The following is a 288,358-nucleotide window of genomic DNA, read 5'->3' on the forward strand; positions in this document are numbered from 1 at the left end:
TCAGATCATTGACCATCAGGATGTCAGTGAGAATACTGATACTAATACCAATCTGAGGAGGTAAATGTATTAGGAACATGTGTTACTTAATTTTTAAGTCAGACCAGAATATATAATATACCAGACAATTTTAATGCATCTTGTTTTACATAGAAGTGACACTTGGTCATTTACTAAAAAGACAAATTAAGGAAATCACTTCAGAAATAAAATACTGCTCAAGGATGTGTGGGTAAGAAAATTAATTAGGAATAATGGGGGGGTCAATAAAGAACATGAATAGTCATTTAATCCCCATAGCTTCAGTGGTCAAAGTGTGTGGTTAAGATGACACAAGGCAGATCAAGAAGCATCTGGGTAAAGCTCTTTCCACTGCTGCTTGAGGCTGGTCAATCCAAAGGAAGCAAAGTGGAAAGACTAAGTTAAAACTGTGTTCTTGATACATATGACCAGCTACAGAAAAAATGTGCCCTAGCAGAAGGAGTTTGGGGCAAACTGAGAAGTCATGAGTCATTATGTTCTCTAAATCCATGAAGGGGGGGGAGGCAGCAAGAATGTGGGAATGAAATGGACCACCATCAGAGATTTATGCCTTGCAGGCATACCCACCTGCCATAGGAGACAGGCATGTAACAGATGAGTACATTGCGATGATGGTCTGCCAAATGGTGAGCAACCCAGGTCCTAAGCCATATCACAATTTTCGTCATTCCTGAGTTTACTCATCTAGGTCTCAAAATAAACAAAGCAGTTCTACTTCACCTTAAACAGAAGTTTGAACATATTCCCCAAATCCAAAATGGTGCATGGAATGTCCAGTTCCCAGTGCCTGTGAGGCAAAAGTGAGCTGTGCTTATCATGTACACTCTACTGCTCAGCTGGCCCGACACACAGGATTGAAAGTAATAACAAAAATTGAGATGTAGCTCACTGCTCATTTGTTATGTGCTGGAGCTCATCTGCCCAGAATTACCAAGCAGTCTGTGGATTTCAAGCCAGATTTAATTGCCATTATGAAGGAAAAGTCCTTCCCACTTATTTTATGGAGAGTCTAGCTTTTTGCCTGAGTATTTGAAAATGCACCTACTGCTGCCCTGAAATACACAGTAGTGAATAATAATGTTCCTGGTTCTTGCATTTAAAACATTATGCTTGGTGCCAAATGGTACTTCAGTAGCAATATAAGCCATGAAGTTACATAGCAGTTTTCCTTATGCAACCATGCCACATGCCCAAAATCAGGAAAAAGAGGGAGTTTTAAACTTCAAGAGCATGAATAAATTTTGGATGCTTATGGATGCTTTCCCATGTATCTCAAGCAGCATATAAACTGTTCTGGTCCACTAAAATGCAGCTGATCACTATTAATTGCCAAACTCTTTATTCCGTATTATTTCATTGAACTATTGAAGAAAGTGGCACCTTTGGGCTTGGAAATCTAGAGAAGGGTATTTCCTTCCTGTAAGTGTTTTTATAACAGAATTATTTTTAACTCAGATTTCTGCTAAGTTTTATCTACAATTGAAAACAGAAATAAAAGATACACTAGAGCCTTCTGGAAAGAGTCAGAAGCACAAAGAGAAAATAAATTATTTTACAAATACCTTCCAGATTTGAAGACAGAGTGCATCAAGTGTTACTATAAAAGCTGAACTGAAGTTGAAGCTAAACCTGTATTTTAAGAATACGAAAACAACTTTGTGTGAGTCAGTGAGGACACAAAAGCAACCACAAAGTTTGTGCACAGTCTATACAGCGAGCTTGACATGATTTCCAAAACCTTTAATTTCTGTTGGTTAGGGGAACTAAATACATCCTTTAAACAAAATACTGTGTTTCTGCAAAGCTTATGCTTTGCAAAAATGAAAAAGTTACTGAAGACATTAACTCTTCAGTGCTGTACAAATATGGGAAGGATGTATACTACTGAAAAGCTTGCACAGATCACCTTGGGAATGAGTGTCTGAACTATTGACCTGGGCTGCAAAGTATTCTTTCAAGAGAAGGAATATTTTCCAGCACATTTTTTTTAATAGTTTAGAGCTTTTCTTCTGGTTGTATTTCAAGATACAGTATGGTGGAGTAGATATTTTATTTATTTCATAAGAATTAGATGCCTAGCTTGCACCAGACAACCCTGAGCCGTAGTATGGTCACAGACTGTTTATTTAGGCTGTTATCATCAATGAATCACTAAAATTCCTCTTTGTGCAACCTTTGTCACCTACTGAGAACGTATCATGGCTTCTCTGCAGGTACTTGTCCAAGTTAATGAATCTATGGCAGCAAAAATTTTTCTGGCCTCAGAGCCCAAGGAGTTTATCCAAAGCCCACTGGATTCAAAGTGAGCTTTTCCATGACAAACATTTGAACAAAGCCTTTAAACAAAACATGAAATCCTGGAGGGGATGGTTGCTGTTCTTAAAGACATATTTTACCAGTATCAATGTTGTTGTGGTGTCAATGGTGTCAATGCCTTCTGTGGATGAAGGCTGGTGAGAAAGCCACCATTAACATAAAGTATTTTCTGAGTTGCTCTGCATGAAATGAAGAAAATAAAAAATCTGTCATAATAGTCTTCTAAAAAGAATAAATTGCGTTTAAGTGGGTTCTGTCTTAAATGTGGTATGAGCACAAGCTAGTGAGGATTTCATCAGTGAAAAGAAACAAGCAGTGTAGTGAAAAATCTGGTGCCCCTAAACATCAGTAGAAATTCTTATCACATTCTCTCCTATTTGTCTGAGCCATGAGTGTATCCTTTCTCTTTACAAGAGGAATGAAGATCTTTCACAGATGTTACAGGAAAGCCTGTATAAATTTTTCTGCACAAGTCAGCAAGACAGTGCAAACTGGAAATTATATATTTATTATGATTATTCAGAATACATATTATATTTTCAATGCCATGGGTACATTGAAGGGTAAGTGCAGCTCTCTTTTGTGTAGACTGTAAAGGAACTAGTGACCTAAAGTGTTCTACACATTTGGTAGGAAGCTGCATATACAAGGCAGGTCTTCCTTAAACAGTGTGTGTGACCCAGGCAATCAGTGTCTTTTTTTACTGCTTCTGTGAAAGCCAAGTCATTCTGCAGAAAGACTTCAGGTCTCATCAAGCAGGAAAAAGACAGCAGTGATGCAGTAATTGTAGCACTTTCACAGACTAATGGAACCCTGTGTTCTGGTCCTGCTTAAAGGGCTATTTATGTGAAATAGTGAGTGGATTCAGGGCATAGTCCTTGGAGCAGGGGTTAGAATTCAGATCTCCCCTTCCTGTGACAAGTATTCAACTTAATACATTCTGGTAAGAATCTGGAGAAATCTGTGTTGTTCTTGTTTTGTGTTGGCTATCTTTAGGCATCTTTTGCAATGAGAATGCTGACTGAAGGCACTTGCACTCAGTGCTCAGAGAATTATTTATGAAAGCCAAATGCTCAAGGGCGAGGCCATGTGTGACTTTGAAGCGCCTAAGAAAGAAAAAGATATTGGAAACCACACTTTCCAAAAACTCTCTCAAAGCCTCTTCCAGCCTCAGTTCTGTTTGCCTCTCTGTAGGCACAGGAAAATAGCTCACAGTATCTGGAACAGAGTAATTTCCTGCGAACTAATACTCAAAACTGGAAACCTACATTCATGTTATGTAACTACGTGTATGACCCTCTTACTTATAAATTCCAGTCTGTTATGGATAAGACTGACAAAATTGTACAGATACTGCTCAGAGTGCAGGAGGAAATATGCTGAAATAGGTCATTACTTGGCCATTGTCTATGTAATGCAGGGGCCAAAAATGTTGAAAACAGATTATTTCTCCCTGTGTATATTGAAGAAGAAAAGGTTACCCAAGGTTTTCTATGCATTTGGCTCAAGGATGCTGCAATATGAGAACATGTGATTTGTTAGGGAAATCCTATGTGACTCCTCTACAGCAGCTAACCAAGTAAACAAGAAGTGAGCTGGAACTTTCTGTACAAGGACTTTTACTGGAATCATTCGGAAGCTTCTGAATATACTTAAGCTTCCTCGGGAGGTTCCCTCTGTTACTGCAGGCATCATATCTCAAACAAATGAACTTTGAAGAGGTCACGATTTTTAGATCAAGGACTTCAGAAAAGCTTTTCACTCCCATAGAAGTTCAAGGTCATGTTATTGTAATTTCTATGAGAATTGATAGACTTTTACAAAATACACTCTAGACTTCTATTTTTTAAAGGAAATAAATAGCATAAATATAATTTAATAGGCCTTTGATCTTAATCTTGCTGATAATCTTCATATATAATATGAGTGTCTTTAAAAGGCATTTTTTTGCATATCTCCACGTGGCTTTTCAGACATTCGAGCTGGCACCTGTTTGTGGCACTAAATATAAAATGATTCAAAACTTCCGATCTTATTCTAAGCCTTCATCTATGAAAATGACCAGTGAATTCCTTTACTTAACTCCAATGAAATTCATATGGGATCGCTGAATGCTGAATGCTCAAGTCTATCATGACCAAATTACGTCACTCAGGAGAAGTCAGTGGTAATATCTTCTTAAAAGATCACAAGCAGAAGACATAAAAAGTAGGATTATTGCTGAAAAAAAAAAAAATGCTGGCCAAAGCATCTCATTTCATTCTTACAAATTATTTCTTTCTGCACTGAAATTTCCAGAGGTACATCAGTATCTTGACAGTGTCCGTAACAGAATCTGGACATTTAATTACTGTTAAAAATTATTTTAAAATACATTTTCCTTGTTCTAATATGAAAATGGTTGTATTCAGAAGTCAGTGACAGGTGCATTTGGGTGTATTTGCTCCTCTTTTATTCCCTCTCTGTTTCTTCTTGCTTGGTTTTCCTATGTAAGTGTTTTCACATTATTTCAGAAGGGGGATCTCAACTCAAAACTGTTGGTTTGTGACTGCAGAAACAAATATCAGCAGTGAATGCCCATCACTTTGGAAATTCATCTCCTTGTCTTTACAGTGATTATGCCTATTTGGCTAAGCTCAGTGACAAAAGCACAACAATATTTCATGCCAGAATTCAGTAATCATTGGATTTGTAAATCTGTGGCCATTGTCCTGTGAGTAATCTTCCACCTTTGCAGCTTAACCACTACAACCCCATGCTTTCCATTAGTTTCCAATACAGAAACTGTCTGTGAAAATTACTTCTCATGTCATATATGCTGACATCTCTAAATCATTTGAATGAAGCAGAGAAAACCCCCAAATCTCTTCAAATCAGCTTATATACGACTTATTCATAGATGAACACTGGACACTGTACTTAAGTTTTCAGTTCAGTTGCCGGCTCTTTGGTAGCAGTAACCATTCAGGATGAAAGCAAAACGTGACATTGAGCACCTGCTCAGTGTTCAGGAGTTGTACTTTGTATCTAGGATATTCCTATGATTCATGTATCCTATCATTCCTATTAGTTTTGTATGAGCCTTACAGATAATATTTCTGCTTGGGTCCCCCACTTCATCTGAGCAAGTAACAAAATGCAGGCTGTTGTAGATGATTTATATTCAGAGAAGAAGGTAGTGACAGAGTCAAGACCTTTTGTGATGCATCCTAGTTTACTTGCAAAGATCCCAGTAAGCCTGAGTACATCAGCCTCTAACAGCTGGATTCTCTTCCACTGCTCCTAAGTCCCTGTTTCTTTCAGCCAGCACTCACAGGAGCTCTCATCTAACTTCCCATTGCTCATGGCAAGTGCTTCTACAGTGACATCTCCTATTTCCATGCTACTTTCTCTTCCTTCTCATTTATTTGTTTGTCGGCTATGCAGACCTTCAAAACTATGTATCAGAAAAGTCCTCCTAGCAAAATTTTGGGGTAGAGAAATTTTTTTTTTGCTGGATTTTTTACAAAATACCAATAGACTCACATTCCCTGGACAAATTTTGGTTTCAGTTCTGTTATTCTGAAGCAATGGGAAAACGGGTAAATGTCTTAAGGATACTGGAACACCCCAAGACAGTACTGTGACTTCACTGAGAAACAAATAGTGCTGTCTTTTATATGTCTTTTGAAAACCTGAGAGATCAGTGCCAAAAGATGTACTTTGTAGAAATTCCAAGATCTTGTCATCAAAATCATGTCAAGAGGATCACACTCCAAAGAGCATCAGGGAGTTAGAGACTGCTGATGCCTAAGGCAGCTTTACATGTTTTCTCTGAGTCTGGATCTGCATAACTTCTTTTGCTTTTCATAAGCCATCAGGACCTTGGATTTTGCTGGATGAAGGAGTCATATAAAAATAGTGTAATGGAGATTCTCTTCTCTTCATAGAATGCCACAGATTCTTCATGATCTAAATAATTTTGGATTATTTTAGATGCTATATGTTCATTCTTCAGAACTTATTAAACCTAAGTAGGAGATTTTGAAGGTCACAAAAAACATGGACTGTAAAACTAAAACATTGTAGAATATACTCCCTTGGTAGAGTATTTGTTGCCTCTCTTTCTGAGTTTTGTAAAACTAAAATGAATACTTTTATAATAATAAATCAAAAGAACACAGAAAGTTTACCAGCCAGGAAAAAAAAAAGTTTTATAATAGAAGTGATATGTGCAATTTGGTTATTGATTGCAATTTGGATATAGATTGATCAGCAATTATTACTAATTTATCAAGATTATTCAGAAGATGCCCAATGTTGTTTCCCTTTTGATTAAAAAAAGAAGTTTTCATGCATAAAACCCTTTCTCAAGAAAGATCAAAACAGATCTATTTTGAAACTTGCAAATATTATTCAGTGTTGCATTAATTTCAAAAGCAAAATTGCAAAATCACAAATCACATGTTAATTACATCTGTTTCCAAAGCAAGCATTAATACACAGCATTTAAACATCATTAATTGGCACTTAGGACTAAAATTATGGGGAAGAAAGAGTCATAGTTGTAAAGTAACAATCTTTCTAGAGATAATGTCACTACAGTTATCCTCTCTGCTCCATTCATCTTTTGTTTTGTGACAGTATAGGTCTTATGGTATAGAGTTTTTTCCCACTAAAACTGACAGCAAAGGTTTGCATAGACCTGATACGCTCCTGAATACATCAAAGACAAGGGATTTGTGCTCACTTTGCTGGCCAGATTTGATATTGAACATACATGCTAGTAAATATGGAGCTGGTTTATGTCCCTTAATAAAATTTAACAGTTACATAGCTTTATCTTTCCAAACTGCAGTAAGGTGCAAATGACTAGCTAAACACAAAGATAACCCTTCCTCTCTAATCTTTAGAGTGCCATGCTTCCCATTTGTTTCCAGTACAGAAATTTCCTGGGAAAGTTATTTCTCTTAACAGCACTGCAATTAGATGAGAAAATTTAAGGCATCTCTGGGAGGCTATTTAGTGGGTTGGTTCTGCAGCTTGTGGTTTATCTCAAAAGGTAAGAATAGCATCATATTTGGTCAGTGACTGCTGCAGGATGCAATGAGGGGTAGCTCCCTGGAAATTTCTATGACTCTTGGAGCCACAGCCTATAGTCCTTAATAAGAAAGTCCTAGAGTAGCCTTTAACCAGCTTCAGAATAATTAAACAAAAGAGCAAAGGAGAAGGGAAGGGAGAACAAAAAAGGAAAAAACCACCATCTAAGCAAAACAAGGAGAGAAATAGAGAGGCAGTATTTGCAGAGCTGTGGTAGTTAGCAAAACTAACATTTTTTAGTGTTTAAGGTAACTGCCCCCCGATTTTCTCTTCTAAAACTGAAATGCTTGTTTCCGGGTCAATCTGAGACTGTGCTGAGTAGCTCCCTTTGGAAGCAGAGTTATTGGTGTACTTCTTACCAGCTGTGAGAACCTATCCCACAGGCAAACTGGTACAAATTCCCCCCGAAGCCCTTGGTACACTCCCTCTTTCTGGAGTCAGAGCCAGTTGCACTACCAGAAGAGACTTCACATCCATGTGCAATAACAGCAGCCTGCAGTCTCTCTGGCAACTTCTTGCCAAAAAAAGCAATGATTTATGCAACCACTGTCATCTGTGGAGCACATAAGCTTATCTCTTAATACCAGAGCCCCTCTCTGGGGCTGTGGGCACGGAGAGAAACTTGCTCTGCTATCACTGCAGGACAGTGCTGCTCTGTACTCCCAGCTGGAAACAGAATAACCAGCCCTTAATTACAGAGAGTCACCTTTTCTCACTGCTACGAAGCTTTGGTTGGCACATACCCATGGCTACTGAAACTCCTGCCTCCTCTGGATGTGGGGAGGCTAGGGAGAAGCTTTTACCACTTGGACGCCAAAGGAAAACGTGTTAATGGCACAGCTTGTGTTAAACTGTTGAAGAAGTGGGAATTTCAGCAAGTCTTTCTGTCCAGGCTTTCTCTTCTGCCAGTGGGAGGAGTCAAACCATTCTGAAATAGATCAACACAAAGGGTTGTGTTCCAGTGAAGTCCGGGAAAGTGGTAGGATTGCACAATACAGTTGTCAAGGTCGCTGCCTGTAATAAGGGACAGCGTGAATCATAGTGTGACTGTCTCACAGGCAAATAAAAGTTTCTTCCCAACTGTCTGAGGAAGCCTCACTGTTCTGTGTGAAAAACGCACGATTTCTGCACCCAAATACAATGAAAAAAAAAGCATGCCCTGGAGCAAGAACCTGAAGTTTGCACTTCCCGCTCCCTACCCAGGCACTACTGTTTGCACAACCACCTTCACTCCCGCTTCTGCGCTTCCTGCCTCCACAGCTTCCCTGTTGGTTTTTAGAGGATGTCCGTGCTTCAAAATCAGAGTGGACAGTGCCCTCTAGCCTAAGGAGGTGGCCAGAGCACCCTGCGGTCATGGAAAAGAGCGTCTGGAGCACCCCTGCCCATTGCACCCCAGCCCTTCCACTTCCCAATCAAGCCTTTAAAACCTGTCCGTACATTTATGATGGTTGTTTTTCTCTTATGACTACAGAGAAAGAAATTTCCCTGGTGTTTAAACCCAAGAGAGGGTTTCAGGGCCACATATGCCAGTTGAGTGACACTTGAGTAGAACTGTTGAGGAGGTAGGGCAAGATGTAGCAAAAAAAGATTTATGTTAATGCCATCAGCTCCAAAGCCAGGAAAGACTCCATCTAAATGTGACTTCACACAGTATGTGTATTCTACATCTTACAGGTTGAAACATTCAGAGTCTTCTTGGCATCAGTTTTGCTGATTACAGGCATGAGAGGGAAGACTGCCTGTTAGGCCAGGGGTCTGGAAGAAGGCATGGTGGAATTGCTGCCTGTTAGTACACAAAAGTCAAAAGACAACAAAATCTCAGCTACAGAGCTGTGTAGGAAAGCAAAACTGAGAAAACAAATGAAACAACAGGAATTTCCTTTTAGCTAGAACAAGTGCTCTGTGATCAGCAGGTTGCTTCCTGTGAGCCTTTTCCCCTGTTCACTAGATTCCTATGTGGATGTTTTATTATATATTTTAGGTTCAGCAGAGACTATGTCAGGACCTTGACTTTTAAGTTTGCAATTTTCATTAAAGTGAAGGAGAGCTAGCAGCCTACCCAAATGGGAGGAACATCAAAATGCCAAGTGCTGCATAACTCATGCATGTTCAGCTCCAGGCTGCATTTCACAGCACCCCACACATTAAACAGGGGAGAGGTACAGGACGAAGAGGCATTCAGTACTTGGAGAGTGCAACAGCCAGCATGCCAAAACCAAACACCCTTACTGGGCCTTCACTGAACTACCTCTAAAGTTGCAGTTAGGAGCTTAATAAAAGCTTCTGGCATGTATGTTCTCCTGAAAGTCAGGTACTCCTCCCAGGCAAGTTAATTTCCTTGTTCCAGTGGGTATCCAAATGAGTTGGTTACAGCATTTTGTGGAGGATGAGCACGGCTGTTGTGGTCAGATGTGGGCTCACAAAGAGAATAGTCCAGACGATCTTTGCAATTAGGGACACAGCTCACCTCCCTCAACTGTCACTGTGATGCTTCAGACAATGGATAGAAGGCAAGTTCCCTTTTTCCTCAGGTTCCTACTGTCAGTTCATCCTGGCTATTGCAACTGTGTTTGGGTCCCTGGCTGTGCCTGAAACACTCCAATCTAATGGCTAAGGCACAAAGCTGAAGTTTGAACTCAGCACCTCCATCAGAAAAAGGTCAGCCTAGAGCCCAAGACTTTGACACACAGCAGGAGCGCTCCTTCAGCTCTTGGATGTTAATTCCAGCCCTACAGCCCTTTAACCTTTGCCGTTGGCTGTTTATTCCTGTTTATTCCTACCTCCTACCAGCCTTCCAGTGGCTCAATGTTTGTACTCAGTGTAACTCACAGCAGAGAATCTACTCAGTTAAAAAGCAACTTGAGGGGAGATAAAAAGAAAACAGAAAACAGAAAAGAGAAAAAAGAGAAAAAGAAAAAAAGAAAATAGATAAATGAAAAGAGAAAAAAGAAGAAAAAAAAAGTCATTCTTTCCTCAATGTCTTACTGTGTGGATGTATGCAAAGCATTATGTTAACACAATGCAGGACCACAGAATAAGAGACATATGATGGATGCTGAAGTTCATACTGGTGGCAGAAAAAGTACCTACAAAACCCTAATCTAGGCCAATACATGCATTAACTCAGCCTGTGTCTCATGCACTCACAGAATCTGTCTGAAGAATGTGCTTTGCAGCCTCCCAGGTGAGCTGCGTTTCAGAGCAAGGAGGACAGAACAGAGACAAGTGTGAATGTGGATCCATTTTAGCTCAGTGCTAACAAATGTGGTTCTGTGACACTGTGTTAGTTGTTCTCTGCATCTCATGTGACCCCAGTGGGGGATGAAGCCGCCTAGGCTTGGCCAAGAATTGAAACAAGAAAAAGCATGCTCAGTCACACAATTTTCAGCATGTACATACATTTCTGGTGTCTCCACTGCTGTCCACACGTGTTTGGAAAAGTGTTTTACGGAAAATTATTCTCTGCCTGGAGAAGCTTAGCCTTGCAGCACTGATGCGACAACAAATCAGGCCCCGTGCAGGCAGCTCCTTTGGCTTTACCAGGTTGTGCAGAGGCAAATTATTAAATTGCCATTAGTCTTCAAACTAGTGAAAACAAAAGTGCTTGTTACACCAGAAGGGAGGATGATGTACACAGATATGTAATTAAGTCGATACTAGGTTAGAATTGTATGTCATTATAGAGTTATTTTTGTACTATAATTAAAAACAAAGAGAGAACAAAAATAGGTCCACCTTGATGGAAACTCCTGGAATAGATACAGAATTTGCTGCAATAATTAACCTCATGCAAACAATTGCCTGCTTTTATGAAAACTTCTTTCAACCTGACTTCGAAATATGCTAAAATTATCTGCTTTACTAAAGTTAGCACTTCTGTTTGTGTACAAATACAGACCTTTTATTAGCCTACAAGAGAACTGAGGTCAAATGAAACACCAAAAAAAAAAAAAAAATAGCATTTCTTAAGTCAGGCCCAGAATGGACAAAGTTGATTCTAATAACTGCGTTTTGCCATCATACCCTCCAAGGCCACACCTTGAGGCATCTTATTTGCACATTGTTTAATACTATAACATCCCAAGCTCTGATGCACTTTGTCAAGAAATATTGAAACCCACATCTGAAAAATGACATGGAAAGACTGACAGGAGAAATGCTATGAACCATGTAAATACAGAACTTCCTGTGCTCCTGAAAAGTATTTGTTACATATCTCTACCTCCTCTCTAGTTGAGATGTCTTTGTCTCACTACTTCTATGCTGATGCATACAAATTTGGTTCCAAGCAGTGAGTGGGCTAACAGCTCAGCCCAAGGATAGTGCTGGAGAAGTCATATTTCTTTCCCTGGATACAGTTTAGTGTGGGTAGGGGGTGTTCCTGCCTGGAAGGTTTGTGCAAGGAGAATTTTGAAAATTCTAGCGACTTATTTGGGATTCACTGAAACTGGCAGCTCAGCTTGAGTTATATGAATTCTAGTTGAATGGCTCCTGTTGATGTGGAGATCAGCTCTGGAGCGCATCTAAAGTTCATAACTGCTTAGAGTACTCCAAATTCATCCAATATTCATCAGACATGTTCAGGCCATGGACTGATGCACAGAAAATCTGAAGCAACAACTTACTAAGCCTTGTAGTACAGAGGGCATTTCTCAGTGAGATCTCTTAGAAATGGATAAAGCACGGCAATATCTAGCTGATAAATTGGTGATCAGAAAAGTGTGACTGACAGGAAAGGCACTGCATTGGAAATAGAGCCAACACAGCAGTGACAAAGAGTTGTGAAATAAGGAGCATAGTTAAAAGTTGCACAGAACATGATAGGATGTTTGAATGTGCTGCTGTCAGGGAGCCAGTGAAAGGCCTTGTAAAATTATGAGCATATGAATGTCTGAGATGTTCTTGATATCTTTTATTTTCAGATTTCCATGCTTCTCTGGCTATTACAAATCTAAATTGCTTCTGACTCTCATAAATCCTCTTTTTTGTGATGTAATTAGGCCTTTCCACTACTGTACAAAGTATGCCTCTTCAATTTCATATCCATAAATCACACTTAGTTCTAGGACTGATTCCACCAACTCTTCCACAATCAGCAAGATTGTTACCATTTGTTGGTGTTTCTTCAAAAATATATATTTAGCTTTATTCCTTTCCAAGAATTCCTTTTGGTGTCCTATTTCACTGTATGATGCATCCAACGTGATGATTAAGCATATGCTGTACTTTACACTGCCAGTATAACCACCTGCATGATGGCACAAGTGCTTAGATCAAAAAGCAGGCCTGCAGCTGTTAACTAGTTACAGCATGGAGATTGTTATAGCAGGGGAACTTCAGCACCAAGTCCCTTCTCAAGCACCAGTTCACTGTAGCCCCTGAAGACATGTTTAACTGAGGTATTACAACTTAGCTGAATGAAATACAAATGGAAATGCCTGCTTATGGGAGCATCAGAGGCCACACTAGAGCAAGGGTGGAAAGAATGAGCATTACTAGACATGGGCATGAACAACTGTAGTCAAAACAAAGAATGGTGAGGAGTGTGCTGATTACATCAAGATCACAAGACCAAAAGTTTGGTTCCCTTAGCATAGGCTACTTGTCACCCCCCCCCCCCCCAAAAAAAAAAACCCCCCTGTGTTCTGACAACATGGGCTCAGATGACGTCTTCTCAACAGGAAGGCAGACAGTAGCCATAAAGATGTGAAAATGAGGAAATACGGTGATGTGTCGCTGCTGTCCGCAGGGATGGTGAGAAAAACGACACAGAATCCAAGTCGAGGATAAATGGAATTATTTAATTAATTACCGACTCATTTATATAGCTTTGTTCACAAGAGTGGTATAACATTATTGGGTGCTTGACCATACACCTCCCAGAGTGATTGGCTAAATGCTACGACACCCATTTCAAAATATTTTCTTCAGTGTGGAAAACAAGACTGTGCATAACAAGTTTGCACCTGTGAGATACAGTCTTGGTTTACAAAACCCTCTACACCGTTTTCAGCTAGCTTGCATGAGAAAGGAGACTTTCACAAGCAGCTGTAAAAATGGGAAAATTTCTCTGCCAGCGTTTTTAGCATCTACAGTGACAGGCAGAAACTTTTCCAAAGGCTCTGTAGAGTAAGGCAGGGAACGGTCTGAGGCAAGATCATTGCACAGCTGCTTGACTCAGGAAGATGTAAAAGACCTGTTCAAAAGAATTGTTTGTAGCTGCCACTGAAGACGGACTCAAGGTACTCAGTGAGGACTCAACAGTCCATACCCTCATCCTCTGTCCTACACACAAATGACCCTGGTCAGACACAAAGATCTTGGCATTTGGCAATGTGTGGCAATGTAATCCATCTCCTGTCACCTCTGTAATGCGTGCGAGAAATTTTACTTTCACTGCCAGCCATGAGGGTCTTATTACTGGCAGTGAATCCAGTATTTCAACACCCATGTATTTCCCAGGCATCTGAGGTAGATATTTTTTTCCCAGTGAAAGGAATGTGAGTGCATTAAATTTAATTGGTTTTGGCAAGTAGTGTTTTTCTTCCAATTTCTTTTTAAATTCACTGCACTATCAAAGTTAGTGCAGGTCAGTAGATCAAAGTCCTCCATTACTTCTCCCTGCAAACACAAAAACCACAATGGACTACATGGTTTTCCTGCAGACAAGAGAGACCAGGGAATTTTTTGAAGCCCTTTAGCAATATATTACCAACATGTCCCTGGATTTACAGGCATAGATCTTTAATGATCAAGAAAATTCCCTGTATTTGAAAATTATTAATTACCAAGAATTTATTTCTCTGGGGTCAGTGTCCTCTTCCAAGAAAAGCTCTGTGTCAGCTTGACAAGAGATGCTTCCAGTGAGACTTTGTAGGAAAGAACTGTTGCATTGTAAGTGCACAAAAATACATACGCTATCCCCAGTACTTGAGGTTATTCTTGGCATGAGCAGAGGTTACTCCTGTGTTTATCACAGCCAATCTGAGTTTTGTTATTGGCCTTCCAGAACACATTCAGTCAGACCCAAATTTGCTTTGTTGGTTGTATTATATTATTTTGTTTTAAAGAAAACAGGAATAAATAGCCTATAAAAACAACCATTGACAGACCTTTGCTGGCAATACTATATATTTGCAATTTCAGGCTTTTGTAAATGCTGGTAGAAGTACTACCTTTCAAACTTCTGGTTAAACTGTATGGTCTGTAAAATGTGCATGCAACTTCTCAGCAGAGGAAGTTCTTTAATATTCTTTATTGGCTGGAGGAAAGTGGGTGCCAAATACAACTGTGAAATGGGAAACAATGCACAAAGGAAAAGTTCCAGAACATCAACACATCCGTTCCTTTTCTCTGCCATAAATAACCAACACACCCTTAAACACAAGACTAAATGGCTCCAGGAAACTCTCATTAATGAAAATGTCCTAGCTGGACTTCTCACTTTCATTTAGAATTACACGCCTCAAGAACTTCTTTCTGACCTAGACAGCAGATCTGCTGTTCTCTAAGTAATACTAAGAGATTACTGAGATAGACTAAGATAAACTGAAGCTAGCCTACTTTCCATAGAGACTTAAACCTCTCCCTCTCAATGTCCAAAATATTAGTGTTGAAAGGCATAGCCCTGTTGCTGTTGACATAAATGACAAGATCCTACACTGACTTATATAAAAACACAGTGCACTTTCCAGCATCCGCTCTTCAGTTTTCTGGAAACAGAGATAAGGCAGGAAACAAAACAAATGGCCTTCATGTATGTACTCTATGCAGATAAATTTCCTAATAAAATATAGCAGGTACGATATTTTACAGAGAACACATCATGTTGAGACTGGATGCGTGTATAGAATACTTACTGCAGATCAGAAGTAGTGGAGTAATTATTTCATTTATCTCATTATCTCATTTAACTATGGGATGTTTATATTAAAATTAACATTTTTCATTGTATAAAAAAAGAGATAACTGGTACCAACCATCTGTAGTCTTATCATCTTGAAACCTGTCCTATACAGACTTGTAAATTGCACCAGACCTAGAAACTTCTGTCTCTTAACTTCCAACCGAGCCACTGAAAATGGACCCATTATTACAATATCAAAACATTAAAATAACTTCAGGAACTACTCCTACCTCTGTTTTCTCCTGCAAGCTTCTTCTAATTTTACAATCACACTTTTCTGCTTAAAAAAAATCAAATAAACACACTTCCTGTATGAAATGTCTGTGAACTACAAGGAAGCTACCTGGCTAATTAAAATGAGAAAACAGTAAAAAATACTATTGCTTGGTTTTGTGATCTAGAAAATTTGCCAAATCTTCTGCCACTACTGATGGTACCATGTACATAGTACAGGGCTTTCTGACAAGTGAGATGCCTGTGAGCCTTTACTAAAGTTGAAATAGCATGAGCTGCAGAAAAGGAAGGTGGTATAATTTAACATTTTTAATGCCTTTGAAAAGACAGTTCTTGTCTCATTTTCATGGATGGAAACCTGCATTTGTGTGTCTGTCATCCATGGCACAAGTGCATGCTACAGCCTCATGAAACTTCGATGCAGACTCTAGAGAAGGCACCAGGCTCCAGTAAATGAGGTCTGGAAACAAAGACAGAGGCAGTCTTCCCTTGAAAGGGTGTGTACAATGAAATGTCCACCTTCTCCTCAAAACTTATGGTGCTATGGGTATTCCCAGTTACATTTTGATTTGGCTGCTTTTGCATGGAAAGAGGGTACAAGGGCATCTGGGCTAGAATGGGAACTAAATGGGAAAATGTTCTTAGGCAGTTGACATACCAAACCTCTTTGCACCTGCAGTGAAGTCTTCACCACAGAATTAGCTGTCCAGCAGCCTTTCCAGTGGGGAGAGATTTGGTACTGTGAAAGGATGACTGATGTGCTGGAAAGACACCTGCTTAAACCTACTAAATAGAAGATCCCTAATAGGGTCTTGTCTAAAAGTCTGTCCATCCTTGGAGTTGTGTTTCAACGTGCATCAATGTTCTGCTTGGGAGTCATAGCCCATGGCTTCTCTTCAGACCAGGTCTAAAATAATCCAGGAATGGTAGGTGTATAAGGAGACTCAATCCTTCCTCTTGAGATGACACAGACCAACACATAGACAAGTACCACAGAGTTTAAGGCTTGAGGTCAAGTGTGTTCTTGAGCTAGAATAGATCTGAAGTCGTATCTTGATGCATGACCAAATCACAAGGTTCACATACATCTTGCTGGTCTACTGAAGCTCCTGTTCTGTTTGCAAAAGTAAAAATGCTGGAAAGGAGATAGAACAGTGGCAGATTTCTTCTGTACAGAACAGCCTATGTTCACTTAGACCATGCAGGCAATGTACAGGATGACAGGAGAGTCTGTATTTGGTGACCTGAAATCATCTACTTAGCCATCATGGGACACAAGTTTGGCCCAGGACTTCCATGAAAGTATTTGCAGATCCCTGTCATCTGGGTTCTGAGACAAATGAACAATCTGCAGCAACTTGGAAAACCACACTAAGAAAATGTAGGCAAAAAAATGCAAGGAAAATCTAGCACTCACTTTTTCTCCCCATACTCCTGTGGTTGACTGGGGCACAAGAGAGGAGCCACAAGCTTGCCAACTCTTCTGATTTTATGGGTCTCGTGGCATATTTTTGATTGCCCGACTCTTGAGACTGTGGGATTGTGAAGACTTCAAGTTTAATTTAAAAGAGAGGCTGACATGCAACAGTTGTGGCTTCAAATAAATGCTGGAGGTCAAGTCCCAGACCTCAAAAACTAGTGGCAAATACAAAGATAAAATGAATCAAGAATCGCCTGGGTCTGTAGGGCCAGGCCCACCACGTCCAACCCTGGAGGTCTGGCAGCGCTGGAAGCATTCAAGGTACTTTCCTAAGAAGGAAAGTGTCACGGAGAAAACCTGAAAGGGTGAGATGAGATCCGCGCCTTCACCCTCCCGGCAGTACACTCGCCACAGCCCGCTGGCGACCCAGCCACACGGCCGGTGCTGCAGTGTCCCCGGCAGCTGGGCCCCCAACACACGGCCAAGGGCGCCGTCAGCCCGCAACCCCGGGCCGCTTCGGCCCGGCAGCAGCGGCGCTGAGGCAGCGGGGCCGAACCGGGCCGTGCCGGGCGGCGGGAGGCGGCGGTGCCTGGGGCAGGGCCGGGGGCGACGGCGGGCGGTGCGCGGCGCAGGCTCCTCCCGCGGGCAGCCCGCCAGCCCTGCTCCTCCATCCCTCCCTCCCTCTCTTTGCCTCCTTCCCTCCCTCCCTCCCTCCGCGTCTCCATCCCTCCTTCCTGTCGGCGCTACGCACTGCTGCCGCCGGAGCTGGGCCGCGCCGCGCACCGCCCGCGCACCCGCGGCATGCGGCCCCCTCAGGGAACGGCCGGGCGGCGCCGGGTGAGTGCGGGACCGCGCCGGGCGCGCACTCCCGGCCGCTCGCACCTGGGAGGGGGCGGCTCGAGGGGCGCGATGATGGATGTTCCCTTCATCCCTCCCTCGCTCTGCCCGCCCCGGGGAGGTGCCGGCCGGGAGGGGCGGAGGGGGGGGCTGGCAGCCCCGCCGCGACCCAGCGCGGCGGCGGGGATTTTCGGAGACCCCCCCCCCCCCACCTGCCTTACCGCTGTGGTGCGGCTCGGGGCTCTGCCGGGGCTGGGGACAGGTGGTGGCGGTGGCGGTGGCGGCGGCCGTCGGAGCCGGTGCGGGCGCAGACCGCGGCAGCCTCCCTCGGGGGCGCGGGGGGAGACCGGCGGCTCCTCTCTGCCGCTGCCCGGAGTCTGCGACTTAAATAGAGGCTGTGTTTTGTCAACAGCTCATTCTACTGGCCGGCAGGTTGGCTGGCTCAAGGACTGAGCAGCGGGTAAATACTATTTATGCCTCTTTTTGTGATTTGATATATATTTTATTTTATTTTATTTTATTTTATTTTATTTTATTTTATTTTATTTTATTTTTAAGTAAGTAACACCCTTTTGAAAAAATGGACCTTAGGAAGGGACTCCGGAGCCCCTTCTGTGTTTGGGGAATATCCAGACATGCTGGGCGCCTCGCTGCGCACTGGCTGTACAGGGACTCTGGCACAGTAGCAGCTGTGTCTGTTTTGAGTAATTGAATTTGTAATGTGTGTAGATATCGTATTTGTAAACGATCTCTCAAAGCCTTTGAGGTAGTTCTGTAAAGAACATTATTCCCTTGTTAAAATTCAACATGTAAATTTGAATTGAGTATGCTTGTGCTGGCATGCTGTGTGTTACTTCGGTAGGAATTGGTTATTGGTTTTTCAATTGTCCTTGGTGGTGAATGCCTCGGAAGATTGCTATAAATGGGAGCGAGATCTAGATAGGCGTTATAACCATCTAATACTGGGGAGACTGCAATGGTGAGCTGTTGTGTAGGAATTGTCACTTTGATTCTTTTTGACAATTACCGTTGCAAAAATAGTCAAATATTTATATTCCATTATCAAGGCAATGCCCTGTCAAATTTCTTTCAGGGAAGCCTGGGAATTGGGTAGATTTCTGCTGTATTTGAAACTCAGCTTGTTACCTAAGTAAGGCAGTGTGACTCGTCTTTGGCATCTCACCTGGAAGTCCATTCTGTCTTTTTTCCTTACTATTCAAGAATTCTTTAAATTCTTGCTAAACCCTTAGTTCAACCCCACAGCATGAACCCAGACTGTTAATAAGACTGAGCAGGTTTAGTAGCTGTGGGAAAGATTAAACTCTATGTCATGCCATGTTCCTTCTCAAATCAGCATGTGGCAATGCCTGCTGACACGGTATGTTTTTTTTGGTGTAGATCCATCCGTGCCCACATGCTTTATATATAAAGCTTTGCACATCATGTAGTGAAGAATGCATGAATGCCTTGATATGCAAAAAGTCTGTGCTTAGCTTATCCTTAGCTTATCAACTGTTTTATGCTGCACGGTTTTGGTGATAAAGATAAGCTTTGATTTCTGTTGACTTCTGTACATAAAGGTGAGAATAGACATAGAAATCTCCTGCGTTTGGCCACAATGTGAATCAAGGTCAAAACAAAAAAATATCTTTGATGAGGGGAAGGATTTGGAAGAGACAGGAGCAAATGCCATGAGTGTATCCGCAGAATGAGTAGCAAGCACCATATCTGTACTTGATTGGTATTTCTCAGCATGAGCTGCTGGCCATTAGCTGGAGATGGGTCTGCAGATTACTTCTGAGAGGGCTAAGAAAAGACAGTCTAGTGTCAGTAGACTGCAGGGCTGTGATCTACCCTGGAAAATGTTGCAAAAGTTCACAAAAGGAAAGCTGAAAAATCACGAAGTTGGAGCTGGTTTCGAACATAACTTTTAGGGAGTCAGTAGATAATCTGATTTTTGTTTGCTTTCTGTTTACTAAGTCTTTGCATCCTTTCATCTTATCGCTGTTTCACCTATTCAAACTTTTATCAGCATTATTAAGTGATAACAGTTTCCATTGTGCACTCTCCAAATACGCCACTTTAGTCACCTAGAGCAACCAGTGGCAAGCATTATCTGTGGGTTAGATTGTGCAAAATCCCTTTACAGGTGTGCTGAGGAAAGGGAGAGACTTAACCTTTAGGTGAGGGCATTCTTGCCAAAGGCAAATCAGGAATACATGGGAACAGCCATATGGGTGGAGATGCTCTTCTGAAAGAGGAAGACTTTTTCACAGGTGGCAAAGCTGCTGCTGCTGCTACTCTAGCAGGTATTCATAGGGCTCTAATTTTCAAGTGCTTGTTGAGTTACAATCTGTGGCTGTAAGGTCACATCTATTTCAGTGTCGTGCAGCTCAGTGCTTTAGAAAAGGTTAAAAAAATACCTGAATTTATTAACATCCATAGGTAATGCTAGAACAGAATCTCTAAGTGTATTAGAAACAGCTCTCTTAGAGTATGAATGTTGGATTACTTTATCCAGTGAATGTCTGACAGCAAATATTGTGCTTTATGAAGAGGATATATTTAAGCTTTATATGTTAGCAAGAATTTCATCTGAAAGATGAAACCTCTAGAAAAATGTGTCTGGCAGTCTTAAACAACCTAGATGTTTGTAAATACTGACTCTATCTTGCAGAGTGCAGTATATCACAAGGCTGATGCAGATGGATTATGTTTTTCTTTTCCCCTGAGGTTTGGTTATGATTACTTTTTGACTATTAGGCATCAAATTTCTGTCTAAAAATAAGAAAATAAATTGTTTCTAGATAAGACTTGAGAAGTGCTCTATGCTCCAAAGCTGGTTGATACATTTTGTTCCATAAACAGTTTAATGTAAAGAGGAAAATAATCCTTGGGATCAAGACCTGGAGACCATGGTCCCTCACTTCCAGTGAGTCCCCTCTCACAAGGACATGAGTTCTGCACTGGGTCAGTGGTTACTTAAGCTTCAGAGAGAAATTCCAACATCAGAAGAGCTGGAGGAGTCTTCATCCTGACTCATTTGTCACTTTGAGTAACCTCTGACAGTGGTCAGAGATGTTTCTGATACCCCAGCAAGTGCTGCAGTGACTGGGTTGCCTCAGAAAAAGGAACACTCCTCCTGCTTTCTTCTCCTATATCTTTAACCAAAAGCAACTGCTTTTCTCTTTGGAACCTAATTCTTTGGTTTTGTGCTCATTTTATCTGCAGATGCATGCAGGGAGTAATTGCTTTGTGAATCTTGAGTGTTTAAGTATCAGGCAAGTGGTATGGCCCTGTCAAAGACCACACTGTGTCTGTGCGTGCTGATGCCTACAAAATTTATCATCACCTCTCCTTTTATTTTTTTTTTTCCTCTCTAATATTTACTTGCAGCTAAGTGGGATTTTGGAACATGTCTCCTTTAGGTTGAAGCATCAGAAGTCTGCGTTTTATATGTGCTTAAATGTCTTCAGGGATCATCAGCCAGAATCGCATGGATTTCTTCCAGAGTCATTAGCATGGCGATGATGAGGGCCATATAAATTCCTAGATAAACAGACCTAGATGAACAGACTTGCATTTTGAGGGCTTGAGGGACAACTAGGGTATCTATCACGAAGAAGTTCCCTCTATTCTTTGCCTTCCATCCTTACTGACTTACAAACTAACAGATTTTAATTAGAATAAATGATCTTTGGAAGTTCTTATCTCTCCCTGAGAAATGTATCCAGGGACTGTTTTTCATACACATCATCATTTTTTTGCTGCTCATTGCAATCCTCCTTCCTCTGGAAAATTTGCAGTCCCTACATTTATGGACTGTGGGAGCCCTCCTGCTGTGTGTCTGTAAGGTCCTTGAACTCCTGCAAGCACCAGAAGCTCAACAGGGGCTTTTTGCCACTTCGCTGCTGTCTGCCTTTCCCTGCTGCTGTCTCTTGGAATCCCTCCTAGTAGCAGGTTTCACTGTAAGCAGAAAGTGCTTAAGCTAAAAATAACTTCTAAGCCATTGGTATGAATGTTGGTCAGGGTGTAAGGTTTTGAAGGGCATATGTCCCCCCTCCTTTCCATGCACAGTCTGGAGCTGGCACTGGAGTGAGGTCAACTGTTGCTACAACAGAACCAGCTTTCCCTTATCCCACAGAACTGCTGAGTTGTCAGCTGTTGAGTCCAAATTGTGCCTTTTACCTCAGGGAGCACAAGTTATAAAAGCACATGTCATGGAAACAAGGACAGCATTGTGGCAATTCCCTGCTCCTTCTGCCTCACTTTCTACCCTGCCAAAAATCAGACCCTCAGCACAGCGCACAGCAGAGGATGGACTGCTGTGTTGGCAGGTTGGTTTTAGGACCACCTCCCCCCTCTATTGGGCCATGTGTTGTCAGGGAGCAATGTCCTTTCTCATCCATACCCAGCAATTCAGGAGCAGTTTCCTGCAAAACGAAAAGCACAGCCTTTCAGCCAGCCTCAGACTCCTGAAATTTCCTTAAGTAGTTAAAGTAGTGTTTTCTTGAGGTTGATTTTATGTTGCAGCATTCTCTCCCCAGCCAGCCAGTTTCAGTGATACAGTAAAACTGGTTAGGAAATGACATGAGGTGTTTTTTTAGTTTTTGGTTGGAGTTTTTTAGTTTGGTTTTTTTGGGTGTTCTTTTGTTTTGTTTTGTTTTGGAGGGGGATGGTTCTGTATCGATGAGTAATGTTATGTTGGTGTTACCTGCCAGTATAGCTTACTGCATTTTGATCATCAGTCAAAAGTACTTTCTTTTGGAATACACATATATGCCAAAAATAGAGGTATACCTTTGTGCTTGCTTTGTACCTACAACTGCACTTGTAACAGCTTTATAATATTGACTGAATCTCGATAGTTTCATATCAAGGTTGCTTGGTAGTTTGTAGTGAGTAATCATGAAATTTAAATAAAGCAATGTATTTGAGTGTTTTCTTTAGGTGATAAACACTGAAAAGTATGCTGGAATACTTCTTATGCTTGCATAATTTTGTCATTATTGCACAAGTTGCTTAAAGGTATAATAAAAGTACAAGTAACAGGAGTGGTTGAGGGTGGTTTACACTGTCAGTCTGGCTCAGAAATAGTCCATGTTTTACTTCTGGGCCTCAGCCATCAACTTAAGCGACTTTTGCTCCCTGAATAAATCAGCTACTTCCCTCCAAGAGGAAATGCAGGCTCAGTTGACTGTACATAATTCAGGCACAGTTAAGCATTTTTTCTGGATGGTGTGGATATGGCCTATGGCAAGGTTGGCTAGGGCGGTGAGCAGAGCAAGCCAGCTCTCTCCTAGCTGGCTTGATGCCCTTGAATGCCCCCCACATTGTGCCCTTGGGCATCACACATCTTTCAGCCTAAAGCTTTAAAGATTGCTCTTTCTTCATTTCAAACACTTTGAACATAGAAGCACAGAAAAAGCTGTTTTGGAGCCAGATGGTAACCCAGGCCACTTACTGCAAAATTGTCTAGGGTGGTCTCAAAAAGTGAGAAGGTGAGCACATCTGCAGCATTTAGGCTGTGGGTGAAGATACCTCCACACTGCAGTGCATCAGGGTGGTCTGAGAATATCTGATATTCATATTTTCTTTACCTTTATTAGCTGCATTTCAAATTACTTCCATGTTTGAGAGTTGCAAATCCCACATGCCTTGGAGAACCCAGAGGAGAGGAAAATTTGAACAAGTGGAAGAAGAGTCTTGGCTCTGTTCAGCATGGGGCAGGTCTGCCTTTGGGGGTTATTTGGTGGTATCTGCCTTCGCCTGGCAGCTGTTCTCCTTTCCAAACAGGACTTAGCACAGTCACCCAGAAGCTCTTGTGCCAAGACAGCAGTGTTGCTCATCATGTGATTTAACTCTGTTTGTATGGCAGATCATGGTTTTGCCCTTCTTGAACTGGGTTGTCTAACGGCCTCTCTTAAGTATAAAATCAGGGAGGTCAGAGATTCAAAATATCTTTCTTAAATAATTGGTTTTAATATTACTGCAGGGCAAAAATGCTTCCTAAATCAAATGAACTTAGGAAGAAAATTAAAATGGTCAGTATTATAGGAGGAGCTTCTGCAGATTCTGAAGCCCAAAGGTGAATGTAAGTTATAAGTATTCCAATTGTAACTAATTTTCACAATAATTCGTATTTTGGATCAAGTTCAGCACTTGCGGCAAGAGATGTTTGACCTCTGAGGTTTTTACAGCTACTCTGGAGCTAAAACCAAGGAGATAAGCTTCTAATGTTTAATCCTAGGCAGAAAAAAGGGAGGAGATGAAAGAAAAAAAAAAAAGAAAAACTGATTTATTTATATTGTAGACTTCAGTGTTGGCTTGAGTTATGTGCAACAAAAACTGAAGTACTGTGTGTGTGAGGTGAACATAAATGTCAAACCCTTTTAGGGCTTCTCCTGGTTGTGAGGATAATAATATCTGTTCCCTGGAGTTTACCTGTTCCTCTTCCTTTTCCCCTCCTTCTCCACACATTTCCAAAGGTCATGGCTGTGGGAAGTCTTTAGTGCACAGATCTCAAGGCACGTAACTCGTAATTCATCTGCTAGAGCAACATTGTCACAATTCCCAATATAGAACAGCCTCTCCAAATTAAATGTGGTTGGTCTGTTTCTTTCTTCAAGATGATGGGAAATTTTTGACCAAATGTTGCCTCGTGTTTCAAATGACGGAATCAGTCTGGATGTAAATCCAGCAAGATGTTATATGATCCTTATTTTAAATCTTACCTCAAAGTTTGTATTTTGTCTCCTGTATATTGTCTTCCTTCAGCATTAAAATCCTTATTAAAGTGAGATCTGTGCATGATTTGTGCTAATCTGGTCTGACATTGGAGTAATGTGAACTAAAGGCTTTAATATAGGAAGACTTGCATTGAACCCATATTTAGAATTTCTTGATAATAGATCCAATCTTATTTTTTATTTCAGTCAGTTCACTCCTCCCTTGAAAAGCTTTGCTAATACTTAATTAGTTTTACTTCTCACAACATTCACTTTTCAATGGAGGTCTACTACATGGCATTTCCTCTCATGTCTTAACATAGTGGGTTAAGTTTAAATCCTTTCTCTGTGTAGGTAATTGAGAACTGTCACCAAGTAACCTCTCTGAACTAAATGGTTGCATTGTTTTAGCCTTTGCAACAACAGACCCAAACTGCTCGAAGTAATAACTTGATCCTGAGTATAAATCGACTTTGTACTGGATGAAACCATTTCCACTGCTAACGAATGGCTAGTTTTTCTCTTGTGCTGTTGGATCAAGGGCTTTTGTAAGATAGCCTGATCCATACAGAAAAAGTTGTTACAACTTTAATTTTCAGTATCTTTTTTGTATTTATTTGCTTGAGCTGTGATAACTGATACTTTGAAAATTGAATGTTTTCCAGTTTCTTCTTCATATTTCAACTAATGAGCACTGCAGCTGGTGTTAATATGCAAAGAATGTATCATTGAAAACGTTAGATTCTTGTCTGCTATCCTTTTGCCCTGGTGTATGCATGGTTGTTAATCAGTGTAGGTAGCTCTGGGCTGGAATTTGGGCAGTGATTACTGCAGGCAGAAATGGGAGCAAGCACTCAGCATTACAATAGCTGCCGTAGAATTAGGTCACTAACAGGCTTTCAGCAAAATAGTGTTAATTTTCCTCTCCACACACTCAAACATAGAATGTATAGTTATAATTCCACATCTTTTCTGAGTGATCCTCAAGTGTAGCATTCTTAGCAATGGTTTATATATGACTCCTTCAACTTCAGGTGCCTCATGTGACTGCCCTGTTCAGTGATCACCTCTCCAGTACTGAAGACTAAGGAAAGAGCTCATGTAGTTGGGCTCCTGCCAACAGTGCAAATATAAGTTTGAGCGTACCTTCATTCATAAGTTAGAATTAGTCATATACTTTATGTGTTTGCAAATTCCAGAGCAATATGTGTATGTATGTGGTTCCTGAGGCTTATTATCTTGCATAAATCTGCAGTGAGTTAGTCATGAGCAGCTCTCCTCGGCTGTGAAATGCTCTCTCATCAGAGGACACAGGTGATCTCTGATAGCATTTAGCTGCTTGTTTCATGAGACCTGAGAACTAAGATGAATAAGGTCCTGCAATCTAAACCCAGATTTTTGATTAGCCGATCACATTAAGAATTTAACAAGTGTTGGTAAAAATTGTCTCCATTTGATCTCTTCTTTTGAAGCAATGACCATTAATTTTTGTCATCTTTAATGATGGTCAGTTGTTTTGGTTTGGTTTTAGTTTTTAAAATTTTCTTATTTGGACAAAATACGGTATTTGTCACTTGCATTCTTAATACCTACACATATATGTGATCTTTTTAAGCTCTTCTACTGTGCCTTGCAAATATTTTCTGTATATACTATTCTAAAGTCAAATACTTATATCCTTGAGGCATCTGCATTGGCATCTAAATATGTTTTGCTTTTATAGTGATGTGCAGATGTGCAGATTCTGTGAATAGTATGGGAAGTTGCAGAAATGGGAAAAGCAGAGTACTCTTCAAAGATGTTTGAGATGGTGTTATTTGTATAATGCTTTGTGAGTTCTAATGACTTGCTTCGTGGTGAGATTGGCACAGGCTTTTGTAGAAGAATATTTCAAACGAGGAAGAAAAAGCCATGTGTTGGTGTTTCATACCATAAAATTAAAAGTTCAGCCAGTTTCTGGGTTTAGAAAGGTGAACTTGTAAGGATGTGCTTAGCCTCATGCATCATGTGCTGTGTGTCTGGATAGACCTGATTAGATGCATGAAGAGCAGAACTTTTCCTAAGGAATAGAATACTGGAATAGAAACTAGAAATAAACTGAAACAGAATGTGATTCATGTAACTACACCCAGATTTTAGTTCTCCAGTTCTCCAGCTCTTCAGGTTCCCCTTGCCCCTGCCTTCTCTCCCCCATGTCTGGGCAGCCACCAGAAAGACCATTGAGAATTGTCACACGTCTCTCTCTCCCGCAGTCTAGAGCACTTGCTCAGCACTTTGGAAACAATAGCTGCTTCATTGCTGACTTGTGAAACAAAAAAGTTAAACATATCAGCAGCAATGCATGAAAAATGTGATGAACTGCCTTCCACAGGAAGAGGTTTTTCATTCCACTGTGTAGGTATACAGAATTTATTGGTGTCAGAAGCTAATAAGTAAGAAATCCTTCTTCTTTTGTGCTTTATCTGCCAGCTCAATACTGAGAGAAGTAAGATGTGCGATTTACTAATAATAGCAGGAAGGAAGAATCCTGTTAAGCAGAGATAGAAAAGTTGGAATGACTTGTGTGTGTAAAATCCAAGGTTGTTTTTTCCTCTCCTCAGCCCTTTTTTATAGTCACTCTTCAGAAAAAAAAAAAAAAAGAGAACTTCAGGAGGTAAATCTCACTTTCAAAGGAGGATTGAGGGAGAAGAGGCAGATGCAAGTTACAGATGCTGTAATGATGGTCATGTGAAAGTGATGTGAAGATGTGAGATGTGGCCTTAAAAATTTCTGTTTTGTTTCTTATTCTAAGCATGAATCATGTCAGAAGAGACTTGTGGAACTGACTCAGTCTATGTCCTATTAGTAGCAGTCTCAATCTTGTAGGAGCTGCTTTCAGTTTTAAATGAGGTGCAGCATCATTACCCTTGCAGATGCTGCTGTCTCAGCACTTGCTGGTGGGTTATTTACAAGGACTCAATTCTCTGTTTTTCTTAGCTTCTAAAAGAAATTGCAGAAAAGCATTGTTTTATTTTACAGCAGTAAATATCATGGATCCTAGCCATTGTGTGTATTATTTAAAAATGTTCCTATCTTCATTGCTTTGTTTCTTTTGCTGAGCATTGTCTTAATGGTGCAGAGTTTGCTTAAGTATTTTATCCCTGTTGAAACCAGGACAACATCCCTGCAAAGTACTTTCATAGCAGTATTTTCCATTCTGAGATGCTCCATGAAACACCTAAAGGGCTGATAGTTTTTTTTACATCAAGGAAAATAAAGGAACTTTATAAGATAGAAAAACCCATCCAACAGACAAAATACAAACTTCTCATTTAGATTATTCTGAAAAAACTTAGGAATTTTTCGCATCTTTGTTTTCTTTTTAGACAATGTGCTGCCTAAACTGAATGATCAGTCTAAATTATTTGGAAGGGAAAGCTGGGTGTTAATTTAATTGTAAAACAACTACATCTTGTGCCTTTGGTGTTGCAATAAGTGATTTGTTTCAGTTAGGGCAATACATTTAAGGAAGTGTTGCACGTTTGTAGAGGGGATAACATGAAGGAACACACTAAAACTGAGGTGAGGCTGTCTGTTTCCTGGAAGCATCAAAGTCTATTAGATGGGTAGAAAGGATGACATGAAAGAGTCAGTTTATATTGAGACACTGGTTTGCTGTGCTGCTACAAGGTCTACAAGTAGACCATAAACCCTTTGCAGGGATCTCTGTGAGAGGAGCAGAGCAGAAAAGGAGGAGTAGTTGCCCTCAGACAGCTAGATTAGTGTGCCTGCATGTCTTTTGGGTCCTTGGCTCCAGTGGAAGCTGTGAGAATGAAGCAGCAAGAGAATGAGGGAGTATCATAAACAGGCATGAGAGTGAGTCCATGTACATGCATGAAGTGCATGGTTAATATTAATTTCTTATAGCCTGTGTCTATGAGATTTGATTAGGAAAGAGACCAGCTCTGAAGTATATCAACTGTAGAAGTCAGTATTTGTATTTCTGAGTACTTAATTCCCACACTTTGCCACCTTAAAAGGAGGGATGTGCATGTATATATGTGTAAGTGAAAAAGTCCAGGGGGGAAAAATATACAACTAAAACAGCATGTGAAGGAAATAAACAAAGGAAATACAACTGCTATGTAATTACACACGGACTGACTTGTTCTGATAATGTCCTACTGTATTGCAGACCTTCCTCCTTTGTCAAGATTGGAAGGGGAATGGCAGCATTGAGGGCCCACTTGGGAGCACAGCAGACAGGAAAGTGTTTGCCCACCCCAGTGGAAGGGTGTTCATACATGATAACATCCTTCAGTATGTCTTCATATGATCTGTCAGCTACTTATTAAGAGTGGAACTACAACAGGGAGTGAGAGCTTTTAGTCTCAATAAAGATTAGTACAACAGGAATTTGTCAGAAAATATAGATCTATAGTTTCAGGAATTGCCCGTTTCCTTGATTAGTAAAAAAAATCAATTTATTTCTCGTAAGTGACTCTCATTCCTTACATTCACTCTAAAAGGATATCACATAACTGTTGCTCTTTATTCTCAATATATTATTTAATGTGAAAGCCACATTTCAGCCTTTGATCTATTTATATGCTCCTTGTAAATATGAAGAGAGACTTTCTTTGGATTTGGTTCATCGTACCTTAAAAATAATTCAAATACCACAGGTTTCGTTGTAAACAATGAAGGATCCCAGCCCTTGGGTCGTTGCTGGTTTTTAAAAAAAACACACTTGGAATTGCTTCAGTAATTATCAGTGTTCTCTTATAAAACTAATTAGCCTTTTCCTGTGTTGGAAAGAAGATTAGAGGTCATATAGTTCAAAATAAGTTTTTGGACATTTCCAGATTAAGGAAAATAAACTCTTTCATTAATAAGGTCAGCTTCTTTAATGTTTCTGAGTTCATAAGGAAGTATGAGCTGAAGAGAACCGGCAGAGACAAAATTATGACTCTTCTAAGGAACAGCAGTTTTATTCTGTAGTCTTTGTAAAGTCTGAGTGATGTGGTCTGGCTCTTGAACCTGACATTGAGTAAAATGCAGTTGACAATGTGGGCAAATGGCATTTTCCTCTGAAGACATGCTGTCTTGAGAACTATACCGTGGCTAACAGTATCCTCCAAAACTGAAATGTGCTTTGGAATAATTGGATTATGTTTTCTTTCAGTTATGTTCAGTAAAATGCAATCAGTACTGGAGATGGGGGAAACCTTCTCCGTGTGTTTTCATTGGATCCTTGGTTTATCTACTGCAAAAAAAAAAGAGGCTGCCTTTTTTTCTATGCTTTGCATCTGTATTAAGTATTGAAAAGGCATAGTGGGTAGCCATTGGAGTCATGATAAGAAGTATTTTTTAGTAATCAGACTTGTGTGCCTTTGCTCACTGTGCTTGTTCCATGCTGCATTGCAAAGCACAAGAATTCAAGGAAGTGTGTTGATTGTGATGTCACCAAATTCAAGCATATCAGGAAATGTGTGTAGCCGAATCAGATTTATACAAGTACATCCTTCATCTCCATACAATATTAATTTTCCAGCTGTAGTAAGTATCAAGAAAAATTTTGAATGGGTTAAAACAGAAGTGTGCAAGTGACTCTGAGTTGTTTCCTTCTCCTGCACAGCATAATAACCTAGAAGATCAAAAATTCTCTTTTGGCCAGTAGTGTCCCTTAACCTTCACCCCTTTGCTTTGTTCTTTGTTCAGATGATTAGGTGTTTTCCATCTGCACCTCTATGGCAGAAGAATCTGTGCTTGTTAATTTGAGCTGACTTCCTAAGGAAGCTGGGCTTATCTGATAATGTGTTGTCTGTCCTCTCACCCCTGCGGTAACCTTTGAACACACTGCTCAGGTTCACTTCAGTCAGGAGGAGGAGGTGAGATCTCAGCATACTGTGTCCTTACAAACTTGGTGAAACTCTGCTGTTGGAAAATGGCTGCAGAGTGAAGTCAACCTTTACTGGACTGCAATTCAAACCTCTCTAGCATGCCTTTTCTGATGTCTAATAAGGCCTAGGGGTAATCCATAATAATATTGTCTTAATATGTAACAACAATAAATCATGAACAGGCTTGCAAATATCCCAGAACATATTTAGTCTATTTTTGATTGTATTTGGGTTCACTGTGTTTCTCAGAAGAGTTTGTTTTTTGTTGTTACCATCTGGAGAGCAGTGTTGTGCTCCTAGTAGTCATTGGTGTGCTTGTATTTAAACATGTACTCGATGACTAATTGATATGGCAAGGGTTTCCAAAATCAGGAGTGAGATGCCCAATTTTCCTTTGAAAGTGTCTTGTTCTTTTGAGAATCTCACGCTAGGAACATTAAATGCAATGTCTGGCTTGGGAACTACTCATGTGGGGTACACTGAACAATACATGAAAAAATTACTCTAGTAGGACTAAGGGTTTTTAAATTAGCATGCAGTTTAACTGAAAACAGGCATAAATCAGTGAGAGCAAAAGGCAAAGTGTGCAAAACGTATATTTTGCTTGAAAAACAGAAAGTGACCGAATAACTTACCTTTTGATTATCATCAGTTCCTACAGTGTCTCTTTGCTTTGTTCTTTCAGCCCACTGCTCTGCCTGACTGCTCCACCTCTTCAGTATCACTGTGCTTTTTTTGTCTCCAGCTCATCTGTCCCAGCAGGGGTATTCTTCCCAGTGGTCTCTGTCTTGTTCTTGTTTGGTGGGGCTTTTTTGTTTTACATCAGTAACACAAAGGAGTCTTCCATTGTACTTTCCAAATCTATCTCAAAATTGTATACATTGCTATGGTTAAAGTATTTGATATCTGCTTCTGCTACGTATTTTCCTTTCTTTCAAAAGGCAAGTCCTGGGGGTCTCAGTTTCTCTGTGTGTGTGTGTTGTATTGTCCAGCAGGTACTAAATACTTTCATAAAATCACCCTTGACTTGTGGCACTTGTTCATGAATTTGTCATCTCATGTCCTTGCCAGGTAAAGGTGCTTCTCATGCAAATCACTACCTGGAAATACCCTGCAGCTCTTCCAGTCTGCAGCTTGCTTATTTGTATTTCCATAGTGTCTGACAGTCTTGGGATCAGAAAAAAAAAGGAAAAACTGAAAATACTGGAATGCATGTGCAGTTGCAAGTTTGTCTTATAACCTGAGACTGGTGACATACTTACCCTGTCTGGGGTGCACTTTTACCCTTGTTGGTAAAATTGTTTGCTAAAACGCTTGCCTCTGTAGGTGGTACTAGAGACCAGGAGCTTTAAAAATGTTGAAGTGTTGATCCTTATGTTGAGCTTGTGTATTGTCTCCTGACTTCTCACTTCACGTTGCAGAGGCAGGCTGGGTGCCTGCAGTGGCTTTCCAGTATCTCAGAGGTGATGCTGCTGTTCGGCAGCTAGAGGAAGCAGTAAAGAGGGAATTTTTCTCCTTGTGCTTGACAGGAAAAAAACCCCACCAAAACAAATGTCTCATAAGACTGAAAGTTTGGCCTTGTGTACTCATGCACGTTTACTGAATAATATATTAACACCCTGTCTTTGTTTTCTTTTCTTCCCCTGCAGATTAGGAAAAGACATTTGGTGCAGATAGGAAACTTAAATTATTTTATCAGCTTTCAGAAAGAGAAATAGCAGATTCTTAAATTAATTCCTCAAAACTGGGGAAAGCCAGATTCCCAAATGGGACTCAGTCTTCATTTATAAACGCATTTCAATGATTCATGTCCTGCAAATATTTTATAAAGTGGAATGGTGCCATGTTATAAAACAGAGAGGGAAAGCCTGCATTTAGATTACTAGAGATTTTTTGTCTCAACTTTGGAGATTTTTTCAAGGAGGTGGAAGAATGTACTCTATTAAAAAACAGCCAAGCTCTCTCTGCCTCAAATAAATCTTATTAATTCTTTTTTTAATTATTATTACTCAACTGGTTATAAAGTCAAAGATTGGAGTCTGTGGGATCAGCAAAGCTGTTCTAAAGAAAGCCAGTTCATCTTCTGTTTCTGTGTTCGTTGCCTTTACTGTCAGCTGTATTGGCCATTTGCTTGGTTTCCGAGAAATGTGTACTTCTGGCATGGTTTTTCAGATAGGGGAATTTTTTTTTGGAAGCTTTCAGTTAGCAACAGTAGCATGCATAACTTGATATATGCATTTTTACGTGGATGTAAGTGTGTTTTCTTTCACTTTGAAGGTTGAAGTAGTATCTTTCAGCAGAGACAAGGAAAATGAGCTTTCTCCACCTGCTGAGCAGAACAGTTTTTCTTCTAGCAATTTTTGATCTAGGCACATACTTAGCACCTGCATTTCTGCCTGACAATATTTGGGATGATGGCTGTCTAGTATTGCCAAAAATTCAGCCTCTTATCATTCTCTACAATATTTTGGTGCTGTGCTATGTAATTATTTTTCTTGAGAGCTTTTAATGTTCCATTTGGTGGCAAATTATTGTGATGATACCTTTAGCTGTGGAGGCAAAATATAAATTGTAGCTGGAGAAAATTTATCGACCATGAGACTTTTTCTTTTACATTTAATACATATATTTTTACTGTCTTAATGGTTTCATCTAGATTTCTCCACTTAGTTTCCCTAAACCTTTTGTATAAGCTGACTTTTTAACCATTTCTTTTCAGGTATCTGCTTCTGGAGCACAGTTTTATATATAAAAACTCTGGCAAATAATCTTCAATTCACAGACATTTCTAAAAAAACAAATCTGGAGGCTTGTGACTGTCAAATCAGGTTGCAGGCAGAAAGCAGTCTGGAAAGATTATTGTTTTCTTTTTTTCTTTAGCTGTTTTGTTTGTTTGTTTTCAAAGTGGTTTCCAAGCGCTTGACAATGAAAAAGTTTGGCGACCAGAAAACTCAAAAGTACAACAAAGCTTTGCAGAACTTTTGTGCTTAGAGAACTGATCTGTTACAACTGACTAAGTGTAAAACACTTTTTTTTTTTTTTTTTTTTTTTAAAGAGAATTGAGCACTTGGTCAGCTGTGCTTAAAAAAAGATACACGGAACCAATTAAGCCAAGAAATATGTAGTAACAGAGTCAGAAAGAGAGATACCAGTTATTTTCGGATTTCTCCTTTAAGAGGTAAAGTCTAAAGAGGCTGGTAATATCTTAGTTGCCCTCATTTTCTCAGTTTGTCATAGAACCTTTAACCTTCTTTACAGCTGACAAGGTTTTAAAGCAAAGCTGTCTACATGTATTTTCCCATTATTGTCTTGGAGAGCCTTCCCTTTCTGATCTGTGTGATCACCAGTAGGTGCACTGACTGCATCAAAACATCTTTAAAAGTAATTTAAACGTCTATGATGGCTACTGAGCTCTTTTAAATATAGGCCACCAACTGCTGCTGGCTTCAGTGGTTAAGAATCTGAATCTAACTGTTCTTTTACTGTGTAAAAAGAAATTCAGAATTTCTTTTTTCTGACCACGCGCACAAGGGTTCTTCCTCTACATGACATAAAGCCCTGGGCAGAAGTCAGGACATTCCCATGTGCTGTACCTTCCAACAGTTATTATGGAATCCTGCTTGTAGTAGCTGCTCTTAAAAAAGGGCAGTATACACTGCAGCCTGTCATGCCTTTGCTGTTGGTATGGCATGAATTTGCATGTGAATACTTTTTATATACACCCACAGTTTTTTTACTTAGCAAAGACTTATTGGAGGCTCTTTCCATATTTTAAAATTTCAAAAGAGAAAGACCTTTTCAGGCAAAGGCTTTAAGATGAATTTGCTGAGCAAATACACTCATGCTCAGTCAGGAGATTTGCAGTCCATTTGAGGATGAGATTGAAGTCTGAAGTACTAAATAAACAGCTATGTGGCAGCTTTGTACAGTATCCAAGGCTGGATCACACACCGAAATTAAGTCAACAAGGTCTGAATGTAGGAGAAAGCAAATATGGCATGGGCTGTGTAAACACATAGGTTTGCCTTAGGAAAGTTCCTTCATTGTTCTTGATAATGCTCAGGCCTCAGGGCAGAGATATTTCAAAACTGGATACAGCAGCTTTGGTTCACAGAGAAATGTTTATTCCGGGAATGATCAGAAATTTAAAAAGTGAGACTGTGAAATGGTGAAAAAAAATTGGAGTTTTTAAGGGAGGAGCTATTGGAGATCTGATATCAGTCATCTTCTGTGTAAGAGGTTGCTGCAAGGCAGAGGATAAACTGTTCTTTGTCTCCTGGATATAGGACAAAGTAATGTGCTTAAAATGGAGCAAGAGATAGTTGTGGAGCGCATTTGAAACACTGATGATAGTGCCAGTGAAGTGATACAAATACATTGCCCAAGGAAATGAGATTGTTATGGGATGTGCTATTGCTGATATTATTTTAAGATGGACAACTGTTAAAAGTGGTTTAATTCTAATAGCTTTTTCTGGTGGAGACAATGGGCCTAGCCCCCTTCATGCCATTTTTAAAAACAAAGACCGGCAACGTAAAGACATTTACATTTAGTAACAACTGCTCTTGTTGTGCTCTGGCCAACAATGGTCAAGGTTTTGCCTTCTTCTGACAATGTTGAGCTTTCTTGTCCTACATAAATATCCCTTACTCCTAAGAGTACCTCTGTCTAGAGGATAACATGCTTTTGATATCTTTCAGGGTAAGGAAAAACACCCTTTCCGTGTTTGATTTAGTCTTGAACTGATGGAAGGCAGCTTTCATCAAAAGAAAGGAAACTTCCTATTTTTAAAGTACTTCAATTATTTTGTAACTTTGTAATTAAAACAAGCCTATAAATGGGAATCTTCTCTCCTGACTAATGGCCTTTAATTATGTGACATGAGGCTTCTAATTGCCAACTTTTCAGCAAGTTATAAAATGTGTATGAGAACACAAGAGCCAGAGAGTCTATTCTTGTTATGAAAGTTTGTGGTTTACAAGACTCTCATCATACCCTGCATGAGACTGCATAGGTTCACTTCTGTGCCTGACTCTGAAACTGAAATTAAAACTGTGCTTTGAATTAGGAGAACTTGATATGACTCAGATTTCTTGTAATGCACTGCTATGATGTTACTCTTAAAAATTTTTCAGTAGGAGGACAACTCAGTAAGCTATGTGTTGAAAGAGGTGCAGAAAACCAGATTTTGTTAGAATACACACACACACAGAGTTGCTGAATCTACCTCATAAACCTGGCATGACCAAACAGGTTTTGCACAAACCTACACAGGTAATGTGTTTAGAGGGTTGGGAATAATATGAGAGGCTTGGGATTTAATTACTATCACAGTTCTCTCTCCTTCATATGGCATCAGGGCTTTTTATTCTTTCCTAGACTTTGCCAGCTGATAGGGGTCTGTCAATCGATTGCGATATAGAGCTTGAAATTTTGGGTTTGGACTTTTCTGCAAACCGGAAATAGCCTTCAAAGAAGTCCTCAGAAACAGATAAAATTTACATATACTTCACAAATATAAATCAGTCATTTTATTCATGTAACTCCCAGGCCTGAGTGGTCTTCAAGTTTTGTATGAAGTTAAAGTCTTGTGAGCAAAGTTTAAACCTGGAGATAACATCCCATATTTTCATTAATAGCATGGAGAAATACAGTATGAAGACTGTGAGATATACCAGAATGCAGTGGGGGAATTTGGCACAGAGACTAATATATTTTATATGCTCGTTGGTTCTTGATTCATCTTTTCCTGGATTTGTCAGCCTCTGCTCCTGATTTGGCTTTTAACAAGTTGCACAGCATGGATATTACAAATTAGGAATATATGAATGATACTGGCTGGGGGCAGTGTAGCTTAAATTAGTGTGTGTTTAATGAGGTTTTCAAATGGTTTGAGAACATGCTGAAATTAAAATAACTATTATATGTTATGGGTGTCCCTCCATATGTAACAGTGGTCTTTTCCATAGCATTTCTCTCATCTCTTGTGCTGCCTGGGCCTTTCCTTCAGACTGGTTATTGCAGACCAAGAGAAAGAAGAGAAATGGCCTCTTTTGAGGAGCTCTGGATTATTTGGCATAGTGCTGCTATGTTTCTCCTTGCACAGTGCAGATTGGTAAGGGACAGAAGAGCACTTCAGCCATTTCCAGCTGTCCCCTAAGGGAGGATTCCTTACAAAAATAAACAAAAAACCAAACTAATAAAAATACATAGCTGTATTGCAGGGATGAGGGAATGCACTCCTTGTGGCACAGGGGACTTCAGTGAAAAGGGGTTTCTTTTACAATTACAGAGGCTTTTAGACAAAGTTTGTTGTTCTGCCAGTGATGTTCACCTGGCTTTGGAAGATATTTCTGAGTCAAGGTCAGGAGCGTTTCATAATCTGAGCCTGGACAAAATGGGAACAAAGCTGTAGGCTTGGTCATATTCTCACATGAAAATGGCCCAGCTCCTGCTGTTGGTTGCTGAGAGAAGTCCTCTTGCTACCTGGGAGTTATGGTGTCTGGAAGGGTGCTCAGGTCTTCATAGATTGAAGCCGGGAAACCATGCACCAGGAATTGACTGAGCTTTTGGATAGGTTTTCCTTCAGTTTTTCCTTTTTGAGAACAAAATCTGAAGGTGGTTGAGGTATGGGTGGAACTGAATGTGTTGCCTGGGTCCTGCCAAACAGCTGAACTTCTCTTTATAAAACAAGAAACCTGTTAATCTTCAATGGACACACTAAACATCCAGATAAGTTTTTACTCTAAGGTCAGTAGTTGCAGCGACAAGTATCTTTTGATAGAGAAATGGCTCACTTTTTTTTCCCCATTATTTTTCCTCCAGGGGTTATTAGTTAACATTGTATTGAACCAGTGATCCTGGGTGATCAGGTCTGGTTCTGCAATGTCTTGGGCGTTCCATAGCTTTGAATAGTAGCAATGTGAAAATTGAACAGAGGAAAGAAGAAAACAGATGGTGTGTTTGGTCTTAAGTGTGTAAATGAAGTAGGGGACATTTCCATTCACGATATACAGTATCTTTTGTGGATATGACATTTCATCTAAGATGAAGAGACTTGTTCTAGGGGAATATTCTGCCATGCCTGTTCTGTTCTGATGTTAGATAGTCCTGCAGAATACCTATGGACTACAGAGTTTTATATGTCTATGATTCTTGAAGAAATATCTTACTGAAAATGCATGAATCGAGGAGTTGTTGGGACAGAGAAGAGGTTTGTTTGCCAGATGAAGAAAAAGGAGTTGCTATGCCTGGGAACGTTACTGAAGAAGAAAAGTATATGGAACAAAAAGTGGCATTTGTGGCATACCAGGTCTAGAACTTAAAACTTTGGGTTTTTTTTTTATATCTGTATTTAATTTTAGAACTGACCAGCTTGTTGGAAGATGACGTTTACTCCCGCTTAAAGCTGCTATTCTTAAAACAAACAGTAGAAGAATGTGGGAGAACTCAAGCCTCCGCTGCCTTTTAGCACTAGCTATTTTGTGCTTAAGAAGCTTAGTATATAGCCAAGAGATAGGTAAGTTTATTGCCATGTAATTCACTAACTACTTTTTCTCTGTAACTTCTGTACCTTGTAATTGCCTTGCTTTCCTACTATATGTATGTTCAAAACCTGTCTCCTCTGTGGCCCCACACCATCCTAGGAATGGAGGCAGTGCCAGGCCTGGTCTTCTGCTTTCCAGCACCCAGCAGCATGTTCTAAACCAGTGAAAAACTGGGTGTTAAATTCTCCATAGTGCCGCTGATAGTCTGCATATGCATTGGTGTAAATGTCTGCATTGAAGCCTTTTGTTGGCTCTCTTCAACCATTTCACACGTTATCATTAACTGCCCTTCTGTCATTAATCGCCCTCCATGTATGACATGGAGGAGAGCAAAAAACTCATTAGGTTAAAATCAAAGCTTGTGGTTTTGCCATTGGCCCAAAGCCTGCTTATTAGGCTAGGCAAGGAATAGGTATTGTGGAAAGAGGCAGCTGCCTCTGTTATACACATGGGTATAAATCCAGATCTCTGGTCCCTCTAGAAATGAGTGAGTCTGTGGCTGTCTAACCAGGCACACAATCATTCAACAGTTTTAAAATACTGGCTAGACATGCATGCAATACAAGTGTAAGAAGAATGGTTATAGATGTGAAAAATAGCAGTTGTTTTACAGTTGCTCATTTTTGACCTACAATTTTTGACTGTATTTTGACAATTTCTTTTCTTATATGATTTCAGGCTCTCTAGGGGACCCCCAGAATTTGAAATGTGTAACGCACAATTTACACAAAATGCTCTGTACTTGGGATGTCTCTTCTAGAGGAAGACGTGGACAAACTGACTTTTGCTATGCTACCAAGTAAGTCCCCCCACATACCTGGTTGAAAAATACCAAATGATGAAAATACAGTTTTTCCTCAGTCACTGCCCATGGAAATTGTGATGCTGTTGTTTCCCAGCATCTCCCCATCAGTTTTCCTTGGGTGGTGCTCTCCCTAGGCCTTGTTAACTCAGGCAATGGCAGCGTTTCTGGCAAAATTGTTCCATGCTAACAATTTGCCTGCCAAAATCTGCTTGCTCTGTTCAAAGGACTGGAAGATGCTCTTATTTACTCAGACTTCTCTGTGTGTCTGCCTATCCCTTGCTCAGAGTTTTCATGAGGGATATCTTCAAAAGAGGTTCAGTCCAAAAGGAAATTAGAGTTGGAAGCAGTGAATCCTGATGTTGTGATCCAAGGCAGTAGAATATATGACACAAGTGTTGAGATTCATGTGGATTTCATGTGGAAAAACATGAAAAATCTTTCAGCAACTGCCTCACAACCTTTGTAAATTTTAAGCTATCTGAAGAACACTGTATTAGAGAAAATGTAAAAAGTATTTCACAATTAAAACAGCTTTTCTGAAGTGAATGCAAGTTGAGAATTTTGAGAAAAGTTAAAAAAACTTAAATCTTCTGTGCATTTTTCACTAATGAGAACTACATGTTCAATTCCCCGTGCTGTGGATCTGCCAAATACTTATCATGGGCTACGGATGAGTTCAAATCCATTCTGTATCTTAATCCTGCCCCCAATCCAGATATTTGTACTGTCTTTTTTTCCTGTAAATTCTGCAGGCAGCCCAGACTTTTCCTTGGGGTCCCAGGGCTTGGCTGCACTTAGTCCACCTACATGCTTGATTTTCTGTGTCTCATTATTCCTGCTGCATTGCCAGCTATCATTTCTATTTTAAAAAAACACCGTATATATGACCCTGTGGCAAGAGTTCAGAAGTGCAGAGTTCATGAGGTATTGCCCTCTGAACAAGAACAATTATGTAGCTGCTGCTGTCTCTCTTTAGCAAAGCAGGACAGGCTGGGGTCCCTGAAGTAGAGAGTCTGAGAGGAGCTTGGTGCAGACATTCCTGAAGGAAAGAGGTTTAGTTTTTCAGTTTCCCAAACATCCTCTAATAATATATCAGTACTGAGGAGGAATAGCCTTTCTGAGCACTCAAGTCTCAGCTGGCCTTTGCTAGCCCAGGGTCTTGTGTGAATCTTAAGAGTTCAACCCAAGCTCTTGACTCCAGCTGATGGGAGCTCCAGGGTCCTGTTCCAGTTTCTAAGTGAGTAACAGTCCCTCAGCAGGAAGTCTGGCATTGTTCTCTCTGCTTTCCTTCCTGCCGTCATTCCCCCAAGAGAAAGGTCTGGATTTTTCCAAACTTTCTGCCTTTCTAGTTGCATATCCGTGATAATGAGCAAAAGGACTTGACCCATCCATTATTGTTTCCTGTATATATCTACAATTCCAAGACAAAAGCCAGATCATGTTGTGCTGAGCACTGCACAAACATTAAGCACAGACTGCATTTTCACCTGGTATCTTAGGAATCCTCTGCCCTGCTGTCTGCTCTTTCCTTGTGAGCTGAGCAGCAGAAGGGAACTAAAAGATTTGTTCGAAGATGTGGACACAGATGGTAAACCTGCCCTTTCAACCCATATGCCCTTGCTTTGAGAAGACATGGAGGGAGAGTGAGTCAGGAAACACAAAGAGAGGGGGCAATACTATCAGGTTTGGTTTGGGGTTTTTTATTTTTCTTATTTTGAAATATTGATTCATGGTGACTAGGTTGCAGAAACATGTCTTTTGTTGGCCTCGAGTTTAATATAAAGAAGATATTAAAATATTAAGAAAATTTTTTGCACAAAAAGGGTTGTAAAGCATTGGAACAGAGTGCCCAGGGAAGTGGTGGAGTCACCATCCCTGGAAGTGTTCAAAAAACATGTGGATATGGTACTTAAGGACATGGTTGAATGGTGAACATGGTGCTTGTGCTAGGTTAACAGTTGCATTTGATGACCTTAAAGGTTTTTTCCAACCTTAACGATTCTATGATTCTATGATTTTGGTTAAAAAGCAAAGTGAAGAGTTCTCTTAACAGCTAGGTGGTTGCATTACACAGCCAGTGCACAACCTATCAGTATGATAAAAAGTGACTTGAAAGGTGAGGGAATGCCATTAATCTGAGGTTAAAGCCTGTGTAAGGCTCATTTCTTCACAAACTTGATATGGAGCTTTCTGTTTATTACAGATAATTTGTGTTTTATTAGTGTGCAAGAATAGGACTTAACTTGCCTTGGCTTCCTATCAGCTGAAATAACTGCTTAATCCTCTCTGTCTTTTCAGTGACCTTACCCCTCAAGTGTGTTTTAAAACTAAGGAGAGAAGGGTTGAGATTCCAGTCCCAGAGAGCTCCATCACAGTGACAATCAAAAGCCCTGGAACTGCTTTTGCCACCAAAGAATTTGTAATTCACCAGAAAGACATCTGTAAGTATCAGGTCGTATGTGTACCTAAGGCCTTTATACTATGTTTAACAACTCTTCAGATGTGTATATGCTTGTGGGTTTCTTTGGCAGCATTCCTGTATGTAGCATGTTGATATGCTGAGTCCATATGAGGCTACCATATATCATTGTTTTCTCTAACCTTTCAAGAGAAAGAATACTCTGCTTACCCCTAGTTCATAGCAAAAAAACCAAGGGCAGAATGTGAGGAGGAAAACAAAATACGTTACATCCCTCACTCTTGGCCCTTTTTTGTCCTACTTATAAATTAGGAAGCATTTGTAAACGAATTCCTAATCTACATGTATAAGTAAATTACACTTCTTCCCACTTCCTTCCGGGAAAAAAAGGAAGTTGTAAACAGAAGATGGCAGTGACACAATCTGCCATCCTTGCTCTAGTTTTTGCCTTTGGTTTGCTTGCTTACTCCTTCAGTGTAGTCAAATTCTAGTGTCAGTAACACTTCTTATCCATGGCTCTGTTTACAGTCAAGAGCAGCTTATGAACTTCAACAAAATGCAACTCAAAAATATTTGGTCAACACGATGAGTCTCTCGGGTTCATCACAGGTTATCATGGGCAGTTTGATTGTGCTGAACACTTTGCAAGCTCTCAGATTCTTGGTCAGGAAGTGGGATGTATCACACATATTTTTAAAATGTTTTTGCTTGCACCAGGCCATATAATGCCATACAATGCCATAACCTTTGTATTACCAAGATTCTTCCCTGTTTCTCAACCTCTTGCTTACCACCACACATTTACAGAAGAGATGCTTCTGTTTAATCTCCCTGTCCTGTCCCCTCTGTGATCTCATGCCCTTAGTACTTCTTGTAGCTTAAAATCACTTTCCCGATGATCTTCTTCAGAACCTCATGTGAGCTTCTTCCATCATGTGCTCTCCTTCCTTGCCACTCTCCCTTTTGTTGCAAGTCCTCACTTCCCTACTGGTCTCCAAAACATACTTCTTCTTCTGGGGATGTTTTTCCACCATCGTCCCTAGAAGTGTTCTCATGCGCACTTCAAAGACTGCCACCATGTTTCCTTTATCACCGTTGCATTGAAGGGAGGTTGCGAAAGATGGGATGTGTTCCCTACTATGCATTGTGAAGAGTCATATTCACAATCAGTTACTTGCCCATCTGCAAGCTGAGGTATTAAAAGAAAATGCTACCTGATGATTCACCAGCACCTGTGCTTTCCTGAGAACTCTCATGCTCAAGTAGCCACAGAGCCTTGTTCTAATTACAGAGGTTGAGTTATGTGTTTGTATGGCTACTAGCCAGTTCAGAGCAGAAAGATGTGGCTGTTAAAACACCTGTAGGGCTGGTGTTCCTGACAAATGACCTGAATATGGCTTCTTCCCCCACCTCTTTTTCAAGCCTTTGTTCCTGTCACTCCACACATTCTTAGTTTAACGCCTGACTTTCCAACTTCCACATTAAATCTGAAGTGGAGTGATAATGGATTGGTCTTCCCATATGGACTGGATGCCCTTTGGCAGATTCAGATACTTCGAAAAGAAGCAATGGAAGAAGTTACACAAGTAAGTCTGTTTCTTCCTTTATGAAAAATATATGTACAATTTCTTCCCTTGGTAATGTTCTGAGATGTCACTTGAAAAAAACAGAATGATGAAGATAGTAGAGCTTTGCAGGACCTGAGTATAGTCATGCTTCTGGTAGGTAACTTCTTGTTAAATTTCAAAGTTATGGGAACACTGGCTACTGTACTGTTGATACTTAGTCACAGCAGTTTGTTTTTTTCCTGGTACAAGGATTTTATAATTCAAACTTACTTATGAATTTGGCAGATACTTTACACCATTGTCTCTATATCTCCAACAGTGTCTCCTGTCTTGGTCATCTTTGAATTCTCAGCTTGCTTTTTTCTTCTTTTGTAACCAGAGTTTTTCCAGGCCAGTTTGTAGCTCTGTGCTATACATTTTAGTATTGGAGAAAAGATGAAATGTGCAGCCTGGGACTAATATAAGAAGAGTTTTATTTTGGAGAAGTTGGAACATTTCCCTGCCTGGGAGAAGCCCAGGATGCAGTGTATACCTCTTTACATGCATGGAAATCTTCCTGCTCTCCCCCAAATATCTGCCCTCTGGTATTTCTGGCTGACAGACTACCTAGCTAGTGGGCTATTTAGCAACTTAGGCTTTTGTCCAGGTAAATTAACAGCACAACTAAAAGTTAGGTAGAACACTCCAATAATTTATGAGGATTTTATGATTTACTTCACCTAATTTACCATTCTGTTGACACTTGGGAGGTTATATGTCATTTTTAGCAGGTGTTCATAAGTTCTGTCTTGGTTGCTTTCTTGGTGCAAAAACTTTGCAGGTTACTTACTACTCAAAACTGACTCATGAAGACATCATTCTTTCTTGGAACTGGACATCAGATATGCCTTTGGAGTGTACTTCACACTATGTGAAGATTCGCTGTTACATAAATGCAACACAGTTTGTTGGCCCCAAGGATTGGAGTGACTGGAGCCCAGCAGAAGTGATCCCTGGTATGTTTGTTCCCTTGCTACCATGCGGACTTTTATTTCTTTATAAGAAATAAGCCAAAGTCAGAGGAAGGGCATTAGGCAGTGATGAGCTGCTGCCTTTGAGACTGTTTTGATTAGAGAAAAAATACTATCACTAGTTACTGAAACCTAGCAAACATTTATTTGTGTGCATTGGAGTGCTCCTCAGTCACATTTTAGCTGATCACATCATGTTTATAGCAAATTGTTCACGCAAGGTTTCTTGGGGTTTTTTTTGTTTGTTTTATTCCTTCTCTGCTAGGAAAAGATACTGAGCCCGGTGGGAGTGGAGTGTTTCCTCTGGACACTGTGGTGGCAGTAGGTTCAGATGTGACATTTTGTTGTGTCCATGAAGAAGATCAGCGCATAACAAATATGACTTACGGATCAAAATCCTACACAATGATGCAACTGAGCAGTCGAAGCCATGCCATCAGAGTGCTAAATGCCAGTGCTTCTAATAGCAGCGGGACAAATGTAGTGTGCAGACTCGAAAATGGGATGGATGGATCTGTCGTGTTTGTAGGATGTATGTATCATGTTTACTAACCTTAGAAAAATCAAAATAATTTTTGAGACTCTTAGGGTTGTGCTAGGAAAAAAATACTATTGTGGCTTTTTTTCCTCTTGGCCCTTGGTTTTGAAGTTGAACTGGGGATTGTACTTGTTTGATTTCACTGTGGAAAGGCCAGCTCTTGGTGGAGACACCAAGTCTAGAATGATAAGGTATGGTGAAGAGGATGAGCCATTCAGGGCTTGCTTTAATTTTCAAATTCCATGTGGAATTCATGCTAAAGGGACCATTTCCTTGACACGACTTGTTTGGAGAATTCAAAGCAGTGGTGGGGCTGGCATGTTAGAAAATGTGACGCACAGCCGACAGCATTCCTGCATTGCTCAGCAGCTGAACTGATGCTCAGACTTTAAGAAAACTCTTGGCAGAGTTTCAGTGAAACACTTCCAGGTCAGAGCCTGGAGCTTGTGAACATGTTTGCATGTGATTTGCCAGATTACCCACCCACTTAGAATTCTCGAGTCAAGTGTTAGTCAGATGGGGCTGATAATAATTATCCATCTACTTTATTGTAATTTTTTTTAAAGCATATTACTTCTGTGATTGGGGTGTAACTATTGCCATGTATTTTTGAAGCACGCAATCTAGGCCCAGCAAAACAAAAGAGCCATGCTTTCAGGAAGCCAGTGACCCAAATGTCACACTAGGATGGCAAAACATCAGCTAACTGATTTGGTTTCCTTTCATGCTACAGATGCTCCTGATATTCCCCAAAACCTCAGCTGTGAAACATCCAACTTTCTGATAATAAAATGCACCTGGAAACCAGGCAGGCCCAGTGGACTATATGGAGAACGAAAAACAAAGTACAGTTTGTTTGAAAGGTAAAATTAATCAGCACTAAAAGGAGTAAAAGGGTACAACTGGAATACCTCCATTGCTGCCTGGGACTTACTGCATTATACCTATTTAAATGTGATTGCTTAGAGCCTAAAATACTTTCCAAGAGTTTCTGGGAGCTGTACCTAAACTAAACTTGGAAAACCCTTATCTAGCCCTGCAAAATTCCAATGGGAATTAAGGATAACTTTTCGCAAAGGTTTATACCATTATGAACTCACAATTAGATAAAGGCCTTAGTGTCTCAGGTTGCTGCCAACATGTGGACAAGGCCAATATGAAAAAGGGAGATAGGAGGAGTCAATCACTAATTTTAATTTTTTTTTAATATGAAACCTGGGTCAGATTATGTCAGACATTTACTGAACTTCTGCTAAGCAGGATGACAGAAGTTCACTGAGAAACAATTGTAAGGCAGGTTGTAGGGCCTTTCCCAAATGCCACTAGGGAAAATAGCAGTTGGCCTCCACCCATTCTCCTCTCAGCATTAAGAATTAGAGCAAGCAGAGTAAATGTTACCCATAAAACATTGAAAGGGACAAATACTGGTTTCACCCACAGAAAGCAGTCATGTTGTGTCCTACTACATTGTCTTACACCATGTAAAGCCTTGCAAAAGAAGAAATGTTGTTTGGATAGCACGTGCAAAGTGCAAATCACCTCCTGGTGGTTGTGATTAGAAGTTAGTGAGGAGCTAACAAAATTCCCATGGTGAGGAGGCTCCTGTGTCATTCCAAAGGAGCAGTCAGGGAAAGAAGCCAGGAGAGGCCTGAGTCACACAAAATGATGAGAAATGGAGTCTCATGGTTGCTTTAGAGGCATGCTGGAGGCAATAAGGTTTGAGTTACAGTCAGAGATGTCATCTAGAGTGCCAGTGCTAAAAAAGCCGCTGGGTAGGGTGCAAAGAGATGGACAAAACAGAGCAGGTATTCAGAAGAAAGGAGCTTCAGTCACTGCCTATATTCATCCTTTAAGGAAGGATGTTGTCCAATCTTGTTTTGCTCAGCCCAAAGCTGTGAGATTAATGTCATGCATTTCAGGATAAATACTCTCATCCTTGTTCTCAGCCCACATTGAACTATTGAAATAGAGAGTGTGGCGTGGAGGGAGATCAGAGCTCACCTAGAACATGATAAAAATGCCCAAGGGAACAAGTTAGTTAAACTTGTGCTGCTTGAATGAGAGGCTTACACAGACTGTAATTAAAGCAAATGTATGTACATGCATACAGATACACAATTTAGATTTTATCCCAAAAGATGCACCACTGTTCTTGTCTGTTATCAGACTGCCTGTCCTACTCTTGGTTAAAAGACAACTGGGACTAGTGCATGTATTCCAGGTAACAAACCCTAGTTCAGATTTGACAGGGCTTTTAGAAAGACAATGTGTGTAGCATCTCACTAGTTCAGGAAGCAATTAAGAAAATTCTTTAAATGTAAGTGTATGCTGATCTGAACAAAGATACTTTAAATCAGAATCTGAGTTGTGACTTGTGAGGTGGTTTTACAGGACCTACCTGTTTTCCAGGCTTTTGAGAAGTGAGAGAGTGGAAATGTTATGCTAGTGGAAGAGGAGAGTTTCACATGAGAACAGGGCATGTCATGACTGATGCCACTTTAACCTTCTTTGTGGTGTTAGATATACCTCTGCAATCAAATCATTCTGTAAGCCATGTGAACTGAACCCATTGTTCTGTACCATGTTTTCAGTCTAGATTTCTGACTGTTGCTGGGAATTAACTTACTCAAAGATTAAGCTTTTCCCTCCTCTCTTTACTTTGTAGAATATCTAGTAAAAATGTTTCATGCGAAGTCAATGAAATGAACAGAGACCGTGTCTGTGGCTTTCCAGTACTGCCTGATCAAAAAACCTATGATTTCATATTAGATGTCTCCAATCCTATTGGGCAAGCACAGTCATCTCTTTTGGTTGATATAACTCAAAGAGGTAAGACTAATGACTTAAAAAGGGAAAAAGAATTAAAATTGGGGTGAACTGTAAATGACCCTGTATTTCAGTGTCTGGTTATAGGACAAAATATCACACAGTTTAACAGCAGCAGGATTTGGAGCATAAAAGGAATAGCTTGAAAAGACAGAAGGTAATATCAGGACTATTGCATGCTATTGGTAATAGCCATGGTAATCTGCTGTCATGGTTTGGAGAAAGGAGTAACTTTTCTCTTTAGATCTTCAGTTTAAAAAAGGAAAGGGAGATGACCACCTTTCTAGCACTGCCCACCTTTTCTCCTCCACAACGACAGCTGAGGTTTCAGGGATTCCTATTGGTTGCAGTATTCTGCTGTTCTCCAAAAAACTGAATTTAAGCATGAGGATAGTGCATTTTTTTTTGGTCCAAATCCCAGTTCAACTAGCCTGAGATTAGAATTGTCAGAGTAAATTGGCAGAATTGAGAGAAACATAATTTGTTTCTGTTGATTATAAACTGGGCTGTTTCACACTCAAGTGATATGCTGCTATTTCCTATTTGTTTCCTTTTCTTTCTTTCCCACACTGTCCACTTAATTCCTGAAGCAGACTACATATTTCCTTAAGGGTAACTGGACCAATTCCAACAGTAGATATTTTTTTCTCTAATAGCAGTGAATATTAGTGCTGAATATTTTTGAAAAATTCTGTGAAGGGAGTTTTGGGTTGGAGTCATTTAGGAATCCTCCTCTATCCTAGTCTGCAGATTTTAAGTCCTGACTTGAAAAGTTCACAGAAGTTGAACAAGTTGAGTAAATTTCATCCATCACTGTGGTCATCTGAAATAGCTGATGTTTCACTTTTTTGATAAAATCAGTAAGAGGGAAAATGTTTTTCTGTGTCTCAACTCTTTATTATATGTTCCAGTATAGCCAGTCTTAAGTAAATCTGTTTCCATGTTTGATAGCTGAGAAGAGAGTCAGGAATGAGACTGCTTGCAGGTGCCTTCCCAGCACCAGTTTTCCCAGTTGCTGATTGAAACACTTATCCTTCTATTCTCTCTGATCTTCTAAAATAAGATTTTTCTGAACTAAAATAAGTGGGTTTTTTTCTTATAACTGAAGGCTTTTTCTTTCCTTTTTAAGTTCATCCAAAAACCCCAGAAAAGTTAACTGTTACTGGAAACAACTCTACAAGCATCCAACTGCGTTGGTTTATAAATGGCAGCTTTGCTGGGATCAGGCTTCTGTGTCAAATTGAAATTATCAGTGGTCACTCTGAGAAAAAACTGGTAAGTGTTGTTTTTAAAAGATCAGCATCCAAAAAATTATCTTTTTCACTGAACTAATCACATTTCAAATTCTTTTCTCACTAAGAGCTTCATTCTGATGATCTTATTAAATCATCAATGTAGTAATGAGTAGAAGTTCATTTACTAAAATCAAAAAACTTCCTGCTCATCTCTGTTGTTGCCTATTTTGGGTGATTTTGGTTTGTTGGTTGGTGGGTTGGTTGGCGGGTTGGTTGGCTGGTGTTTTTTTATTTTGAACACTAGAGAAAAGTCAAATTACACACCATGTTATTTGGTACTTGAAAGGGGTGCATAGTGCTTTGTGCTGACCTCTTAGGAAACAGTCCTTGTGCTTTGTCCTTCCTGGCGCAAGCTGTATTAACACACACTAGTTCCAGGATGCATTGCTGCCCTGCAGACTTCCACAGTGGCTGTTTCAGATCTTGCAGTCTGCAGCTGAATTTCTCCCTTTATTTTTTCCCCTCAGAGAACAGTTCATTTGTTTGCTGTCAGCAGTTGACATGCATGTGGCCGTAATGGGCAGCTGCTAAACCTTTCATATCTCAGTGATGTAGAGACCAGATAGGGAAGGATTCTCCCATGGGATGTATCAGTAGGTAAACTCCAGTGATACATCCTCTGCAGCGGGACAGAAGGTGATATTTCTGGGTGGGGTTCAGATTTTCAACCATTCAGGCTTCCAGCTGCTGCCTGGTGCTCTGCATCACGGACTGGAGCTGCATATTTACTCTGCAGACTGTCAGAGGAGCTTAGGATACTAATTTAGACACCAGCATCAGATACTGGGTGTAGGTAGTGTGAATATATCCTCTTCTGTATTGCCTGACTTAGCATGGGGTGACTTGTCCCACTGAGGAAGCCTAATGAGAACTGCATTTCAGTTGGCCTGAGATTTACCCCCAGTTTCTTTGTGCGTACATTTCAAGTAGGCACATAGTGAATTCTTAGGTCTTGGTGCACAGAGCCTGAATTTTTAATTTGAGCACATTAACCTCAGAGGCTTCTTTTTGAAATGCTTGTTTGATTTTTAGTAGTATTCTATTACCCTTTGCATTTAGTTGCCAGCTGGGCACAGCTGTTGAGCACAGCCTTGAATAATGTAAATCGAGCCACAGAAATGATGCAGCTAAGACTGAAGATAATCATTATGTACATGCCTCCAAAATAATAGGGTGCATGCTCTGTAAGAGTATTTTTAAAATACTTTCAAAGCACTTAATGAGTATGGAAGCCTTAAGCTTTCTTATTTTCTCTGTAATTACATGTGTCAAGTAATACCAGAGATTAAGTACTACAAAAGGAACGCAGATATTTTTGGAGTACGCAGCTCTAGGCCTGGGACATGCACTTGTTTGTGAACCCTGCTGCTGGATCAATCATCTAGGGTAGTGGGAGAGGGTCAGGACTTACGCTTCCGCAGCAGTTTGATTCCCTGTACCTGTATCAAAGCCTGCAGCCGCAGATATTTTGTATGCAGCAAACAGCTTGGCAGAAGCTTTTATTGCTTTGTTATATGGTCACTGGTTGCTTAACAAAAAACTCCAGGAGTTCTCTGTCACAAAAGTAGCTGTGAAATTGTTATGGAGTTTTACATGGCATTTTGAGGATGTTTTCAGAAGCATTTCCATCCATATGAGAGACTGTTGGCTTTTCTAGTATTTTTCAAGTTGTCATTTGGCTTTAGAAATGCACAATTGGTTGCATCTTAAAGTCACTTGGAGCCCAGTTTTTGGCAGCTGTGATGCACATGTGTTATAATTAGATTCAGTAAAAAAATATTCCCAGACTTAGGGTTTCTTTAAGTAATAGTGAAACAGAAATGCTATGTAGAATCTTGCCACTTTCAGAATAATAAGAGAGACTAGTCCTGTCAAAGGAGCTGTGAACTGAGATCACCTGGATAAGAACTGGGTACCATCTTTTGAAGGAAAAATGAAGGAAGCAGACTGCATGGTAAATATCTTGCTCAAACAGACTGTCTTTAGTATACTTCTGTGCATGTCTGGTAGGACTGTCCCCACAGTCTGATGTCCTTGTGCTCAGTGGAAGTGCAGGTTCTGAATACCAGAGGTGAAATCCTGGCCTGCCCCATGTGAGCAGCTTTGCTGCATATGGGAGAGAGGGGGACTGAATGGGATAGACAGGAAACAACCACCTGCTGCTTTGTGCAGAGCTCAACCTGTTGAAGGCTCTTCAGTGTTGCATCTCCTTTACACACTTTATACCATCTCAAAGGTGCTGCCTACTGTCATGCTTCAATTTCTTTCTATACAGGATTTTATTTTGGTGCATCTCTGAAGTTTTTTTCATTGGCTAGGGTGACTGCATAGGAAATATTTTTATTTTTCACTATTTTCTTCATAGGGCTTGCCTGTAGCTTTGACACTGTCCGTATTCTTGGGGGAAAAAATCCCCACCTTTTTAGGTGCTGACTAGCAGCTTTATCAAGGGGAAAAAAATGCATGTATCATGTCTATTTCTGTAAATTTTTAACAGCAAAATGTCTCCATGCCTGGTGGGAAATCCTCAAGTTACACAGCTCAGCTGAATGAGTTGCACCCAAACACCAATTACCAGTTCAGGGTGCGCTGCTCAGCTGCTGACCACTTCTGGAGGTGGAGTGACTGGAGCAGGGGAGTGGACCAGACAACATCAGAAGCCCGTAAGTTCATCTATCTCTTGATGACAAAATGTTGAATTTGTGAAGACATATATTTTAAAATTAGTCATCTAAAAAAACCTAACTTTTTAATAGATGGTAAATTGTCTACTATGCAACTGGAGAAAAAAACTACCACTCTTATTTTTTTATTCAGCTCCTTCAAGAGGACCAGATATCTGGCGAGAGAGAAGTCCTTCTGGAGAAAGCCTAAAAGTCTTCTGGAAGGTAGATAGGGGATTTAAAAGAATATGTAATGTAATTGTACAAAAAGCTATTTACTTACACTTTTATAAATTAATGAAGTTTATAGTCAATAAACCAGGCTGCTTTTCTAAACTTCTGTAGAACCATACATTGAGACAGTATTTTTCCCCAAATGGGAATGTTATTAAAGTTTTATAATTTAAAGATTGCATTGAGAAGCATTTCATATGAAGAATTAAATTTTTATACATCTCAGTTGGAAATCAAAAACTTAGAAACTTACATGTCGATTCTCAAAGTCACACTTGAGTAACTTTTTTGCCTTGTACAGTCATCAGACTAGATCAGGAACAATAAATTTGTGTTATCCTATGTCTTCTTCTGTATATTGCATTTTGATTTTAATGCACTCTTTGTCTGTTCATAGCCCTTATCCCTTTCTGAAGCCAATGGAAAAATAGTGTCTCATGAAGTGTCCTGCTTCCTGCTAGAGACACTACTGGAGCATAAAGTAGTCACTGAACCCTCAAACAGTACCGAGATAAAACTTGGAAAAAGTGATTGTATAATTAGTGTTGTAGCCAAAAACCATGCAGGCTCATCTCCCCCCTCAAGGATAACAAGCGTGGAACTTCCAAGTGGTGAGTGCTCCCAGTTGAGAGTTGAACACCTTCAGAGCTTGGGGAATACTGGGGAGAGTAAGTTTATTGAAAAATAATGCTTTGTTTGTTTGTGTTAATTTCCCCACACAAATCTGCTGGGCAGGGAAAAAAATGCTGCTTTGCTTTTAGTGTGGTGTCTCACCAATTAATTGTGCTCTTTACATAAAGTAAACATGATTGCTTGAAGTCTTTGCAGCTGTTTGCACATTTCTGGACACCTCTCAGGAACAAGAAGAATGAGGCTTCAAAAGCGTTAGTCTGGACCCCTGATATTTAGGGAGCTCAGTTTGTTTCTGTGTGTTCTTGTTGAGACACTGAGAAGTGTTACATGCTAAAGAGATTCAGAAGTTTTGGAGGTGTTGTGTGGCTTTTTAAGGCAAGAATTGTCAGTTCAATGCCTGTGAGCTCTGCAGGAGAATATTAATTGGACTGGTTGGTAAAGTGTTGGCATCCTTGTGCTAGGGAGCTAGTATTTGAAAAGGATGTAGGGCTTTAGCTTCCCAATTAAAACACTGCCACTCTTGCTGAGGGTTTTGTCAAGGAAAGTAGCTGAGCCAGATAATGATTTTCTGCTCCTGAGACTGAGCTTGGAGAGTAGATAATATTGTGAAGTGGTTATTGAGAGTCCACACTTCCCTTCACGCCAGAAAGTGTAATCTCACAAAGCACAAACCTTTAGCTCCAGATCTGGCTGATGCTCTGCAGGGAGGACAGATTTACACAGCAAGGCCCCTTTCTGGTTGTTTGCCAGGAGCATTCATGGTTCTGTTTCTCCTTGCCCATGTGGAGAACAGGTGTCACAGTTGCTTGTGTGGCAGCTCAGGTTCTGATAAGACATGGCCATCTCTCATAGGAAGAAATGTGTTTTGGCTGAGATCACAGTGAGATGAAAAAACAAGTTTGTTACTATGTGAAGGAAAACCATTGTACATAATGTTTATTGTGCTTCTACAAAACAAAGATTCCCAGAATGGGTCAGGTTGGAAGGGTGCACAGTGAGTTTTCTGATCCAACCTCCCCACTCAAAGAGGGTCATCCCAGAGCACACAGCAGAGGATTGTGTTCAGATGGTGCTTGGGTATCTCCAGTTAGGGAGACTCCACAGCCTCTCTAAGCCCGTTCCAGTGCTTGGTCACAGCACAGTAAAGAAGTTCTTCCTCATGTTTGGGTGGAACTTCCTGTGCATCACTTACTGCCCATTGCCTCTTGTCATATTGCCCAGCACCACTGAGCAGAGCCTGGTCCCTCCTGTGACCCCTCCTTGCAGACACTGACAGACATTGATGAGGTCCCCTCTCAGTCACCTCTTCTTCAGACTCAGCCTGTCCTCATAAGAGAGATGCTCCAGTCCCGTAAGCATCTTTGTTGCCCTCCCCTGGACCCACTCCAGGAGCTCCATGTCTCTGTTGTTCTGAGGAGCTCAGAACTGGGCATAGCACCAATGGTAATGCCTTGTAGTATATTCTTAGTCTGCCCATTGGAGGGAAAAGTAATTGTATGGGACAGTTGATTTGAAATGCTTTTACAGCTCTCCTTCAGCAGAGAAAGAATGAGGCTCTGGAAGTCAAAGAAGTCTCTGTAATAGGTTTGTGATGTGGGATAGCTGATGGCTGCTAGAGCTTTGCATTCATTTATAGCTTTCTCTCAGATGTCTGAGGTTCCCTTTGGTGTTACCCAACTTGTACTCTTAAAGATTTGCTCCTGAGTTGGTATAGGAATTGAGTCACTGACTGGAGTCATAGAAGATGATTCATTCAAAGAACTGGATGACATTTTTGCCCAGACATCTTTTCTGGCTGCTTCCTGTGTGCAGTCTGTAAGTGCTTTTAATGTCCATAAGAAAGCAGAGGATCTGAAGCTGGAGATCTGCTGAGGTTTTCTGAAAACTGAAAACACAAACAAAGGATACTGTGTCATAATTAATTTGTCACTGTCTCTGAAAAGTGCTCTGTAGAGAGTTGGGGCATATAATCTGTCTGATCCAGGCTTCCTTACCACAGTAGTGCTCTAGTGCTAGTAGTTATTTGTTCTTCTAGTCTAGGTGGCGACTATAAATACACCAAAATGAGCAGTACTGCCTATGGTGAATTTCTAGTCATTTAGCTCGGGAAATAAGATGGAGTGTGGTGTATTTAAGTATTTTTTAGACAGTATGTGCTTACTGTCAGTAAAAGCTCTTTTCTGTAAATAGGAAAATTAAGGTCTGCTAATTAGAAATATGGTCTTTTCTGGCATCATAGAAATGTAGTTTCACTGGATGCATAGTAGTTTTTCTGGGGAAAGTATCAAAACCATTGTGGAGTTGGTTTGCTTTTTTTATTCAGTTGTCTTTTTCTTGCCATGAGCAAGCTACAAAAGGATTGTACACTTAACTGCATGTTAAGATTATTTAGAAATAGACAGTCCTTCAACATTCACAGCACATCTGTGAGAGTAAAGTTTTCATAGCACTAATTCTTAAAAACTGTCCTTGCCCTTCAGCCTTCCATAGTTTATGGCTTTAATAAAATGAAATAATAGACTCAATGGGGAGCATAAATGAGAACACTGAAAAAGGAAAACTGAAACCCTGAGATTGTTTTTGCAGATCTGTCATGGGGCCACTGCTTTTGTGGTGGCCTTTGGAAACCATCCCTTAGCTCTGCGGGGTCCCATCTGATGGACAGCCATGGAGGGCAGCTGCAGGAATCGGAAGCTGTTCCCAGATCCGATCACTTCAAGGGCAGCTAAACATTTGATAATCAGAAACAAGGAAAACAGACTAAAGGCAGAGATTTTTTTTTTCCTTCTTTCTTGTATAATTTACCCTTGGTAGACTGAAGCCTCCATAAAGTTCACCAGGGACATGATTATTGCTGTTGATTCTTCATGAAAAATGGTTGTCTGTGGTTGGGCGAGTGACAGCAAGACATTTTGAAGGAAACACAAAGCAAACCATTTGATGAAATGACAGCAGGAATTTATAGCTGGAGGCTCCTGCCAAATTGGTGTCAATTCATATTTGAACCTGACATCTGCTGTAAATCCTTACCTTGAAAAAGTGCTTTTTAAGCCAGTCCTGAGCTGCTGCATTTCTCGTCATCATACTTAAGGCTGGCTGAGGGATTTGCTGCAGGCTGTGTCTGAGTCTGAGCACTCCAGAAAGCTCAGCTGAGTGCACTGCTTCAAATTTCACAGTTCACGCACACCTCTCGTTCTTAGAAATGACTGCTGTTTATAGAGCCATTGTGCTCTGTCTGGAAGGCTTTCTTTCATCTTGGGCTATAGATAAGTGTCTGGTCTTTGATGGATTTTTGTGTCATCTTTGTTGCAGACAATGTCACAACAGATCAGGCCGTGGCAATGGGGAATGGAATTAATATTTCTTGGGATTCTTACCCAGACATGACCTGTGGCTACACAGTAAAATGGTGTCGTTCTTCTGGGTCTGAACCATGTATTGTGGACTGGCAGAAATTTCCTTCAAATGCAACAAATGCAGTGATAAAATCTGGTAAGTCAAAAATAATTTCTTGTGACTTTCTGATTGAGACCCTGAGCAGCAAGTGGAATAAGAGCAGCACAAAGCTATAGGTTGCAGATTGATTGCTGTGTACTTGTGTAAATATATGAAATTCTTCTTGGTACTGTGTTTATTTTAATTTCTTACACAGTCTTGCCAAATCCAAGTATCATCTTGACTTAACTTCTGTCATCCTGTGTTTATTAACTGTTTTGAAATAACCTCTTCTAGCTGTACCCCACAATTTCCTAACTCAGCCTAATGCATAATGTTTAATCTAGAGTTTGGGGTTTTATTTGGATTCTAAGCATAAACAGTGCTGCTCAGGATGGGAGAAGACTAATCCGTTGTTTTTACATCAGGCAGATACTTTTAAGTGTGACCTCCATGTGTTGGCTTGCTGTCAGCTATTGAAATTTCCTGGAACAGGGCACATTCCAGGTCTCTAGATGCTGGTGGGCAGATCAGGGAAATGAAACTCAGCTGTGGTGGGACTAGTAGCAGCAGCAGAGAAAAGAGAGAACCCAGTAAAGATTTAGGATTTTTTTCTCTGCTGTCTATGAGGCTATATATTTGCTTTTTAGAAGAATTTAGTATTAAAGTCTCCATTCACGAAAACAACTTGGAGCTGTGTACATAGGAAAGTTGAGGGGGAGTGGGACCTGGGAGGGTGGGGGCAATATGTTTTTCTGTCTGTAATTACAATGCTGTGTCCATGTTGTTTTCGTTTGTGCTAGCTAGAGATTGCTTTTTTCAAGCAGACAATACTGTGTCTGTCCAATGATGCACTGCTTTACTCCTGAGCTCTTCCCTGGGATGGTTCTTGCAGAATGTGACTCTGTGCGTTATCCAGCTGCTAGGGCTGGCTCAAGCTGGGAAATCCACCTCTGCTCTTAGTCTTTCTGGGAGAATCTCTCAGGCTGGACTTGAACTCTTGCAAAACCCATTTGACTTCTGTATAGTTTCACAGGGGCATCTTGTTTAGAAAAAAATCTTGAAAGTAGTGTACAGCCCTGACTTGAGAAAATCCTAGAAAGTGGTATTTATACATTATAGGATCAAACCTCTATGTTTCCATCAAAGACATGAGAAGCATAAATTTGATGACTATCTGTGTTTTGTAAAGTCAGTTCAGGACTGAAGTTCATTGCTAAGTTGCTTCACTGTAACTTTTGAGAGTTTTCTGCATATCTTTTTTGCTCCAGTAAGCCTGGTTATTTCAAAATACATTTGTATTTCTGAGGAGGCAGGATCTACATGGCTGCTGTGGGAGGAAAGGAAGGGGATTACTTCTGGTAACTTCAGTTTGTGTTTTCCCCATGTAAAGGGCAATTTATGCAATTTGAGTAGCTTGTTTTGAATCCTTTTTGTTTAGTACTAAACTTTCTCTGGAAGCTAGATTTGGTTACTGCTTCTAAACCACATCTGATGGCACAGCTTTGTAGGAATTAGAAGTAGGGATGGTATTTATACGATTATACTTTGAAATTTTTTAATACATATTTATATGTCTGCATCACATGAAATCTAAAAGTGTCATTCTTCAGAAGTGAAATGTTCTTACAGCAGTTTTCTCTTGCAGCTCTGTTCAAACCTGGCGTGAGATACAACTTTTCACTGTATGGCTGCAAATCCACTGGATATCAGTTGTTGAAAAACATAACTGGGTATATGAAAGAGCTGCGTAAGTGCACTTTTATCACTCAGGATCTCTGCAAAGTGAACTTAGTCTGTGTCTATTTTTAGTTCAGTGTTGGCAGAAGAAGACTGAGACCAGAATCCCAATGCAGTACTACTGTTTGTTCTCAATCTATAACTGTGATACATTTCTCCAGCCACTTCCAGTTCCAAGCGTATGCAATAACCCTGTATTCCCCAGCTTGTGTGGTGACACAGAGTGTCACGGCAATTTACAGCTGTAACTTGAACCACATGGCTGTGGTCCCTTCTACAGGACAGAAGGCAACTTTTTTGATTCATCAAATCAAAGTAAACTTCCAAGCACATTTGGTACAGCTCAGCAAATAAAAAAGTATCCATGATATTTCTGTTTGAAAGCACTTCTTAAATCTCAACTAGATTGTAGAGCACAAACCATCTTGAGAATTGCACTTGTATTCTGTCCCACACCAACCCTGTCTGGGTAACTGGGGTTTGACCCAGTGCTGAGCTTTGCTGGCCTGAATATGCATTAGTGTCTGAATGCTTTCTGTTCCCAGGTGTCTGAACATGACTTTACTCTTTAACACCACAGCTGTATTGTATTGTATTGTAACTACAGCACCCATTTCACTTTGGAGTTCAATGTGTTTTCTGCTAAAATAGTTTGCTTGGAAAACTGAGCTGCTGACATAATATGAGTCCTTGGAAAAGATGTTGTTTATTTCATCGCTAAGGTTGAAGGTGAGGTTAAGGCAATTTTACCAGAAACTCAATTTTCAGCCATTTGAATATCTGAACAGTTTATCTGAACAGAATTCTGAACAGTTTCCCAGAAGAGTTTTCCATATGTGTTATGAACAGATCAGACAGAAGCTTTCAAGATACAAAGACTTTGAGGGACTAAAAATGTATTGAATGTGCAGAAGAAATTTATGAGGAACTGAGAAATGCACAAGAGCATAGATTTATCCTAAAACTTCAGATTTGCCTTTGGACAGATAATCATCAGGAGAAAAATGGATGCATTCTTAAACATGAATTCAGCCCTGCTGGATCAAAGCCAAATGTCAGACTCAGTCCTGGTGCACACGACCTTAAGCATTATCTGCTCTAGCACTTTCAGTAGGCTTCAGGTATTGGAAAAAGGACTTGTAAAAACTGCTAAGAGTAGTTCTTTTAAGCTGAGATAGAACTCCATGGTAGGAATGTAGAGTTTGTTTAGTTTTAAGACAAGCTATGAAGTCACGGAGTTAAAGCCTTTAAAAGCTAATTTGTATCCTCTGAATGTTTACACAATCTTTTGGGGTTTGTTGCAGGAAGAAGGGTATTTACACATACGGGTCTGTAAGAAGGCTGACCAAAGAGAAATTTTTCTTTTAGCACCCCTTAGCAGATAATACTGCAGTAATTAATAAGTCCAACATAGCTGTATTTTTGTAGTATCTCCTGCTAAATCTTTCACATATACTTTACAGTGAGGAGTCTTGAGGAAAAGGTTGGAAAATGCTAGTCCCAAAATAAAACTGATGAAATACTTACATGGTTTTGGCATTTAATGATAAGGTAATTTCTTACTAGTTTCTTCCTTCATAATTCTCCCTACAGCTCCAAAAACTGCACCAAATTTTATTGTTGAAGAAACTTCTTCAGATTCTATATTGGTAAAATGGGAAGACATTCCTGTTGAAGAATGCCGAGGCTTTTTAAAAGGATATCTTCTTTCCTTTGCAAAAGGTGAAAAAGATGCTTTAAAGCCCAGACTTTCAGAATCAGGTAAATTAATTGTATAGATTGCAACTTCCTTACTTACATATTTCTTTTTTGTTTTTTAATAGTTTAATTTCACTTTAATAAAAAAGAGTCTTTAATAATAATTCAGTTGCATTACTCACTGTTATAATTGGCCCCTGATATGTGACAAAGGCATTTAAAATAATCAGCTCCTTGTGTGGTTAGAGCGCAGTTGTTTTTTAATATAAAGCAAAAGTTGGAGAAAACGTTGTCTCACTGGGGCCATAAAGTAATGCAGTGACTAAGTGGCAATGTGTCATGCTGTCGCCTGCTCAGATAGCCTGGGCAGATGAGGCGGGGAGGTTACATGGCTATATTTAATAGGGTATATTCTTCCAGTGCTTGTCCTGTCAGGAGTGAAGGCTGACGCACATTCATAAGAGGATGAGCAGGGGGGTAAGGAAATGAAGTCAATCTGCAGCAGCAGCACCACACTCCTGTGCTGTTCGGTGCTGTGCAAGCAAGCAGCATTGCTAGGGTTCTTTATTTCAGTTTTCATTTCATGGACTGTTCTTCAGGTTTCATATGCTCACTTCATGAAAGTTTTGCAAAAGCTGAGGTTGTCTTTTTGAATCCTTTCTTACAAAGTTATGCTTTTCTTACTGCTTCCAAACAAACAGGGAATCCAGAACTTAAAGTTAACAATATCACTGACTTAACAAAGAAGTCTATGAAAATACTTGATCTTCAAGGCAAAACAAGTTACCAGCTGGAACTACAAGCCTACACAGCTGGTGGGTTGAGCCCTCCGAACAGCCTCTATGTGGTGACAAAGGAGGACTGTAAGTTGATTTTCCCTGTTCCCTGTCTTTAGCACAGGGGCTGTACAATATATATAAAGCTGAGCTTATTTTGTTGGTTTGTGGGTTTTTTTCTCGTCCTGTAGGTAGTTTGGGCCTACAATCTAATTTTTTCCTTTATTTAGCTGGTTATTTATAAATACAAAAACTGGTACATTTCAGAGTGAGGGAAAGATCCTTTCCTATTACAGCTACTTTGTAGTTCATGGTAATGTATGCAGAAAAATAACTTCTAACCTACTACTAAATATAGTGGAATCTGAGCTTAGTTTTCTCAAACAGCCAGTTGTTTTTGTCAGGGTTCCCATAATGAATATCTACTAACACATGGTGGGAAGAAAGACATTGTGGAAATATTTATCAGTTTCAGAATTGTAAACAGATGCCTCTCTACTTTGAATTCAGTTTTATTGATCCCCTGACAGAAGCAAACACAGACAACTACAAAAAAAAAAAGATATTGACTTTGGGGAATGAGAGAAAAAAGTATTTCCTGTGAAGTACTAAACACTGGGGTGCAACTAAAATACATGAAAAATCAAACTTGAGGCATTTAATATCAATGGAAGAAGGCACTGGGGATGTATTGGAGCTAAAACGCAGGGGTTGGAAGCATTGTAAAACATATAAAAGACAATGATGTTTGTGCAATGAGTTGTTGGCCTAGAAGAGTCATTACCAGAAACTTGGCCAGCTCAGGTAGCGTGAAAGTGCAGTTCCAGAGCTTAGTGAGAATAGAATCACAGTAGCAACAAGTCTTGAGCTGCACATGAAACCTTCTGCAATTAAGCAGTCAGAGAGAAATATCTGCTGATTCCTGTAGTTATCACTGAATCTGTTTATGGATGAACTTTGCCCATCCAGCAAAGGGGAAGGGTAATGGTGTAGGTCACTGTTTGCAGTCCACTGCACTAGGTGAGTGTAATGGGATGGCCTTTAATTGGTGGGAATGTTAGAAAAGGCATAAAATTTGCTGGTAACATTGGATATATATTTACAGTCTTTTCTTTTTTTTTTATCCTCCAGCTGTAGGATTAATCATTGCAATTCTCATCCCCGTGGCAGTGGTGGTGCTGCTTGGAGTGTTGGCCAGCATCTTCTGCTACCGAAAGAGGGAATGGTAAATGCCTGCCTCAGGTTTTCATCTTTTCCTGGAAGTTTTTGCTTTAGTGCTAGGGTTTTCCATTATTTTAATTACTCCTTTGTTTCTCTAACTACCCAAAGATGTTAGTGGGCTTTGTGTAAAGGTGGGTGGCAAAAACACATTGTAGAAGGTGAGGGAGAAACTGAGTTGGAGAGAGGTCAGAGGGAGGATGCAAAAAGTTTTTGCAGGAGCCTGTCTCCCAGTGAGCACCATTTATAAATAGTTCCCAAGTGGAAATAAGCTGGTGACAAACTGTAATTTGTGTGCCCTCTACAAACAAAGGTAGACATACCATCTTCAACTTCTAGTAAATGTGGAGTATTAAATTCCCCACTTAAAAAAAAAAAAAAAAGGTTGCTCTTTTTTCCATTATACTCAGTGAAACTTCAACACACCAAATCTTTGCACCAGATGTCTTCAGTATTCTGAATTAAAGAGAGATGTCCTGACTCCTTTTGTGTATTCACAATCTGTTTCAGGCCTAGCTATCTTTATAATAGTTTATTCTTTCATCTTTAAAGGATTAAAGAAACATTTTATCCAGAAATCCCGAATCCTGAGAACAGTAAGGCACTGCAGTTTCAGAGGAACATCTGTGAGGTAACTCTTTTTTTAAATCTAGTATTTTAAGCTTCTGAAAGATAAAACAAGTTAAAGAATTCTTTTGCAAACTTACTCTTGACTCATTTGTTCCAATTGTAGAAAAAACTCTGTGGCAGGGGGAAACAAGCCAATTTACTGAGTAACTTCTGTCAGGTGCTATCTAGAGCTTTGTTGTTAATGCAGTTACTTGCAATGTTTGATCTAGGAAAGGACTGCTTTGTCAGAGTGTTAGAAGCAGAAAGTATGGAGGTGTGTATATGCTACATGAGCCAGAAAATTATTAACACTTTCTTTTTTTTTTATGTATTGGTACTAATGGCTGTGGGATGAGTAATTTGGGCAAGTTGTTGCTTTCAGATTTTCCAGATCTTTTAGTTTAGTGTCTCCCCCTTCTCCTTTTTCTCATTTCAGGGGAATAAGACACTTAAAACACTGGAAATGAACCCATGCACCCCCAACAGTGTTGAAGTGGTGGAAACACAGTCTACAGCTCCAAAGATTGAAGACACAGAGATGATGTCCCCAGCAGCAGAGACCACTGTGCCTGAAGATGGCTCTGACTCAGAAATGGAGAACCACGTTGTTGTGTCCTACTGCCCCCCTATCATTGAAGAGGAGATCTCAAATCCCCCTATGGATGGACCTGGGGGGTCATCTCAGGTGGTTTACATTGACATCCAGTCAATGTATCAGCCTCAAATTAAACCAGAGGAGGAGCCAGATATAGACTTAGTGACTACAGCAGGCTATAAGCCACAAATGCAGCTGTCTATCAGTGCTCTGAAAATGGAGGGTTGCTCACCTGTGGAGGAAGAATTGGATAAAACCACAGGTTACAGACCTCAAGCAAACACAAGCACCTGGAACATGGGCACTCCAGACTCCCCTGGATCAGTTGAAAGCAACAATGAAAATGCATCTTTTGGGAGCCCATGTTCAATTAATTCGCGACAGTTTCTCCTTCCCCCAAAAGATGATGAAGACTCTCCTAAACCCATTAACACAGGGTGGTCCTTCACACACTTTTTTCAGAACAAACCAAATGATTAACAGTGAGTCCTCACTGAACGTGAACTTGCCTTCTGAATAAGCTTTTATTCCTGATGTTGTAAAGAAAGGAAGAAGAAAAGTGCAAAAGGCATGAATTATTCTTGGAGACAGTCAGCAGAAGTTCTAGTGAGCTGAATGTTACCATGTTTAAGATAGTCGAAGTGTTAATATTCCATTGTAATAGAGGCCGAGAGGCCAAAATTATAGCAATTTAGTTATTACTCTAGTAAAATATACTGGATGTAAGGGGTACTGAAGTTAAAGCCCCTGATAATTATAGTCAAAGAACTCTGCCTACCTTCACATAGTGCTCCAAGATTAACATGGTCTCATGCAATTTATAACTTGGAAAGGTTGCTTTGCTTTGTTGTAGTTGTTCTCAACCGTGCAGACTCAAATGATGCAGCACCAACAGGTTTCCTTACTGAAGGCTTAATTTATCACAAATCTCAGCCTAGGACACGGAAACAATGTGGTTGGAAACTGTTGAGATCTTTTACCTAGTTATAAACTAAGAACAAATGAGAATGCTATTTTTTTTCTTCTCCTGTATGGAAGGTTATTGTCACTGTTTAACACTTACAAAGCAATGGCCATTCAAATCTGTTGCTTTTTAACTAGACACTAATTTCTGTACCTACTGTACAATGTTTATTAAATGTTTGACTCAGGGGTACAAACTTGGGGGAAAAAAGTGTAACACTGACTTAAACCTCAACAAGAACTGCATAAAGTTTAAAATTTCCTTTTTTTAAAAAAAGCTTAGAATGCTCTATATTTTTTTCTATCCTTTGGTTAAGGATTTAATCTTTCCTAATGTATTGCACTAATGCATTTTGTATTTCATAGCTTCTGGTCTGGATCTCCTGCTTCGAAGTGGTACAGTAGTCCATTCACCCTCAGAGTTCAGCAGTCTTTGCACTATGCAGTAATGTAAGCCACGGGGAAATCTCTGTCTACTCACCTTAGCTGCCATTAGAAGCAGTTTGGCACATGAAATTGGAGGTAGTAGGACTAGCTCCTTGATAAAAAATTGCTCTTCGGATGGTCTTTATTGTATTAACTTTGTATTACCTGCTGCCTGGCTGATCTTAGGTGTCAACAGGACCTTCTGCACAAATCCTGCCTGGGAGTACAAGGTAGGATTTCTCTAGTGGCAGAGAGAAACCCAGGAAGGTTTTAGTGCCGCTAATTCTACCTCTCCTTTACCAGATATGTGATGCAAAGAAAGCTTAAATTATGTACATTTGTGTGCTTAAAGGAGTGTTTAGAACAATCATCTTTTAAAATGCTTGTTTTCACATGTGCCTCTCTAGACAGCTGTAACCGTAACACTTTATTGTGTAAATTTCAGGCTGTGGCATACATGAATTTCACTAGCTCACAGGAGAAACTTTCAAGAAACTTACCTGTTTCTTGCTGTAAAACACAGTGGTGAGGCATCAGACCTTGGAAGAGCTTGATCAAAGAGGGTCTCCATAAAGTCCTAGCCAAATCTATTTTTTTTTTTAGCTCTCTGTCTCCTTAGTTACTTTGTGTTTTGGTTTGGTTCTGCTTTTTTTTAATAAATAAGACATGGGAATGGTTTTATAAACAAAACAGATACAGAAACTGAATTAGCTAGGCTGCTAGTTGAAAACGTGTGAGAGCAGACCAGGAGGATGACTATCATGACAGAGATTTGGTCTCCAAACCACATGATCTGGCCATCAAAATAAAACCAAGCATTAGGTTAAACCTAATCATAGCAATGCATTCTGCAGTTTCAGAGGCTGGCATGTCTCTGCCATCTCCATAGAATGAAAGTGTAGAGGTGTTTCAAAACTTACAAAAAGGCAAAACACTAAATAGTTACCATAACCAGTAACAACTGCCTGTGTGTGCCTCCTGGAAGAGTGAACTGTGAAGAAGTAAAAAACAGACCAGTCTGCAGGCCTGGCAGAGTGCAAGGTGTCTCTGAAAGAACAGAAAGTGCTCATTGGATTCAGCTATTGAGCCTTGGAAATAGCTAAGCTATGAGTGAAAAGACAGTCAGTGCAAAGAGCTGACGTCCATTTGTGACCAGGAATCAGCACAAGGGGAGTGTCATAGCCTATTACTCCAAACATTAAACCAACACGTGAAAGGAAGCAGTTATGCCCTTTTTGATTGATTGCTGGGAGGAGGCTAAATCCTAATAGTAATAACTGTTATTCATAATTCTTTTTTAGAGTATTTCTTTTCACTAGTGTAGATTTGGCTTAATGTGTCTATCTCCTAAGATGATTGTTAGTTTGTGCTGCTATATGCTTTTAATTGAAAGCAGATGATGTCATGGACAGTGTGTATGGGTAGTGGTTTGGGGTTTTTTTATAGAGCAGTTTCTCAATGCAGAGGAGCAATCAGTATTGTATGGTGATTCAAATGAAAAAAAAAAAACCCTCTGTAGTGGAACAGCTGACCATGAAGAATAACTGTGCTTTTCATATGGCTGTGTATTGCTAGAAGCAAAATCAAACTGTAGTTTGAGAGTACTAGCAATTTTTAATTTGGAGACTGGAAATCAGGGCAGCTGCAGAGAACGAACAGAGCTCACAGGGAGCAGTTCAGGACCATTCACAGTGTTCACATGGTGAATCAGTTACACACAAGCATCACATACTCAGGTTTCCCAGTGTGCTGCTCTTCCTATTCAGTAAAGAGAACAACATTTTAAATTGCTTCATTTCTTAGGGATTAGGTAAGGAAAAGCTCCACAAATGCATGGTCTGCCTCGATGTTTATGCTATAAACTCCCTCTTAGCAAATTATTCATCTCTTATTTTTCTTTTTTTTTTTTAACTTTTGACTATACATTTTTTTTGCCTAGTGTTCTGACTTCCAGGATGCAGGGCAGAAAGGTCCTGTTAACAGCAATGGCTTCAGTAACAGAAGAGTGGGACAGATGTGGGAGAGACACAGGCTTGTGCAGTATCTGTAGCATCATTGTTGCTTAATGCTGATGAGCCAGTAAGCAGTTGTCAATCCAGCACTTGAAAGTTCAGCTGCTTCACCTCTGTGGTTTCCTCTGAGCCTATCCAGTGCTGCCTTTCAAATGCCTATCTCAGACTTCAGCAGTGAATTCAGATGTGTAGGGAGAGGTGGTGTGCTAATGTTGTGATCAGGTGAAGCCACCCCTGGGTGCATGGAGCAGTAGGGATGAATGACAAGGACTGTCGGGGAACAGACTTACTTTCTGAGCCCAGGTACCATTTTAAACCAGTGAAGCATCTTTAGGAATGTCTTTGAACCAAATACTCTTTCAAAGCATGGTGCTTTTAGCCTCTAAATGCTTTGATAACAATTGTAAGCTTCAGAGGGGATCAGGCTCCTTGTACTAGTGCCTTCTAGCTTCCTGATGAGCCTCTTCGGACATTTTTTTTTTGAAAATTATCTTAGGAATCTTAAAGTTTAAACTGCATTTCCTTACCATCATTTTGTGAAAGATCTTATCCTTTATTGAACATTTATTTTGCTTTAGTTCTTTTGGCTTTTTACTTTGGTTTGTAGAAGAGTTGAAAGTGAAGCTTTTAAAAAACTAAATTAAAAAAAGAACAAAACAAAAACCAAAACTCAGCAACTTCCAGAAGGGATATGACCAGAAGGGATTGTGTCCAAATTACTATTATGCCTAACTCAGTGCTTCAGACCTCCAGGATCAATGTTCAGAGAGGCAGGGTATTAATGCCAAGCAGTTGCTTTCTGAAGAAAGTCATTGGTTCTGCTGCTTTTTGTTTTTGAGCCATGCCTGTCATATGTGACAATTTAAGTTTTGTAATGGGTTTTTGTACTGATCACTGTATGCATGGAACATTAGTCACATTTGATGTATCACTGTGCACTCTCCTATTTGACACATTCATTGTTTTTGTTCTTCTGGCATGCACAGAGATCTGGGATCTCGGGTTTGTGTGTTAGATTTTTGGTAGATCTGCATTTGATATACCTCACAGAACTACTAGTTAATATATCGACAAAACAGTAAGCTAATATTACAGGCAGGCAGTGAATTACCTCCCCTGCTAAGCAGTGGCTGTATAGGCAGACCAAGAACCTGATAACTGAGATTCTTTATTATCTCTAGTTGCTGCTTTCATGGGTAAACCATTTCCAAAGGGAACCAGTATCTGTGTTGTCTGTCATGGCTCAATTGGCAGATGCACTGTGTTTCTTCATCTTCAGTTTAGGTGGGGGACCAGAACTTTCCCGTGCCAGGAACGTGGCAGCAGCACACTCCTGCTGACCTCCAGCTTTAGGCTGCTCTAAAGAGGCATTTTCAAGCCACCTTTTTCGTTGCTGTTGATAGGTTCATCTGGGTAAAGCTTAGAGCTGTGGTGTTTTCTGTGACCATGTCCTCCAGGACACTCAGTTGAACATAAATAGCAGCAAAAATGTAAGCAACTGGGTGCATTGGAGAGAGAAGGTGTTTAGATATCACTGAAAAGGCAATGATCAATTGCGTGCTCTATTTTAAAATAAATATTGCTTTGTAAATACAATACTTGTATCCCTGCAAGTAGATAAAAAAATAGTAAAATAATTTGAAATGCATAAGAACAATGTAACATTTAGAGAATGAGATTGCTAACAGGGCTCTGTGTACCATAAACCTATGAAGAGTTTCCCATGTAAATAGCATCTTCTGTTCTGCCACAGACTTTGATGAAGGCTTCGGTGTAAATGACATTTAATATTTGTAACACCAAGTTCTAACTCTTTATGCACACATGTGCTTACATCATCATGTGCCTAGGTGCATATGGTAGAGGAAGTCGGCTTGCAATCGCTGAAGTGATTTTTTTGGAGCCCTGTGTGTGAATATATACCTTCTGAGACAGTTTTGTCTAGAGGAAGCAGCTGCCATCTGTGCTCCTCCCAACACACTTCACACCACTTGTGGTGCTGTGCATTTAATGGTGCTCTGCATGGCTGATGCTCAGAGATGCTGTTCGCAGTTTGCAAAATTTGTTGGTTTTTTTCCTTGCCTTTTCCTTAGCCAGCCTGGAAACACGGTCCCAGACCCCAGATGCTAGATAAGGATTCAGAAATGTTAGTGTTTAATTTCCTTATGTTTAAGACTGTCCTAAATATCTCATTAGGAGCTGGAAAACAGTTTCTTCAACCACAATTTTCTTTCCCCTCCCCCATTTATATAACTCTGGATTTTCCCCAGTGTTTTTAAGATAGCCAGTGTTTGTTTCCTTTTTGCATGTTATACAAACAAACCTCAGATGATATTGGCAGGCCTTCTGTAACTTTACAAGTTGTCCCAGGGTGCGTGACAATACTTCTCCCCCACAAAACATCTATTAATTCCTTCTGCTTTTACAACTAAAAAAAATGCCTCCAGAGGACTTTTGCATTTTGGAGGGCAGGGGCTCAGCTTCCCCATGCGGGTGAGCTGGTCTAATGACAGGGTGTTTCATGAGAGGATGGCGTTAATCCCTCTCCAGTCTCACCCTCTTCTTGCAACAGCACTGCTCAGGTGACTTTGTGGTGCAGCAGAGCAGATGAAATCCTTGTTTTTTAATATGATACCTAACAAAATCTCTAGGACAGTCCCAAATCTGCACTTTGACTGAAAGCAAGCTTCAGTGGAGGTGTATGCACAGCTTCCGCTGGAAGGCTCAATACCTTTGCAACTCATTTGGTCTCATATTGTGCAAAAGGTAGTGAGTAAAACTAACCCAGAGACAAAGCAAGAAATGAAGTGTTCTCATTTTCATTACTTGGATTAAGAAAAATTAAAAAATAAATAGCTTGAGAAGGGCAAACTAAAATAGAAAGGTCACTCTCTTTAGTAGAAATACAATTTAAAAAGAATCCTTGAACATCATTTTGTCAATGTTTTCTTAATGTGGTTCAAGAATGGCTTTGGATGAACATTTTATGTTTCATAGCATGTCAAAAGTTTGTAAAGCTGGGGATAACAAAAAGAGAAGACAACTGAAACAACTCATGTCTGAAATCCTACTTGAAGGTAATACTAATTTGAACTTTGAGCCTGTTGTGGTGCACAAAACATCAGAACTGGTGTAATCATACAGGTCACCTGAAAAAAACACACAACATTGTACTATAATGCTGTAACTTTAAAACATATACTGTGAACAGGTTCAATGTTTTTTTAGCTCTTTTTATACCGTATTTTTTACAGCATAAATAATTTGCTTAGAGATGTTTTTTATGTTCTGTTTTTATGAAAATTTTAATGGACTTTTGTTTAATACTAGTGAAAATATTGTTTGCCAATTTCAAATAGTCATCTATAGAAGTTAATTCTGAAAACAAATCAATAGACTGAGCTGAAAAAAATAGTCTTCATAACACACTAAATCTAATAAGTCATTCAGCACATTTTTGTTGCTGAATGATACTGAAATCTTCCAGCTTCCATGTCTGCTATTAAAAAATTACTTCTTTCACAATTTTAGCAAAATCATCACAAGGCACTTTAATGAAGCTGTAGCATGTCAAGTAAAATACTGTTTCAACAAAGTGTATCAATATAAAAATTTATCAGCTAAGCAGTTAAACAAATGCATGCTTAAAAAAGGAAGCATGGGATCATGTTGGGGATATAATATTTCAGTGTGGCAGTTGACATTTAAGACTAACCTAACACTAAGATACAACTCTGCATATATTTTAAACCTAGTTTGCTTGCTTGTTGTAACTCCTGTTGTATTGCTTGGGTGTCTAAAAGTAAGCATGTGTTTAACAATTTTGCCATTGTATTGCCATGAAATTTAATAAATATATTTTCTTACACTCTTATATGTCTTCATATTCTTTGCTTTCCTATTTATTTTTTAAGTAAGAGTTAAATTTTGATCATGCCTCAGTACAAACAGAGTTATTTGAATTTTGTGCCGGAGTAAATAACCACAGGATCTAGCAAGAACAGCCTTGGCTTCCTGATAGTCAGAGTGGGTAGTAACAGATACTCCCCAAGTGGCTTCTCCTCAGCACAGCAGACCCTAGCACATCCAAGGCCCCCTGAAGCCCTCCTGTTGTGATGCAGTGATAGGAAGAAGTCCTGGTCACTTACCTGTGTCCTCCTCAGCTTGTGGCTCTAACACAGCTAGGGGCTGATAGGTGATCCCCCTGCATTCCTGGGCTGAGGTGTGCAAACATCAGTCACTGGAGACTCTTCAGTAGTCCATGTGGTGGACGTGTCTGCATGGTGGACATCCCTGTGCCAGGATGAAAGGTGTAGCGGCAGGATGAAGGGGCACAGGCTGTGCACTGTGGGGTTGGTTTGAGTGGCATAGGACACTTTCTCAGCATGTTTTAGTGGAACAGAGAGGACCAGCTAATACAGTGGTTGTAACATGGGCCTTAAGTTTGAGGTCATTTATGTCTTGTCATTGTGTCCTAGTGACGGCCAAGGAATTTTGTGGCTCATCTAACCCACAGCACCTTCATTTGGGAATGGCACCTGAACTTAGCAATGTGTGAAATGACAGGTGCCACATCACAGCATGTCTGTCGCATGAAACCATCGTGGCATGGTGGCACTGTGCCCTCTCATCTCTTTGGAGGTGTTCTGGAAATCAGAGTCAATTCCTTGCCTCACAATTCCTTGCCTGCAGATCTGTAAAGTTTGGTGTGACAGCACCTAGGCAGGATGTGGGAGCTCCTCTGAGCACTGGGGAGGTGTGGGATTAAGGACTTTTAGCCAGACTGAAGAGTACTGCTCTGAAAAGATTGAAACACTTAGAGCTGTGGAAATGAGGAACGGCTTCAAGTGTTCCAAAAGTGAAACCCACAGCTGCCCTCTCCAGCCCTGCTACTGCTTTGGTCAGAGCAGGGACACCAGGGAAGAGTTCCAGACAGGTCTCACTCCATCATCTGTGTCTCAGGTCTAAAATAACAGGGTCATGGGTTTGCAATATTTTCTGAAGATACTGAAAGTGTTCAAATACAGCTCATTCAATCCTTGGCAAAATCAGGCTAATCCAGCTGGGCTGGATATTTAACACAGCTCCTGGACAGCTGGAGTGAGTAGAGGTACAATCATCATGGAGATACTCATGCAACAGCAGCACCAGAGGACCATGAAAGCAGGAGGTTTTTTTGCAGGGACCAAGAACTGTCCCATATGTCACCATCACAATGAGGGTGGAGAGAGGGAGACACCATCCATGTCTTCTGTCCCTGTTCCACCCTGTTCCAGCACACATCCTTATCTTCTGCTTGACTCTCCCAGTGCTGCCAGTGCTAGTGTCTCCCAATGTGGCACTGGCTGTAGCATTAATGTACAGCACTCCCCTGGATTTGAAAATTTCTCTCAGCACAAAAATAAAGCTTAAAGTCCCTATGTATGAAACATTTGTTAGCTGTTAAAAGAAGTCTGTGTTTTGGTAAGAACAATCAGTTCAAATAAAAACTGTGTAAACATGATGATAAATTGGTGATTATGCTTTTGAATTCTGTTTTGCTGACACTAACACTGAAAACTGTAGAGAGGGGAAAAAATGGAAGTAAGTGAAATGGTAAAGAAAATATTAGATATTGCTCCTCCCATGTTTTCAAAAGACAGAAAAATTTAGGAAAATTCCCCCATGTCCACAAAAGTAATGACCTAGGCTGCCACTTCTGCCAATAGAAACGATTTAAGAGTCTGCAAAACAAAACATTAGGTTGGAAAGCTGCTGTTTTGTGAGACAAAGCATAGCATGTGTGTGCTCTGCAGCTCCATTTCTTCCACGCTTCCCATACATCTCAGTAACATAAAGTGCTGGAAAACATGGCCTGTGGCGACAGTGTTGAAAGAATTGGCACAGTTGTTTTCCTAGAAAGAAAGACTGAGGGAAGATTTAAAAAGAATGAGCAGGGGAAGAGGAACAATGTCATCTTTGTCCTGTGCACAATGAACAAAGAAAAATGCTGTGATGGTGAATGGATATTCAAAAGAAATCAGGGCAGTCGGTCACAGCACTGCCAGGCAGTCTCCATCACAAGCAGTTTGACAAGAGGGCACTCACAGATGGGTCGAGTCCTGTCCATAGGGACAGGGACAGAAAACCAGGACCTTGCATAGCTGCAGTGGCCACAGGTGCTGGCACCAGGCTGTTATTCATGAGTGAAATGCCCAAGTGCAGAATCAGGGACACAACATCACTTGAGTCAAACCAATAAAAAAATGGAGTGGGAGACAGTAGGTGAAGGGAAACACCACACCCCCGCCCCCCCACCGCCCACACCATACAGAAAATAAAACACTGATAAAAGATACATCTGTCTGATGGGATGTGGCTGTTACATGACTGCACTTTATCTCAGCCTTTAAAGTGAGGAGATTTGGCCCTTGAGGGGTGATTGTGTTGTGGAGGGAGCTGAGTGTGCAGAGCTGGAACAATATATTTCCCACCCAGCTTATTTTGCTGTGCAAATTGAATGAAAACTTTTTCTCAAAACGAAAGCCTGGCTGACAAAATAGTAACTCTTAACAGGCATCTATTGCAGGGTAATACTCCATCAGGGAATGGGCAACTTCCCAACATTGGCAGCCCCCTCCTCCTCCTCCTCCTGTTTGCTATTTTGCTCCCTGGGGCCAGGCTGGGAGGACTGGGATGGAAGTGGGCACCTAGTTGACTACCCAGCTCAAACCAGTGCAGCAAGGATTTGCCTACCAGAGGGACCATTGCTGAGTGTCATTTGGCTTTAGAATCCCTTGACTTGCTTTATTTTTCTTTTTTCCTTTTTTTCCTTTAGGATGAAGCACATTAAACCCAACTGCTGATTCCCAGTAGCTGCTTCCCACTGAGATGTAGGAGTAGTAGAGAGCAGCAAGACACACTTTGCCCTGAGCAGAGCAAGGGACAACCAGGAAGCAGCTCTGCCCAGCAGCCAGAGCTCAGCACAAAGCTTGACTCAGCCCTCCAAAGCCAGTACCAAGGCAGGAATTTAGCCCTACTAAGTGGAATGTTATATATTTTGGGATTAATGTGGAAAATTAGTAAGAAATATAAGAACTGCTAGTTAAGGAAGGAGATTAAATTGCAAGTAGAGGTACAAGCTCTTGTGACTGCTGCCTTCACTGCTGGTTTGCACAGGTACCTGCAGCAAAAGGGACACGGCTCTGCCAACCGGCAGGAACTTACCCTGTTCAGCGCTGGGGTCATGCATCGCGTCTGAGTCAGCTCGAGCAACGAGTAATGTGCTAATAAACATTCCTGGAGACAGCGAGCAGCATATGGAGGCCAGGAAAATGACTAATCATTCTGCCATGTCCTGTCCACCTTTCCTTTCTCCTTCCTGACCCAGCATCAGTGGGGAGGGTGGTAGAGGGCGGGAGACAGAGCCTCCACATGTGGCCTGACAGATGTTCCTGATTTTCTGGCACCTGACTCCTGCTCAGCCCCTGGAGCGGAAACCAAAGACTCTCTCCCATCCCCAAGCCTCACCAGAAGAGAAGAGATGTTGATGAGGGATGTTTCTCAGATTATCTTTAAAAAGAAGGCAGAAAAGATTTTTTTTGGTTGTTTTGGTTTTCCTTAAATGATTTAAACCGCTCAGCATCTTTGCTATTCACGCCTCCACCCCCCGCCCGGCCGGCACGGCGCAGCTGTGCTGCTCCGCTCAGCCTACAGGGTTGCAGCATCACGCTGCAGGGTGACGTCGCCAGCCCCGAATTCTCGCGCTGTGATAAGCAGAGTTGGAAACAAGCATTTGGAGAGCTGCCGTTTGCTGCTCTTCTTTTTCCACAACAACAACAACAACAAAGGTGTTTCCTACCCACTCCCCTCCCTACGCTGCATTTCAAAGAGCAGCTTTTGTTTTGGGGAGGTACAGCCTTGTACCAAAGCGCCCGGTATCCTGCAGTAAATTATCTTAAAATAGAGACCTCTCCCGCCAGATGTTTGTCTTGGAACTGGTCTCCAAACCCTGTGACAGAAATGAAAGGATGGGAAAGGTGAGACATGTAAGACAGAGCAGAGGATGATGCTGTTTGTGGATCATGGTAGTGCCCCATCAGCAGCAGCACAAGAGGTCCTCAGGATTAGGGGTACAGCCATTCAAACCTCCCTACTCTGTGCCAGGTCAGAACAGATCATTAGCATGTGGGAAACCCCTCAAGCTCATAAAATGTGAGTTTTCCCCCTCAGGCAGCCAGCAGCTCAGACAGGACCCAAGCACAGGCTGTGTCTGGCCACTGCCACAGGGCTGCACTGAGCAGGCAGAAAAACCTTCAGCCTCCAGAGGTTTTAGTTTTCACCCTTCTCAAACCCAGCACATTTTCCTTTTACATCCCAAGGCATCAAATTCCACTTACGTTCATTTTAAAGGCACATCTTGATCCTGTATACTTTATCCTGCTTTTTTCCAGCCATGGAGGTTTCTCCTTCCCCATGGGGCTCCCCAAGCCAAACCAAACTTTGCTTCTCCTGGGAGGAGAACCATGAGTGTCTCCAGTTCCTCTGCAAGCTGCCCATGTCTTCTACAGTCCTTTTCTTCTGAAGTATCATTTGAGCAGGGGGCAGAGCACAGGTGTACATTACCTGGTGGGACCACCATATATTTTTCTGTTACTTTCTGTTTCTAATAAGCGCCTGCATTTGTTTTTGACCATTGCTACCTTATCTACAAGGAGCACAAGATCTTTCACCTAAGAGATCGGGGTGTCCCTTCAGCATGCAGGACAGGAGCTGAGGTGTCCTTGGCAGGTATTTGCCTGTGCCATTATCTAGATTTGCTGTAGGTGGGATGAATCTAGGGAAGATGTTTGATCTCTCAGGGAGCCAGGAACACTCTGAGCACAGTAAGAATGCAGCAGAAACCTCCTCACCTCCATTGCTTTCACCACATCAGGTCCTTTTAGTTCACAGGCATTCAGGTGAACCTGTGCCCCTGAGGAAGTTTGTGCTTTCCCTCCCACGGGCACGTGGCAGGCTGTGGGGTGCCCTGCTGCATGGTTGGTATCTCTTCCCCCATCCCACCCACCAAAGGCTCACTCATCCACTTTGAATAAAGAATTAAGGAATAAAAATCTCCAAATTATTAAATTCTGGACCTCTCTTTCAGTGTCTCAACAGCACTCTGTTTGCCTGCTTAAATTACACTTTGGCAATCAAGAGTGCATAAGTGCTGTTCCAGTGCCTAGAAAACATAACATTTGAAGAGGACTGTGACCTACCAAGGTCTCTTGCACTCCCTTTTCTCATTTTCCCGACATTAAAAAAAAAAAAAAAGTGATTTATCATACCACAGTAGCAAGCGTTTGCTCTTTTTTCCTAATCTTTTAATCTGTTTAAGACAGGAAAGCTTCATAATGTACAATTTTAAACTGTCAAAATTTACAGAACAAAAAGAGTCAGATGTAAAACTGGTCATAACTCACAAATATCCCCATTAAAACTGTATAATACAGACATTAAGCCACAGGTCCATTTTCTATTTTTAGGAAAGTGTGCAAAGAGCTAATTGTATAATACATGTAGACGTTAAAAGTGATGCCATGTAAGCAGGTCTGCTGCTGCTATAAAAAATAGACAAGTATAAAATTACTTCTACAAAATTGGTTCATTGTTTTTGTTGCTTGTAATAAAAAAGTAGACTTGTAAGAACGTTCCTCCTCAACAAACAACAATATTTTGAAACCAGTCATTGTAACTGTTATCCTGTTACACAAGATGAAACATAATTTAGCTACATCAGAGAGTGGTAGGGAGAACTGCTTGTTCCAGGACCTACAGGTGGATGCAGAAATACATGCTGCCTGATGGTGTAGTTGTTGAACAGCACAGTCACTGTATCACTGCAGGGTGGGGTGATTGAAGGTGTTTCAAGACTGCTTTCTCTGATACTACAAAAGTTAACCTAAGGACCACAACACAGTCATTGAGCTACTTGTAACATCACACTTTGCCGTTTGCACAGATGCACAACCTTTAGCATTCACTACACACTTAAGGGGTAGAGGGCACGGTTCATACACAAAATACTTGGTTTCACTTGGTCAGGAAAGGAGAGGAAAGGAGAGGGAATGAGAGGGAAAAGTGTTCTTCTTTTTCTTTTATGTTTCCCTTTGGCTTTATCACCTTCCCAGATGGCAAACATGGTCCGGCTGTAGAGGACTGCATCAGCCAGCTCTCGCTCAGCCACACACACAAGCACACGACGGGTCCTCAGCACCGGGACTCCTCTCTTGTCACTTGGTCCCACACGTGTTGATGTTCTTCCCGTTGGTGGCATCCTCCACCAGTGAGATGTGGTAGTCGGTTGAGAGCGTGAGGTGGGAGATGCAGCCCACCAGCCCCCGCAGGTACTGCCGGTTCGTGTGCAGGGCAATCTCCTTCATGCCACCTGTGGGAAGGGCAGCCGTGAGGAACCCTTTACCAACATGGGTGTCTGCTCCTGCTTGGCAGGCTGCACACCCAGCAGTACCATTAGCCTTCCTAGAGCCCCTCAGAAGGGAATTCTAATTTACAGGTTCCTCTGTGTTGTTTTAAATAAACATTTTCAGCGCTTGAAAGTACAGAGGGGATAAGCAGGAGGTAATGAACTAGGATGTTAAATATTTGTTCCAGAAAACCTAGCATCAGTAAGAGATGAATAAGCTTGTGCCCAGATCCACTAAGCTGTGGGGTTTCCAGCTGCCTCTTGCTGTTTCTCCATGTACCTGCCAGGAGTACCATAGGGCATCCTGTGGTGCTGGTCCCTTCTCATACCAATTCCTCCATCCCATTCAGAGAGGCCTCCTCACAAAAAACAGGCTGTGGAGGACTAGAGGCTGCTGTGTAACACCTCCACCAGGAGCTGGCCAGAGCTGGAAAGCCCTGCCTTGCAGATGACCTTGCATCTGTGTCCTGAATGTGAATAATTAGCACTCACCTATGTAGAGATCTCCATTGATATTTAGCTGCCTCATTTTCCCAGGGGATTTACCAGTCCTGGCACCATAATCGTCCACAGTTACTTTGCCAGACTGTCCATCCCTGAAATGAAAAGCAAAGCACTCTCATGCATCCAGCCTACAATCAGAAGGCGGGAGAAGCAGCAGCCAGGAGACCAAGGTGAGACAGAGCTTGGAAGGGTTAAAGGTAAAGGCTTGGGACTGGGAAGCCCCACAGACACAATGTTCTATGGCAATCCAGACTTTTCAGGTTTTAGGATATTTTTATAGATGTCAAAGACCTGTAAAGTGTGCAGGATGCATTTGCAGAGCAGAAAGTGCTGGAAAAGAATCATATTTCACAGCTAGGGGAGAGGGGAGGATGGACACATTCTGACCTGTTGTTAAAAATCAAAGGTAATTTAAAAGTAAACAGCAGAAGCTTCAACAGAAGGGAAAAAAATAGGCAAGCTAAGGTAAAACATACTTCTATGTGGGGTATGTCCAGCCCCTGCCCTGGAAGGAGGCCTGCTGAGATAAGGAGATTGCATAACGTCCCAGCAAGATCCCCTTGGAAAAGGCAGCACTTCTCGGTGAGGGTGAGAGAAAACAAGAACCATGATCCTCTGGGAGACCCTATGTAGATTCTTTGTAACCCATCGGTTTCTACCCTCTCACACCCACCCTTGTATCTCTGTAAGATCTACCCTACTCCCCCTTTGAGTTCGGAGAGCTGGTCCCTGGCCTCCCCTTCGCAGGGTGCGGACTAGTAAAGCTGCCTCATGCGGAACTGCTAAACGAGCCTCTCGTCTCTCTCCTCCTGGTCCAGCCTGGAGTTTGCCTTGCAGAACAAGAGCTGAAATCACTCTTGATGAATCACTAGAGAGCTGACAGCCTGCTGAGACAGGCACCCTTCTGCGAAGGCACCCCGGCGGCCGAGGGAGTGCCACAGACCTCTGGCAGGCTGTCCCTTGTGGGACACTCTCTCTGGAGCGGTCACGGCTTCCTGGGTCTGAGCCACAGACCACAACCCGGCTGCAATACTTCTAGGCAGCTTTGTTTCTCACTAGAGCCATTTTACATATGGTCAATAACAGTACTGACAGAAAAGCTACTTGATGGGTTCCTATTCTCACCGAATTTGGTAACAAGCTGTACTAATGTCAGACTGTGATTTCCAGGGAACCAACCTCTCATGAAGAGAGGGATGTGTGCTTTCCCTGCTGAACACAGTTGCCTCCCATGAGGTAATGAGTTATAAATAAGAGTTATATATACACTGCAAGATGTCTGCACCTCCTCCAAATAGAAGAAGTAGGTTTACACTGTCTGTGCTCCAGTGCTTGTGCCAGCCCGCAAAATGCTCACTAGGGAATTTCAAAATGCAGACATTAAAGAAAAATACTCTTAACCCAAATGGTATGGGTTTAATAGAATGTCTGTCAGAGCCCCAGAATAGCCCTGCATGACTTTGGCAGCCTGCCTTGAGCTGTGCTGAGCTGGCACTGTCACCTCAAATACAGCAATCTTTGTGTACATCATCCTCAAACAGCCAAGCTGCTAACAGTTCCACTCCTAGGCAACATGTGAGTGTGGAGCCACAGTGATTCACACCCCACCAGCACCCAGACATGCCAACCAGCATCTTTAATGGCAGGGTGGCCCCCAAGCACCTCCCAGATGAAGCCTGTCCACTTACCGAACAGCCTTGACTCTGTGCCACCGGCCGTCGCTGAAGGAGCCGTTCACCGTGATGGAAGCAATGCCACTGCCCAAATTGTAGCTACAGTTTAAAAAAATGGAAGTGTTAACTGCCTTCCTTGAAAGGACTGGTTGCCCGCCAAGTTTCTCAGGCATCCTTACTCCCTTTTGGCTCAGATTTTGGGGCAACCAGAGGAGTCCTTTGCAGTCCCAGCAGCAGTGCTCTTATTTTGCAAAGTCAGTCTCATGGACAAGCAGGCAAAACTCCCTGAGTCAGAGCGGGTACCATCACCATTCCCATGGGAGCAAGAAGAAAGCCTCTGCAGGGTCATTCTTCCCCAAATCAGGGGATTATGCAGGCCAGACCTTTGGACTAATGGGAGACAGCAGTCTCTGCTGGACTAATGGGAGACAGCAGTAACCATGCAAACATGGTTAATAAATATTTACAAGAGCAAATAAGCATGTGACCTATAATAGATATACAAATCATCTGAATTGTAGGGAAGGTTGGGACCTGTGATGTTAGAAAAGATGAAGTCAAATAAATGCAGAGATAATTATGAAGTTACCTGTTTCAGCTGCCACTCTGATTATTTCTTTGTGTTTGCTTCTACTAAAATTACTCAGCAGATATAATGTCCCCATCAAGTTTACACATCAGGCACCTTAATTTCTGGGTCCCTGAAGCTTGGGCTAATCTTAAAAAAGGAGAAGTAGATGCTACAGCACAGTGAGCTATTGGGTCCTCAGGATGAACTAGACAGAGCCAGCTGCTGCTGGACTTCAGCCCGTACCAAGCAGGAGGGATTAAAGCCAGCATCACTATCGCTTCAAAAAAGACTGAACATGGAATGAACTCATCGCCAGCAAAGACTCTCAAAACAGCACATTAAACTGTGAGCTGCCCAGAGCAAGCTGATTTTCCTAAATTTGTTTCCTGGGGGCTTAAGTGAGTCTCAGGCAAGCACCTGAATTACGCACGATGCAGATACTGGTCGAGGTCAAAACCAAGAGGATTTAGGTGCTAAGGATTGCATCAAAGTGTTAGACCTTTGATTACAAAAATGAGGTTTATATCCCCAGTGAATCCCTCTACAATAGATGTCCCCCTACAACAGTGAAATAACCTTCTACAGAAGCAGGGAGCAACAGAAAGGATTTACAGCAGCAGGTACACTGTACAGGGAATAAGATGATAGAAAATGGGAAAGAAAAGGTGTGTTTTGAATTTCAAATTGGATCAGAACACAGACATCTAAACTTGACCTGCAGGAAAATACTTCTGACCAATTCACAGCCCTGATAGTCTTCTGACCTCACCTCTCAAAAGGTGAAAACCTAGCACAAGGACCAAGCTTTTGGAAAGATTATTTTTTTTCTGCATTTGTCCTTTCACCACCTTTATTGTTGCTCCCCTTCAGTGAGCAGTGATTGCTTATGAAAGTTCTATTCTGGTAACTCAATCTTTCGCCTTCTTAAATACATGTGGAAGGTACAAATTTTTCAGTAAAATTCAGCTGGTTTATTCTAAAGCCTTTGAGTATCTTCATCTCTGGGGAAGAGCAAGAACCCTAATAAAAAATGAACTGTGCTTCAGAAACAGACTGAATAGGTGTTCTCTCATGCTGTTAGACATAACAAACCCTCTCTAGGTTTGTACTTCAAGGACACCTTGTTGTCCCAGGCCCCAAAATATGTAAACTAAAGCCTTTGAGAGGAGGGGCAAGCTTGGGGTAATTGCATCACTAACTGAAACTGTAACTGGAGAATTAACCCTGATATGCAAATGGACCAAGCTTACAAAAGTGTGAAGAACCTGTGACCCAGTGTCCATCTTGGGTGGAGCCTCTTGACTGCCTAAGGTGTACCTTTGAAGGTACACCTTCAAATAAATACCTACTTTTATTCTCTTAATCTTGTCTAGCCTCTGTTTTCAGGTAGCCACTTTGAGGCATCATTACTACCACGGATCTTGGAAAGGCAGTCTCTCCCAGAGACATTTAAAAAATGCACCACTTTTGCAGAGTCAGTTCCTTGTTTATAAAACAATGAGGAAACTAAGAGTTTTTGCCAAGTTAGCCACTGATAAGTCACATTTTAAAAGAAGCTTACAAGAAACTAATTTAAGTAGAAATGTGCAACTTATCTATACATCCATGGTAGCAAAGAACAGCCAGTTAAGTAAAGTTAAAAAAATCGGCTTAAGTAATAAACTCTCTGCTACATAATGAATAGTGTCTCACAACAATCTGCAATAGTGATGGCATCTGTAGTTTGCTGTTTCAGTGTTGGTCTTACACAACCTAAAGGAGCACCATGAGGAAAGACAAGGCTTTCAAAACACAGGAGTCCCAAAAAAGCACCATGCAAAAACTTGCACAGGGTCTGCCTGAGTGTCTAAAAGGGAGAAGGAGATTCTGGAGCAAGAACCCAACATTTCCCAATACTCCCCAATCCCACCATTTCCACAGCAGTATTACTGCTTAATTAAGTGATTCTGTGGATGGTGGCAGAAACAAGGTGTGGTGACAGCTGTGTGTGTGCGTCACAGAGCTGGCAATTTGAGGGTTTGAGATGGTGGAAGCCCTGTTCTCATGTGCACTCTCTGGCAAAGAGAGAGCTCACAGTCGGCACTGGCACCATCAGAGCTTGTCCTCAACCCCTGCTCCCTCCACCAGCCCTACCCCGCTCTGCCCAACTGAGATGGCTTTAAGAGGCATGTGGGGGGATTACCAAGAGTATTCAACCCCTCATAAGAAACCATTTAGAAAATCACAATAAAGCCCAGATGTTTGGAAACTTGGGAAGGAGCGATGCAAATCTTCCAGCACCTTACCTCTTCAACTTACATCCTTTCCCAGACAGCAAATGGGACCCATCACTGAACAAACCTTTGAGGATGTGTCTCACACTGTACCAAGGGACAAGTGCACTGGATGTGTCGTAGCAACTCCTCTGAGCCCTGTGTGCTACACAAATAAGGGAGAGAAAGTTTACCTGAATATTAACGCTCCCTCCTGAAGGCCCAGAGAGATGAAATCACTGTTAGGTCGCATGGGACTGTTTCCCCTCCACATCAAAAGACCGTCCTTCATTGTGGTCTTAAACCTCATGAACACGTTTGTTCTTGTTCCTGACACCCTGTTTAATGTAGAAGGAAATAATCATAAAATACTAAATTGCAACTGTTTTCTTTTAAAAAACCACAGAAGATAATGCAGTATTTCTTCTATGTTGGTCGGCTGGGTTACTGTCCTGTAGCTCATCTACACGCTGATGTGCGAAGGATTCTGGTTCACATCCCCATTCCCATGATTTCAGAGCACAGCAATTGAACTCGTCTCTCCAGAATCCCAAACACAATAGCTGCTAGGTTATTCCACACAAATAAGAGAAAATCCTTTTTGTCCTCAAAACTAGTGTGAAATCCAGCCCAAAAAGCATATTTTGAGAATGTCCAGTAGATGTGGTGCCCTCAGAAACCAGTGGAAGGAGCATAAGAAGGGCAAATCAGAAAGTCCCAGTAGGTGAAAGGCACTAAATGGCGGTGAGGACACTGGTGAACCCTTCTCTACTCAGTGGCTGAAATAAAGGTAGATGGAGGAATTTGTTGAAACAAGCCTCAATTTGCTGGAATGTGGGGATGTTCTATGGTACAGAGCAGCCAAAAAAGTAACTTTGAGGATCTACACGTTAGGCTAAAGCAGGAGTTAGAAAGGAGTTAACGTCTTTAATCTCCTTAGAGACACAGGATCTGTATGTCTGTTCTTTGCCCTCAGGGAAGAGCCAGTCTCCCTCCATGCCAGATGTACGTGTGCTATTTCTTGACAGGCTGCAAGATGCTCAAATATAACAAACTAAGCCACCAGTATATCCACTTAAAATGTATTTTCCCTTAAGTTTAGACATACTGCAGAAATACAGCTAGAAATACTATAAATACAGCTTAAAACATAATATAAACAAAATATAGTACACCCCACATAAGGCTGCTAACATTATTACATTTAAGAAACAGGTTCACAGGAGATACTTTACCTTTTCAGGATATCTGGATTATCATATGTGAGGTAACTGCGACCAATAAATTGTGGGATTTCAATTGCTTCTGTAATGGCTGAGAAGTAAATACAAAAAATTAAGAAGCATGTCAGATAGCTTACATGGAAATGGAAAGAAAAAGACACAAGGCTGTTTTATTGATTTACTCCTGCAGTGGCAGGTACCTGCCAGTGGCACAGACTGAGCTGAACCCACACTGCTTCGCAAAAAGCCACTGCCAGTTTTTACCAAAATGTAGGGGCAGTAGATAAGGGAGTTTAAATTGCTGACAGTCCCTCTGTTTACAGCATTCCTGTCACGAGCCTAATGTATTGCTCCAACACAAATGGTAGTGCAGAAGAATATGAAGTATTGGGAAAACATTGCAAATTTTATCTTTACCCCCATTTCCACATTCCTCAATTCTCCATGTGGTTCAACGCTCCCCCCTGCCAAAGCTTATGCATTAACCACCCGTGTTTATAGACTAAGAAACTCCTCCCCAGCTCCTAACAGAGCAGCATATGCAGAGCACATTAGGAACCTCTCACCCTGCAAAGGGAGGCTGAGAGGCAGCACACACAACCTGTTTCCTCTTTCAGTGTATGTGACTTTGCACAGAGTGGCTGCTGCCTGCTCAGAGCTCACCCCTGGGGTACAGTGTGGGGGGCAGATTATCTCCAGGGAGGACTTACGGGGTGTCCCAGATCACTTTAGGCCTGAAAGCAACTGAGACTACACTAAAGGCTGCATGGCAGAGGCTGTAGAGCCCCTTGGTGTATTCAACACTGCAGTGCAGCCTTGGGAGTTGTTTTCTGTGTCCCCCATACAGCATTTCTCTAGGGACAGCCCCAGGTACCCCTGTGGTGTATGACTGGGACAGTGGCCCACATCGGAGCCAGACCTGGGGTTGGTGCACTTCTGCCCACAGATAAGACTCTGGCAATATAACTCAGCTGTGTGACATAAATCACTGAACATTCCTGATACCGAGCCCCTCACCAGGCTATGAGCACTGGCCTGAACAGCTTTTTTTGCTGAGTGAACACCCTACAGCTTGTTGCTGATCTCCCATAATTGGCTGCTGCATTAATACAAGCCAGTTGTATAAATTACCGAAAATAGATGCCTTCATCCTATTTTCTTCCTGAAGAATAATCCCTTCAACCACAGCTAATCCTATCTATATAAATTTCAAGCTTTCCAGGGCAAAGATGCTTGCTTGCTTTATGCAACACAGGGTCTGCCTGGGCTTTTAGACCTCACTGTGACACAGATATGCAACAATTGGTGTAGTCTGGCAGACAGCAACAGCAATGTGAAATTTAGCTCTAGGTGCCAAGACTGAGAATTTTAGATAGTGACAAATGACTGTTTTCATCCATAGTGAAATCTGGAAAGCTGCCTAATGTGTCTAATGTCCAGGCCATGTCCAGCCTGGAGCCTGCCAACATTGTTCAAGACTGCAAAAGTTGTGTTACGCTGGCCAAACACTTCTCACCAGGTCTGACACTTTCTGCACTGGACAGACTCTGACAGCAGCAGAGCATGGAAGGAGCCCTTGTTCCCCCATCACATCCTGCACTAGAGCCCCAGTGCTCTCGCCTGCAGCAGGGGAAGGTGCCTGTGTTGTGCACCAAGCCTTGCCTTTGCCAGAGTACTCTTGATTTCCTCCACGGGGCTTAATGGGCATTTACCTCTGCTTGCTCTCCATTTGTTTCACTGACTCTGACTTCTTTGCAGAAAACCAAGCAAATTTTAGCAGTACCCTCGATGCATCCAGGATCTTTGCAGCTGGTAGGGAGCTGGGCCAGTCAGGAGATCTAGGACTAAACACCTCCATTCTTTGCTCATCACCATTCAGCAGACAAGCACCAAAGCTCTGATGGCAAGCAGGAGTAAGCTCTGAACTGCAGGGCAGCCTGAAGTCACACCACAAAACCCTCAGCCAGCTGCCTGGCTCCTCTGCTCTGCAAATACAAGAACCAGCTCTACAGCCCCTGTTCTGAGCTTGGCAAATGCTTCGGATGCAGTTTGAAATATCAACAGCACAATGTTTAAGGAAGTACTGTATAACCCTAGAAGACATTTTAGCTTTATGACAGAAACTTGCCAGGCTTAATGGAAACCCAGCATCCAGACAAACACACAATGACAGAGCAGTTTTCACATAATTTGCAGTACTTACTGTTGAGGCAGTAACTTCCACACTCTGCAGTGAGTCAGCACAAAACAAAACAAGAACATTCTGGGTTTATTATTCTAAAGCTTAAAAATCTCCCATAGTCCAGTTTCATGCCCACTTTTCTGCAAATGTGTAACCCCCCACCTAGCATTTGCATAAATGACTACAATCACCTATGAAGGTAGCACCGGTTTTATTATTGGTTTGCCCAAGTATGTATATTTGTCTGCTCAAAACACACAAAGGTACAGACAGGTGGGACCAGTACCAAAGCCTTCTGCTAGTCCTGCTTCTCAAACCCCAGTAACTCATCAGGTTTTACTCAGGGATCAGCTCTAGACAAGGGAAAACAAAGGTTTACTGTTCTACTCCATCTTACGGTTAAAGTATAAAAATACCTTTAGCACTCCCACAGCTTGGACAGAAGATATAAAACCTAGCAATGCCAGCAGAAACTCCATTGAATCCTCAGCTAATGAACCATTACGATATGAATCAATATCTCATATACCTCATACCAGCATTACTTGAGTTTTTAAGTGGTGTGTATAATTTTGAAGAATGTGGTGCAGTCTTTCACGAGCACTTTGATTTTTAGGGTTTTTACAGCAGCCTGCCACCAAGAAGGTTGGAGACAGCACCTTCACCCCACATACCTTCTGAGTGCACTAACCAAAACCCTGTTGTGAAACAGAAGTGGACACAGACGCGCATCTCACCTTAACCATGTCTACACCCCTGCAGAGACACAGGTAAGGATAATTTTGAGGAATCTGTTTCAGCTGGTTCTCCTCAAGGCTGTCATGGACTGAGGTTCAGGAGTGATCTCCTTGATCTCTGCACATCTATCAGAAAACCCTTCAATTTTTGGTGGCAGCTGAGGCTGCACAAGTGCAGGGAAGTTGGGCTGCACCTGAACAGGAGCCATAGGGTGCAGGAACAGAAACCAGATGACTCATGCTTTTGGACACCCTTAAAAATGAATAAAGGTTGGATTCACATAGGAAGCACCACCCAGGATCTGGCTAAAGGCAAAAGGTTCTTCAGACTGTCTCTGAAAGCCTGGACATCCACTGAGGTGACAACAGGGAGGACACACCAGCCAACTGGCAGCAGTCCTGGTACTATGAGCTCGGACACTGCTCCCTGGGCTCAGCACAGGCCAGGAGCCAAGCAGAGGCGAGGAGCTGCGGCTCCAGAACTGCACAGGAACTCACCAAATGGGCAGGCAGTCACACACCCAGGCTGCAAAGCACTCCCTTGACTGACTGCCCCGGGAGATGTGTCAGTACAGCTGCAGATACCATCTTGAAGTCAGGAATTTAGCACCCTGTACATACCTAGAAAGCCAAATCCCAGTTCTCTCTCCTCCATACAAAAAAGCCAGGGTAAATGACGTTGTTTCAGCTCTTAGTTAGACCACAACAACGTAAGCAAAGGGGTTTCTTGCATTGTATTTTAATACGACACTTTTGTTCTAAGATATTGTCTGTTTTGAAGAAAAGGACAATCTATTCATCACAATTTAACCAAAACCACTACATTTAACTTTGAAGTTTATGCCTGTGAGAAATGAAGCAGTGGGTGAAGACAATAATGTCAGCCAGCTCTTCTGAAATGAGTTTACTGCTGCATTACAAAACCTTCCCCTAGGAGTTTTTCAAGATCAAGCTTGACAGAAGTGAAACGTCTCCATCTAGTGGAATAACCCGAAGCACACTTTTTAAACCCTTTCCATGCAATCTTATCACTTTCCTGACTCTAAAGTTTGAACTGTTACAGTGGCTCCGAAGAAAAGAGTAATGTGCATGCGGATGAGTCTTCCTCCTTGGTGGTCTGCTTCACCCCACCAGAGCAGGATCTCTGCAGATGGTGAAATTACCAGCAGAGGAGTCAGTGTCTAAAACAGGAATAGACCTTTCTGTGTGTGAGAACAGAGCTTGCTGTCAGCTGTACGGAGGATAAAATTACAAGAGTTATCCATGCTCACGCTTCAGGATGTAACATAACTGCTGGCTGGAGGACCCTGGCAGAAATTCCCCGACTGTATAGCACTGCACAATTAAGGAGGTGTATGAAGTGTTACTGTTTAATGTTGTTCACCACAAGCAACCAGATACCAGGTTGCTATCTATGGATCCTAGCCTTGTGCTGGGATAACAGTTACTACATTCCTAAATAACTAAACAAATTCTTCCCTAGATACAGGGAAAGTGTACAGATATAAGGGGAGCTCTGGCCTCTGGGGTTTCTATTTAAAGGGATTTGTACAGCAGTGGTTGTAGATGCTAAATCTTCCTTATTTTTCTGATCAGCTCCAGCACCCTGGGTTGATATCCAGCCATTGTTACCTTTTTGGCAATGTTGCCCATCAAAGCCCAGGGGACAGTCACATTCGTAGCTGTCCTTCTTGGGAATGCAGGTGCCTCCATTTGCACATGGTGAGGTCACACAGGGGTGGGCAGCATTGCCGAGGTTGATTCCAAAAGTGAAATCCTGTTTCACATCAATTGTCCGGTCATTCAAGATAATCTATGTGTTCAAAAAAAAAAAAAAAAAAAAAAAAAAAAAAAAAAAAGGTGTGAAAACACATTGTAAAAACTTACATATTCAGAGTACCTTCCTGCTAGTTAGAAGATTCCTCTGAAAGAATTCAGAGAAAGTAACTTTAAAAACTTGGCCCAAATCCTATTTCTTGTGTGTTTTCCAGTTGCAGAGGTCCAACCCACACTTTTGCTCCCCCAGTCCACTGGAGATTAATCTCTTTTGTGTCTTGGGAAACAGCCTTAGGCAACTCCTGTATGCGGTGAAGCTGTGTGGAATTTACCGGGCTTGTGCCTGAACACTGGTGCAACACTTTGTAGCTGAACCATCAGCTAGGATGGTAAAATTAGATGAGCGCTGCTGAGGAAAAGCATTTCTGAGATCAGAAAACCTCCCAGGAGATGAGTGTTGACAACAGAAATACTAAGCAGAACAGCTTGTTTTTCATATTTACTATTGCTTTCAAGTATCTCATCTCATCTGAAAGAAGCTAGAGTTAAGATGAATGAAAAACATAAATAATGACTTCACAAAACTGTTTGTATATAAATGGAAGAGAACTGCTAAATGCTGGGATTTTTCCAGTATGTCAGGAGCATATGTTCTCCAAAATAAACCTACATTGGTATAATCTCAGCTGACATCTCGGGAAGAGAGATTACATGAGGGCACAGCATCTGATCTCTGCTACATCAAAATAAGTACATCTTAACAAACAATAGATTTTAAGGCCAGAATTGAGAAAGGTAATAGTTGCTCTGGCTCCTGCATAACTCAGACTATGCACCCTAGGGGATCCTACACAGAGAAGGGGTTTAATCAAGCACAACACAACTCCAACAGCAGAAAAACATCCAGTCTTGTCATGTAATGGACCAGGGAAGACTCCCTTATGTTTTCAGCTCCTTTCTAAATTTTGACTACATTATTCCAGAGGCTAACAAGTCTCCACTCACAAAAACATGTCTTTTGTTTCTGGTTTTAAACTTATATTCCGTTTCCAGCCCTTGTTTCTCACCACATCTTTTTCTGCATAATTCCAGCACCATGTATCCAAAGAAATCTCATCCTCATGCAGGAACTAGAATGCCATAATAAAGTCACTTCTCAGCCTTATCTGATTAAACTATATAGATTGTGATCTTAGGTCTTTCTATATGCTGCATATTTTCCAGTACTTGGTGATGTTTGCAGCTCTATCTCTATAGTTCTCCAAAATCCTACTATGTGTGAAGCAGGCAACTAAACGTTCCCAGTGCCCAAAAGGCAAGCAATATTCTTCCTTGACATCCCATTCATGCCTCTGAGAATACAAATACACCTTGCTAAGTACATCATAGAGATAAGGGCTCACACTCTGCATTTCCCCATCCTTATCAGTGCCTTTACTCTAGCTACAACACCTCACCTTGTAATTGTAACCTGTATTCATTGCTACTAGGCTATCTTGCAGCCCAAAATAGATTGTGTTTAGTCAAATCTACCTTCCCAATGACGTCGTGTGTCTGACCTGTTCTCATCACTATTATTCACTACCTCAGTTTTCCTTAACTTCATGTTTTCTGCTGGACAGCTGATAAAGACAGTACAAAATGTCAGATCAAGTGATGAAACCACTTACGCTGACCTACCATTACTGTTATGTTGTGGAGCAATTGTTAACATGATCCACTAGAGAGTTTTAAATTTTTTTTAATTAAAACTATTATTAAAATTTTGGGTTTATTTGTTATTTCTTTTCATTAATCTGATGCAATAATTCACTCTTATAAAGCTGTGAGGATTCAGGGCCAACCTTCCAACGTTATCCAAGCTATTTTAAGTATGTTTAGAAAGAAAAATGTTAGTTCAGTTTGAACTTTCATTGGATTACTTACTAGGACTGATTATGAATTTACATTATCTAGAAAGGAACTGCACTCATGCTCAGCTGACCACGTGGGAACATCATCCCTAATGTCTGCTAACAATGTAAAACAGACCCTCCATTCATGTGCCCCACATAAATTGTAAGAGGGGAGAGCAGTAAGGTATGCATCTCCATTGTGGTGTAAGAATGTGCTAGGTGGACTTTTCACTGTGAAATAATAATTTAACCACTTCGTGGTGGGTTCCTGAAGTGAAATCCTAGATTATTTTGATTATTGCCAGCTGAATATGGGCAGGTTTCCACATAAAGCATGCACTGGATGCAACAGATATTAATGCCCCCAGTGTGTTTCTCTGGGCACACACCTTCTGGATGCTCCCACTGAAGGGTCTGAGGATCCCAGAGTTCTTCTTCACATCATCATAATTAGGGACTCCACCAATAAATATTTCAGAGCTGCATTTAATCTGTGTAAAAGCCCCCTGCAAGAAACATAGAATAACATTTTATTAGAATAGCTGGAACCAGGCTTGTGTCTTCAGACTAGCCTACATGAGTTGTTATAGCCCTACTTTAGATCTTACAGCTTACTTCAATGCCTCTTCTTTGTACAGTCCTATCAAAAAAGCCATTGTAGGACATTCTCAACTGACTAGATGTTATCCCAGTCAGAAGTAGCTGAAAAATCTCAAGTATTTCAAAACGGCAATACTGAAGGAGGAAAGAAAGAAAACCGCCTTATTGTGTTTTCTGATTGCACAATTAGCTTTATTTGCAAAGACTTGAGGTACACGGATGTAAATCTACAACCAGAATGAGGCTCTTAAAGCTAAAAAACTGAGCAAAGTTCATGCAACAGAAACTCATTCAGTTTCCAACATCTAAGAGATAACCTACTATAAGTTATGGGGCTAAACAAAAGAAACACTGAGTTTGCATTAATTACCAGCAGCAGCTGCTCAGGATACCTGATGGGAATATTCAGGGTCCTGGAGCAAACTGAAAGACATTTAACAGCTCAAGACAGAATAACTATGTAATTCCAGTCCTGCAGAAGCTTCTGTGCTTTCATGGTTGGCAGCTCCCAGCCACTCTCCTCCTGGAGCACTGCACTGCAGCACTTAGAAGAAAAAAATGGGAGTGTTCATCTTAACCCATCTATCTAAAGAAGTCTTGAGTGCTCCAGTCAAATGTTTCTCACTCAGTTTGTTTCCTGACAGACAACTGGAATTTCAGTTTATTTAAATTTTTGAAGAAAAGTCAAAGCTTTGACAAAAGTTTCCCAGTTTGCTGAAAAGCCTGCTATGGGATTTTTCTGCTATGGGATTTTTCTTCCATGGGATCTGGAGTCTGGTTTTCTGTCTGCACTCTCCACTAGGAAAGAATTAAAAAACATTTTCTATGGAGGTCTAGCCTCGGGTTCTATCAAAATAGAAAATGTACCTCTGTGCATGCATTTGAGTGCTTAGAGTGAATATCCTGCTCGGTACAAGTACAATTTCACTTTATTACAAATTTGACTCACTGTGATCACTTGGTGAGCAAAGAAAAAAAAGCAAGTCATCAACTGTCTGATTATTCCAGCTCCTACTCTGGCCTGCAAATTATTTTTGCAAGAAGAAGATGACAAAGAAACAATTTTCTTGTGGCCTACCTTTCCAGGACAATATTCAAAAAAGAGGTTAAAAAAAGATTAGGCACATACTTTTCAGCATCATACTTTTCTAAATTACACCTCTCACAGTGCACACATTGCTCAACAGACTTAGCCACAACAAGTACCAAAAAAAGAACCTCAGGAACATACACGAAGCAGACACAAAAATGTGAGTCCAGTTACATGTCAGGAGCAGGTACAGTCAGATTTCATCTGGATCCTTGACTTTACAGGGATTCTTGTGCTCAGAGGGCAGACCTTATGCACAAATTCCCAGCTCTGGGCTTAAGAAAATGTTGCCCTAATGTGTGTACTGTTTTAAGCTAGCAAGAGCTTTGAGAGCAGGCTGTGCAGTCTACCACACAATCATTTTACAGTTCAACAGCTGCATTCAAGACAAGTCTGCCGTAAGCTCACCTCTGCCATCCCTTCCACTGGCTTCTGTTTGTCCACTTGTAGGATACCATTCTTTGCCGTGCGGGACACTCGTAATTCGTGCCAATGACCCAGACTGACAGGTTCTTCACTCCTGTTTTAAGGGCAATAAAATTTTCAAACATGTAACACTGTGCCTTTCTGATACTCCATAATGTTAAAAAGTCAAGTCCTCTGGGATGATTTTCTGAATAAAAAGTAAATATCAGCCACTATGATTCTTCCCTTATAAGGAAGTAACAATCTTCTGAGCAAAGACCATATTTCCAGAGCAAATAACAAGCACTCTATTTTTATTTATAAACGAAACGCTATCATCAGCACACACTTTAGCTACCTCTGTGGTAGTTTTTCTGCCCAGTCATTTATAACATGTAAAGATGAATTTTTGTCTCAGCTGTACATCCTCATTTCACTAGAAGCTTCCCACTTAATGGTTGGTCTAGCCCCACATTCTTCATCCTCTTTTAAAACAGAACTACTTTGTGTTGGCTTATCAGCTCTATTTACACATCCTGTTACATTGACATCTACACACACACATGTGCGGCCCGGATGCTATACATAAAACGGAAGTAATTAGAACATGACCCTAATGATGTGATGAGATCTTGGCTAGGAACAATAAACCCCAGTTGTGCAAAGTATTCACCAGTCTCAAAAGAAGCATTTTTAAACCGTTCTTACAATCTTTACTGGCGCAGCACTTATACAAATAGCAGCCTGTATGAAGGGCAAAACCACATTCCCCTTCACAAGTTCTGTAGATCTTTGTATCTTGTTTTCAAATGTCATTTTACTACACTAGCTAAAGCATTTTATGTCTAAATGAGATGTTGCAGCCTTTCCTCCAGGAGGACTGGAAACTTGTGTTTGATGACCAGGCAAGCTGGAAAAATCAGAACCGTGTTATCTAGGACCCCTAAGACTTTCTAGCTTCCAGTGAAAAAATACAGAAGTTCTGGGAATGAAATAATGTTTTGTATATTCAGGATACTTATATTTAAAAATAAAAATCTCCCACATTTTGAAATAAAAAAAATGGAAAAAAAATGTAATTTGAAATAGTGAGTCAATAGTGATTCACATACTGATTAAAAACTTATATAATTTTGAAAATGTGACAATAGCAATTTCTTTGTTTCTTAACTATCAACATCAGTTTTGAAACCTTTCTGCCATTTTTTTTTTTTTTGATACTTTAAACTTTCTTAAAGTTCGTTTTTATCTATTTTGATGATGCTGGCAATATTACTTGACACTTCTGAATGACACTTTGTTCAGAAAACCTCCATAAAAAATACCATCAAGCAATGCCAGTCATTTCTCCTCATTCTTATGTAGCACCATTTAGGGTTTAACTATCTTGGTTAAATCAATAGCTAAGGGAATCTAATCACCTTGAAGAAGTCAATGTATACATATAAAAGAACCAGATAGATTTGGCTACATAGTAAGCAGCAATACAAACATCATCTCCTCTGCCGCTTAGGCCATCATCATGCTAACCTTCCTGCTTTGCTAGATTTAATTACAAACAGGGATGATTAAGCCTAGCAGAGTCATCACTTCAGAGCTGCAAGCTATTTCTTGGAATCATGGGTTTTTTGAAACCAGCATGGGTTTTGAAACACTTTCATCCAGTGTTTGAACACTCCTGCCTCTTCATGTGCTGGGAGGTTACTTTCTCCCATGTAAACCAAAGCTTAAAAAATACACCAGATCATGAAGATCACAATCCTGTGAATGCTCGGCCTAGGAGAATCCCAGGGAAATTCCTCTGAGATAGTTCAGTGCTCAGGTTCTGCATCTGTCCACCCATTCAGCATCCCTTCTCCCTGTGGAGCCCTCAGAGCACACTGTGCTGCTTCCATCCCAGGACACATCAGGAAAAACAAACCTTCACCAGCAACAGCTCTCCTACTGCTGCTGCTGCTGCCATACAGAGACAAGCTTGCCTCATCCTAATTATAAAGACATTATGGCTGTGTTCTGATTATATTATAATATCTAACAGCCTGGTAGTCCTATGGCAGAGGTATCAGGATGACCAGAGCTACACCTCCATTAAAGACAAAGGGTAGGCATGAAGCAATATGATGAAGACAGACTTTTAAGTGGACATTGTCCAGGCAGGCATGAAAAACAGGGAATCTATTTATCTTATTTAATCACTGACAGAGCTGATGACAGGGTGCGAGTTGCACATTTTTCTAGAAAAAAGACCTAACAGGACAACCTGATTAACTTTCATGAAGCCTGATGGTCTCACGAGTCTCACCCACCACTCTGCTATCTCACCACACTCTTTTTCCTCCAGTGCATGTAGTTCAGGCATTAGCTAGCATCCAGCTTGCTCTTCTGCTTTCCAACAGAAAGAGGCAGTTTCCACTCCCAGGCACATGCTTGTGGCTCTCGCCACATTTTATAACCCTACATATCAATTAAACTTTAGTACAAGGTGTTTTGAAGTGCTACAGTATTCTTGGAAGAAAAAAAATTCTGCTTTATATCTTACGGTTGCCAGTAACAGGAATTAGAAGGCTGCAATCAATAAAGATTGAAGGCTTTTGTAAGAAGGGCTATTCTGAGTTGGAGAAAAGGTCTCCAAAATCAGCTATTTCTGCCACTTTTCAGCAAGAGAATAGAATAGGGCAAATATGAAGCGATTCTTCCTTTGATATATCCTCCCAGCTTCTGGCAACTTGTCATTTAGCAATTTCCTGAGTCAGAGGCTGCATCCGTACAATTGTGTTTGATCTCCCTCAATGGATCTTTCTTCAAATTTGTCCAATTTTTTTTAACCTATTTATAGTTTTGGCATCTGTAACTTGCTGTGACAATTAGTTTCCACAACTTATTTATGTGCTGTCTGAAAAAAAAACACCCCAAACCCAAAGAAAAAAGTCTTATTTTCTTTGATTCCTTATTTTCTTTTCATATTGAAAAAATACAGAATACTCATGAACCTTCATGTCATTCATCATTTAAAAAACTCTATCATACTTCCACCAAACTCTTTCTTTTCCAGGCTGAAAGGTCTTGCTGTATTTTGTGGAAGCTGTTTCATTCCCTCTCCTGGATCTCAAAACTACTCTTTCTAAATTTTGCTAATTTCTTTTGAAATGAAGTGACCAAAATAGCAGCAAGTTTTCAAGACAGGGTGCATTGTGGGCTTTAGCAGAGACATTCTTCCTTATTCCATTCCTAATAGTCCTCTGCATTGTACTTAGGTTTCTGTATTTGTCTCTGAGCAGTCTGCTGTTGCTTCCACAGAACTATCCATGACAGCTCCCGGATCTTTCTCTGTCTGACAACACTAAGTGTTTTTCCACAGCTGTGCATTGTTAGGCTTGTGCATTATTTTGCATTTGCTCCCTTGAAATTTCATCTCTCATTTTGTCATCTGAATGGGTTTGTTTGCTTGAGTTCTCATTCAGTATAAAATCAGTACATTTCCCCTAATCACACTAGAGTCAAAATTCCTGATGTCCATCCACAGGAATCATTGGTATGCAAGACTTGCAGACAATGTACACATTTTGCATAAGCTTTATATAGATCATTTCTAAATATCAGGTCAGCCTGGTCAAACTGGCAGCCTCCTGGGCCATATCCAAGATACTGAGTGCCTCTGTTCAGCCCAGTGCCTTTTCAGAAAGCCCAGGAACAGTTGCCCAGCGACTGGGCATTCAGTTACACAGGGAGAGGGAACAGCATTTTTGAGGCATTTCATTGCTTCCATCCTCCTAGACATTAATTTTAGGATGCAATGAGTCATTCTCAGAAGGTCTGTATGGGAACCTGGGTGACCAGTTTAAACTACCTTTTTATCTTTTAGACAGCTTATGTTACATAAATTGCATACTAGCCCCAGGTCCCCCAGAAAATAGCACTGTGAGGAAGTGTTGGGACCTGGAGGTGTATCTTCCTGTGCCACCTCCAGCCTGGCACCTACCACTTGGAATGGGAAACCAGAAAGGAGGATGCTTACAGAAGTGCCCAAGTGTGAAATCCTGGGGCTAGGAAGTATATGCGTAAAACATTTACAGATCCCCTAATTAGCTATGGTGCAATGTCACGGGGGCAAGAAGGGAATTACTGCAGTACCATACAGACACAAATGTAACATCTGCAGTACGATAAAGCACAAAGCTTTGAAACATAAACTGATGTCTCCTTGACCACATTTCTGGTGCTTTTGTACTTCCTTAGAAGTAGGCACTAGAGACCAAGGGGCTCTCACACCTCATCCTAGGCTGTGTGTCTTTCCAGTCCACTCCTCTCCTCGATCAGCACCCTGGCACTTTGGGGAAGGAAACATGAGCAACACCATTTACCTGATAACAGCCGTTCCCGAGCCACAGTCGAACCTGAACTCCACGTAGCCAGCCACCATGTTAATGGAGAGGAAGTCCTTGCTGTCTGTGTCGTAGCTGTACAAAAGGACACCAGTCTCTAAATCTGGACGAAATGTCAGCTCAAACTCCATGAAGGAAAGGTAATTCTGTGGTTCCAAGGGCCAGGGTGTGCTAGCAAATGATCTTAAGGATTCGTTGAACTGAGGTATGGCCAAGGTGAGTGCTGGAAATCCAGAAATCATAAGCAAGTCACTTGAGGCTCAAACGACTGACCCCTACCAACCAGTGTTCCTTCTGTTAAATATTTAAAGCTAATCCTTAGCAAAACAAACTGAATTTTTTTCATCTAAATTAAAAATACTTTTTAATCCTACCCAATACTGCTTAATCCCTTCCTTTTCCAGGGATGTATTTGTACTATAAAGCATTGTGTACCTTTTCTTTAGTGATTCATAATAGTGTTTTTCAAATTAGCAAGCATAGAGTGGGTGGTAGCATGAAAAGTTCTACAGCATAGAAAATAATGCTGCACTTACTTTACTACTTGTATCTATGATTTTAGCAGGAAATTGACATTGTGTCCTTTACATTTCAAAATACACAACTGACACTGGTCAGAAGAAAAGTGGGTATTTTTTTAGAATTAATGTGCAGCTGTGGAGTGGTACATTATTTTAACTTCTGAAAAGGAATTTTGAGATGCTTAAGTACAGTTAGTTTAAACAAACAAAGAGTTTTGAGAATCACAGATTATGTAGAAGCAGGATGTAGCTCCAAAGCAGTAAGAGAAGGGTTTCAGCATGTGACTTTAAAAAGATGAAGTAACAAGTATTCTCTTCTGTCAGTGGAACAGGATGAGACCTCCTCAGCTGTCTCTAAGTGGAAAACACATTGAAACACTGAATAACACACAGAAAGAAATAGAGGCATTCCAGCATCCACTCACCTTCCTCACAATGATGACCTTTAAATCCAAGAGGGCAAAGGCAAATGTAAGAATCTGCTTTGCTTGCAGTACAGGTGCCACTGTTGATGCAGGCTGCCTCATCACAGATGCCACTGCTACACTCACCTAAACACAGGAGTCAGAACATCAATTCATCAGAGAAGTTTGTCAAAGATTTATTTGGTTGTTGATCACTGCTACTAACCAATGCAGTTTGCTTTTCTGTCTAGATTCTTTCCCAATTTGTCAAATGGTGTGCAATTTAGACAAGGGAGCTTGATTATGAGTATTTTTTTTTAATATCAGACCAGCAAGAGACCTTAAAAATAGCAAAAAGTAGCCCTTACAAGCAAACCATGACAGATGTAACTTTCAATCATTCCCTGGATTACTTACTGTCTGCTCTTCTTCCTATTTACTTTCTCATAAAACACAAATTTCACTAGATTGTTTACAAGCACCATGCCTTGTTTAATTTCAATTCTCTTAAGTGCTTCTTTGTTCACTGTAAATTCATGCCATGCTGAGCATGGGAAGTGTTAAGCATCATCAACTAATCTTATTATCCAAAATGAGGTTGTCAACCCTCTTGTCCACACTAAAAGGGATCCACATCATCAACATATGGGCTTTTTTGTTGGGGAAGATGAAACAGGAAAGCCTTATAAATATGATTGCCTGACAAAAGATTTTGGGAATATGAAAACTACAGGCGACATCAAAATGAAAGCCATTTTTGAGATACCAAATCTTAGTTACTGAACAACTGGAAAACAATGGTATGGCCGACTGAAGGTAATCCCCTCTTGATTGAACAATACCCTCTGCTTGCAGGCAGGTCCAAGGGTCAGAGCAGACCCTACTAGCTCAGCAGAAGGGGTCCAAAGAGTAGTTTTTAGAAGATGTAACACTCTATGGTAATATAAGAACTCTTATAGGCTGTATGTAAATGCTATAGGATTTGTATCTTGTATTAGATTGGTTAGTGACAATTAGAATATTCAGTACAAAAGATGATTTATTGTATTGTAACCAGGACTTCAGACACTCTTACTATACACACTCTTACTATACTCTACACACATTCTCTCTCACTACCTCTTCACTCTCATTCCTCTCTCTCCCCCTCTCTCTTTGCTTACCCGCTTACTCTCTTGCTCTCTTGGGCCTGCTCAGAGCTGCCAGCTGCAGCTCTAAGCAGTGCCCCTGTACCCACGCCCTTTGCAATAAACCGCATGTTCCAAGATCTGACTTCAGAGATCTCGTATCCGCCCGTCTACGCCCAGTCCAGACTGAACACCCTGCACCTACACTTTTTAAGAAGCATCTCTACTATTCTGGCACATCAACTTAAGTAAGAAGGAGATTATTTCTTCTTGCTGGATTTTAGCTGAAATTCTAGAACAAATAAATTCTCATTTGCTCCTTAAAGCTGATATCTATAAAGTCAGATTATGCAACCATCAAATGTACATCTGATTGAAGTTCTTGTTGAATTTATTTTCTCCTTTATTTTACTTTCTGATCAAGTAACTCTCTCCTTGTCAATAGTAACAAACTGATTGTACACATTAAGAAGATCAAGTAAGACTTTGGTGGTGTACAACTGTAAGCACACCATTTGGAGGGACATAGTGTTTTGTGGCAAACTAAGAATTACACATTTATTTTGAGGTACATTTAAGCATCACTTCTGAGATGACAGAGGGTTCATGAGACAGCTCTGACAACAGTGTTGCAATTTGAGATGATTAAGAGAAGTCTTGAAACACTACTGCAAGAAGGGGATATGCCCTTTTTGTTTTGTTTAAACACAGCACTCTGATTGCGAGCACAGTTTCCAGAGCAGGTCTCCACACACCTTCAGAAAGACACTGGTGTCTGTACAGCACCAGCTTTACAATTTGAATTTCCATCCCACCGCCAGAAAACCACACACAAGTATGCAGATGTAAATGGCTGATGTGCTGGTCCATCCCAATCACTCTGCTGTCCACAGTAGAAAATAACCTTTTCTAACTAACTCAGGACAACTCACAGGTCATCTGGTACAACTCTGCCAGACTAGATTGTCTCATATTGCACATCTACAAATCTTCTACTAGGCCCATTTTACATTGTATAGAGGGAAGATCTGAGTACAGCAGCCATGACACAGGACTCCAGAGCTAACCTGAGGAGCACAGACAAAACATGCAAGTCCCCGAGAGGGGAAAAAAGGCTCCTTCTCCATGGAAGGGGACAGTTACATCTTCCCCATGCCCAGCCATGGGATCAGGGCTGCTGGCAGTGCACATTGAGCTGTCTTTTTCCCTTCTGGTCTGCACTGTAATGGCCACAAGTGAACCAAAGCAGGACAGGTATCTTGTTGCTCAGATCCCTCATATACTCACCCATTATCATGACACTGACAGAATAGCACTAACTGTGTTTTATAGGCAAGGAAACAGAGCCAAGACATGTGTGTAAACAAGGATCTCTGTGCATCAAGTGAGAAGACACAAACAGAAAACCAAGACAATGCTCATCTTTGCTGCATCTGCTGCAGTGCTAATCAATGTTGGCAGTATGTTCAAACAGATCAGAGTCAAACAGATCAGAGAAACAGAAAAGAACAAGGAAGACAACGGCCACAGGACCAGTCACAGGATCACTGGTTTGAGAAACAGCTTGAACTGGAACAGTCTTGGTATTTAAGGACAGGCTGCTCTCCCAGTGTCCCAGTGACTTTTCACAGCCTTTGGGCCAGCACAAGTGACTCTGCTGAAGAGGCAAACCACAGGTGTGACAGCTGCATATGCTTGGCTGCAATGGCAGATGAAAAAGAAGGGAAACTGCAGCAGGAGTCCAGGGTCCTGCCATGCCCACTCCGAACCATGGCTGCTGCCTCCACTGTTGGTCCCTCAGCTCACAGCCCAGTGGGACCTCTGCTGTAGCCAGAAGAAAGAACACAGGGAGGGAAGGACCCCTCTCCTCCCCAGCCTCAGTTCTGTGATCCATGTACACAGCACCCCTGATTTATACACTGTGCCAACAGAAAAAAGCTTCAAGAGACTGACTGGCAAAAGTCATCCCTAAATCCTAGCAGAGTTTACTTGCAATTTTTTAAAGTTAAACCTACATGACCTATTGTTTGCAAGTCTCTTCTGGTACAGTTTCATATAAATGTGTGCAGTCACACAAGGACAGTAAGGCTTTATCAGTCAGTTTCGAGTCACACATGGCAGAGCACAGCATTTATTTTCATTGATGTTGATTGTTAATGCAGTAGTATGTGGAGCATTCGTGGATGGGAATGAAGCTAGCTGCATCCAAAAAGGCAATAGAGATTAGGGCTCAGAGAAGTTCAGCAGGGCTTTCATCTGTCTAAATTCCATAGATTCTCACTCTATCATGAAATTACACTCTGCTTCCAAAATCTTACTCTTTTCAGCAACTGTTTCTTGGGACAGTCTGTTTTACCCCAATATTGCACAGAAGTTTGGGCATGGTATCTAGAGAATACAGAGCAATTCTTAAGAAGTTTCTCATCATTTCCTTCTTGGGATGTCAAATGCACAGCCACAGAAGAGAAGAAAGATGACTTTGTGGCTGAGGCATGGCATGGAGATTCCAGCGACACAGAATCTATTTCTCACTGTTACCACTTGCCTTCTGTCTTGGGTTTACTCTTATTCTTAAACCATTTAGACTGGGAGATCATTAAAGCAAGGATTTTGTTGCCTTGCCTTTTTTCAAGTGCCCATTACATGGATGAAATAGATGAATAAATGAGACAGGACTAGTTAATTACCTTCCCTACTTCTCCATCTTTTATTCTGAGAATAGAAAATAATATTACAATAACACTTCATAAAGCTGATGGAAGTATTTATTCCAAGCTATTTTTAAATCATACCATGACTCTGGATAGCAAAACAAAGGATGGCATACAGGAAAGCCTATATGCTTCATCAGTGATTGGGTGTAACACAGAAAGCCCTCTGTAAAAGCCACAGGACTGCTGTGGGGCTGAGAGATTCATGTACTACTTTGGACAAGTGCAATGATGTCTTTAGGCAAAACACATTTAGTTGGGTCCATATTGTTTCAAATGCAAGCTCAGCATACACACAATTGATTTCTGATGACATGACTGTGTCAGTCAGGGGCATGAAGAGGTGTCCTGAGAGATGCTGGCAGAAATACCAGCACAGTTGTAATGATATCTGCAACACAGATCTTACTGTTTGCTCATGAAAATGGGTTTACTATTTACTGTGCACAGGAAGTGTGTCCACAAAGGGCTTATTTGTGCAGTGTGGTGAACTTTTCTACTACAGACCCAGCAAGAGCAATGTGCAAAGGAACAGAGGAAAACCAGGCCAAAAATAGAGATCACACCTTCTACCTCTTAAACCTGGACCATCGCTCAATTTGTTCCAGCAGCATAAAAGGTAACTCTGGGTTAGTCACGGATTAAAGATCCCACACCATTACACTTACCCACGTCAGCACCACTGAGAGCTTTCCCTAATGGCCAGGGTCTCATATCAATTATCTTTCCATTGATGCTCAGTGACTGGACACAGCCCTGGAACCCGCGGTTGGTGCTGGTGGCCCTGACCAGCCAGTACACGCCAGGAGCACCGCCAACGTAGAAGGGAGTCTGGAATGTGATTTTGCTGTACTGGCCCTGAAGGGAGAGCAGAGTGCAATATGCTGTGTAACAGATACAACACAGGACAACTCATTAAGCCACAGTAGTTGACAATCAACTTCTTTCCTCCATGAAGAATCGTGGCAGGGTGTATATGGGTTGTTCATTGGTAACTCCTTCCCATTAGTCATCCCCCAAATCAGTCCACCATTTGAAATCAACCTTTTTCACCTGCATCCCATCATGATAACATGAACTACTAAAAGCACAATAAAAAAGACTAAAAATCACTGTTTTGAGGAGAAAGTGTGGTCTGTCTTTTGCTGCAATTCCTTCGTTTCCTTTTGCCAAAAATTGCTTCTCTTCTAAACCCTAAGCCCTGAGGGACAGAGACCAATGAGATACTGTCTTTTGAACAGAACCCAGCAAGTGTTTAGCATTGAATAATAACGAAATGACAAAAAAAAAATAAAAAGGATAAAAACAAAGAAAAGGCAAAAGCCAGTAAAATCACAACTTCAGTAGTGTTCTGCTCACTTTGCCATTGCTAAATTTACTGCCCATCTCATTTTTTGGCTTTAACAAGCCTATAGAAACCTACACACACAAGTTTACTAGTATTGCTACAGTACACAGGAAAGAACAAAAAACTTGAAAAACTAACACAACCTTTTTGGACCACTGAATCAAACTCCATGCTACTGTGGCCAACTGAGTCAAAATTCCTTCCACAAATTGCTCAAAATATGACTTTTGCCTCCTACTCAGCAGTTCTTTCAAAAGTCACGGACCTTTAGAAGAAAACACTCAAAATTCTCAGTTATTCAGGGCCAGTTTTTACCAACCTGTGCTTCTGACAGCCCTGACCTCTAGCCTAAAAGCTTTCTGGATTTTTCACCCCTGCCCTGTTCCCATAGTGTTTATAACAATAAATTCTATCCCCATAGCCTGTATTTTGCCATGCTAAATAAGCTGAGGTTATTGAGTCTGCAGGTGTTCACTCACACAGTGCACTGCAGAAACTGTGCGCATCTCTCCTGATTCACATCTGCCCTTTGCATGGCCTCATAGCACTGGTAACAGCAACACATGATACACTGAAATTCTTTCCTCTGTCATTTCCAGCTGATGAGAACTCAATGCACTGCAATTTTTCCCTTCGGTGCCTGCACATGAAAAGGGAAAATAATAAGACGTCTGAAGCTGCTTTCTTTCAGGGCTATGGATGGCATGCTAATAGCGGCCATCAAAGGAAAGACATCTGAAACAATTTGAAACTGCCTTTTCTTCCAGTGCCTTAATTTTGTTTTCTGGCCCAGCAACAGATGAGCAAGTCAAGGCATCCTTCTCCATTATATTTTATCTTGTCAGCCTTGTATGAGCTTGCTGGTGTTAACAAAAGTCAGGACAGAATGTCTATCTCCATTACTGTGCTTAAATCTATGTCCAGAATTGTTGGGGTCCCTTCCCCCCTGCCATGTAGCCCTGTGAGAGGGGCCCTGGGGGGAGACACGAGGTTTCCCTGCCCCTGGTCAGCCTCGTTCCCCACTGGTTGTTTTGTGTTCCCCTGCATGGGCAAGGACCCTCGGGTCCCGTGATTGCCGCAGTTCCTCGGCAGAGCTCCGGCCACGCGGCTGGAGAAATAAACATCTCTGAAACAGCTATCAAGAATCTGTCCATGTACATTCTTTTTCCACAGGCCTCGTTGATTGATACGCATGTTGCAGTATCCATACTGTAACACAGAATATGCATGTAATTACACCTCTGTATACAAACCTTGTGTGGATATATGCATATTATACATAAATAAATACTCATATACACATATGCATCTGATTTTTGCGTCTGAGGAAGCAGAGCAGCTCTCTGAGGCTTGAAAAATAAAGCAATCAGGGACAGCAGCAGCTGTACAATCCAGTAAACTTCTAATAGCCTGTATTTGAGACTGGCATAGGGCAGCAGAAGAGTAGCAGAGCAAACATGGAGGACAACAGGGAAACCGTGATGGAATTCAGCCCTGTGCTATTTATCTCTGTGATTTCTAGACTACGTATTTGGAAGAATAATCTGTACAATGATCACAAAATGTCCTAACACCAATAAATAAAACTGCACCTTTCAAATCTGATCAGACTTCTGGTGGCAAGAAAAAAAAGGTCACTATAACCTTGAGAGACCCCAAGATTGAGCCTCAGGGGCAGGATTACCAACCTGAGATTTTCCTGTCACTGGAGCATTGTTGTCCATCCTGAGCCAGCCATTCACTCCATCTCTGAACAACGTGACACTGTGCCAGTTCCCCAGCTTGATTTTGTTTTCACTCGTTATGACTCCAACTCCAGTGCCACAGTTGAACCTAGGAGCATGAGATAGAGAGGGCAAGGTGACAATCTTACATTAACCAGATAACCAAAAGTTGGTTTTAGACTCCAAATACTCTTTTTGCGCTCTCTGCTCCACACTGCATATCAGCACAGGAAAATTAGACAGCAGGTCTAACATATGATCTGTTCCAAGTTTCAAACTTCATTATCTATCTTCCTAACATGGAGAAGATTTTGCATTCTCTGTCCATACCAAGTGCATTGCTAAGCTTGCCAACAGCTGAAACTGTTTCCAGATGGAGGGTATTACAATCTGAGTTCCTGACATCACAGTAATTTCTCCTGGGAATTCTTCTAACTCCCTGGTGAAAGTGCTACATTAATAACTCCACTAGTCTGTATGAAACTCAGCACTGATTGACAGGAAGACCTCCAGGAGAGCTGAATGTGCACAAAATGTGCCATTTTTCCTGATTGTCATGCAGTGCAGGTGAACAGAAACACATCGAAGGCACATCACCCACTTCGTTATTCCCCATTTTCAAAGGACTCACCCTCACAAGTAAGGAGAGCCTGGAAATACTCTTTCACTTGCTTCATATCTATCAGACTGCAAGAAACACTCACCATCTTCATTTAAAAAAACCTGCAAGTCTCATCTAAACAAGGTATATAAGGTGAAGTTCCTGGCCCCCTTGCTGGCATTATATCCCTTATTTTGCTACATTATCTGCAAGTCTTTTGCTGTGAAGCAAAAACACTGACTCAATATACCATCAATACACCATCAGCTTGGCAAATACAGTGGCTCACTGGCATTTCTGGCAACATAGCTGTGAGCCCCAGACAAATGCCTTAAAGAAAACGGATCATTTTGCCTTTACACTGAGGTCTAAACAAAAGAGCTCAACAGAGCACATGTTCACAGACTAAAGGATGAGAGAAAAAAGTATTAAAGAACTCTTAAATAAAATTATACTGTCCATTTTGTGCATTGTATGGGGCAGAAGTCAAAGACACTGGAGATATTCATCACATATAGCGGTCCCAGGAGGCAGAAATAGCCCCTTCTCTTTACATCAGATTTAGGATGGAGGTTTTACCTGAACTGAAGGCTACGTCGGATAATTGCCAGTGACATAAAATCACCACGACCATGTTCATTTTCTCCACAGTACAGCAGCAAACCATCTTCGGATTCAGCCTGCAATCATTGTGCCAACATGAAAAATCAAAGCCTCACAATTGCAGACAAAAGCAAGCAGCAGCGGGGGACTTTTCATAATTTTTCAGATTGAGTTTTTAACTCGCAGAATCAGAAAATGTTTGATCAGTTTTGAATCCTGCATTTGAAAAACCTAGAAAATCACTGCTTTAATGGTTAAACAATTTAAGACCATCTCTTAAAGTATGATACTACCAGACCTGAAAAAAAGCCTGGAAGTATTAAGGACTGTCAGACATGTCCCATATGAGGCTCCTGAGTGAAAAGTCTAGCAAGACTGTCCTAGCAAGCCCAGTAAGTGCAGACACATCAGACTCACTGCACATGAATACATACGCCCTACTTCACTTGTTCCATGAGACTGACACTTCTCAAGCCAAACAATCTGTGCTGGCAGCATTTCTCCATATGTGCGCAGCAGCTGACACAGTGGCTTTTTGCTGCCATCCTGCATTTTAAAATGAAATTGCCAGAGGAGGGTAAGATCACCACTGAGGCAACGCACTGCTGCTGCTTCAAAGACAGTCTCCTTCCCAGACTGTGAGGCTGGTGAGTCTGCTTTACATGGGAGTTGGGGTGCATCCAGGAGTTTGGCCACCCTCCCTAGAGGCAGCCCTACATGTTCGGCCCATAATGAACAGACAGCACTAACACTAGCCAGCATGGGATGTACCCCCACTTTAGACCTGCATTTTAAGTTGTATGTATCCTGAATATATTAATAGCCCATGTCCCAAATTTCAGAGGTGGAAAACAATGTCCACTTAAATCCTGCAGGGTGGGAAAGGAACTCTACATATAGGGCAGTGTTTTGCTCAGTATGACAGGATCATAGTTTCTTGTCCACAAAAATATTGCATACTGCTTCCAAACTCTAATTCACAAAAATTCTGGGTGTTCTGCAGCCTGTACCATATCCATGTGACAATAACCTTGCCAGCGTACATTGCTGCTAGTCCACAATACCACTATTACTAGTCCCAGGGATTCTCTCATGCAGTGCCTATCAATAATGGATGAAAACACTTCAGCTGCTTACAAACTTCATTTACATTCACTGAAGGTTAAGACAGATCTCTGCAGATGAAGGCTACGCACAGGTTCACCATAATTACACTACAAGTTATACTGAAGCTAAGTTATTGTTCTGTTGTCCACTGCATCAGAATAAGTAAATAAAATTTAAAATGCCTATGTGAGAATTGCTTAAACTTACCCTGAATTCAAGGGTAATTTGAAATGTCTGATAGGATTTTTTCAGTGGTTCAAAGGTGATATAAGAGTGGCCAGAGAACTGAGGATACTGGATACTAATGTCTGAAAAGCAAAGAGGGAAGCATGTTATTTAGCAGTTTTCTTCCATATAAAGATCAATATACACATTTAGTACTAGATAACATCAAGTGGCAATGAAAGGCAGAGTACCCCCAGAGACAACCATTAGTCAGCAGCAGTCAACAATCAGTTAACCTATTGCCTTGTCCTCCACCACTTCTTACAGCTAATTCCTTTATTCCCAAGGACCTGGTGAACTTGGAAAGAAACAGGATACTGAGGGCCAAGTAAAGCCCAATAGTTTAATCAGAGAGTTCACAGGAAATTTGTCCAGGTTTTCATCCTTGTTATAGAAGACAGAACCCATCAACTTTATATTTATCTTCTTTTAAGAACTTATTTAACAAAGAGAGGACAAAGTAATTTTCTGTTCTGCAGGATTACAAAAATATAGGGAAATATGGCCAGACTCTAGGCAGCATTAGTCACTGCTGCTCCATAGCTGCATCCAGCATCTGGAGAATCACTGGATGTCTCATAACAGCCCGGAAGCTTCCAGCACTTCCCTAAAGTCAGCTCAGGGCAGAAGCTAAAGGGAGTGATGGGGAGAAGAGAGTCCCCGCAGGCATCTTTCCAACCCTGGCTGCAACAGTGGCTCTTCTTATTGCTCTTGTCAAATGGCATTATAAACCCTCACTCTTTGCTGTCTTACGTTAGACCCTGAACCTGAGAGAAAAAGAAAATCAGAGATGTCCTACTGCTAGCCACTGTCAGCTGTAAAATTACCTTTGCAGCTAATTTTCCTAAGGAGCACTGAGGACAGACGCAGTTTTTGCAGTGGATTTAAGCCTAATGAGGAAGGAAGGATGAGGAGTCCTATTCCTCTTTGCTATTTGAATACTGAGTGTGTTTTTCTCACTCAGTTTTTGAGTCTGGATAGAGTTCTCTCAGTGTTTTTGCTTGCAATGCATACATCTTAAGCTGAGGTGAAGGGGATTGGTGCTATAAACCTGAATGCAACTTCAGCAGAGAACAATTAACTCATGTCCTGATCACAAGCAGAACTGACTGACTTCAGAACAGTGTCATGCAGCTGTTAACTGCCAATTCAGCTGCTGACTTTCCATTCAGATTAATATATTATTTAACAATATTGGCTACTGAAGATAAATTCAGTACAAAGGAGTACTGGCACATGATGCTTAGTCTGGAATAACACACTCCCCTGTGAAAAATGAAGGGTTTGGACTGATGTTAACAGACTGCTTTACAAGTTGTATATGGCCATGTCAGTTCAAATAAATCCTCAACTCTCTGCACTTGATCAAGGCCTAAAATCACATCTGCAGCTGTTCCATGTCGCTGAGTCACAACAGATTGTTTTCAGAAGGAGCTCTCTTTGTTCCAGCACTCCAGTTTGGAGAAGACAAAGCACCTTCAGTGTCTGTATCCCTGAGGCATGACACTGTGCAACACGAGGTCTAACGTGACCCTGTAGAAGAAACATGGGTTCCCGATGCTCTGCTGCATGGCAGGGTCTTGGCAGATCAGATCAGCATGCAGTGGGACGGACAATCAGCTCTGTGGGGATCTGTTAATCCACTGCTTTTCCTATTTCACATGCTCCCCCTGTTCACCCCCCAGCCTTGGCCACTCCCTCAGTTTCTCCCTATTTGTTCTTGTACCCCAACCCCGCCCAGGGACCACCCCTGGGCCCCTGACAAAACCATCCCGCACCGAGACCACGCTGTCTCTCTACCATCAGAACGTCCCAGGGACAAGATGTGATTAAAGTCATCTCAGTCCCTCATGAGAGACCCTTCTCTACCTTCTTTACCATCCACTGCGTTGTAACACTGCTGGCTGCCGGAGCCCGATCGCGGGGCTGTCCGAAATGGACTCCGGGATGCGATTAATCACAAGGCCCTAGGAAACCCTCGCTGAGCTTTCAGGCCACAGCAGCCTGCTAGACAGAGTCCAGCAGTTACAACACAGCTCTTTCTTAGCTGGAGGGACAGCCACCACATTTGTTGTGGTGGAGCTGGACCACCACAACAAATGGGACGTTTTCTTCGAATGAGCCCCAGAGTCCATCTGACCACTTGATTACCAAACCAGAAGAAAAATTACTTCAGGGGGAAAAAAGTGACCTGCTTAGGGCCTGGGGAGGGAGCTGGACTGGCTCACCAGGTGATCTCTTCACTGTTAACCTTGTGAAAGGGTGAGTTTAGGTCTCTAGAGGGAACGAACAGAAAGGCAGCAAGGGAAGAAGCAGGACAGCCTCCGTCATCTCAGCAAGCTCTTGCCATGGCTCAGCTGCCCTGGAAAAAGGCAACGGGATGGATGGCAAGTCCTGACTGAGACCAACACACCTCCTCACATTGGCCCAGCCTTCAGGTCATGCTTTCTGAACTGGGGATAAGACTTTGTTCCTCCCTTGCCCCAACCTGCCTGACGTAAGTGCTGCACTGCAGACCTGCGGACCATGTGAAAAGCCTCCTCTGGAGGTATTTTTACAATGGGAGCTCTCTCACATCCCTGCTGTGGGACCGGCATCATCTGATGGACCACACTGAAAATGGGGGTGGTTCTGGGCTTCAGCTGCTGCCAAAAGGCAAGTGTTAAAGAGGGGTTGAATATCTTCAGCTTCCAGCTGTGGGTGCCATGATTGGATCCTGCCACACCTGGGTGATTAACAACATACCTGCTCTGTCATCTCCTGACTCTTAGGTGAGGGAGGGAGGATTAACCTCCCCTGTGCATCTTTACACAGGTTCTGCATTCAGCTTTATTAAAGAATAAATTTTCCCACCTCACTGAGGAAAAAAAAAGAAAAGGGGATGATGCCTGGGCTGTGACTTCCTGCTGGAAGTTGCTCCTATCCTTAGAGATCCACTAAATCCAGGTGGCTATTCCCAAAGTGCACATTGGTTGGTTCTGTCCTTGACCCAGACAAAAAAGCAGCCAGCAGCAGTGGGCACACAGAAACCTACCTTCCTCACACATGTCCCCTCCTTTGCCCAAGTTGCAGTGGCAGCGTGAGCCGCCCCGGTCATAGTCGTTGATGCAGAAGCTGTCTGCAGAGCACACGGCCTCATCACAGGACAGGTCAAAGAGGCGGGCAGCAGAGGACATGCTGCCCCTCCTCGCTGCCCACGCAGTGGTCGCCCTCGCTGTGGTTGAAGGTCGTGTGGTGGTAGGAGTGGAAGTAGCGGGTTCAGAAGTGGTGGTGAGAACCCGTGACAGGAGCCTGGAACTAGACCCTGGTGTGACCTTAGTTTCAACCAGAAATTTTCTGTTGCCTCCTTTAATAGCAGGAAGTGGTCTGAGCTGAAACAAAGAAACACCAATTCAGTAAATCTAAAATGCTATGGGGAAATGAAATTAATACCTTTCAAGATACAGATCTGAGGCAACGAACTCACCCTCAATGAAGAAAAAGAAGTGCCCACATTACTATATGTGAGCACACAATATCAGATATTAAACTTCCTGACAGGACCAGACACTTTAAAACATCCAGACTATAAAGAAAACAGAAGTGCCAAAGAGAAATCTTGACATTTACCTCTTCTATATAAATGTCGTAGTCTGAATCATCAATATCAAATCCATCACCATCACCAGTCACTGTGTCTGTGATGTACTGATGCCCATAGCTTCCACTTCCTAACTCCTCAGAGCCTGAAAAGACATAACTGGCATATTCAGTTCACAGATTTTGCACACAGAATTCAGACTTTACCACCCACCCTGATTCACAACACTTAAGTCTGAAGTGATGCTAATGTTCATCCTGAACAGACAATGCAAGTGTGGAGATGGCAGATGTTGTCCAACTTAAAACACACTTAAAGTGAAGACCTTCATTTAGTCACTTACTAGGTGATTAAACAAATAAAGCAGGCAAAACTCAGTTCTCCTTCTGCAAACTGACTTGTATTCATCATTTTTCCAGGAAAAAGGTATCAAACTTTTTTGGCATGGACAACATTTCAATGACTTAATTGTTTTTAGGTCAAATTTTTCCCTTTTGGAAATACAGTGTTTTATCTGCCTTACTGGCAGCCATGTAAACAGGAACAGCAAAAGAGATGCACACAGCTAGAATACATTCTATTTAGGACTTAAACTACCTCCTCTGACTCCAAAGTTCCTGAAATTAGCGTCCTATATGTATTCTTAGACTATTTTTAAAAATCCAATTCAGTACCTTGAAAAAAGAAACATGCACAAACATCTTCACCCAGAGGGTGGTTGGGCACTGGAACAGGCTTCTCAGGGCAGTGGTCACAGCACCAGCCTGACAGAGTTCAGGAAGCACTCAGACAAGGCACATGGTGGGAGTATTGGGGCTGTCCTGTGCAGGGTCAGGAGCTGGACTCAATGATCCTTGTTGATCCCTTCCAACCCAGGATATTCCATGATTCTATGACCATATGTTTTTCACGTACATAATCAACTTCTGCCACTCCCCAGAGCACTGAACTGTGCTTTGAAGGACTCTGGGCTGGAAATGGACAGTTTAAACTGTTCCATTAAGGGGATCCTCATTTCTATTTCATAGAAAATACCTGTACTTTTCTGCACTTTACATAGCAAATTCTGCCTAAACAATGGTCCGTGCTTTTTAGCTATTAAAGTTCACCAGGTCATGAAGAAATATAGTAAAAGCAACCACATCATTGCAGTTACTCATCATTTCAGCAAGGCTAAGAACAGATATCATTAAACTATTAAAACAACAGATTCATGTATCTGCCTTTTCCATGCAATATTTTGCCATGACTTAAGAACAGCATAGGTAACCTGCAGAGTTTCTCTACTAAGCTGACCCCAGCTGCCTGTGTATTTTGGCAGCCATAACCTGTCCATATCTTCTGGCAGTTAGCAGGTCCTTTACATTGCAACATGTAGAGATGCAAAGTCTTGCTGGGCAGTGACTGTCTGCAGAAAGGAGAGTCAGAAAATGCCACTTGATGGTAGTGAGAGCTTCACTACCAGTACTAAGCAATCCGATAAAGTCAGTGAAGTTAACGAGGCTCAGCAGACTTTCAGAAGGAGCAGTGTGGGCACAGTGCTATTGGGCTGTTTGAGTCAGTCTAACTGGGATCAGCCATTTCCCAGCTCAGTGGACAATATAGCAAAAATGTTTCACTAAACTGATACAGGCAGGAGTGTACTTACCTAAATCTTTTTGTACTCTCTCCTCCTTTGCTGTGATTGCAACCCAGAAGTCCTGGCAGACAGTTATGAAATCTAACATATGTGCACTGGAGATGAATGTGTGCCCTGGCTGACTAACTGGCTGCACTCCACATCCTCTGCAGGGGTTACTTATCAATGGGCTTTGCACATTACATCAGCACACAGAAAAATTAGAGGCAAATGCATAGAGGTAATGAGGCATACACACTTGCAACCAAGAAAGCATGCTGAACTGGGACAAAATGTGTATAAGCCTTTTCACTCTAACATGTATACCTAGTCAATCTGTAAATAATACATTTTATCTGTACATTAAACAGAAGTATTCAGCCCTGAGTTCTACCAAATGAGCTAAGCAGATAACTATGACTGGTAACAAGATGAGGCAAACAGGACAAACTACATCCAGATTATTTCTGCTACTGACTGTGAATGCACAGGCAAAGGATTAGAGAATTAGACTGCACATTTATGAACTGGTCCCAGTCCTGCAACCACTGGAATGAATTTCACCATATTGAAAACAATAGGTACTATCAAAACATAAACAAAACCTCTTACTCCTAGTATTCACTTTTATAGTCACTCTGGTTAATCACCATCCAGAATAATTTTACTCCAGGTTGGAAGCTAGGGAGAATAAAGCAGAGTAGAGTAGAGTAGAGTAGAGTAGAGTAGAGTAGAGTAGAGTAGAGTAATTATTCAGTTGGAAGGAACGATCACCTAGTCAAGCTGCATCTTCTACCCATGGCTGCATTAGAATCCCCTTCTTCGGTAACAGTGATTCTGTAAGATATGCCATTCTACAAAAGTTTCAGCGTGTAAAACCACGAATATATGCATTACAAATATGATTTGCAGTTGTATTGGTTTTGCTTTGCCTGGTTTTGGTAGGAGGATGGGCTACAGGGGTGGTTTCTGTGAGAAGCTGCTAGAAGCTTCTACCGTGTCTGGCAGAGCCAATCCCTGGTGGCTCAAAAGATGGACGTGCTGCTGGCCAAGGCTGGGCTGATTGGAAACAGTGGTAACGCCTCTGTGAGAATGTTTTTAAGAAGAAGTCAAAACAAAGTTTGTGGCAGTTTTAATTCCATCCAGAGAAGAGTAGGTGAGAACATGCAAGAGGAACAACCCTGCAGACACCAAGGTCAGTGAAGGAGGAGGGGCAGAAGGTGCTCCAGGTGCCAGATTCCCCTTCAGCCCCTGGTGCAGCACACGGTGAGGCAGCTGTGCCCCTGCAGCCCAGGGAGGTTCATGGGGACACAGAGATCCACTTGCAGCCTGTGGATGAGCCCATCCTGGAGAAGGTGAGTGCCTGAGGGGAGCCTGTGGGAGACCCGTGGAAAGAGGGCCCAGCTCCCAGGCTGGAGCAGCCTGTCCTTGAAGGACTGCACCACAGGGAACAGTGACCCACTGCTGCAGCAGTGTGAGGGGCACTGGTGCCCATGGGATGGACTCACATTGCAGCAGTTCGCAGGGAGCTGTTGCTCATGGGATGGAGCCATGCTGGAGAAATTCATGGAGAACTGTCTCCAGTGGGAGGGACCCCACAGTGCCGCAGGGGAATGACTCCTCTCCCTCAGCTGTGAGAGAAGCCCCGGGTGATGAACTGACCACAACCCTCATTCCCTGTCTCCTTGCACTGCTGGGGTAGCAGGTAGAGCTGGGAAGGAGGGAACAGGGTGGGAAAGGTGTTTTTAAGGGCTTATGTTACTTCTCATTATCATGCTCTGATTTGGTTAGTAGAAAATTCCCTTCATATCTCTAAGTTGATCCCGTTTTGCCCACGATGATATTTGGTGAGTGATCTCTCCTGGTCCTTATCTCAAACTATGAACCATTCCTCCCCTTTGTCCAGCTGCAGAGAGGAGTGAGAGCAGCTTGGTGGGGGCTGGGCATCTGGCCAGGTTAACCCAGTCTTTTTATTAGACAATGAAGGCAATCATGATGATTTTAAGATGAGGATACTAACTGGAAGAAGTAACGGGCAAAACAAGTACTGGTAAATGTTAAACAGTAGAATGATTGTGGGGAATTTTTGTTTTAATTGTGGTGAAGGATCCAGGGGTGTATTTTGTCGAAATTGTTAATTTTTGTTCTGATTTTGGTTTTGGTGTTTTTTTTCTTTAAAGTTCACCAAAAAAGGGATTTATTGGTATATCATATACAATATCTTTTTAGTATCACCTACAATGTCCTTGCTTCTGCCTTGATTCAGATTTGGGTTAGGGTTAGGGTTATTAGATTTAGATGTAGAAGCTCTCAACGAAGAAAGCCAGCACCAGTTCACAATCTGCTCCTGGCATTGCTGCTCATTGGCTTCCTCCATTCTCTTGACCAAGAGCTTTGTATTCTGCTGCTTCCTCCTTGGCTCTTTTGAGTGCTCTGCTTCTTCAGAGCAATATGCCTGCACTGCAGCACTCGAGGAGTCCCTAGTCACTGGATCTTAGGAGCCTTGGTTCTGGGTTTCTTGCCCCTCTTGTTCACAGGCTTCCTCACAACGTACTGGCGAGCATCATCCTTCTTAGACAGGTTGAACAGCTTGCAGTTTCTGCAGGTCCTCTGTAGAGGGATTCCTTGTGGAATATAGGATACCCCAGGAGGGCTTGGGCATCCCAGGGCTGTTGCAGAAGTACCCCTGACGGGGCCTCAGGCTGAAAACAGGCTTGCAAGGCACCTGCTAGCCGGCGGCCTTGAACAGCCTTGGGAAAAGGTATACACTGGTCAGCTCCCCCGCTGCTTAGAGGCTTTCTCATGGGAAAGGGGCATGAACTTTGGGGAAAAGTATAACTTGGTGTAACCAAATAGTAAAACGGGAGCACGATGCTCAAATCGTATCGGTGTTCGTATTGTGACTCTGGCTGGATTCCCCTGCTCCCGGGGCCCCCTCCTGCAACAGTCCTCTTGGGGCCAAGATGACAGGGTTGTGTCCATCAGCCCAGCAATGCCCTTTTCACCCTTTTTCACTATGACCAAGTTCAGAACACTCAAGTTTGCATCACTGATGCAACCGCGAATGGATTTGCACTTTATCTCTCCAGTTCTTCTGGGGCAATATCAGGAATGGCCCTTGCTAAGCAGAAGGCAGACACATCCGTGAGGCAGGACACCTTCATGGAGAATCCTTTGTCATTGCCACCACTGATCCTGACAACATATCCCTTCCACTCCTCAACAAGGGAATCAGCCAGGACCTCTGTGGCCATTCGTTTCTCATAGGATGTTCTTAGCTTGCACCCATTGTCCACTTCAATGAGCTTCTGGCAGCCAGGGGCTGGGAAAGACATATTCAGCTTCATCCTGCTTGTGCCTTGATGCTGCTGGAAAGGGCAGCACTAACTCAGCTTCCAGCATTCACAGCAATTTTCAGCTCACTGAATCACAGAATTAACTAGGTTGGAAAAAAGACCTTTTAGATCATCAAGTCCAATCTACAACCTAACACCACCTTATCAACTAAACCATGGCACTAAGTGGCACATCCTGTCTTTATTTTTAAACACCTCTAGGGATGTTGACTCCACCACCTCCCTGGGCAGATGATTCCAATGCCCAATCACCCTTTCTGTGAAGAATTTCTTCCTAATGCTTAGCTTAAACTTCCCCTGGCACAGCTTAAGACTGTATCTTCTTGCTCTGTCATTGATTGCCTGGGCAAAGAGACTGATCCCCTGCTGCCTAAAACCTTCTTTCCAGTGGTTGTAGACAGTGATAAGGTCTCCCCTGAGACTCCTTTTTTCCAGGCTAAAACTAATTTCCATGCATTTTCAGTGAGCTTTTGAGAATATTCCAATTTGGCCCCCACTCCCACCTCACCTTCTGGGGGTGGTTCCAAGAGTTTTTTGTCTCAGTCCTGATCTTTAACTTTTGGAATGAATAACAATAATCTGGGAGAAAGCCAGTGGGGTATCAGCTCCTTCTGGGGCATTGTTTGGAAGCTCACCACTTCCCCCACGCTCCCAGTATTTTTATCACATGTTAGAGTGGGCAGAGGGATCAGTTCCCCCTCCCCAACAAATCCAAACTTTTCATGCAACAGTATGCATTCTTGTTAAAAGACACAGCTCTTTGCCATGTGCTCTTCTTCAGAAAGCTTTACTTCATTTCCCAACATCAGTAAAATTTTCAAAAGTCTCTATCCTCTGTAACTTAGTTAATTCTGCTGCAGGGTGTGGTATCATCACCATCAGCTCCACTCCATCATATGCTAATGCTTTAAAAAAGAGCAGGCTTGAGGCTGATTATCAGGGGGTGGCTCCAATGAGTCATCCCCCTCCTCCAAAGTGTGAAGGGAGGTGACATCAATGACCAGGGAGTCCTGCCTAGCTCTTTACCTCCTCACCTTTTACAAGTGGGCACAGTTCAGGGTGTGGGGAGGAGTCTGGATTTGGTGCAAACTCCTCTCCAGGGGTGAGGTAATGCTCAGGGTGGCCCAGCACCACCCCCAAATTGGCATGCATGCTTCCCCTAAAGATGGCAATTTTCTTTTCTAAAGCTCTGCACAAACTGGTGTAACAGGTTTCTCAGGTTCTGGGCTAGTTGCTTTTGGGCCATCAGCCCTGCCTCAGCCCTGAGGCAAGCAATTGTTTCAGCCTTCAAGGCAATTTGCACCTTTACCAGCTCCTCAGCAAAAATGTGCTTCTCTTTTTGGGTAGCCATTTCAGACTCCATTATGGTTTTTGTCCCTTTTAGGACGGCCATCTTAGACTGACCATGTGCTCTGTGGGCAGCCATCTTAGACTGACCACGTGCTACCTGGCCAGGAGGTTTCTTTTCCCCCTTTGCCAAAGTTCCAATTCTCTCTGTTGCGACTTGCGGTTTTTGCCAGTTTTTTCTCAGAGACAAACTTTACAAGTGTACAGCAACTTCACTTGGAGAGCAATCCAGGTCTGCCCTTGACCTTATTGCTGCAGAACATTAGTTTTAACAAAAAACTTTCTCTCCTTAAATTGCAGCTAACAATAATCTCCGCACAAAGCAACTCTTTGCCAAAACTCAGAGTATCCAGCATGACTATACCAATATCCCTTCCACTCCTCAACAAGGGAATCAGCCAGGACCTCTGTGGCCATTCGTTTCTCATAGAATGTTCTTAGCTTGCACCCATCATCCACTTCAGTGAGCTTCTGGCAGCCAGTGGCTGGGAAAGAGATGTTCAGCTTCATCCTGCTCACGCCTCGATGCCACAGGAAAGGGCAGCACTAACTCAGCTCCCAGCATTTGCAGCAATTTTCAGCTCCCTGAACACTGTTGCTTTTACGTCAGGTCTGTGCTACTGTCACCAAAACTGCTGAAAAAACAAAAACTCATCAACAACATTTTTTAGTGTTAGAGAATTAAGGCATTTTTTATTTTGGCCAGGATGTTGTACTGGCCAGGATGTGCAAGAGAAATCATTTCATCCGGGCATTGCCCGGGTTGAGCAGAGAAAATCATTCCATCACACATGGCTCTTTACTAGATTTTTCACATACTTATACAGTCAAAACCCAGAGAAATCCATTGGTTCAATGTTCATTAGTACCAAGTTACGCAGTTCTTAGTATTTGGTTTTCTATTGGTTATTGATCCCTTTGCCTTCGATGCTAATTAGGTCCTCATCCTTCATTCTCTTTTCCCGGACTAGGTGTCTCTGAGACACCAGGGAGGATGATCGGGCATTGACGTTCATTGTGGTCACTTATATCTTGTGCATCCCCTGGCAGCTCCCAGTCCATTGAGTTGTTAAGCTCCTCAGGCCCTGCCCAGGGAACAGAGTCTCTTGAAAAGAAACTTCCATTCCCTTCCTCCTGGGCAAAGATGAACAAAACCCTTGACTAAAGTTAGTTAAAAATATTAGAAGTTGTATCATTTCCAACGCTACTACTTACTGCCTTTTATGTGTCTGAAAGTATTTTGGAACTAATGTAGTTCTTTTAATGTATAAATTTGCCTAAGAGCAATGGAAGCCATAAGGATAATTTGGGAATAAAGAAAGGAAAAATCACAATCATGTGTCAGGGGAAACAATCTAATGTGTACCCAAACAAGCTGTGACGCACACACTCAATTTTCTAACTTGGAAGTCATAAGCTACAAAATAAATATCTGTTATAGTCAAAATGCTTTTTTTTTTTCCAGTCAAACTTTCAATTGGCTTAATGGGATGTAAGTTTGATAAGGATGGCAGGAGTGAAGCAATGCAGAAAATGAAGTATCTTTATATTCATACATAGGAGAATGTTAGGTCTCGAATTCACATTTAGATAAACACATTTGCTTGCATATATGGATATGATTTTAATGCCATGCCAGTTTTACAGAAATGTAAGTCTCCTGATTGGAGTGGTTATCACTAAAAATACATTAATAAGCACCAGCATGCAATGAGACATGGTATCTTAGGAGAGACTGGCAGTTCCCCAAACAGCAGGTGTCCCTCTTTCATCTGGCAGATCAAAATGTTCCATGCTTTCCCAACAGAAGATGTTGGGAGACGAAATGTACCCACTATTTTAAACTGGACAATGGTTCCTTTCACGTTACTGAACTCGTAACATTTTAGAGCCTGGAGAAAGCAAAGAAGGTACAGCTTATTGTGTCTGGTAGAAAGACCGCTTTGAGGCCCTTCTTCAAAGACATTCACTATGTAAGGTTGGCGTCACCAGAATAAGTGTGACTTCAGAAGGTGTCCTAATATCCACAGGTCTTCAGATCTCCAGTTTTTCCCCTTCCTGACTGTAACTGAATTTCAGCCAGCACATGCTACATTGCTCTACTTGCTGATCTGTGAGCAGTTTTGGTAGCATGTAATGCACTCAGGAGCAATGGAGCAATGAGATGCATTCACTTCTGACCATGTCTGAATTTATACAGGTGAGTACACATATGACTCATGAGGTATCAGCCCACTGGCTTCTCAGTTGCCTTGTTCTTGCCTACATTTGGCCTTTGCTTACTGGACAATACATGACAGTCACATGTGACATGATGCAATATAACTACAAAACAGGATGCAGAGAATTTAACAGGACTTTTTGTAGATAAACCCCCACATCAGCCCATCTCTTAAGTGCTTTCTGTGTTGCTTTCCTGGAGAGCTCATCTCATAATGGGTGGTAAATCAGGGACAATTAAGCAAAGTGGTACTCTGCAAACACCAAAACAATGACTGTAGAGATAATAAGCAGGCTATATTTAATTAAATCAGTGCTCCAGTGTACAAGGAGAAGTAGTCTGATTAAGACCCTCTACCAGGTTCTATAATCCTGTTTTATAAATAATTGAAAAAGTTGAGGGGGTCATGAACTTTAGACAGCCTCTTTCCAAATAATTAGGGATTAAGTTATACTAAAGAAATCTTTCTTAAAACAAATATAAAGCCACATGAACTTTTTTTTTTTTTTTTGCTAATTAGGTTGCCATCATCATACTGATGAAGGGACATGAGGGAGTGTAGGAGGTAGAACAGGGGGCACTGCAACACAGGCAGATTGGATGGAAGTGTTAACAGACTTACTGCCTTCATGCAGAACCTCCCATAGGTCTTAACCCAAAATACAACAGGAGTATTTAAAAATTACTTTTATGCTTTTCAGTGACTCACAGTGTGATGATGCATGTCAATTGACCTGTCTCTTGCTTTTGTCACTGTCCCTACAACTACCAACACTGCTTTTGTAAAGTCTCTGGAGATCTGTGGGGAACAGTTCTGTGAAAAACCTTCTCCATTTACTATCTCCAGGACACATCACCACCATTTAAATCAAGGTTTGGGCCCCAGAGACTGCCCTTTTTCTGTGCCTGAGCCTCAGCTGACCCATGCAAGCTCCATGCAGAATATTTAAGCACCTATGCCAATGCCCTGCTCTTTGTGATCCTGGCAGTGACGGCCAGGACCACAGAAAGGGATGTGCCCTGCTTAAGCAGTCACTTCTGTCACATTTGCTGTGGAGACAAGCAGGAGGGTATTTTTAACAGAAGACACTTCCTCTGTTGGTCTGGCAAAGCTCAAGGCTGGTGACCTTGCAGGCACAGTGCAAACCCCATCTGTTTCCCGAGAAGATGAAGGGTATTGAAGCAATGCAGGTGATGACATTTTTTTTTGTTTGATTCTTTGGGACAGTTTATTATGTTGTTTCTAAACTGAGTATGTGCAATCTTTTATTTTCCAGTGAATTGTCCATGACATTTTGAAAGATTTTATACAGCAAAACCCAAACAGCCATGTAAGTGAAATACCCACAACGTGCAACTGTAATTAAGAAAGGCAAGAAAAAAATTGATTTATTGCATCATTTCCCTCTAGAAAAAAATTAATGAAACCAAATCACAAATAAATTAGAACCCTTGGGGAAACTTGCCCTCTCTTTCCTCCCTGAAAATGGAGCAATTAACGAAGCATGCATTTTTTACTAGGTAAGGGGGTAACTGCTTATAATCAAAGCCACATGTTCTACCTTGGGAGGTCTGTCACAGTAGGTGACACTGTCAGCATCCCTTTAGTGAAGCAAACAAAGACAATGTTTTCCTATGCTGACCTGAAACAATGCAGTCAAGAGTACTGCAAAACCCCCGTTTTAAAAACAAAATGAGTGAATTACCTGTGAGAATGAGATAAACCACAACAGAAAACATCCCTGAGTAGCATGGACCCATCTCTGCCTCAGCCTGCCTACAAGAACTCTCTGCAAGCCAACATGGACCCTGAAGACCCTCTGCTTTTGAGGTAATGTTGGGAATTCGTTAATCAGTTAAAATAAGCATCAGAACAGCACTACTTATTTCAAGTCAGGCATGAAAAAGCCAGCATATATAAGCGTAAAACTACAAATTTTTGAATTCCAGACACAGTAAGGACCTTAGTGCCAGCACCATGTGAGCTAAGTGTAATGCAAAGGAGTCAGACATTGTATGAACTTCTGCCAGCTTTCTAAGATATTTCAGGAATTCTGAAGAATACATAGGCAGGCAGAAAATAGGATGAAAAATCTGTGGCCTGTAGCATGTTTCACTGCTTAAGTGGGAGGAGGAACCATGGTAATAATGAAGGCCGTAATTCTTATGATGTGCACTCTGAAGGATAAAGGTGCTTCAGTTTCAGAGATGCCAACTGTCTGACACCTTTTCAAAAACACAGGGTGACTAAAGTGTAATCTGCTGGCACTTTGAGAGAGTCAAGCAACTGGTACCACCTGAGATACATCACCATACCTGAGACAGCCCCAGGGGACTGTCAGGTGTTTATGAATGGCACATGCTCTCCTGTAGTCACTGTTGAAAACCACAAAACTTTGAGGACCTCAAATCTGCTGAACACTTACACTTAAGCAATTGAAGTGAGTGATTAACTGAGCCAAAGAACTGGGTTTTCTAGCTGCTAAAAGCAGGAGGGTACCTTCAGATACATAATGTGAATTAGGACTGAGTTTTAATTGGATGCCCTTGAGTTTAGTGTTTCGTTTGGGGCTTTTTTTCTGTACCGTGAAACCTGTCAGTGGTTTAAATCATTCTTCAGAGGTTTTTAATGTTTTGGAGAAAAATAGATGTTCAGGCTATGCACAGCTTTAATGAAGAACAATTTTCTCCCAACAAAAGTTTAGCTTTTCTACTAATGTGTAATGTATTTGTGTGTCTGGTTAACATCAAGTCAGTCTCCTACACAGACATCACAAGTAAAGACAAGTGAGAGCTGCTATCAGCTAGACTATCATTTGAGCTACACTCCTGCCTTCAGAAAACCAAATAATTTATTTCTAAAGGCACTCATCCCTGGTGCGCTTGAGCAACACTCCTTGCTCTGCAAAAATGTGGTTGTGACGACAGGTATCCGCAAGATAACACAATGTGTAGTTTCAGGTATAGTGCCTATATGTAGTTTTTAAGCCTATTTTCAAAGAGCACACTGGCAAAAGAATAACATTTGCATTTGCCAAAGAGTCCAGAGTTTGCCAAAGTAGCTCCAAGTACAAGTACCCTGGAGCAGGACTGGAGCACATCACAGACATGACACGGTCCTGGGCTGCAGGAGCTCTGCCTGGTCATGAAGGTCTCTGCCAAGTATTGCCAGGCCCTTGGAGCAGGGAAACCAACCTCTCAGCCACTGCAGCATGCATGTGCCTACCCTGGTCCAGCACAGACTTTTTAAGCCCATTCAAAGAGCAGTGCAAAATGCATAAATATATTGACTTTTCAGATCTGATCCAGGCACAGAGAACCAAGTTCCCATCCCTTATGAACCTCTCCAGAAATCAGTGCTTATACACACCAGATGTGAATTTGTTTCCAAGCACTAATGACAGAAACCCATGTTTTAGAGACATCTTGGCAGGCCTCTGCAGAACAAGCAGTTTCCAAAGACAAAGTGCCTTCCCTGGAGTACTGCACAGCATGAAGATGATTCCACCCTTATTAATAGAGCTAAACACTTTATGTTTTCGACCAAAGAATGCAGCTGCTAACATCCAAAGATAAACAAGATACCAAGGAACACACACGTGTGCCTGAGGCAGCAGGAGCTGACCCTGGAGGATCCACAGGCCAAGGAACTCCAGAGTACGCTGCAAGAGGTTTTCACAAACATTTACTTCAGAAGTTAAACTTTTGAGCTCAGCAGCCATAGCAAACTACATGCAAACTGTTCAGGTGGCTGAATTTAGGACAGAGGGACAAAAAGAATGAAAACTGCCATATAAGTCAATGAAAACAGGGATTCTACAACAGGGAGGCAGTATAGAAATAAATCTTTATCAGGTTAAATTGGTGGATCACTAAGCATGTTGTTATGTTTCTGCAGCATGTAAAATCTTATTGCAGAGCTCACAGTCCTACCTGAATATTTGCTGCTCATTTTCACTGGTTAATTAGAGATGGTTTGCAATTGAGGGAGTGAGAAAAGAAAAAAAAAAAAGGCCCATAAAATACTGATACACATTTCTATATAAAAAGTTTGGAACAGTAAAGATATAGCTCCTTTAGCCCAGTTTAGGCTTTGGCTCTCTTTTCTCCATTTCTCTTTGTGACATTTGGTTTTTTGCTGTTAGAAAATGTGATTTGTGTGATTCCCAGCATACTCTATGTTGCCTTGGTTGGGATTCTCACATACAAGCTGTGACTTTGGGTGTGATGAGGAGCAACAGCCCCCCCAAAATCACCCCACAGTGACACCAGCATTGGCAGAGGATTGCATCCTGAGGAAGCCCAGCAGCAACTGGACTAACACTTACTGCAATGCGCATGGTCTATATTGCTACACAAATGTAATTATAATAGTTAACAAGTTGGTATGTCAGCATGTTCACCTAGTATTTTTGCTATGCAGCTTCTGATCAAAAAGGGGTGCTTACTTCTTTATTTTCACTATTTCACTTTATTTATTTCACTATTTTCACTTTATTTACACTATTTTCATGACTGTGTTTAATAGTTAAGAGTCTTATTCCTCAGAAAACTGTACAGGTTTGATTTGGTGTTTCTGAGTTGCTGATATTATATATGTAATATATAAGGTTCAGCTTCAAAGAACAGAAAAAATGAACAATATACTCATCTTTCTCATTTCTCATTTCTCATTTCTCATCTCATACTCATCTGCATGAAGCCAGCACAAAATTCAGAAAGTAGCCATCCAAAAATACCTGGCAATGACCTCCAGAGTGGAGAAATGGCATGAAAGTGATGCTGCCTGGGTCTTTTCAAATCTTTGCTTGTGGCTTGACTTTCACGGGGTGCTTGCTGCAAACTCCTCAGACAGGACTGAGAGGTGTGAGAATGGGGGTGACTCTTCCTGGAGAACAACTCTTTCCACCAGCAGGCCTCCACAGCTATCCCAGATACACTTTATTTACAGATATACTTCATTTTTGTTTAGCTTTGATTACAAGAAGGTGGTTGTACTCACTGAATGTGCGGATGACATCACTTGGTGCACTGGCAGGGCTGGATCCAAAGGAGTTTGCTGCTCGGACGGCAAACTGATACTTCGTGTTTGGGAGAAGTCCTTTGAGAACCATGGACTCCATCTGGATCTGCTCTCTTATTACCGTCCAGTTGCTGTCAAGGTCTGGCCTTGAGGATCAAACAAAGACCACATCTTTAATAATTAAAGCTGGCTCTATAAATTAGCTGCCTTTAAACTTTTCTAGGGAATACACTAATAAATGAGACAGAAGTCTACTAAATCACTGAAACCCTTCACTCTTAAAGGGTCAGACTGTGCAACCCACAATTACCAAGCTGTGAAGCCTGTGATATCAAAACTGTACAATCATACAAACCCAATACTCAGATTTTGGTTATAAAGCCAAGGAGGTTGTTTAGAGGACTGACTGACAAATCCAGTTATGCTTATCTGTTTTGTGGGTTTTGGGTTAGTAGTTTTCAAGTGAGGGTCTATTACCTGTAGTTCCCAACTCCCTCCCTGTATGGCTGTATAAAGCAATAATTTGCAATAGAGGGAAAGATCCTGATTTATTTCTAAGAGCTGGTGTTCTAATGCCAGTAAGTCCCTTCAAACGTATACAAGCATTAGCAAGATGAGAATCCATCATTTGATCTCCCAAGTAATTAGGTTAATCCACTCAACATAGGAAATACAGATCCAAAGTCTTCTCTTCAGAAAAACAAACAGACAAAAAAAACAACCCGAAACAAAAAAACCCAAAGCAAGCCACCAAAAAAACACACAAAGACAACCCAAGACCCACAAAACAATAATGCAGAGAGTGTGGCCTATGTGCATGGGTCTTGTAACCACATTCCTGTAGCTACCTTTGGACAATGCCTAATTAACTCCTGATTCATAGTGGAAGCCAGCTGCCAACAAGTGCTTCTCTAAGTGCCATTATAATCCGGCTGAAACCAGTATAACCATTCACATGGCAGTTTGGTATCAAATGTTTAAAGTTCATACATACAGGCACATTGTAAAGGGGTGGGTGATTTCAAGTACTTTGAGAGAGTATTCTGATGCTTCTGCAACATTTCCACTCTCTCTAAAAGTGGCCTCTTCTTATCAAAGAGAGAACAAAATAAGAAGCTAAACAAATACAAACAAAACAAAAATGTAAACATTCACTCTAGGCCACCCAAAATACTAAAATTAAAGTTTATGAAAGTAAAATAAGGACAGAAATGGCTTTCAGAGAAAATTATTCCAGTGTTCTTGCAATATTTATTACAGGAAATAACCTCCAAGTGCACCCTGAATCTACCAGTGTTTACACAGGACTAGCTGCAAATGTCTCCAACAGTCTTCAAATTAAAAATTATAGCACAAGGCAGGCATTTTGTATTTGTTTATTTTCAGCTGGAAGGAAATGCCGAAGTTAATATATGTTTTATTTTCGTGGTCAATACAAGATTTATTGATCACTGAGGTTCCATTGCTTTGTGCCAGCATGGCAAATGCAGTGGCAAAGCAGCAGTTCTCAGCTGCTTGTCCCAAGTGCACAGTGGCACACGGAACATGAATATTTCATTGTCTTGCTAAAAATAAAAACAAAATCAGACAAACACACAAGATGTAATGATAGCTAAATAGACCATCTTAAGTCACCCTTCATCACCATTTCCTGGTAGACAGGAGAGCATTTATTTTGGCTACTCTTCCATTGTTTCCCTCCTCTGAGCTTTTGATGCCTGGGCCAAAATGAAAATATATAGTGTTTTCCAAATGAAAGCTGTTAACATTGCTTCCTTCCAATGGCTTGCTTAGTAGTGTTTTCAATTTTCCTGTACACATCCTTTTTTGGTTCTAATTCCCATCCAAGGAATTCCTGCTAACTCAAAAGCTGCCTCTTTGCAACAGACCTTGACGATGTGTCCACCCAAGTGGAAACAACACGCCTTTGATGAAAGAACCCAAAGGAGGCATTGCACCCTAAAAATATTTAGGAGATAACACAAACAGCAGGCTAGCCTTCAAATACACTGACTGTCTCTCCCAACACTTCCTTCTGCAGAAGTCTGTAATAAAGGAAATGTCTGCAAACACATAAGGATCTGCAGCTGAAGGAGAGGGAAAGAGGAAGATTTATCACTTGACCTTTGCTACTTCTCCAGAACGCTCCCTGTGTGCACTAAACGGTATGAGATGAAAACATGGCAAACAGATGGGGAAAGAAACACAAATTCAGCTGGTGACTGCATCCAGGGCCAGCCAGCGCCCATGTTCCCTGAGATGAGAACAGAACATTTCATTGAAAACTGTCTCCATGGTCCTTTTCTGTATGTCAAATGATTTTATGTTGTCAACTTTTACACTGGAAGGGCTCATTTTGATACCACTTTTCCCATTTTCCTGCAGCACTATGTTGCCCAACACAGGTCTCACTGCCTCTGGCCATGACCTTGCAGGGTAGCTCCAAATGTATCTGTGAATAGGGAAATCAGACAACTTCCATGGACACTGCCTGCTCTTGAAGCTGCAGCTGTGCGTCTCCAACACAAAAATGCTCTGCAGCAGGAATCTAACACAAGTCATAATGGTTTTGAGATAATAAATATATGGCTAAAGTCAATAGGACTGGATGGGTATAAACCAAGGGCAGAATTCCATGCCAAACTTATCCAAAAAAGTTTGGATTATTGCTTTATGTTGTAACCTGGGGACTGATTCAGTTCAAGAAAGGAATTTTTTCTGATGCAGAGAACAGCAATTTTATAGTCACTTGAACTTCCTTTTAAAATCACCTGGAAATTATTTAAGTGTGAGGCACCCACTAGCAACCCAATTTTTCTAAGGTTTCTGATTGTTCTTCTATGCCATATTTGTACTCATCTCAAGGGGCAGATTCATCTCTATAATGGTTTTTAAAAAGTATTTCAGCAAATAATAAATATGATGACAAGTACTATACATCATTCACTGGATGGAAAAATCTCTTGTAGATATACTGCACTATAACATATTATTTTTAGTAACGATTATATTTCACATTATTGTGACACTTTCTACAAAATATATCAACCAATATGCCAGGTCAGTTCTGAGGAAAGGAAAAGTGGACAATTTTCGTAACTCATTCTCTTGTTAGATATTCTTCTGATGCTATCTAATGTTGTTAAGCGCTTCCTCCATAATATCTTTTGTTCCTCTTTCTTCATCAGTTACCTTTTCAAGGATTTAATCTCACAAGCAGTGAGGTAAATACTGAGGCAGACATGCCTATTTCATGAAATAATCAGGGAAACAGTATTGAAAGTATTTTTCCTAGACATTAGGAGGTGTCTCCCTGGTCAGCTCTGTTGTTTCAGGTTCTTTGCAAACAAAAGCAAACAATGACTGTCTGTTTCAGTGCAGTGCCGAAGACAGACAGTTCAGCAGGGAATGGATTCAGGGATAGATTTTTCTGGGAAGGAGAGGGAAGGCTTCAAACTAATCAAGAAATCTGTGCACACCACCATACTGAATCCACACCACCCTAACATCGGAATACTAATAAATCTCCCAGTTTTATCAGCAGAACATGCCCAGTTCATTGCAGCAGAAGTTTCATGTCACTACCAAGATACTGAAAAATTTCCTTTTGTATGCCAAGATTAATATTAAAAGCTTTTGATTTCATCTACATACCAATGAGATGAAAAGAAAGTGACTTGATTGTTTTAGGGTATGTGCTGCTGTAACACTTGTGATTCTGTAGCTGCTATGTGGGTACAGAAATTTGGAAAAGTTAGTCACCAAGTTTAAAAGATCATGTAGGGATTGAACAGATTAAAAATTTGAGTATTTCGAGTATTTGACTGAAAACACCCCAGATATTTTTAAGAATTAATTTTGTATAGCATCTTTAGGAAAAACACCCAAACTCAGATGCTTAAGTCCAGGGTCTTGCTTTAGCGGCTTTCATAAAAATGTAATTTTTCATTAAATACTTCTCGCCATTAACCAACAGAATATTTACATTGAGCCTACAAAGTTGCACAGACAGTATGTATTTTGGTTTTAACACATTCTACTGCACATTCCTTATGAACTGTCCAGTGAAGAGTGAGTCCCACAGTCTCCCTCTTGACTTCCAGCATTTAGACAAGTTGCGATTGTCATCTCCTTAGCATCCTCTTTTAGTCAGCAGCAGAGCAGAGCCTGAATTAGCTCAGCTCATCCTACATCTGAAGCCACCTACAGCCCTCCACTGCCTGTAGTGAACCAAAGGTTCCCAAGGGAAACCCCTTAGGCAAGTGCTTAAATAAAGCACCACAGGCTGCAGGCTAGCTCTGGTTCTGATTAGATTCTGGTATCTCAAAACAATTAAGGTACTGAATTTTCATGAATATACTGAATTTCCCCAGTATCACAGCTGAGCAACTGAGAGGAGTGTTTTGTCCCAACATGTTTTTCCTAGAGTTAAAGTCATAAAGTTAGTTCTAAGGAGATGGAAATTATTTAAAGAATGTCATGGTTTTTAGACATTTGTGCTGTACCCAAATGAAATTACACATTTGCATTAGAAAGTTATTAATTTTGCAAAATCACAGGATAATGGTGTATTTCTTTGACATAAGAGGATTCAATTCTAGATTTACTTGAACTGATTTGTTTTAGTTTTACATTGGTTTAATTTACTGGCCTTAACTCACGATAATACATTTTATAGTAATTAACATTATATGCAGCAAAAGACAATGAGGCTTAAAGTTAAATGTTTACCTCTAACTGCCATTAGGGCTTATGGCTCATTGAACTTACTCCAAATATATAACCAAGCTTCCAAGTCTAAGAGAGTGTAATCCCAGAACTAAGAAAGGCACTTTCTACTTAGCTCTAAACCTCAAACTAAACAGTGCAATCAAAACATTTTGCTGTTAGCAAATTCTTTCCCAAAGTCTAAAGCTGATGAAACACTTAAATTTCAATCACTTGCATCTTTTGACCTAAACAGCAAAGGCAGCTTTCCACTCCCTGGCTGAACAAAAACATTGTGACTGTGTCCGATGGAGATGATGGTGCCCACTTCTTCCATTAGCAGGCTCCTGGTGCTATGAAGAAGTGTACATAAGCCTCCGGGTTCCACTTTCCAGTAAAAGCATGGAGGTGATAGAAGTGTATTCAATCAGAACACAACAAAATCCCTTCCCCATCAACTGAGCAAATGAGAGAGAAGTGATGGAGAGAGAGCAAAAAGCTCAGATAAAAATTGTGTTAAAGAAGTAGATATTGAAAAAATTTCATTGTAGGTCTACAGCAGACATTAAACGAAGGAGATAAGTATCTTCAGTCCTCACATCCTGCCTCGCAGTGCCCTGAACATTGGATGGCCTCCAACTAAATATGGGGCATTTCAGTCCAAACACAAAGTGCATCACTTAAGAAGTAGGTTTTCAGTCTGGGTATTCTTTTTGCTATATCAATATCTTTTTGGTAGATTGTACCCATACTTTGAATAGCAGGTTCTTCCTGTCTGTTCTAACAACAACAATTCTTTTTAAAAAATGACTATGTTTTCCCAAAGAATGATTTATTTGACTTTTACAGATTAGAGTAGCTAAAGAATCAATTCTCTCTTCTTTTACAGGAACCTCAACTAAAACCTGTCATCAAGTATTCGCTCAAAGGATTAAAAGGCTGAATTTTACTTTCACTGTAAGGGTAAACATTGAGGCGAATAAAAATACATAGATTTGTATGCAGATATTAGCTCACACAAGCATATGAACAGTCAAGTACAAATACTTGTTTATGCTTGCAGATACAATCACCTCCTCCTGACCCTTCTTATGCAGCTTATAAAAGCAATTTGACTGGCAACTTCTATCAGTTCAGTTCTACTGCTGCGAATTTTAGAGTTCAATAAAAGTTCAATAAAAGAACAAAAAAAAAGGCCCCACCAACACGCCACTTTCCCCCCCAAATCTAAACAGAGAGATCAACATTTCATGTAAACTTGATTAGCATTAGCATAACAAAGCAAGTCTAAATCCTGCAAGCTCAAGACCCAACTGACTTTGTGTTCAAGAGGTGTCTGGGTCTGGTACTGTGTGATGTGGTTTAGGGGCTACAGTGGTAGTGCTGGGTTGATGATTGGGCTGGATGATCTTGAAGGTCTCTTCCAGTCTCGATGTTTCTATGATTCTATAACTTTTGTCAGGTAAAACTGTCCAACATGCTGAATTTTCAATCCTTGAATTATTGTCTACAGGCAACCCAGGGAAACCATTCTCCTAAACACTCTTTTCTCAGCATGGTTTGACAGCATTTGATGACAGGAGAAACTTAAAGCTTCATTCACCCAGGCCACTAGCAGAGGGAACAGATCAAATTAGACCTTATTTCTCTTCCATCAGAAAGTACAGCTTATTGGGGATTTTATAACAAATTGGATCATTTCTGGTTTCGTCTTTAAATTTTCATGGTAATTCAACACACACTGAGAGGAAATCTAAGCATATGATACACAGTAAGTAAATAAACCATATCTATATGCAGTTTAATAGAGCAGTTTAGGTTTAAAAAACCCCAAAACACTATAGTGTGCAAACACTGAAATTCAGTGGCAAACTTGCCTGATAAACTCCACTGTGTAGTACTGGATGGGAGAACTTCCTTCACTCACTCCAGGCTTCCAGGACAACGCAACTTCTGAATCAGAAACCACCACGATCTGGGGCTGATAGGGTGGTGCAGGGGGCATGCACTTATCTAAGAAGAGGTGCAAAGGAATAGCATTAGAGAAGCAGCTGCATTGCCACACACAATAACCCAACACCCACAGATTTAAATCAAATTTATAGTGTTCTCCCCTCACCCTATTGCCCCTCTAAAACCCTACATTTGTGGAAAAGTAACAGAGAAGTACTATGATACTGCACGTGACAGAGGTTAGGTGTGAGTGCTAGAGACAACTGCCCTGCCAGTTTTGCAGCAGAGCCCTGCAGGCAGTGTTACCTTGGGATAAAGTTGTCACCTCTCTGGGCATGCTGGGCCGTCCTTTCCCTGCCCAGCCGTACGCTCCAACGCTAACGCGGTGTGGGGTGCCTGGCTTCAGGTCACCAATAACAACATCCTGCCAAGTCAAGAGCAGACAAGCACATTGTGACAGCAATTCTGTGCAACTGGGGATAGTGCTGTGAGCTGGAATTTGGGGATCTTACATGGTGTTTTCCATGTACTCTCCTAGGAAGATTGTCCCCAGCCCAGTTGCAGCTCAGAAACAACAAACACAAATAGAATCGTGTTTCCTCTCAAGCTGCAGCTTTGCCCCAGGGGGAATCCACAAGGTTGACCTGGACCCATTTCTCAGCATAACTCATAAGGTTGCAGATCATTTGTATTTGATATCCAGCTTTTTCACTGGTGAAGTCAAAGTCACATACTATTCCCTCCCTTGACCCAGCTGCTAGCATTTGGTATCAGTCTGGTGTGTTTTGCCCTTTTTTTTTTTTCTTGTTTGTTTTTATTTCTCTTTTAAATTCAGAGGCCATAAAACCTCCTGAGACTGAAGCAATTCGATGCAGTGTGAACTGATGATCCTTAATTTCTCACAGAGCAGAGCTCTATCCCATCATCTCTCACAATTTTACGAGCTCAGCTAACAGCCTTGACCTGAAGCAGGCATTTCCCTTATTTGTCCTTCTGCCATAACCACAGAAAGATTAACCCACAGACAACTACTGTAAAGGAGGCAATGCTCAACTCCATGTGAAGAGCTTGTGCTGATGAATACTCTTCAGAGGAGCCTGTTCAATTCTTCCAGAAAATGGAAAATGTCACCAAAATATTACATTTCATCACTGGCTGCTGCACATAGCATGGGTCAGCCTCAGACATATAGATCTCGTGGATCTTTAATGGAGAATGTGTACATGTGTACAGAAATTGAGTATACTTTACCTGCAGCCTACCTGGAATGCCTGTGTTAATCCCAGATTTATGAATTTTGACAGCATACACAAGTAATCAGAAATACCAGGTTCTACACCACAGACTGTTCTGGTGTGAAAAATAAGCACTTACAAAAAAACTGGTTTACAGCAATTATTCTTCTGGTTTTCATTCTCTGATATTAAACACATTAGTCACAGTGCATTTGAAAATGCGGAGTTATCCTTTCTCTTCATGTTGGAGCAGACTTTAAATCTGCACTTCCAGTTGCAGTAAAATAGTAAACAATCCAAAAATTTTATTAACTGCTAAATTTCCTTTTGATGGTCATTTGGAAAAAAATACTTCCTCTCTACTCTTTGGGGAACCTACATTATTACTACAATGTTGTTTGACAACACCCTGCCATCTGTCATTTCTCTGGACATGGTTTTGGAGCACTAACACTGATTTCCTATTAACATGGACCACCTGACCACTATCCTGTTTTTCCATCATTCACACTTGATGTGTTCGAATGATCTGGACAAATCTGAGACAAAAACAATGCTGGAAAAGTAACTGTCCAGAGAGAGGCAGCAAGAACACTCACTCTGGAAGGTTAATCTGGGTCTTTCAGTCTCATAGCTGAAGGGACTGAGATCTTTCACAATGTGATCTGAGAAGCCAGTTGCTGAAAACCCAGTACCTCCTCCTGGCGACAGTACTGACGCCCGTGCTCCTGCCTTTCTATCCTCCATGCCATAGGTATTGTCTGTCTGCCATTAACTCTGTGCATTTGTTCCTGCCAGTATTCCTCTTTATTACACTCATTCTTATAAGGAAAAAATCCTTCATTATTTGTCTTTTTGTTTTCACACTATTCAGGAACTTGGTGCTTGCAGAGAGTTGGATATTCATGCGCATGCCTCATACTATTACCTCCAGACTCAAGTCCACAATAAGCTAAACAGAGGGAATCTCACTGAGTGCCTGGCCAGTCAAGATCAAAGCCTTAATATCTACTTAAGTATTTAAGTTCAACATGTGTGCCCTCAAAACCTCAATAAGGTGCACTCATGCCTTACATACGTGGCTACCTGCCTCCTTCTGGCAGTGCCCTTTCCATGAACAGAGCTCTGGAATACACAGTGGGTATCTCTGAGATCAAGCCTCTTCTAATCTTCAAAGAACAGGACATCAGTGAATAAGTAAAAATTCAGGACGTCATCAAGCTACCCTGACCTGTGGCAATGTCAGGGAATACCCACCTCACACCAGGAACACTTTCAAATCAGATCCTGGAAAAGAAACACATTTCCTTGTCCCCCATTGTCCAGCAGCCTGGGAGTACATGTTTCATTTCTTTTTTTGCTTGTATTTAGAAGACAGGTCTTAAACCCAAGTTTTCTCCCTCTCAGAAGAGACAGAGTGGCCTCACAGATAATGAATTTAGGTAGTATGTGGAAGAGTTACCCCCATCATTTTTGTAGTCCTCCCTCCACTCAGATTACCTCTATATTTCAAAGCCTGATGCCCCAAACTCAACACTCGATTGCTGATGATGCTTCAACAGTCACCAACCTCACTTTTTTGTCTTGCCCAACTCTTGCTAAAATCCTAAAAAATTACATTTGGTATTCTCATTACAATCTCACACTGTTGAATGGGGTGAGGCAATGTGATACCTTTTCTGTGGTAGGGGAGCCAATTCCTTGTAGATTATCCCATATATCCCTCCCTGCCCTGCCATACAGCTTGCCTTCCCTACAAGTGTGTTGAAACTGTTTTTGAGGCTCAGTAAGCTGCCTCACAGACACCAGGATTACAAATTGTTTTCCAAAAGAATGTCTGTTTTCTGTTTTGTTTTAATCCAAAAAATCATCAAACCCTGGATTACAACACAGCTGCAGGAACTGAGCTGGGTTTAATGACACTCTCTCCCCTGACGACAATTCCTTCCCTGCACTACTGGTCCCAGCTGGTCACTTCCCGTTTTGTACTGGTATGTTTAGTGATTTGACAGGGAGCAGTGTTGCTCTCCACGGCTCTGTGCTCAACCTAAAACTTCCCACCTTTAAAGCCTACTAATTTTTATTGATTTTTCTTATTTTTTACATGTGCTGGAGGTCCTGAATATTATGCCCAGTTAGAACAACCGCCTTACTAAATGGTACTGCATCTGCACTTCTCCTAGCTGCTGTCACTTACATGTTCTCTACTTTATGATGATATAATACACAATAATCCATTATCCACTTTCCTAACACACAGGCACATGAACATAGGCATGCACAGAAACAGGCGGTGCAAATCAGCTCTTGCTACAGCGGTCTCACACGACCCAGAGAAGCCTCTAAGAAAGCAGCAGGGTCATACCCAGCACCAGGAGAGGCTCAGTGATGGAAACATTAGCTATGCAGACTTAACCACAAAACTATTACAGATTTCTGTTGAGTTTGGTATGAATAAAACAGAAAGCATTTCATCGAGAACACCACTTCCTGGAGGATTAATGACAGCTGGGAGCTGATTAATCCCAGCCATTCATACTTCTCCACAAGTACCCCTCCGAAGTGTTATTTTTATCAAGCAGAAAAGTAGGGCCCAGCGTGGAACCTCAACTCTGAGATGCCATAATCCAGACTCAGCTCAACTAGGATTGAACCAGATAGTCCTGGTTCAAGTGCATCCTGAGGATTCAGCCTCCTATAGTACAACCAAACTTCCCTTATTTCAGACCACAAAAGCTCTGTGAGCTCCACCAACTTCGTGAGATTTCTCTATTCCTAAAATAGCTCTCAGAAAAAAAAAATTGCAAGAGGCTGTTGATGTTAGGGATTTCAGTTAAAGACTGACATTTCTGTCCTTCTCCTGCCTAAACTCAAGCACCTCCTGCTTGCTTCCTGCTAACAATAAACACAACGTGTTTACTGCTCACAGGAAGCAGACTGGACTGAGTGCAGGACTGGAAATAATCAATTTGATTAATTCACCAGCTGCAAAGCCATTAAGAGAGTTGGTATTTCTTTCAAACTTGTTTTAGACTAGTAGCTAGTCTCCCACTCCTTCCTCCTGGGCGTTGCAAGGCTGGCCTCTTCCTGTGCTCCTCCTCCTTCTTGGCTCTCTCTGGACTGGCTCAGGTTTTTCCCTCTTCATCTCCTCTCCAACTGCCAGACTTTGTTCTTCCCTTTTAGTGTCTGTCTGACTACTTGACTGTCCCCATCATCTTTAAATCCTCACTGCCTGGATATATCTCATTTTTTGCACAAATGTACTCCATCAAAACAAGACATCCCTAAATACCTTGGATGACTGAGAAAAAGGTTTGTCCGTTGCTAAAAGGGAGCTACTTTTCCTACATGTCCGCCTTGTTCACCTGTGGATTTTGAGCTTTTTGGGGCTACTATTTACTACATTTTGACCATGAAAGGCCCTGTATAAGTGCTACATAGAATCAACATTTGAGATTAACTTTTGTGTGTGAGTCTGTGGAAAGACCAAGTCAGAAACATTCAATTTCATTTTAAAGCTCATCTGTGACCAAGTTTCATGTGAAGCAATACTTACAAAAACTGCTTGTCCTTCAAGCTGACCCTGGGAAAAAGCAAATAGGACTTGTTAAGAACTAACATAATAAAAAGTGACAGCAAAAGCACATAAATAATGGGTCAGGGAATTAAAACAAGACCCATATGCTGCAGCATGTAGTATTCTATGTGGCTGTTAATCATCTGCATGAATACTGGGATACAGACTCTCCTTTCCCAGTGATTAAAAAGTACTGCTGTTAGGATTAAGATAAAAAACAGTGTGCTGTTTGATCTTTCTTGGCACTACTAGTAAGAATGGTTTTTAGGAAAAAAAAAAGGCGAGAGAGGAATAAAGAGATAAAGATAAGAAGGGAGAAAATAATGCATAAATAAAGAAATTATATATCATGACAGCAATATTGTTTCATTCACTGTGATCCCAGGATCCTGCAGAAGGCAGAACTGACAACCAGAGTGATGGAAAACTGCAGGAAATTTGAGCATCCTCCTCACTCACACTTCTAGTGAGGAAGCGGGGCAGAAAAAGGGAAGAAGGAAAGAGAAGGGGCAAATGAAAAAAAGCCCCAAAGCAAGAATACAAAGGAGATATAAAAGAAAAAAACATAACTTAAAGAAACAAATTGAGAGCAATAAGAAAAAGTAGTGTATTCAAGAACAAAATAAACACCAGCATCTAGGGGAATCTTCTAGAATATGAACTTGCAGAACTGCAACTAAAGCAGCCATATCTCAGAAGGCCACAGTCTCACACAGAAGCAAAAACACTCTTTAACTCACACAGCTGTGTCAGACACTGCAATACACATACACTGATAGTGCAATTCTCTCTAACTGTGCATAGACTTGCGCAACTCCATCCCTTCCATGTATGAAAATGCACAGAAAATGTACATTCAAGATTAAAAGTTCTATTTTAGTAGATGTCAAAGATCAGTACTAGGAAGCTGAGAGCAAGTCCCAATAGTTTTACATGATAAAACAGTCAGACAAGAAGGAGCAAAAGTGCATCATGCAAACAGAAAAACATTGTGATTTCCTTTTGCTCAACACCCCGAGGAGATCTGGGGCTTGGATTGCAAGTTTCCACTTGCATGTTCTGCTCCAGTGCTCTGATTGTTGATGAAAAGCAATACTCACCATGCTAATCATATCCAAACTCAGGGGTACATCATGTGAGAGCTGTTTAACTGCTTTGTCACCTTCAACTTCTGAGTAAAAGACCTTGGGAAGAAGATATAGTCAAACCAGTTAAAGCAATAACTCGGTTACTTTCAGAGTTACTTAAGAATGAGTGCACCAGAGCACCATTCTCACTCTGAGGACAGCATTTGAGCCCATGATCTCTTACCTTTTCAAATGCAGGAAAAGGTAATATTAATATTTAATATTCCTTACATATTTGCTAGAAGTTGTCGGTGTGACCAAAGGACACCATCACAAAGTGTATACACTTAACTAATGTGAAACGCAGTTGTAGGGTTTGTAGTGCAGACCTGAGCTGACTATTTTCATTGTGCATCATTTGTCTGTGGTGAGCATGGACAGCTAAAGAGTTGTGGGACCAGTCTGCACCACTTAGACACCTTACTTCATGTAAGGAAGATGTGAACATTACATGATTATGACATTATAAAATTGCTCTATTGTAAAATGTCTCTCCATGTCTGTTGCCATGTACTGGAGACTAATGAGACAGAGAATCTGCTTTCCCATGCACAGAGACCCAGCGATGCCAGAGGGTCAAGATACTACAGTGAAAACATTTTAGGTACAACACTATTGATGCTGCTTGTCATTGGTTTTATTATCATGCCACACACCAGCTCAAGGCTTAAAAAAAGAAGTGGAGCTCAGATGCTCGATCTGCGTGCGTGAAAAGTGAAAACTGTTTACGACTTAAGACAATTACTCATCACACCTCTGTTTTCACAGAGAAGGATGGACCCAGCTACACAGAGCCCACCTGAGGCAGGTCCTGGCCACAGCCAGTGATTTTTGGAGTTTTAGACTACTATATTCTAGTTCATAGCACTTTCATAACAACAAAATCAACTCTGCAGCTGGGCTGCATTGGTGTGATTTACAAGACTGTGGGATAAAGGAGCATGTGTACCAGAAACACCTGTTGCAGTGTACATTAATAATAAAGGTACTCAGTGGTATTCTACTTCCCCCCTTTTTACATAAAACTGAATTTTGGGTATTTTATTCCTGGAAATTTCAAATCCTTCCACCGAAAATGCTAATAAGAACAACTGCTATTTGGGGTTTTTTTGTTGAAGGTGAAAGCAACACATTCTAGTCAACATCTCACATCTTTGGTGCTAATTTCCCACTGACTAAAACTTCCGTTTTGGGACTGAGTTTCATTGCCATGAATACCTGTTAAAGCAAGACCTAACAAAAATGAACAAATGGCATGTTAGTGCTCATTGCTTTTCTTCTTGAACACTAAAACACAGTAACCAGTTTAGCCTAGCCATTCTGTTTTGCCCTATAGTCAGAAGGTAACATGGCAGAGCCTTGATGGGGGTCAGAGGCTTCCCTATAAAATTGCTGAGTACAACAGGAAAATCATTCAGCTTCTTTAACAGAAACTGACTTCTGAGGTAGGGGGGAATAAAACAAAGTCCTTTTGATATTTAAGGCTGTTGGTGGTTTCCCAGGGATTCTGTGCAGTACAGTACCTATCCAGGAAGAGACTCCATGAAAGTGACTCCTTCCATTGTACCTGCTACCAGTCTGGGAAGTTTTAGAGGATTAGTTTGAAAACATATTCCTGCTAAAGTAATCGTCAGGTTGGATGTATAAGTCAAAGGAGCTGGATGGCCCTCATTTGCACAGTGTAATATTGACCTGCTCTGCTCTACTTTACTGTTTTATCAGCTGCAGAGAGCATTGAGAGCTTTGCAGGAAAACCACAACAGTTGCAGGAAAGCAATCTATATCCACTGCAGGCCCTTGGCATCCAACCCAAATTCCCATCATAGCTTGTTTCTAAAACATGAACTGCTTGTTTTTTTAAGGTTACAGTTCAATCCACTCAAGCCCACTGTCCCCTGGCCACTTTCTGGGAAGTGGCACTGGGTGTTAGGAGAAGGGACTGTCCCACAGGTTTCTGTGTGTGCAGGCTGAGGCTGAGGCAGCAGCAGGGAGCATCACTTACCGTGTACCCCGTGATGGTGCTCGAGTGCTGCTTTGGCATCTTCCATTGCACACTGAACGCTGTGCAGTTCAGTGAATCCAGCAGAATATCCAGAGGAGGCCCCAGCCTATCTGCTAAAAACAAAATGGCACTGTATAAGGAGCCATAGGACAAAAACCCTCTCCTGTAGCTACCTGGCAGGTATGGCTTTGAAAAGTAGGCCTGTGCTGCCCTCATTCCAAACTATCAAGCTACTCAGATTTTACTTTTCCCTTTTCCCTCTCCAGTTCTAACTTCCAAGGTAGCAGTGGAACACCAGGAGAGGGGGAGCAAAGGAGGACATCTCCTCTTCTCAATGGGCAAGCTGTTGCTCAGCTCAGGAGTACCCAGTGCTTCAAGCAATTGAGCAACTCGTAGGCTTTAAATGTGTTCCTGAAATGCTGGGTACTACCCAGGACCCAAACACAGGGACATTCACACGTTCATACTGCTTGTACAGTCTGTGGCACAGATTCAGACTACTGGAAAGGCCTCCCCGGAGTGTTCTGGAGGACGGCACAGCTCACCCACCACATCTGTAAGTCAGTATGGGCATCTTTGGGGACGGAAAGGAGTTCAGCTGTGTGGATGAGAGCCAAACCATGCCATGTTCCCTGGGCCCTCACCCATTTTCTTCATTAGCAGGGAGGGACTCAGTCCAATGGATTCCTGCTTGGCCCAGGGGCTCTGAACACAGCATGTGCCACCTCCTAAGCTCACCTCCTGCCCTGCACTCAGCAGTAGCTGGAACCATACACCACCTGCTACCTAAAGGAGTGGCAGGGATGAGCAGCCAGGGCTGGGGTATCAGTGTCCACTTTAGAAGCATTTTACATTCACAAAACATCTTTCGAATATCCACAACACCCAGTGAGGCAGATTAGCATTTCAGCTGCATTAGTAGTAATGAAGAAAGAATACCCCCTAAACATTCACTCTTAACATATTCATAGCATCCTTATGTTACTTTCTGGGGAAGCTCTATGAGACAAGTTTGCTGGAAGGCACAGTTGCTGAAATAACAAATTTTAACCAGCAATGACAAATAGTCATGTAAGGCAGGCTTCAAATTCATATTCTGAATGCACTATAGGCCAATAACATTATTTACTGAAAGTATTTGGTGAATAATTTGGAACAACAAATAAATTTGAACAAAATGCAATCCATTTGCAGACTATCTGCAAACAGAGAGGCAACATCTGTTTAATAAGGAGCCACATAATGAATTATTCACTCAGCCCTAGAAAACACTACTATCTCCAGGATGCAGATGATGAAAGAGACACAGAGAGCCAAAATTGACCTCAGCTACACTGGCCTATAAATTGTTACTGTGGAGTAAATATAAAGCCCTGGCCTAAGCCAGGGAAAACAAGAGCAAGGAGCCAGAGAGGCCTGTATTTCTATCCTCCTTGTTTAATTCTCCCTAGAAGTTAGGGAATTCCCCTAACACAACAGGGATATGGCTGGATACATGCTTGGGAACCATCAGCCTTAGCACTGTCTTTACAAGCAGCCTCAGATGATGGCCAGAGCTCACCACACCACTGCATCCTGCCCTCTCTGTGACAAAGCCGTGTGACAAGCAGGCACATGGCAGTCACCCTGCTGGGGACCTGCTGCCTCATGCCCAAACCAGGAGCCAAGAGGACAAAGAAAGCCAGTGGCAGCTGTGACCCATGCACAGAGTTATTTCCTGGGGAGGATAGAGGGCAAGGCAGAGAGGAGTATCTCATGCAGCATGGCAGTCGCACGGTCCTCTGCTATCACCACTCCTGGCCTGACAGCTCAGTGATGTGCGTCTGGGGATTCAGAGTCACTTCTGGTTGTCAGGGTCCGAATTTCACACAAACCAGCAGAAAGTAAAAAATGTCCATTTCTGGACTGAACTTTCCCTTCACAACCATGGTGAAGTGATGGCAGGATCTGACGCAAGCAGTTTTAAGGCACTGAGCTACAGGAGATGCCATGGCTTTTGAGCAACCATATCAAAGCAGTTTGTCAGCTGATCACAACTGTTGCAACACTTGTCACTGCTCTACTGATGAACCATCTTGAGATAAATGTGAGCTTAACGTATTTTGAATGATTTTACAGAGCATCATGTATTAGGCACACTAAAAACAGATATTGAAACTGGTCTAAACATTTATGTCTTTATGTCAGATGTCATGTTTAGACTATTAAAAATAATAAAGAGTTTTCAAGGGTAAAACTCTTGGGGTATTTGTAGTTTCTCCTACAATTGGGGTCAGAAATACGTCTTCTCAAAACTCAGTGTGAACTCTCTGTTAATCTGGTAGCACCACGCATAGTGCAAAACCACAACAGAACCTACTCCCCTCTGAAGCCTGTGGATTGGGAATCTGCAGACAAAGGGGTGAGACATATCCACTACTTGTGCATTCTCTGAAGATCTGCCTCAGTAATGATCCCCCTGCCAATGTCCTCTGCAGCTGGGTCCAGTGAATACCTAAGAAGGCATGGAGACTTGCTCTGATCATAAAGGACAAGGATCCAATTTATATAAACAATAAAATTAAACATGTTTTGTACAAACACAGTCATTCTCCTTTCTGGCCCATCAGGCACAGAAAGTTCGATATTGTCCAAAATGCTTTTATGGTAATGGAAGCAATGACTCCAGTGCCATGCAAAGAAGCCATTAATCAAGAGGGAGCACTCTCACACATATTATGACTATACATTGTGAAGGTATATCAAACACAACTTAATGAGGACTTAGCCATAGGTAAACGATGTTGAGCTGACAATGTTGTGTTTACTTTTCTGCTTACAGCTACTTTCCTTCTCGTTTATACATGTCTTTGGCTCTGTATTTCTAAAAATATGCAAAAAACATCAAACCAGTAAAGAAGTCACCAAACAAGCTCTCCAAGTGAGCTGAAGAATACATAAGCACTCTCCCTGAGATGGAGTAAATTTTGCCTGAAAGGGAGTAAAATTTGCCATTTCAAAATAATGACCATTATTTAAATTTTTGCTTCACAAAAGTAACTCAAATTAAAAATGGTGAAAATGCTTATGCCATCAATACAAGTGTCACTTCCATTGTGGCTCTCGCTGCTACATACAACAGCCTCTGCCCATATATTAAATACCCATGGGCTACCATCAGGGTGGCCACAGGCTAAATGTGTGCCTCTTGGGAATGGTCCCCAGCCTGGGCCAGGCAGTGGAGTTATCCTTTACTGTAAAGAAGAGATGAAATTCTTTGCTGTGAGGGTGGTGAGGCACTGTCACAGGTTGCCCAGAGAGGCTGTGGATGCACCAGCCTTGGCAATGTTCATGGCCAGGTTGGATAAGGCCTTGAGCAACCCAGTCTAGTGGGAGATGTCCCTATGGCAAGGGGATTGGGATTAGATGGTCTTTAAGGTCCCTTCAACCCCTTAACCTTCTACCATTCTATGATTCCATATACCAGTGCTGCTGAATGCTCCTTGCCATCACTGAATCCACCAGCATAAATGTCACTTCCATGTCTGCCCTTGTGATTTTGTGCAGTTACCTTGAGTACACAATAGAAACACTTCCAGTGAATCTACCCTCTGCTCCCAGGACACCCATGCTGGCCTTGTGCCGAGCTCAGGAGCAGCCACTTCAGCCTGATCCCTTCCTTCAGCTACTGAAAAAAAACCTGCATATGTAGGCACAGTTCTTCCTTCCTTCCTTCTAGTCATGGACTGATACCAAAATCTTACTACAGTGATGAACAGTTATGAGAAAAAAATGCTGCTTCAAACTAAATACATTTCTAATGTCCACAAGCTTCACACTTGAAGCACTTTGGATTAAATGGATAAAGCTCATCCCTATTAGTATGTACTACTAGTACTACTATTTTAGAGCAAATTTCAAAACTGATTCAAATTTTAAATTAGTTTAAAATAACAGTGATTGAAAACTAGTTTTTATCTAAAATACTGATGAATGGACTCTCTGAAAGGATTTGTGTTAGAAATTTTTCTTTCAGAATTTTAATTATATTTTGAATTTAATCTTTTCTTTTTAGATGTTTTTGCTGTATCAAGGCATGCAGGTAGTCACAGGTACTTGCAGATCCTGAAATAATATGCAAATAACTCAAAATCCACATGCAATACTATGGTAATACATTTAAGGGAAAACAGGTGGTTAATTTCATCTTTACTACTTTGTAGTTTGGAAAATAAAAATCTTTATACTACATTTTCTGTACTGCTCTTAATGAGAGGGCATAAGCCAATGGAAGGAGATAAGCATTTCACTATTTTACTTTTAAATCTCTGTGGATAACAGCTAAGAGGTACTGACTAAAGGGCTCCTTATTTTCCAGGTTGATGTGTCTCCTATTTGTGTTCCATGAAACAAGTGAAACTTGTTGATGAAATGCCAGCTGTCACTACTAACATGTCACAATATAAGAAAACAGGAATAAAAAAGCTCAAGAAAAACATTCAAACAAATTCTAAATTGAAGTTTTCAAAACAAAACTCTTTCCAGAAATACCTCGGAACATTATTTGTGTTCGCCAATTCATAAAAAAACTCACTCTGAGTTTTATTAAAATAGTATTTTATCGTTGTCATAGCTGTTTTCGAGGCAAAAAAGCTTTCACCTAGAGGTGAAACAGTCCTTCTCTCACTGAAATACTGGTGAAATTCTTATGTATAAAACAATAAACAGTGATAAGGTCTTTTGCTTCCCTTATTTTACAGACCAAAAGTTATGCAAACACCACAGTGGAAGGAGGACAACATGACAAACTGGAAAGGTCAGGAAATTCTAAATGAAAAAAATATGCTGTATTTAAATTTCTTTGAAGCCTTCTCCAGCTCCCACTGCCCAGCAGCAGTATGTAAGAGAGCAAGAATTTCACAGCCACAACAAGTACAAAAGACAAGGACTTGAAACTGGAAAATCTCAGCCAGCCTGTCCTGGTTGTGCACCCCAAGCAGAAACATACACACACACATACATAAAAATATCTTCACAGTCATTCCTCCGAATGAATCACCTTCCACTGCATCAGATCCTGACAAAAGGAAATCCTCTGGATTATCTGGACACTGCCGCACTGAGTACCAGAGCAGAGATGGCAGGTAACCTGGCCCAAGAGAGGCATCATTGGTTTTGATCCAAACCTCAGTGCACAAATCTTTGGAGAGACTAACCTGACCTTCATTAGTCCTTTAAAAACACTGCAAAAGAAACCACAATGAAAAAAATCCCTCAACATTTTAATAAATAACAGGCTTGGACTCATGTGATGTTTTTCTGATGCTTATATAGCATCTGTTATCTGCCCCAGGGACATCTGAGGTGATGGTCACTAGCGTTTTTATAGCCCAGGGAAGGGTAACGAAGGAGACAGAGCTCAGAACTTAAGCTGCAGTGCAACACCACGAATCTCATTAGGAATGAACAGGCACAGTGTCACTGGTGACTTTGTCGTGGCTTTTCCTGCTTTACCTTGGCCCTGCAGATCACTGAACAGAAAGGCAGCAACGGGAAGCCCCAGTTCTCTCCTTACGCTCCTTCCTGGAGCAAGGCTCTGCTCCCAGGAGGGCTCCAACTGCAGAAAAGAGAAGGAGAGAGGAGCAGAGCTCTTCACACTGCAACACTGACTTCCAGGAGTGAAAATGAAAAGGAGCAACTGCTTTTTACAAAAAAATTTTTGAAGATATATATATATATATATATATATATATATATATATATATATATATATAAAATTTGTAGCTGTGGATGGTTATGCCCTGGACTCACTTTTGGAGAATTCCTAGCGCTAAAGGTTATAAAAAGTAGGGGACATCATACCTCTGAGCAAAAGTCTACTTTGTATGTCTTGCCCTAGTCAAGAGGAGCACATGGGGCAATCTCTAGTTAACTCTCACAGGCTTGTGTTTTTAATAATTACTGCTCAGAGGCCAGTTTGATTCACAGAAGTGCATACCTGCATACCCTGAATCTTCACCTGGATAACTTGGTGAAATATTTCACTAATGGAAGCGTTTTCCACTTCCAGGGTAAATGGAGTATAGGTGCCTGTAAAAACCCCCACCAAGACACTTCACTTGCATTAACTTCCAGTGCATTTCTGGAAGTCTGAGTCAAAATCTAACACTCACTCCCCTAAAACCAGGCTTGTGCTTTGCCCACTGAAGCCCCAGTGCTGGGGCATGGCTGTCCTAATTCCTGACATCTCTGCAGCACCTTGGCCTGGCAGAGGAAATTGGTAGCCAGGTTCCTATTCCTGGAGAAGGGACACTTAGGCTCACCCCTCCCTACTCCAACCTAAAAGCTGCTTGAAAATGCAAAGCTCAGTATTTTTCCTGGCTTGGGATTTCCTGTCTGGGCTTCAACCTTCCTTGTCCCAGTGGATGTGTCCAGTGACTGGCAGGCTGCAGCTAGCCCTGCCTGCTGCCAGCACACTGCCTGCCCCGCCACGGTCTGCCTTCTCATCAGCTGCTTCACCGCTTTTCAAATAACTTTTTTAAAAAGTGTCTCAGAAATACAATTTAAGTGCCAGAAGGTAGCTGAAATCAAGCAGCAGTATGCTACCATATGTTATAAACATATATTGTAATATTGGCTTCTCGCAAGTATTAGGTAGATATTATATAATGTTAGAAATGCTTTTTGCTGTGTGGATGTAGTTTTCTTTCTTTTTAGCAAGGATGTTAGCAAGTGTGAGCAAGTAAGATAACCTCCAAGGGAGCAGAGGATGAGGCCCAAAGAGCTGCTAATCAACACTTTGTCCAGAGAACAAAAGGGCCCAAAGGCTGCTCCACCCGGAGAACGGCGGCCAGGAGGGTCCGAGAGCCGCTATCACCGCTCTGCCCGGGGGACAAAGAGGCCAAAGCTGCAATCAGCCCTGACTGTCTGGGGAATTAAGAGATCCACCCCACCATCGACTCTCACCTAGCGAGCCCAACCCCAAGAATCAAAAGAAGTAAAACCGCAAGGCAGAAGAATACGCATGCTCTAAAAAGGCGGAACCAAGCAGTGGCCATGGGAAAAGTTTGAATATGAATAGAGAACAGACAGTAAAAATGGTATAAAAATGACTAACCTGGAGCATCAGGTGTGCTCTTGGCAGAGCGCCAAGGCACCCGGCCGTTATCCCTTTGCTTTATCTTATGTGTCTCTTATTGTCTCTATATTAAACCTTTTAAATTCTCACAGGAGAGTGAACCTCGTTTTTCACACCATATCTCTGTAATAGGCATTAGTAATCAGTGGGATGGGCTGCTTAGGAACCAGCATGCCAGAGGCATATCCTGGCATCTCCTCCAACCTTGTGTCCCTTCATGGTTTCCTATAGCGGGACTACACTGTGAACATCCATCACTTAAAATGCCACTCAGCTGATGGGCAGCATCAAGCAGCAGCTTTCCAGCCAGGCAGCCTGGTGGGTCGGCACAGGCTGCCGGGCTGAGGCACACACAGTGAGCTGCAGGAGAAACTCTGCACATGAAGGAAACTGTGCCTTCCTGCTCTGAAACAAAATAATAAAAGTAAAGATAAATGTCACCCTGCTGCATTTTCTGAGCATTGGGTACATGGGTACAATACATAAGAGAACCCCATATGAAAGACTTCCTATTTATTATCAGCAAATACAGTTGCATTTTATATATATATATATATATAAAGTAAAAAGGCCAGTGAAATTGTAAAAATGCCAAATAAATAACTTGAAAAATTATTTTCCCATCAATCAATATCACTTATTTTTCAGGTGATCTCTATCCAAATCTTATTATCTCAATGGAACACATGGCAAAGTTGTTCATGATAGTTGAAAAGTGTTCTCCTTGATGTCCCTTAATCTGTTCGCTTTATCTACTACACTTTTTTTTCTTGCTGAAACCCAGAACAAAACAGCTCTTGAAGAAGCATCTTACTTGGTGAAGGAAAGAGAATCAAGGGGAGCTTCCTGAAAAATGGTCAGATAGAAAAAAATTACTATCAGGCAATCACACATGCATTACGTACACACATGCAAAAAGATAAAAGAGGACAAAGCTGACCAGGTGACAGGCAACAAATGTGCAGGGGGAGGACACAACATGTAGCATTTGGGTTCACACAGTCCCTCCAAGTCCTGAGTAATTGATTTGAAGTTCATTATTTGTGGATACAAACAATCTGGTCCCATCCCAGAAAGCATCACAAAAATCATTGTGTGGGTTGGTTATCCCTGAGGGTCTGGCACAGGCCTCATAGAAAACACAAAGGGTAGCAACCTCCCACCAAACACTTTGTACTGATCACAACACCAGCAAAAACTCATTTCTCTGTAGAAAGCAGAGTAGTTGGTCCAGTTGGTGTTTTCAGTCCATGACAGGGTGGAGGAGAGTTCAAAGGCAGCTGAACCCAAGAGCTGAAACAGACATTTTCAGGAGATCCTTGTGACACTCTGCAAAATCACAGAGGGAGTGAGGCTGAAAGGCACCTTTGGAGGTTACCTGGTCTGAACCCCTGCTCAGAGCAGGCTCAGCTGCACCAGGTTGCCCAAGGCTTTGCCTAAAGTGGTTTGAGTATCTCCAAGGACAGAGATTCCACAACATCTCAGGCTAAATTCTCAGTCACCCTCACTAAAAAATTATTTTCTCATGTTAAGGGGAATTTCCTGCTTTCCCTTTGTGTCCATTGCCTCCAGCCCTGTCACAGGGCACCACTCAGAAAAGCCTAGTTCCATCTTCATTACTCCCCCATCATTTATATACATTTGTATGATTCCCACAAGTATTTTACTTCCAAAGCTTAATTGTTCTTCTTCACCTCTTCCCATTTATTCACCTTTGTGGCCCTTTGCTGGACTCGTTCCAGTATGTCCATGTTTCCTCTGTTACTGGGCAGCCCAGAACTGGACCCAGTGCTGCAGGTGTGTCCCACCAGTGCTCTGTAGAGAGAAAAGATCACCTCCCTCAACCTCCAGGAAACACTCCTCCTAATGGACTCTGGTATGGTGGAAGAGCACGTCCACTTGGGCTGCCACTGCAGAGTGACCCTAACCTGCTCAATTGCAACTGTGATTTTATTAAAGGCTGCTGAAGGCCAGCTCAGGGAGAAAATCTGACATCTACTCAAGGAGCAGGAAATTCTTCCCCAACTCAGTTCCTCCATAAGAAATTGGATAATTTCAATACCTTTTGCAGTCAGCAAGTCTCTCCATTCACTAGCACTATCAGTAAAACCAGAGGAAATTCTTTGTCTCCACTAAGTGACTGAAATAGTTTTGGTTTTTAAACCTGAATCCCTGCACTGATTTAGTGTGGGACATGGCCTGTGTATTCAAAGAACCAGTAACAAGCAGCAGGATGTGAGAGCTGGGAGACTGACAGGGAAGAACAAAACCCTCTTTGGTGCAAGAGACAATGAGACATGGAAAATATATCACAGCATAAAGAACAAATACATAGGGGAAAAAAAATAGCACATGGCCCAGGCACAGCTATGATGTCCACACAGCTAGTATCTAATGCTTGCTAATCCTCTCAAAGCATTCCCTGCTCCACTGGCACATTGTCTTCTGCAGGCTGTAGAGTCCAACCCTTTGACCCAAACCTTTACCAGGCCTACCTCATGCAAACCATGCCCTTTACTTGGCATCAGCTGGTCTGAACAGCTTGCTTTTTTTTCCCATTTAAACCCATTTTAGGTGCTGTTTTGCTCTTTATCCAGAAGCCCCTGAAAGAATTGCTTATGTTCTCCAGGTTTCTTCTTCCATCCTATGATCCTATGGCTCTGCAGGGGTGAATATCTGGAAGGCCCCCATCTCACCCTACGGAGCGAGTCCTTTGGCATACAGATAGACAGAGAAACAGTTCTTGGCTGCAAAGTTCAACTCTGCCATCGTGACTGATCAGTTATGATGGCAACATTAGCAACCTGCACACCATAGGATCACATGGAATGAGAGCGCCATGAAATGGGAACAGGAACTAAAAATGCCAGCAGGACACCAATCTCCATGCATGGCTGGAGTATCATCTGCAATGCCAACATCCCTGTAAATAGTCATGTTCTTAAAATGCCTGCTTATTTTTGGAAACATGTTACCTTCTCCTGTAATTGTCTAGAAAGCAGAATATGAAAGAGACCTCACATTTCAGTTCCAAGGAACAGATTCTGGCTTCTGCAATCTTTAATTAAACCACAAAAATTTTGGTCCTAGACATGTACTTTCTGTCATTTACAGTTTGACAGGTTTAGTTCATGGTTTGGCTTCTTTTTTCCTAAAATGATATTCTAGTTGAAATTTTTCATGCATAAAAGCAATTAAACTTGAGTGAAATACTGTATAATATTTTCCCTTAGGATTTTTTATCAGAAGATTTTTGAGCCAGCAACACAAAGCCAGTCTTGATTTAAAACTTTGTATGTGCAACAATACCTCTGGCACAGCAGAAAGATCAGAATGATTTCTGCATTTGAAAGAAGCATGATCAACATTCACAGGATGTTCACTTCCCATCATTTTAGAAAGACAATTTTGCAGGTTCCAAATGTACAGAGGTATTGATATATACCATCATTTTCATAGATGCCAGCAATTTTAAACTACTTTTAAAATTGAGCAAGGTGTGAAGAATAATCTGGGTTGAGATTCTTCCAGCTTCAGAGATCTTTCTGTGCGAGTTAGACTGGACTGACTATCCTCTGAGGATGTGGGGAAACTCAGAACCACCCAGTGTCCATTTTTCAGAGCTGCTCTTGACATGACTGCTATCTGCACTGTTGTATAAAAAGTGTTTATTAGCTGTAAGGTTAACATATATAAGGGAAAAGACACCCTATCACTACTTGGGGATACACTCGGAAAGCCAGGTTCAGATGTTAGCACCCGCATATGGTTTATATTTCCTAGCTCTAAAAAACTATCCAGAATAACTTCAGCAATGCCTGAGTGAGAGATCTTTTTAAGAAAAGAAAGCCAATGCGTTTTGGCTATCCAACTACAGGGATCCAAGCCAATAGAAGAAAAGGTTTCTCCCATGACCACAGAGCTGTCCTCTTCCTTTTGAAGAACTGGCTCCCTTTGTCAATATTGTGTGGATTCCTTTTTCATCAGAGGCCAATATCCTGAGGGACTTTCCTCAAAATTAGTCTTTACTCCTGGGTGTAGCTACCCTACACTCAGTGGAAGAACTGGCATGAACTTGGTGTATTTCACACTATACAATTCTCACCTGCAGAGTTTTATGGATCATCACACACCGTATCATCATCTAGATTTGAGTAAGGTATCTGATTGTCCTGGAGCTTTCCCCCTAAGCCTCCAATTTTCAGTGGCTTATACCCTCCTGAAGCAGTTACTTTCAAAGATGAATTCTGCTGTGCTTGTTCTCAGCTCAGTGACTCTGAAAAGTCTAAAACAGTAATGTTCATCTTTTGCTGTGGTTTAGATTGTCATGTTATATGAAATAACTACCTTAGTTTTCATGTGTAAGCATCTTCACTAAAAGTAAAAAATAAAAAGAAATCAAATCTTGCCTAGCCTTACTGAAAAGGCTTATTTCCTTACTTATTTCCTTTCAGTTGGAATTAGTTATGAAGAACAGGTTTGGGGATTTGTTTGGTTTGTGGGGTTTTTTTTTAGATAGATAATTTGTTTACACAGAAAACAGTTAAGAAATTTTATTCAAGGTCACACAGTTAACATAATCTCCCATGTGCTATGATTTAGAAAGCCTTTTGTGATGTGATCATAGACCACCATTGCACATTCACTGATAAATATGGCACCCAACTGTACACTCAATAATGAAATAATAAACTCTGCAAAGACCTATTCATGGCTGTTCCCTTAGATTACAGGTATCTTTAATATCGTTTAATGACTTTTTAATATAGAAAACTTTCTATAAGCATTTTAGAGTTTCATTTCCTTGTGATGGGAAAGTTGTGAAATGGTCCTATCAGTCCTGCTTTGAGGATATGAAGCAACATTAGTCACCTTTTTAAAATTAATTTTATTTTCAATAAAACCACATTAAAAAAGCATAAACAGAAACATGCAAAAATTTGAGTCCCAATATAAGCTTGATCTGAGGAGTTAAAAACGTCCAAGTATACTCTCAGCTAATCAATGAGTTTGAGGGGCACTGAAGAGAACTCATGCACTGACATTTTCTGGTTTAAGACAAGGTACTATTCTGCTCCACAGGATGTCTTTTGGGTGACTGACACTCAGAATCCCTGCCATTAAGTTTAAAGTGAGTCTGATTGTTGGATGTATTCACTCCTAATGAGCTGCACACAGTACATGGTGCTGTGTCCTGTCTAGTCCAGTGTCAATGAGAGAAAAAGAGTTATTTTTTCTGCAAGGCACACTAGAAGACACGGAGAAAATCACCTACATATTATCACTCAGTTAAAGCCTAGAAGCATTGACTAAAATTGGGGTACAGCTGTGCTGAGCACCCTACAGGAGTCTAATCGCTGTCTAAAGTGGCATAGTTGGAAAAGGATAAAACCATAAAACCACTCCAATGCCATTTTAAAAAATGAAAATCTGGTCTGTGAAGGACTGGCAAGCCATCAAAGACAGTCTGTGACAGCCTCGAGGCAAAAAGCTTTCCCAAAGATCACTCTAGTGCCCTAACTCCAAAACAACCCCTCGTCTCCGAAGCATCACTGTGAACCCCAGTATCTGGTATAGGTATAATTCCATCAATATTTAAAATGCCTTGGTAACTTTTACCTTTCTGAATACTGGTGGAAGTCTGAATAGTCATTTCAGGCATTGGCATTGGCAAAATGGTGCCCAAGAAAAACATTTACTGAAAGTTTCCTTTTACAAAGGAAGATGGCAATTTCATAGTGGGAAGGGCACAAGATATTTTGCTGCAAGACTAACTAAAGTCAGAAAACATACTTCAAAATGAGTAACAGTGACATACAAAGTAACATGCTCAAGTGGACTAATTCACTGCATTCCTATTGCTGCCCTGGTGAGTATTACTGGAATGCTCATATCTGCATGAGGTGGTGATGTGATTGATCAGTTTTCAGGATTTACCAGACTATGGACCCCAGAGGTACAAGAGCAAGTCCAATCAAAATGAGAATGTCACATAAAGTTGCGATGCAACTTACACCTGAATGTGACAAACAACAAATACATATATAATTAGTGCTTGATTTTATTGGTGTTGAAGACATTTTTGAAGCTATAAGAGGATGATACTAATCTTCTCCCACATAAATTATTCACATCTTCTTTATTAGTTCTAGCTCACAGATATGCACTCTGACAGTTCTACATCCCTCACATTAGGAATCATTCAGCTTCAGAGTCATTCCTCTTCTCAGACACTTTGCATTCAGCAGCAAATCAACCTTACCCCTGCGTGCTTTACGTGTGAGATTTATTATGACAGTGAATAAGAATTCATCCTATCGTTGTTCCAAAAAATTGTAATATTTGAAAACTCAAGTAAGCACCTTCTTTCCCAAAGACTGGGATTTTTCACATTTGTAGACCTGATTTCAAGGCAGTTTGACCTGTTTTGATACATAAATACAGCTAGACTTTCAAAAGTGTTCCCTATCTAGCAGCTCTTATTATAGTCAGACTTTCTGAAGAATTCAAGTATCCTAGTGCCAAATCCTTTGGAAAAAACCTAACTTACTGTAGTGCTGACCAAGGATCTGTACTCTTTTGAAAATCTGGCCCTGATATTGAGTGCTACTCTCTTGTAAAGTCTTCAGACCTTAACTGGTCTGATTCCTCCAGCATTTACACAGAAAGCTGGTGATGTCTACTGCTACAGACATCTGGGAAAGAGATACAAGCCAAATTCTTTATTTATATTAACTGGCAAGCATAATGTATTTATAAAAGGAGAAGCATTCCTAAGCATCAGATATGATTATTTTTATTCTCCATGCAGACAAACTTACCCGTTTTATTATTCTACAGGGAGTTGGAATTTTGCATTCTGTTACTAAAGAAGCATCAATGCAATACAGTGCAACAACTTTATGCCATGAACATCCACAGGACTGGTCAGCTCTTTCCCCTAAAATTCTCTAAAATCACACAACCATTAAAATTAAATTTTGTGTTTATATTAGTAGCAGTGTAACACATTGGGAGCTGGTTTTAGACTCTAATCTTCAACCAGTTGAAACTTGAAACAGATATGGTGAAAACCTGTGTCTTTGCAGAAGGCAAAAGCAAGAAAACAATGTAAAAGCAGCAGTATGAGTGCCAGCTTCTGGGAGTACAAGATACAGAGAATCCCAGGCTAATCTGTTCCCAGCTATACTATTCACCACATGGTGTCTAAGGATTTGTTTTAAGCCCTTCCCAAAGAGTCTGTCATCCCGTTCCCTTGTCTCCAGAAAATGTATTATGTAACTGTAAATAAATGTTCAAATGAGTTTAGCAGTCATCAGGATGTCTTGTGTTTGAGTACGATAGCCTTTTCCCCTGAAGATTAATTTAAGAAGTTGCATTTGTGGCCATTTTACTATATATTTTTAACTTCACAGATTTCCCACTTTGCTGCTTTCCTGGGATTACAAAACTGATCTTTGTAAGCTAAACCTTGAACTGAAACTTGGGAAAAATGGAGATGCATTTTTCTATCTTTTTTCTTTTGATACACAGGACCTCCAGGTCACCTTCTGTTATGAACTGGTTTTTTGCCTTCTCTCTTGATATAATCTCTTGCTTTCACCTCAGTTACAATTCCTGTACAGGTCTCACTTCTATCACATTAAAAGGGCAAAATGAAAGAAAAAAAAATCCTTAAGAACTTTTTACTATCTTATCTCTTCTTTACTCACTGAATATGTAATTATGGATGTGTGAGTAAATGATTATTCTTTTCCACTCTTAACCTCCCAGCATATGATATGCTGCAGAACCAGGCAGAGATGCTCCAGCTACCTGAAATTACACCTGTTCTCAATGTTTTGAGAGCAGTATTTCACTGTAAGGACCCAGTCATGGGATTCTTGGAAGCTCTCAATTCCAACAGCCCGTGGCAAAATGCAGATGGGATTTAAATCATATATATACTACTTCACACAAACTGTCTGGGGGATTTCCCTCTTCACATCTTGCTACAAGTGAATTTTTAAATGTTTGCACAGATTTTGAAAAAACTGTGCCAAATAAAACTCACTACTTCTTATACAGCAAAAGAAGCAAGAAAGGAATGATTGAATCAGTGAATCTGAAGCATATTATAAAAAATTAACATAAAATGTGTGCTAACAAAAGTAAGGTAAACACAATACTAACATATTAATGGATTTCCTTCACAACACTACAATTAGTTTCCAAGCTTTAGACTGTTTTAATTTAATGCACAGAAATACATTTTCCCCAGGACTGCCATTCCGCCGTGACTAGGGGAAGCAAGTACACCAGTATGTTACAGTCAAGGAATATTTAAAAATATTTACACATTTCTCTCCCCAACTTCACATATCCAGCATTTTTAATGCAACCTACTAATCATCTCATTCACAACGACTGTCTGCCTAATTTACTCAAGTACTTAATGGTGGCTATTATGACAGCCAAGGATCATGGGACTAGATCCCTAAGAGACAAGGTCAGACCAGTAAAATTAGCCATCTGTCCAGTAAGGGTTTTAAGCTCAGGCTCTATTTAAGTATTAAGTTTCCAACTGTACAGGCATTTGTTTTCTTTTCATTAGTAAGAAAACGCACAATAGTGATGCTAAAAACCAGCAATAAAAATCTTTCAGTACTGTGGGATAGATACAAAAAGGATCTGAAGCTACAAACACTTTGTGACATGAACTTACTAAACTTTTTGTATTTTCAACTGAACTGATCCCAGTGAACTCAGTGATAAGAGTCAGTGTTGGTCACAAAGACTCCAGGATAGTCCCAGTGTTGGAAACAGTCTCGGGCATAGTTATATTCTCTTAGCACCGCAATTTGTAAAGTACACAGAATGTCAAACTTCACCATGCACTGTGTCCCCATCTCATTGTTTACATTTTACCGTACTGTTTCATACGCTGCAGACTGTAAAAGGGCTGTAAAAGCTGCTCAGACTCAGGGTTTTAACTTTCAACGTCTAAGGACCGTGCACGACCTCCTCGATCAGCGCGCAAACCTCCCGCCGACAGCCGTGGGAACTCTCCCACAGGACACAGATAGTGCTCAGCGAGGACCAGGACCAGGAGGCTCACCACATCATGCTTGGTACACAACAGCTACATTTTTGGGACAAAATCATTGCTTCTCTAGTAATTTTTCTTTTACATTTACTACTCTATGTCTTACATTATTCGCTGCCACACACATAAATGTCACAGCCACGGCACGGCCTTCCCGACAGGTCACCTCTGACTGGCTTAGAGGTTCACCGGGCTTCTAACTCTGCTCACGCCGCACCGCAGGTAACGGGATCCAGGGAAAACCGGATAAAATCTTTCCCAATTTCTTCCGCAGTAGCTGCAGACTGGTCCTGGTCTGTAACTCGAGTGCGCCCACCGGCACTGGGTATAAGATGTCGGAGAAAATGGGTCGTACACCGATCCCGCAATTTCACGGGTCCCTGCCATTGCCGGGGCATCCTCTCCTCCCCGTGAGAGGGCGTCGGGGACTCGCAGGGGACGGCGAGGAGCGGCGGACGCCCCGCCGGGCACCCGGAGCTCCCGGACGCGCTCACTGCTCGGGGCGGTGGCCCGACCCGGGGCACTGCCCCGCTGCCCACCCGGGGGCTGCCGCCCGGCCCCGCTGGCGCCTCTGCCCCGTCGGGGGCACCCCCCGTGTTAAAGGGACGCGGAACTTCGCCGGTGCAAGCGTGTCGCCGGGCGGGCACCCCTCGTCTGGCGCTGCCGCCCGTCCTACCTTGCCGGCGGGGGATGTTCCTGCGCGGCGTGGCCGCGCACCCGATGCACGAAGCCAGGAGCAGCACCAAGGCGAAGCAGCGGCGGTGACAGCCGCCCGGCACCTCCATGTGCGCCGTGTCCCCCCGACCGAGCAGGGAGCTGGGGCCGGTGGCCGCGGGCGAGGGGCCGGGCGGCAGCCGGGTGCGGAGCGGAGCCGGGGCCGGCGAGGAGCGGAGCGGAGCGGACAGCGGGGCTGGGACTCGCGCCGGGCAGGGACGGGGAGGGACGGAGGGAAGGGGGGAGGAGGCTGGGTCCGGCGCTTTGATGGGATTACGGCCGCCCGGCGCGGGGCACGGCTCGGCACCTCCCCCGCGGGGCGCCGGCGCCCCGGCTCGCCCGGCCCAGCCCCGCTGGAGGGGTCGCGGCGTCCCCTGCCGGGAGCCCCCCGTGCCGGCGGGGTCGCTCTGCAGCCCGGCCCTGGCCGCGGGAAGGGTGCTCAGGACCGACCCCCGGGGACCATGGGGCAGTGTGTCACCCCTTCCTCAGCGAGAACTCCCGCCCGTCCCTGCCCTCCCCTGGCCTTCGGCCCCCTTCCGCCTTGAGGAACACCCACTCGAGTGCTGCCGTCCCCAGGGAGCATCGGCATTCGACACGGGTTTCTTCCCTTTTTTTCCCCGAAGGTACGGGGCTGAAATGCTAGCCAAATGCTGGGGCGAAGGCGAAGCTAGGAAGAGGATTTGGTGAGGAAATTGTTGCTGAATTAAGAGGATAAATTAAGTTTAATCCCCCCCAGATGGAGGCTGAGACCTATCCAGCCACTCAGACTAATATAGAAACCCCTGTGGAGATTAGAGGGGATGGGGAGAGCTGGGGGAGGAAGGCAGAGGGATGCGCTGGAGTTTGACGATCCCACAAAAAACCTGAGATAAACGGGAAATCCAAAGCGTCCCTTCAGAGCAATAAAACCTTGGTGGGGTGAATGACCAAATCCATTTGGTTTAGTATCCCATATTTGAAATTTAAAAGACAGAAGGAAGTGCAGAAACTTCATATTAGCAGACATGAGATTATCTGCCCTCTGCTCCAGGTCTCATCCTAAGCTTGGTTAGTTAGAGATCAGTATAAACCCTGAAACACCAGAGTTGTTATGTCTTGAGGGTTTGTATGGGCTTTGGTTTGGAAATCAGCTTCATTTGTTTATTTTGCTGTTTACTTTGATAACTTTCTGTGGGTTTGATGTCCATATAAATTATGTATGTTTATAGAGTCTCTTTGTGAATCTGTAAAACTGATACCCTGTTCAATGAGTTCCATGCTGTAATTTTATGACATGTGGAGAAAATACAGGAAGAGATCAGAAGAAAAACTGTCTCTCTGTGGAAATAATGCTGAAACAGGAAAATAAGGAAATCTGTACCATTTTAGGGTATAAGAGGAGACAGGGAAATGGTGATGAAATCCTTTTGGACAGAAGATCAGAGGGAGGGAGTTTGAGCCCCTATCCTGTAAAAGCACTGCAAGTACCTCATGAAGAAGTTGGAGACCGTAATCAAAGCCCTTAGAGGAGACAGTGGAGAGGACAGCCCTTGCTTACCTCGGGGACAAGGAAAGGAGACAGAAACCTGGTCCTTTTAAAAAGGGCAACATCCAAGTTTCAGAGTGATCACTCACTGCCAGTATGCGCAAGGCTGCAGGAATTAAAGTAGTTTTGTTAAGCGTAATTCGGATGCCAGTGGTGTGTCTATCTCACACTCTTATCAGCCTGCCTTTGCAGAGACAGAGGAATTGCAGTACATGTGGGAGAAGTGCAGGACTCATTGCAGGAATTCCTGGCAGGGTCAGTAAGTGTGGTGTGCTGTGAAACTGCAGTTCTCAGGGCAGAGAATGAACTCTGGACTCCATATTTGCCCAAAAGGCACATGGACTGCTAACTTGTTGGCAAAAGTGGCAGGCAGATCACAGCCAAGGGTGGAGAAAAGCAAAGCCTGTCCTTTATATACACTCCAAGTAATTGTTGTTTGTACAGTGTGCTGTCATCAAATATATTACTATTTCTGCTTTTCTTCTTACTTGATCTCCTTCCTCCTTACTTTCACTCCCCCATTTCTTTCCTCTGACTTTCTTTTCTGGCAATACTGATAATAACCACTGTAGTTCATCTTGTCACATATGCCTATCTACCTAAAGTATTCTGTGATTAAGTTGTAGTTGGACATATTGAGGCCAAACTGACTGGAACACCAAAGTTGATACTGCTGAGTTTCAGGCAACTGCCTGAAAAGATTCAAGACAGATTTTGTAATTTTAATTACAGTTTTGAGAGATTATCTCTGCAGCCATGCAAGTTGGCAACTTGCCTTCTGCTGTGATGAAGTGGGATATTCAGTTCTGGATGTATGGAGAGGTGCTCTTCCTGAAAATCCTACCAGCAAAGGTAATCCACCACAAGCCTGGTGAATTCCCTCTAAATAACATGACTCCCAGTGGCTTTCTCACTGGTAAGATTTTTACACTCTCCTCATTGGCAAAGTCCCTGTTGTCTTCCAGTAGCATATGGATTTAAGTTAATAAACCTTGGCACACATTTGTTAATGCAACCTCTCTCCAGAGGAAGAAGCATTTTAGTGGAGTAATTAAAGTAATTAAAGCTTAGAGTTATGTTTAAAAGATAAACGTGTGCCTTGTTGTTCATTGATCTGGGAGATGGCAAGATGAGTGAAGCGTAACATGAACTTTTGACAGTGCTGAGTTTTGGGAGGCTAGACAGTTGCTGAGTTTTGTGCCAGCTTGTGAGACACATCATCATCTTACAGATGGAAAATTACCTTTTTCATGGAGGACTCACTTGTACCGGAGAAGCAAAGTTACTAATGATACATCTTGTCTCATATTTATCCAGCTGTTTCTGCTTGTGCTCACCTGAAACTTCTGCTGTCTGGATTTGGCTTTAATCAGTGGTCTGCAGTTGGATTCAGCTCAGAGCCATCTCTATGCCAGTGATGAGACTTTTTTCTGTCTCTGAGAATGTGTAGATGTGTAAAACACCCATCATGTGCCTGGTTCTCCAGTGGTTGTAAATACTTGTTGATAAGGACTGAGACACAGTCTTTCGAAAGTTCGTAAACCCAGGAGTCTAGTGGTGGTGGAGGCAGTTTGCCATCATCTCCTGAATGTGTTCCACCAGGGAAGATGCTTACTAAACCAGCACATGGATTTGGATATACTATCCCTGTGTTCAGGTCAAATATTCCATCCTTTCTCTTACTCTGTAGCACTGGGAGAGAATCAGTCCACATAGTTTCTTACTCAAGGAAGCAAAGGGATACAACACAGAGCACAGAATTTTCCCCTCATTTATCTTCCTTTAGAGACAACACATGTGCATACAGCAATAGGGATGCAAGGAATGATGTCCTGGGAAGGCAGGAGAGACACTGTGTCATGCTTCAGTGTACCCAGACCCCTCTAAAAGCTCACATCCGGAAGGATTGACCTGATTCAGCTTGCAACTACATTAGCCTGTTACATCAACATGTGATTTGCAAGTGCTGAAATCAAGAACCACCCCTTTTCCTTAAAAAGATAAAAATAGGTATAAATGCAAAGCACCATATTTTCAAGCATGGCCATAATCTCCCTTTCAGGTCTTGGAGGTCCAGGGTAACAGGACTTGATTTTTTTGGTAAATTTCAAAGTTGGCACATCAGGACTCTCAAAGAAAAAAAGTGTGTTCAGTAGACATCTAGACCATTACTCATTCATAGTTAAAAATAGATGCCTACGCTTATTTTCAACACCTGATTTTACAATAAATCACTGAGGAAGCATTGTGCTGCGGAAGGACCTAAAACAGGATGTTTTTCCTCAAAACTATTTGGTAAAAGCAAGGAAACCTTTGTGTGCAGTTAAGTGAGCAGATGGAGAGACTGGATAGCATAAGAATCTGGCCAGTGAGGTTAGCAGGCTTTTCCACTGTGATTCATGAGGGTAAAAGAGCTTTGTCTTTGCCTTGGAGCTTGTCTTCACTTGAAAGAGGAGTGTAAATTTATAACATTTTCCAGAGTTGCTCCACATGTGGACGTATTTAGTCCAGAATAGGATTAAAAGAAAACCAGTGAAAATTGAGGGAGAAGTATGCAAATGGAGGCATCTATGTTGAAACGGGATATTTTGCACCTTTATAATTATTTTTATGATGACAGTATGGAGGGCATATTAAGACATTAAGACTTAATCTATACGTTTTCATAAATATGAAGAATGAATTTTTTTCTCATTAACTGAAGCCTTAAAAATTTTGTTGTTCTCCCTCTATTTTTTTTTTTTTTTTTTTTTTTTTAGATAATCAGCAATTTTTAAAAGACAAATTCCAGATATGTAGCATTGTGTCAATTTGTTCATGATCCACTATAGATTTTTGTCAGGAGTTTTTCACAGGTTCTTCTCAAAGGAAAAGCATAAACTTTTGACCTATTTAGGTCCTTTTAATATGCCAAGGTGATTCTACCTATTTTACCATCCTGGTATTAATTCCAACAAAATACTGACTAAGAGTGATACCAATCTATATAGGTGTTAAATAGAATTATATAGAAGTGAAGAGATTTTTATTGACTTTAGTAACTTCATAAATTTATGGAAAATAGAAGGACTATTACTCACTAACTTTCAAAATTAAACCTCACAAATGTAGTATCACTTAAAACCAGCAAACTTTAATTCAGCAGGTCACATGTAGTTTTATAGCAATAACAAACAAATCACGGTAATTTGTATCTTATTTTCATTAAATTAGAAACCAGTGCTGTTTCATAAATGAATATATGTGTTGCTTCTACTAATCTTTATAATAAATAATTGACTCACAAAATGCCATAGATGTGCATAGAGTGCATATGACAATATCTCAACTAAAGCCATAACTCTTCCTCATACACTGTTTTTTTCTGGCTCAACTAAATTGAGTGTCTTGGGTAGACCTGTTTCTGATATTCTACAGCCAGTGTACATCTGACCAGGATAGGAAGTAAGTTCAGGCTGCCCAACAAACTCGAGGGGAAAGGGTCATGGAAACTCTAGTTTTCCTGCAGTTGTCAGGCCTTCTTCCTTAGGATATTATTAGGAAACACACAGAGGTTTATGTAAATTTAAACTACTTTGAAACAGTGAAGGGATGAATTTATCCTTTTAGGTTCTTAACTTCTGACACCATCTACTTATTTTAGATCTGGGTCTCAACTGAGCCTTCAAGGCTCTTTCTATTGCTCTGTTTTCCATAAGACAGTCTGTGAAGACCTGATTTAATTAATTTAGGAGAAGGAACCCAAAACAATCCCTGCCCACCATTTACTTGTGTCTTAATACAGAAACAGCTATACATCAGAGACATACTACACATGGGCATGTATTAAATGCTGAAAAAAACAAGACCAAACAAACAACATCAGATTTGTCTCCTCACATCAATAAATATTTGACATGTATTTAGTAGCCAAACTGACAGTTTTAAGTCCATCAAGCTTTCCAAGGTCTCACATTCTTTCTGCACCCCATTGTCTCTCATACAGAGTGGTTGTAGCATTGCCAGAAAGCACACGTGAGCATCTGCAAGCAGTGACTGTGCTACAGAGATGAGAGTCTTTGCAACCTTCATTCATGTGCTGTCAGGTCTTTCTCCTAATCTCCCTGCTTCCTGCTGTATTCTGGGCTATTTTTCAGTCCCTCCATCTCTTTGCTTCCTACAACATTTCAAGATAGTTTTATTAAATACATTTCACTGGTTACTTGTACTCCGTCAGGACTTACAAACCCCAGTCAAGACCAGTAGTTCTACACACAGAGACCAAGCGATAACATAGAAAGGCCTTGTTGTGGCCTAGACTTTCAAATGGGCCACAAGTAAATGGTGAGAACAAAAGTGGGGAATGGGAGGATGATAAGCAACAAGAAAAATAGTGGTCATAGCCCTGCAGTCACCTGGCCAGTATAAACCATTACATTCCTCATTGTTGTCTCACTCTTTTGCCTTCACTCATTTTCACTTTCTTTTATGCTGCATTAGTACTTATCATGTTATCAAGTGTTCTTTCCTAACACACTATACATTTTTTGTTAGTCACAGACTGACACTTTGCAGTGTATTTGTAATTAAGAACTAGTATGCACTACACTGTTAAAACAATAGGATTACAGGGAATAAACATTTGATGTTCCATTTGTGGGCCAACTTTATTACTTTGTTTGAAATTTAAAATAAATGCAATCAGGAGTGAACATAATCATTCATTTGTGCCAGCACTCCAAAATGGATGTTGCAGTCTATGTGTTCAAATCCTAAAATTTAATCCTGTCGTTTCTTTTGGTAAATATTATGTTTTCTGACTCCTATAGCAAAGAATTTGACAGCTCTTTGGTCCCAGATTAGGGTGTCAGTGTGCTGCAAATGTCCAAGGTAAGCTCCAAAGACAACTCAATCTGAGTAAATTTAACTACAAGATGGGAAAGTTCGTAAGCAAAGTAGGCCCCTTGGAAATAGGGCCTAGCAACATGTGTGGTAGCTTGGAAGAGCCAAATCTGACACTTTTTATGAGAAAGCTATTGAGTTATTCTTTCTATCAGACTTGTTTGTGGATTTGTAGGTTCCTGTTTTATTAACCTTGTTTTCCTCCTCCTTTTGTCTTCTTTGGCTGTGTTTTGGTAAGGTGGAGAAAGCATTGTTTTGAACTCCGAATGTTCTTTATAGTGTCCCTTATTCAGCTCACAAAGAAACAGCAGAAGCACAAAGACCAAAATTTGAAACAATTCTAACCTAAGAATCTAAGCATATTTTTATTCATCTCTCTCACCTTTTCATCTCAGGTACGTCAATAATTCCCAGTTTTATTCCTGATGAGTTAGCAGAGCAAGTTCTTCTCTTGCCAAGTCAGTTCTTGACAGACTTTGGACCTATGGTAAATGCAGTGAAAAGCAGCAGAAGGAAGAAACGTGCTCTTTTACAAACCTATATATATTTTTAGGCACTCATTCTCTTGGGGTGATTTTATGAAAATACTGTATTCCCCTGTTGTCTGCTTTATGCCCAGAAATGGGTCCCATAGCTTTTAGCTGGGTCCAGCAGAGGGGGGAGAGATGCCAGGTGAATTCTTCGGCACAGTTTGTGCTCAAGGACCCACACACACTCCCCCATGTCCTCACCACTGCAGAGCTGAGGGAGCACCTCTCTGCTTTTAGCCAGCCTGTTAGCTGAAGTTTTCCTATACAGGCATACCGAAATCCTCTGGTAAATTCTTCTTCCTCTTCTGGGACTGTTCGGCCTAGCTGTGATCCAAGAACCAGATCATCTCATCCCGTGGACTGGCAGGGAGGCTGCAGGGACACCGCATCCCAGCCTCTGGCCTCAGGAGGGGCCGAGCCAGCTACAGAGGGAACTCTAAATCCACCAGCTTTCTCTGCATCAAGGAGGTTTAATATTTTAACAGTTATTCATTTTTCCTGTGCCCTGCCGGCACTTTTTTTGTCAAGTAAATAGTTTTTTTCACTTTCCTTCAAGAAATTCCTTTGGTACTGGTGGGGGAGGGAGTGCTGAAACGTGCCTTCTGTGGAGGAGATGTACCTACGTACCTTCCAGAGCGTTTCCCCCTAAACTTGTCTCAAACTGAGATACTCATAAATTTTACATGCAGTAAATATTAAATATTTATTATTTGTAAGTGGGGGAGATGTTGGAAAAAGGATGCTTTTTCCATCTTTTCTGTTTATGATGATGATATAAAGAAAAATTAATGATCTGCAATGCTTTGAGGAGCTCAGGTCACCATCTTCATGTTAGTTTTCCCATTTCAGTCCTTCTCTGCTCTCAAAAAAAAGTGACTTCAAAAATTGTCTTTCATTGTTTTTCGATTTAATATAATATGTATCAACTCCCCACCCTCTCATCTGTTAATTTCAAAGACTGGTATATAACTCCTGTTTAGGATACAATTTCCCAGGGTATTTCCCCACGTTTTTGATCAGGATTTCAGAATTACGGAATCACAGAATGGGTCAGGTTGGAAGGGCTCACAGTGGGTCATCTGGTCCAACATCCCTGCTCAAGCATCTGGTCCAACCTCCCTGCTCATCCCAGAGCACATGGCACAGGATTGTGTCCAGGTGGTGCTTGGGTATCTCCAGTTAGGGAGACTCCACAGCCCCTCTGTGCAGCCCGTTCCAGTGTGTGGTCAGTGTCACAGTAAAGAAGTTCTTCCTCATGTTTGGGTGGAACTTCCTGTGCATCACTTACTGCCCATTGCCTCTTGTCATATTGCCCAGCACCACTGAGCAGAGCCTGGTCCCTCCTCTGACCCCTCCTTGCAGACACTGACAGATATCAATGAGGTCCCCTCTCAGTTATTCCTTCTTGGGGCTGAACAGAACCAATTCTCTCAGACTTTCCTTGTAAGAGAGCTGCTCCAGTCCCTTCATCACCTTTGTAGTTCTCTGCTGGACCCACTCCAGGACCTCCATAATCTCTCTTGTACTGCAGAGACCAGAACTGAGCAGAGACTCCAGGTGAGACCTCACTTGGGCTGAGCAGAGGAGCAGGATCACCTCCCTTGACTGCTGGCATTGCTCTTCCTAATGCATCCCAGGATTCCATTGGCCTGGGGCACTGCTGGCTCATGGCCAGTTTGTTGTCCACCAGGACCCCCAGGTCCTTCTCCACAGAGCTGCTTTCCAGCAGGCTGGCCCCCAGCCTGTGCTGGTACCCAGGGTTGTTCTTCCCCAGGTGCAGGACCCTGCACTTGCCCCTGTAGAATTTCAGACAGTTCTCTGCCCATCTCTCCAGCCTGTTGAGGGCCCTCTGAAGGGCTGCAGATCACTGTGGGGCATCAGCCACTCCTCCCTTCTTACTTTCAGGAAAGAGCAGTAAATGATGAATTTGCAGAAGGAATGGCATTTCAGGGAAGGCCATTGAAGAAGTGGAAGACTACAAGATCTGCTAGTTCTCTTTCACTCAGTCTCTTCTCCTCCTGCCACAGGGAAATATGAGCACTGGAGGAAAAAGCAAAAGTTTTAAAAAGTTGAATTTTTCTCTCCAAATTTTTCTTGAGGTCTGGGTGTTCTAACATATTGCCATGGATATAACATCATATACCAGTTCACCTCTGGAACCTGACATTAAAAAACCCTCTTGTACGTATCACATGGTCTCCCAGTTTACATGAATATAAAAGATAAGAGGTCTCCAACTAATTTTGTGCATTGATTCACCTAAGAAGTTCCTCCCCTGTCTCTTCCTAAAGATCACTGAAAACTTCACTTGCCACAGATTAATTCACTGTCTTGAAACAGAGAGAAAATACTGTAGAGATAACTCCAGCTGTCTTGCAGCTTGACAAGCCTCTAAGAAGGTTTTGAGAATCATAAATTTTTGAAAATATATTTAAAAGCAGTTTTAAGTGTTTGCCCTAACAGAGTAGTAATATTTATATAAAAATAGCTGGTAGCAAGTTCCAAACAAATCACCATAAAGGCATCGACAGCACCAAGATAGGATTACATGGTGAATAAGTTGTGAAACCTTCTAACTTTCTCATTTTTTTGACTAAGAAAATACAAAAATTATGTGTTATTTATTACTCAAGCTTGACTTGACATGATTTTACATCTTTCTTGTCATTATAAGAGCCCCCTGCTTGTGTAAATATGAAAATAGTGGGTTAGTGAGGTACTCAATTTATCCTAAAACCATGCTTCTTATTTTTGGGGTGAAAGATGTTTTAAACAAGACAGCAATTTCCTTTTGCTTCACCTGTGTAGGGTAATGTCTAGGTTCCACAAAATTCTAGAGGGACAAGTTCAACTGTGGCCACTGAAGGCGACTGCTTGGTGGCAGTCGCTGGCGCAGGAACTGCCCAGATTGTTAATGTAAGTGATCTGGGAGATTCTTTGTTTCCCCAAGAGCACATGACCAAATGAGCTCTTGAATAGTCATAGAGCAGCAGATTTTATGGAGTAGTGAATGTCATCATCTGGCTTATTTATGTTTATAATGACTATGTTGTGGATCCATATTTCAGGTCCCAAATGTCTTGGTGGGCTCCAAAAAAGTACAAGGAAAATGGTGCTGATCTCTCAGGCAGATTCAGAAGATGAGGGCACTATTCTACTGATGTAACCATAGCTCTGAAGGTGTCCAATGGTTTCTGTGCAGGGCAGCTGTGGACTCACATCACGTGTGATATCCATGCTAGTGTGTGTAAAACTGTCTCAGGTCTTGGTCAGTTGTGCTGCCCTCTGGCCTGTTAATGCATGTCAATTTCCTGTGGCTTTGAAATTCAAGGCCAGATTTTTCCAGCACAGTTTTCTAATGCCAAGGCAGTTTTGACATGCATTTCCACTCAACAGTCCTGTTACATTGCAGAGTGGGTGGGGTGCAGGATACTGTGTTCCAGTCCCAACGTCCATCTTGAGCTTGTTTTCCTAAAATTGCCACCCCAGTTTCAATGCTGACCATCTTGCCTTTTACTTCTGTTACTCACTGCTGAGATACGGCATCCCAAGCACAGAGGTGAAGTTGCTGTGAGGCAGTGGTTTTGGACTTGAAGTTATGCATTAACTTGGCCAGCTGTCCCCTTGCTATGGACGTACTAATTTATTTTCTCTCAGAGACAGGAAACAGAAAGTTATATTCAGCTTGTAATTCAAATATGAGTTTTCAGTGTGATTTAGCATTTTTTACTATGGATCTAATACAAATAAGACACTTCTTTTGTAACTTAGACCACATGGTTCTGCAAAACTTATTAATGCAATTGCCTTACTGGACTGGAACCAAAGCTGATAAAGCCAACTGAAAGCCTTTTAGTGACTTTAGTGGATTTTGCATTTGTCAGATGAGCATTGAGGTGTTCAGGCATGATTTTTAATACCTCTGTGCATGGGGATACATGAAGCTGCAACCACCATGCTCCTGCTCAAGGCAGAAAGGGCAGTAGCTGGGAAACTCTGCTTTGTATTCTGATCTATGCATATACGTAGGACTTTGTATCCAGCTTCCAAACAATATGAAGGTCTCTGAGCTACACTGCTCTTGTGTAAGAGCAAAACTCTTGTGTTGTCTTAGTGAGACTGGAAACCTGATGTGGACACGGTAAGATCCCCTCAAATTTACTTTCTAACAAAAAGTTAGGAAGCAACAAATTATGCTTTGGCTTACAAGATAGGAGAGAGGAAGCCATTGACCCAGCCCCCTAGAGACTGCCCTAGTTCTTCAGGTGCACATGACACAGATTAATATGATTTCCTACACAGTCTTAATATCTGCACAGATACGTTAAAACAAGGATGGTAAAGCTAAGGCTGAACTAAATCAGCTGTAATATTGAAAATAAAGAGCTAAAGGGAAAAATAAAATAATACGTTTTTTAAAAGAAAAAAAATTCTTTCATAGGAATTGAGAACTTCATGTTTTTGAGAGACTTCCTTACTATATGCCACGTATTTTTTAAATTGTTTTGACTTACAGTACTCCGTAATATAATTTCATTAGTACTACTGTGACTTTGACCAGACTTTCCTTTCAGAAACACATCTCTGTGTGCATGGCATAGTGCCTGCTCTGTTGGTATAAAGAGCACATGTACCAGGTGGGTTATGGATACTTAATGAGTGTCATCAGGTCTGCTGCTTCATTAGGCCTGATAGTGAGGGATCCTAAAAAATGTGCGAAAGTCCTTAAATTCTGTCCAGATAAAATTTCCAGACAGAACAAGAATATCCAGAAAAATGGTGGCTCTAACTACATTGAATAGCTGCTTATTTCATGTTTATATTCTAGTAAGCAATGAGCTCTATCAAAATTAGATAAACTGCTTTCTTAGTAGAAGGAAGAAAATACTGACCATTACACAGTTTGAAAGTGAAAATACAACAGTTTATACTCAGAGTAATCTATCCATCTCTACCTGTATCTGTGGAGCTATTCTGGATTTATAGTACCCTTTTTCAGTTCAGGATCAGGCTCAAAGACAGAGCAGTGATAAAGGACATATACATAACTATAGATTAAGTGGAATGAACCAGGCTGTATTTCTGTATTCTAATTACTTAAGGACCCTCCATATAAAAGAGACAAATCTCATAGACACTGGGTGCAGAAAATCCAGGGATTTTATTAAGAGGAGATACTTTTTTGCTATGTAAGTCTAAACTTGTTGTTTCATCTGAAACTGCTGTAGCAACAAATGCCACCTGTATCTTTGCTTTGCAGACACATTTCCTGAGGTCACTTTGCTGCTGCCAAACACACAGATGACCAATAAGTATATAAATGTATGTCCCCTTTACATCAACCATATTATCTTTTGTAAAATATTAGGTCAGATGTAGGTTTGAGTCAGGACAGTTCCTAGGAGACTCCATCAGCTTCAGAAAAACAGTCTCCTATGGTGACCAAAGGTCTGTCCCCAGCATATTACCTTATAGCAGTATGGGGAGTAGGGACAGTCTGCTGATGAAATAAGATTCCAGTGTTGATGTAGCTTGTGTTCTTCACAAACGCTTCTTCAAAATCATCAAGGCTTTCCTTTTCTCGCTCATCGAGGAGGAAGATGATGACTGAGTCTTCCTATTAATTAAAAGCATTCTAACATTATATTTAACATATAAACTATTTTTACTTTTTATTTTACATGGTGAAAGAATGCGTGAGTTTGTTCTCCCTTTGTCTACCATCAGGAAAAAATATCTTCAAAAGAAAGAAGTAAACAAGTGATGCCCATAAAAACTTCTCAGATCTTTAGGGACGTCCAGATGCACTTTGTTAACAGAAATAATAGAAGCTTTCATCCTGTGTATCATATCTGTGAGACATCACATTGTTTCTTGGATTAAGCCAATTTAAAAGGTATTGAATGCTGCTTTGTTGGTGTCATATTTAGATATCTTTCCTCAAAAATACAGTTCTGTATCTTCCTAGAGTAATATTTCTTTGATTTATTTCCATTCCTGTACCAATCCCAGAGGTAAGCCATGCTATTTTCTGCTAAGAGAGCACTGCTTGGATCCATCTAATGTTGTCCTCTTTACATGCAGTAGAATGGCAGTTATCCCAGGCTTACTCTTTAAACCTCTCTGACCAATAAACTCTCTACATTTTCATCTTCTGTAGCCCATAAGTTTGTCAAGATCTCAGTTAGCTAAATCTATTGTGTAATGTCAGTGTGGCATGTAATTAAGAGCCTAAAATGTTTTCATGTTCATTTTGATAGGTATTATATTAATATGTACTGCTGAAAACCAGTACTGTAACCTTCCTTCTCACTAGTAATCTGATGCTGACTTTATGTAGAATTTAATTCTTAAATAGGTATTCTTTTTTCTGTCCAGCACAGCCAAAAAGGCACATCAGGAAGATGGTGTCTGCAGTGTTCTGTCTCTGATCTCACCAGAATGCTCTAGCTTTTGGCCTGTGGTTCTCAGCTGCACTGCAGCACCACTCACTACCAGGGTCCAGAACCCACACCAAAAAATAGCAAACTGTTCTGCAACTGTTCTGGCCCCTAACTTTGAAGCAGTTGTGGCAGCACAGACATCTGAACCCTGCTGACCTATCTGTCACCTTTGAGAGCAGTAGAGTTGGTGTCATTATGATTGTCACAAACGATCCACACATGCTCAGCTGCTGGTTATAATCACATGCTGTAACCACTTCTCTTGCTATTTGCAAACCCATTGTTCATGAACTCTAGAAAAACAAAAATAAAAATTGGTTTAGGTGGTAATAAACATTGCTTAGTTTTCTTCGTATGAACAAGAAGGATTTTAAAAACAATTGGGACTTAAAAATGCAACCATGCACTGGGGTCTTGGCCGAGGAACTCTTTAAACACTTATGAATACCTAGCCATGTTATAAACATTTAAATTCCCTGCCCATGTTGTGTGTACACAGGATAGTTTGAATGTCATACAGATCTCTTAGAAACAAAATGTAAACAGACCTTTTCAATTAGCTGCAGTGGGAGTCTCAGAATTCAAATGCCAAAATGCAGGCCTGTGAAAGCTGTAGGGGATCACTGGGGTTTGTTTATTGGCTGGTGTGACCTGCTGTCTGAGAACTAAATTGACACTGCTCCAACTTAGTGGGTGAAGGAAATAAAAAGACCTTCATTCTCCTCACGCTATGAGAAGCAAAGTGGTGACTTAGGAAAAAGGCAGCAGTAGAATGGAGAAAATCAGTGCCTCCCATTCCTGTGGAAGCCAGCCACTGTCGGGGGCTGATGGTAAAAGGGCATGGGACAGAGTGGTGCAATTCTGTAGGCTAGAGATACGAGCTTTTCCAAAACAAGTGAGGGGGCAAGAGGTAAGGATAAAGCCTGTACTTTGATCTCCACAAAAGGTGATGCTGCTCCTCCCATCCATCTCATCTTAGGTTTGAAATTCACAATCCAGCCCTAAGGGACTGGTCTCTTGTCTAAGATTTGATGGGTCAGTTGGGATCTGGACAGGCTGGGTCAATGGCACAAGGCCAACTGTATGAGGTTCAGGAAACCGGGTCCAGCCCTTGGGTCACAAGAACCCCAGGCATTGCATAGGCTGGGCTAAGCGTGGCTGGAAAGCTGCTGGGTGGAAAAGGATCTGGGAGTGCTGGTCAACAGCAGCTGAATATCAGCCAGTGTGTGCCCAGGTGGCCAAGAAGGCCAATGGCATCCTGGTCTGTGTCAGCAATAGTGTGGCCAGCAGGACCAGGGCAGTGATTGTTCCCCTGTACTTGGCACTGGTGAGGCCACAACTCACGTTCTCTGTCCAGTTCTGGGCCCCTCAGTACAAGAAAGATGATGAGGTGCAGGAGTGAGTCCAGAGGAAGGGCAATGGGGCTGGGGAAGAGTCTGGAGCATGAGTCTTATGAGGAGCAGTTGAGGGAGCTGGGGGTATTTAGCCTAAAGAAAAGGAGGCTCAGGAGAGACCTTATCACTGCTACAACCATCTGAAAGGGGGTTGTAGCCAGGTGAGGGTCAGCCTCTTCTTCCAGGCAACCAGTGACAGGAGAGGAAATGGCCTCAAGGTGTGCCAGGGGATGTTCAGGTCAGACATCAGGAGGAATTTCATCACTGAAAGTGATTAAGCATTGAGATGGGCTGCTCAGGGTGGTGGTGGAGTCACCATCCCTGGAAGTCTTCAAGAAACATGTGAATATGCACTTGAAGACAGGGTTAATGGTGAGCATGGTGGTGGTTCTAGGTTGGACTTGATGATCTTAAAGACCTTTTCCAGCTTCAGCAACTTTATGATTCTATGAATGAGGCTCTACCTTGGAAGACGTTAGAGAGGATGCAAAGGAAAACTTTGATGAAATAAGCTCCAGAAAAAAACTTGCAGGGAAAAATAGTGGATAAAGGGAAAATAGTGGATAATTAGAAATTTGAAGGACAGCTGCAGGTAACTGGGGCATTTCTTTTCCAGAGTAGTTCTTGGAAACAAAAGGAATGAAACCTTCTAGTGTCTCCTATCTGTGTAAATAAATTAAAGGGATGTTACAGTTGTCCCAGCCTGGCACTATCTGGTAGGTACAGCTGGTGCTGTCTATCCTGACCACAGTGCAGTGCAGCAGCCCAGTCTGAGGTATAAAATTACTTTTGTGGTGGTTGCTGTTCCTTCCATGCAACTGGACAGAGAAAGGATGGTCAAAGATGGAATAGTACAGCTAAACTTCTGCCCTTTGAAATGAATGATGTGGTGTGGAGAAAGGACTCTACACCAGCAGTGGCTGTGTTGTTCCTCCCTTTCTCCAAGGAAAAAAGGAGAATGATGACTTAGACTATACACAGAATCTTGCAAATTCTTCCTTGCTAATAGGATATTAGGTCTATAAGGTGTCCTGGCCCTCACCAAAATGATGCAGCTGTCCATTTCTTCCCTTGGAAGTCTCTGTAGCTCAGTAACTACTCTTTGGTAAAATGGATGTATTTCTAGTAGCTGGAGAAGTGAAATGCCTAACTTCTAGAGAGTGAATGACAGGATTTTCAGTGTAATGAGTTAATATCTTAAAGAGCGAGAGCCATCATTTCAAAGCAAGATTAATACAGTCCAATTGCCTAAATTGTATATGTAAATGTGGTCAATGCATAATCAAGGAAATAGCATACCCAACATAAATCACTAGGAGGACGGAACAACAACAAAAAAATAGTAGTGATGGTTGCATGCAAGAAAGTGGTACAAGCATTCACAACACCATAATATGGCTGCATTGTCCAGAGAGTCAAAAAATGCTTCATTAGAGATGAGTGCAAGAATGTTAACACAGCCTTGACTAAACATATAAAGTGTAAATACCAAGGATAAAAGAAAAGAAAAAAGCAACTAAAAAAGAAGATAAAATCCACTTTGTTTGCAAAGCAAAGATAAAAGTCCATGGATACAGGCCTGAAATGGGTTTAGCATAATGACAAACAGGGAGATTTGAGATGCATACTCAAAAAGAGGATGTATCTTGATAGACAGAGAGAGTGAGTGCCAGAGAGAAGAACCAGTGAAGAGCAAACTCCAGGGGAAAAATCTAGAGCCAAGTATGTAAGCGTGAGGGGTATGTAAGATCAGAGACATGAAATAAGTCTAGGGAGAGTGCTAAAGATAGCACGTCATGGATGAAGATAAAGGAACCAGCACAGAACTGCAGTTCTATTGAAAAGCTACAGGACCTCTGAGTCCCTCAATTTTTAGAGGAAACATCTGGGGTGACAATTTGTGCATTGTGAAACTTCAGCTCCTGGAGTTACGTGATCATACACAGAATTAAGGATTTAATTTAAAACTCAGTTGTTGTAGTTAGTTTAAATTGGAGGAAAAAAGAAAAGTTCTACATAAATCCTAAAAGAATCCAACAGCAAAAGGCAGTCAGTAGGATGGAAATTTATTCATCTGGGCATTTTTACATTGTTTTAAAGCAAATAATATTATTTCTGAACACTCCCAGTCCTCCCTATTCCCCAGTCCCACTTTGAGGACAGAAGTTCAGGGAATCAGGAGAAACCTCTCCAGTCCTGTTTCATAGTTCCTCACAGCCCATTGATGACTACTTGCCTGACAAAGGTGTTACGGTGTTTTACATTGGAAGCAGAAAATAAATATTTTACAAGAAATATCCTGATAAAAATCACAGAATCACTGAATGGTTTGGGTTGGAAGGGACCTTTAAAGGTCAGCTAGTCCAACCTTGATAAGCAGGGACATTTTCAACTAGACCATTTTGTTGAGAGCCCTGTCCAACCTGACCTTAATTGTTTCTATGGATGGGGCATCCACAGCTATTCTGGATCACCTGTTCCAGTGTTTCACCACCCTTAGCATAAAAAATCTCCTCCTTATATCTAGTCTGAATTAACTCTCTTTCACTTTAAAACCATTATCCCTTTTCCTATTCCTACGGGCAGTCCTACTTGAAAAAAAACCTCTTCAAAGGAGACATCCATATACAAACTTATATTCCTGGGGCTGTCCCAGGAAGATATTTTTGTGTTTGAGGAGAGGGGATGCTGTAACAGAACACACACAACCACACTCCCTCACAGGCCTTTGAAGTGGGGGAATGTGAAGTGTTGGGAGTTGTGCAAGAGTTAGGATCTCCCTTATCCAGTACAACTTAGTGCTTAAGAGAAAGAGGCCTTACGTCTTCACAAGGAGGTGTTTGTGTAACACCTCCAATAATAAATAAAATAAACCACCAAAAGAGAATGAGTGATGGAGAAACAGGATGTCCTAGTGCTGTACTGAGCTTGTCCAAGGTGGCCCTGGGGCTGGAATGCTCTGTCTGGCACCCGAACAGCCAGATGTGGCTGCACCGACTCTGCTTTTGCTCACATGGCCAAATGACAGCAGAGTCCTGAAAGATGAACCTTCTCCCATTCTGTGAGGAAATGACAGTATACCTGGGGTATCTGCAGCAACTGGCAACTCCATTTGCTTTTCACTGTATTCCAGGATATCAGTCTTATTTTCTACTTGGCTACCAGTGTCAGTCAGCTACTAATAAAAAATCAAAATAACGTCCGGACTTGTGATTTCATGCTATGACAGTGCAAAGCTTGCAAGGTAATACCTGAAGGGAAGTGACACATTATCCCAGGGGAAATCTGGATTCTCCTGTGCACCAGAGAATCAATACTGACTTCTTGGCTGTAGTGGACTGTAAAGCACAGCTGGGTGGAACATATGGAGAGAGACTGTAATTTCCTATCAGCAAGTTCAAGTTCAGGGGGCAGGGAGTTAAAGAGCAGAGAAATGAGCAAGAGTAAATATCATTTGTGCTATGGGCTTAAGCCTGGTGCAGACCCTGGAACAGTGTGGTGGGGAGGACGCTGGAGCTGGCCGGAAAGCCAAGATTGATGGATACCTATCTCTTTGGTAGGGCAAAACTAGGAAGAGGTGAAACACAGACAGTGTAGTTTGTGAAGGACTGAGTTAGCCAGTGATTTCTTTATATATATATATATATATATATACACACACACACACATATATATATATGTAATTAGCCCTTGTGCAGTCCTTACTACACTGGTAATCCCAGTGTCTGTCTGTCAGCACTGAGGCTGAGGCAGTGAGTTTAAGCATAGCATATCTCTGGCAGACAGTTATCACCAACCTTGTCTGGCTGCTTTTGGTCATCTGAGGCATGTCCTTAGCATACCCAGCTGAAACAAGTGGCTTCTCCGGATGAAAACCATCATGTAAGGTTAAATTCCAAATCTTTAGCTATGAAACTGGAACAAGATGAGACCGACTTACCGTATTGGACATTAGAGCTGAGCTTCTAGGCTTAGCAGGATTAGTATCAGCTCTGTATCCAGCACAAGGGGACTGAGTTTGTCTGGAGTTTTTTCACCTCAGGAAAATCTGCAGAAAATCAGACTCTGTGCAGGGAAGTGATGGCCTTGAAGCAGGAATGAGCAGATATGTGTTAGACATCAGAGCTCTGAAACATGTGAGTGAGATGGCTACAACTGCGGCAGCCTGGAACATGCTGAAGAGCAGCAGAAGGTCCTGGTACTTTCCTGAGGAATATTTAGAAAAAACCTGGTAGAGTGAGTGTTTTAATCTACCTCCCCTCGATGTGCAAAAGTCCTATTCATTGGCTTATTAAACATTGCAGTGAACTGGACAAACCCATTTTGGTTCTTTGCACTGTGGCAAAAATCAGGAAATCTTTGTGCTAAGCACTGCACAGATTTTTCTGTTTCTGTTCCTGCTTTGCAAAATGCAGAAAATCTATGACATGAAATAATATTGCACAGATGGAGGGATACACTGAAGTTTATTCTTCTTTATAGACACTCAGTTTTCGTTCAAAGAACTGCCTCTGCAGCATTCTCAAATTCCAAAGTCAAGTAGATAAATTAGTGGAGGAAAAAAGTTTCCTGCATTTCCTAATTTAAAGAGTCCCATCCACCCCTGGGAAAATACCAATTTTGATTAAATATTTCCATTTTTCAAAACAACATTCTGAAATTAACCAAAGTGCTTATTTCAAAATGTCAATGCTTAGTTTGGAATTTCTGTTTTAACTCAGACTTAATTTTCTCTAATGCAATAAGGAAATCCCTAGAAAGAAAATGTAACTCTTGTCTTGATGTTTGATTTTAGAGAAATCTGCAAAAGAGTAAATTCCAAGGATAATTTACAGTTCAAGAACACAAATTATTTTTTATGGAATATATAATGATTGGTTTTCCTCTTAAAATTTGTGCCCTTGTTATTTCATTTTGCCTTTTTAACATTTCTGTGACATGGCTTCAAGTTAATAATAATTTATCCAACCTCACAAATAAGCAAAGATCTAGACTAAAGCCAGTGGGAAGTTTGCCATCAGCATTGATAAGGACGAGGTGCAGCCTCAGGTTCATTGCCTCTATAATTTACTTTATCAGTGTGTTTCAGCTGACTGGATGTCACCTGATTCACAAGCTGGTGATGCTGGATATTCAGTTCCACCCTTCTCTTAAATTCAGGCCATCAGACAGTGAATTCATCAGTGAAAAGCCACTCATTTTGTGTCTGGAATTAAATCACTAGAAAAACCTGTGTATTTTATTCGGAATTAATCAGAAGAGCAAGCCTAGGAATATGATCTATTTCTTTATTTTGCTAGAGCATTTGTATTATTGTTCTCTGTTTCTCTTTTTTCCCTCTGCAGAAATAAACTCTTTTCTTTTTATCTTTGAGGTATTCATGTCATAAAAATCTAATTTTTTTCATCACTTCAGTTGCAATTTCTTTCATTATTGCACTGTATTTTGTATGTTAGATTCTCCAATTCATATAGTAGGTAAGACAAAGACAAAAGAGTGAATCCTATCCACAGAGAAACTTTTTCATTGGGTGCAAAGGACCACGAAGCTATGGGTGGTGTAACTGTATAAATAATTTAAAAGGCAAAGAAAATAGATGTGGAATGCAATTGCTGAATGTACACTTTCTGACAGATGTTTAATAATTTTTGTCAAGGGAATTAAGTTAGTTTTATTGTACACTCAAGCTGCTAAAAATACGCGCGCGCACACACACACACACACACAGAGTCGAACACATACAACAGCATATGAAATCAATAAAAGATGAAAGTACTTTCCTGCATTAGTTGTGCTGGTTCCAGCCAACTGCCCCTGTCTTTGATCGGCGTCTTCGTCAGTGCATCAATGTTATATTCTCTAAATTTCTAGTAATTTAAATACACTAAGCTAGCAGGTAATGTTACTGCTGGAAAATGTATGCGAAAAGCAGTTTCAGTACTCTGGAGAAAAATCTCCTCTCTCTTCTCTACCTTCTGCTCTCCTAAAGATGCTGGACATAAGTCTGGAGCTGCATCCCTGTGCTGCAGCAGAAAGTTCCTGCCCTCCTGTACACAGATGCTGGGATCATGAATGTGTTGCTGTGTGCAGCTGTTTCTGTGCTGCAATGATGAGCAACAAAGAAAAATCCGAGTGTAAAACCCTGCATAAGGAAATGGAAGTTTCTGTCACAAATCAGGAGTGCAGATGGGGCTTTGGACACACAAAAGATGTGGGTTTTTTCTGTTTAGCCTAGAGGAGCCCAGCTGTGCAAGGGCACACTGTACCAGGACACCAGAGAGGCCCTGCTGCCCAGACTTGACCACACACAGATGCTCTTCAGCCAATCTTGTGCAAATTTCTCTGCAGACACTGGTATTTCAGCCAAGGGTAGGCGTATTTGACACAAGCAGTTAAAGCAGTCCTCTTTTACTGGGACAGCAGACACAGATGGTTTACAGCAAAGCAATACTAAACACACATTTCACTGCACTGGTTTAAGATCATGCTGTGAAGAAGGTTTGTCTGCCAGGAGGGTCACTGACTGGCAAGGGAATTGCAGTATTTTGGTTACCTCACGTTAATTCCCCTGTGGGTGCGCATCTCGTTTACACCCTGGGGAGGAAATTGAAGACATTGGTAGGTTATCACCTCATGACTACCCTGTGGCACTCAGCTGGATGTGTTGATTCCATCATCAGAAGACCTCACACCTAGATCTCTGCATGTCACCTTCCACCTAGCCCCCTAGTCCAGCTTTGGCAGAAAAAAGTGAAGCATGACTGATTCTCATGTGGAAAGTGACCATCAAATAATAAGAGGGATTTAGTAGCATTTGTTCTGAAGGTAACTCTGAAGTCTTCAGTCTCAGACTTCTTCCCAGATTCAGATTTTAAAAAACAAGGAAACTCCCATCTGCTTTCTTACACAGTTTGTATAGCAGTGGTGTAGAGGCAAAAGAGATTTCTGTGGGTTGTGTGAGGAAACTTGTTGTTATTGATATGGGCATTAAAGTATACCCCTGCACATCCCATGGATTGATCATCTTTGTGAAAGGTAGGTACTTCTGAGCAGTCCTATTACCTCCATCACTCCAGAGCTGATTTCTCAGAAATCTCTGTGTAGGCATTACTGGATTATCCTTTCTCCTATGGCACAGGGCCTTCCTACTGCAGAAGGATGGAAAGCTGTGCTGTATCCAATTTACCGTATTCCTTCTGTGTCAGAACATTTCCAGCAATACATTTTCAGGGGGCCTGCTTGTACTGAACAGGCCTTTGCATGACAAGATTAGCTGTTAAGAGATTTGGTCCCTGTGTCCAAGAAATAAGTTTTGTTCTTGGTCTGAGTTTCCATGCCCTGGTCCCCTTTCCGCTGTCGCCTATGGCTGGTAAAATGCATGGTGTTGTTCTGTTAAACAGCTCCTGCACACAGCCTGACTTTGTATTCTGCATATCCATAGGCATCGCCTGATGAGAGGGGGCTTTGTGCTGCCAAGAGCTGCTGGTTGGAAAAATACTTCTGATCATGTATAGTGCTATTGTTGCTCAATACCACTGCTTGATCAGCAAAGCTGTATCCTAACTTCTGCTACAATATTCAAGGAAAACGTGTATGTCAGCAAGAGATCCTGGGCAATAAACCCTCAATGGCTCAAGAGCTGGTGAGCAACAGAATCCTGTACAAGATGCAAAATTCATCCCCTTCAAAGGAGAAGACACACAGAAATATTTAGAAGAACTGGGAGTTTTAACTTCCTTTTCTGTGAACATCCTGTCAGGTGCTGAGGAGGCACTCACCTAATGCACTTCAATGTTAATTGAGCCTGTCGAAGTTAGTCTTCTGTGGGAAATGAGAAAAAGACAGCAGCTGACGACAGCAATGGGGTGAGAAAGGTATTGAGAGGCCAAAAGAAGAGCAGAGCACAAAGACAGAGAAGCTGTGAAGTAAGATCTGAGATTTGAGCTTATTTCAAAGTGGAGGTTAGGTATTTAAAATTGAAAATAGTGATGAAAAAGAGGAAACCTTTGGAAGAGGTGTTAAGCCTAGCAACGAATGATCACAGGTGTAGGAGGATCCATACCAGTAAAACTGGAACTCAGTGAGAGTTCTTGCCCCCTGGATAAACTAAAAATTCATCTGATCTTCATTTGTTCTTCAGGACTACCTGGTTCAATCCATATTGTAAACATTACAGTACCGCACTGAGAGCCCTATGCTCCAGAGCCATGAGATCAACTCAGCAGTGCAGCTTGCATTGAAAATAAGTAAGGCCCTAGCTTTTGCAGTAAGAAGGAGAGCTTATAAACATGAAGGTAACTGATACAAGTAGCTGGAAAATGTAGTTATGAAGCTTAAGAGCTACCCCCATATTTCAGTGACAGTCTTACTTCAGCCCACTGTGTGTGTCAGGGAAAACATCCATGGTGTTGTAGGACAAAAAATAGTTCAAAAGGGCCCTCAGGACAGGCTCACAGGACTGAGAGAGTCCTTCTGTATCATTCTTCTGGGTATCAAAGGCAATCATAGAAAAAATCTTCCATGACATCAATGTTCTTCGGCTACTAGGAAGACCTGGCTACCAAGAGCCTAGCTCTGCCTATCAGCATCAGATATGACAGATATAAGGTCAATTCATTGAAAGAAAGGGAATTGAAAGAAGGGAATATGATATTGTGTTTAGAAGAACCTTGGTCTCATTTGGCAGTAGAAGAAAAGTCTCTCAGATCAGTTTCATGAGTGTGTTAGTGAGGGTCTTTGACTATCTTCACACAACTGTTTTATGTCCACTGCCTACCTGCAGTGTCACTGGAATATTGTGGACACACTCTCATGCTACATTACAGCCTGACAGTTCCCCGCTCTTAGACCACCACCAGTGAGGCTGAAAGTGTTTCACTGGGAAGGGGTTACACCCACATAGCTGGTGAGAGAACTGAGCTATGGAGAAGTGATGTTCTGAAGGCCACTCAGCCATGCAGGGTCAGAACTACTCAGTGGGAGTCCCGATCTCTGGGGTCTTCTAGGACTGGATGGTGCTTCTGTCCCATCTGTGCCGCACGAGTGGTTTAAAGCATCACAAAGGCCACCTCTGAATGTTTCTTGTGTTACAAAAGTTCCTCATCCTTTGCGTAGGAGATCTAAAGGCAAAACAGGCACTGGAAAGTTTGAATATAAGCATTTGGGTTAAAACAAGCATTTGCCTGTAGCTTTGTGGAAGGATTCCAGTACCTGAAAAACTGCCACAACTGTGCCTCAGTTTTCCTGATCCTATGCATGTGCCTTTTCCTGTCTCATTCCTTTAAAACCCCCTCAAATCTGCTTTTCAAAAAAGGCTGGATAAGACTGTTGAAATAAAATTAAAAAAAAAAAAAAAAAAAAAAAACCACCAAAAAATAGCTCAGATTAACCCCGGGTCATTTTGCTAGCAAGAATGGAGGAAATGAGCCGTGGAAGAGAAGGATGGATGGGAAAGGGAGGGTGCTGGAGAATGATACTTCATTTTACAAACATCAAGATACCATCTGAGTGTTGGCAAGACACTCGAATTCCTAGGACTCCTCTGTGGTGGATATGTGTAATGTCTGTGGTAGAAATAATCAAGAGGCCTCTCTAACACTTGTGTGTCATCTGCAAAGCAGTCACATCGACCCTCATTGCCAAAGCTAGTTAACTTGGATACCTAAGTCAACAGTCTGTCTATCCACAACCATTTCCTTAGATGCCTTTCACCCACCTTCACAAAAAACATAGACATAAAACTTACCATATCTGTCCATTGTAGGATATCTGGGTAAAAATTGAAGTCAAAAACAAAAGGAAGGCCTTATTCAACAGGAGTACAATGCTCCATTTTCCCTTCTGTTTTTAAATGCAGCAATACAAATATTTATTTTGTGATAGATTATGGATGTACAGCTGCTACCTACACAGTGCAATGAAAATTAAATCTTCACCCAATGGGCTTAGATGGAACTTGCAGGAAGCAACATAAATAAAAAATGTATTATTCATTACTTCATTGCTTATTTGCTGTGAAGGATATAGGAGTTTGCTCTTCAAGTGGCTTATGATTTCATAGTGCAATAAAAATGAAATCAATGGCCAATATCCCCAACATTTAAAAACAATTCTTTATGAAATAAAACCTTATTTCCTATGGTGCCTTTCATACCATCTATATTCCAACAAGTTATGCATACTGAAAGAATCTGATTACAGAGATAATAAATAGGAAAGGGGAGTGTAATGAAAGAGATACTGGGAGACAAGGGGAGAAACATAAATAATATGCAACAGAACAAATGTTTCTCTTACTTAGCTTTGTGTATAATGATTACCTTGGTGGGATGCTGTTGGAAGTGGTAAAAACCCCAGCATGGTCCATTTCAAAGGCCACAATCAGCAACCATTTATCAGCTGCTGCACTGAAGGATATACTAATGTTTAAAGGGCATCAAATCACGCCCATAAAAGCTAATGGAAGGGTTTTGCTTTCTCTGTGTATTGGATCAGGCTTGAGTGTACATATTAAACCAATAATACACATCTCTCTTTTTTTTTTATCTAGATCTCTACATCAAAAGAACAAAACTCCAAAAGGACTTTTTCAAGAATGGCAACAAATCACCAAAGGAAGATAAAAACTCTTTTAACTCTGCAAACTTGATGTCTTTCTGGCACTTTTTACTCGGGTGTCATTTCACAAGATACTTGAAAGAAAATGTGTTTTCAAACCATAGAATAAACTTAGTGGGGCGAAAAAAAGGAAACTACTACGTTCTTCTGAAATGCAAAATGCAATACCTGAGGTAGTTGACTAATTGAATATTACTTCAATCTGGCAAATATTTTCTAATATGAAAATTTAAGTCCTCAATCCATTATAAACAACAACAAGTAAAATATTTGCGAAGAGAGAGACCTGAGCAGAATGTAAAATAAAAACAAATGTTAAAAATACTGTCCTTAAACTAATACTAAATAAAAATCTAATAAACTAATACAATATAAACTAATACAAAATAAATTAATACAATAAAAATCTACTTTACAAAGGCATGGGACAGACTCAGTTTTCTATCTGGCAGAACGAGTATGTTTACAGGTACTTGAAAAAATTATAGTAATATAGTCTCATTTCTTTTTAAACACATTATGCTGATTTCACAGATAATCAATAATGGTTTTCAAACGTTTATGAATGTACCAGATTTAAATATAAGATGTGCAAACAAGAGGCATTTTTTATACAAAAAAAGAGAGAGATTCTATCCTACTGGAGTGGATTAAGTGCTCTAAGAAAATCATGTGTGAGACAATAATTTCTAGGATTATATTCTAAAAGTAAAAATGAGGGAAAGTAAAAAGTTATTTAAAATAGAGGGCAGCACTGACGTAAGGAATGGAGATAAGGAGATAAGGCAAAAAAGAAAAGTGTATGCCTAGTGAAAGCAAGGTTAGGTGGTGTGGAAGAAACAGTAGAGAGAAAATTCATGGGGCCAAAATTCAGTTGGAGTAGAAGCTGGACAGAAATGTGGGGGAAAATAAAAAGAGTTTCAAATACATTACTGGCAAAAGTCAGTGCAGAAATAACATCAGCCTGTTACAGGATGAGGATGGTCACTTCACAGACAGGGACAGAGACAAGGAAGAGGTGTTTAATTCTTTGCGTCTGTCTTCAACACAGATGATGGACTGAGGGGATCCAGCGCCCTCAGCTGGAGGAACATGGCTGTAAGAATGACCAGGTCTTAGCTGACCATGAAGTAGTGTGGGATCAGCTGCTCCAGATGGACCCTTATAGCTCTATGGTGCCTGATGAGATTCAGGCGAGAATACGCGAAGAGCTGGCTAATGCTATCACAAGGCCCCTCTTGATGATTTTTGAGCAGTGTTGGGAATTTAGAGGGGTCTCAATTGACTGGAAGTTGGCTAACATTTTCCTAGTTTTCAAGAAGGGTGAGAAGGATGACCCTAGAAACTACAGGTTTGTCAGCCTCACTTCAGTGCCTGGTAAAGTTACAGACAAGATTATTCTGGGAGGTATTGAAAAACATCTGAAGGATGACACAGTCATTGGTCACAGCCAGCGAGGCTTCATGTGGGGAAAGTCCTGCTTATCAAACGTGATTTCCTTTCATGACAAGGTAACCTGATAAAGAGAAGCTGATAAAGAGAAGCCAGTTGATGGAATCTTTTTGCATTCCAGTATATCTTATGACACTGTGTTTCCCAGTGTCCTTCTGGACAAAATGCCCAGCTCACAGTTGGACAAACACATCATGTGGTGGGTGAGCAGCTGGCTCATGGGTGGGGTACAGAGGGTTACAGTGAATGCTGGTGACCTGTCACTGGTGGGGCTCCACAGAGCTCCATCCTTGGCCCTGTGCTCTTCAACATCTTCATAAATGACTTGGATACAGGACTGAAAGGGGTACTAAGGAAGTTTGCTGAGGACACTAAATTGGGAGGAACTGTTGACTTCTGCAAGAGCAGAGATGCCCTGCAGGGAGACCTTGACAAATTAGAGATGAGCAATCAGCAACCATGTAACAAAGAAAAGAGCTGGCTTCTGCACCTGGGATGGGGCAACTGTGGATGTACCCACAGACTGGAGAATGAGATGCTGGAAAGACGTGCTGGGGAAAGGGACCTGGGGGTCCTGGTTGATGGCAAGTTGGACATGAGTCTGCACTGTCCTGTCTGCCAGGAGAGCCAACCCTGTCCTGGGGGGCATCAGGCACAGCATCAGTCGGGCAAGGGAGGGGATTGTCCTGCTCTGCTCTGAGCTGGGGCAGCCTCACCTCGAGTGCTGGCGGCAGTTTTGGGTGCCACAATATAAAAAAGACATTAAACTATTAGAGAGCATCCAAAGAAGGGCCATGAGGAAGGTAAAGGGTCTGGAGAGGAAGTCATTGAGGAGTGGCTGAGATCACTTGGTCTGTTCAGCCTGGAGACCTCATTGCAGTTACAACTTCCTCATGAGGGGAAGCAGAGGAGCAGACACTGATCTCTTCTCTGTGACAGGACCCAAGGGAATGGCCTGAAGCTGGGTCAGGTGAGGATTAGATTGGGTATCAGGAAGAGGTTCTTCACTCATAGGGTGGTTGGGCACTGGAACAGGCTGCCCAGGAAAAGTGGTCACAGCACCAAGCCTGACAGAATTCAAGAAATGTTCAGACAATGCTCTCAGGAACATGGTGTGATTCTTGGGACTGTCCTGTGAAGAGGCAGGAGTTGGACTTTGATGATGCTTGTGGGTTCCTTCCAACTCAGGATATCCTATGATTCTGTGACATAAGAAAAAGGTTGCAAACAGTGTCAGAGCACATCTAATCTGAAAATCAGACCATTAGTAATCAGCAAAGGAGTAAATGTCTGAGTAAGCCTCTGACAGGACCAAACATGGGGCAAGAATAAAAATGTTTCCACATGTAGCTGGACTGGGTCTAGGTGAGGTGGGGTACCATAGAAAGCCAGATCTACTGCCCACAAACATCTATTCCCACCATTGTTTCACCTTCCCAAAATACTGCTGAACCTAGCTTTTGAACAGCTTGGGTCTATTCAAAACCTTCCCAACTTCAAGAGAATCTTCTTTCCATTCTTGTCTCAACCATCTTTCACAAGCTCTTTGTTTCCTCCATACTCCTGGATTTCCTTCTGCTGTCCTAGATTTTGTTGTCTTCAGACTTGAAGGTCAGTATATAAACCATTTCCTCAACTGCTCTCTTATCACTATGCAGCAAATTTCCCCTCAGTATGCATTGTACAGCCAGAGGCACCGGTGCCTTTTTCACCCCAGGCCTGCTAGAAAGTCTCCCCTGAGATATGTCATAAGTAGAAATATGAAGTCAAAGAACCCCAGATTTTGGCAGCAACCACTGAGAACATGCTGAAAATATGAAAATATTTTCATTCTCCAAATAGAAGACAACTTTGTGATATGCTTGAGAAGGAGGGGGGGAAAAAAATAGAAAGGAAGCACTAAAAATCTCTTTGCCAACAAAGAAGACAAGCTTTGTTAATCTATTTTATTTTAACACTGAAATAGCCATAAAAGTCCTAGGTAGTTATTTTGGATTATCTTAGTTTATCTGGTTATGTGGGTTTACAAAGACACCCACTTCCCAAAAAGACACTGTGGTTTTTAGGAAACATTAACTAAAGAAGACAACCCTCCGTCTTCATTTGAACTTTACCAAAGGCTCTGCCAGACAGGGCTGTGGAAACACAAAGGTTTTCCTTCCCACTAAAACACACCACACTAAATAGCTTTTCTTTTATTTTCTCAGTCTCTAACTGAGCAGGTGCTTGAAAAGAGAACCATTGCAAGTCATGTAATAGTCAAGACCTACGTTTCCTCCTACTAGTCCAAATCTAGTTTCTGTGGACTCCTCTCTACATCTTTTTTAAACTAGTGCCACGTAGATACCCTGATGGGTCTTAAAGTGTATCACCAGTTAGAACAAATAAAGGCCTTGATATCAGTTCTGGTGGTTTTTAGCCTAATACAGAAAGGCATAATTGTGTCCAGGGCCTGAATAAAGGTGGGCAAATTCCATGTGGAGAAATCTGCACATTTTAAGTAATGAGAGCAATTAGTTAGCAGGACAACAAGCCTAGGATCACAGTGGATTTTACAGTCTTTCTTGCAGGTTAGGTATCTTTCTAGAAGCTGTGTTACTCTCAGCAAGCAAACACTTCAACTGTTGAAACCTTTCTAAACACATGCATTAGCAACAGTATGGCCTGTCTTTCTGGTCTGTGCTATAAGGCATGTCAGAAAAAATGTTCTTATGGTTCTTTGCATTTATAAAATAAACTAAAGAAAACCCAAACCCAGCCTATTAAGCCATTTTTGAGTATTGTTCCTCCTGCAAAAATGAAAAAAATTATCTTTTCACTCTAAATGTAGTTTATCAATACTTAGAACAGGGTCTCCCAAATTCAGCTGCCTAGATAGCACAGAAGAGAAATTCCAAGGCACTATGCTAGCTGTTGCATAAAATTGCAACAAGTTTTAGCTTTTAGTTCTCCCCCTCTAAAGCAAGAGCAGCAGCTCTTGGCTATTGTTCAAATAATAAAAACCGACAGATACCCAGGCAGCTAAATCTTCACATGCTCAGTGGAAGAGTAAAGTGGATCTTTGTATGCTAAGCAGAGCAACTTGTATATCTGTGGGGGTCTTATATATGTTTAGAGACAGAAGAGTTGAAATTTTGGAAAGAAAAAGCCTTATTTAGAAAGGCAGTACCCCCAAAGAAACAAAAAGCCCCAAACACTATTAATAACAAGTTAGGACCAGCTTTGTAAAGAACCCTTGTGTGTGAGCTGTGAATAGCTTTACAGCCTGAGAAGCACCAGGTCCTAAACTGGTTTGTTCATTCTTATCCCCTGTGGTCCAATTAGACTTTCACAACTTGTTCGACTTGAATCCTTGAAGGAAGCCCAGCTTTTAACGATAAATTCCCACTGAAATCTCGTTTACTCAATGTATTTTTGAATATTAAGCTTCCTCTCCAGTACTGTCTCAAGGATCAGCATACAGATGAATAAAGAATTTACCTTTAGTAGAACCTTTTATGTTAGAGGTTGTAAACTTTTGTGACTGAAAGAAGTGCCAGTTGAGCTGAATGACTGCAATCGCTGAGTTTGTGGGACATCTAGTGGAACAAAAAGGTTACTGTCATGGGTATGCAGTCTCAGACACACTATTCAAGGAGAAAGACAACCCTGCAAGCACAACATTAAGCGGTATTGTGAGGAACATGCGAGTACTTGCGCCGGAGTGCCTGGGGAAAAATGTCGTCTGCTACTTTGAGCGTGTTTCCCAGAACATAAGTGCTTTCTGCTCTTCCACTGCAGTCTGGCAGCACACGCACAATAAGAGAGGCATTCCCTCTGCTGGCTGTGATCTTGGACATGGTAATGTGGTCCAAACAGTGGCAAAGGTAGAGCAGCCCAGATATCAGCATGGGCCGACAACTTCAGCATGTTACCAGAATCCTGAGCAGCCTATATGTTCCCATTGTTATTTTTCCTGCCTGTAAGTCAATGACATGTGGTGGGTCATCCTATAGGTTTACCTAATTCAGCATTCCTCTCCTGAAACAGCCCCTGAAGAGCTACAGGTCTTCTCAGTGTACTTTCCCAGCCTCCATACATTCCTGGCACAGAAACAACTCTGAGCTTTCTCTTTGCGCCAAACAGAATTTTTTTCCATTCAAGGTACAAATCCTATCTTTAAATCCACACTACCATCTGGCATTCACAAAATTCTGCCAGTGTTTTCCACACTTCAGAACCCATTATGAAATACCTCATTTTGATGTTAAGTCTGGCAATACTTTGTTTCATTTAATATCTCTCAGTTCTACGTCATTATGAAAAAGAACCATAGAATCATTCAGTAGTTTGAGTTGGAAGGGACCTTTAAAGGTCATCTTGTCCAACTCTCCTGCAATCACCTGGGACATCCTCCACTAAGTCAGGTTGCTCAGCGTTCCATCCAACCTGACCTTGAATGTTTCCAGAGAAGGGAAGTCCTATTCCAGTGCTTCACCACCTTCCTTGTATAAAAAACTTTCTTCCTTATATCTAATCTAAAAAGACTATCTGTAGTGAAACCCCTCTACCTCTAGTCCTATTGCAAAAGGTAATTTATCCCCAAAGATTAGACTCTCTTTCCACATACCTTCTCTGTGTTGCTCTGTTTAGACATCTCTTCTTTTTCTCTCTCTAACATACCTTTTTTTGTAAGTAGCAGAACCTTTGCCTGTTCAGTTGATCTTTGAGCTGATGCTGCTGCAAATCTTGGTTCATCTTTGCCACCCTTTGAGACTTCTTTTTTTTTTTAGTTCTGCTATGTCCTTTCAGTGACAGCATTTCTTAGCTGAAAACAGTGGTCAGGATATACTCACACTATGAATTTCTGTAGCAACATAGTTGTACATCCCTTTTATTTACTTTTCCTTTACCAGTATGCTTAACTGTAACTGCAAAGTGAGTTGACATTTTCCCAGAAATATGTTATGAGTCTCCTTCCTCAGAGATAATAATTAGAGCTGGATCTGTCATTGTACCTGTGGTTTTTTTCTTCAAATGCATTTCTGCATGTTTGGCAGCACTGGATTTCACTAGGTATTGTATCCTCTAGCCTACCAATAGCATGAAATCTTTCTGCATGGCATGTAATCCTGCATAGCTGTTTCTTGTCTTTCTTGCCATGAGTAATTTATTATCACATGCAAAATTTGCCATCCTCTTCTGACTCACTTTTCCAACATCATTCATGAATACGTCAGATAGCAAGGCCCTAGGTTCCCTAGAGGATTGAGAGAACAGACTTTTATTCCTACTCTGTATTTCTACCTGTAACTAGTCATCAATTTATGAGGAACATTTAATATCATTCTTTTACAGATTAACAGGTTTTTTTGACACTTTGAGAAACATTGTTGAAAGTCTCCTGGAGATAAGCATGTGCTCACATAACCAAGAGCTTCTTCAAAGAGGTCCAACACAACCCTGAGGTGCTACTGTCTTCCTGTAAAGCCACACCCAATCCTTCTCCACTATGGCACGTCAATTCATGTCTTTACTAAATCTAATTTGCAGTGGTGCCATGGAGCCTGAATTGAGTTTCCCTGGGCTATCTTTTCTGTCACATTCTTTTGTATCATCTCTCACAGCCAGTGACTGCCCCAGGCAAGAGCAAACCCATCCTGGGGCTATCACACTGCAAGAATAGAGGCTCAATAGCAACCAACTTATACAGCCCTGATACTGGGATAAATTAATGGTGTGTATTCATGTCTGAATTCATAATTGGTGTCCCTGGTCCTTTTAAGATCCCCATCCTTTTTCTCTTAGAAATACCTTACCATTCCGTCAATGGCCACTGGGAACCATCCCAGCTCAGGACATGACACTTTTACCTTATTTAAGCGAGCTAATAAAACATAAACTTTACCTGTTAAACACAGGTAAAGAAAAGCAAAGTAAAATGAATGAGAGCTGTTCCTCTTCATGACCTTGAACAACTGTCTTTTCAGTTTTTTATATCCCAGTTCCCCTCTCCCAGTTCTCCTGCCCTCAAATCTCTCTTCAAACACAATTCTTTTAGAATCAGATCAAGCTTCACTTCTGCACGATTTCTCAAGTTCCCCACGGAAACATATGGGTTGGGATACTTGCCTGTCTTCATGAAACAGCTGATATTGGAAAGAGAGCCCTTAATTTTTTGTATATTGTAAAGTCAAGTAAATGCAAGTGTGTAATTTCTTTCTTTCTTATTTGAACATGTTCTGCAAAGACCTTTCTTTCCTCTTAAAAATACAGTTCATGAAACAGGAAAGTTTACCTCATTTTTCACAATCAGTGCACTAGCCAGGTTCACTAATAAACTGATAAATGTTAAGATTAAGGAAGATTAAGGAAGAACACTGCCTGAAAGATCCACTTTGTAGCATGCTTTGAAGGTGACAACATTTGGCTTTGATGGACTGCCACAGAAATTCTGGGATGGTTTAAAGACTCTGCCCTGACTCCAGTTGTGAAAAGTACTCATTTACAGGCAGCTAGCTATGTTGTATCTGCCTTTTTGCCACTAGTCACAAAAAAAAAAATTGGCTGAGAGATATATTCAAGTAATTAATTGAGCATTGCTTGTAATAAGAGGTGTTTTTAATGGTAAGAAGTTAGCCACGCTACTGCTAGCAAAGGGGAATTCAGAACATGCCCTCATACATCAAATCTCTGCTATGTTGTTTATGAGCAGCAATTTGAGACCAGGATTGGATTTGCAGAGGTATGTGAATTGTAAACAGTTTGCAGAAATGGCAACCAAGATTCCAGTATGCTTACTGTAGGCCTGGAGAGGTTTGTGAGGCCTTATTGTTCTTTAAACTTAATTACCAGGTACAGTTAAATCCTAGGCCAGATTTTTATCTTACATCATGCAAGGAAGGCTGAATTTGATCTTTTGGAGGCATGTCAGTCAGTTGCTGGGAATATCATATGCATGGTCAGCATCAGATATGCTCGCTTATGCTATTTCAACACTGCTAAAGGAATCTCTCCTAGTATTTTGTGTTCAGCCCTGAGATGAATTCAAATAACTATGGTGAAGTCCTTGTCTAAGGTCCTGTGTAGAGGACTCTTCTCACTCATAAAGCTTAACCAGGAATGGAAAGTAAGAGCTCTCTTATAATGCTTTGGAAGAAACTGAAACCGTTTTATGCAGTACTACAGTATCAAAACTTGCAAACTCACAAAATACATGATTTGGGAAAGAAACAACATAATATGATCATTTCAATCACAGCAAGTGCTGGAGTTCAACCTTTCAGTTCATTGAAAGACCACTAAGGAAAACAGACTTCCTGCTAGTGGGTTTAAGTTGAAAGTGAGAGGTTCTACTTGTCAGAAAAAGCTGAACCCCCCCCCACCCATGTTGACATATTACCAGATAAGGTCAATGCTTTTAGCGTTCAGTCTCCCAAGTTTTACAGAAACTTGCAGTAAGCTCTAAAGATATGAGCTGCCATTTGAGGAAATTCATAGCAGCATTCAGAATTTGAGTTGCACGGTGTGCAGCCCTGGCCAGGGATTCTCTTGGTGCTTCCCCTCTCTGTAAAAATCTACACAAGTGTGCTGTGACAAGAATATTCAGTCAATAAATGGGGATTTGTAAGTTTAAAATAGCACCAGCTGAAATAGTAGGCTAGCATCATGTAAACGTTTTTGCACTTTAAATTCTGATGTCAAGCTTTTGGCAGTTGACACGGCCAACATTTTTTCAAGCCACTTACATAATGCAGGATAAGTACCGGACTTAGCAAAGAAACGGAGAATGAGTTTGACAGCTGAAAATTGCTGCTCCAGAGAAGTAAAAAGAGAGACGCAAGCAGGTTTAAAGCGCGCAGTGAGCAGAACCGGGGCGAGGTCCGCAGCTCTGCCGGCAGCAGCGGAGCGCGGCTGCTCCCGTGGGCGAGCGGTCACCGGCGGGGCAGCAGCGGGGGCGACGGACTGGTGGCCACCAGAGGGACCCCGGACCCCGCCGGACCTCTCTCCGTCCTTCACTCGGCTCATCTGTGCTCCCGCTCCCTGCACTTGTCCCTTTCCTGCGTGCTACTACCTCATTGGGACGATCTGTTTGAGCTGGTCTCAAATGCTAGAGATGTTACTTCAGAAGGCAGATGGCTACATGAGGTGGGAAAGCCATGTTACAAAAACAAAACAAAACCAAACAGAAAACAAAAGCAAACCAAAACAACAAAAAGATAGGATAAAAGTAGAAAGGTAGACGCCTGAAATAAAACAGTTGAAAAGAGCAAGAAGTCCGAGGGCACGCACAGGGTGGGGGGGTGAGGAGAGAGGGAGGAGGTGAAAAAGCACAACGGTAGCTGGCTTAGAGTGTTGTTTTCTCCACTCTTACTAGAAAGAGAGGAACAACTAGGAGAAAATCTGAGCAGGAGTATAATTACAGAATTTTTGCAGATGAGACAAGCAGGTAAAGGGAGGTGATTCTGTCCCTCTCCTCTGCCCTTGTGAGACCCCACCTGGAAGGGAGCCACATCCAGCTCTTTGGTCTCTAACATGAAAAAGACATGAAGCTGTTGGAGAGGGTCTAGAGGAGGCCACGACGCTGATCAGGGGGCTGGAGCGCCTCTGCTGTGATTACAGACTGAGAGGGATATTGGGGATATTCAGCCTGAGGCAGAGAAGGCTCCAGGGAGAACTTATTGTGGCCTTTCTGTATTTAAAGGGGGCTTATAAAAAAGATGGAGAGTGACTTTTACAGCAGATAGTGATAGGGCAAGGGGCAATAGACTTAAAATAAAAGAGGAGAGAATTGGATTAGATGTTAGTAGAAAATGGATACTCACAGGATGATGAGGCACTGGGACAGAGGTGTGCATGCCCCATTCCAGGAAGCATTCAAGGCCAGGCAGGATTCAGCTTTTAGCAGCCTGGACTGGTGAGTGGCATCCCTGCCCATGGAAAAGAACTAGGCTGAAACCAGATGATCCTTAAGATCCCTTCCAACCCAAGCCATTCTCTGATTCTAAGTTTTAAGATGTCTATTTTCAGCTACTTGTAAAAATTTTACCTTTGTTCTCATTTTTCTTACATTCATTAAGGAGAGGTTTTTCCTAAGAATCCCATTAATTGCTGCTACTGGATGGGAGCACTTTCCAGATATTTTACATGAGGCTGAATAATTTCAAGATGGTTTGGGGTTTGACTTCCCATGGTTGAAATTCTCATATTACTGAGACAGACTTTATTTTCAATATAAGTTCTTGGAAATGAATGGAATTGTTCCAAATTAAAATTAGTTTGCTCAGAAACTTTGTCTTTAGACCAAAAAAATAGAGTTAAGAATTATTAGCAGGATTTCAAATATTCTGTTCTGTTGTTCTGCTTATGGAGTAATGTGTCTGAGTCACATAATTATGCTTTTTATGGTCCAAATTTTTTTAAATGTTATGCTAATATATAACCCTTGCAATTCTCAGGAAAATATACTGAGGATCAGAGCTCAGTAATGCAGTTATGTCTTCAGAATTTGCCAAGGATTTCCCCCACAAACGAACTTAAAAACTAGTTTTCAAAGGCGTTAATTGCCCCATTTACTTCAACAGGTTGAGTCTGAAATCTGCTGTCAACACTCAGTGCTGCTGCACTTACCTCGCACTGCCTGAAGTGCCAGAAACACTACCTGCCAAAGGTCTCCTATTCTCTTTAATGTTCTAATTACTACCTACTAATACAAAAATACCTGGGCTTACTGCAACAGCCAGACCAGTCTAGTGAAACATGGTGAAGGACCCACTTTAGACACAGTACTTCTATCAGGGATAGAGCTGAGCAAAGTATGAAGATTATGCTTCATTTGAAAGCCTGCTTGTAATCTTACAGTAGCTGGTCATACCATAAGGTGCTTCCTAAGCATGTTTTGGATTTAACAGGTCTGGACTTCTTACATTTTTGCAGAAATTGAGGTTGTAATAAAGACTGGAAAGGGTGTAAAACAACAGTGCTAAATATACCAGGAATGTCAATAATTCAGTATGCAATTCCTTCAGTTAATACTGGCTTTTGCAATTATTTGTGGTACCCATGCAGGTGAAGTCTTTTTGAAGAGAGAACAGAAAAAACACTCGATACAGCCTTTGCATGTGTTGACTTTCTCAGTCATACTGCCCACTCCAGTCAGCCTCAATTTTTTCAAATGCCAATTAACAGGTGTGAGAAATGCTACTTCTTACCCTGGGACCAATGTCTGCATCAGTGACACTATCTTGGCAATCCAGTCTGCAGCATAAATATCATGGTGTTTGAGCCCTTGGGGCCTGTAGAGTTTACAACTATGCTGTCAAGATCTCTTCGTTGGGATAGTCCTTGAAGTCCTGCCAAGATGTAGGGGACTCGGGTGCTTTTATGTGCTCCCAAGCACAGCTCTGGCTCCAGGAGTCAACACTCTTGTCAGGCTGAGTGATGGTGTGAATCTCAACTCGCGAGCTGAGATTCCAGCAGGGAGTGTGACAGTGCATGCTTGCATGATGATGCCAGAGAAGCAGGTGACACTGGCAGATAGCTGCAAGGAATAGTAACTGGGTGGCTTCTTGTTACATATCCTCAGAACTTCACAGGATGGAATTCGAGAGAGAGGAACAGTTATAAAATGAGGTTACAAAATCCGGATGTCCTGATCAATTCGAGACAGTTGTAAGGTACCTAACACTGCATGCACAGGCAAGAACAGCATTCAGCACTGGGTCAGGATCTGTTTGCATCATATTTTGACTAATCCAAGGATTAATCACATTGCAAGTCAATGAGCTGTTACACTCTTCCAGGCTCTCCAGAGACTGCCTGGAGAGAAAAGAAGGGGATGGTATGTCAAAATAGTGACACGAGGAGGCGCAGAGCGAGTATGTTTTCCTTGTAATAAAAACTACACAGGCCCAAAGTATTTAAACACAGCTTGTAAAGAAAAACAAGAGTTAAAAGGACAAAGTTTATATCGGCAACATCCCAAAAAAATCAGGGAAGTTGGATCAGTTCTGAATTTGTCTTTCTACAAATACAATAAATGGAGAGAAAGAGCAGTAGTTTGTAGTCTGAAGAACTTCACATTTGGTAGTTCTCAGGCACCCTGAAAGCCTTCAAAACTGACAGAACTCTTGCAATACAGGGTGTTACTAACAGGTTTCTGTGCATCACATGCATTTCTGCTGCAGTTAAGCCACAAATATTTAAATAGCAGCGTGCCTGCTTTTCACCTGGGCCAGAATTCAAAGGCAAGTTCAAACAGCATTTAAACGCCCGTGTTCATTCTGCTGACAGCTCGGGCTGATTTTGTAGTTATCCTCAAGCTCTACTACCTGCCACAAATACATGTACTAAAATCTTTTAGCTTAGCCACGGAAGATCTGCTGAATGTCAAGTGGTCATTCCACTGTCTTGGTTTTCCAACTATTTATCCAAGGGTATAACCTTGTGAAGATTTTTGTATATGCTTTCATTGGCACCAGCAACTAGCCATGCAGTTCTAGAATGGTGAGAGAGGCTGTTAGACCACTCACTGCTTCTGAAAAGCTTTTCTCTTGTAGTTCACCCCTAGCACAAGGGGCAGTATCCAGATGAGACAAAAATCAACAACAGAAACCATATTTGAGGGACACTGTTAGTGGATGTATTGTACCTTTCCCTGTGCTGACCTGCAGGGACAAATGCATTTAGGTAAGTGTTTGTTTGAAATGGTTTTTGCAGTAAACAAGGCTGTTAAGTTTCACCATTCTCTTTTAAGACTCCATGAAATAAATCCATGCTCAGGATCAGTTCTGTGATTTACTCAGTGTCCTTGACCTCTCACAGAGAATGACTGTTTTAATGAAACACTTCTGGCAGGGTTGTCCCAGCTTCAATGCATGCTGAGCATCTTCTGTTCACTGAAAGCAGCAAAAATTCACACAAATTACATATTCAGAATAAACATTGTTTTCCCTGATAAGATTAATTTTGAGCTCAATTCTGCAAGGTATTGTCTATTTACTGGAAACCTGTGGTTAACAGAGTTGATGGTATTCAGTAGCCCTTTGTAAACTGAGCCCCTATGAAAAGCACTTTAACTGTTGATTTCTTAATAAATATGAAATTAAGCAAAAATGAATTTGCAGGTCAAAGTGATTTCTCCATAAAGCATCAAGGGAAATTCCACAGTTAAGTTAAGCCCGTGAATAGAAATCAGTGTTGTACTACTCAAGGACAAGGAAAGTTTAAAAGACACCTTTAAATTCCACTTAAAAATTTAAAAGGACAGGTTTGTGCCTTATCACATGGCTCCTAATGAAGCAGTCACACACTGTCAGATGAAGATGAGATGGAGGTAACCTGAAGAGGAGAAGCAGGTTGGTACAACCTGCTGTTCTTGATGTTTACAGTAAACAGGTGTAGGTCAATTGTTAACATTGGCTTTTCCCAGTGACAAATTAATGGGTTACAGTTACAGGACTCAAATTGAAAGAGTATTCCCAGCACTCTGACAGATGGAAGAATAAGTTTACAGGCTGAGAGATTTAGCTAAACCAAGATCTTCCATGAGCTTGTGTGAAGATTCGGCCTCACAAAAATTCATGGTCATATGGTCCTGGAGTAACAGGGAAGATGCCCACACCAAGGAGCTGCAGCTGCCTTTTCCTGCTGTCACTTGCCCTTGAGCTACCTCTATTTCTGCCCAGCACAGCTCAAGAGCTTGGGTACATCCCAGCCACCAGCTTTGCTTTTACTTCTGCAGTCAGTAGAAGTTTGCACTGTCCTGAAATACTGGGAACAGAGCTCTTTCCTGTGAGAAAGATGTGCTTTATTTATTCCTTTCCTTTTTAAAAGAATTTTATATGGAAAATGTTTTCATGTTTGGTTTCCTCAAAGATGTTTGTAGAGAAATCTGTGCTGGTCCTATAATTCCTTTTATTTCCCCTTCAGGATCTATGTATCTGTTAGCATGTTAAAAGAATTTTCTTAACTTTCTTCATCACTACCAGTTTGTATTCTGCTTCATTGTGCTAAATGAAGCATACTGAATACAAATATAGAGAGAAAGCAAAATCGGCAACCCATTTGCAAGCACTCACACTATGGTCTCAGGTGGCTGCAACCAGCAATCTGCTCTAATCCCATGCCTGTGTGGATCATAATCTTGAGCAGACAACTGCTGCTGACACTGTTCAGTGTGTGGTGTGGTGACTCCATCCCGATGGCAGTGGGTAAATGATACTGCCACCCACAAGCACCTGTTCTGCCCACGTGGCAGCCTGCTGAAGCAGTCTGTAGAGACATGGCAGCCACCTCCAGGCACAGGACAGTATGCCCTCTGGAACAGGGGCATGTCTGGCTGTCCCTGTACACACATACTAGTCTGCATCTCAGTTCAAACGTCCAGGCTACAATGCAACCCAGACTTAAAAACTTGTGCACCGCAAGCTTGGAAATGCAGATGAACAAAGTGTCCACAGCAATGCCTTCAAGGCTGAAGAATCCATGACTAATCTCCATGCAGGGTCCTACTTAGGTTTTAAAAGCCCTAATTCTCTTCTCAAGCTGTCCCAGGACTTCAGAGGCTGCTTTATACAACATGGATTAGAATTGCTGTGCTCTTGCCTTCCAGGGGAGGGGAGACACAACTTTACAAGGTAAATCTGCACCTCTCTGCCTTAAGATTCCTCAGATATTCCTTCAGCAAAGAGAACTCTAAAAGCTATTTCCTTTGACTTGTGACAGCCGCACCACATCATTCCAGATGTTCCCAAATGTAGGGCAAAGTGGTTCTCAACATTAGGATATGAAGCAGAAATAGGTTACTACTCACTTTTGTTCCTGCTACCACTAAATGCACTGCTGAATCTAAGTGGAAATTTTACATTATTAAAATGAATTCCTATAGGAGAAGTTTACAGGATTTTTTTTATTTCGGACTTATATTTCATAAAAATGAATACTGTAAGATAGTGATTAAATTATTTGTCCAAATTTGTTTCACCTTCTATCATAATTTGCATCACCCTATTGGAAAGGAAAGGAACATAAGGGTTTCCAAAATGAGCAGGTTTTAGCTTCAGACACTTCAGGCTGTTGTTCCCCCATTCCCAGAGACAAGGGTGCAGGCTTTCTATGGCCAAAGGTGAGATGTGGAGAGGGATAGGGTTAGGAAAGCTGAAGATAAAAGCGAATGCAGAGAGGAGGAGCCGAGGACATCATGAAGTTACTGAAACTGTGCTATACACATAGGATGGAAGCAACGTACTTTGGGATGTCTTTCATTCAGTAACTATTCCTAAAGTTTCATATGCTGTGCTTCCACAAAACTCTTTTTATTCAGTTGTGACTGGACCTCTGTAAGATGGTACTAACCCATTGGGAGGATCATATTGCTGTAATTAGAGTGGCTGATGTTACACCCTCAGTGCAGGGTGCAAGGTGCTCCTTTGAACCTCTCCAACCTAGCTTGGCCTAAGCCTCAGCTCAATGGAACACTGCCTTCCATTAAGAGTCAGAGCAAATCCAAAATTTAACAGCTCCTATCACTGAGATAGGATTAGGAGATTTTCTGGACTAGGAATTTAATTCTGAAAACAACCAAGCAACCATAGACTCTGTGGTCTTTGGGCCATACTAGCTGTTACAGGACACCACAGAAGAATGGTCAGCTGATGGATGATTAAGAGCTGGCTTTAGGCTACTATGACAGGGAACAGTTACCCTCTCTTTACCAGGAAAAAATAGGCCCTAGTCCAACCATAGAGTTGCCAACACAAGGAAATTCCTTTGCTTTCAAAGCCAGGTGATGTTTGGCACTGTCAGAGTGGAGTTGTTCTCCACATCATCTGCTCACTAAGCATTGCAATGTAAATCACACACCATCTCAATATGCAGTATATTCCCTGCCCAGACCATCCCTCTGCTGAAATGGAAGCCTTGCTGCAGTCAGCCTCAGCAGGTAGCTTATGTTAGAAAGGGTGGTCAGGTCAGGATCACCAGACTAGCTGACTGCAGAGATGGCAAGAGCAGCCCAGACCTCAGTTACAGACAAGTCTGACACAGATATATGCTTAGAATGCAATTTTAAACCTCATTCAATAGAAAAAAAAAATATATATATATATAGATACATATATGCAAGACTGGATTGGACTTATTGAGGGAGAAACAGGTACCATATCCACAGTATTAAAAAAAAAAAAAACAAGCAGAACTTCACTCATTTAAATGGGAAGATGAGGCTCTGACTCATCCAAAATGCATCCAAAAATAAATGCAAATCACGACTTTTATTTATCTAGTTTGGAATTTTTACTATGTGTGGTCTACTGTGTGTAGCTGTACTGTGGTAGGACATTTAATTCTCTTATAAAATGAAAAAAACCCTCCCTAATTCAATTTTCCTTCTAATTCAATTCAGAAATTTGCATTCAGTTCCCAGAAGTGTTCTATCTTCAAGCTTTAGGAAATGAAGAAAGTGTTTGAACTTTAGAAACTCCTTGCATCATTAGTTTTAGCAGATGCACAACACAGTAATCATCACGAGTGCTGTAACACTCATGTAGCTGACATTTTATTAAAAAATGGAAATATACAGATGTGTTAATCCCTGAAAAGTGCACATGCATCACCACAGATGACTTTTTATTCTTAGGCCATGGTAACCAAGTGAACAAATGTGTGGGCATTAATGATTTCCCCTGCTATGTGCTCCACTAGCAGCAGCACACAGTGTTAATTCTGGTTGAATAAAATGCTCTGGGCAAGTAATATCAAAGAATCTACAAGGCTGGGGGTTGGGGCTTTTCTCTGTTTAAAAATGCACTCAAAGGATCATTACTATCTGTACACATGGTCGTGTGAGATAGCCCCTGACTGATAAAGTGTACAAGCATAGACTGATTTCTTATAGAACTGCTGCTGCAATTTTCAGACATGTCTCCCAACTCTTCATAAGATATACAGCAGGTATTAGTTATACTTAAGGATATCAGGTCTGTGAAAAGTAGAAACATAAGTTAAACAGAGGTGCTGACATTTTGTCTGACATTGTGGATGACACAAGCAGCCAGATCACTAAGTGAATAAACAGAGCTTTTTATTTTCCCTGCAGCTATGTGAGCTCTGCTTATTCCTGACACACCTGCAAAACCTCTGTGGAGCTTAAGATGAGTGTCTCACAGAGAAAGTTTGACTTAAACATACATTTTGTTCATGGGATCTGATTTTGGAAGAGATGGACCAACAGTACTATTAGGGAGACATACCAAAGAACTGTGAGCTTGTATATGTACAAGTTAACATCAAATCCCTTGTTTGTGAGGGAAAGGTTATGTGTGCATTCCTCATTAAAAAGGTAGAGCTTCTTATTAAGGCAGATAAAACCACATTTGGCTTCCTATGCTCTCTATTTCTTAGGACATTAAAAGAGAGAATCTCTGTTTTGCCCTACTGCTTATTCCACAAATAAAATCATCACCACTTTCATGAGGACAAGTTACAAAGCCAGTGTTCATAAAGAGCCTTTGGAAAATACTGGTACCATAACCTATGGACAAGATGCTGCTTCTGCTCAGATCCCTCAGCCCATGTGGTGCACTACTCTCTCCAGCACAATTCCTGGACAAAGCAAGGGTCATGGGTTGACCCCAGCTGGGAAACAGTTGTTTCTTTTCCTTCTTCTTCTCCTACCTCTTCTCCGTCTTCTTCTCATTCTTCTTCTCAATCCTTCTCCTTCTCCTTCTCCTTCTTCTCCTTCTCCTTCTCCTTCTCCTTCTCCTTCTCCTTCTCCTTCTCCTTCTCCTTCTCCTTCTCCTTCTCCTTCTCCTTCTCCTTCTCCTTCTCCTTCTCCTTCTCCTTCTCCTTCTCCTTCTCCTTCTCCTTCTCCTTCTCCTTCTTTACTAGAGGCTGAAGATTTCTTCCTTCACTGAAAGAATAAACAGAGCCAAAACCAGCTGAGTTATTCATGCTGCCTCTTTCTGAGTATGCCAGGTAATGTACCACAAGAGCCTTCTTTCTAAGGAAAGATTATCACCCTAATATATCAAAAAAGATTTGCTGTCAGACAACTTTTTCACCTCCCCAGTCATAAATGAAAAAATTTCCTTTAGATTTGATTAGTACAAAGAGATCAATTATTTTTGCTTGTAGTAGAAAGAGGGAGAACCTTCACAAATATATTACTCAGGTCCAGTTCCTTCACTACCCAGAGGGAAGCAGGCTGTTTAATGAGGTGACAGTTAACTAAACTTCCTTTACCCAATAAAGCCTGTGGGAAGCAGTTTGAGAGGCAGAAGTGCAAATGCTACTGATGCTAACCCTCCACTCAGCAGATAAAGACATCATCCAGAAATGTCAAATGGGTGGTTCTTCCATTTTCTGGTTCTTCCCCTTGGGAATATGTTATGGGTATGGACAGGATCTGGAGCAACAGGGAGGGGGGAAGCCTAGAAATGGTGCTATTTGTTAATCACAGCCCTTCAAATCACAAGCTGTCTGCTATTTTCTTTCCTGCTCACCCTTAGGAATCTGACCAGGTTTGCAATAAATATCAGGTCCCCAAGAGTTTCACCTAGTGACAGTGAAGCCAGTGACAGCTCTGCTACCATCACAGATCAACTATAGTGCATAAGAGTACTTAGTGTCACTTATTTACAAAAAAACCAACTAAACAAATACAATCTGTCTGTTCTCTTTTCTTTGAAGACCACCTGGCAATGACCTGTCCCCATGGGAGGCAGGCAGAGCTGCCTGCAAGTCCAGGTTGTGACTGAAGATGAATAAGGAAAGGGAGGATTGGGCTGAGGGCAATATTCATTCCCCAGCACTTTGACTGCTCTTCCAATGTGTCTGTTATTAAGAACTTGGTATTTTCATAACACTTAGATAATGGGCAGTGGGTGTTTCTGTGGTGACATATTGAGAACTCAAAGATTAATGTGTCATTTTATTAGTTCCATTCTGATATCTCTATGCTGATAAATGCTCGGCAATCTCACCATCCCATTAGTAATATTAAATACTGTGAACCTAGGGTTTAGAGAGATATAAACCATTTAAAAATTGAATATGACCAATAAAATGCTCTCTGGGCAGTTTTCCAACACAAACACTCTCCAAGCTCACTATCAAAACATGGCGTAGAAAAGAGCTACTAGACATTTCTTTCATTATTGAGACTAAGGGATGTGAGGTTTTGGGGTAGTCTTTTATAAAGAAGCATGGAGATGAACATGCAGATATTTCTAGTTTCAAATAATATTACGGCATGGATCAGTAACATTTGGAGGAGCTTCATTTAGATTTTCCCATCGGTGTTGGATTGAATCTCTGGCAAATGGAGGCCTCTGCTATATCACTCTGTTCTGACAAACTCCACTCCTCTCATCCATAAAAGATGGCATTGTTTTTGTCAAAGAAAACTCAGAGTAAAGCCCAACAAGCATGAAAAGAGATGAATTAAGGCCTTGGTGGGGGTTTTTCTTTCACACAGAAACCTTTCTTTTACCAGTACAAGACTGAGATGAGTTAATCACCAGCCTGATGAAGTCAATCCCTGTTCCAGTACACTTTCTCCAAGGTCATCCAATGAGTCAATGCGCAAACTGGGCTGAGAACATAGGAATTGTGTCCTACAAGAGCAATAGTTCTTCTATTTATCCAGGCTCTTGGGATTCCTAAAACTTTTCTTTTTTTACGGTGAACATCAGCAGGCAGCTCAAACCAGGCATTATTTGAGACCTCATACAAAATAAGGTATGCAGCAAGTCAGCATCAACAGACAGGTGTGAGTGCTTTGGAGGCCTTTGGGAAGGGTTCAGAAATTCATCCAGGATTCATAGTGAGCTTTAATGTTTAAACATTTTCTCAAGAGAGAAAAAAATTCAAACCCTGAATAAATGGGATTAGAGTGTGACCCCAGGAAAGGTCACTAAAGCACAGAGGCACTTTTCCATTCTGTTTGGTTTAGACACTAGAATGCAATCAGGATGCCTGGCAGCTCTCCACTCCTACAAGCACCTTAGCTGCATTACATTTAGATGTGTATATCCTGCTGCCTTATATCTCAGCCATAACAGGATCTTTTCTCTACCCTGAATAAACAAAGCCTGATCTTTTCCCATATCGGTCCTATTTCAGTAGAAATAAAGAGGTCTGGTTATTGGTCTTGACTCCAGTAAGCTGCTTTCCTCTATATATGGGCTGAGCTCTTTCTGGACACAGTTTGAACCTGGACTCAAGGTGACACAACAGACCTACATTGTTGGGGGGCTTCCGAGAAAGCATCAAATAGAAGAGCAAGTGTTTTGAAACAGCTCAGAGAGAACTCTGTGAAGCACTGACCACCATCACTGACCACCAGTACCTGTACAGTCTGATGGGTAGGGTGAATGTGTTGAGCATGGAGGTGAACTGAAGTTGGCTTAGCAGCTCAGCTGTGCTTAAATCTAAATGGACAATATTTAACCTTTCCTTCTCCTTCTTACCTTCCCTTATAATCATGAAGGACCTTCCTGTGAGTGTACAGCAGTGTTTGTTCCACCAAGCCCTCAACAAATTTAACACCACTGATGAGAACCAGAAAACAAGGCACAACAAAAAATCTTCCACACAGACTCTAAGGCCACATAAAGAAAACAGTATTCTGTAGATTGTCACAGTATACTAAAAAAAGGAAAAGGATCATAGCAACATCAGCTTTAACAAAGGTAAGCATAGCTTCAATCCAAAAGTATCTTCAGAATTGTTTCCAATCTGGAAAACCATTACAATAAAATAAGGGGCCATGTGGTCTTTAACACATGGGTCCTGACTCACCCCTTTCACCAGATGACTGCTTAAATGTGAAGCCTCTGAATGTTTAGATAGAGTTAAATATCAGTAAGTAGGGCTAATTCCTCAAACCCATAAGATTCTTATAGGTGACCAGACATCCTCACGTCCAAATGTCACTCCATAGGAAGGTCTCTTTACAGAGGCTTATGGGAAAGAGTGGGGGTTAGAAGCAGAGCTGCTCACCCTTCTCATCCGCATATCCTTTCTCTAGGACACTCTTAACACCCTCTGATGGTATCCACTGGATTTCACCTATTCAGACAGCAGAGTAACCTGACTTGGCATCTGCTGTTGCCATTCAGTAGCAGTTTCCTCTCCCATGTCCATAAGTCATTGTTAAATGAGGACGTGAACAAGGCAGCTTCCTATTTCTGTCCTCCTTGATGACCCATAAACATGAATTGCTTTGATGGCTGATTCAGCCCTTTTCCAGAAATAGGTGTCCCTAGCACTGGCTCTTCCCAATCTCTTCCTGCCTTCTTTTAGAGCAGGCCTGTGGGCTCGTGCTGGTGCTGTCCCTATACAGAGAGGAGATTGTGGGAGGTGACAACTTTCACTGCACACAGGAAGAGGACACACAAGGAGGCTTCTTACCTTATTCTTCCCTCCTAAGAACAAGAGTGCCCAGGAGCCAGGTAAGCTCAATCACAGGTTAGATTCAGCTTGCTCCGCAAAATCATCTCATAGCAGAACATACTTGATTAAAAACTGCACAGCACACACACTCAGCTGCCCACAAGTTGGCTGGGACTCAGGAAGTCCCAAAACTGGCTTTAAAAATCTGTTCTCACAGCTTGAAAATAATGCTCCTAAACCTAAGGACAGTGTCACACGGGGACTGATTAACAGAAGTTTGCCACTGATTTTGGAATGTAATTACCTCATATCAGTGAAGGTTAATTTCAGTTAAATAGACCACAGCAATATCCTTTGAGTCTGGGTAAGCTGATCTAAGATGAAGCTGCCAGTTCAGTGATTTAAAATTAGAGCAATACTCTCCCTCCTTCAGGCCCCCCAGCATCATTCTTGTTACCACATGCTAACCCCGCTGCAACCTGATGCTGTACCCGATCAAGAATTGCTATGCTCAAGTGGGAGGCAATGAGAACACAAGCACCACAGCTACAAAAGTCCAATAGAATTTGCTTTATTACAAAAAAGGGTGAAGAAATATGGGGGCTGTTTCTGCAGCATTGTGATGGCACTGTGTGCAACTCCTATGTACAACACTTTGTTTTTAGGATAGGTATGTGCCCTCTCTTGAGCTCCCCAAAGAGAGCACAATACAACAGTTGTGAGGTGTTCCTTACTATCTGGAAAAGAGAAATAGGCAGACAGGCACCAAAGGGCTGATAGAGAATAAATATCCTTTCATTAAAACCGGATAGCTAAAGGAAGAGAGGAGAAACCCAAAGAGCACACTCACTTATGACCAATTATTAATAACCTGTCAAATTGAAAAGCAATTCTTTCTCAGAATTGTGACAGTCTAATTCTCAAAGAAGGACAGTCTGGTGCCTTTCTCCAACACATCAAAGCCCATAGCCTTTGTCCATTAGGGCTTGCACATCACTGCCTGCCCATGCCAAGTCTGCTCACACACAGGCAAAATAGCAATGTTGTGGCTGGTGATCTGGTCCTTAAAACACAAAAACTGCATTTCAGCCAGAAGAATACAGGAGATTCTGTCTCTTGGGCCATTGGAGTGGTGCCTCATTGGACAAATATCCTTTTCTTTTAAACATCAGAGTTCACCAACCCCTGCTTATGTATGTGGACGGAGTACAGAAGAGCCGTATCCAAATATTTCCTACGTATATTAGACAACTATAACAAAGAGTCCACTGGCTTTCATGGTGCCTTTCCATTTTTTGCTGTCTTGTTACAATGGCAGATCTTAAACTGTCTGTGAGCTTTAAGCCAGAGTTTTTTTAAACAGCTCCAGTGCACAAAAGGTGAAAAAGCAGTGACAGGCACACAGAGCTAGGACTGGAAGCAGCAAAATGTCACTCACATACCACTCATATGGAGTCAATTTCTGGGATGACACATATATCCAAAAAGCCCCTTCAGCTTTTAAAATTATCAATAATAGACTTTTTTAATGGTTACGTCTAGTAACCCACTGGCAATCCTAGATAAAAAACTTCACCCCTTTCACTACCTAGAATTTGTAAACCAGAAGCACTTGCTTTTATGCTCTGCATAATTTTTAAGGATGTAATTTTACATTTCTCTGTACTGACTGAATTCTATATCCTCAAAAAAACTATTAATTTTTCTCTGCCCTAATGTTTTCATCTTTGCCTAAACTTTTTCCCTAATTCCTTTTGAAAGGCTCATTTGCAGAGGCTTTCCTGTCACCTGGTATCACTCAAAACTTTACTACATTCATCTTCAACTCTGTTGACTCAGTTCTACTCTCCTGGAGACCTGAGCAGGATGATATAAGCACTGCAGTCAGTAGAACAATATAAAACTGTTTTGAGAGAAGAGCCAGATGGAGAGAGAATATATGAGAGAATATATGAATCCTGGGCATATGAGGACACACTTGCAGGATTGACCCGGAGGGATTTCAAAACAGTTAATGCTGTCACTGGATTGATAACTCTGTTTTATGCTAGTAGCACATAAAGCTTTTCACTCTTGTCTGTGGTCACCTGCAACTTATCAATAGGTATTTACCATACATTTTCACATAAATGACCTTCATACTCTGAGTTCAGCATGCCCAAGATGTAGCTGTTGTTTAATAAAACTGTTGTTAGCAGCAACCTGAGAAATGTGTGATCACATCCTTTCTGTTTGGACAGTGTCATTTTCTTGCTTTGTGCTGTAGAAGCTGATGGGGATACAGCTAGGATGACTGGCAAGGTTTTCCACTACTTACATCAGAAAACTTTAATCTGTGATCTAGATTTTACCTCGTAATACTTTGGTTTTACAACCCTCTTCACCCACAAATCAAAGTCCCTGCTCCCACCAAGAGGAAACCTGGCCCTCTCTTCTCTGTATTTATCTAATGCCAAATGGAAGAGTTTCATGAGAGGAAGCAGCCAAAGCTCTGTACATCTTATCTAAGATGACATAACTCTTAGTACAACTTAGCATTTCTCTTGTACCCCCAAAGTGGTCAGGAGAAAAAGGTTTTGCTTTCACCAAACTATCAGCTGAAAATGGGTGCTTCTGAAAGCATCTTTGATGGGAAAATACTTTCATACCAAAAATGAAACACAGGATGGCCACAGGTACGGGCCAGCAGCAGCAGCAAGACTCTCAGCTGGACATAGCAGAGCCTTGGGCTATAAATCCACTTTATTTGGACAGCTTCCCCTATGACTAGTCCTCAGAGAAGCCATTTATTATTTGCAGAGCAGCCCAGCAAGGCACCGTGGGGCAGAAGCAAGTTCCTCCTGGTCCTCCAGGAAAGCTGGCAGTGTGACACTCTTGCCTTGCATAGCCTGGGACAGCTCCTGTTCCTGATGCCAGGGAGACATTTGCCTAAGGTGAAGCCCAGTCGAATTGTGGAGCTGTGTCAGTCACCAAAGGACGTTTGTTGTGTGCTGTCACCTCTCAGCAGGACATCTCTGGTTGTGCAGCTGAGCTGCTGTTCCTCTCTCCTAGCCATGGGTGTGCAAGACATCAGGAGAGTGAGAGAGATTACCCAGCCTTTAACCTGGCAGTTCTTTGGGAGACAGAAGGGAACACACCTCTCTGCTCTCCTCTCCTTGTCCTCTTTCTGGGCACTGGAGAACACTGGCCACAGCTGATGTAATGAGGGTCTTTGAACTCAAAGCATTAATATTTTAGAGCCTGTCCTCCCCTGATAACATCTGTGACAGCTCTTACCAAGTGTTGCACAACAGTGCACAACTAAACATGCCAAAATCCATGAGGCAACAGATCACACATTTATAGAATGTTCAAAGGGAAAATGCGATGTCAACTCACCAAAGGCAGCCCAATTACATGCACAAGAGAAGGGATAAGGGCCTTAAAGGGTTAATAGGACCACTTAGGATACTATTTTTGGACTTGCCTGCATGAGGAGACAGCGGATTTTCCCAGCATGTCAGTGACCTCCTCCTACCTACACTTATCTATGGCTGCATATAAGACTCTGCTCGTGAGAGTTATCACTGGAGCCTTTAAAAAGCCCATAAACCCAAACACTACATGGGAGATCGGACACTAACAGAACAGGATGAAGGATTTTCTTAACTGATTCATCACTATGACCCTTTTGGTATGTCCTGGTGACATACAATAATAAAATTTGCACAGTACTGTTTTATATCAGAGAAATTTATTGTTTGGGAAAGCTGCTGTGAGAACAGTTCTGAAGAGACCTGCTCCTTAGAGCAGTGGCCACTGTGTGGTGGTGCTGTGCCCAAGCTCACTGCAGGCAGAGTGACAGTCGCCTCCTGCCTCTATTGGGTTCAGACAGCCTCCAGGTAGTAACAAGCTGGTGCTGCTTTTGAGAAAAAGGCTGGGGTCAATTAATAGGGTAAAAATTAAGTAACTAAAGTAGTGATCCAAGTACAATCAGACATGAATGACATCACCTAAATGTGATGGTTCAAGTTGGGAAGTCTCAGGTTCCACCACAGCAAAGAACAATGACAAACATCAGCTCTCCAAAGAGGAAGGACAACAGATGGGAGTTTATCATAGGATGATATTTTCAAAAGTGTTTATGCTATTTCAGAGACGAATGTAAGAAAAATCTGGCCTCAGTTACTCTATATTTCCAGAAATCGCCATTCAAACTCAGTTTAGCAGATTTAAAATTCTGTTTTATAGGATTTAACCAGTATTATTCAGCAACCCCTCTGAATGGAAATAGCCCTTTAAAAGATTTGAAGATTTGCTTGTTTATAGGGAAAAAATTCTCCCATTGCAAAATTCTACATATTGAGTAAATCACATTGTTTGGTGATTCATTTTGCAATTTGTCTGCATAACAGATGCAAAAGACTTCCAGCTGACAACACACCTGGAGCTTCTCCTCTGCAACCCACGGTGGGTGGCAGCAGAGGCCTGGCAGACAGGGCAGAAGGAGCCCGAGTCACTGAGATGTTTATCTGGACAAGCAGATGTTGCAAAGGATGACTTCTCATGTTGTTTTGTCCCATTTAAAAGGGAAAAAAAAAGTTTTCTTGTAACTAAAACAAAAGAGACAAAACTAGTTGAGAAATAAATTCTTGTTCAGCATCCTGTCCAAAAGTGTTCATGTACTCATAGCAATATGCATAATAGGCTCTGATTTGTTTGATGCTAAGCATGAGTAGAGTTTGTAGAGGCTTGAAAGATATTGCACCTTCTATGTAATGGCAAGTACTTGCCTTTAAGCTACTTACTGTTTGATGCAGCCTACAAAGTATTCAGTCTTGAGAAGAAATGTTAGAGATGTCTATGATAGAAATTGTCTCAGTGGGGACACACCATCAGCAGTAGTCACAGTGGCTGCTACCAGATGTTACAAAATTATACCCAGGTCCTTACAGCATGGTACTGAGATTTTAATGGCAGCCGTTCCCAAGATATTCCTAACTCAGAACACCTGTTAGATGGAAACCTTAACTAAGTATCCATCAAAGATGAAGTCTTTAAAATTCAACTTAGAGGAGCTAAAAACTAAGAGGTAACTGCGGTCTTATATGTGCTTTCATGCTTTTGTGCTTCTTCATGGTTTTGTCCAAACATTTTTGCTTTTTTTGCATTTTTGCACTTTCCATGTGATTTTTAATTTTTGTGGATTAAGTTTCTAAAATCATGTGAAAAATAAAATAAAGAAATTTCCTTTTGTAACTCCTCTTTACTGGGGTGCACAATTAAAGCCAGCACTACAGAACTCATACTAGAAATATTAGTAGAAATAAAAAACATTAACTACCAAGCATTAACAGAAATCCCAAAAGGAATATTAAGTTTTCATTTAAAATATTTTTGTCAGTAAAAATCCATCAGAATACATTACAGCTTCCATAGATTTGGGTCAATTAAATCCACTAGAGTAAGAAAGGACAAAAGAAATGTAATCTGATTTCACTAAACTTCTGTCTTTTAATGTGGATGCATAGTTTACACTAGTAGATTCATTCTTATCCCAGGATTGATCACATCTTATTCTTCTAAGTGTATAAAAATAATCAACTTCTCAGGGAAAAAAAAAAAAAAGGAACATAATTCCCTTGAAATTCTGCAGGGCAGCTGTCGGTACCCATGTATCCAGTGAACACAGTTTTACTTCAAATACTGCATTTGGAAATTACTTTGTGGAAATGATGCTGTCACTGTGACTGAAGGGAAAAGGAGGTTTAAAATTGTTTCTATTCTGACTTTTCCTCTGGATTTTGGTATCACAAGTCACAGTACAAGTTTAACTCATTTATACAGGTAAAAGCTTTGAAGATTGGGTTGTTGGGGGGTTTTGGTTTGGTTTTTTATTTTCCCTTTTTCCTCCTTAGAGGTTCATATTAAAGGTTTTGTTGTGAAAGGAATAAAAAGCAACTTCCAGTCTGCTGCTTGACTATTTAGGACAGATATGCTGCCAAAGTCCAGCATACTTTTTTAACTGCTTACACATGCACTCCAGATGAGTTTAGTGGTGAAACCTAGGTTTTATTCTTAGTCATATGGCTATAAATTAAAAATACAAAGTAAAAAGACAGCTTCCTCCTACATTTGCTTGTTAAATTAATCTACTAACTAAACTATTCTTCTTTCTTGCCTCTGTGTTTAAATTTGTCTACATAGGCTAAAAGTCCAAAAATTATGGAGATAAGGAAATATTAGGGACAGTTAAGACTCAGTCAAATTGGATTAGAGATCCAATAAATTATGATAAACAAGTTAAAAATGGATTTTTTTTTTTAAAGTGCATATTATTAAGCAGTCTCACAACTTTGGGATCCTTGTCATTTGACAATGTAAGAGACCTCAGGCTCTGCTCCTTCTGGAGCCACTGCAACCTTGGAAACTTTGTGCTCAGTACAAGAGGAGTAAAGTTTTCAAAAACTTCACCGTGGGTAAAATTTATTTGTAGTGTAGTTCCATTTACTTGTCTGAAGTCAGCCTAGTAATGAATTGCAACCATATACTTCACCCAGGGAATTTACTGAGTGAAACTGAACAGGTGGCTCTAAAAGAGGTCACGTAAGACAGGAAAAACCACACAATATTGGAAACTCAACCATGGTCTCCTCAGCCTACTGTTTGCACATACCTGGTAACACAAAAATATCTCCTTGAAATTAGGTCTGGGAATATAGTCAAAACAGCAGTTGTAATTAATCCTCTGAAAAGTATGTGTAGCAATAGTGAATTCTATTCTACTTGAAGATTTTCACCAGTGTCCTTCAGACACATAGACATGAGTTGAAACAGAAGTTGCATGCTTAAGACAAAAAGGGATTGTTTAAATTCTGTGAGATGTGCTGGCAGGAATTCATGCGTCGTCATCCTGAATTTATTAAAGATGATGGATCCATGATGTGCTGTGATTTTTTAAGACATGGTTCAGGAAAGCTGCTAGAGGCTGGTTTCATCTCTCTTATACTTTGTGCTCTGAATTTAGAACAAATCCCATCATTTTCATTGCCTTCAAGAACTCGTAAGACACACTCCAAAAAAAAAAAAAAAAAGGAAAGAGACTCAGAAATAATTACATAGGATTTTCATGAGGGTAGCAAGGCACAGACTCTCCCACCCTGAGAGAACATCTGATTCCTGTGTTGGCCTCATGCACAATGGGTATGTGCAGAGTTTTGGGGAACCAGAAACAGAAGTTACACCACAAAAAAGTGCAGAGTGGCAGAATAAAATACTGGAGCTTTATTCTTCAGGAACAGTTACATGTGACTATTGAAATGTCAGCTACTTTTACAACTCTTAAAGTATGTATCTTAATACAACCTATGACATTTAAGTTAAAATAAATAATATTGATGTCTTCTTAATGAAGTCACGATTAAACTATAATGAAAAGCTCAAAATTTACCAGCAGAAAGTATTTTTCGAATGGGTCACCCACATCAAAGATGCCATATTCCATCATAGAGATAATATTTTAAAAATAACTTCCTGGATTCACATCCTTCCAACAGATGATTCAGGGGGGAAGAAAATTATTGAGTTCACTCTTGACAAGGGCAGAGCACTTGTCTTTCTTGCAGTAAGACTACTGTTTGAAGAACAGGTTAAATTGTGGAGGAGGACTGAGAAACAGGCTAGTCAGAAGAAAGAGAAAGCTTATTCCAACAGGGTACACGTTTTAGATGTGTCAAAATCCAATGACTAATTAAGACAATAATTCAAATTAGAACCAGCTGGTAGTTTAACATTCCTCAGACCCTTATTCAGCAAAAGTTTAAAGTGTTTGCCTCATTTGGGTCCCACCAAAGTCAATTAACAATCTAAGAGCAGTTCAGAAAGCTTGAAACCTGAGAATAATATTCCCTATTTTTTTAAGATTTCTGAGGCTTTTGTCTGGTGTTAGCTAGCTCAGTCCAGAGCAAAAGTTTTGTACAAGACCAAACTACAACTACATTTGGTATAACCTATGTATAAGAACAGCAGTGCAACACATAGGGTAAGGTTTTGACTCTGTGAATCATCCAGCTCAAATCTTGGTGACCAGAGCCACCAGTCAGGTGCAAGAAATCCTTTCTGTGGAGACCAAATCACTGAAAAAGCTTCTTCTTTATCCATTTATGGATCACCATTTCCCTTTTTGAGACCTCATTTCCCTTTTAAAATTTCTATATAATCTCAGCTAATACAATTGTTTCAGATTATGCAGTTTATTTTGTTTCTATGACAACCTGAGGATGAGAGTTCCAGTGATTAATTACACATCCTGGAACAGGATCTTAAAATTCTGGCATTGCCCAAGCTGGCCACATTACCATCAGTTCAGATGTATTTTTCCGCATCAGAATAATGACCTTCTTCATTCCAGAGACACCCTAAGCCCAGGAAGAGGAGAAGGCAAGCAGTTCTACAAAACTGCCCTCCAAAAGTCCTAGTGTTAGTGTACAGTAGAAAGTCTCTAACAGAGCCCTTCATGAGAGCTTTCAAGTTAAGTCACGAATTCTTTTCCCTTAACAGTTGCCAAGGACAAAATGCAAGACAGTCACAGAAAAACTAAAGTAGTTGCTGTCACTAGCAATAAACTCCACAAACTTCATCAGAAACTTAAAAGCTCTCATATTACTATAGAGTAATAATTGGAATTCCCTTCTGCTCTCAGACCAGTTAAAGTCCATCTAAAGTCCATGCTTTGATGACCTCTTCAAGTTTTATTTTGGGCTTCAGACCTCATGAAGAAGGATTTGTGGCAATTTTCTGACACTGCTAACTTGTCAGAAATTTAGATGTATCATCTTGTTATCTCAAGCAGTTAGGACATATCCTTAGGAATGTAGCCATCTGTGTACTGGAAATGTTTTATTGCTGGTTTTTTTTGAGATGTCTTGTATTTGCCACAATATTGCTTTTCTGTAATATTCATTCCCCTGCTGCATTCCAAACATAGGGTTATTGATGAATCTTTTTGATGCACACAGATTGCCATCATCTCATAGTATGAGATAGTGGATGTAGCTTGTGGAACATTGTGTCATATATTTGGGAAATAAGTCACACTCCAAGTTCCTTATTTCACACAGAGAAATGTGTGCCTTATATCTTCTTTCACAAACTTAGGCAAGATTTGCAAATATTTTCAGCAAAAGGAGAAAAATGTTTGAGAGAGGTAAAAATCCTTCTTGAACTGTTTGTATGAATTGTCTGAGTGACAATCTGAAACCCAGCAAATTACTTACTTTTCCATGGGACTGAGTTCCTTAGAAGCATATTCTATTCTGAGACCAGTGAGCAAGAAAGAAAATAACCTTGCAGTATCCTTTAAGCCTTATCCAAACAAGAGTCAGGATTTTTTTTAAGTGACTAATGACTGTAGGTGCCTTGAGACTCCATAAAGAGGTCTGATTTCCAGGGCTTAAGGTGTTACCTGAAAATAGCAGCCTTGCTGGTGCCTCATGTTAGCCAATCTAGTACAGAGGCACCACAACTCACTAGACTTTTCCCTTACGTCAACTTCTATTGCAACGTACTGATGATAGTGTGAAACAACCTACAGCCTTCCTGCTTCAGAGACTGCTCCATGTTTCCTCTCCTACACAAGACTGAAATAGCTGTCCTGGTTGTTTGAATCAAAATTGAGTAATTCAATTTGTCAGACAGAGAAATTTTAGAGACTCATGACTTGAGGCATTCTCTACTTCCAAACCCCCAAATGAAAAGAGAAGAAAATGAAGTACTTTGCCCCTTTAGATGTCTACGATAACCTCCAAGTTGTAAAACAATCAACTCACATGTTATAGAGACCTCAAGCAGACTGACTAAAGCAAAAACAACCAAGGTGCTAATTTCAGCAATCGATCTCCAGGCCAGGATTCACTTCAAAGGATGCTCGTGATCATTTGAGTGTTAACATTTCCAAACAACTGGTATAAAAAGAAATATCCTGTACTGGGTTAAGTGACTTTTTTAAAGGAGTGTAATTCATTCTGACTGATATACCACAGAACATATGTTAAAAATCAGACTCTCTGCAGCATACGATCTGTTACAATTAAAATTATGAGAGTCTACCCTCTAGGGTACAAATGAATATGCCTTTATCAATGATATAAAACAGTGCAGCATTTAGAAGGAGAAAACTCCGCTGTATTTTGAAAGGAACCCCCAAACCACCTTCAAGAAAGAATCACTGGCCACTAAGATTTCACTCCCAGTGTACCCATCCCCTCGTGCTTTAGAGTTCTGTTCACAACCATTAGGCAGTAGATGGCTTAGGACAGCATGGGGTATGGAGAGTTTCACTGAAGATATTTCCAGGGGAGGACAGGGGATCAGAAACATTGCAACTGGAAGCATTTACAGCATAAAAATTCATGTACATTGGCCAATGTAGCATGGTCTCCTGCTTTCTCTCTTAACTGTGGAATCAGGATACCATGTGTTGTAATGGAAATAAAGGGAAATACAACCATGTCTCCAGCAGACCAGAGTCTACCTCTCCTGAGCAATGCTGTAGCTTTAAAGATAGCCATTATGTGTGAGTTAACCACTCATATTTTGACTATCTATATAGTTTATGTCACTTCTCATGGACGTGTACCTGGCAGGACAGAGAAAGGAGCCTGGGAAGACAGTAAGAACATTATCCACTAGTAGGTCAGCATTTGTCAACCATTTTAAGCCAGTCTGCTTTTCTGCAGCTGAGCCTTCCATGCTAGACAGTCTGTGCAGTCAGACCAGGGAACAGACACTGGGCTGTATTCCTGTCAAATCCCACTGATAAGGGCATGTTTGCACTGGCCTGGGAGGAGGCCAGTTCTGTGGCCTCAGACTCAGTGACTACTCATCACTCAAAACTCTTGCCTTGAGCCAGGTCATATTTCCAGGCACCTCAGGAAGTTATCACCTCCCAGGGAACCCAAAGTCTTCCAGGCTTGTGTGGAGTAATTAAGCTCGCTGTTCAACTGCAGTGTTAGTTGTACGGTGCCCACGTGCAGTGGGAAACCACAGGCTCACTTGCAAGACAGCTTGGCTGCTTAAGTTATGTTCTAGCTGTCCACTAACTGTGGGTTTCCTGCTAAGACAAAGTAACTGCCATATGAGCACTCGGTTCACTTCAGAAGAAAGTGGAACAATTTCAAATTGACAGGCAACTGAACTGACACTGTTCTGCTCAGCTGTGTTCTTCTGATTGATAGTGCAAATTCTACATGACAGGTTCACCATATAAAATTACTGATATTTCCATGTTGCTAAGATTGGCCAGTCAGAACTTCTTTAAGCTGTTAGTCCCAAACAAACATTTTGGAACATGGTAGTGTTCAGTCTGAGCTTTTCTTTCCATCTTAGCATGGGCTTGTTTTGGTCAATGATATGCCAGGATTTCTGAATATTTCTTTTAAAGAATTTTAAGGCAGGTAAGAAAGCTTTGAACTTCTGGAGAAGAAATTTATTTCTTGATATGTGTTAAATTGAATCCACAGCCTGTTATAATATTTCGTTGCTTACCGTCATTCAGGTGACTGTCAGTTCCAATATGGCTGGTCATTGCAAGCTCTAATTTTTTCCAGTCCCGGGGAGGATAGAGAGACCACAAAACTAATAATCTGCTGCTTCCATCACAAAGAGCCACAGCTGAAAACCCTTTGCAGACTGCCCATAAAGGCTTTGTGTGGCTCCAGTGGCCAAAAAACCATGCACATTTGGAGTTCCTGGAAGGAAACGATGCCTGATTGCCACAAGAGGTTTTCCACATGAACCTGGTTCCCATAACACTGTGAGACGCAATGTCATGTCTGCACGGAAGTCTCTTCCCTTGCCACTTCCTCTAGATTCAATGGCAATACAAACTGCCGTGTTTCCCCCTTAGAGCTACTTAAGGACTTCAGTTCCCTAATGCTGTGAGAGTATCAGCTTGATGTTGGCCAACAGGTCTCTACACACCCACTTGTGAAGAACTCTGCCTCACATATTTACCCTCATACAGCTTGTGCTCCATTAAGAAAGGAGAAGAGAGTTTCTCTTGCCCATCTTTAAGCTGCAGTGATCAGTTATACAAAAAACTCAGACTGTAATGAACATGCATTTCAAACTATGTTCAATCCTGCTGCTCTGTTGCACAAAGAAACAACTGTCCCTCACACACAGGCAAGACGCACTTGGCACATGGGCTTTGCACACCAACGGAGCAGAGCCCTTGCTGGCAGAATGCTGGTGTCACCCAGCAGACAAGAGTTTAATGCCTTCTGACACAACCTTTCATTCACCAACAGCCAACAAAAGAATCACAGAATCACAAAATGCTTTGAGCTGGACGGGACCCACAAGGATCATCAAGTGAGCACCTTTGCTTCCTTTCCTAGGAATCCCATAAGTCTGGGATCAATGCACAAGGAAGATGAATTCAGGCCATAACGACTGTGTAATGAAAAATGCAGACATAAAGGTCAGAGCAGACTCGATTGAAAACATGTCCACCTAATAGAAGAGTCTATTAGGCTTTCCTGTCTGGCCATGCCCTCTCTATTTTAACCACACAGAATTAAACCCAGCTAAGTTAAAAATGTTCAGTTGAAAACTGCAAATGAATGTAACTGAACTCAAGGTCCTTGTCCTTCTCCACTCTCATCTTCTTTTTCACTGTCGTCTCTTTTCTTCTCCCTTCCTTCCTCCCTTCCCAGTCAGCATTTTTGAAGTTTATATCATACTCAACTCTGGCATTTCAGTAATGCGCTTGGAAGTCGCTCCTAGAGGCCAAACTTTATTCTTCCATGTGAGTCCTTTTTTGCTTCACTCTTGAACAGGCATTTCTTGGAAGGGCAAGTACTCACAGAACCGTAGCACACGGCAATCATGTAAATATTAATATTCACACAGCACTGAAGATTACAAGATAGTTAGAAACTATATAACCATGTAACTCAGTTTATAAAGAATATGACAGTTATAGGACCAAATTTTGTCTTTCTTCCAGGCCTGACTCCTTGGAATCTCTTTTCTTCCCTTTGTTTATGAGGAATTAATCATTTGGAACCTGATCCAAAAAGCTCTACAGTCAATGCAAGTCTCCCATTGACTGCAGCAGATTTTGGTCTTCGATTAAGTAAACTCTCTTGAGTCCTTGGCAGCTCAGACCTCAAGCACATTACAGGCCTCCTGGTATCCCATCCCTTGCTTGACAGAGCAAGTTTTCAGAAAACTTTCACATGAGATTCACTCTTGGAACAGATGAGAGGGTCAGGCAAAGCCTTTCGTTTGGAGAGAGGACATGGATGTCCTCAAGCACATTAGGTCACGTACTGCCAAAGCCTGTTTAGACCATCTAAGGGTCAACTGCCTGGCTGAGCTCCCACCTGGTAACACCAGGCCAGCTCCTGGCAGACAGTGACATTCACATCTCCCCAGAGGAGCAGAGGGTCTATGGGGCTGTGCTGTAGGTAAGTCTCCACAAAAGGAACATGGAGTGGGAACTGTGAAACATGGCTTGGCAGGTATAGCATCAGAAAAAAGTGTTTCCATCTTCCCCCTCTCCTACCCAGCCACCACTCTGGATCAGACTTTGCTTTTCTGGTGGTATCATCTATTTCTCTTTCTGGCTTGCACAGTTATGGAGTCAAACAAACAAATTACACATCTGAATACAGCCCTTGGTGGATTTAGTACCTATAGGTTTATGGGAGCTGTTTATATGCCATCTCTGTTTCTATAGATGTATTGTTTTAACTGTTTTCCTTCCAGCTGTAGAGGGTCAGCAAACATTGTGATAAAGAGATGCCAATGGACAGGTTTTCTCTCACATGTTGCCATGTTGTCAAGGAGCCCTTGACAGAACCCAATTGCCAACAGACTATGTCCCTTACTGAAAAAAATTATGTGTTTTAGACTAGAAGAAAACTGACTGGTGAATAGCAAACAACAACAATTTAATACTGGGCGCTTTTTTTCCTCTTAGAAACTGTGGAAAGTCAGTCCTAAGTTAATTATGTTCACAGGGAGGCATTTCAGAGATATTCACAGACCAAATGCATCACTCTGCTTGAACAGTGAGACCTAAAATAACATTTAATGGCACTCTCCCTAAACCAAAAGAACCGACTTGGAATACGTTTTTACTGTACTTTCTGTGCAAACACATTCAGTAAATCCCAGAAATGTTACAGTGAGTCTTTTTTGCAGTGAAAGTGTTTCTCAGGTAAATACATGTGCTTTAGGTGTTTATTATTATAATACGTTCTGAAGCTGTCTGCATCCCATGTTTCTGGAAGAGTGGATTGAAACAGTTCTTATTTAAAGCTACTATGTCACCATCACAATATTGCCTGGTATCCAAAAGAAAGCAATTCAGAAGGTGAATTTTAAGTAGTCCGCATTTCATAATGATTCAATTATGCCATTTCTTCCTCTGTGCATTTATATTCTGTGCCTTGGGGCTGAGGTTTCACAATACTACCACGCCCCAGCAGCTTATGTATTTGTATACCCTCCAGAACAAGCCGGCTCATGTTTAGGGCAAAATTTCTTCAGTAATTAATGTCTGACCTCCAAACAGTTTGTGAAGCATTTTGAATTATGTGTAAATAGATAATTTAAAAGCTTTTATTTAGTGTTAAAATACAAATTATGAAGGCTTTCTCCTATTCACTTAGACAACTTTGTACGTATCCATCGAAGGATGAATTCCAAAACATTACCACTGACTGGAATCTAATATGTGCTTTTTGCAGTCCTTTTAAAAGCCAATGTATCATTCATTTGCATCAGTTTTCACAAATAGCAGTCCCCCTCTAATCCCTGAAACTAAATGCACAAAGAAGGCTGAACTGAATTTTGGCTTTAATACTGAATGAAGTTAAAGAAAATGGTTTACTGTTACTAATTTCTACTGCTTATTTGCATTTTTATTTGCATGTAAATGGTCATGATTCAATTTAATAATTACTGATTGTTCAAGGCTAAGGGAAGAAGTGATGTGAGTTCCCTCCATGCTCCCACTGATGCCTTGTGCCTGTGTCATGAAGTCACAGTGAGGGACAAGAGGTTGCTAGAGAACACAAGCTCTCTGATGCTTTCTCAGCAGTGCTGGAGCTGCAGAAACAGTGGTAGCCAGAGCTTTGAAGAAGCACTGGTTGAACTTCACATACATAAATTAAACACTGTAGTGAATTTTCTCTGCAGTGTCTGTAGCTGCATGTTCCTCTGAACAGCAATATGTCTACATTTTACAAAAATAAAAAGGAAAAAATTCTATTCTAAATCTAAAAATTAGACTCCATCCTCTCAAACACTTGCTCTGCATTCTTCTAAAAACTGTGCTGCTATAGATACTCAGTGGAGCACAGCATGTTACCAGGTCATTTCTACAAACTTCTCTAAATGAGTAATTGAAGTCAGCCAATGCTAACAGCTAGAGAAAAAATTCTTACTTGAACTGAGAAGAGAGAGATTTTATGTTCAAACTTCACAGTAGAGGACAAGAGGGATACAACCTTGCACTTTGAAAACAAGTCACAACTTTACATCACATAAGGTCAGTCCTAGCTCCGGAGTGAAGCATTAGGACACATGGCAAAGAATATCAGAATGAGATCTGGGCAAAGAGGTATCAATGGACATTTTCACTGAATACTCAAAACGTTGAAAAAAATAATAAAATATCTCCCAGAATACACATTAAAACCATGAGCCAATCAAGCTGGTTTTTTATCTTGGTATCTTATGTGTATTAATATATACTAGACACATTCAACTAACAGTAAAATTATTTAATTTGACTGTGGATTTGGAAAGTGGATTTAAAAAAAAAGTCATATATACTCTTTCTGATTATTTTTATAATATTCAAGGCAGCTGTCTCATGGCACCAGATAGGATGATCCAATGCCTCACCTCAAGGATGTTGCAGCAAATTTTCCAGCATGCTTGCATGAGGGTTCTGTCCCTCCATGTTCAAGACTGTCACAGAATCACTTGATGACATTCAGGTACAAAAAGAAAGCTTTCTGTTTCTATCACTTCTCAAACTGGTACAACACTATCTTTTCTATCACATTGTCCCTTATCTTACTCAGCCTTGTACTTTCGGATGTCCATTCATAAATCAATTGAAAATTAATTCTCTCCAAATGCACCCTGTCATTTATGAAAAACCTCACCATGGATCTTGTTTGACAGAAAAAAGATTCCCTCATAATTTGAGTAAAAGTGAATGCTAGAGCATCTTTTGAGGGTTAAATTTGGTGTGGCTAAGTGTGTCATAAGCTTTGTTTCTCTATGTGGTTGATTATCCCCATGCCTAGTCTCAGTCACGAGCTAGACATCATCATCCTCATCACTGAGCCTGTTCATGGATTTAGAACAAGTGCATTTATTACTATAGAAGCTGGCAGGAAATTCAAAGGCACAGAGGGTGAAAACTGAGGGTGAACCACAGAAACATAGAAACATAGACACTGCCATTCTGACACCAAAGGAAAGCACTAAGGCCACAGCTCCCATCTGAGTAATGTCAGGCCCATGGAGGACCTATCATTAATCTGGCTCTGCCTGGAGGTGAAAGGAAGAATGACAGGGAAAGAAACTCATCCCTTCAATCAGGACCAAGCTGGCCCTGAAGAGTTCTCGCCAAGCTGCAGATGGACAGAAAAACCCTGACAAGGTTTTTGGGGCAATGACAAGTCAGCTGAAACCCAAAAGATCCTGTTAGATATGAGCTTGCTGTGATTAGATTAAGTGTTCTCTTTCTGTAATTTCTTCGTTTACCTCTTCTATAAACATTTGTAACTGTGTTGCCTATATTGGATGCTGTAAGAACTTCTCCTGGCATATTTCCCAAAACTCTCCTTTAATTTAAACCAGGCTAAGGTAGCTGGGTAAGATCAAAGTGTTTTTCATCAAGACTGGTGAATTTAAAAACATGAGTATTAAGAAACTGTGTCATGTATCCAGCTCCCCAACATACTTCAAGAGAGTTAAAGGGTAAAGGACCTGCCCTTACAGAAACTTCATGCGCTGACTGAAGACTTGGCCTTGCTAGGAAGGAGAAACAATCCTGTGAACATGGCCTCCCCTGGCAAACAGCGAGGTGGTGGGAAGCAGTCCTGTACACAAGGAACCTCTAGGATATACAGGAGATTTTTCTAAAGGAAAAGCATTTTTGTTTTCTATGATTGCACATGGCAGACAGCATTAGACAGTTCGTCAGACCTGCCATTCTCAGAAGTCACACGACTCTATTTGCAAAACCAGCTCTGGAAAATCTAAGTGCAGCTGAAAAAAAACCTGGAAGAGTTCTGAGTGTGCACAACCTGTAGTTTCACAGTTTAGCCTCAAAATCAAGCCGCTGTTGTGTTACAGTGCCATGATACCTGTTTCAGCACATTTTTTCTCTTAAGGTTTTCAACTAGAGTTTTAAAGTTAAAAAATAATCTGTTTGTACAGTTGTGTTTAATCTGTATGTTGCATTCATGTGGACAGGTCCCCTCTTTTAGAAACAGCAAAATTCTTTGACCGCAGAGTTAGGTTTTGGGGTGTATTTAAGTCAGCATGCCCCATTTAAAGTAGGATTCACAAGACACTATCACAATGCAAACAAAGTTCATTGCTACTTATAATCTTCTTTTCACTTTAAGAACCAGTGGAGAATGAGGCTTGTGCCAGGTACCACACCAAGAGAACACCAGACTGGCTCCATAAAGGGAGCTTATTGAACAGAGACCTGGTGGTGGGAAACACACAAGCCCTTGGAAAGCCCAGTGAAAACAAAGCAGTAGCTCCAGGTATTGGAGTGGGGGATTGGCCAGAAGGTTTAGGCAATGAAAGGGAGAAAGATGCTGTAAAATATGGTAAGCAAAGGGATAAGAGTGGAGTAACACAGAGTTGAAGAAGCTGAAAAAAAGGAATGGGAAGATGGACACAAACAGGCAGACAGTGTGGCTAGCTGGAGGCCAGGCGAAACTCTGTGGAGCCTCTGAATGCCAGAAGTCCTGGGTTGTGGCTGGCTACAGTCTCTGGCCAGCTCCTCTGCAGACTTCCCTGTGGGCCACACAGTGGAGCGGGGAGGATGAGGCACCTGGGCAGGGCTCTCCCTTGCACACCTCTGGGTTCAGAAGGTTGCTGGCAAGCTCCATCTCTCCCCTTCCCCTCCATGCAGCAGGCCTGGTTTTGGCTGCCTTCACAGCTGCAGCTGTTCCTACCAGCTGGAATCAACCGTCCTGGCCCTGTTCCAGCTCAAAAGCAATTACATTCTTGCAAGTGGATATTGCAACTTCCTGTCCTAAACAATCATGTACTGTTCCTCTGCACTTTTAACCAGCTGCTGCCTTCTACTCAGAGATGGCTGCCGGCACAGGGGTGGGGCCCTGGAAGTAAGGTGGTGGTGTATCAAGAGGAGATCGTTCCTGTGTAGGTTCACCTGAAGCTTAGAAAGGTCAGGGAGTGCTTCCTGACAACTCTGGATGTCTGTATATAGCGCTCAATGCTTCAGCAACATATGAGTGACGGAGATTAATATTACCTAGGCTAGACACTGCAGCAGGAGAGTGCTTCTTCTTGGCCCAAATCTTCCAGGAGAAATCTTCCTCTCTGCCTAAACTTTGTAAACCAAAGCATCTCCAAAAGCTTTGGCAAGAACTCCCTTGCCTTTGCCAAGCATTTAAAACCAGAGTCTGGCCCATAACACCTGCAAAGGGGTTTTGTAAAATATCTTAGTGCAAAATTTGCTGAAGGCATTCAAATGGTAAGTGGGATTATTGGTCCCAAACTAACATACCCACTTACCTGCAGCTGGTCTTCTAGAACTGCTCCCCTCCATATCCAGCTTCTACACTGTGTGCACATGAGAAGAAGAGGAGGTATATATATTCATATGCCAGAGAAGAACAAGAGTCTGCCCAGGCATACTGTTCCTTTCTAACTTTGCTACATGAGCAGCGTGGATCTGAAATGATCATAAGACTTTTTATCTCTGTAACCTTTCCCATATCTGAGCTTTTCAGAGGCATGAATTAGTCAAGGTACCCACCCCTCTGAGGAAGGTGCTCACACATTTGGTAATGTAAGCACAACACAGAGTTGCACAGAGTGAGGCAAAGTACCTTGAAAGACAGAGTAAACACATGGGGAAGCTGGAAGCCAGGCTCCCAAGTAAAAGGCTGCAGGCATGCTGTAAAAGGTCAGAAGGATTTTGGGGATAGAAATTCCCACTCAGACAGGCACTATCACTTGTAACAATCAGCAGATCCACACTGACTGGTCAGGACAGTTAAACCCCTTATTTCATCTAAGAATAATTGACTACACATTTGGGGAGGGAGGGCTTTTATACATTGCTGATTCTTACCTCCTTAGTTCCTAGTGCCTAAATCTTGATGTCTGTAGTTAAAGGCCACTTGATTGTGCCTGTGTTGATGTGCCCGTGAATTACTTGTACCTGGTGGAAATACCAAATATTCTATGAACAGAACAGTCCCCTAACATGACTAAACAAGCCTGATAGATATTTTCTGAAATTCTGAAATTGCAGTTAACATTATTTCCCATGCACTTTAATAGACTAATATTAAGTGATGCACTGACAAAAGAAGCATTTAAAAAAAAAATTAAATTAACAGTCATATGATCTTTCCACCTAGTGTTTTAGATTTGTAATAGGACCTGTCTTGGCCGACAGCCAGGCAGTCCTAAATATAGTGTAAAACCAAATATTTAAGTGTAAGTCTGAACAGACAGGGTTTTTTGGTTGGTTTTGGGTTTGGCTTTTCTTTTCTTTTTTAACACATTTCTTTCAAGTGCTACAAAGGCGGCTGCAGATGCAGCAATTGACAAATTTCTCCTCCAAACAAAGTATTATATGCTATGGATTCCCAAGGTAATGCTACAGGAGAGCAAGTACTGAAGTACTATGACGTATGGATTTGAGTGCCATAATTTATAAAAACGTCTCAAAGTGTTGTACAGTACAGAAAAGCACTCAGATAAATCATAGAAACATATACACTAAGTATAGTATATTTTCAGCATGTGCTGTCTGCCAGTTTGTAACATATGCACCCACACAGGGGAGTGCTAGAAAGCAGTATATTCAACATTATTTATTACCTATTTGTACCACAAAGCTGTCTTATCTGCATGTATCACTTGAATACTCTACCTTGCACAACTGTACTCTGTTATCCACAATTATCTCTCCAGTGTGATATTACCCGAGCAAGGCCACTAGAGTGAGAATGAAACAGGGCCACTGAAAAAAATTTTTAACCAGGATGTCTTATCGATTTTCTACAACATCCCGATGTCACGTGGGATTCTGATTTTTTATCTTTTAATTTTGTCTCATATAACTGCTTTCTCCAGTTTTCCCCCCTGCTAGCTTTGTGCTGGATGATCTCCAGCCTGTTTTGCAAATGGGAACACCTCACTTGTTTCTCCAATAAGCAACTCTTGTTCTTCCTGCAGCTCTGTGCACAGGCTCAGAACTGAGCCATCTGGTACCAGAAGACAAACTTACCACACAAAAAGAAAATACTTCCTTGCACTAGTGAGTGAAAGAGTGGATCTCCAGGGGTCTGTAATAACCAAAATCAAATAGGTCTCCAATCCTAAGCCAGGGCTGAGGAAATACTGACATGTAAAAACGGCTTATAATGGATCCAGGAAATTCAGCATCAACTCCAGAATCATCACTGAAACTTCTCGGGTTTTTTTTTTTTTCTCTAATTAGAAAGCTTTGGGCTTTTCTAAACTTTTAGTATTGGGAAATTAAAATTAACCAAAGAGAATGTTCTTCAATTCCTCTTATCACTGACTTCACACCCTAACACTGCTTGCAACACTTGGTAATATTACCACCCTGATTTTGAATCTCCTCCCAGTCCTCCTCCCAACCTTCTTTCTCACATAAATAATTCCAGTCTCTTTTCTATCACTCAAATAGCATGTTTACTATCTCACGCTCATCTTTTGCTTGCCTAATTAAAGTTTTCTCAGAGCTTGGAGTGTGATCTAGTCTAACCATTTTAGTTTTCTAAGTCCTGTTAATTAAAGAAAAATAATTATCATGTTATCACAAAAATTAAGACAATTGCCATAGTCATGAAAGGAATTCCTCCCTTTTTTGCTATCATCTATGCCTTCCCTGTCCCTTGTTCTCCATAGCAATGGTCACTGAAAAGCTTTGGATTTGTTTTTGCACTGGCACACATCTTGCACTCAGTTATTGGATGTCCCATTCTCTTGGGAATTTAGATTGTCTTTATTAATTGCCCATTAGTAACAACAGATCATGTTGATTAACAGTTTAAAGAAAACAAACAGGCAGCTCCCATTAGTGTTTAAAGCTTCTCTTTGAGTGTCATATTTAAGTAGTTCCTCAGGGACTGCTCTTCAAAGTCTGGCCCATTTTGTTGATAAGAGTCTGCTACAACATACCAAGCATCCAGCTGAGCAGAACAGGATTTAGTGGGACTGTGAACCCACCTACACAGGCAGATGCTCTCTTCCTGTCTACTCTTGCAGGACATTTTATTTTTTGCCCACAAAATCTGATGAGCATAAAAGAAGGTTTAGGACATTACTTTTTCCAGGGTTATGCAGCTGTGTAAAAACTATTAAACAGCATCTAGGATCCCTATGCCATATCATAAACCAGTAAATACTATACAACAGAAAAGGGATTTTTATAGCCATAGCTTATAGCTTTTACTTTGGGCTGTGAGGCTACAGCTTTTCAGGTTTGGAGAGGAAAGGTTTTACTCCAGACTCATTATTTTTCTGTTATTTCATGTGTCAAATATAAATTCTGGATGGTCCATTCCTGTTACAAATCACCATCATGTACAGGTTCTCAATCATTGCAGCTGAAAAACAGGAACGTTTTTTAATTCACTAACACTTACAGAGTGATGTTGAGTGAATACCGCTTTTTGACCCAATATCTTTGATCAGGTACAGGACAATGAAACTTTGCCATACACTGCTTTCCCCAGTAAAACCCCCTCTCTGCACTTCTTAATAGCTTTGTTCTCAGAGCTGAGACATTCATTTTTACCATTTCTAACCCTTCTAGATGTACCTATGGACACATGTGCTCCAGACACATGGTTTGCATGCACGCTGCAACTTTTCTCTCTTCACCTGCCAGATTTAGCATGGAAGAGGCTGATGGCCCATGCAGTCCAAGATTAACACGTGGCCAGATGGAGGCTTTAAAGGATAATGTCCCTGAACAGGTCGAGAAAAATTCCACAGAATCACAGAATAATTCAGGCTGGAAGGGACCTCTGGAGGTCACCTAGTCCATCCTGCTGCTCCAAGAGGGGCCAGTTTCAAATGTAGATCAGATTTCTCAAGCCATTCCAGTCTCAAAATGAGCTGGTCTCTGCCAGAAATCCAATAGTGATACTTCCCAGAAAAATAACCGTATATAGCATCTTTCCAGTAAATAGCTACAGAGCAAATAGTTTTAATTACAGCCACTACACTTTCACGGTTAGGTAATTCCATGACAGAGAATAGCTCACTATACATGCATATTCCCCTACAGGAGAGAGGCAAGCAGCTCAATTGGATAGAAGTTATAGACAATCAAAGGTTAAAAAGTTTGGTACCCTAAAGTTACAGAGTAGCCACATGTTAGTCTCCCATTGTCAAGATGCCCAAGTCACCTTTAATCTGTCCCACCCCTGGGACACACAATAAGGCTTTCGTCTCTGCAGCCAAATAGTCATTAGTTTTAAAGCTTGTCAGCATCAACTGAATCAACCCATGACATTATCTGTTGCAGCTTTTTTTCACATATAAAATCAAAGCACAAGCCACTAGAAAACAAATATATTTCTCCATGTCTGCAGTGCTGGAGGCCTCAGGTACAGGTAAGTGCTATGTTGATACAGCTGTGATTCCCTTGGGAATCCCTTGAGCCATTCTGTGGGCTGGCAGTAGCATGTCTTCAACAAAACCTGGTAAGCTTCCACATCCTTACTCCACTTCCAGTGACCTTCCTACAAAAGAGAACTCAAACAGCTCCCAGTTATGCAGCTTCTAAATTAGATAAGAAACAAACGGGAAAGATGCAGGAAAAAAGAATTAATAAAATCGTCACAGGGATAGGGAAAAATAATATATTTAGAAAAGAGGTCCAAAATAAATTCTTTTTCTCACAAAGTCATAATCTCTTTGGGGAGATGGGCTGGGGTTTTTTCTATTATTGCTCTTGGACAGGAGAGAATAAAATTTTGCATTTTCCAAAGAGGCGGGAAAATGTAATATAAAAGTTGATTTAGTTTTCAGGTTTCCAGCATGGAAGATTACAAAGATTTGTCCTTTAGTTTCAAACAGCAGATTTTATTGGAGAGAAAAAAAACCCCAAGAAACAAAACAAAAACCACCACACTAAAAAAAATGCAGATCTTTTTATGTCCACTCTTCATAAAATCCTTGGAAGTTATTTTTGTATGTGTGAAAATAAACCTGGAAGAAGCTTAAAACAGGGTGATTACTTGAAAGAAGAGAAATGCCAGATCAGATACCACTTACATTTTTAATGCAGAAATTAGGATTTGCTCCCTTTATATTCCCCTACTAGCATTATTCTTCTTAGTATCACAGTACAAGGGGTTTAAGACAAAGCAGCACACAGTGTTCACTAAATCCATGCATAAAACTGAGACCATAGACACTTGCATCCTAATTCCACTTTTATTATTCTCAATAAAATGGAATCTTTGAAAACCATAGAGGATCAGTGATGCTAAGAAATACATCTTCCAGCTGTTTTAATGACTGTATGACTAATGCATAGGTAAAGCAGTTAGAAAACTGAAAGCAGTTTAATTATATACAGACTAGTGATTGACAATACCACTCCAAACTCCTACTTATACCAAAAAAGGCATCAAACACCACTGAATCTCTGGGAGAAGCAAGGCAATCTGTGCAGTCTCCTGCAAGGGAAGCAGGATCCTTAGTTAATCTGTCCCTCTCCCCTGCGAGACTGAGACCTTTTAGGGACATTACACAGTGACAGGGACTGCAGCATAAGAAGGTCTGATATTCCCCCTTGATCTCAAGGAGATGCGATCACCTCAAGAAAACTTTTCCATTCCCTGGATACTCTGACCCCATAGATCTCCCCTTGCATAGCAGTTTTGCACTAGGGCTTGGCTGAGCAAAGGGCAGATCTGCCTCCAGAGCGGAAGCTGGCACACAGGCGGGCGGGGAGGGCAGCTCAGGTGAGGCAGGGGACAGGAAGGGCAGAGGACAGTGCAAAGCCAGGCCACCCCAGGCTACACAGGGCAGCCCAAAGTAGAAGTCGAACAAGCATCCAGGGTAATATCAGCACCTCATCAGTTTGATTACGTTGATTGTGCATGTTATTTGGATCACAGTACTCCAGTGGTATTGGTACATCAGCCACTGCAAAAAGCTCCCCAAGCAGCATGGAGAATTTAGAACACAGCTCTCATGAACTTCAATGAGAATGATGCATCTGTCTCCTGCGGTAGCTTTGAAGCTCTCGGCCAAAAGTATTCTTAGCCCTACTGTCATGCATGTCCCCAAAGAGACAAAAAAAGAAGGTGCGAGCATGTGAGACCGGGAGCGGACGTGGTTGAGGAAGTGAGAGACCAAGTAGAGCCTGATCTGGGAACCCTGCAGAGACGGATCATGTCCCTTAGGCTTTATGTTATCAACACTTATTTGGAGGTAAAGAACAGGGCTTTTTCACCTAGCAGAATGAGGGAACCAGTCTGGAGCACTGGGCTCCTGACACTGAGATGTTTTCAGTAGCATTCTGAGACCATTATAATCAGCTTTGGTACCTCTACCTGACCCTGTGGACACAGAAATCAGAAGAACCAAGGCAGAGAAAATAGTACAATGAAGAAACAAAGTGAAGACAGGTTTGCAAGAGCTGAATGTACAAATATTCCAAATCAAATTTTCTTCCGCATTTGTAAATTGTGTTTTCCCAGGAAGTGATTGGATGTGGAAAGGGAGAAAAACAGGTCCTAGACAGTTTAAAATAACTCCTTTTTGCAACAGTACAGTTCAGTATCAAAGTACCTTTCTTCCAATTGTGCACACAGATTTTCACTCTGGCCTGTGCTGCAAAAGCTTCAACTTCCCTCCCCAACTGCACCTGCATTCTTTACTTGTGTGTGGTCTCTTGCATCACCACAGTGCTGGTATCATCTCCTGCTCCTAGCTCAGAAGGGCTGGAAAGCAACGGCTAGGGCACATTAATAACAAGCAGTATGTATCAGACTGCTCCTCAGGGGGTTAGAAAATACTTGCCTGGAAAAATAAGTCTTGCAATACTTGAATGTGACCAGCTTCCAATCCTTGTGAAGTCAAGCAGACAGAGCTCCCTGTGATGAATAAGTAACACACAGGGAGCAGCTTCTGCATTTCGGAATAACCCTCTGTGCCTCATAAAGGCAGTCCATGGAGAGGAGGCAAGAATTAAAGTATTTTAGATACAGTTTATGTGGTCCCTAGAAATAAAGAGATACCTGAAAGTTTGATGAAAAGTCAAGATCAGTAATCTTATATGCCAAGGAATTAATTAACCAACAATTTTTCTATTCTTCTCTTCATTGTATCTGCAAGGGCAAAATGCCAGTTCAAAGCCTGAATTTAACTGAGTATAGATGTTGCCATTGTATATTCCTTATCTGCTGCAACATCCCTTGGAGCCTGACAGTTTGAAATTACATTTTCATGTTGGAGCTGTATTTTCACAAATCCTGCAAGTTAAATGACTCTTAGAATAACAGAGAAGATAATACATTGCCAACTAGAGTTGATATTCTTTTTCATTATTTGTTTCTATAAATAGGTATGATCTTTTTTTCTGGAACATAGTCTCATGTAGAGCAATACCTTTTCCTCAGATGGCATCAAGAGGCACAAAGTAAGCTTAAAGTTATCCACTCTCCTTACTCCACCTCCCTTCAAAGCTCTCATAAGAGACAGGGAAGATTAAAGGACATGTAATCATGTTGCTACACAGGAGTCCCAACAATTCTGAACCTTGCACGGATAAAACTGGAACTACAAAATATCCATTTCATTTGAGAAGCCATTCTTTCATATTATGTGTCCCTAATGTTTCGTCACCTTTCTGCACTTTCCCAAAATAAACTGTAGGATTACTAGACCCGCACAGACTGAATGCACAGAGCTGGAGGATTTCCACGACCCCCCCGATGCCCAAGACACTGTCAGCTTCAACAATTTTTTAACAACACAGATGATACATATTGGTGTTGGGGAATACATCTGGTGTAGGTAGCTGAGTTTGCAAGCTGCAGTTTGAGATGTGATTGAGCTCTGGGTGGGAGCCTGAGACAAGAGGCCATGAGCTACCAACAAGGTCTTTAATAAAGGGCACAAGAACCAGTGGCCAGCCAGGTGAACGGACACTTGGAGACACAGCAGGAGAGTAGGACTCAGGAGAAGGAGCAAGACTTGCACCCGGCCTGGACTGTGAGGGGATAAAAGCCCAGGAGTTCCTTTGTTAGGGGGTCCCTCCTCAGCAGCACCAGCTCGGGCTGTTTCTGTGTTACTGTGCTGTGAATAAATGGCTTTATGGAATGAAACATCTGAGACTCTGCCAGGGAAAAAGTAGGGTGGGGCCTATGAGGAAACCTGGTTTGACTGAGTGGGATGTGCAGGAGCCGAGCAGGGACCCTTCGGGGCACTGGAGCCACCCATGGTGGAGGGGCTTTGGTCCCCACAGTGAAAGTCTCTGAACTTGGGAGTGAGACTGCCGGGGGCCTCGGGAATGGCCAAGCCGGGAAGTCTCCCTAACATTGCAAAGAAATTAAATGAAATTACTGTTCGAGATTTCTGTCTGATGGCATTTCATTCTTTAGGTTTCTAATAGAGCTCATTTTCAAGATAGCAGTATGAACTTTCCTTGCATAGTTCTTCAGCACCACAAACATTAAACATTCAGAAATCACAGATTATATCTTGACATCACAGTTGGCATCAATGAATCTTGGGTTCTTAGTTTTGACCCTGAGAATGCCATTTCCAATACCGTCTCTCTAATCACTTGAAACAAAACCTCACTTCGAAAGAAAAAAAAGCCCCTTTCAATTCTTATGCAGGCCTGACTATGGAAAGTTTTCTTTGAGGCCTAAAACCAAATCTAGATAAATGAGCCTATAATAACCCTCTAAAAACAAAAAATGTTCTTCATAGCACAATAGAATCTGGAACATAGGCAATGAAAATGAAAAATAAATCCAGTTTGATACAATTCTTTATACATTCTTTAGAGCAGAGTCTGTCCCTTGACTTTGTACATTTGGTAGGTCTCAGTCAGAACCATAACAAACTACAAGAATTTATGCATACTCAAATGTAGATCAAAGATGGTTGAATACAAGCTTTCTGCCACTGAACTGCAAAAATCCAAGTATCCATTTATGTACCAGGATTAAGGAAAGAAAAACATGGAAATTAAATGCTTTCCAGTCGGTTGGTTCAAACTAAAATGTGGTTAAATCATTAAGTTCATTAAAATATACTTTGCATTATAAAAATCTAAAGAAAATAGTCACTGTGGCACTATGCAAATCAAAATAGAAGAGAACATTTTCAGAGCTATTGTAAAGGAACTGTGTGTGTATCGAAGTACTGTGTTTTCATGGGGAAAAAAAATTGAGTGTATAAAAATTAAAGCTTACCTAATAGGCAATAGTCCTGCACTTTCTCACACCTGGTCTAAACCTTTCTTTGGAAGTTACCATTAATACAGCAGTTGGATCTGCACACTTCTGAAGTATCACATATGTTTAAATAATGCCTAGCCATTTCACAGTCTCTAAAACTTAGTGAAATGAACTTCACATTGATTACTTTAGGGTATTGTGAAATTCCAGTTTGTGTTATCTTAGAAAAATACAAAGGCAGCTGGATATAGTCACTTCTTGCTCTGTGTCCTCCAGAAGAAGGCACAACCCACCAGCTCATGGGAAGGCTGGAAGAGCAGGATATGCTACCATATATTTGAGGAAGACTGCACCAAAGCTGTGCCTACAAACCTCTTGGGATCATTCTGTTAAAAAAAAAAACAACCAAACAAAAAAAACACACAGCAAAACCCCAACAACAGGTAAAAAAAAAAAAAAAAAAAAAATCACAAAGAAACTAACAAAAAAACAAAAAAAAACCAAAAAAAAAAGCCAAAAAAACCCAAACAAACAAAAAAAAACCAAAACCAAAACCAAAACCAACCAAAAAAAAAACCACAGAAAAAACCCCCCCAAAACAACTGACAGCCAAACAAGCTAACAAAAAACAACAACAAAAACCCCAACAACAACAACAAAAACCCCAACAACAACAAAACCCCAAACCACTCTGATTTAAGATCCTCAGTGGTTTAGGGCACCAGAACTACTGGAAGCAAGGCAGTGCATTTGCAGTCTCACAGAAGCAACTGTCACCGTGGTAAACCTAGGTCAGGCACCCTGTGCATGATTTGAAGTTACTTACATCCTCCTTCCCAGACTGGCATTTGTTTAAGCTGATGGTAGCTGAGCTCAGGCAACAGCAGGTCATTTTCAAATGCCAGCTGCCATTTCCTGGGCACAAGACCTGCACGAGAGTCTTGGCAGAGTCAAAACTACCCTGTCCCACCATGGTTTGGCCTCACAGGTGCTGTAGTTCAGTTTTCAGAGCAATTGACCAGCAAGATAGGCCTGTGAGCCAGACTGATTGATTTTTACACTTATTTTCTCCAACAGCTTAGCTCACTCACAGGTGTGACCAGATGTATAGACGTTTACAAAACCATGAAGATCACTTATTAGTCTTCAGACATACAACCACAGTTTCTAAATCACCTCTGGTCTGCCCTGCATGGGCAGCCTTGTCACTGATTCTTCAAGCTCCTTTAGCCAGCGGAGGTACTCTGACATCTTTGCAAACAAAGCTAACGCTGTGATTTAGACAACTGCAGATAAGCATGGATTAGCTAAAATCAATAACCTGGGGTAATTTCATCACACACAAGGTTTTATTCACCCAAACAATCTTGAAAATCACTCCTAAAAAATGGAGACAGGGTTAGCTATGAACTAAACTGTAAAATCTGGAAACAGCTTGCACCTCTGAAGCATTCTGGCCTAGAAATAGGAAAGAATTTGGTGATAGGATGCATCTCCCAAAGGAGAACATGCATCTTCCTTAGAGAGATTTCTATTGCTCCATCAGTTGTGTTTTATTCATAAAATCTCTCTCAAGGGAAAATAAAATTTGACTTCAGATATTTCAAGGCTGCCTAGCTGCCAGACCTGTTTAAATCATCTGTGCTGGCTGAGAAAACAAGCTCCAAATGTCCTGAGCAGTGAGCAGCCCTGTAAAAGCTGGAGCCAAGGACAACTATACTACTCTGTGTTTGCAGTTTTTAAGCACTGCCATATCTCTCTTGCAGTCTGGAGCAGTGACCTGAGCTTGGTTGCCAGGAACAAATACACCCAGGCTAGTACTACAAGCACATACAGAAGCTAAGCTGTAGCAGGATGGGTCTCAGTGGGGGCTGTCCAAAACCCACAGCATTTCTTCACATGAGTTTTGCTGATAGTTCAGAACAGCCATGCAAGCCCACGGGCTTCTGGAGGCAGTGTACACAAATCTTACCAATTCTGCCTCATCTGGAAAACAGCTGTACTCACAGTGCTTATTGGTGTACTCACAGCCATAGTGAATACACCAATAATATATAGGCAATAATGCCAAGTCCAAGTTTTATACTTAGGAGAGGATTTTTAGTAGTGCTCCTGCCGTTCCAGCCACTTGCTAGGGAGATTAAGGCTCAGAGCATCACCATGACCTGGGCATGCTTGGCAGCTGGGTCACATCAGCCAGATGCCACTGTAAAATGCAAACAAGCACACTAGCTGCAGAATACACGTGCTTTAGACAGCCATGGAGACACTGATGGTGAGTGGGCATGGAAAGAAGGATTTTAACCAGCAGAACTAGGGAAGAGACTACCTTTTAGTCACAGTATCTGCACTGACAAGTTAAGTCTTCCTCAAAAGACCTGCCAGTATTTAACATATGCACTCATGCTGAAGGACAACTATTTAAACAAGTGCCTGAGAGTGCTTTTAAGAAATCAGCCAGAACTAACGTCAGAGAAAGGAGAACAATCATTAAAGCACTCTCAAAGCTTTATAATATGTCTTAAAATAGCATCCTTGCATATAGGAATGCCAACAGATTAAGATCCAATATCTCATGATCTACTGTGTCTAGGAACAAGTACTTTAATACTATTGGAAATGTGCCCTCTTGAATTTTTGACTGCATATTGTTTCCATCTCTAGTTGTAATGAATGTCAAAGTTCCCTTTTCTAAAACATTATTGTTTGCCATAGATGGGTATGATTTGGGTTTAGTAGGTTACACTTTGAGGAAAAACAGATTATTGGTTTGTGTTTGTTGGGTTTTTGTTTTAGTTTTAAGATGATAACTTTTAAAAGCAATGTAGACAACTGGCTATTAGCAAACAGCAAGCTGCTTCAGAAGCGCAATTTGTCACAGGACTCTCCAGCTCATGGGTGTGACTTACTCAGCTTTCCTCAAATGTGAGAGCATGCGGCAAAAATGGTTTTGCCACTCATTTGACAATCAACACAACTCAAATGTAAGTCTACTGTTTATGATTAATGGCATCACCCCAATGCAGGCAAGCAAGAATTTGTAGCAAAAAGCCCATCACAGATTCTGTTTGTAACACCCTCAGTTTTTCCACATGAGTTAGTATGAAAATGTCAGTATGTCTGCCATGATTTTTTACCAAGCACTGGTTGAGGAGCACTCTGTTGAGTTCGGAGGCCCCCAACACAAGAAGGACATGGACCTGCTGGTGCAAGTCCAGAGGAGGCCATGAAGATGATCGGAGGACTGAAGCACAGGCTGAGAGGGTTGGGGTTGTTCAGCTGGGAGAAAAGAAGGCTCCAGGGTGACCATAGAACACCTTCCAGTACCTGAAAGGAGCCTGTAAGAAAGCTGAAGAAAGACTTTTTACAAGGAGTGATAAGACAAGGTAGAATGGATTCAACCTGAAAGACAGTAGGTTTAGATTAGACATTAGGAAGAAAATCTCACCACTATGAGAGTGGTGAGGCACTGGCTCAGGTTGCCCAGAAAAATTGTGGATGCCCCATTCCTGAAAGTGTTCAAAACAAGGCTGGATGAGTCTTTGAGCAATGTGGTCTAGTAAAGGTCTGACGGTGTCCCTGCCTATGGTAAGGGAATTGGAAATGAATGATCTTTAAAGTCCCTTCCAACTCAAACTGTTTCATGATTCTGTGAATATTCTGAGATAAAAATCAGCAAAGTCCCAACTGTAGATCTGAAATATATTTTTACTTGTGAAAAAAAGCATTTGCGAGAGAGATTTTTAAATCCAGTTCACTCCACCCAAGCTTTCCTTTGGATAAGCCAATTGGGATTTTCTTCAGTAATGTCTCTGGCTATGCTTTCATATATTCCTCCACACAGCCCACATAACCACTTCCCAGGACTTCACAAAATAAGGACAACAAAATGAAACATCTTGGCTACTACTAACATGAGGACAGATGGTTTTAAACAGCAGTGTGGCCATCAAGAACCACAGGGCTAAAGAAACCTCAAAGATCACTAAGAATGCCTTACACCATATTTTATCAGTTTCAGTCACGTAATCTCTTGAAACTCAGCAATGATCTTCACCCAAGCAGATGCACAATCCCAAACCCCAGCTCTGAAAGTCTTTAAAGATACGATTCAGTTTCCAACATTTCCACTCATTGCTAACATCAAGGGAAGCTTATCCAAATGCAATATCCAAGTGATTACCTTCTGATTGCACCTACATTTACCTAAAACCACAGTTTTAATTTTACTTAACCCAAAGGGGAAAGTGCTCCTAATCAGCCATCATAGCTACCTCCTTCAGTTGCACACACTGACTCCCCCTCCCCAGTGGATGGATATTTGTCCCACAGCTTGGCTGCTCCTTTATCTAGCTGGGAGGCATATACCAAGACAAACAGTGCTAAACCAGGAGGTGCTGGAACACAATCCTTTATGACTGGAATGGCAAATATTTGCATGCCTCTCATATTCAGCCACTGTAGGCCATCCTGCAGCCATAAATGAAATCGATCACCCATCTGAAGGTTTCAGGGCAGTCTGCTAATGGTTTTCATATGATTTCTTCTGCTAGCTTTGAGACATCAACACAGGCACAAGAAAACCTGGATTTGGTTCTTTTTGCTTTTACCTTAAGCCGTCCTATGACAAATGTTACCAATGACATTCAAGCCTCTCTTACAGTCTTCACTGGTTAAACTGAGACAGATAATAAAAACATCTCCAGAGCTTCCATTAACTAGAAGACCAGAGTCATGTCAGTTTGTTCCTAGCCCAGCAATTTGGAAAACACCCAGCAAGCCAATTGGAAATCAGGAGGATATTCAGCTTTTGTACAGAGGTCATTTGCTGCTCTTTCCCTAGGACCCATGGTACTTCCCCTGCTTCAGATACTCAGTTTTGTTGGAATAACTCGGAATCCCCACAGTTACAGATATTTGATTGCCCTTTTGCTCACCTTTCTACAGTGGGCAAATATCTCCAGGAAGTTAGCCAGAAAAACAGATGGAGGAAGCAACCACACCTAAATTTGACAGAAATCTTAAAGATCTGTATATGAACATAGTTTTTAGCACAACTCCCAGCTAGATGGGGTAGGTTGAATTACCCCCTATGGTGCTGCATCAAAAAATCAACAAATCAGAAGTTGGAAAGGGTACCAAGGCACAAGTAGCCAATATTCATATGATTTGCTACAAGTCACTAAAGGATCTAATTTCCGTATCTGCATGAAATATGGCAAAAGCAATTGTCAATTATATTGACAATTTATACCTCCTGACACATGGATATAGAGACACACAGAATATGTCAGCTGTGGCTAGGATGAGCGCCACAGGGAAGCTGTAGCTGGTTGGCCAAACTCAGAGAAAGAAAAAACAGTGAAGTGTTGAGGAAGGTGGGCTGACAGAGGAAGAGCTTGTATGGCTAAACCAGTGAATGGGTCAAGGCACCCTAACAGAGAGAAAAAAGCTAGAAAGACGTAATATATGCCACTCCTTAATGGGGTATGTGAGATTTTTTAATGAGCAATCTATGCTTTTAATCTGATGGTTGTCAGAGAATACAACACCAGTTTCTGAGAAAGGTTCTAATGTATGTTTATATCAATCAGGTGGAAAGGTCCCTACTGGGTCAAATGCTGTTCCTTTCTGTTGCTCCCGATATTGCCAGCTGTTCTGGGCCTTTCCAGATGAGGAGGGAAAAGAAGGGGAAAAAGAACAGCAACTTGCAAAACATGTATTGCACAAATCCACTTCTTTACTAAGAGTGCACTTCAAAGAGAAGGGAAGAATATGAATCTGTATCTGCAACCACATCACCTAATTAATACATCATGCCAAACTCAGTTCCAGCATTAAAGCAGTAGGAATGCTAGTTACTGTAAACACTGGACCTTCAGTAGTGTTGAAGCAGTTTTATGCTGGCCAGCTAGTAAATGTCAGAAGGAAGGAAAATCGATTTTTATCGTATACCTAAAGTGAAAGCAAAACTGTGCAATTAACTTATACACCTATTGACTACATAATGAAAAGTGCAATTAGATATATTGCTTGCAAATCCTACCAATGGGAGCATATAGAGCCATGGGAAGCATGTGGGTATATTTGAGTGTATGCTTAATCTAGAAAACAGCAGAGAGGTAATCAAGTTAGAATTAAATACAGTTATACCAGTTCAGTTAGACAACACAATTCACTTCTAGAACACAAATAACAACTCACGAAGTGAATGAGATCATTAAAGCCAATATACTTAAAAAATTTATTTGCTGAAAGCATGGGACTGAAAGCTTTACTTAGAAATGAAAAATCTAACCAATTGGCAACAAAATGTAATATAGGAAGGAAATAAAAATAAATTCAGAACAGCAGGCTAGCTGCCACAGATAAGAAACAATAAAAGCTAGAAACTTATCCCTGACAGCTGACAATTTACGGCACTGCAAAATACAAGTGACCACCCTCAGACTGTTTTCATTTAGTAGAATACTCAAAAGCTTCTTCTGAGAAAATTAACATTTTCAGAATTAATCATACCCATTTAGATCTGTGTTGACTTCAATAAGTGTACTTATACACACTCACTGATATCTGTGAATTTTTTCCTTGTATTATTACAGCAGGATTTGGAATCTGTGTGTAAGAACAGGCTCCTCTTTCTGCTCCCCTTCTGCTAGATTCAACAGTTACTTGGATACCACAGTATCCCAGAAAATTTTTATGCTGAAAAAGTAACTTCCAGAATTTGATACACCAGAATGAACATACGAAGATAAATATTCCAAGGAAAGGAAATTAAAAATCTAAGCTACTCAGATCCACTTTCTTTCAACCGTCCAAAATTTTGCTTTTTATATTCTTTTGAATTGCGTTCTTTAATATATTTCTGCTTATATTAAATACATAACATAATACACAAGGGAAGTGCAAAACTATACAGCCTTTTACTATCCAGACTCCTATGTATTTAAATGCATGCAGTAGACATTTCCTTAAATGCAGTCAAAAGTAACTCAGAGCAATCACTTGACAAGATGGTAACAGAGAAGAAGATAATTAGCATGGAAACCATCAGGACTCTGTAGAACCAGCCATCTTTATTCCTACCAGTTGTAGGAGCATCATCATACTAACAAAGGAGCAAGGCCATTTTAAATCTCAAATTTCAGAACAAAAAAAGCTGAATAAAAACCTTGCCAGTGATGTATCTCCTGTTAACTGTCCTCATTTACATCTGTACCATAAAACGAATGAGGAGAATATTGATGTAGGTACAATACCACTACAGTGTAACTCCCCTAAAACACATTAGGTCACTAGCTTTACTAGGCTAAAACACTGATGTGCCTGCCCCATCTGGTCCTGTTTTTATTGTATATACAAATTACATTTATGGGGCAGACCAGTAACTGGTGGTAAGGTTTAAGGGCAAGGAAAAAAGGCCTTTTCCCTGGGGAATAATATTTACAGCAAGAGACTTAAATAATCAACATAATTCAAACAGAAAAACAGTGGATTTCCCTGTCTGGAAAATAGAGTGAGCCTAACCTTCCTAACAGGGCATTTCTTCTCAGGAACAGAATATTAACTGTCTCAAACAAGCCTGGCAAGGGATCCAGGCACTTCAGATAATTAACCCCAGGCTTCTTACTAAGAAGATTAGTCAGGGCTGAACACCAAAAAGGTGCCAGTGATCTAGTAGAAGGGTGGTATCTTTCTGTTCCACCTCTCAAGTCTCTCCTCATCTTTCAGCAAGTGTGGGAAAAGTCAATGATACGGAGTTGTTTTCTGCCTTCTGGGGAAAGGAGCACTGCATCTTGCACAGGCTCCAGAGGCAGAAGAAGTCTCCTGATTCAGTCGCCATGCCAGAGAAGCCCTCACAGCCCCTTGCAGGCTTCCAGAACTAGATGGGAGCAGGAAAACTAGCAGGGAGGAAGAGGCAAAGTAAAGCTCTGCAAAGCACAAAAAGAGAAAATTTAGAAGTCCTCAAAGCCTAAGTTTAAAGTTTAGTCTCTCCTCAGAGGCAATAAGGAAATAGAGGCCATGAGATACACATTCTGCACTCTGATGTCATTTGTGATAAGAAGCCATCAACTCAGAGGCCATTCCTCAACTTTCCTCAGTCTTTCTTGCACCCAGGAGATGCTCTTCATTCAACTAATCTTCCCCTCTTCCTAGCAGGGAAGTACTAGGCTCTTCTTTCCACTTGCATGCATTAGCCCCCAATAGACAATCAAGGTTATGATTTTAATTTCTGCAGAGTTCTGTCCCCTGCATAGAGAAACAACAGCTACACAGCACGAATTACCTCCTGCCACCCCCAGACCCAGTGGGACACTCATACACTGTAGTTCTTATGAGCCCAGGCATATCTCATTAGCAGATAATCAGCAAGCAACTCATTATCTAAAAAATGAGCATTTTATTACAAAAATAGACAGAACTCTGCAAAAGATACTTTTACCACATTTCATATGATTTGTTGTGCTTTTGAACACCCAGCCCCATGATTTTGTGTTTCAGAGAATTGTTTTTATGTAAATCAGCATCTGAATAAATAAAGATTGTAAGAATGTGTGATTGTCTATATTTCAGCCCAGGATATGTAAATGCAAAGACTTGAAATTAAAATGTATGTCTTCTGCATAACTCTGAGGTCTACAAAGTAACAGGAAATAGATTTTGATGTGATTTATGCATAAGTAGATGCAAAATAAATCCAGTAAAATTTAAAAATATTCTCAAAACCAATGAGAAGCGTTTCTGTCCTGAGCACAGGGATCTTGACTCAAGAGGGAGCTAAGTAGCTGGTTTTATAAGCAGAGCATTTCAATACTCTAATTTCTTTTCATTTGAAAATTAAGAAATTTAATAAACGTTCTTATGTTCGCAATTGATCTTGTTGACAAGAAGACAACTAGGAGTTTTATTCCCTAGGTTAGAACCCCTGACTGCATACTGATGGTGATTTCACTGAAAGATTTAAACTGAACACTTAAATTCAGCTGAACAGCCTTTTCCTATAAACTGCAGAATAGTGTTCAAGAAATCCTTCACTTTCACCTTCTCTTCTCAGACAAGAATTCAGAGGATACTCAACTCTTTTTTGAACTAGTAAAGCAAAAGTAAACACAAGGACTAGTAATATAATGGAATCACAGATTGGCCAGGGTTGGAAGGGACCTTAAAGATCATTTCCTACCCCACTGCTATATTCAGGGACACCTTTCACTAGACCAGGGTGCTCAGAGCTCCCTCCAGCCTGGCCTTGAACAATTCCAGGAGTGTCACTCAAGTATTCTTCATTTCCATTAGAAAAGTGTAATGGTATCTGATATATATATATATATATTGCAAATATAAATTTTCAAGAGATCAAAGGTAGATACTATGGCCTGATATTTTGCTGCATAGTTTGTTAAAATGCTTTTACTAGATAAAACTAGTTTTACTAGATTCAAATGTTCATTTAAAAAAAGCTCAGAATGAACCTAAAGAAGCCTTAGCAGGAGACACACTCTATCACAAATGTTGACAGAGCCATGCAGATGCAGCAATGACAAAATTACGAGAAGCCAGATCAAGTAAGGAATGACTTTTCAGAGAAAGATAATTTTATGGAATCCCCTACAGATTTTCTGTATAATTCTTTTTTAGGGGTTTAAATTTATAATTAGTACTACCAAAGTACTGTAAAACTCCTACTGTAATTTAAAAAATAGCCTGAATCATAGGGGGGAACAAAAGTAACATGCCAAAGATACTTACTGTAGAAAATATTTTGAGCAAGAAAAGGAATGTTTTTATGTTTCTGTGCAGGGTGGCAGGGGTGCACCTGGCAGCTTAATTTCCTGCTGTAAACACTAGAACTGTACCCAGCTTTCCCAAGTGGGCAGATGGGAGCCATTTATTTATTGTTTCTGCAGTATAAAACTCAACTTCCAAAAAACAATTTTCAACTCTTGGTTATGTGCATAGCATCATTCCAGTCACATTTGTGTTTGTGACTTCAGGTACCCTTGAAAATGTTGTGGGGCAGGGCCCAAAGATGGGGAAAGATGAGGGATTGGCTGTGCACTGGGGCTAGTGGTGTGAGAGCCTGTGTGCCAGTGGCAGCACACAAACCCCCAGCTGACCTTCAGTCTGCCCCAAACACTTTGACAGAAGAGTCACCCCTTAGGATGACAGGACTGTATTCCCCAGCACTAGGACTCTTGACACAGCCGAGAAGGGAATATAGCACACTCACCACTCCAGCCTTCCCAGTGTTTCTTGCTGTTCCGTGACTAATAATCTCTCCTATTTATTTCAGAATAGGTGGAAGGGAAAGCAAAGCCTATTCACAAAGTGTTATGTAAAGCAAGGAAGAACATCTGCAGTTGTTTGTCTGGAGGAAGGTTCCTCCCCATCCCTGGCTAATGACCACGAAGTTTGGACAAGGAAGGAGGGAGGGAAAAGCCTTATGGCCTTTTGGCACTTGCATTCCCCTTCTTGTCACCAAATTGTAAAATGGGAAACAGTTACACAAGATTTGTTCCTTTCACAAATAAGGAGGGTGCTGTAACTGATTTATTTATTTAAGTTGTGCAGTAATGGTTTTGCTCTCTGAAGTGACAAGGAATGCTTGTATGAAGCAGACATACTGGTGAAACTTCATATTGGGACAGAGACTACAAAACCAAACACATAAGCCCAAGTCTTGTCACCCCCACCCCTAAATTCAAAGCATGTGACAAACAACACTACACCAAAATCTGCAGAATTTATGTTCAGTTAATTGCATTAGAGTTTATTTACACATAATAATCTGCAGCAGCAGGAAAGAGTCTTAGCTAACAAAAGTGGGCATTGCTCCATTTCTAAATAATGCTTCTAACTTAGCATGTAAAGAAAACACTGTTTAACTAAGTAAGGGTTAAACTTCACTAGCATGCCAGAAAGCCATCCAAGTTCATTCTGCTATAAACAAATTCTACTGCCAGTTAACAGGCATTATTACTGTAACTCTGAGAAAAGTTCTTAAATATCTATGTTTGTCATGAAGGCATTGAATTATACATTAAAAGACCAGTGTCTTCCTCCAACTTGGCAAATGCTGATCAGGCATTTGCCAACTTAGAGCAACATGTCAAACATTCAGCTAGACAGCATTAAAACCTTAAACCTCTTGGGGGCAATGAAAATAACACCTAGAAAGCTCAAATGAACAAAAGTGGACTTTGAAGCATCATATGAAAAGCAGCAAGAAAAGAATTAACAGCAGATTCCTGCATTAGTTCTCCTTCTTCAATGCCTGATGACAAGCCACATACACTACTAAATTCTAAATTACAGAAACATTACATATGTGATTGGACCAGGGGAGAGCAAGGGGGGCCTGTCCTGAGAGCTGAGAGATGAGCAGCTGCTGCCTGAGACAGGAAGCATGAGATGCAAGTCTTGGGCTCTGAGAGCCAGCCTGCCTGGGGTGGGGAGAGGAAACCCAGAAATCCTAACACAACCCACTCACCAGGGCTTTCTCTTTCATAATTCTCCTGTTGGTTCTAGTGGGAAGGAGGAGGCAGAAAAAGCTGTAGAATATGTCCCTCTTCCACATCCACAGGGAAATGTGCTGCCCAGGGCAGCCAAGGAGCAACAGCCCTTCCTGCTCAGGAGAAACACAGCAAAAGGGTAGCAGAGGACAAGCCAGCAGGATGACGCCCTATGCCATGTGGCAGTTGGATCTTTAAGGTTCTTTATGCAGCAGCTACAGAATTGCTAATGGCTGCTTCTGTGGTGAAGGTTGTTTTTGATAATACCTGTGAGTTAAGTGGAGACTTAACTATTCAGCCACCCACATCCAGCCAAATCAAAACCTGGCAAAAATAAAAATTTCCATTTTGGCATCCAAACATTCAAAATAATTTTTTGCTGTTTTTGAATCATGAGTGGAAAATTACAGATGTGCATTCACCCAGCAAAGCAAAACCATACCAGGACTCCAAAGCCCGCTTTTTCAAACCATTAAGTAATCACTTAATTTTGTTTAAAAGTACACAGTTATAAAAGCTGAAAAAAATGAGGTAAGTTAGAACTAAACACGAGCATGTCTGCTGGTTTTAGAAAAAAAACACTGTCATAAGCATCATGACATAATCATATTTGAGGTACATATTGCCAATAACCCGTAGACAGCCTGGGCTATGTCCATAAAAGCTTGTAAACATATGTGGTTTCATTTATTTATTTATTTTTAGGCTTTAAGTTACTTTGAAACTGCTTTTAAATGTCACAGAACACCCAACCCACAGAAAAGAGGAAAGGAGGTTGTTTCTTCATTGTTTGAACTCTACAGAGAGAGGAGACATTTCCCACATTGCTTCCTTAGAGGTATGATACGCAAATCCCTACACAGAAGTAGCCAGAAGAGTTGCATTACCTTCACAAAAAGAGCAATACAACTTATTGAGCAAAATATTTAGAGCAAATATTTCCACTCTAACTTTGTTTATTTTGAGCTAACTACTCTTTTGGCAATACTACTTCAATACCCACCTTTGCACCAGTAGAAGCTGACGTTCTCACACCCTGAAACAATTAAGCATCTTGCTAATGAGAGAAGCAAAAGAGCAGAAGACCTCCCTACATTTAACTCTGAGCTCAGGAAGCCTAGGAATTCCACATAAAGCAGCACCTGAAGTCGTAGACAGACCAACAAGTCCTTTTCAACTTTCTCTTCCTAGAGCAGGGTCTCCAAACACCTACCTGGACACTCCAGCTTGAGGAGAGTGGTAATGGCTGCTTGGCATAAGACTCACCAAGCAAACACAAACTATCTTTTCAGCTTTCCAAATAGACTGAAAAATCAGCAGCCTGCCATCAAACTCACTAGTCACCACTTCCTGAGCAGCCACGTCCCAATTAATCAACCCACAGGTTTGATAGCAGCCCCCAGATTTATAACCTCATCCCTGAGTTTTGATTTGCTTCAATTTTTTCAGCTGATCTGCTCAGCTGTCAGACAGCAACTGCCAGTCTGACCCCAGCACACATATCTGACCACTCATCACTGGGTAGTTGCTGTACCCTTCAGCTGAGCTGTCCTGCTCTGCACAAATACAGGATTCATGTTCTGCTCCTATTCTCCAGGTAATGAAATTATCTCAAAAGAGACAAAATGGGTCATCAGGACATATTCTAAGGTAGGTCATTTGGGGAGAGCTCTGAATAAGAGGCAATGTGAAGAAGAGGTGGAGAAAAGGGTTTTTTTCATGGTGCTAGTTCATTAGTATTAGCTAGTTCACGTAGCATTACCTACAATGCCACTGCCCATGTTATGGACTACTTTTAAATAACCATCAGGCACCTAAGGAACTGCCTTAGGCTTGCCATGGCAACTGGACCCTTTGTTATGTTTCTATTACTGACTGTCCAACACATTTCAAAACCATATTGCTAGGAAGCAAGGTGACATTCAGTCTTCAGGGGACCTTCAGAGCAATCTAAAAGACAAGGGGAAATAAACCCATGCTACAACTTAGCATTTGTGTACTTCCAGCTTTACCATCCAATATCCTCGTACTACATGTTTTAACCTGAACAGATAAGACTGAAAGGCCAGGAGCAGGATTAGCAAGAATGGGGGAAAAAAAGGGAAATGGTTGGTGGAAATTAGGTGGCTTTGAGTAAGTTGCTGAGAGACACAAGGCTTAAAATCAGCTGAGTAAACAAATTGCAAATGGAAGCCAGCAGGGAAACATTTGAACCCAGTACTATTACTCACAAGGTAATTCAAAATATACTGTTTAAAATTCTTGTTTGTTATAACAAAACTCTTTCACTTGAATATCTTCAGGAAATAAAGAAAATATAAAGAAGCAGAAGAACCTAACTTATACCACCAGTTTTTAAATCACAGCTCATATTTGCAGACACTGTGTTCAATACTTTCCACATTCTAGCTAGGAAGTCAAACATAAGGCTATGAGGGAAGGGTATTATAGGCTTTTAAATCATTCCTCATATGTGCTTGAGGTGATTTATGTGACAGCTGTGCGCTGAAGTCCACATATTCACTTAGAAAAATGTACCTTCCAGAACAATATAATTAAATAATAAGAATTCAATTCAGGTAGGTTCTTCAGTTTCCTGTAGTGACCCCCAAACAAGAATGCTTGTCTGTAGACAACAAATTGAATTAGAACATTTACTGGAAGCAGTAGATGACCTGCCTCATTAAACCAGCTGACATTTGCTTGTAATCTCTGACTGAAAGGGCTATTCGTGGAATTTTGCTTTCACTTTAGGTTCTTGCTTCATCCTCTGAGGTATATTATATGTTCTTCCTATAGGAAGGTTATGCTACTAGAATTTCTTTGTGTGAAACACAGACAGCTGGCATTTGCCATCATTTAATTTTAATATTGTCTTCTCAGAGAAACCTTAATTTAGGGTGCATTTTTCTCCCATAGAAGCATCAGATCCTGAATCTGGGAGTCACCTACATAAAGCTCCATTTGTCAGCAGCATTCTGCAGTGAGACTGCCAAGATTTGGTCTCTTCTTTGTTGCATTCTCTATCAATATTCTCTAACATGATTAACTAGCATCTTAATCTGGCAATATGGTACTGAACTCCAACATGTCTTGATTTGATATTTGTAATAGTATTTTTCTAGCACATTACGTATAAGCAGCAATTCATTTGAACTAAGTCTGTAAAACAGGGCTAAACAACAGGGTACAGATTGCTTTCAGACTTTGAGCTGCAATATATTACTCTTGATTTACGTAACTCCGTAATGCATTTGGAGCTTTTTGTGTCAGACCTATAACCACGTGATCCATCAGACTGTATCACCCAGATACCTATAAAACATGTATAGAGAAATAAAGACATGAGATTGGGGTTGGCACAGTACCAGCCTATTATTAGAAAACACATGGCATAACCTTATTGAAAAGGCAGAGCACTAAAAACCTTCAGCGTGATTTACTCTTTTTTTTTTTCCCCGCAAACTGGCACCATCAGTCTTTCTAAAGCAAATCCTTGTCTGTCCGTTATTTGATACTTCTTATTTTCTGCTTCATCAAAGCAATAAAGAGTGAATTAATCTTCTGATAACATTTCTAAGAATGTCATAGATTGTTCTTATGAATCTGCCATGTCATTTGGCTTCAGAGACTGATTGAAGGACATATGAAAAAAAAAACAAACCAGAAACCCCAAACCCCAAAACAACTAAGGAATCTGTGTTACAATTTTATACTGGCCAGTATTCTGATATAAACTTACACAGTGGAATTTTATCAACAAATTAAAACTGCTTCCTACATCAGGGCTCAGCATATTTGACACATTCTATACCCACCGTTTTTGATGGTTATACTGTTTGCTTCCCTATCATTAGCTATATATTTTTTAAAAGTCTCAGCTTCAAGTTTTCCCACAGATTGATTTATTAGGCCACTTATTTTGTCTTTCCTTCTGTTACCCACAAATTTATTGCCACAAAGGTAGTTCCTTCCTGGGAGAGTGGCTTTGGAGGCCTAAAAGTGTTACCATATCACCACACTGTGTAGGGAGTAGGAGCCCCATTGAGTCAGAAGCCCATAAGAGGTATCTCTTATGGAGGAAGACCAATATGACAAAATGAAGGCCTGTGATGTACTTCTCTGCTTGTTCAAAGAACAGTTGGGAGTGCTGTCAAAGGCTATTCAAGGATATCCACATCTCCAGATTGGCCAAACTACCATGTCTTAAGTAATTGATCCTATATCCATCAAAGAGGTTTGTTTCAGTACTTTGAAGGAATATTACATCTCAGGAGACTAACAGGTTTCTTTGCATCCTCATCATATCTCCTCTACAGCTAAAATTTCTGCAAATTTGTGCCCACTCTGCATGGGCTTTCCCATGCAGAATGAAGTGAGTAGAATTTAGTGAGCTGTCCTTAAAAACTTCATTGAGATACCTGACAGAGAAATAGAAAGGGCTCTGTCTTGCAGATCCCTGATGCTCCCTCTAGCAAAACCTTAAAGCAAATTCATCTATTAATTTTCCAAAATAAATTTATTTATTCACATGCCTGGAATTAATTAAGTGCTTAAAAAATTCAGCAAGGTTGGGTGCTTGGAGAATAGGGTTTTGAACTTTTTTTGCAAAGCAAAGCTCAAAGTGGGCACTTTTCTCCCATGAATTTGCAATGTTTTCATATTAGAAATACAAAAATATTTGGGCTTGCATTTCTAATTATTGCACGAATTTGGCATGAACTGCACTCAGAAAATCTGATACAATTGTTATTCATTATTCTAGGAATCCTAAATGCTGATGTAATGTAGCAATGTACAGGTTTTTTCATGGGGAGGGGATGTGAAAGGGGAAGAGGGCTTAACCTTGCAATATTTAAAACCAAGGCTGACTTCTAGTTCTATAGGGAATTTAAAGGATGTCTTTGCTAAAAGCAGATGCGTACATACATATGTGTTTACACATATGTTCACACACAGCCAAGCTTGCTACAGGACCTAAAGGAATAGGATTGAGTTTGGATAAGAGTCACCCTATAATTAATGGGGAACTGGTCACTCAGGCAGGAGTGTCAAAGGTACTGACTGTGGTCCAAACCACATGGCTGTGTTCGGTTGGCTGTGGAAACTGAAAAGATTAACTATATTAGTCAAAAGGGTTCTCAGGTCAAGACAGATTCACCTGATGTAAATCCTAAAAGGAGAGGACATCCTTTCCAGTTCGGTTACTGAGGAATGTTTTAGAGATGTTTTGTCATAGGATCACAGAGCGGTTCAGGTTGGAAGGGACATATAGATCGTCTCATTACAACTCCCCTGCCGTGGGCAGGGACAACTTCCACTAGACCAGGGTGCTCAACGACCCACCCAACCTCACCTTGAACACTTCAACTGCTATTTCTCTGGTCAACCTGTGCCAGTGCCTCACCACCCTTACAGTGAAGAATTTCTTCCTACTATAAAATGAAAAACCTACGGTCTTTCTGTTTGAAGTCATTATCCCTAATCATATCACTCCATGCCCTCGTAAAAAGCCCCTCTCCAGCTATTTTTTAGGACCCCTTCAGGTACCGGAAGATGAAATATGGTGTCCCCAGAGCTTTCTCCCAACTCTCTCAGCCTGTCCACATAGAAGAAGTGGTCTAGTCCTGATCATCTTCATGGCCTCCCCTGTGTCCTTCTCATGCCAGGGACCTCAGAGCTGGATGCAGTGCTCCAGGTGGGATCTCACCAGAGCAAAGGAGAGGGGTAGGTTCACCTTACTAGTGGTCAGACTGCTTTGGATGCAGTCCAGACTACAGCTGGCTTTCTGGTCTGCAAACACACATCATTGGATGCCAATTCTATTCCTTAAAAAGCAATTTCCTCTCTGCTCCCATGTATCCTTCATTGAATTGACTACATCTTACAAAACTATTCTCGATTTTGACTCGAATTTACACCTCAGCTATGACTGGCAACAAAATCTCAGCTGGGAAATCTCAGTCTGGACAAAATAGCTCTCTGGATTTACCAAGCTCCTTGGAAAAGTTTTAAAGTTGGTGCATGTGTCCATCACTGCACCAGTGTAACCAATGTTGATGTGAACTGAAAGAAGTGAATTAGCAAGAGAACACTTTTATGTTTTTGTGAGGCCAGAGTTAAATACGTGCCCATTCCAAGAAAGCAAATATTACATCCCAGTATTATGTTCTGAGAGTACTTTAAAAGCTTACATCAGCTTATTTCAGTTTTCACCCCCAAAAAATCAGTCTGACAGTCTGCAGTTTGTACTGTATAGACACACATAAAACTTCTTACAAATGCCATCAAATACTGCAGCTTCTAAACAGTCAATGGTAACATTAATATTTGTATTTATCTCTGCTGTTCATAATGCATTCCTTCTCTGGAGGTACTTGAGACTGCCTTCCAAACATCCCAGAAGCCAGATTTACAAGCACAGCTATAAAAGATGCACCTGCAAAATCAGTCTTTGCTGAGCTCTATGGCAATTCAGTTTTTACCAGCCTGGAGTGAGAAAGACAGCACTGATTAGATACACAGACATGGATTTTGGAAGTCAAGGAGCCTTTATATTCAACATCTTTTAGTCTTTATGCAATACATGCTGAACAAACAAGTACTGAGTTCACTGGAGGGGAAGAATATGGTAACAGACTTCTGGAAATGTTCTGTCAAATGCTGTATAAACTAAGGATTTTAGACTAAAGCCAAAAAGAGATGCTAATGGAAGAAACTCAGAAGGAGCAGGTGCAAGTCAGAAGTGACAGAAGAAATAAGTTTACTACTTATACAACTAGAACTAACCAAACAACAAGAGCATAAGATGTACTAAGATAACCCAAACTAAAAAAAACCCAAACAACTATGGCCAAAGCCTTGACCAAGTATGGCTATAAACAGGTGGATAAATTATGTACATGCTCTTGCTGTATTTTATAGAAGGAACGTTATAGTAGAGACGACAAAAGGTGGTATTCTCCCATTTGATGTTCACATTCCGCCTTCCTCCTGGAGATGCAATAGACGCTCCCTTCCCATCGATTCCTTCAGTTTCGTATTTAAAGGCCCCCTGCTAGAAATTTGCCTTTTTTTTTTTTTTTTTTGGCATCATAACACATCGAGGAATTTAAATTTTCAGACTATTGTGCCAATTAGAACCATTTACACTAACCAGTAATTTCTGTAAAGTCCTTATAAAACCTTGGAATACTTTGCTTTTCTAACTAGTCTCTTGAAATTTTCTGTTTCCAGCTCATGTCTGATGGTCTACAAATTCTGCTTCCCGTTCCCAATGTCTGCCCTGGCATTTGGTACACCATCTTCTGATGTGGTCACAGCTGCCCAGCATCTACCACGGACTGGGGTGACTGCGCTACTGACCAAAAGAGCCAGAGGGAGATCTGGGCCACAACTTGACTGTGCACAAACTTGCCACCAGATTTCAGCCAAACTGCAATTCTGTTCCTCAGCACTGTATCAGCAGTGCCATCTGGAAAATGAAAGCAAAACAGGAAAAAAAATTGTTCTTTTTCTGCACTTCTTAAAGGAGCTCAGATATGTGACAGGAATGTATTTTTTCCTCCTATCCTAAAGAAGTTAAGAATACCAGTATCACTTAGGATTTTCCAGATGTAAGTTATGATTTATGCCTTAATATTGTATGTTTTGGAGTTGCTGGACATAGTTAGGTGTGTCTTTTTCCTCTGTTCAGTCTGGTAGTCATGCAGGAAACTCCTCTAGGTAGCAAAACAGGTAGGTCCAAAAGACAATTATCTCCTTCTATGGAAAGTATCTGATAGTGACTATAGAGGGAGCCTATCTACTACCTAAGCCTGAGCGCCTCACTTCTGTGTAGATCTTAGGTGAGAACATGAAGCCACTTATAGTTCCTAAACACAGTTAGATGCACAACTTGAATCGTAGGTCTTGAAAATGGAGAACAGCTCATATATGGTGATTTTCAGCAAAATAAAATGACACAGATAAAGGAGAACGTAAGAATTCATGGTCAATGATGCTTTAGGTGAAGTGGTGTCTAACCAATCTGTCATAAAGCTGTTGTTAATAGTCAGTAGTAACTCAAAGTCAGTACTAACTCAGAGTAAACTGAAAACTGTAGATCAAGACACACCCTGATATTCAGACAGAGAGAGGTTCACACACCACAAGATTGTTCCTTTCAACAAAAGGATTTGGGCTACATTCATAGCAAGTAATAGACATCAGCAGTAGACAGATATCAAAGTTTCTCTGAGTGAAGAAGGAACTTACATGAGGAACAGGATCTGGATTTTAAGCCTGACACCAAACAACTGCATAAATTGACCTTCTAAACCTGTAGTGACTAATGTATCATGATTTATGATCATCCCATGGAGGATTAGGATTAAACAATTATGCTGATAATAAAGGTCTTGGATTATAACTTGCCAAAACATAGTTTGGGGTCTGGGTGATCCTGTCATGATCCAAAACACAGGTCAAGCAAAATTCTCACTTGCATCACAGCAACTAATTTACAGCAGAACACATGCTTTCTGAAGACTACTGGGACAGCTCAGCCACTACAGGTTCTTCAGACTAAAAGGAGATTCAAGGGATGCATAAAATCTCCTAGAGATTCTCTACAAGATTCTTTGTCAAGTAGCTGCATCCCAACCACTGCAAGTCTGCAGCCCGTTACCATTTCCACCTGTACTGCCATGGTTATGCTCCTGAGGTACTCAGTCCTACTGATGAGGTCTCTGTCTCGGTAAAAAGCTTGGCTCAGAAAGGCTTGCAGTGCAAAATGGTTTTAGTGTGTCACTGTCTCTTAAAATCAAGAAAAGAGCAGCCAATTTCTCAATAACTGGCAGAAAGGTTAAGATAGAAGAGAATTAAGCCCCTGACCCCTTGAAATTTCCAGTTCAACGGTCCCCAGAGATCATCTGTGAAATGTTGCCACCTTGCTACGCTGAACATATTTGTGGTCCCACAAGGATACCCATATTTCTGCAGCACAGTTGGTAAACTCCATGGCTGAAACAAAGATTATTTTCTAATATAAATAAAACAATATTCCAGGATTCCCTCCAGAGCCATTAAGATTTCCTCTGCTCAGTTAGTTTTGGCTTTGGACAATTACAGTAAAAATACATGTTAACTATGGCGCTCCTACTTTCTCAAGCATGGGAATTCTGGGGAGTTCAAATGGTAATGGGGAAAAATGTTATTTAAAATTCTTCATACATCTACATACATATGACATTCAAAGTAACTTTTAATATATTTTATATTACATACTGGTCTGTCTGTCTATCTATTGAGATATATATTAATACATTTTACAATAAACCAAAGACACAGCCACTTGAAATCTTTCTCATCACAATGTCTCTGGTACTCAAAAGTCCCCTGCATGCCTGTTCCATGCCTGAGACAACAGCTCCACCAGAAATTCCTCAGTTGTGCCATGGCTAGATCAACGGGCTACATCTGTAATGGCAATTAAAAGTTCCATGCTCTAAGCTGAGACCAGCTAACATGTAATGACACAAATAAGTTTGCCATCAAACTCATTGCCACCAAACCACCACTGGAGTTAGCTTGCTCTTGTACAAACTGCCAAGCCACTCAGAGTTTGGGAGACATAACACAGGTAAGGGTCATACCTGGGGCCATTCTAACCATTTAACAATATAGAAGATCAGGGTCCAGCGCTCAGCACTGTTTAATCTTCTACAAAAAACAACAGCTGGAACACCTCACAGAACTGTCAAATCTATACCACTGACATTCTATTCATTGATCTTCTGTAGCAATATCAGTTCTTCATTATCATTACTCCAGTTTGATTGTCAAAATCTGATTTTCTGGTGCATTCCTTGGCCTGAGCCCCACTAAAATAGCTCTGTGGTTTCAACCCAGGTGAAGAGAGTGCCCAGAGCAAAGCAGGAACTCCTGGACTCCAACCCTATTCACAAATGTAGGCTTCCAGTTTCTGTAATGGAGACTTGGGTCTTTCTTTGGTGCCCAGACCAAACCAGAACCCACCACCAACACACCCTGGCTAAGGTACACATCCCGAGGCTTCTTTTGTACCGTTCCTTTTTCCTTTCTGGCAGTCAGATGCAGAGAACTTCTAACAACAGTTTTAGAGCTGGAAAATTGCTGAAGAAAAAGAACCCAAAGTGTTGAACTATGAATAAGATCCAGTCCAGGTCTCATAAATGATGCTGGCAGATGTTGGTCTTGCTTCTGTCCCACTACAAGGGAGACCAGAAGTTCCATTCCTAAAAGCCCTCCAATTCTTTTAATGTCAGTTCCTCTGCAAGCAGAAGAACTGCTACAGGCATGCAGAAAGCCAAATCTGAGAGTCTTTCACTGACTGGACTTTCTTTGGAGGGGCATGACACTGGGAAGTGGGATCTGAACAGCAGCGAGATCATGCAGTCAGGCTTCTGATCTTGGGCAATGTGTGTAGCCTGCTGCAGCTACCCAGCTGCACACATGACATGCAGAGCCTGGCTCAGACACAAAAGACCTGAAAATGGGCTCTTTGTCCTGGAGCAACTGCAGCACAACCCTAATTCAAATCCACCCAGGTGAGTGAGGAAGCCACTACTGCAAAGAAATTATGTAGTGCCTGAAAGGGGGTGCAGATTGATTGGGGTTTTCCCCATTAGAAGTGGGCAATGAATTATGCTGCCATGCAGCAGATAATCTTTATAGAAAAGACTTCAGAGATCTGTGGTAACAGATATCCCAAGATACCAGACTATGAGCACTACAACACAAAATTGTGCTGCCTGTTGGCAGTGAGCAGTGAGTACTTGAATCTGTTTTCAAGAAGCAAACCAGAGATGAAATCAGCTGCAGGCTCCGGAGAACTGCAAGTAAGAAAAAGCTTCCCAAATACAGTCCATGAGTAGTTAAGTACCCAGAAGTCAAGAGCAATCCATTCACCACTAAGAAATGCATCCCAGGAACATTAACTTCCTGAGAAAATTAAATACTGTGAATATTTTTGGCACATACTAGAAAGCTAAATATATTTCCTTAACTGCAACAATTATTTAACACAGTAGGTTATACAAACAGATAAAAATTTCATAACTTGTATCTTTGCTTTCAGAAATGTTCCAGTATAATGTGAGACTTCCTTGCCAATGCACAGGATTTTAAGGAAACTGCATTGCTTTTAACCACTTCAGCAACCTGACAATGCTGTGCCATATGTACAGGAAAGGCAACATTTCCTGTTAAGGCCATTTAAGTGCAATTTATTTCTGTACAATGCTGAACATTGTAGGAACAGAGGAGTGCAAATGCAATACTAGCAGTGCAGAGACATTACTTGCTACACTAAACTATATTTGACTACAGACAAAAATCCTCCTGAAGTCAGAATCAATCCTGTCAACATCAGCAGAAGTCTAATGCAGCTGGAGCCATTTCTTTGCATTTAAAAGAGAACTAATTAAAGAAATATAAAAAATCAGATGAGACCTTACATGTACTAATAATGCTTGATTCACTCCTGATATGTTTCTTCCAAACTGTATGTCAACCTGAGCGGGAAAAATCCCAGAAATACTACATCAAGACACATTCAAGCTCTAAACCTCCCTGGGTCTCTTTGATTTTTCCATCATTAATGAAGATCTACTTAAGGAATGAATGCTTCCTTTACGTTGTAAACACTTGCAATGTAACCAACGCTGGTGACATCGTGTTGCACCAAGGTCTCAGCACTGGTAAACTCAAGGGTTAGCATGGTGCACTGCTTCTACTTCAGTTAATGAGCTGTACCCTTGGGCATTCAACCTTCAAATGCTATCCGCATTTACCTGCTTGATTGTGCTCTCCAGAACAGATAAATGTTTGTCCCAATCCAGAGATCTAAGCTGTGACCCAAATGAAGAAAAGTACTGAGGTAGAAACCCTAGCAGTTTATACCTGAAGGTGAGAGAAAGCCCTCAAAAACTGCAATTTTACAGCATTTGATCCAACTTTAGTATGCAGTGTACAACTTTCCAAACCTCTGACACTCCTCTGTCCTTCAGGAAGAAGCAACAATGATGGTAATGATGGAATCTTTAGCAACCAGAAAAGAAGGTTTGTACGTGAAGGGCTGCAAATCATGTTTACATTCTGAGAGGATACATAAGGAATGCACCCAAAATACTGTATATTTATGGCACTCTAGAGATTTTGATGGAAGTCAAGGTTTTCCCCATTTTCTATTCCCTCTTTCACTTTTGGCAAAGAGTAGTAACTCTACTGCCAAAACAAGTCTCAACTCATAACCTATCATCTTGAGAAAAAAAAGGAGTAGCACAGTTGACAATAGCTTTTCTCCAATTCAGATATTCTGCTTTAGTTTCTGAAGAGCCAGGAAAGATGGTGATTTGGACTGGTGAGATCCCTTTTCTTCCCATGGAGATATTGACATCGATTTTAACACCTTACTGATTTATTTCTGAGGACATGAACCAATGAGAATTGCAGCATCTGAGTACCAAAAAAAAAAAAAAAAAAAAAATCCCAAACCAAAAAAAACCCCAAAAAAACCTCACAAAACAACCAAAGAAAACAAAAACCATGAAACAAAAAAACCTTTACCCTTAACGAACTATTTTGATGACACACGCTCAGTTCATTGTGTACTTTCACATGTTTTAGAAAGAAAAATTTAAAAATTACAAGAGCTCATGAGTCAGAGGAAGAGACAAAGTAATAGTTGTCATAGGAAACCCACAGTGCCTCCTCTTTGCTGTTTCACTACTTTAAATCATTTTATGGCTCTCTTCCATACTAGGATTGTTCTTTTGGAAGTTCATTCTATTCCTAATTCCATCTTCAAATGCAGCTGGCTAATGTTGTGTGGATGTTCAGCTGTCTCCTCTGGGAGGGACTCCTCTCTCTAACCAAGTCATGTGAAAATTTGAAAGCATGACAGAAGACAGAAAGCATGAAACAAAATACCTATTTTGTTACCATGATGGCTATGTGATGTTGTTTGTGACTACAACAACAAAGATGCAATTAGAGTATTAAGTGTGGACGCTTGCATTTCAACCTGTAAATAAATGAAAACAAATAACAGGGAGAATGTGCCTTGATTTAAGAAATGGGACTCTGCAAGAAAAAAAGTATTATCAGAGACTTTCACTGACTTTCAAAGGATCATGTTGCACAGGGCATGCCTGATGATAAGGCCAATGTGCTACAAGGCACAGAGGTTTCTAAGCTGCCTTGTAAAGAAAAAGCTCACTGCTATCAGGCAACACAAGTGAACAATGAAGAAAGAATAAAAAAAATTTAAAAAAAGAAGGGTAATGCATATTTGGACCTTTTAAATGTTTGCATTTTAGTTACTGATAATTCTTTGAGGCTCATGTTGACAAACAATGTTTCAAAGCAAGTGATGTTTGCAAATTGACATTCCAGTCTCCTTTTATAATCACTGGCTAACCCTCCCTAACCAGATTTTTAAGTTGGAAAAACTAAATTAATTCAAAATTTAAAATTCAAAAATTCATGTAAATAGGATAATATTTGCCTCTGCTGTGCTGTTCTGCTTTTCCATTTGTTCATCTCCCCATCACAAATTTTTAGGCAGTAAACTGTCTCTGTCTGCCTCCTGCTCTGCTTGCTCAGGGCATAGCACAATCTAAATTAACAATACATAAGAGTTTGCTTTTCAACATTTCAGACTGTATTTGACCTGTATTTCACCAGGCTGTGCTTTTTATCAGAAAAACCCTTGTGAAAGCGAACAAGCAACACCAAGTTATGTTGTAATGAACAGCATCAGAAAATAACCATTTAATTCAGGCAGATAGAGTCATTGCTCCTCTGTTCAAATGCCAAAAAACAGTGGACATCTAAACCAAAAATGTTTAGAAATGTTTTGTGTTTGAGCCTATCTACAAATTAAAATAAATTGGGATACATAACCAAGTTTTTGGCTTCTGTTAATCTACTACAGTCTGCTTGTGTGGGAAAGAAAGAGACAGTAAGTGGGAACAAGGTCAGTTGGGTTTTACAATCTATCCTCATGCTTCACTTGCATCCATTTCCAGAAATGTCTACATCCTTCTGGCTGTTGTAAATGCCTTACCAGTCCCTCAGGTCCCTCACGTGCTCCTCAGGTCTGTTTAAATACCAACACTGGAGCTGCAATCAATGAGATGGAAGACCAAAAATCAATACAAGCAGTGCTTCAAGATCACAATCAAAAATCAAAATGATGTAAAGCTAATTAAGGTTTGACATTTATAGAGCAGAACTATGACCTTTTGATGGCAGGCTTTGGAACTCATCACATATGATTTTTCTCCACTGAAAAAAAATATTGACTATACCCATTGACAACTAAATTATGTAACAGTAATCAAAAATATTATGCTTTATAACAGGTACTTTTTGTTTTCCCCAAGAGTGGAAGAATTGAAGATCTTAAAAACTTATTTCGTCAACACAGCTAATAGAAATGGTCAAACTAATGATGTATACTGTGTTGCTGTAACAGATGGAATTGTTGGGCAGGAAGTCTTTCATCAACAGAGTAAACTGATAAGCCTGTTTTAATTTAAGAAAAAAAATCAGTCAAGTCTATATGATTCACAACAGCAACAAAATACTTCGGTTTTGTTTTCAGTTCTATCAGAAAACAGCTGAACTTATCGTTCAATTAATCTGTGATGTTGGAAGTCCTAAAAATCCATCTTCTCAAATATCCAGCTACTAGCTGTCTATTGTAAAGAGTACACAGAGTCACAGAATCACAGAAACACAGAATACCCTGAGTTGGAAAGGACCCACAAGGATCATCAGCATCCAGCTCCTCACCCTGCACAGAACCATCCCCAAGAGTCACACCAGGAAGCTGCCTGAGAGCACTGTCCAAACACTTCTTTAACTCTGTTAGGCTTGGAGCTGTGACTACTTTCCTGGGGAGCCTGCTCCAACCCCCAACCACCCTCTGGGTGAAGAACCTTTTCCTGATATCCAGCCTAAACCTACCCTGACACAACTTCAGGCCATTCCCTTGGGTCCTGTCACTGTCACCACAAGCAGAGATCAGTGCCTGCCCCTTTGCTTCTCTTCATCAGGATGTTGTAGACTGTGGTGAGTTCTCCCCTCAGTCTCCTCTCCTCCAGGCTGAACAGAACAAGTGATCTCAGTCACTCCTCAACAGCTTCCTCTCCAGACTCTTGACCACACTTGTCGCCCTCCTTTGGATGTTCTCTAACAGTTTAATAGTTTAAAATAGGTTTTTTATTGTTGCACCCAAAACTGCCCCCAGCACTCAAGGTGAGGCTGTCCCAGCGCAGAGCAGAGCAGGACAATCTCCTCCCTTACTGGGCTGGAGATGATGTCCTTGATGCTCCCAGGACAGGGTTGGCCCTCCTGACTGCCAGGGCACTGCTGACTCGTGTTCAACTTGCCATTGACCCAGGTCCTTTTCTGCAGTGGTGCTCTCCAGCCTCTCATTCCCCAGTCTGTCAGTACATCCAGGGTTGCCCCATCCCAGGTGCTGAATCCAGCACTTCCCATTGTTGAATTTCATATGGTTGGTGATTTCCCATCTCTCTAATTTGTGAACATGTCTCTGCAGGGCCTTGCTGCCTTTGAGGGAGCCAACAGCTCCTCCCACTTTTGTACTTTCTGTGAACTTGCTCAGTGTCCCTTCCACTCCTGTGTCCAAGTCATTTATGAAGATATTAAAGAGCACAGGACAGAGGATGGAGCCCTGTGGAACCCCACAGACAGATGGCCAGTCTGATGTCACCCCATTCAGTACAACTCTTTGTAGCCTACTCATGAGCCAGTTGCTCACCTACTGCATGACATGTTTATCCAGCTGGAGTCTAGACATTTTGTCTGAAAGGACTCTGTGAGAGATAGTATCAAGAGTTTTGCTAAAGTTCAAAAAGATTTCATCAGCTGGTTTCCCTTGATCAACTGGGTGGGTTACCTTGTCATGAAAGGAAATCAGGTTTGATAAGCAGGACTTTCCCCACATGAAGCCTTGCTAGCTGTGACCCATTACTGTGCTGTCCTTCAGGTGTTTTCCAATCCCTTCCAGAATAATCTTCTCCGTAACTGCAGCCTTGCTGCCTAAGGTAGAGAAGTGAGCATTCCTGAAAACAGAAACATATCCATCTGAAAAGGACACTGAACAAAAAAGCAAGGTTTAATAGCAGCAGATCACAAAAAAGTGAAGAAGTAAAGTAAAATTGCCTTCACCTCAGCTCCCCAGCCTTGATACAGAGACAACAAAAACCACTTACTTTACATGCAGCCCTCCTAATTCTCAAGGTTAAAGGTCCCAGAAGAGGCCTTTCAAGGCCTTCTTACTAACACGGCTTTCATCCTGGTTCCTAGCTCTTAACTGCAAATGCATGAAGAACTGCTAAGTTACATATGCAGAGCTGCTACCAAGGCTGGGTGTTATAACAGCCTTCTGTAGTGAACATTTATGTTTGAAATAGGACCCATGCTCATCAAGAAGATGGCATAAAAAAATGGAACGCCTATAATAATTCACTATTTTGCATCTTCAAAGCATTGTATACATAAAAAAGTTCATTCAGTGTAATTGATGCTGCTCTGCTTTTTTTTCAATAGAGAAAGTAGAAAATTTCATGATTTATATTGTGATTTAGGATATGTATATAAGTTGCACAGCCCTGAATATGCAGCATTTAAATTAATTCTTCATTAATTGCATATGGTAGGAAATACAGATTTTCAAGTTGGATTAATAAAAAATAAATTAATTAAATTAAAATAAACCCAGAAACTTTAGGAAGTTTCTGCTGTCATATTTCATGTATAATTTGGCTGCCTGTTCTGGCAGAGGAGGAAGCTTCAAATGAGGTCCTTGTACTGTGGCAGTGAGGCTATGGTTTGTCTTTGCTTTGGACAGGGTGAGGACAGGGTGAGCCCTGCCCTAAAATAATCTCCAAGACAAACAAACCATCAAAACATAAACAAACAAACAAACTCTGCCCAGACAGTGGGCACATGGAATTCATATCCATGACAGTATATTAAAGTCAGTGGAATGCCAGCAAAGGCCCTGAAATAAATGGGAAAACCAGAGTTAGTGACAGCAGCCAAACCAAAGCTGATTGACCACACTTTTCTGCACCAACTGCAATAACAGTGCAAGATTTCCTTCCAGCCCATGGTAACAGAGCTAGAAAAGAAAATGATTTTTCTTCAAACAATAAACAGCTGCAGAGATTCACAATACTTTCAAGAACAGTTGTAATATGAAAGACAACCTCTTCCCTCCCTTTAGTACCCTTTCTCAGAGCCATTTTACTGCATGTACCCATGGGCATTCAGACCCATACTCAAAGAACACTGAGCAAGCAGAATGCAGGAAAGCCAGTGTGCATGTTTGAGACCTGCTTTGTACTTGCTACAGACCCTACTGTGGGAGAGTATCATGCCCAGCTCAGGGTCTCTAGGTTGCTACATGGCTTTATTTCCCGGGAAGCTCCTGCCAGACTCATGTTTTAAATCAGCTTCGTACAACATTCATCATTGCTATGTTTCTTCCCTAAAAAGCTCAGGACTGTAGCTGACACAGGAACAGGCCTCTGAGCAGAAGATGTATTTCCACCTTCCAGTCCTCTGCCACTTCTCCCTTCACCTTGTAACAAGCAGAATAACCCAGCTGAAAAGTCATCCTGCCCTCAAAACAATTCACTGTTGATACAGAAGATACCCCAGTCAGCTTCAGCCAGGACACAAATCTGCCCTTTGAAAATGGAGCCTCTTATTTTAGGAAATAGGAAGCTTCATATGTCACCTCTGCATTAGACACTGCTTTATGGGATAGCAAAATACACCAACAACAAAATACACCAATAACAAAAGGAAAACAAAGGATGATGTGCGCTCATGACTAAATGGAGAGGGGATCCTGGTAACAGAGGACAGAGAGAAGGCAGAGTTATTGCATGACTTCTTTGCATCGGTCTTCACTGTTAAGACCAGGCCTCAGTGATTTCCAACCCAGGAGACCAGGGTAAAGGAATGTTAGAAGGAAGACTTTCCACTGGCCAAGGACTGGGTCAGAGAACACATAAAAAAAGTTGACATTTGCAAGTCCATGGGCCCTGACAGGATGCATCCACAAGTGCAGAGGCAACTGGCAGACATCATAGCCAGAAGACTCATTATCATCTTTGAAAGGTCATGGAGATCAGGAGAGGAATCTTAGGACTGGAAGAAAACCTGGTCTTCAAAGTGGCAAGAAGGATGACACAGGGAACTACCAGTCAGTCAGCCTCACTTCAATCCCTGGAAAGGTGATAGAGCACCTCATTCTGGATACGATCTCTATCCACATGGAAGACAAGAAGCTGATCAGGAGTAGTCAGCATGGATTCATTAAAGGTAAGTCATGTTTGATGCGCCTGATTGCCTTCTACCAAAAAACAACTACCTGGATGGATGAGGGGAGAGCAGTGGATATTGTCTACCTCAACTTCAACAAGGCTTTTGGCACTGTCTCTCACAACATCCTTGTAGGCAACCTCAGGAAGTGTGGACTGGATGAGTGGACAGTGACATAGATTGAGAACTGGCTGAGTGTCAGACTCCAGAGAGGTGTAATCTCTGTAGTGGCACAGGGTCTAGTTAAAGCCCTGTCAATATTGATGTCACCCAGGGTTCAATACTGGGCCCAGTCTTGTTTAACGTGTTCATCAATGGCTCGGAGGAAGGGGCAGATGCTCACTGATGATACAAAGTTGGGAGGAGGGGTAAATACCCCAGAGATCTCTGTAGCCCTTCAGAGGGACCTCAACAGGCTGGAGAGACGGACAGAGATGAACCCACTGAAATTCAACAAGGGAAAATGCAGGGTTCTGAACCTGGAGAAAAATAACTCCAGGCATCATATAGACTGGGAGTCAATCTGCTGGGAAGCGGCTCAGTGGAGAAGGACCTGGGGGTCTTGGTGGACAAAAAACTGTCCATGAGTCAATTCTACCACGATGGTTTTGTTAGCTAATCCTTTCAGGAACGTTTATACTGTGTGGATGGGTTTCTCTTCCCCTCCAGAGACATATGTGATGTGCAGCAAGATTTTCCTGGATTTGTCAGAGGACAGAGCTAATAGTCAGCAGCCCAGGAGTTTTCATGCAATGAAGAAACTTGCCCAACCTCAAGGAGAATTTTTCAGTGCAATTAATTTATAGTGTTTTGGTTTTGTTCAGGTGACATGGAACAAATACATAAAGACCATAAACCTATTTCACCTTCTGGCAGTGCAGTCAACAAAGCAAACAGATAACTGATACTTGTCACTCTTGTTTTCTTTTGGAAACATTTCTCTGTGGAAGGACTCCTTAAAATCATCTTCACATGCAGAGTCAAAACACATCTGCAGTCCCACAGATAGTTCCTCACATTCCCAGCTTGCTCCATAACCAGCTGCAATCCAGATGCCATGTGACAGCATCAGTGTAAATTTGAGTCCAGACTATAAATTCTGCCTTCCCAAGAGCAGACATGCAGCTGTCTGCACCATGCATGAGTGTCCTTGATGTCTCAGGACTAGCTCACCAGTAAGCCAAGGACACTGAGGGATCCAGCGAGTGTCAGCACAGCCAGACTTGCCAGGGGAGGGAGCTAACATTACGGACAGGGTTATCATCTGGCAAGCAGCGCAGTGACACCCCAAATTCAGACATTCCCTGGACACAGGTGTCCCTGAGTGCACAACTTGACCACTGTTGCTAGCCCAGGATGTGGTGTGTACACCAGGTGAGGTGGCAGAGGAGATACTGATGCTGTACTAACAGCTCTGAGGTCTGTTTGAGCCCAGCACACTTCAGCCTCCTTGAGTAGCATGGCTGGATCATGTCTAGGCTTACAGTTCTTATATTCTTTAATCAAAGTGGTTTATTTAAGTTACAAAGCCCAGACCTTCCATAATTATCCTTAAGAGTGCCAATCTTGTATATACTAAGTCCAATAATATTAATGGCATCACAGACTGAGCTTGAGCATATTTGAACACTTGGTTATTTGGAATACTTGGTCCCTCACTGCTCTGTATCTCACAGATACCTGGGAATCACAGTAGTGATATAATCTTGTTCACTTCCATGGTGCAACAAGCTTAACTTCAATGGTTAATTTATTTAACCTTCACAATCAGTATACTTTTTTTCTGTTACTAGTCAGAGACAGAATTGACACAACTGGCTCTCTGCTTTCCTTTGGCCCACACCTGGTATTTCTCATAGGTCTGTCCATTTCCACCAGCATGCATTAGTGCTATTACAGAAAACTCAGAATGCTTCTCAGCTTTGCTAAGGCTGTAATATTTATCTGTGTGCTGTATTAGAAATGCATTTCATTGCCTCGTTAGCAGAGATCAGATAATCTCACTTGTATCAGAAGAGTATAAAATGTTATCAGTCTGGCTATCTAAGACACAGTACTTCTGCTGTCCAATGTTATGTCTAATAAATGTACAGCTGCCTTATACTGAAGCTTGCAGCCATTTAGTTTTTGAGAGCTGTTTTAGACTGACAATAACAAGTTTAGAAAGATGTTTTCAACTGTTCCCCAAAGATGTTCAAACTGCCAAGATCAAATAAAACTCTGCCATAATATAGGCACAATAGATTAAACATGTTTTTTAGGTTTAAATTCTTTTACAGCAGTGATGTTGTAATCTACAAGCCAGAGCTATATGAAGACCATTCACTGAAATATTCCCAACATGAAACCAAAGCAAAATACACAAAAACTCACTGGAGCCTACTGCAATCTCACAGTCCTGAAACAAATACTTCCCTCAGAAGTCAAACCACTATGCAATGGTGGTAGGGTTAGTATACTTTTTAGTTACAGCTGTGCTTCATTGCCTGTATAATTGTAGAACATAAAAAGGAAGGAAGCAGGGGAGGCATTAAAGTCTCTGCATGGTTTTGATGGGATCTTTTTCTGTCCCAAGCGTGGGAGGTGACAAAACATCAGAACTTTGGGTGTAGTAAAGGCAGCTAGTGACACTCAACTGGATGTGAAAAGTCTTTTATGGGAAGTATGGAAATATGGCCAGGGCAAACTGTTTTATGGGCAGATGGGCAAAAATTTCTTGGAAAAAGTCCATGGCAGCAGAGTCATCCTTTAAAAATAGCACCAGGGGGGTTTAGTTTTCATTTTAGCATTAGCTCCTTCTCCATCCAGTTTGTCATTGCAGCAAAATCTCTGGGAATGCCAGCATCAGTGCACAGAAAGGTAAGCGGAGGTTTTCTGTACTTTTACAAAGCCTGACTGGGAGTTTTCTCCTGGGTTTCTGAAACTTCTGTGAGACCCTAAAGAGAAGAGGGTGCTTTTCTACAGAAGTACAATATCTGCTATATCACAAACATCAATTTATTGGACAGCAAATGAATACCTATGTTTCTCTGTCCACAGCATCACAAAGGGCTTCAAATCTTCTCTGAGAAGCTCCTCTCTCCTACCTTTGTGTGAAGGACATTCAATTTTTTTGGCATGGGTGCATTTACTCCTGCTGTTTCTATTTCATATCCCACCCTTATCACAAGTTCAGTAGATTTTGATTAATATTATTTTTGTTATTATTTATTCAAGCAGTTTATAATACTAATCAAGTAGATGTCTGGATAACATAGCTCATAATATAGTGCTTCATTTTTCCCATAGGGAAATTATGTTTATGTTGCCATTATATCCATATGAACATGACCTTATGCATCTCTCAGATCCTCCCTAACAGTACCCAAATCCCTTTACCAATTTCAGCTGAATTTAACAGAAAGTTCAGCACCTGTCATCAGAGACAGAGAGATTTGCTACTACTGCCTCTGCTGATGGGAAGACAAGGTGCTCTCATTCCTTATCCACTCAATCCTACTGAGCCACTAACCAGGCATGAGCCCCTCAAGCAGCACATGAGGTCCCTGACCCATCAGTCACAGTGCTCCTGGGCCATAAAGATGGAGATGGGAGAGGGTCCTGAGGACATTTGTTTGTGATGAGGATCTGAGGGATTGTGGGGCTCAAAGAAGTAAAGGGCCAGAGCTGTGGGTATTAAAGGAGTTCGGAACTGGGCAAAACTGAGGGCATGCCAATAATGTTGTACAAAGCACACAAGGAGAGATGTGGCAGGGAGAGGAAAACAGGGGTCCTGCAGGAGAGTCTGCATTGCATGGATGACAGATCAGGAATCCATAGGTGCCCTCAATTTCTCTGGGCAGGGAACAACTTGTTATGATCATGCCTGATAGGATATTTGGTGTAAATCTGTTTACACTGGCACCATACCAAGTCTGTGGGTATGATGGTATTCTCTGAATCCAAGGGTAGGCTGACCTTCTATGTCCCAGTCTTTCCTTTGTACAAATTCAGATGTGCCAACAATAAAGTTTATGGGAAAAGTTGGTCTTTTCAGTGAAACCAGAGATTCTAGTATAAAGGTTAGAAATTACTTCAAAAGAAACACCTTCTCATACTTTCTTAGAAATCTTGCTTTTTTACAACTAATACTACCTTCTCTTCATTTTTCTGGATATGTAAACAATTTTTTTTAAATTATAGAAACATTGAGGATTTAATCTCAAGTTTTATTTAAAATGTTATGATTTTGTAAACCTAGGTCAAAGGTTTTACTTTAAAATGGTTGCTCTTGTCAATACTAAGAAGCAGTTGCTGGGGAGAGATTCTGTTCTCAGCTCTGCCAGTGATTCCTCATGGGACCAAGACATTTAAATTTCATGCTTTCTCAGTCTAATCCATCTGTAAAATGAATGTAATAGGCAACTTCATGAAGTTGTTGGGAAGCCTCTTTAATGCCTGACAAGCATTTAGATGTCATCCCACAGTTGCTTGTATAAGCAGAGTATGGTAATTTTCAGTGTTTTTTAATTCCTATTTCTTTTTCTCAGCCCAGTCTTGGTTTTGTGTCTTTTTGCTGCAGCCTTGTCACAGAATACTCTGACTTCATCCTGTGGAATCTGTTTTATTTGTGCTAGATAAGGACAAGAAATGGGTTTGTTTTTTATAGCACAGATACAGTGCTATGAGTTTTCTAGGAATGTATCTCTTCCACAATTAACTTTTTCTGGCATCGTAACAGATTTTAGTGCTGTAAAATTTGAAGAATCTGGAATCCACATTGTACATGTATACAAATTTCATTTAATCAAATGGAAAATACACTGCATTGACTGTTTTTCTCTTAAAAACTGTTGCTAGTCCAAGTTTCAAAAACAACATGAAAAACCAGTCTTCAGGTAGATTGAAAGCAGGAGCCTGTACTTCAGAAACCATTTTCTGTGCAACTTCAACTCTGTATTAGCTATTGCAATTGACCCATCTTTATTAAATTAAATTTTAAACAAAAACCAAACCATACAGTATAAGCATAGCTGAACATAGTGTAATTCTGCATTTTGATACCAAGAATAAAAGTAATTTTCCTGTCATATTCAACACAAAAGCTATCCTGGCTAATGCTAAATCTGTGACAACCAGAGAAATCCAAGAAAATATGAAGTTAATGCTGACATTTTCTTCTCAGTGCTTTTCAACACATCATTCTCCTAGGAAATTATTCTTTGATTTCCATGAAAAGATTTCCAGGTGTCAGGGTGAAATGAAACCTAAAACATGCACTGACAACAGCTTCTTACTTCTTTCCATGCAAGTCAGACTACAGGTTACAGCCATGAGCCTTATCAGAGGGAAAGAATCTTTGCCTGTTCAGAGCACAGCTGATATGGATTAGAACAGAAGACTGTGATTTAAAGTATTAATAAAGTGGTGGGAAGCACAGGCCGTTTCCTCCAGATCTGGGATTTCTATTCCCTTTAGGAGCAAGGCTAGTAATATACTTTACATTATTCACTCCTTGCACAATATGCTGACTTTAATGCATCCTATCTTAAGTCTCAAAAGTTATGTACTAATGTAATAAATTAATACCTATTGTACAGTCACTTTAGATATTATACAACTACTTGTGATTTTATTTGCTCTTTATGGTTTAGTATTGAGGCAAATGGAACAAGAACAAGAGAGATCAATACTGAAAATATCCTTTAGTATCCGTAAGGTACCACCTCCTTCAAGATCAAGACATCAGTGTCTATCTCCAAATTGCCCATATTGTCAGCCAGCATGATTTGCTAACATTTCTAATGTCTCTGGAACTTCCCCAGTAGTACATCTTACACAGAATGTAAGCACCAGCCAAATAACCCATTTTTCCTACCTCAGTTCACTGTATATACTACATATTCTGCCAGAAGTTCTATAATAATAGGGCTTAGGATAACCAGTGTTCTAGAACCATTGTTGCAATGCTAAGTTTAGTTTAGCAAGCTGCAGCTTTCCCTGGGAGCTCAGCAGGGCTGCTTAGGGCAGGGCAGCCATTCTGTCCTCCCGCAGTTGTTTTCAGATGGCTCCACAGTTTTGCTCCGGCCTGCTATCAGCTCTAAAACACAGTGACGGCGAAGGAGGCGAGAAGGATCCCTCCACAAGGGTTTTAGAAGATATTTAATCTTACATCTTGTCCCAGCAATCCCCAGAGGCAGAGAGACCTCGTGATGCGGGCACAGGGGTCTTTTCTCAGGGGCTCAGGGGTGGTCCCTGGGCAGGGTTGGGGTACAGGAACCAATAGGGAGAGCCCAAGGGAGTGGCCAGGGCTAAGGGCAGAGGGGAGTGGGGGGAATAATATGGGATAGGAAACGTAATGGATAAATAGATCACCACAGACCATAATTGCCAGCTAGTTCTTTGTTTTCATTCTATATTTAAATTTCAGGTTTCTTTGGTACAGAGAGGTTATTTTCTGCTTCTGCAGCATGTAACATAATAAGGTCCTACTGACTGACTATGGATTCTAGATCTTGAACCTTAATAACACCAAACCCTACTCTGACGTCCTCTAAGAAATGTCTCAGAACCATGGAACACACAATACAACGCATTCATGCTCACACTCACATTACTTAGAGATGGGTACCTACACGCAAAATTTAAGCCTTCAGTCCACTGTTTACCGTCTAAAAGTATCTCTTTTTGGCTCAGAAAGAAAAGCATTTTGCTGCAACTAACACTGTTCCAGGGCACAAGCCGTATCAACTACCATGCCTGAGTGCAGGAGAGATGCATGTCTGTACTGGCCTGTGTATGCTTAACCTTAAATTTTTCACCAAAATATCTCTTAAGTAAATTCATTTTTGCTGCTTGCCACAAAGCTGTAGAGATCATGATCTGTACTGTGCAGCTCAGTTCCTGCCACAGGCTTAAACCATGGTTTAAGATTTCATTAAGTGCTCTCTGCATTTTAAGGAAGAAAGAATCCTATAAGCACAGTTCACCATTCCCAAAATGGCAGACTTCATGCCAGAACCACCTTCTTATTTTTTCTTGGAAGCCTAAAGCTTTACAGTAGACCAAAGCACTCTATAACTGAAGTACAGGGATATAAATGAGCCAATTCAAGGCCATGTAAGGTACAAATTGGAGCAGAGATCTGAAGAGCACTTCCAAGAAAATGCTTTAACTACCAGGCTATTGAGCACTTCAAGGAATGTCGTCTCCCCTGTTGAAGAGGTTGTGATACAAAACAAGTGAGAACAGTGCAAATACCTGACTTGGGATGGTTTGCTGAACTGAAAGACCACCAGAGTAAAGCTAAATAATTATCTATTTTTGCATCGATAATTAAATAATCACTGGAGCAAGAGCTTGAATGTAACACTTCTTTATTTCAGACAGATCTCTGCTGACTGAGCTGTTGGCTAGAAGTGCAAATGCACCACACGTTCCATCCCCTCCTCCTATTACAGCTGCACTTTATGTTATAAAGTCCTGGCCACCCACCTACTTGCAGAAAAGGATTCATGGCTGTCAGTGCTAAGAAACAGAGGCACCCTCCTTCAGAATTAGCTGCCTAAGCCTCTTTGAGAGACAGAATAGGACGAAAGGTTTCCCACATCCTCAGGTCCTCTGGTCAATCCCTTGCTTATTGTCCCAAGAAAGGAGTCCTCTCCTTTCCCTGTGCCAGCCAGATATCCCTAGCTGCCTGCATCAGGACTGCAAATTCTGCCATTCGGGACAATGACTAAAAGACAGGAACATGAACCTGGACCCAAACAGGCTGATGTGCCCTCAGAGACTTCCCACCAGTGCAAATTTCTGAACCTATTTTATTTTGGCTATGCATATAAATGAGGAAACTTCGACTGCTTCCAGACATATTTGAGATTCGTGCTGAACAAAGCTAAGTGTGTGAGATTAAATAATATTAACATGTGGCTCCAATGCTCCATTTTGGCTAAGCATTATTAAATCAAAATATTTTATTACCAAATGGACACAGAGATTACAGAATTACTATCCACTCATAATATTATTTTGCAACACTATTATTCAAGCCACCCTTGGTTAATTAAATTCCCATTGGGGAAAAATAATAGGAAATAAAAACCAGACTAATGAATCAAGATAACCTGTTCTTTAACAGTTGTCCTTTTCCTGTGTCAGCCAAAATCTCTGACCTAAGTTATGGACCTGTTATAGATCTTGCAAGCCCTTAATCAAAACCAAAAGGATTTGTGTGACATCAAAATTAAAATCAGACTGAAGATAAGTAATGTCTATGTCGCTGTTGTTTTTCATTGAAAAAATATAACTGATTATCCAGAATTAATTGTAACAGGTGTTCCAAACAGAAAATGTGTTTGCTATTGATTTATGCATTTTTTGCCCTGAACCATGAAAAATTCATATTAATAATGCAATATGACATTTGCTATCCATCAATTTTATTGCACATTGTTTCACATGCACTCAGCAGACCAGGCACTGCACAAGCCACAGTCAGTGCCTCTACACTCACTTTTAAAGATCAGCTGGGGAGCAGGAGGATACTGTAGGGTCTCTAAATTGCATCCGAACACAGACCCACAGTCAGCCTATGGACTGCCTGCAAGCTGCTCATCTGAGGGTACCCAGCACCCAATTTGCACAGAAGATCTGTCATTTTCCAGAGGGCATTTCCAGTTATACATTCACCTTACAGAGTTTGCTTTCACTTGCTTTCAGTCTGGTCTTGGAAATGGCTACAGCTACCCTGTAAAAACTGACCTAGAGCACCTTACAGAAGGATAACCTTAGCTATGAAAACATGATGACATGATGCTTGCTTCTGCAAGGACAAAATGCACACACCCCCAGTGGCATGTTGGTGCAGCAGGGTTTCTGTGCAGATGTCTGCATCTGCCTTTCCCAGAGTGCAGCAGCAGGGCCTATGACAGTTGTGACAGTGAGTAGATCAGACTGAATAACTGACTCAGGAGAGATGAGTAAACCAAAACCCCCAACACCCTGAGAAAAAAACCTTCTACTTTTATCCAGCAAAACTAGCAAAAATGTCTTTCACGTGATGCATTTCATTTACAAGAGCAGGGGAACCTACCTTAGAGCAGGTTTCAGTAGCAGTAAATTCATGCACATTACTGAAAGAAATACACCTGACTGCTGAAATTTTTTTCGTCAGAGATACCAGACTGCAGCATTTCAATCTTTTTTATAAAATACTTCTTTTTCTATATGAAAAAAAATTGTTGAATTCTACACTAATTCATAAATAATTTCCAGACAACTGAAATCCATGAATTTGATAAACAATTACCAGTGATGGTGAAAAGCTACCAGGCACTACACCATAGGACCCTAAAGCTCTAGAGAACCTCCCAAGAGGCATTCAGTTCTATACAGACTCAGGTTCTTACAGTTGCAGCCTGAACCTGATGTGCCCATGGATGAACCCTGTTCCACAGCTCCGAAAGAGATCAGTGACTAAAACATCCAGTTCCCTCTCAGGTAACGTGGCAAATACCCATGTGACCCACCGAAGAAACCAAATAAAGGCGTGTTCGGGCAGTGAGAATCATGTCTAAGGTGTGAAAAGTTGTAACCAAGTTCAACCAACTTTTGTATACTTTTATCATATAGTGGTAAAATGGTGTGATCATATTACTGTGATATTTAATGTTGTTGCTTATTTGGAAGGGTACAAATCCTAATTTTCTATAAAAAATACTGTTTTCAAATATGAAGAGATCTAAAATGAGACCTTATCCCTTATTCATGAGAGACAGATGTTATTTTTGGCTTCACAGTTTAATGAATACCATATTATGTTCTTTATAACCTTACACCAGAAATAACATACTTCTAGCACTCATGAACTTCAAGCCATTATCAGTAAAAGCTTCTATTAACATCCAGAACTTCTCTCAGTTCTCACTGCAAATGCCTTAAGCTGTCATCTACAGTCCCTATTATGGCAGGGTGTTTTTACCCTGCAAAAGACATAATCCTTAGCAGTTAGTTGAGATTGAAAACTGCAATATTATTCCTATCATCTTTACTGTATTGAATTTACACATTTGATGCCTTGCTGTATTTTTGTGTCTGTGTTTTGGTTTATGGCCTTCGAAAAGCAAAAATACGGCATCCTTTTAAAAATGCTGTTACACTTCTGTTTACTTTCACTGATTTGGAGCAATGCCTGCCAGTAAGTATGAGCTGAAACTAATTACCATCAGTACAAAATCTCCAAGCTGAACTGGGATGCTGACAAAAATGCAAGCAGAAAATGAATAAAATGTTTCTTGGGAAGCAGAGATCAGTTTCGGCAGCCAGTGACTACAATGAAAAATAAAACCCTGAATACAAACAGTTATTCTTAGCATTTCATTTTTGTATGGATAACTTTCTTCATAGAGTAAAGGCTGCAGCTAAATCTACTTGGTTTAAGCCAACTACAAAAGATTTTGTGATGCCTGTGTCAGTGTGTACAATAGGATTTTTCCCACTGCATCTAATACAATGGCTTGAAACAAATAAGGCTTTTCTAAGAAAGATCCTTAAAATTTAAAGTTTCAGGCATCTGTCTCAGCTTCATATATGAGAATTCAGCAGTATATCTCCCAAAGAGGTAACCATAAAGCCATTCCGAGCTTCCCAGGCCTGAAGTACAACAAAGCTCAGGAGGGCGTGGAAAAGGTAAAATACCCTTGCGGCCTACCACAGACTCAGTCTATGTGAACAGATAATCTTTGGAGGTAAGTGTGAAAGTCTCCAAATTATCCCCTATGTTCTCATGGCCACAGTAAAGCCATTCTAGCAATTGCAGATCTTGAACAACTTTCAGCTACAGCAACCTGCTGCTTTAGGCTTCACACAGGAACCCACCAACAAGAGTGTGAGGTCAAAAGGTGGCTGAAAAGTTTTACTAGGAAATATCAAGCTAGCAAGAGATATCAAGAAACAGGAGCAACACAGGATTAAACCAAAAAACAAACTTATGAGCAGACCATGCCTCATATTGCACAACTGTGCTGAGCAGCATTTCCACAGCAGTAGAGGAAGACTAATTTCTGGCACTCAAATTCACCTCATGATTAGCCTGGCTACAGCACAAGTCAGCCTGTCACAGAGCAAAAGGGACATGATGAGAGCAAATCCCATGTTGTTACTGTTCCCACAGAAGCTGACACTCCGTTGAAATGAAAAAAAGGTGCCCAACAACACACTTCTTCCCAGGGCAAACAGAGCTGCTAGACGTGTGGAGCACACTCAGTGACAAAAGCCATCTGCAAGGACTCACAGCAGTCCACAAGTGCCAAATTCTGTGAACAGTAAGGAGAGTCTCAATTTACATAGGCATGTATAAATTTATGGCCCAGTGCAGGATGGCCATTTCTCCTGGGCACCTTATCCTCCTTTAATTTTTTCTGAACAAAAGAATAGCCATGACTTTAGCCAAAAGTTCCTCCAACTCTGTGTCTTGTCTCTGATGATAGCCTGGCAATCAAGAAAAATGCAGCAGTAATGCCATTAATTATTTGTATTTGCCATACTTTCAGTGGGAAAAGGGAGTAAAATACAAAGTCTGCCTTAACCTTAGGAAATCCACATACTTAGAATAATTGACTAGCAAAAGAACTTACCTCTGAATGCATACATGAAACCCAGCAAAGGAAACTGAAGTATTACTGGCAGCAAAAAACACTGGTTAAAGCTGTAGTCAAGTGACTTTAATGCAGCTGAACAGAAGACAATTTATGATGTTTAGACTATACCAGTGCTGGCATTGACAAATTGTCTGAGTAGGCCAAAAAAACACTCAGAACTTAGGTAAATTTAAATATGTCTGCACATGCACATGAATGACTGTGAATGTTTTATTATAATTCCTTCCTTTCCTTTTTTGATATTTCATACCTAATATAGTTCACCCTTCCTGACCACTGACCTGGAAATTTAAATAATGAAATGCCACAAAATGACTTGAAGTTGTAATGTCAGTGAAAAGTGCTCATAAAATGTCTTCAAATTTTATTATTGTTTGTGCTCTTTTATCTCAAAAATCATCAAGTTGACTTTTTCAGATACCTTGAGATTTCCTTGTGTTTCCTGCACTCTGCTCCTGATGGTCAACTTTTATCTGAAAAAACCCCACTTTTACAGTTCCATTAAAATTAGATAAAAGACAGAAACACAGGGCTAGGGTATGCTGATGCAGAAAAGTTTTAGTCTCATGAAGGGAAAAACAACATATTTCTGTAGAATACTGCCAAGAAAGAGCAAGATATTAAACAGGGAACACCAGTATTTTTCCTTCACAGTGCTGATTTGCATTGGATGATCATTTGTCCCCCAGGTTTTTTTCCTATTACATATTTTCCTTTTATCTTAGTGTTCACAATGTTTGCCGGAAAAATAAAAAGTGTAGGAGCCAAAATACTGTCTGGAGAGCTGGCAATTCCTTACAACATTTCATCACACTGTCTCCACTTGGGAGACTTGGGATAAAATTCTTCCCTGGTTGACTGAGCTGATGCAAGGATTAATCTATCATTATTTTAGGTATTTTCAAAAGGACAAGTTCCATAAAGATTACAGTCCTACAGAAATCGAATTCCTGAGCCTGCATCTTTTTGGGTTATGTTTTGTAAATAGTCTAATTGAGCTGCTCTGCAGACTTAGATAACTGCATATCAGGAAGCCCTATAGCGTGGTGACAGTAACATATTATGAACCACGGGAAGCCCTGTTCCTTCAAGACCAGGCTGTAACAGATGGGAGAACAGCTTCAGCACAGAGAGATTCTGCACACAGTTAGGCATTTAATTCTCAGTCGACTCAGGAAAATGGGAATTATTTATGCAGTGCTGGCTCGTTGGCTCGAGCTCCGGCGTGCCCTCGGTCAGAGGGGAGGCAGCGTCTCTTCCGCAACGTCCTTTAGAGACGTCTTTGGTGTGGGTAGGGCGTAAGCTGGTCATGTGTGCTGGCTCCTCTACGGAGGAGGCATGTCAGGGAGCCGATGGTTTGGGCTCACGTCTGCCACAGGCAAAGGAAAAGAGAGGGGCCTCTGGTGTGTGTTCCAGCAGGGTTTATTAGCAGGAGGGTCCAGGGACCAGAAGGGCCTTGAGAAGGGTTGTGCACACAGTTTTATGGGGCGGGGGGGTGAATCAAGATGGGGAAAAGGAAAGCGACCAATAGGATACAAGCAAAGGGGAGGATACAACTTAGCTTTAACCAGTGGGGAAACAAGGAGGCAGGAGTTACAACTGGGAGCCAATAGATAACTAAGTAATGGAAAATTTTCCAGAAGTGGGGGAGGCGGCTTGGACCAAGCTGCCACCCAGGGGGATGCAACTTAAACTTCAGTGCCACCCATGGATCCACCCTCAGATCCACTATCTTGGGCGGGGAAATCCACCCAGGGGATGGCCTCAACCGTGTTTGATTGCCACAGCCCCAAAGGGGGCTGGGCCACTGCAATATCTCCCCTGTTTTTATTTATTAACTTTTGAAATGGGTCAAAAGAACAATTTTAACAATGATAAAAGCTAAGTAAATTAAAAGAACAACAAAGACAATTAACAAAACATAACATGATTTTCAACTTAAACAATGATGGTTCCCGTGAACAAACAATGATGGTTCCCATGAACTCCCTCCTTTTTTCAAAATAAAATGAAGGGTCACTTTGGGATAGGGAAGCACATTAGGGAAGATTAGGGAGAGAAGGTTTGTCTTTTCAGGCCTGGGAGGAGAATGTCTTTTTCAGGTGACCTTGCCTTTTCTCCTCTTCCAGGCTGTAGCTACTTCATTGTGTTTCTCTCCTGTAGGTGGTGATCTTAAAAAGGATTTGATCCACTTTCCAGGGATCCATTTTGGACCCCCTGGAGTGGATACACACCCATAGCCTCTACCCCAAGTAACTAGGGGGTAAGGGCCACATATTTGTAAAGTGTCAGGGTCTTTAACAAAGACCTCTGGTCTCTCTGTTAATTTTGCTTTTGAAGAGTTTGTAAAGTGCCATAAGATGGAAGCATTGGGTTCTTCAAAAGTGCAATTTGAAAAGTTGAACGTGAACAGAGCCTTGGATAGTCTTAAGATAGGGGCGGTGATTTCATTGCCGCCTTTTTGCTGCTCTAGCAGCTTCTTCAAAGTCTAATGTCATTGTTCCACAATTGATTGGCCTGTGGGTGAGTGAGGGATACCAGTGATGTGTTGCACACCCCACTCTTCCATGAAACTTTTGAATTCTGCGGGGATGTACACCGGGCCATTATCAGTTTTAATTTTCTTTGGTGTCCCCAGCACAGCAAAGGCCTGGGTCAGATGGTTGACAATGTCTTTGGCCCTTTCCCCACAGTGGGCTGAGGCAAAGGTGTCTACAGATACATGAACATATTTTTGGCAACCAAATTGGGGAAGTGGGTGATGTCAGTTTGCCATACCTCACAACTGCCTAGGCCTCAAGGGTTAACCCCTTGACCTAATGATGGAAGCTGATGTTTTTGGCAGTTGGGTCATGTCTCCACAATAGCATTTGCCTGGTCTTTGGTAAGGTGGTACATCCGGACGAGAGCTGGAGCATTTTGATGGAACATGGCATGGCTCAGCTGGGCTTATTGGAACCTATTAGGCAGGTGTGCCAATTCCACGGGCATGGCTAAGACGTCCGCTCTCCAGTTCCCCTCCAGATTCATTCTGCGATGAATCCTGGCAGGTCAGTGTGTGATCTTACATGCATGACATAGAATGGTTGCTTTCAGTGGGAGATCAGCTGAATCAGTTTCGAAAGCAAGTTGTGAATTGTTGGATTTGCAACCTGCTTTAGTAGGGCTCTCTCTGCCCTGGAAACTACACCTGCAACATAGGCCAAATCAGTTATCAGATTAAATGGCTCATTGAACCACTCAAATTCTCTGACTACGGCTGCAAGCTCTGCAACTTGTGGTAATCCTTCGACCACCTGCACATCAGACTCCCACTTCTGAGTGTGAGGATCCTTCCAAGTGATTACAGATTTCTCGGATGCTCCAGAGCCATCTGTAAAATTGTCAGGCCATTCAATGGTTCTCGACTTTGGATTTCTCTTGGAATCATTTTGAAGACCAAATTAAACAATTTGTCTCTGGGATTGTGGATGGAAATTTGTCCTGGGTAGCTGTCCAGGGCAAATTGAAGGTGCACGTTGTTTTGAAGGAGGTTATCAAGCTAATCAGTTGTCAGTGGTAAGTAGATGCACGTAAAGTCACACCCTGCAAAGGTGTGGAGGTGAGATCTAGCCTTCATCACCAACTGAGCCATGAACTCCTGTGGCGTTGTAATGCTTTTGGACAGCTGGTGCGAGAGGAAAACCCACTTGATGATCAACAGGGGATCCCTCTGCACCTCGTCCCACTGGAAAATCAGCCCATAGAGGTATGGCATCTCCCCCCAAAACAATAAATCGAAAGGGCAGACCTGGGTTGCAGTGATGTGCCTGCCTTGACGACGACACTTCTTGAACTTTCAAGATGTATTGATTCCCTCTCCACCTCCATCAGATGTCTCGGTGAACGGAGATCATCATTGCCTCATAAGTTGAACAGAGTGGTGAGGTCTTCAGTCGTCAGCCCCAGGAGCGGCCTCACCCAAATGATAGACTCACAGAGTTGGTGGAGTTCCTGCAAGATCTTGGGGTCATCATTAATTTTAATTTGCTGGGGAACCACAGGCTGCTTATGAATCTTAAGTCTTGAATGGAGAGGTCCTCTGGACCTTTTCAGCCTGGATTTCAAATCCATTGGCCTCCAAGGTCCCGATTACTTTCTCTAATGTCCAGTCCAGGTAAATTTGATTGGGGGCGCACACCAAAACATTATCTATATAGTAGAGCACCACCGCCTTTGCTGCCAAGTTCTGGACAGGGGACAGAATGCAAGCTACATACCACTGGCAGATGGTGGATGAGTTTTTCATGCCCTGTGGCAGAACTCACCAGTGGTAGCGCTGCATGGGAGCCTCTCGGTTGATCGTGGGCACCAAGAAGCAAACCGGGGCGCATCGTCTGGGCATAGGGGGATCTGGAAGAAGCAGTCCTTGATATCAATGACTGCTAACTTCCACTGCCTGGGGAGCATAGAGGGTGATGGCATTCCAGGCTGCAGGGGCCTCATGTCCTCAATGACTTCATTAATTTTCAGCAGGTTGTGGAGGAGCTGCCACTTGTCTTTCCCTGGCTTCCTGATCACAAAGACTGGGGAGTTCCAAGGGCTGTTGGAGGGCTCAATATTTCCTTTCTTCAATTGCTCCTCCACGAGTGCAGTGAGCGCCTGCAATTTTTTTTATTCAAGGCCCACTGGTCCACCCAGACAGGCTTATCAGTGGTCCAATTGAGCTTCTGTGTGGGGCACTCCGCAGTGGCCCCTACTAAAAATCCTGAGGCCAAGATGGAATCTCAACCTGGGCTCCCCATTGAGACATGAGATCCCTGCCCCACAATGTAAACCTGGAGTCAATAACAAATGGGCGGACTGATGCAACCTGCTCCTCCAGACCCTCAATTTGGACAAGAGTCCTGCTTCTCTGGGCAGGTATGGATCCTCCCACACCAGTAACAATACCTTCCGTTGGCTGCAACTCCCAGTGAGATGGCCAATGGTTGGAAGAAATGACCATCATGACTGCCCCCGTGTCCATCATCACCTCCCAGGCTGATATCCGAGCCTTGGCAGGACAGTCTGCACTTGAGCATTGGTTTGTCCTTCCCAACCACCTCAGCCCAGAAGACAGATGGGTTGTTCTGTGGTGAGTTTCTGGGCATGATGATGGCTTGGGTGACAACCTGGTTGGCAGCAAGGAAAAAGGGCGGGTTAATACACTGGATGTTAACAGTGAAAAGTCCTTGTGGCCCCACTTGGACGATCTCAGGTGTAATTGAGATGTCAGGTGGTATATGTGTCGTGTCCCCAATCACAAATAATATGCAGTCTTTGAGACTTCCACAACTCACAAGGACTCTGTGAGGTGTCATGGAGTCCATCGAGGTTGAGGCGGTGGTAGTGACAGTCTCTCGAGATGCAGCTCCTTTACTTCTGTCCTCATGCGGGGCTGCAGATCTGCACTGGTTCATCAGTTTTACGGCTGCATCCCAACAGGGGCAGGCGATGTCATTTGCCCTGGGGACACAGCTCGGAAATTGCAGTTAAGTGGAGCCAGAGCTCTACAATTCCAGGCTAAATGCCCTTGTTTGCCACACCTGTGGCAGATCCATTTAAAATTCCTTTTGTCCTGAGGTGCTGTTGCCTCAACAGCACCTGTGGTTCTCACTCCATTCCCCCTTGTTTTTAAATTTTGTTGGCCAACTGGGACTAATGTCGTGCAAGCATGAATCATTTGGTTTAGCGTTTGTGGAGGATTAAATGGAAGATTTAGAATTACATATTTACATGCCTCATTCGCATTTGTTTTTGCAATTTGTGTGATTATATTTTCTTTTGGTTTTGCATCTTCAATTTGTTTCTCCACCACAAGTCTTAATTTGTCTATGAAATCAATAAATGGTTCATTTGGTTGTTGCCGTATCTCAGTGTAATTTAATTGAGGCACCAATTCAGGGGGAATCATTAAAAAGGCTCGCTCTGCTGCATGCTTCACCACATTCAGGACTGGCTCCGGTGTGTTTCAGGCTTGGTCCTGTGGCTTAGTCAACAACCCATCACCAGTAAGGTGGTCCATGGAAACCCCTGCATTGTTTGGGTCTTGCAGTAGGACTGGGAGGACGTCTCCTAGTTGTTTTCTCCATTCCATTTCCCACATCTGGAATTAGGATGGGGAAAGCAAGCAGGAGAATATATTTTTAAGGTCATGCGGGACCATCACTGTGGTTGTGAAGGTTCCCACAGGAGAGTCTTAAAACATTGACTCTCCCTCCCAAACTCCTTCTGGGCCTTGCAAAGCTCTTTGAGACCAGAGGAGTCAAAAGGTTTCCATGCGAGGTTGTTACCAGCTCGGTTATAAATAACCGGAGTGGCAAAGGGACTGGAGGGCGCGTCTGGTTCCAAGATGGCGTTGGTTCCGGTTTCCACATTATGGGAACCAGAAGACGAGGCATGTGAACTGTAAGGTCCCTCCCAGTGGGTGGGAACCGAGGACAAAAGGGAGTGGCCACAAGAGGGGCGGGAGCTCCCGACACAGGGGGTGGTACCCAGCGTGTGGGAGGAGCTCACAGCAGTCATATCCAGGGGTGGAGACAGGAAAGGGTTGGGAGGAGAAGGAAGAAAAGGACAGTGGGAAGAAAGAGACATAATGAAGGGCCGTGCCATGCGGTCCCCTCCAGTTTGTGGGAAGGTGGGAAAAGGGGGCAAAATGGCGGGCTGGGAAACGTCATCTCCACCATTTTGTGGGGAACAACATTTCAAACAGTTATGGGGACTAACAACTGGGGAAGAGGGGATAGGAGATTGGGTTTGGATAGAGGGCGAAATAGGCTGGCCAGGGCTATTACAACAGGGCAGTTGAGAGGACTGAGGAGGGTCAGGGAGACAGTGGCAACCCTGTGCCTCGAGGCATTTTACTCCTCCCAATCTTCTCAACAAAGGGAAGTGGGATGAGGGACACAAGGGGAGGAAGGAGGGATATGGGGAGAATTGGGGAAAACTTTGTTTTTTTCTTTTACTTTCTCATTTAGTTTTTGCAAGTCCCAAAGGACTAAAACCAGGGGGAAAAACTTTTCCCCTGAGGTGTCTCCTTTCCACTTTAAATCAGAAATTTTATCACCCACAGCTTGCCAGAATGCAGACGATTTTAAATATGCAAGGGACACCTAAGGAAAGTAAAAGAAAAGCCACCTTATGCATTTCTTCAGCAACCCCTTTGAAAACACAAACCCACTTCCCTTAAGGGACTCACCAACCTGGATGTAAACCTCTCTTTGAGGCTGAGAGAGTTTTGATCCCGTGGCTCTCTCAGCACTCTTTTCCACCCACCACCCACAAAAGGAAAACTAAACAAAACTCCCAGGAACCAGGAATACTCACACAAAACTCAGATGCTCCCCCTGACGGAGCCACAGACATCCAGTCCTGGAAACTGAAAAAGCATGGGTGGGGTCCTCCAGGACAGGCTGCTCTCTGGAACCGCGAGTTGGCAGCCTCCTCTCGGAGCACCACTCTTAGAACAGAGCGTACTGCAACGAGAGGCATTGGCAGCTCCAAGGATGTGGACACTTGCCATCCTCTGACGACAAGGACGTTGCAGGAACTCATGCTTGTGAGTCTCTATTTGGGTGCCAGACTGACGCAGTGCTGGCTCGTTGGCTCGAGCTCCGGCGTGCCCTCGGTCAGAGGGGAGGCAGCGTCTCTTCCGCAACGTCCTTTAGAGACGTCTTTGGTGTGGGTAGGGCGTAAGCTGGTCATGTGTGCTGGCTCCTCTACAGAGGAGGCATGTCAGGGAGCCGATGGTTTGGGCTCACGTCTGCCACAGGCAAAGGAAAAGAGAGGGGCCTCTGGTGTGTGTTCCAGCAGGGTTTATTAGCAGGAGGGTCCAGGGACCAGAAGGGCCTTGAGAAGGGTTGTGCACACAGTTTTATGGGGCGGGGGGGTGAATCAAGATGGGGAAAAGGAAAGCGACCAATAGGATACAAGCAAAGGGGAGGATACAACTTAGCTTTAACCAGTGGGGAAACAAGGAGGCAGGAGTTACAACTGGGAGCCAATAGATAACTAAGTAATGGAAAATTTTCCAGAAGCGGGGGAGGCGGCTTGGACCAAGCTGCCACCCAGGGGGATGCAACTTAAACTTCAGTGCCACCCATGGATCCGCCCTCGGATCCACTATCTTGGGGCGGGGAAAATCCACCCAGGGGATGGCCTCAACCGTGTTTGATTGCCACAGCCCCAAAGGGGGCTGGGCCACCACAACAGATTATGTTTACATGGTACAATAGAAAGTGAGGCAGAGAGCTCAAAGTTAGAGCCAAACGTGCTAGCATGTACTCACAGAATGGAGCAAAGCTGTGCAGAAACCATACTTGGGCCCTCAAACCAGACATCTCCTCAGCATGTCATGGGCCTGATACTAGTTCAACTGGCTGTGAGGCTCATAGCCGAAAGACTCCACATAATGCCAGCCATGTTGCTTCTGACTGCAAAGTTTCGTAGTTCACTGCCTGAGGCACTTGAAAGATTCGACAGGTGCTCCTCAACATCTCTAAGCAGATCCATGTATCCAGGTCTTAAGTAAGGAGTAGTTCCAGGACCTCTACTAATGCCACTCCTTGAATTTAAGTCACTCAAATAATCAAGCATGTCACTGATACAAAACAGCCAAAGCCATGCCTGAGGCTGAAAGGAGGTAAGGATGGAAGATGACAGACAAAAAGGGGAAAGCCAAGTCAGTTTTAGGATCTGGAACAAATTGAGAACTGTATAACTCAGCCACCTGCATCTTTGGAGCAATAGTTTGAAGCCCAGAAGCTGTCCTTGATGGATGGACAGTTACTCTAGCTGGAAATACATCCCACAAAGGCAGTTTCACACCCTCCATTGGCAGCTGTCTTTTTTGTTCCATTCCTCTAACAAACCCTCCATGCTCGATTTATATTCTTATTCCTGCTCCATCCATAATTACTTCTACCATCCTCATGGATTAACATGAACAGTTATGCTGCTTCTCCTTGTGAGACTGTTTTGATGTGAGAAGTCCCATGTTCCCATCACTCATCTCTGCATTACATATTCTCACTTCTTTTCCACACAGGTCTTCATTTCCAAAACATCTATCACATTAGCTGCACTTCTTTGATCTCTCTCCAGCTTGTCTGGGTCTCTTTTAAAACATGTTGCCCAGAATTGAACACAATATTATAAATCATGTGTTGACTACAGCAAACTAGGAACACTTGCCTCACATGTAATACTCTTGGTAGTTGAATGAAGTACACGAGTAGCTATTTTTCTCATTAGTACTGCATTGTTTACCAACTCAAATCACCACCCACTATAATCCCCAGATACTTCCCTATGGGCTAAATACATGTCCCAAAAGATTTCCCGCATTCTATATTTATTTTTTCTTATGTGAAGCATGTTATGTTTGCATTTAAAACTTCACTTGACTGACTTCAGTCTGTTTCTACTGTTATCTTTCATACAGTATTTTTAACTGTGCTCTACAAAGCATTCATGACTCTCTTCAGACTGTTTTTATGAAAAAGTAATAATGAAGAGATTCTGAGAAACATTTAAACCCCCATGAGTACAGAGTCCTCATACATCAGCATATCCTGGCAATGAACAAATAGCAATTACTGGTTATATTTGTTTAAACTTACTTTATTCAGAACAGACTGGAATCTCACTATGGCAGCTATAGCTCCACTACATACCTGAGCTTTTCAGAAAAAAACTTCACACAAGGAAAAAAACCAGTATGGGCACTGCATTTCTTTCCTTCATTAAGATAACCACCAAACACATAATTTAACTTGTCATGAGTCATTCGTAACAAACCCACATTATCTTCTATTCATTGTCTTACTTTCCTCTGTTAAGATTTCACTGCTCTCTCTGTAACTGTAGTATTTAAGGACACCAGTGAGTGAGAAAAAAAATGTATGAGATTTTTTTCTTCTGTACAAATCAACAAGAAGTCGGTTAATTAACCCAACGCAGTCTTTTGGTCTCTTTCAGTACCTGAGCTAAGACATGCAAAGCTACCTCCAATCTCTACACTGCACTCCAGCCTGGAACATGCACAGAGAAGCTCTTGTTATCCTTAAGTACAGACACTGAACACAGAATAAAGCAGATTTCTGGCAGTCACTGATAGATAGCTGAGCATTCCTAAATTAAACACATCTCCAGCTCCTCTCTCCTCTGCTTATGATCTCCACAGATTTAAAGCCTCCTCAAAATGAGAACCTTTGTAAAGCATTTATTTCATTCTGTATCTGCCAGCAGAGAGGTCCAGCAAAAGACAGACTTCAGAGTCCAGACTCTTCTTGTTGTGTTCATCAATTTTCATTTATTTCTGGCAGAGAAAGCTAACTATGAAACAAAGTTTAAAAAGTGGAAGGAGTAACACCACATACAAACAAAACATGAATGATGTCTGCTTAAACAGAGTGCAGAAAGAAGGCCAACTGATTGAAGAGTTTGGGGGTGATGTGAAAATGAAGGACAAAATTCTCATACAGACAAATCAAAAGGAGAAAGGATAACAAGCTGGGTCAGTAACACAAACCAGACTGTCACTAGGATCAAAGTCCAAAGCTCTAGGAGACAGATTAAAACCTTTGACAAGTAACCCTTAACAATGACGGTATGACCTGCAATTTGAACGAAACCATTCACTCTGGAATGAGGTGAATATGGCTGTTGAACAAGAGACATGATGAACAAAGACACTATGGCTGAACAGAGTCTGCACATCAAATTGATGGGTATGCTTGAGGTTCACCATGGTAGAAAACAAGGTCACTAACAAGCAACATATCCTCATCAAGATTTTTGGGGTTTCAGCCCAGACAGGCACATGCTACTAGAGATTAGGAAATATGCTGCTCACATCTTCAAAGAAAGCACCTAGAATCTTGTTTTGTCCAAGAAGATGTCAGGCAGGCATAACATTGGTCATTAGAGACAAGAGAATCTCAGGATACAAAATAACTCTCACAAATAAAGTCCTTATTTTTGAAAACCAGCAGTGCTGGTTGACTACATGGGAACTTCAGTCAGATACTGTAAGAACCTAAGTTACAGGACACTGTTTATAAAGGCCAGTAACAGTGAGAAAGACTGAATTAATCTAGTATAGTGCTCTGACAATGCTACAGAAGAGCTGCATGAAAAATGTGCTAGGAAAAAAAATGTGAGAATGGGACTAGAAATAAGTAAGCCCAAAAGGAAGCACTGGAAGTAATTAATGATGAGTTAAATTACTGACTATTCAAAAATATATGTCTTTAGAAACCTTCCAAAAGAAGAGTCTTTGAGATCAAAGCATAAATGAAACTTCCAGAACAATAAGTCCCTTAAATAATATTCCAACAGCAGAAAGAGGGACCTCTGGGCATTACAACTTCCATCAGGGACAGGAAAACCCTAGACCTCAATTTAGGTGTGATTTTTTCTTTCCTATTGCTACATTTCCCCTACCTACCTCTCTCTTGACTACCACCTCCTTCACACCTTGTTTCCCTTTGCTATGTCTCATTTTCTAGCCATTTGCCTCAGAAAAGTCCAATTTAGATAGCCCAGAGTTGTCTTACAGAGCACTGGTATCATCCAATGTCTTCAGAGGAAAAGAAAAGCTGAGTGAATTACTGAGTTTGCCAAGTTTTGTAGCGACAGTAACTTTGTTCCTCTGAGAGTCAGCAACTCAAGAGTGCATGTTTGCTGTTTCTATGCTCTTTTCTGCCTCCTTCCTCTGCTTGTCTTTCTTTGCTTTCAGAAACAGAATCAGATTGTAACGATGGCAGAATCCTCAGATCCAGCCACAGACCCATACTGTGTGTTCTTTTTCCCAAAGTGGAAAGGTACTATGTTTCACATTTGAAAGACTATTGAACAGAAGATTTCCTTAGACAAATTCAATAATCCACAGTTTAAGGAGAAAAGAATCTCATTGAAACAAATCTTTCTTCTACTTTCCAAATAAACTAGCTGTCTCCTTTTCTATCTTTTAAGGTTAAAAAGATTTTGAGAGGCTCTAAGGGGTAACATCCTCAGACCACAGCCTCGTGAATTGTAGGAATCTCTATCCTCAGCAGTAGAATACAGAACTGCCATGGATCCACACTGGTATAGCCTAAAGTGGAGTGCAGCACCAGTTGTGCTAGCTCAGTCCAAGCACCCCAGGATGTTGCTGCTCCACAGCTAACCAGCCCTGACTTTCAGCACCCTCAGACTAACATGCTAGAGAGGGTTCACAGTCACCCAGTGCTGTAATTATGTTCTGTCTGCTTCCAGCTCAGTCGGAACCTAGGTGTCCCTGCAGCAGTTGCAGATCTCTGTAGAACAGAGATGTATAAAGTTCTTGCATATACCTGATGTTATCCAGAACCAGCTGATGCTGGACGGAGAAAAAAATCTTACCCTTTGCAAACACCAAGAGAGGAGAAAATGTGGGCATTTACTGACTTGGTCATCATGATTGCTACAAATAAGACTCAGCTCTGCTATGTCTCTTCTGTGAATAAGTTAGACTTTTTTGTAATCAAGAGATTGATTCTCTGAGGCTGTCCTCACTTGAAGTTATGCTTTAGTTCTGATTCTGTGTTCTTATGTGCTGGTTTTATCCCCATAATGAAGGGAACTGCTCAGAGAGGTAGAGTAGAGAATCCTTATCTCCTTTTTAATCTAAAATTTTATTTCAAAGTATTAATCAATTTCTGACAATCAGAAAAACAGAAATTTTCATTTTTACTGCCCTGTCATCTTCTTTTACCGGTATCATTACAAAGATAAATTCAAAGTCCTTCCCTCCTACATACTCAAAAAACATCTGGAATTAAGCCTCAGAATTAATATCTCAAAATTACAGTGCAGATCAGTGTTCTGCAATGCAAGAAACTTTTAGCTGTCACGTATCCTGGCTCCAACCTAAAGCTCCGCACACTTTCTGACAACTAGGGCTGTTAATATGAAAAAAATCTTTATAAATGAATGTATTGCTTTATTAAATACATCTTCTATAGAAGCACATTTTAACTCTTGCAACCAAGTTATCTCCTGCATTTTTCTCCAAAATATCTCATCTACTGTCATGAATCAGTAGTCCAGAGGTTGTTACTGCTGGTTTTATGTTTGCTTCTAAAGACTGGAATGGATACAGATCCTAATCGAAACCTCACTGAAGTTAAAGAGATTCCTCCTTTTTTTGTAGTATTTCTGGATCAGTGTCATTACTGAGGCTTTCATGCTAAGATTTCATCTTTACACAATAGGCCAACCTCAAATCTGCTGCAAATAAATACAAATCTTACGATTTTATGTTGGCAACAAGATTTAAAGCATTCCTTAACATCACAATAATCACTGAATATGATGCAAGCAAATGTGTTTATTGGTCAGGTTGAGTTTCCACAAACTTGTGAGATCCATATTTTCCAACTTGTAAATCCTTTATCTTTTAAAAATAAAAGAAATAAGGAAAATTACAGTTCAAGAAAAAAAACATTAGCAAAACAGTTTATGCAACTGTTTGTATGATGCACTTCGACATACTGAAGCAAGGTTTAGATAGCTATCATTGTCCAACTTCAGGAAATAAATCTAATTGGCAACTCAATAAATACATTGTGTTCTAAGTTGTACCATAAACTCTAAACTAATCATAAGATTTGGTTTCTAATGGGAGGCATTCCACTGATGCTTTACATGTAAATAAATAAGACCATCTGTAAATAAATAACCTTTCAGATGTCACATAAAGAGTAACTGGTATAACATAGGAGATGGAAGAGTGAGTGAAGATTTCAGAGACTACATGATAATATCCACATTGTGAGACCTAAAAAAATTAGTTAAATCAAAAATTCAGTAACAGTCAAGGAATTTCTGTGACATCCTTCCCAAATGGCTGAAAACAAAATCTTCTTTTCTTTATGTCCTATTATCTGTGTTACAGCTGCTGGAGTCATTGTTCTAGCAGAGATTTAAAAAAAACCAAAAGAGGAAAGATGGATGTGTAGATAGATAGATACTCATTTTGGAAAACAGCAGAGTAATTCTAAGCTTTGGTCGTGAATCCTTATGTGGTTACTTTGTTGGTAGGCTGACTGTGAAGAGAACCGAAAGAAGAGAAAGAAGACACCATCTTCAACTCCTTGATCATCTTTGTTTAATACTGTACATTTATATCATGACATTCATTTGAGGCTTCTTCTAGCTGCCTGAAATGTTCAGGAAAGAACTAGTTTCCCCGTTTTTATAAAATTTGACATGTTTATTATTTTTCTTTCAGTCTTTCAAATATTGGAGATAAGTCACATCAAAAAAAAATATAGACCAAGGCATTTCTATGTGTACTGATTTTGTACTGTTTCAGTACAAAAGGGTGTGTGCCTTGTGGTCTCTGACAGATTGAGACACATGGACTAAAAAATCTTCTGCACTAACCATTTCAGATGTGGTTCCCCAACCCTGCGGAAGTCAAGACTCAATGATACAACCAGTCCCTTTTGTCCATTCTGCATTCATATCGTCCTGTGTCTGAGGATACTGAAAGACTTATATTAACATACTGACCTCATTACAGAATCACAGAATCATAGAATATGCTGAATTGGAAGGCACCAATCAGGATCATAGAGTTCAATGCCTGATTCTCCCCAGGACACCCCAACAATCACACCATGTGCCTGAGAGTGTTGTCCAAATCCTTCTTAACCTCTGTCAGGCTGGTGCTGTGACCACTTCCCTGGGGAGCCTCTTCCAGTGCCCAACCACCCTACGGGTGAAGAACCTTTTCCTATATCCACTCTAAACCTTCCTTGACTCAGCTTCATGCCATTCCCTGGAGTCCTGTCACTGGTCACGAGAGTAACAATACCAAGGTGCCAACACTAGAATGTGAAAAAAGGTTCTTCTGGTCCCCCAAGGCTGAAACAGGGTAACAAGCCTCATAAGGGAAGCTGACAACTAAAGAAGAGATCACCAAATCAAAACCATGGTGGTAAAAGCAATAAAATGCAAAATGGAGGAATAAGTAAAATGTAGTGAAAATAGTATCCAAAAAAGCCTACTGGCTGTGGTGCACAGCAGAACCTGATGGTGCAAAACCCATACCGAATAATTAGGCCTGGGTCACGAATCGTATTCTGGTGCAGTTATATATAGCTTGTTAGAAACCACAAGAGACCAAGCAACTCTGGGTATCTACTGCACTGTCCACTACAGCTATAATCTGAAAATCATTGTGCTGAACTTCACAAATAGCACTCACCCAACCAAAGAAAATATTAGGAAACACAACAAGAGGGGTGGAAATGATGCTGAGTACATTGCAATGCTGTTACATTTTCCTGTGACATGCTCCCAGCTGGAGTACTGTCTCAGACTTATCTCTTTGGCTCAAAAAGAGACCCAGGCTTTTTATAGCCCTAGAGTGCAGCTAATGAGACCTAGGCGACCTGGCTAACAAAACAAATCAGACAGTTCATTGCCCCCAGTCTGACATAGCCTCACACACTCCTCCTTTGTTTGGGGTTGGAAGGTCACAAACTGCAGTTCCCATGCTATCCATTTTATCACATCTACAAGCCTTAAAATTGTTTCTAGAAGGCCTTAATCACAGTACATTACAAACATTTAAGTAAATACTGCTTTACATTAATCTAAACTTGTGAACCCCTTAAGTCATTTCATAATATCTTGCCTTGAAAAATACATGCTGCAAATTGACACCAGTTCTAAGTTTGGAAGTAGAAATAATAATGGCAGCATCTACATTTGTCAAGTCAAATCTCTTAGTCAGAAAACTCTGTGTTCCCTGTTGAAAAAGTTGTCTTTCTTATAGGCCCCTTTCAAATACTGGAAGGTGCTATCTGGTCTCCCCAGAATCTTCTCTTCTCCAGGCTGAACAACCTCAGTGCTCTGTCCTCATAGGAGAGGTGCCCCAGTCCCCTGATCGTCTTTTTAGCCTCTGGACACACTGCAACAGGACCATGTCCTTCTTAAGCTGGGGACACCAGACCTCAATGCAGTGCTCCAGGCGGGGTCTCACGAGGGCAGAGCAGAATGGGAGAATAACCCCCCTTGATGTCGCTCTGGATGCAGCCCAGGACACATTTGGCTTTCTAGCAGCACAGTGCACATTGCAGCTTCATGTCCAGCCTCTCATCCACTTGTAGCCCCAAATACATCTCCTCAGGGCTGCTCTTGAAGCATTCATCCCTCAGCCTACATTGATACCAGGGGATCTTCAAGTGTTCCAAGGTGCCCCTCCACAGGGCAACCTTACTGCTTTGATGTGCTGTAGCCCAGATCAGCTCTTGCCTGGCCCTGTGCCTGGCATGGAGCCCTGCACATTTACCAGTATCACACATCCCAGCCCAGCATATGGTGTCAGGGGGATGGTTTGCACAGCTCAGTGTGGTGATGGTGAGGGGAGGGCCTGTGCAGCCCTGCCCACCTCATGTGTGTCTCCTGTGTCCAGTCAAGGACACTCTGATGAACGCTGTGCATTCCTTGGCACCCTCGGTGGGTGGTCACTAAGTGACCTCAGGTGACCTAAACAGGCTAAATGCAGGTCCCAGAAAGCACTCAGGCACTGTCCCCACACCAAGCATCAGACCCCAGTGAGTGGCTGGGTGGTTCCTGCATGGGGAAGTATCAGTGGGACATTTTTCTAACACCTTGAAGAGTGATAAAAAGCCACCACATGGCTGCTTGCCTTCCTAATGGGAATGGGACTTCATGACCATCCTTCATGTGCATGTGGGTTTCCTGCAGCAAAACCCATCTCCCTTCCTCCCAGCAGTGGAGCAATAATTTTATTTCTGTTTCCTATCAACTTTGGAAAAGGCCTCAGGCCACAGCCTCCCTTCACCTTGGGAGGGGGCTTATAGAAAACCCAGAACGAGTAGCCCCAGTAGCAGAGAGGAAACAGCACTCTCCCAAGTGCAGAAATGAGGAGCAATTTGACTGACTTTCATTTCTACAGTTGCCTCCAGGTGTGGGTGGATGAGCAGAAAGCCACATGGTGATGTGAAGATTTTGCTGTTCTTTCCCACCTATTAAAGTAACATTCTGTCAGCCCAATCCTCGGCTCTTGGGAAAAAGTCTCATTATTTCATTTTCAGAATATAAAGGAGCAGATAATCACAACACAAAACTCATTAGCAAAGTTTTAAAAAGGAGCTAATTTAAGCAGCATAACTTCTCCGCTCTGCAACACAGTTCTTAGTCGGTTCAGAACTAGGGGCAAACTAAGAAAATATTTCCAGCAGCGAAGAGGAGGTTGCAGCATACCATTAAATTTGCCTGTGGCATTCCAAACCAAAACCTTTTGCTCAATGCATTCAGCTTACTGAGAGCTTATTATAGGAATCCCCATGCATGCCTGCACAAATAATTGCTATGGACCTATATACATAACTATTTAAAAATGCATGGGAGGGGGTTGTGCAGTTTTTCATTTCCTACACCATCTAATTGGAGCTGTGATCCTTGAGGTCAAATTATTGTACGTAGCTCCAATAAGAGAATTAACCCCCACAGATCAGCCACCAAATACCTGGCCTCTAAGTTTCTGGCTCCTTCTGTGAAATTCAAAACCCAGAGCTGGGTGCTAAGCCTCCCTTCACTGAGCACATGCAGAGTTAGACCTCTCAGAAGAGCCATCCAAGAAAGCACATGTAGAGCGGGAGCCACTTGGAGCTG

At 41.4% G+C, this 288,358-nt stretch overlaps 2 protein-coding genes and 1 pseudogene across 8 annotated transcripts; 1 reads left to right on the top strand and 2 right to left on the bottom strand.

Moving 5' to 3' along the window:
- Positions 1-17,711: 17,711 nt before the first annotated feature.
- On the top strand, positions 17,712-69,325 carry LIFR (LIF receptor subunit alpha). 3 transcript variants are annotated; one of them, XM_082300985.1, is made up of 20 exons: positions 17,712-17,834; positions 37,809-37,963; positions 38,670-38,790; positions 41,095-41,237; positions 42,638-42,801; positions 43,604-43,778; positions 44,059-44,325; positions 45,065-45,194; positions 46,997-47,160; positions 48,287-48,432; positions 50,950-51,115; positions 51,270-51,340; positions 51,747-51,960; positions 55,295-55,474; positions 57,066-57,167; positions 58,751-58,918; positions 59,557-59,718; positions 60,763-60,856; positions 61,402-61,480; positions 61,895-69,325. In XM_082300985.1, the coding sequence occupies exons 2-20, from the start codon at positions 37,882-37,884 to the stop codon at positions 62,531-62,533; spliced, it is 3,267 nt and encodes a 1,088-aa protein (XP_082157111.1). In that variant the 5' UTR covers positions 17,712-17,834; positions 37,809-37,881; the 3' UTR covers positions 62,534-69,325. The 3 variants fall into 3 exon arrangements, with proteins under 3 accessions (XP_082157111.1, XP_082157110.1, XP_082157112.1); XM_082300984.1 differs by lacking the exon at positions 17,712-17,834 and adding an exon at positions 18,066-18,294; XM_082300986.1 differs by lacking the exons at positions 17,712-17,834; positions 37,809-37,963 and adding an exon at positions 18,066-18,294.
- A 5,765-nt stretch (positions 69,326-75,090) lies between these two features.
- On the bottom strand, positions 75,091-154,292 carry EGFLAM (EGF like, fibronectin type III and laminin G domains; the record flags this gene model as incomplete). 4 transcript variants are annotated; one of them, XM_082301950.1, is made up of 24 exons in its annotated part: positions 75,091-75,862; positions 76,391-76,494; positions 78,091-78,174; positions 81,093-81,236; positions 82,134-82,212; positions 84,325-84,348; positions 86,673-86,853; positions 89,101-89,217; positions 90,810-90,921; positions 95,168-95,411; positions 96,135-96,260; positions 100,620-100,809; positions 102,988-103,132; positions 104,204-104,304; positions 105,542-105,642; positions 108,594-108,930; positions 109,169-109,284; positions 122,684-122,850; positions 129,289-129,424; positions 129,671-129,788; positions 134,156-134,182; positions 135,277-135,360; positions 137,306-137,415; positions 154,184-154,292. In XM_082301950.1, the coding sequence occupies 24 exons, from the start codon at positions 154,290-154,292 to the stop codon at positions 75,708-75,710; spliced, it is 3,111 nt and encodes a 1,036-aa protein (XP_082158076.1). In that variant the 3' UTR covers positions 75,091-75,707. The 4 variants fall into 4 exon arrangements, with proteins under 4 accessions (XP_082158076.1, XP_082158075.1, XP_082158074.1 ...); XM_082301949.1 differs by having other exon boundaries at positions 137,306-137,418; XM_082301948.1 differs by lacking the exon at positions 84,325-84,348.
- LOC309584825 (small ribosomal subunit protein eS6-like) lies at positions 112,955-115,970 on the bottom strand (annotated as a pseudogene). The gene is made up of 3 exons: positions 115,825-115,970; positions 113,662-113,952; positions 112,955-113,367 (listed from the first exon to the last, which is right to left on the bottom strand). The product of its transcript is annotated as a small ribosomal subunit protein eS6-like (transcript).
- Positions 154,293-288,358: the final 134,066 nt, after the last annotated feature.

Source organism: Coloeus monedula (assembly GCF_965178545.1).
Source record: "Coloeus monedula genome assembly, chromosome: Z".
Lineage (NCBI taxonomy): Eukaryota > Metazoa > Chordata > Aves > Passeriformes > Corvidae > Coloeus > Coloeus monedula.

Coding starts and splice junctions, on each gene's coding strand:
- LIFR (XM_082300985.1), top strand. CDS start 37,882: ATGTGGGAGAACTCAAGCCTCCGCTGCCTTTTAGCACTAGCTATTTTG. Junction 41,238..42,637: donor AATTCACCAGAAAGACATCT/GTAAGTATCAGG, acceptor CTCTTTTTCAAG/CCTTTGTTCCTGTCACTCCA. Junction 59,719..60,762: donor TGTGGTGACAAAGGAGGACT/GTAAGTTGATTT, acceptor TTTATCCTCCAG/CTGTAGGATTAATCATTGCA.